Genomic DNA, 288,358 nt, shown 5'->3' on the forward strand with positions numbered 1-288,358 from the left:
TTTCTGTTGAGAAATCAGCTGACAGTCATATGGGTGCTCCCTTGTAGGTAATTAACTGTTTTTCTCTTGCTGCTTTTAATATTCTCTCTTTGTCTTTTGCTCTTGGCATTTTAATTATGATGTGTCTTGGTGTGGTCTTCTTTGGATTCCTTTTGTTTGGGGTTCTGTGTGCTTCCTGGACTTGTAAGTGTATTTCTTTCACCAGGTGGGGGAAGTTTTCGGTCATTATTTCTTCAAATAGGTTTTCAGTATCTTGCTCTCTCTCATCTTCTGGCACCCCCATAATTCTGATGTTGGTACGCTTGAAGTTGTCCCAGAGTCTTCTTACACTATCTTCAACTTTTTGGATTTTTTTTTTCTTTTTGCTTTTTCGGTTGAGTGTTTTTTGCTTCTTTGTATTTCAATTCTTTGACTTGATTCTTGTGTTCCTCTAGTCTGTTTTGGGGTCTCTGTATAATATTTTTTATTTCAGTCAGTGTATGTTTAATTTCTAGTTGGTCCTTTTTCATATCTTCGAGGGTCTCGTTATATTTATCGGCCTTTTCTAGGATATTCTTGAAAAGCCTTATAACCGTGGTTTTGAATTCTATATCCAGTCATTTGTTTTCCTCCATTTCTTTCATTTGTGATCTGTTTCTTTGACCCGCATTTTCACTGCTTCCCTGAGTTGGTAGGGTAGATTTGTGTGCTAGGTTTCCTGTATGGCCCAGTGGGTCGGCCTCCCCAGTTAACCTGAGGTGGACACTCTTGGTGCACCCCTTTGTGGACTGTGTGTACAGCCTTGTTGTAATTAAGTCTTGATTGTTGTTGGTATCACTGGGAGGAATTGACCTCCAGGCCAGTTGGCTATAAGGATCAGCTGTGTCTACGCTGGGAGAAGTTCGGTGCTGGAGACAGCCTTATAGGATTAGACTTGCCAAATAGCAATAGCCTCTGTGCTCAGCTTGGATGGGGTGGAGTCTCAGGGCGGAGCAGACAGTCTTGGCTTCCCATCAGCCTTGCCCTTGCACGCATGCACGCGCCTTCAGACCTCTGCCTTCCCTGGCTCCCGAGTCTCCGCCCGAGAGTCCAGATTCCCCCCACAAGAGCGTGGGTCCCCAGGGGCTCGCCTGGAACTGGGGTTCAGTGCAGTCAGAACTGGGGTTCAGTGCAGTCGGTGGCTTCCTTCCCCCTTCCGCCAGAGAAAGTCAGCCAGGCTCTCAGCCGCCCTTCCTCTCTGTGCGCACGAAGACCCTTTGCCGTACCTCAAATTCTTTGTGAGCTTTTCTCTTTCCTTCTAGTTGTAGAATTTTCACTCAGCCAGCTTTCCTGTGGTTCTGGATGGTGTCCGTTCTGTCTTTTAGTTGTAGTTTTGAAATTGTTGTGCGAGGCAGCAGTTTAGGTGCCTACCTATGCTGCCATATTGGTTTCTTCTTATTCTAGCTAGTTCATTTTAAATTTACACAAAGTAAATTTAAGTTTACTTTCTGCAAAGAGGCATTTCCAACTCTTATTTTAAGCTTAAGTAAATTAAAACACCAGACACACACATGCACACACACACACACACACAACCATCCCAGCCATGTTTTTACCCAAGTTAATGAGCAGAGTAGACAAATCCACCTAGCAGGTAATTTACCATTAACAGTTTGACTTCCTCAATCTAGCCACTATAAATTGTGAACCAGGAAAATTAAATAAGTTAAGAGGATGATAGTACCAGTGCTTAATGTTTATTTCCTATTATCTGGAAGCACAATTATTTTCAATAAAATACAACCATTTTCTAAGAGAAAAACTTGAAGCAGCTCAGCTAATAAAATAGTACTATTAAAGTTTCAAGCAGATTTAGCTACTTGGAAACAGGGACCAAGTGCCTTTTATTGATGACTGGTGTGCCAACTCCAAAACCATGCAGATTTATCACTCTGTTCAGATGAAATGAGGGGAAACAGGGCATTCTCCTGACAAATAACTTCTACATTCACTAAATGAAAGACGTTTATCTCCTTCCCTTTGAATGTCATACAAATTGTAGTCATTTGTAAAATTAGTTGAAAGTCTGTGTCCAATACCCCAACCCAAAGCAACATAGGACAAGCTGTTGAAACTCTTATGGCAGTATGAAGTAAATCAATAATGTCACACATACTCTGGTGCCCTAAGCCCAGTATAAGCTCATCCAAAAATTACTGAGGAAGAGTTTTAATAGCCCCCACTGCCTATTAGAAATTTCAGAAATTGAGCTTTCAAAAACAGGTAAGTTGTTGGAGATTAGCCTCAGACATAAATATATCTGTCATATGGGGAATTTTTCTTCCTAATGATATGTTTTGAAAAAAGTAGTAGAACACAACTTTGAAAAAAATTTAGATTTCTTATATTTCAAATGTAATTTAAAGATTCCTAATGTTACTTACCATTGTGTCTCCTTTAACCAGCCATCAAACACAGCAGCTAAGAATCCAATAGCTTCAGTTTCAAGATAGTGTCTTTTTTGAAAAGGAAAAATAATAATTATAGGAACACTGATGCCTAACGGGGGTAAAAATGCAGTTTCTGACGCTTATAAGGTCAATCCTAGCTCCTTCTACCACAAAGAAGAATAAATTCTGGGCTCACATAAGAAGAGGAGAAGCAGGTGGAGTGGGGGGAGGATAAATTATAATAATATTAATGAACTGTATACAGGGCTACAGTCTACAAGAAACCCATTTACAATTGGAATGATTGATGAAAGAGAGTGAAACGTATATTGTTTCTCATTCAACTTTCACTGACTAACATTCACTAGATGATTCTTGCCTGTATCACTTATTACTTTCATGGTTGCTATTCTCTTCTGTATTGTTTTTCTTTTACTCCTTAATTTCTTATATTTATTTAAATATTAGGAAAATTAGCCCCTTTTCTATAACAGATTCTCTCCTTCCTTCCTTTTGTGTCATTCTTGATTCCCCCCCCCCCCGGATTTTTTCCATTTTATCTAAATTTTCCAATGTATTGGCATATTTCCATAAATCCTGTTATTACCTTTTAGATATCTCTAGAGTTTGTGATGATGTCCACCTCTTTTTTATTCTTTTTTAAAATATTTTTTATTGATTTCAAAGAGGGGGAGAGAGAGATAGAAACATCAATGATGAGAGAGAGTCTTGGATCAGCTGCCCCCTGCAAGCCCCACATTGGGGATCGAGCCTGCCACCAGGCATGCGCCCTGACCGGAAATTGAACCGTCAGGATTTCTTTTTGGACCTATTGAGACACCACAGGGTAAAAATGTCACCACTCCTCCACTCCCTACTCAAAAATGCAGATATAGCTTCTTTTTTTTTTTAACTTTTTAAATACATTTTTATTGTTGATAGTATTACAGATATCTCTCATTTTCCTCCCTTTCTCCCCCTCCTCCCAGCCCCTACCCATCCACCCCATGTCTTCATTACCCTATCGCCCATGTCCGTGGGCTATGCCTATAAGTATTGGTTTATCTCTTCTCATCTCCCCAACCCCACATCGAGGTCTGTCAGTCTTTTCCATGCCTCCATGCTTCAGATCTTATTTTGTTGGTCAAGTCATTCTGTTCATTAGATTCCACAAATAAGTGAGATCGTGTTATATTTGTCTTTCTCAGATTGACTTATTTCACTTAGCATAATATTTTCCAGGTCCATCCATGCTGTCCCAAAGAGTAACAATTGAATACTATACAGCTGAAAAAAAAAAAAAAAAAAAAAAAAAAAGGAGGGGGGGGAGACTCATATACTCTTTTTTTTTCCTCTGGATTTCTTTTCTTTTCTTTTTTAATTTAAATTCTTTATTGTTTAAACTATTACATAAGTCTCCCTTTTCACCCATTGACCACTCCCCGGCAACCCCCACCCCCAGCACATGCCCTCACCCCGCCCCTGTCTGTGTCCATTGGTTATGCTCATATGCTGTGCAGCAGATATAGCTTCTTTTATCTCCCTTCTAACTGCCTGCTTAAACTACTGACCCACATGCGCAGTTGATTAAGGTCTGACTGAAAAATGGACCTTGAAAGAACTGACTCCGTTCTGTCCCCTTGCCCTCTTCCTGAACCATAGGCACTCCGTTTTATTCCCATAAATTCTGTTAGGACTACCTTTCTGGCACAGATGGGCCATTGACCTGTTAATTCCAGAATATAACTAAACCAGATAAGTAACTATGCCATTTCTAGCTTCTGTAAATATGTTTGCTTGAGTAATGGGAAAATAAAGGGGGCGGGGGGGGGGGGTGGGCTGGAAATCTGAGCCTGTAACGGAAATCTGGTGTACGTTCTTATCGGTCTATGGTGTGGTCACTGCTCCCTCTTAACTCGTCTATCTTGCAGGACCTGTTTGATTAAGCATTGTTACCATATTGGAAAGGCCATAAACTATAATACTCCCAGATGGAGTTGTCAGGGCTGGCGCCAGGCCAGGCCTTGAGATAGGGTCTCACAGCACCAATCCTAGAGGTGTTTTTTGTTGTTTTTTTCTCCTCTTTTTGCCTTTATAAGCTTACTCCTAACCTCGTTTCGGGCCGCGAGGTTTGGAGTGGCGATAGCCCTTCACGGTCACCGTCCGCTTTGAAATAAAAGCTCCAAAATTCGACCCTCTGGCTATTGGACTCGCTGAATTTCTTTTTTTTTTTTTTTTTTTTCCTTTTTTAATATATTTTATTGATTTTTTACAGGGAGGAAGGGAGAGGGAGAGAGAGTTAGAAACATCGATCAGCTACCTCCTGCACACCCCCCACTGGGTATGTGCCCTCAACCAAGGTACATGCCCTTGACTGGAATCGAACCTGGGATTCTTGAGTCCGCAGGCCTACGTTCTATCCACTGAGCCAAACCGGTTAGGGCTGGACTTGCTGAATTTCAATATAACATGACCACTATTGGACCTTCCTAGGTGGCAGCAATAAGCAGTGCGCCCTCTTGGCCCCACAGCACAAGGGGCAAACATAATTACCAGGCAACACAGCTGCAAAAGGAATTCACCCAAACCTGAAATGAAAATTTTCGCATGCCTGCCTTTTTCAGAAAAGCCCCTCTTTTTGCTCTGGCCCGCTTTGTCCCCAGCTTATAAAAGCAGCCAAGCAGAGCCAGCCCCTGAGCCACTTCAGAGGCCCTTCCTTTCCTCTGTGCTACCGCCCTTGTGCTCTAGCATAAGCTTAATAAAATCTGTATGGAAATATCTCTGGGTTTCCTCTCAATTTTTATCTTGGGGAACCCAAGAAACCCAACCTGATAACACTATGCATTATTTAAAAGTGTATTGCTTAATTTCCAAACATATGTGACTTTTCTAGGTTTTGATACTTACTTTTTCTTGCTTAATTCCACTACTCTTTATTGTTTCAATCTGCTGAAAATTGTTGAAATTTTATTGCCCAGCCTGTGGTCGACTTTAGTAAATGTTTCATGTGCACTTTAAATTAATATGCATTCTAATATTGTTGGGTGCTGTGTTTAAATGTTTATCTCTTGCCAATATTTTGTAAGGATGTTCTATTATTTATTAAGAGGTGTGTTAAAATTTCCCACCTGATTGTGAATATGTTTACTTCTTTCAGTCCTGCCAGTTTTAGTTCTACATTTTTTTGAGGCTATGTAAAAAGGTGCATACAACTTAGAATTTTTGTGTCTGGCCCTTTTACTAACATGAAATGTCCTTTTTTGTCTCTCATAATGCTCTTTTGCCTTAAAGCATAATTTGTAACTTTAACAGCTTTCTTTTGTGAATGCTTACATGATATATATTTTCCATTCTCTTACTTTAAACTTTCTGTATGTTTATATTTAGGACAGTATATTTTTAAGTTTTGCTTTGGCTTTGTCCAGTGCAATAAAGTTTTAAGTAAAGCACTTAGTTTGTTGACATTATATGTATTATATTTATGTTTGGATCTTACTATTTGTTTTATTTTATATTTTTCCCACCCATCCTACATTACTGTTTCTCCTCCCTCTTTTTTTTTAATCTTTATTGTTAAAAGTATTATATATGTCCCTCTTCCCCCACCCCCATTGACTTCTTCTAGCCTGCCCCTGCTGCCCGCCCCTGGCCTTAATCACCTATTGTCTGTGTCCATGGTTATGCATACATGTTTACTGATACACCTCCTAGGGCAAAGAGAATTAAGGAGGAAATAAATAAATAGGACTACATCAAAATAAAAAGCTTCTGCACAGCAAAAGAAATTATCAACAAAATAATAAGAGAGCCCATGGGAGAACATTTTTGTCAATGATACCTCTGATAAGGGTTTAATTTCCAAAATAGATAGGGAACTCATGCAACTTTAACAGACACTTCTCCCTCCTTTTTTTTTTTTTTTTTTTTTTTTTTTTGCCTTCTTTTGAATCTAGTGGTTTTCAATATTTCACGATCCCTTACTATTCTTTTATGATTACCATAGGTTACAACATGCCTCCTGTTTATTAAATCTAATATAAATTAGTACTTTGACCAGTCCCTAAACAATGTCAATACCTCAACATTTTTACTCTATTTACTTGCTTCTATTCATCATAGTTATATGAGCTTGTTCACACACACATCCCACAAATCATACCTACATATTTACCTTTTAGTACTTTTCATTCCTTCTTTAATCTCCATTCTTTCATCTGGGATAATTTCTCTTCTGCCTAAGGAACCACATTTATTACTTCATTTATCCAGAAAATACTAGGGACAAAATCTCTTCACATTCTTCTAAAAAATGTCTCTATTTTTTCTTGGGATGGAGTTTTCTCACAACACCAACAGGGTTCCGATTCTATCTACCAGAGACAGTGATAAATCCACAGGTTAAGGGTTCAGTTCCACAAGGATGCCAGTGGCACACCCAAGTTGTCATCTAGCTTCTGACAGACCAGCTACAGATCAGAGATTCCAATGACCACCCTGCTTACGTTCGATTAATTTGTTAGGACAGCTCACAGAACTCAGAGAAATATTTTACTTGTTAGACCACTGGTTTATTGTGAAAAAATAAACTCAAGAACAGCCAAATGAGGGAAATGGGGGGATGAGCACAAATATGTGATACCTTAATCAATAAAGAAATTAAAAAATATAAAAAAGAAGAACAGCCAAATGGAAGATATGCATAGAGCAAGGTATGTGGAACGGGCACAGAGCTTCTACACCTTCTTTGGGCATGCTACTCCCTCAGCATCTCCAAGTGTTCACCAACCCAGGAGCTCTCTGAACCCTGTCCTTTGGTCTTTTATGGAAATTGCATTACATGATTAAATCTTTGGCATTGATGACTGTTTCAGCCTCCAGTCCTTCTCTCCTCCCTAGAAATCAGGAGGTGGGATAGAAATTTCCAACCCCCTAATCACAGGGTTGGTTCCCCTGGCAACCAGACCCCAACTTGTGTCCAAAGGTCATCTCATTAACATAAACCCAGTTGTGGTGGAAAGGGGCTTTTTATAAATAACAGAGCACCTATTTCACCTTTATGGCTCTGAAGAGATTTCAGGAACTGAAGACCAGGACCAAGTATTATGACAAAAAATGCTCCCATGGCTATCATTGCCTAGGAAATTCCAAGGGCTTGGGAGTGTGAGCCAGGAACTATAAACAAAGACCAAATTCATATTTCTCATAAATCCCAATATCACAGTGTAGAATTCCAGGTTGGCAGGTAACTTTTTTTTTTATAAGTATATAATTATATGGTAACATAAATACCAAATTTTTATTTAAAAATACCACATTTTATGTAAAATAAGCATATTTTTCAAAACAACCACAAATGTAGGTACCAACACTGTTTTGCATTTTTACAAATATCTTTAGTATCTAGCTTATTAGAGGACACCTGGATTTTCATGTCAGCATTCTGCTTTCATTTTGTTGTGAGAGGTTGTTTTACCTGAAGTACATGAAAACATACTCCAGCCCAATACAGATATGTAATTAGAAAAGGTAGGGCTTCTCAGATCTCCTCAAAGGAACTTGGGGGTGCATGGGGGTCCTCGGACCACACTTTAAGAACTACTTCTTTTTTTTATATGTTTTTAAGTTTGGTGTTTTGTTTTTTTTTTTGGCAACATCAAGCAATGTTATTTATGTTTTTCTTTTTTTTTTCTTTTTTTAAATTTCTTTATTGATTAAGGTATTACATATGTGTCCTTATTCCCCTATTACTCCCCACCTCCCATTCATGCCCCCACCCCCCTGTAGTCTGTGTCCATTGATTAGGCTTATATGCATGCATATAAGTCCTTTGGTTGATGTCTCCTCCTTACCCCCACTGTCCCCTACGTTCCCTGAGATTTGACGTTCTGATTGATGTTTCACTGTCTCTGGATCTATTTTTGTTCATCAGTTTATGTTGTTCACTATATTCCACAAATGAGTGAGATCATGTGATATTTATCTTTCTCTGCCTGGCTTATTTCACTTAGCATAATGCTCTCCATCTCCATCAATGTTGTTGCAAATGGTAAGAACTCCTTCTTTTTTACCGCAGCATAGTATTCCATTGTATAGATATACCACAGTTTTTTAATCCACTCATCTTCTGATGGGCACTTAGGCTGTTTCCAAATCTTAGCTATGGTGAATTGTGCTGCTATGAACATAGGGGTGCATATATCCTTTCTGATTCGTGTTTCTAGTTTCTTGGGATATATTCCTAGAAGTGGGATCACTGGGTCAAATGGGAGTTCCATTTTTAGTTTTTTGAGGAAACTCCATACTGTTCTCCACAATGGCTGCACCAGTCTGCATTCCCACCAGCAGTGCACGCGGGTTCCTTTTTCTCTGCATCCTCACCAGCACTTGTCATTTGTTGATTTGTTGATAATAGCCCTTCTGACAGGTGTGAGATGGTAACTCATTGTTGTTTTGATTTGCATCACTCTGATGATTAATGACTTTGAGCAGGTTTTCATATGTCTCTTGGCCTTCCTTCTGTCTTCTTTTGAAAAGTGTCTATTTAGATCAGTTGCCCGTTTTTTGATTGGGTTGTTTATCTTTTTTTTGTTGTTGTTAAGCTGCATGAGTTCCCTGTAAATGTTGGAGATTAAACCCTTATCGTTGATATCATTGGCAAATATGTTCTCCCATGCAGTGGGCTTTCTTGTTGTTTTATTGATGGTCTCCTTTGCTGTGCAAAAGCTTTTTATTCTGATGTAGTCCCATTTGTTTATTTTCTCTTTAGTTTCCATTGCCCTAGGAGCTGTATCAGTGAAGAAATTGCTTTGGCATATGTCAGAGATTTTTCTGGCTGTGCATTCCTCTAGTATTTTTATGGTTTCTCGTCATATGTTTAAGTCCTTGATCCATTTTGAGTTTATTTTTGTGTATGGTGTAACTTGGTGGTCTAGTTTCATTTTTTTGCATGTATCTGTCCAATTTTCCCAACACCATTTATTGAAGAGTTGGTCTTGACTCCATTGTATGTTCATGCCTCCTTTGTCAAATATTAATTGAGCATAGTGATTTGGATCAATTTCTGGGTTCTCTATTCTATTCCATTGATCTAGATGTCTGTTCTTGTGCCAGTACCAGGCAGCTTTGAGAACAGTGGCTTTGTAATTTAGCTTGAAATCTGGTATTGAGATCCCACCTACTTTGTATTCTTTCTCAGGATTGCTGTGGCTATTCGGGGTCTTTTTTTATTCCAGATAAATTTTTGGAAAGTTCGTTCTAGGTCTGTGAAATATGTCTTTGGTATTTTAATGGGCAGTGCATTGAATTTATAGATTGCTTTGGGTAGTATGGACATTTTGATGATGTTGATTCTACCAATCCATGAACATGGTATGTTCTTCCATCTGTTTACGTCTTCCTCATTCTCTTTTTTCAGTGTCGTGTAGTTTTCTGCATATAGGTCTTTTACCTCCTTAGTTAAGTTTATTCCTAGGTATCTTAATTTTTTTGGTGCAATGGTAAATGGGATTGCTTTTTTAGTCTCTCTTTCTGTAAGTTCACTATTGGTGAATAGAAATGCCATGGATTTCTTGGCGTTAATTTTGTATCCTGCTACATTGTCAAATTCATTTATTAAGGCTATTAGTTTTTTTGTTGGAGGCTTTCGTGTTTTTTATGTACAATATCATGTGATCTGCAAATAAGGACAGCTTTACTTCTTCTTTTCCAATTTGGATGCCTTTTATTTCTTCTTCTTGTCTAATTGCAATGGCTAATACTTCCAGTACTATGTCGAACAGGAGTGGTGAGAGTGGGCATCCCTGTCTTGTTCCTGCTCTTAGGGGAAATGGTTTTAGTTTTTACCCATTGAGTATGATGTTAGCTGTGGGTTTATCATATATAGCTTTTATTATGTTGAGGTATGATCCTTCTATTCCCACCTTGTTGAGAGTTTTTATCAAGAAAGGGTGTTGGATTTTGTCAAATGCTTTTTCTGCATCAATTGATATGACTATGTGATTTTTATCTCTCAATTTGTTTATGTGATGTATCACGTTTATTGATTTGCAGATATTGTACCATCCTTGCATTCCTGGGATAAATCCTACTTGGTCATGGTGTATGATCTTTCTGATGTACTGCTGGATCCGATCTGTTAGAATTTTGTTGAGGATTTTGGCATCTATGTTCATGAGGGATATTGGCCTGTAATTCTCTTTCATTGTGTTGTCTTTTTCTTGTTTTGGTATTAGGGTAATGCTGGCTTCATAGAAGGAGCTTTGAAGTGTTCCTTTCTCTTGAATTTTTTGGAATAGTCTGAGGAGGATAGGTTTTAGTTCTTCCTTGAATGTTTGGTAAAACTCCCCTGTGAAGCCGTCTGGTCCCGGATTTTGTTTGCTGGAAGCTTTTTGATGATTGCTTCAATTTCTTCTATACTTATTGCCTATTGAGATGTTTAAATTCTTCCTAATTGAGTTTTGGTAGGTTGTATTTTTCTAGGAATATGTCCATTTCCTCCAGGTTGTCCAGTTTGTTGGAATAGAGTTGTTCATAGTATTTTTAAACAATCCTTTGTATTTCAGTGGAGTCTGTTGTTATTTCTCCTCTTTCATTTCTGATTTTGTTTATTTGGGTCCTCTCTCTTTGCTCTTGGTGAGCCTGGCTAGAAGTTCATCAATCTTGTTTATCCTTTCAAAGAACCAGCTCTTGGTTTTGTTGATCTTTTGTATTGTTTCTTTGTCCACTAGGTCGTTTATCTCTGCTCTGATCTTTATTATTTCCTTCCTTCTGCTTACACTGGGCTTTGCTTTTTGCTCTCTTTCTAACTCTTTGAGTAGTAGAGTTAGGTAATTTATTACCATTGTGTCTTGTTTTTTACAGTAGGCTTGTAGAGCTATGAACTTCCCTCTCAAGACTGCTTTCGCTGTGTCCCATAGATTTTGGATTGTAGTGTTTTCATTGTCATTGTTGCCATGATGTTTTTTATTTCTTCCTTGATCTCTCTGGTAACCCAGTCATTGTTTAATAGTATGCTGTTTAGTCTCCATGTGTTTAGTTTGTTTGGATTGTTTTTATTGTAGTTGATTTCCAGTTTTATGCCACTGTGATCTGAGAAGATGCTTGATATGATTTCTATCTTCTTGCATTTGAAGAGACTTTGCCTATGACCCAACATATGGTCTATCTTTGAAAATGACCCATGTGCACTTGAGAAGAATGTATATTCTGTGGCTTTGGGGTGAAATGTTCTGAAGATGTCAATTAATTCCCTGTGGTCTAGTGAGTCATTTAGGATTAATGTTTCTTTGCTGATTTTTTATTTAGAGGATTTGTCCAATGTTGATAGTGGGGTATTAAAATCTCCTACTATGACTGTATTGCTGTCAATCCCTCCTTTGATATCCTCCAGGAGTTTTTTTTATGTATTTGGGTGCTCTTATATTGGGTGGGTATATGTTTACCAGAGTTATTTCTTCTTGTTGGATTGCTCCCTTTAGTATTATGAAGTGGCCTTCCTTATCTCTTGTTATGCCCTTCACTTTGAGATCTAATTTGTCAGATATAAATATTGCTACCCCAGCTTTTTTTTCATTTCCATTCGCCTGAAAACCTTTTTCCATCCCTTCACCCTCAGTCTGTATGTGTCTTTTTTTCTGAGGGGGGTTTCTTGTAGACAGCAGATATATGGGTCATGTTTTCTTATCCAATCCGTTACCCTATGTCTTTAGATTGGAGCATTTAATCCATTTACATATAAAGTTATTATTGATAGGTGCTTATTTGTCGCCATTTTTATTCTTTACCGCTGTGTTCCTGCTTCACTTCCTATTTCTTTTTTTTACAGCTGACCCTTTAGCATTTCTTGCATTGCTGGTTTGGTGGTAATAAATTCCCTTAGGCCTTTTTTATCTGTGAAGCTCCTGATTTCACCTTCAATTTTGATTGATAGCCTTGCTGGGTACAGTATTCTTGGATTCAGACCCTCCCTTTGCATGACTTTGTATATTTCATTCCATTCCCTTCTGGCCTGATGAGTTTCTGTTGAGAAATCAGTGGCTAGTCTGATGGGGTTCCTTTGTAGGTAACTTTCTGTCTCTCTCTGGCTGCTTTTAAGATTCTTACTTTGTCGTTGGTGTTTGCCAATTTAATTATAATGTGCCTTGTCATTGGTCTTTTGGGGTTCATTTTGCTTGGGACTCTGTGAGTTTCTTGGATTTGTGTGGGTTTTTTTTTCCCTATATCTGAGAAGTTTTCTTCTTCAAACAGGTTTTCTATTCCTTGCTCAGTTTCCTCTCCTTCTGGTACCCCTATTATGCAGATGTTGTTTTGTTTCGTATTGTCCCAAAGTTGCCTTAGGCTCTCCTCCTGCTTTTTAATTTTTTTTCTAGAAGCTGCTCTACTTGGGTATTTTTTCCTACCTTGTCTTCTAGCTCACTGATGTGGTCCTCTGCTTCTTCTAGTCTACTCTTGATGCTTCCTATTGAGTTCTTTACAGTAGCGATGTCATTTTTCATTTCTTCTTGGTTCTTGTTCATTTCCTCTTGGTTCTTACTCATATTGTCGAATTTATCTTCCATTCTTTTCAGCCACCTTATGACCATTTCTCTGAATTCTTTTTCTGGAAGGTTGCTGCCTCCATTTCGTTTACTTCCTTTTCTGTTGATGCCTGCTTTTCTTTCATATGTGGGCTGTTTCTTTGTCTCCCCATGGTCTCTCTTCTCTGGGTGTCTGGTTATGTAGTTCTCTCTCTCCTGTGTTGATTTAAAGGCACAAAATACAACACAACCAGGTACAACACACAAGGCACTGAACATAAATGTATTCACGATATTAATAACCCCAAATAAAGGTGACCACCAGAGAAAGGCAAATTAGGGGATAGGAGAGAAAGAAGAAGAGAAAAAATAATAATAATAATAATAAAAGAAAAAAAAGAAAGGAGTGCTAAAATGAAATTGGGAAAAGGAAAAAAAAGTAAGAGAGAAAAGAAAGAGAATAAGAAATAAAAGGGGAACAAACTATATATATGGGGAGAAAACTTCAATAGAACAGCCACTAATCCCAGCAAATACCAGCAACAAGTACCTGGAGATGAATACAAACTACAATCAACAACTAATATCAAGCAAGGCGAGGGAAAACAGAAGGAAAAAACAAACAAAAACAAAGCAAACAAAAAAAAGAATAAGCAAACCAATCTCACAAACAAGCATAAAAAAATCGATATACTCAACATTCAAGCAAACATCAACAAAAGGACAGAGAGAAAAACAATTTTTTGGTTAGTGAAGACAGAAAAGAGAGAGGTGTGTATGAACTTGGAGCAGGGGATTGGAAATTAGATATATAAGTAGGGTGAAATTTTAACAGGGGGTAAAAAGAAAGAATGGGGAAAATCTAAAGCAGGAGAAGGGTAAGAGAAACAAGACAACAAAAGGGGAAAAGTTAGGAAGAGAATGATGGTATAAATGTAGAGTTGAGATAGAGTAGAATGATGCTAAAGGAAAGATGAAAATAGAATGTTGAACACTAATCTCAAAGTCAAAGAGAAAATGACACTTTTTTTTAAAAAAAAAAAGGTAAAATAGTAGTAGTAATAATACTGATTGAAAATAAAAATGTAATAATTAAAAAGGTAAAATCAAGTGAGGAAAAAAGAAAAAAATAGTTTCTTAAGTAAAGATGAAAAAAAATAAAAAAATAAAATGTGCAGTAGTGAAGGTCATTCACTTCCTCTATTGTTCTGTTTGGCACGCCTGTTTCCCAGTCAGGACAGTATTACAATTCCCTGCATTCTACTGCTTCTCAGTGTTGTAAGCCAGTCCTGATTTTTAAGCAGGCAGTGTGTCTTACTTTTTGTATTCCTTTATTTGTGATTACACAAGAGTCAATTTGTGATTCAGCCCCTGGGTGGCAGTGTTTCTGGATTGACCTCCGGGTCTATAGGTCCTCTCTAGCCAGTGCTTAGATCCTGCTTTCCCTGTGGCACTTAATACCGGTTTGTGGGAGTGGACTGCCCCAGAGCTGGTTCTCTTATGGTCACTCCCCACTCTGATCCCCAGGTTCCAGAAAAACCACTTTCCCCTGCAGTCTCCTAGGGTGTCCCCAACTGGGTGATCCCATGCACTGGGCTCAGCAATCAGAAGCAAGGATTTAAAGAGGAGAAAGCGCAAGTGTGCGAACTCCGGGTCTGCCCGCAAGTCTGCGCAGTCCTTCCTCCCCCCGTGTCCAAGCAGCCGGCACACTTTTAAAATTTTTAGGCTGTCCTTCTGCGTCAGCTCAAAATGGGTTACTTTTTAGAGATCCCCTCTGTTAGCAGCTGTGATGACCCCCTTCCACATTCACGGATCATGCCAGCCCCAACAGCCACGGATTTTTCTAGGCACAGACTTCCCCTGGTCCTCCAGCTCCCGCAGTGCACGCGTTTCTCTGTCCCACCAGGACCAGAGACCTCACCTTATCCCAAGCAAAATCTGACCCCTCTGTGGTGGAGTGTAGAGCTCCTCTGAATCTGCGTGTTTGTGCCAGTTGGGGACCGGTGCTCTGGGGTTCGCAGCTGTTCAGTGGGTGCCGTAGTTGCAGATTTTCAGGCTTCTGATAACATCCACTTTTCCCTTCAAGATGGCACAGTCTCTACATCTGAACTGGTGGCTCTGGGAGGGAACCCAGCAGCAGTGGAGGCTGCCCGGTCAGTGGAGCCCTGTCCAGCAGTCCCCCACCTTCTCCTGGAGTATAGCTGTCCCTTAACTCACCAACAGACACTCCCCGTGTGACCCTCAGCTGCTCTTTCTATCTGTTCTTTCTATCTGCTCGGGACAAGGCTTGGGACATGTCTGTCTATTCCACCGCCATTTTTTTTTCTTCAAGAACTACTTCTTGATCAGTGGCTTCCCTTAGAAGCATCTTTCTCCTCTTTGGGCTTGATCACCTTTCCACTCATAGATCCCAGCTTTCTTGACACGGTTCGCCCAGGAGACAGAAGTCCTTGCCAAGTGGGCTGGACTTGGGAGAGTGTTTAGGTGGCAAGTCACGACTGCGAGCTCCCCTTGGTGTGGCTCGGGGAGGGATCTGCTTTCCCCCGCCATTGCCATTGCCTCTACTGCCACCACAGCCTGCTTTCTCTCTCCCTACACCCAGACCCCCTCAGAGCTCGCCCGCTCCCTTGCTCGTGCTCCTCTTCCAAAGAACTCTAGGGTCCCAGAGCCGTGACTCAACACCAGGAGCGGCAGGTAACTTTTAGTTTTGGTGAGAAATCAGCAGCCAACTACATTGCTCCTTTAAAGGTAATACTAGTATGTCCCCTGTTTTGGTTTTTATTTTTGACAGTATCCCTACAATATCCCTAAAGCGTGGTTTTCTCTATAATTATATTGTGTTTGTAAAGCTTCCCCAATCTATAGCTTGCTTATTTGCAATCTATTTTGGAAAAATTCCCAGGCATTGTCTCTTAAAATACTGCTTCTGCCATATTCTCTCACCTTTCCAGAACTCCTGCTACATATATTAGAAATTTTTTTTCATTGTGTCTCATATAACCTTTATGTTCTTTTTTCTTTTTTTTTTTTAGGAAGTGACCAATTTATCATTTTTTAATTGTTGACATTATTACAGATGTCCTCCATTTTCCCCCTTTTTATACACTTCCCCCCAGTCCCCGCTTCCCTGAGCCTTCACCACACTGTTGTCTGTGTTCATGGCCTATGCATATGTTTTTTAATCTCTTCACCTTCTTTTATCCATTACCCACTACTACCCTCCACTCTAAGATCTCTCAGTCTGTTCCATGTATCCATGCCATTGGTCCTACTTTGTTCGTCAGTTAATTTATTTTGTTCATTAGATTCCACGTAGAAGTGAAATCATATGGTATTTGTCTTTTCTCTGACTGAGCTATTTTGCTTAGCATAATCATCTTCAGGCCCATCCATTCTCTTGCAAATGGTAAAAGTTCCTTCTTTTTTATACTCACAAAGTATTCCATGGTGAAAATATACCACAGCTTTTTCATCCACTCATCTACTGATGGGCACTTGGGCTGTTTCCAGATCTTGGCTATTGTAAATAATGCTGCTAAGAACATAGTGTGCATATAATCTTTCTGATTGGTGTTTCAGGATTCTTAGGATATAATCCCAGAAGTGGGATTTTTGGGTCAAAGGACAGTTCCATTTTTAATTTTTTGAGGAAACTCCATATTGTTTCCATAGTGGCTGCACCAGTCTGCATTCCCACCAGCAGTGCACTAGGGTTCCATTTTCTCCACATCCTTGCCAGCACTTGTTTGTTGACTAATTGATGGCTACATAGCCATTCTGACAGGTGTGAGGTGACACCTCATTGTAATTTTAATATGCATCTCTCTGAAAATTAGTGATGTTGAGCAATTTTTCATGTCTATTGGCCATTTGTATGTCCTCTTTGGAGAAGTGTCTATTCAGGTCCTTTGACCATTTTTAATTGGATTGTTTGTCTTCCTGGTGTTGAGTTGTGTAAGTTCTATGTATACTTTGGAAATTAAACCCTTATCAGATGTATCATTGGCAAATGGGTTCCCTTTTCATTTTGTTGATGATTTCTTTTGCAGTGCAGAAGCTTTTTAGTTTGATGTAGTCCCATTTGTTTATTTTTTCCCTTTATTTCCCTGGCCCTAGGAGATATAACATCAAAAATGTTGCTACGAGATATGTCTGAAATTTTATTGCCTGTTTCTTTCTAGGAGTTGTGTGGATTCGTGACTTACATTTGTCTTTTATCAATTTTGAGTTTATTCTTGTGTATGGTGTAAGTTGGTGGTCTAGTTCCGTTTTTCTGCATGTACTTGTCCAATTTTTCTAACACCATTTATTGAAGAGACTGTTTTTATTTACTCCTTGCATGCGCTTGCCTCTTATGTCAAATATTAATTGACCATAAAGGTGTGGGTTGATTTCTGGTTTCTCTGCTCTGTTCCATTGATCTATATGCCTGTTGTTGTGCTAGTACCAGGATGTTTTTTGTTGTTGTTGTTTTTAATATATATTTTTGTTGATTTCAGAGAGTAAGAGAGAGGGAGAGAGAAACATCAATGATGAGAGAGAATCATTGATTGGCTGCCTCCTGCATGCCCCCCACTGGTGATCAAGCCCGCAACCTGGGCATGTGCCCTTGACTGGAATCAAACCCAGGACCCTTCAGTCCACGGGCAGACACTCTATCCACTGAGCCAAACCAGTTAGGGCTAACAGGATGTTTTGATTACTATGGCTTTGTAGTATAATTTGATAACTGGTATTGTGATCCCTCCAATTTTGTTCTTCTGTTTCAAGACTGCTGTGGCTATTCAGGTTCTTTTTGGTTCCATATAAAGTTTTGGAATATTTATTCTACATCTGTGAAATATGCCATTGGTATTTTAATAGGCATTGCATTGAATCTATAGCTTTCTTTGGGTACTACGGACATTTTAATAATGTTAATTCTTCCAATCCATGAACATGGTATATATGTCCACTTGTTTGTATCTCCCTCAATTTTTCTTCAATGTCCTATAGTTTTCCAAGTATAGGTCTTTTACCTCCTTGGTTAAGTTTGTACCAATCACATTATATTTTTGTTGTTGTTACAATAATAAATGGGATGGTTTCCTTGGTTTCTCTTTCTGACAGTTCATTATTGGTTTATTAAAAAGGCACTAAGCTCTAACTAGTTTGGCTCAGTGGATAGAGCGTCGGCCCACAGACTGAAGAAGACACTGATTTCTGCATATTAATTTTGTATACTTGTAGTTCAACAAATTCATTTATTTGATCTAGTAGCTTTTAGTGGAGTTTTTAGGGTTTTCTATGTATAATATCATGTCATTTGCAAATAACGACAATTTTACTTCCTCCTTTCCGGTTTGGATGCCTTTTATATCTTTTTATCTAATCACTCTGGCTATGACTCTTCCAGTACTATGATGAATAAGAGTGGTGAAAGCAGACATCTCTATCTTGTTTCTGTTCTTAAGGGAAAGGCTTTTAGTTTTTCTCCATTGTGTATGATATTGGTTGTAGGTTTTTTATATATGGCCTCTATTATGTTGAGGTATGGTCCCTTCATTTCCACTTTGCTGAGAGTTTTTATCATAAACTAGAGGCCCTGTGCACAAAATCCATGCATGGGCAGGGTCCCTATGTCTGGCCTGCAATCAGGGCTGATCTTCCCTGGCTGCTGGCAGCCAGCCCCACCCCCGTCGATTCCAGTTGCCCTGTGTGTGTGAGGCAACCGGCAGGGCAATTGGGACCCCACTCACTCACACCTGCCACCCACCCCAGTTCCCCATTCCCCATCAGGCAATCGGAGCCTGCTGGCTGGGGGAAAAGACTGAGAGGTTGGCCCACAGGCCCCAATCAAGCAATCAGGGCCCGTGGGCTGGGGGAAGCTCCTGCATTGAGCATCTGCCCCCTGGTAGTCAGTGCATGTCATAGTGGCCGGTTGTTCTATCGGCTGGTTGATTTGCATATTATGCTTTTATATATATAGACTAGAGGCCCGATGCACAAAATTCATGCGAAGGTTGGGGGGAGTCACTCAGCCCAGCCTGCGCCCTCTCACAATCTGGGATAGCTCTCGCAATCCAGGACCTAACCGCCCACCTGCTCACACCTTACCACTTGGCTCACCACTTCTTAGAGCTGCCATGAAGGCAGGAGAGGCTCCCACCACTGCCGCTGCACTTGCCAGCCATGAGCCCAGCTTCGGGTGGAGTGGTGCTCCAGCTGTGGAGCACACTGACCACCAGGGAGCAGCTCCTGCATTGAGCATCTACCCCTTGGTGATCAGTGTGTGTCATAGTGACTGGTCGTTCTGGTTGTTCCACTGTAACAGTCGTTGGGCTTTTATTATATAAACTAGTGGCCCGATGCACGAAATTTATGCATGGGGGGTGTCCCTCAGTCCAGCCTGCACCCTCTCCAATCTGGGACCCCTCGAAGGATGTCCTACTGCCAGTTTACAGGGATCGGGCCTAAACCGGCAGTCAGACATCCCTCTCCCAATCCGGGACTGCTGGCTCCTAACCGCTCACCTGTCTGCCTGCCTGCCTGATTGCCCCTAACCACTCTGCCAGCCAGCCTGCTTGCCCCCAAATTCCCCTCCCACCAGCCTGATCACCCCCAACTGCCCTCTGTGCCAGTGTGCTCACCCCCAACTGTCCCCCCTGCCAGCCTGCTCACCCCCAACTGCCCCCCCTGCTGGCCTGCTTGCCCCCACCTCCCCACTGGCCTGCTCACCCCCAACTGCCCCCCTGCTGTCCTAATCACCTCCAACTGACCCCACTGATGGCTTGCTCACCCCCAACTGACCCCCCTGCTGGTCTGCTTACCCCCAACGGCCCCGCCCCCCCCCAGCCTGATCACCCACAACTGCCGTCCCATCCTGGCCTGATCACCCACAACTGCCCTCCCCTCTTGGACTCTAACCTCCTCTACCTTGGCCCCGCCACCATGGCTTTGTCCAGAAGAACGTCCAGAAGGTCTCCTGGAAGGTCTCCCAGTCTAATTTGCATATTACCCTTTTATTAGTATAGATAGAGGCCTGGTGCACGGGTGGGGGCTGGCTGGTTTTCCCTGAAGGATGTCCCGGATCAGGATGGGGGTTCCCTTGGGGCGTGGGGTGGCCTGGGCGAGGGGCCTGTGGTGGTTTGCTGGCCAGCCACACCCCCATGGGGTGAGGGTCCCTGCTGGGGGGGTGGCATGGCCAGCCTGGGTGAGGGGCTGAGGGCTGTTTTCAAGCTGGCCACACCCCCTTCAGGGTGGGGGGTCCTGCTGGGGTGCCTGGCCAGCCTGGGTGAGGGGCTGAGGGCCATTTTCAGGCTGGCCACACCCCCTTTAGGGTGGGTGTTCTCACTAGGGTGCCTGGCCAGCCTGGGTGAGGGGCTGATGGCTGTTTGCAGGCTGGCCAAGACCCCCAGCGGGGACCCTCACCCCATGGGGGTGTGGCCAGCCTGGGTAAGGGGCTGAGGGCTGTTTTCAGGCTGGCCACGCCCCCTGGCGACCCAGGCTCCCAGCCCCTCCTTTTTCTCTTTTTTCTTTTTTTTTTTCAGCGCCTCCTTCAGCGGAGGCCAGGGCCGGCTGGAAGCAAGTATCTGGGATTTATTTATCTTCTATAGTTGAAACTTTGTAGCCTTGAGAGGAGGCCAGGGCAGGACAGGGCGGGAGGGAAGCTTGGCTTCCTCCATCACTGGGAGCAACCCAAGCCTCCTGCTCGCTCCAGCTCCGTGGCTGCCGTCATCTTTGTTGGGTTAATTTGCATACTTGCTCCTGACTGGCTGGTGGGCATAGCAGAGGTACAGTCAATTTACATCTTTCTCTTTTATTAGGGTAGATGGGTGCTCAGTTTTATTACTTTTTCTGCACCTATTCATGATTGTGATTTTATACTCTTCCTTTTGTTTATGTGATGTATCATTTTTATTTATTTGCAAATATTGTACCAAGCGTGCACCCCCAGAATAAGTCCCACTTGGTCATGCTGTATGTCTTTTTAATGTAGAGCTGGATCTGATTTGCTAATATTTTGTTGAGGATTTCTGCATCTATGTTCATCAGGGATATTGGCCTATAATTTTCTTTCTTTGTAGTTTCTTTATCTGTTTTTGGAATTGGGATAATGCTGGCTTCATAAAAAAAGCTTGGAAGACTTTCCTTCTCTTAAACTTTTTGGAATAGTTTTAGGAAAATAAGTGTTAGCCCTTCTTTGAGAGTTTGACTAAATACTGCTATGGAGCCATCTGGTCCAGGACTTTTGTTTGCTGGGAGTCTTTTTTAAAATTTTTTATTACTGCTTCAATTTCTTTAGTTGTAATAGGTATATTCAGGTTTTCTGATTCTTTCTGATTAAGTTTTGGAAGATTGTATGTTTCAAGGGATTTGTCCATTTTTCCCAGGTTGCTTATTTTGTTGGCATATACAAGTAGTTGTACATAGTATTTTCTTACAATTCTTTATATTTCAGTGATGTCAGTTGTTACTTCTCCTTTTTAATTTCTGATCTATTTATTTATTTGGGTCCTCTCTCTTTGTTTCTTGATGAATCTGGCTAAAGGTTCATCAATCTTTTTAAAGGACCAGCTCTTGGTTTAATTGTTTTTGGTTGTTTTTTTTAGTATCTATGTCCTTTATTTCTGCTCTGATCTTTATTATTTCCTTCCTTCTACTTAATCTTTTTTCTTTTTCTAGTTCTTTTAGGTGTAGGGTTAGATTGTTTATTTGAGATTTTTCTTGCTTCTTGGGATATGCCTGTAATGCTATTAACTTCCCTCTCATGACTTCTTTTACTGTGTGCCATAGATTTTGTGTTGCTGTCTGTTCATTTGTTTCCAGGTAATTTTTTATTTATTCATTTATCTCATTGCTAACCCATTCATTGTTTAATAACATGCTATTTAGCCTCCATGTGTTTGAATGTTTTTGAGTTGATTTCTAGTTTCATGCCATTGTTATCTGAGATGCTTAATGTGATTTCAATCTTCTTGAATATAAGACTTATTTTGTGTCCAAATATGTGGTCTATCTTTGAGAATGTTCTATGTGCACTTGACAAGAATATTATTTTTCTGTTTGGGGATGAAATGTTCTGTAAATATCAATTAAATCCATCAGATCTAGTGTGTCATTTAAGGTCACTATTTCCTTATTGATTTTTTGTCTGAAAATTATATCCAGTGATGACAGTGGGGTGTTAATGTCTCCTACTTTATTGCTGTTGATCTCCCGCTTAAAGTCCCCCCAAAGTTTTTTTTTTTAATATATATATAGGTGCTCCTATATTGGGTGCATATATGTTTACCAGGTTTATATCCTCTTGTTGGGTCAATCCCTTTAATATTATGTAGTGACCTTCTTTGTCTCTTGTTATGGCCTTTGTTTTTTTAAATATGTTTTATTGATTTTATAGAGGAAGGGAGAGGCAAAAAGAGATAGGAACATCAATGATGAGAGAAAATCATTGATAGGTTGCCTCCTACACACTGGGGACCAAGCCCAGAAGCCTGGCATGTGCCCTGATCTGGAATAAAACTATAACCTCCAGGTTCACAGTTTGACCCTCAACCCCTGAGCCACACCAGCCCAGCATGATCTATGTTTTGAAGTCCATTTTGTCAGATATAAGTATAGATAATCCTGTTGTTGGCGGTGTGTGTGTGTGTGTGTGTGTGTGTGCACATGCGCTTGCGTGCACGCGTGTGCATGTGTTTTTTTTATTCCATTTGCATGGAACATTTTTTTCCATTCCTTCACTTTTAGCCTGTGTGTCTTTTGTTCTGAGACTGGTATCTTGTAGACAACATATATATATGGGTCATGTTTTCTTATCTATTTAGCTACCCTGTCTTTTAATTGGATCATTTAATCCATTTATACTTAAGGTTATTCTTGATAGGTGGTGACTTTTTCCTTCACTAGACTAGTGAAGTTTTCTGTCATTATTTCTTCAAACAGGTTTTCTATCCCTTGCTCACTTTATTCTCCTTTTGGTAGCCCTATGGTGCAGATGTTTTTACATTTCATTTTGTCCCAAAGTTCCTTTAAGCAGTCCTCATACTTTTTTGCAGGTTTGAGAATATATTTATAGTTTTTTTAAATTAGGAAAGTTTAATGTTGACATTATTGCAGGTGTCCCCGTTTCCCTTCATCTTTGCCCACCTCAACCCACCTTGGCTTTCTGTGTACTATTTCATTTTGTAAATGTACCACAGCTTTTTTATCTACTCATCTGCTGATGGGCACTTGGACTGTTTCCAGATCTTGGTTATCTATATATATAAAAGCCTAAGTGACTGTTCAACCGCTCAATCATTCAACCGGTAGCAGTGATGCACACTGACCACCAGAGGGCAAATGCTCAACACACAGCCATGGGAACATGGAACAGACTGATGAATTTCAGAGAGAAGAGGGGAGGAGAAAGGTGGAAAGAGATTAACCAAAGATCTTATATGCATATTAGAGGCCCAGTGCATGGATTTGTGCACTGGTGGGGTCCCTCAGCCTGGCCTGCAGGGATCGGTCCCAAACTAGCCCAGTGCACAGATTCTTACACCGGTGGGGTCCCTTGGCCTGGCCTGCAGGGATTGGGCCAAAAATGGCAATCCGACATCCCCAGTCCTGGATTGTGAGAGGGTGAAGGCCAGGCCGAGGGACCCCACCAGTGCACGGATTAGTGCACCGGGCCTCTAGTTGTAAATAATGCTGCTATAAACATGGGGGATGCATACATTCTTTCAGACTGGTGTTCTAGGATTCTTAAGATATATTCCCAGAAGTAGAATGGTTGGGTCAAAAGGCAATTCCATGTTTAATTTTTTGAGAAAACTATATACTGTTTTCCATAGTGGCTGCACCATTCTGCATTCGCACCAACAATGCACAAGGGTTCCCTTTTCTCCATATCCTCCACCAGCACTTGATTTTTATTGATTTATTGATAGTAGCCATTCTGACAGGTGTAAGGTGATAACCTTATTGTGCCTGTTATTTACATCTCTTTGATGATTAGTGACCTTGAGCACTTTTTCATATGTCTATTGGCCATCTGTATGCCCTCTTTGAAGAAGTGTCGACTCAGGTCCTCTGCCCATTTTTTTAATTGTTGACAGATGTCTCCCATCTTTCTCCCTTTTTGCCCCCCCCCCCCCAGTCCCTGCCAAAGCCAGCTCTTCCCCATGCTATTGTCTGTGACTATGGGTTATGAATATATGCATATATGTTCTTTGGCCAGTATCTTCCTGTCTCCTCCCCCTTAACACCCTTCCATACCAAGATCTATTATTCTGTCCCATGCATCCATACCTCTGGCCTTATTTTGTCTGTCAGTTTATTTTGTTTTTTAGGTTTGGCTTATAAGTGAGATCATGTGACATTTATCTTTCTCTAATTGGCTTGCTTTGCTTAGCATAATACTCTCTAGGTCCGTCCATGCTGCCTCAAAGGGTAAGAGATCCTTCTACTTAACAGTTGCATAGTATTCCATGTGTAAATGTACCACAGCTTTTTAATCCACTCATCTACTGATGGGCACTTGGGCTGTTTCCAGATCTTAGCTATTGTAAATAATGCTGCTATGAACATAAGGGTGCATATATACTTTTTGATTGGTGTTTTGGGATTCTTAGGATATATTCCCATAAGTGGGGTCAATGGTTAAAAAGTGGGATTCTTAGGATATATTCCCATAAGTGGGGTCAATGGTTAAAAAGGCCATTTTTAATTATTTGAAAAAACTCCACTGTTTTCCATAATGGCTGCAACAGTCTATTCCCACCAGCAATGTACTAGGGTTCTCTTTTCTCCACATCCTCATCAGCACTTGATGTTTGTTGACTTATTGATAATAGCCATTCTGGCAGGTGTGAAGTGACACCTCACTGTAGTTTTAATTTTCATCAATCTAATGATTAGTGATTTTGAGCATTTTTTCAAGTGTCTATTGGCCATCTGCATGTTCTCTTCGTTGAAGTGTCTACTCAGGTCCTTTGCCCATTTTTTAATTGGATTGTCATTTTTCCTTGTGTTAAGGTGTATGAGTTCTTTGTATATTTTGGAAATTAACCCCTTATCAGATGTATCATTGGCGAATATGTTTTTCCATACAGTAGATTCCCTTTTCATTTTGTTGATTTCTTTTGCTGTGTAGAAGCTTTATAGTTTGATGTAGTTCCATTTGTTAATTTTTTCCTTTGTTTCCCTTGCCCTAGGCAATGTATCACTGAAGATACTGCAGTGAGAGATATCTGAAATTTTACTGCCTATGTTTCCTTCCAGGGATTTTTGCGGTTTTGTGACTTACATTTAAATCTTCTAACCATTTTGAGTTTACTCTTGTATGTGATGTAAGTTGGTGGTCTAGTTTAATTTTTTTCATGTGCCGGTCCAATATTCTGAGCACCATTTATTGAAGAGATTGTATTACTCCATTGTATGCACTTACCATCTTTGCCAAATATTAATTGGCCATATTGGCTTGGGTCCATTTCTGGGTTATCTGTTCTGTTCCATTTATCTGTATGCCTATTGTTGTACCAATACTAGGCTGTTTTGATTACAATGGCTTTGTAGTGTAATTTGATAATTGGTATTGTGATCCCTCCAATTTTGTCCTTCTGCTTCAAGACTGCTGTGGCTACTCAGGGTCTTTTGAATTCCATATCAATTTTTGGAATACTTGATGTAGATCTGTGGAATATGCCATTGGTGTTTTAATAGGGATAGCATGGAATCTATAAATTTCTTTGGGTAGTATAGACATTTTAATGTTGTTGATTCTACCAGTTCATGAACACGGTATGTTCTTCCATTTGTTTATGTCTTCCTCTATTTCCTTTTCAATGTCCTGTAGTTTTCCAAGTATAGGTCTTTTATTCCCTCAGTTAAGTTTATTTCCAGGTGTCTTTTTTTTTTTTCTTGTAATGTTAAATGGGAATTTTTTTTTAGTTCTCTCTCTGAAAGTTCATTGGTTTTGAATTAAAATATCGTAGATTTCCAGGTGTTAATTTTGTATTCTGCTACATTGCTGAAATTATTTATTAACCTAGCAGATTTTTGGTGGTCTGTAGGGTTTTCTATGACAATATGATGTCTTCTGTGAATAATGAGTTTTACTTCCCCTTTCCAGTTTGAATGCCTTTTATATCTTCTTCTTATCTGATCACTGTGGCTAGAACTTCCAGTATTATATTGAATAAGAGTGGTGAAAGAGCACATCCCTATCTTGTTCCTGATATTAAGGGAACTGCTTTTAGTTTTTGCCCATTGGGTATACATGTTTGTTATATATGGCCTTTGATACATTGAGATATGATCCCTCTATTACCATTTTGCCAAGAGTTTTATCATAAATGGGTGCTGGATCTTGTCACATGCTTTTTCTCCATCTATTGATATGATTTTTATCTTTCATTTTGTGTATGTGGTATATCATGTTTATTGAATTTTGAATATTGAACCATCATTGCATCCCTAGAATAAATCCTACTTGGTCATGTTGTATGTCTTTTAAATATATTGCTGGATCCAATTTTTTAATATTTTGTTGAGGATTTTAATGTCTATGTTCATCAGGAATATTGGCCTATAATTTTCTTTTCTTTCTTTGTAGTGTCTTTATCTGGTTTTGGAATTAGGATAATGCTGGCCTCATATAAAGAGGTTGGCAGTCTTCCATCCTCTTGAATATTTTGGAATAGTTTGAGGAGAATTGGTATTAATTTTTCTTAGAATGTTTGGTAAAACTTACCTGCAAAGTCATCTGATCCAGGGCTTTTGTTTGCTGGATGTTTTTTGACTACTGTTTCAATTTCATCAGTTATTATCAGCCTATTCGAGTTTTCTGCCTCTTCCTAATTGAGTTTTATCAGATGGTATGTGTCTAGGAATTTGTCCATATTGTCCAGTTTTTTAGCATTTAGATGTTCAAAGTATTTTCTTACAATCTGTCATATTTCTGTGATGTTAGTTATCATTTCTCCTCTTTCATTTCTGATTTCATTTATTTGGGTCCTCTCTCTTAGTTTCTTGGTAAGTCCTACGAAACATTTATCAATCTTGTTTATCTTTTCAAAGAACCAGCTCTTGGTTTTATTGTCACTTTATATTGGTGGGGGGTTTTTTAGTCTCTATGCCATTCATTTCTGCTTTGATATTCATTATTTTCTTTTATTTACTCTGGGCTTTTCTTGTTCTCTTCATAATTCTTTTAGTTGTAGAATTAGTTCATTTGTTAAGAGTTTTTTCTGGTGTTTGGGGATAGGGCTGTAATGCTATGAACTTCCCTCTCACTATTGCTTTTGCTGTGTCCCATAGATTTGGGTGTTTTTGTGTTCATTTTCATTTGTTTCCAGGAAGTTTTTGATTTCTGACTTGATCTCGATCCTCATTCTTTTAAATTGTTTCTTTTTGCTGCTCTGACTGGATGATTTTTTTTCCACCTTGTCTTCCAAATGACTTATTTGACCCTTTGCTTCATCCAACCTAATTTTAATTCCTTTCAGTGTATTCTTGATGTCAGATATGGTATTCTTTATTTCTGACTGGTTCTTATTCATCATTTCTATTTCATTTTTCATGCTGTTGTAGTTCCAAGTTCCTTTTAATTCTCACTCAGTTTTTTGAGTATCCCTTTGGCTATTACTTTGAACTCTATATCTGATAAGTTGCTTTCCTCCATTTAATTTAGCTAGTTTTACTAGTATGTAGATACCTCCTGTTCTTTCATTTGAGGTTTGTTTCTTTATCTCCCTATTTTGGCTGTCTCTTTGTGTTTGCTTCTATGCATTAGATAGAACTGCTATGACTCCCAGTCTTTGTGGGGTGGCCTTATGTACTAGGCGTCCTGGGGGATCCAGTGGTGTAGTCTTCTTGATCTCCTGAGCGGGATGCTCTAGGAATGTCCCTTTTTTGTGTTATGTGGACCCTCCTGCTGTAATTGGGAATGATTGCTATTGGCCTATTTATGGGTGTTAACATGCTGGTTGACAATGATGCTCAACCTCAACCATGTCATGCAAGCCTTTGTATAGGTGCTGACAGAATAAAACAAAACAGAACAAAAAAAAATACCAACAGCAAAAACAACAAAAAAGGGTTATGAAAGAGAAAAGAAAAAATAGCCAAAGGAAAAAAGAACATGAGAAGAAAAACAGTAAAGAAAATGAAAGAAAAGTAGAAAAAGATGGCAAAATCTAGGAAAAGAAAACAGAGAAAAGGGACAAAAAGAATAAGAAATAGAAAAAAAAATAGAGTAAGAAAAATAAAGAGCAAAATAAGAAATAAAAAAGGGAAAAGGAAATAGAAAACAAAAAAATAAAATAATGAAAAACTAACCCTCAGCAGATTTTAGTGTCTGCTGTGATCTGCCTTTGGATATGCTGTTGTGATGTTTGTTGGGTCCTGCTCTGATACTGTCTGAAGCTGACCACTTGATGTGCCAATTCTGGGCTTTTGGGAGTTTCCTGGTACAACAATGTCAGACACTGTCCATACCTGGCCCTTAGCAACCTGTCTGACGCTCCAAGTGATTCATAGTTTGTAGCTGCCTCCACTGGGTTTGGCTACACAAGAAAAGGACCAAGTTGCACTCCAAGGCCAGCTTTTACCAACACAGGACCTAGGGGCTAGTCAGCAAATGTCCCAAGGCCCCTGGGATCTGCCTCCAGCTTCCAGGTTTACCAGTAGTCACTGAAAAGGCTGTTTCTGAAAAAGACTATGGCAAAATCAGAAGGGTGGGACTACTGGATCTCCCATAAGGAAAAGGTGCCATTCAGATTTCAGGGAAGATGGTGGGTATATTCCCCAGCTGCAGAGCCATAAGACTGAGTCTGTACCAGATTTTTTCCTTGACCTCAGTAGGCTGGAACCCCTAGTATGCAGAGCCTAGCCATAAAGTCTGCCAGAAGCCAGAGATTGCTTCTATCAGCTCTCCCATGAGGGGGAAGCACTAGTTAGGTTCCTGGGAATGTGGGTTAATGGCCCAGCCCCAAAGCCAGCCACTGATACCCCTAGAGACTGCCAAGACCTCTGTACACCCTGGACTATGCTGCTATGTTACCTTGCATCTTAGCAGGGTGGGATGAGTGGGATTCCAGCTTTTCCTCAGGCTGATGTCACTGTGAGGGGATTTCTCCTCTCAATAAAAATGGCTGTTACAATGTTGAAGAATGACCAAGCATAGGGATCCTAGTGGCTGCTCTTCCATGTGTCTAAAGCCACCCACTCCAGATTCTCCTCAGGAGACTCCAGACTGCACTGCCCTCCCTCCACTGGTGTTCAGGGTGAGCGGCTACAAATGAAAAATTTGCACATTGGCCCTTGAAAAGGGTGGTTTTGTCTCCAACAGGTTTTGCCTCTCCTTGTCCGACATAAACCCCATCATCTTTCAGCTGGATGCCACGTGGGCGCCTGTTCCAGGCTCTGACACTCCAGACTGGGAAACCAGTTTGGGGTCTAGGTTTCACAACTGTCAGGGGAATCTCCTGCAGCTGAGGTAGCCCTCCATAATCTCAGCCTGCCACCCATGGGAGCAAGGCCAGACCCTTTCACGTCTCTGCCCTTCCTACAAGTCTTAAGGTGGCTTCTTCTGCCAGTCCTTGGTTAAAAGTCTCCTCTTCAGATGGTCTATAGCTGGTAAGTCAGGGTGATAGTTCCCCAATTTTGGTTTTCATTTCCAGTTTGGTTCTGGAAGGAATTGCAAGATCCACCTATTCTGCTGCCATCTTGAACCACCCTCTGTTCAATTCTTTTTTTCTATCCTTTTGTCTCACTGAGTTTCAGTCTGAATATTTTCTTTTGACATATCTTCTGTGCAGTCCTCTCTTTAGCTGTATTTAATCTGTAAACTCATTTACTAAATTCTTATTTCAGTTACTGTATTTTTCAGTCCCAGAATTTTCATTTGAATCTTACCATAATTTCTAGTTCTCTGAAATTCTTGATCCTTTCATTTATTGTCTTGAACATACTTATCACAACTTTTGTAAATAGGACAATTCCAATATTAGAAGCTCACATGTAACTGGTTTTTGTTTGTTGTTTTTTTACTGATTTTGGTTAATTATTGCTTTATTCTCTGAGTCTTTTGTTTGTTAAATGGCAAACATTGAACATAAAAATTGTTAGATGTTCTAGATGATGCTATAGTTCAGCAGTTTCTTTTTAAAATTTGAAACACATCCTCTTTTTTTTTTAATTGTGGCATAATTTATATACAGAGAAATATAGAGATCTTAAGTAAATAGTTTGATAAACTTTGACAAATACATAACCCATACCCTTATAAAAATGACACATTTTATCACTCCTCATGCCTCCTTTCCAATAAATTCCCTCTCTCCACAAAATAAATGTCAAGAGATGAATGTGGAATAAACAAATTGCAGTATAGACACACAATGGGATGCTACTCAGCAGTAAAAAGACTTTCATACACACCTGGGTGAATCACTAATCATTATGCTGAGTCAAAGAAGTTGGACAGAAAAGAACATATGAAGTATGGTTACATTTACATGAACCTCCAGAAAAGTCAAATCTAGTTTGTATAGAAAGCCCATCTGTAGTTGCCTGGCATGAGGTGTGGAGGATAGATATTGGCTGAAAAGGAGCACAAGGAACTTCTGAAGATGATGGCATTTCATTCTTTGTCTTCATGTGGTAGTGGTTTACACAGGTGTATATATTTGCCAAAACTAATCACACTGTACACTCAAAATGAGTGCAATATACCTCAATAATAGTGGTTTTTAAAACATTAACCGTTTCTCTAGTTCTTAGCTGGAGGATTCATCTGAAGTTAATTTGCTGCAGCCAAAAGCATGTCTATTCATATAATTTTGTATATTGATTATGTCAGCTACATTGCTTAATATTCTGAGTTCTATATTATCTGCAGATTTTTATGCTTAAGTTATTAATAAAAAATTTAAATATGTTACTAAGGCAAAATTTAAGGTCACTCAAAGATATTGTTATATCCCCAAGCTTAACACTCACACTATTTAACAGCTGGTTGTTACTCTAAAAGCTAAGTTATTTTTCTCTCTTTATCCACAGGACATTGTGTGCAATTTGTCAAAGGCTTTGCTGAATCCAGGATTGTATTTACAGCATTCCTTTAATTGATCAACCCATTTTTTTTTTCTTAACTTGCGGGGGGAGGGGGGGTGGGTAGGGGAGATAGTCCATTTTGAGATTTCAAACATATCAGCATATATTCTTGAATTCCATCTGCAGGTTTTTCAAGAAGCAGGAGCAGGTTGTTGGTCTGGTCCTGGAGATAGTCATTTAAGACTTTTCATTGCTTTTCTTGGTTCTGTTATCACATCTCCACATTATTTATTTTATGCTTCCCTATTTGAAGATAATTTTGCTTGCTGGGGATGTAAGCCTTTTTTGTACTTCTTGATCTGCATATAGTTTTAAGGCACTTTTTGTTAACTAGCTTTTTAAAAAAGTTCAAGGGGAATTTAAACCTCTGATATTTTTATAAACTTGAACTGTTGTATGATCACTTTGATTATATGCTCCACATAGTCAAATTTAGTTCATCCTCTGGAATCTGTGTTCCTCAGAAAGCTTTCTATGCAAAGCATACCAGTTTCTTTAGTTTCTTTCTCTTCCCACTTTGCCTCTCATTAACTGTACACTTGAAAGCTCACATTTTTATACTTTCCCAGGAATTCAAGAGACTATTCACTTTTAAACTCTCAACAGAAGGATGAGTCTGATGTTTGACTATGTGTTCTTTCAAGAGACATGGAGTATCTAGTTACTTCTCTTTTTATGATGCTAGTAGCCACTGATGCTTAATACTTATATTTGTTAATTCAATGGGGAAATAAAATGGGTAATATTATATTACTTCATTTTCAATTATTAATTGGAATACTTCTATATAGAGATGTTTTCCTTCTCCTGCCATTTGGTTACCCAAGTGCAGAAAAGACAGAATAAATGCTCCCTTCCCTTTATTTACTAGCTTTAAAGAAGATATTAATTGGTTCCCTATCTTCCTCTTAAGGTGATTATCTTTTAAAATATCATTATGAATTCATAGGTTAAAGGATATTAATGGGTCTCAATTCACTACAATCATTCTCATTATTGAAGCTCTACTATTCTATTTTTGAGCACTGGGAATCCTTTTCAAGTTCCTCCAGATCCTTTTGACAAGATCCTAATAGTATTTGATAGCTTCCTTGCTATCTGCTATGACAAAATCTTCTAGGATCATCTTGTACATTTCCTGTCCCACACATGGAATCGGCCATCTCTCTAAAAACCTTTGTTTCTTTTAATGAGAAATTACATTTCAAGGTCAAAATGTAGGTGCTAGAGATATTCCCTGGGTTGTTCATTTTTCTAGGTCTTTTTCATGGACAGTTAATAGAGTATGCATACATAGATATAGATACATAAACTATCTTATGACTTCATACTGATACTACCAATCCAAGTTAAGACTACAGTTTTTACTTATTACAATTGTGACTCTTTTCTTCCATTATGAGAATCCTGATTCTCAAGAGCTCAGGGTATAGAATACCGCAGAAGTACTCATTTGTTTTATTTCCCATTACATACACAATCAGAATATGATTGCTGAAAACATTAAAAAATTGTGCATATGTTCTACTCATCCTTCTGTTGTTAAAAACTGCACTAAATCTTTATTTGTAAGGGCCTCTGTGGCTATTAAGGACTAAGCAGTCTCCCTGTTGGCTCTCATTTACTCTTATTTCTATAAACAATGAAATACTTAATGCTCAAACTGCCAGTCCTTATGCTGATGACTCTAAAGACACTTTGACAGCCTGAAACTCATTCTGTAATGATTCTTAAAGATGGGATCATGAAGTATTTTTGAATCCATAAATGCTGATAATTTGTGCCTTTTATGCTTGAAAGTCTATTTTGTTAGAAAATCCTTGACGGACTTCCCTTGAGAATCTTAAGTACGTTGCTCTATTTTCATCTGGAGTAGAGTGTTGCTGTTAAAAGTTCTGATAATCTAATACTTTCCCTTACAAACCACAGGCCCTTTTTAAACAGATGTTCAAAGGGTTTACTTGCTTTCCTTTACAGCCCAGTAATTTCACTGGAATGTCTTGATATTGGTCACTTTAGGTCAATGTTAGTTATTTGGTGTGCTTTCAATACATAATTTTCTAATTTCAGGAAAGTCTTTTTAATAATGTCTTTTGCTTGTCTTCTCTTCTTTATGAACCTCTATCCTATATTTGATTTTTTGCCTATCTTCAATGCCACTTTTTAATTTAAAAAAATCTTTAAACCTTTCATTTTTATTTAAAATTTTTATACTTTGGATTTAAGGCATTATCTATGTATTGGTTATGTTTCTCTTTACAACTCTGAAATGTTTATAATTCTTTACTGAGTTTTGCCATCTTCTTAGTTCTGACAATTAGATCTATATTGTCCTTCCAGGTCTTATAGCATTTCCTATAGACTTTGAGCTCATTTTGGAATAGGTTCTAGTTTTCTTTCATGGGGATGTGTTTCTGGCATGCTTCCTGTGTCCATACGAATGTTATTCTGTTCCTTGTTCTTTTTTTCTTAACATTTTATATGGAATTTGGCCTTGATACTATTACTTGACTCATTTTTATGTAAAATTAACTTTCCTGAACCTTGGAGTAAGACAAAATTCAGGGAAGCTTTATTAACTTCACACATTCTTGTGTTTGCATTGTGTTAAAAATATGACAGCTTGATTCCTGGGGGTTTCCTGGCTCTAACTTCCCTTCCCCACTTTTATCTAGATGATCTTTTGTATATTGCCCCTATCTTGTCCAATTTTGATTCTGCTCTCAGCAACTTTTCAATGTGAGGTATCGTCCTGGAAGGAAGAGAGGTTTTGAGAATCCTTAGGGGCTTAATTTTTGAAAGTATTACAGATGTCCCTTTTGTGTCCTCCCCATTGACCCTCTCCACCCTGCTCCCATTCCCTCCCCAGGCCTTCCCCACCCTATTGTCTGTCCATGAGTTATGCATATATGCATGTAAGTTCATTGGTTAATCTCTTCCATCCCCATCCCCTCCCCTTCCCTCTGAAATATCTGTCTGTTGCATGTTTCAATATCTCTGGATCTTTTTTGTTCATCAGTTTATGTTGCTCATTAGATTCCACATATAAGTGAGATCATGTGATATTTGCCTTTGTCAGCCTCTTCATTCTTGATGATTGCACTGCAGTTCTGTTCTCAGGTCTATCAGAAGTTACCCTATTGCTACTTTCTTGCTACTCTCACAGATGGCAACATCATTGCAGATCTTGAAGCTGCTGGTGCTTTTCCCCACCTGGTCATATTTTGGGGGCTGTGAGGATACCTTGTTAAGAAACATGTTGTCACTGCACCATGTTCCCAGAATCCTCCGTATATTTAATTTTAATACATGAAGTATGATGTGGGTTACTTGTGTCACCATTACTATGTTGTTAAATCCGTGCTTTTCCTGGTACGTATTGAGAATGTTCCACTTCACATTTGATTGTTTTATGCCAGGATGATCCATCTGCTATTTAAAATCAGGTGGAGAAACCAAGATGGCGGCATAGGTAAACACCTAAACTGCTGCCTCGCACAACAATCTCAAAACTACAACTAAAAGACAGAACGGACACCATCCAGAACCACAGGAAAGCTGGCTGAGTGAAAATTCTACAACTAGAAGGAAAGAGAAAGGCTCACAGAGAATTGGAGGTACGGCAAAGGGGCTTTGTGCGCGCAGAGAGGAAGGGCGGCTGAGAGCCTGGCTGACTTTCTCTGGCGGAAGGGGAAGGAAGCCTCCGACGGCACTGAACCCCAGTTCTGACTGCACTGAACCCCAGTTCCGGGCGAACCCCTGGGGACCCACGCTCTTACGGGGGAGTGTGGACTCTCGGGTGGAGACTCGGGAGCCGGGGAAGGCGGAGGACTGAAAGCGCGCGCGCGCGCGTGCCAGTACGCACAAAGGCTGCGGAGGTTGCCACAGGCTTTCCCTAGTGAAAGGGAGTCAGAGGCTCCTGACGGCACTGAGCCCCAGTTCTGACTGCAGTGAACCCCAGTTCCAGGCGAGCCCCTGGGGACCCACGCTCTTACGGGGGGAGTCTGGACTCTCGGGCGGAGACTCGAGCTGGGAAAGGCAGAAGTCTGAAGGCGCACGCGGGCCAGTGCGCACAAAGGCTGCGGAAGTTGCCACAGGCTTTCCCTAGTGGAAGGGAGTCAGAGGATTCTGACTGCACTGAGCCCCAGTTCTGACTGCAGTGAACCCCAGTTCCAGGCGAGCCCCTGGGGACCCACGCTCTTGTGGGGGGAGTCTGGACTCTCGGGCGGAGACTCGGGAGCCGGGGAAGGCGGAGGACTGAAAGTGCGCACGCGCGCGCGTGCCAGTGCGCACAAAGGCTGCGGAGGTTGCCACAGGCTTTCCCTAGTGGAAGGGAGTCAGAGGCTCCTGACGGCACTGAGCCCCAGTTCTGACTGCAGTGAACCCCAGTTCCAGGCGAGCCCCTGGGGACCCACGCTCTTGTGGGGGGAGTCTGGACACTCAGGCGGAGACTCGAGCTGGGGAAGGCGGAGAACTGAAAGCGCACATGCGCGCAAGGGCAAGGCTGACAGGAAGCCAAGACTGAGACTCCACCCCATCCAAGCTGAGCACAGAGGCTATTGCAATTTGGCAAGTCTAATCCTGTAAGGCTGTCTCCAGCACCGAACTTCTCCCAGCATAGACACAGCTGATCCTTACAGCCAACTGGCCCGAAGGTCAATTCTTCCCAGTGATACCAACAACAATAAAGACTTAATTACAACAAGGCTGTACACACAGTCCACAAAGGGGTGCACCAAGAGTGTCCACCTCAGGTTAACTGGGGAAGCAGACCCACTGGGCCATATTGGAAACCTAGCACAAATATCTACCTTACCAACTCAGGGAATCAGTGAAAATGCGGGGTAAAAGAATCAGATCACAAACGAAAGAAATGGAGGAAAACAAACGACTGGATATAGAATTCAAAACCACGGTTATAAGACTTTTTAAGAATATCCTAGAAAAGGCCGATAAATATAACGAGACTCTCAAAGATATGAAAAAGGACCAACTAGATATTAAACATACACTGACTGAAATAAAAAATATTATACAGAGACCCAGAAACAGAATAGAGGAACACAAGAATCAAGTCAAAGAATTGAAATACAAAGAAGCAAAAAACACTCAACCGAAAAAGCAAAAAGCAAAAAAAAAAATCCAAAAAGTTGAAGATAATGTAAGAAGACTCTGGGACAACTTCAAGCGTACCAACATCAGAATTATGGGGGTGCCAGAAGAAGAGAGAGAGCAAGATACTGAAAACCTATTTGAAGAAATAATGACAGAAAACTTCCCCCACCTGGTGAAAGAAATAGACTTACAAGTCCAGGAAGCCCACAGAACCCCAAACAAAAGGAATCCAAAGAGGACCACACCAAGACACATCATAATTAAAATGCCAAGAGCAAAAGACAAAGAGAGAATATTAAAAGCAGCAAGAGAAAAACAGTTAATTACCTACAAGGGAGCACCCATACGACTGTCAGCTGACTTCTCAACAGAAACTATGCAGGCCAGACGGGAGTGGCAAGAAATTTTCAATGTGATGAATAGCAAGAACCTACAACCAAGATTACTCTACCCAGCAAAGCTATCATTCAGAATTGAAGGGCAGATAAAGAGCTTCACAGATAAGAAAAAGCTGAAGGAGTTCATCACCACCAAACCAGTATTATATGAAATGCTGAAAGGTATTCTTAAAGAAGAGGAAGAAGAAAAAAGTAAAGAGAAAAATTATGAACAACAAATACATATCTATCAACAAGCGAACCTAAAAATCAAGTGAATTAAAAACCTGAGGAACAGAATAATCTGGTGAATATAATAGAATCAGGGGCATAGAAAGGGAGTGGACTGATAATTCTCAGGGGGAAAGGGGTATGGGGAGTTCATGAAGAGAATGGACAAAAATCATACACCTATGGATGAGGACAGTGGGGGGGAGGTAAGGGCAGAAGGTGGGGTGGGAAAAGGGTGGAGGGGAGCTATGGGGGGAAAAAGGAGAAATAATTGTAATAATCTGAATAAAGATTTATTTAAAAAAATAAATAAAATCAGGCCTTTATCAATTGAAACCATGCTTTATCAAAGCCTCAACATTTCTTGTATTTATTTGACAAACCTGCCTTACTTCAACTCAACAAGTACTCAAGAATTATGTCATTCTCAACATAATGCTACTCAATTATGTAGCAATATATCTTAGCTCAAATCTCAGTAGGCTGGCATGACCACAACATGAGTAGCTGATTTGAAAGGCACACTAACAAAACTAGAGATTGACCATTTTGAGTTCATTTACTTAGTATGGGAATATGTCAGAATTATATATACTAGTATACTATTTGACATCTCAATACTGAAAACATGAAAGCAGGAATTCTGTTTTGCTTACCCTTGTACCCTTGGAAATTAACACTATGCTTAAACACCTAAAACAAATTCACTGAATTTGTTGAATAAATAAATGGGATCTTAGCATACTGTTAATATTAAAGTCTCTTCCCAACCTCTTATTCAGTGGGAGATGTTTCAATAATACCCATTATTTAAAATAATTATTTCATATTGTCTGATACTGGCTTTGTGGAACCATTAATGCCAAATGAACAAGCACTTATGAGAGTGATAAGATGGGTAAGAAGGTTCAGTCTTGTTACCTGCAATGTTCAGGCAATCAATTTGGTTAATATAACAGGTTGGGAGACAGGGACATAATCGGTAGGCAGCTATAAAATGTAGCCAGGTGTCAGAAACATCACATCAGACCTGGTTCCCTAACATAAGGGGTTGAATTCAGGGAACCTCATAGTCAAAACTATGTGATCCAAAGACACTGAATTACCTCCCCCCACCCTGAAAAGATTTAGTTTCCTTCTAAGAAGAGCAGTGTTGGCTTTGATTCCTCTTTAAATCCACCCTCTCTAAGGAAACATGGACACTTTGGACACAAGGGCCTCAATAAATCCCAATACAGTCTCTGTGAGTAGTCATTCATCTGATGGTCTGATGTAATCATCAACTGCAGAGCTAGGGGAGGGGAAGGAAGATAAAAGGAAGGCAAAGGAAGAAAAGACACAGAAAAAAATATTTCATGTTTCAATGAGAAGATGGGACAAGAGTTTGTAAGTTAATTTTACTAGATGGCAAAGCTTCTTCACTTATGAATTGCCTATATCTGAACTGAAGCACAGTGTCAATAGGAACTACTACACTACCTATCTAGGAATTTTAATAGAGATTATTTTAGAAACAGAACTTTAATGGAAATTATTAATAGAAAGCCTTTACAATAGGGTTGAAAATACATCGGTAGCATCTTCTTCAACCAGAGCATTACGTGTGTCAACAATGCATAAAAGTACCAGCTCTGAAAGAATTTGGCCTGGGAGCCTTATAATAAGTAATCATTTTGATAAAAACAAAAAACATTCATCATCACCATTCTATGGGATCTATATACCATGTCCCTGTCTATACTTTAGCAGGCAGATGGTGAAATCATGTGCAGACCTATTGATGCGCTTTGAGATTACCAACAATTTCCTTGTATCCATGGCTATATTTCAGCTCCCATTTAAAGATAAATTTGCATGTAACATCTCCATTACTTCATACAGGGCGTCATTTCAGAAAATCTTTCCCACCAAACAAAATTCTTGAAATCTAAATCTAAGAATACTGTGACATAAACTTCAGAAATGTTATCTCATAATACAGAATTCCTAAATTTCCCAGAGAACAATGTCAACCAAGGTTTTTTAAAGCCACAGTTTTAAACCAGTTTATACCAAATTGCAAGCATTTTGATGGGAGAGGTATTTGAAAGTCAAATTCGATTTAACACCCTTCCAACCCCCAATATGAGAACATATAGCAGGATAAATATTCAAAGTTGGCAGGCCTGCTATAAAAAATGTATCTCTCTTTGCTTTTAAGATTTTCTGGTGTCATATACTTAAGAGATAAGCATGAGAATTATGAAATATTATAACAGGTTTTTATAGGTCATGTATTTTTTAAAATAATTTTGCATTTTGCAATTGCTTATTCCTCATAACCAACCTTACAGAACAGTACTTTCCAGAATTTTCTGAGGATAGAAATGCACTATCCAATATAGTAGACATTAACTCCATGTCACTACTGAACATTTGAAATGTGGCTACTGTGCCTAACTGAATTTTTAGCATTTAATTTTAATAAAATTTAAATTGCTACAAGACAATTTAAATGGTGGCTGCAGTGATGGCCAGCAGAGTTCTAGAACACAACTGAAAGCAGATATCCATATTAAATAGCGATTAATGTACACAATGGCCTGCCCAGGAATGTCAGTGGGTAGAAATAGAATCACTTAAGTCTTATTATTTGCCAGGGGAGGGAGAAGAATGCTGGCTTACTATCTATACAATTAGAACTAAAGCAGAAAGCAATACCAAACCTCTGTCAACCTCATTATAGATGTACATAATATATTTTAAAAAAGATAATAGAAGTTTAATATGCCACACAAGTAAAAATTAGCTTAAAAACAGATGCCCATAATGTAAACAAGTTACTTGTTTCTTTCTCAAATATTATTTGAACATGCCAAAATATGCTTTACTTAAATTGATCACAAACTTAAAATAGCAGTAACATAATTATTTCCTTTTCAGCCTTAAGCTTATCATCTTGTGCCACTAACTGACCAAATGGCCTTAAGCATTCACAATAATTCTGGACCTCCATAAAACAAAACTGTGAATGTGAGGGTCCCTATTGATCCAGCTTTATCAATTGATGAGACTGTTTTTACTTCAGTATCTAAGATTCCCATTTCTCTTTGAAGGGGAAAATAAGACATTTGGGGGGGCTAGCTACATGAATATGTGCCAGTAACCTGCCTTCTGATGTACACTCTTGCTTGCCGATAAACTCCATTCTTATCAAACTCCATTCTTATCTGTGATGCCTGTCCTGCCTTGCAGAACCTGTTTCCTTGAATACTCCCATTTTACAGAGGCCATAAACCATGAACCATATAAAAATCCCTGGAGGGGCTGGAGCCAGTGCTGGCCAAGACTGTGGGTGTGGTCTCACTTCCCCCATCCCAACTCATGGGGGGCTGCAAAGCCCACGAAGGATCCAGAAGCCTGACTCATATTTGGGGACAAAGGAGCTAAAGGGTATAAAGGGAAAGCTTCGTCCATATTCATCACTCAGGACTTGGAGACTGACTCCCCTGAGTCATGGCACTAGTGCAATCTGCAATAAAGGCTACTTTTCTGAAAATATCTTCTTGAGTGCCCGACTGATTAATTCTCATGCATCGCCTGGCAGCTTATCTGCAACATCTTGACTAAATATAAATAATCTCTCAAAATGCCTAAAAGAAAGGAGGTCTTGAATGCCATGCTTAATCTCCACTAGGTACTCTACCATGACATCACAGTGGTTTTTATTTCTCCCTCTGCAAAGGCCCCACTAATAAGAACTTCTACATAGCATCATTGGTCATTCTGATGGCAGTATGGATTTCATCAGCATTAAAAGGTTCATGATAACATTACAAGTTTCAGTGCTATTTGCAGTGTGAGTACAACAATTAGAACCATGTAAAAGATTTGGCTACCAGAATTAATAATTAAAAATCTTAACCAAAACTTCTCTTCTGAAAACATCAAGAGAGGAAGTAAAATAAAGGGGGGCGGGGAGTTGATGAGAAAAAGTGAGGAACCAGACTTTTCTAAATCCATATGGTAGTGGTTTGTTAAACGGTTACCTTGTTCTACAAGTGATCTGTTTATGAGGGTACCATGAAAGTGCTCTTTTCTTCCCTTTTTTTTTTTCCTGTGAGAGAAGGGAAGCGATGAAGGAAATGAAAGAGTTCATTTAATTGCTATATTCACATAAAGCTAATTTATAAAAGCTCAATCCAGCTGAATATATTTACAGCCACCACTGATCCACAAAACTTCAGTTGAGAAGACTAATTGAGATTCCCCAGGAGAACTGCCTTGTCTTTAGTAGTTACAGAATGTCTCATTAGGCATTCTTTACCTCCCCCTTCTCTAGAATACAAAGTCTGACTGCCTGGCCTGGGTTTACAGCTTGCGCATTTCCAATAGATTCCAATTTGTCATTATTGTAAGAGTGTTGCTTTGTTTTGCAGCACCCTTTACCATTTTTGTTTGTTTGTTTCAAACTAAAGCTGCATTTAATAGGACTGTTAGTTATATTGGAATACTGTTTAAAAAAACAACTCTGCCCCTCCTCCAGGTCTGTAACATATGGGCTGCTAAAGTCCCTATTTAACACCTTTTCTAGATTGCACCAGAGAAGTGCTTTCTGTAAAAGAGGATCATTAAAGCTAATGGTTGGAGTTCAGAGACCAGTAAACTACATAAAATCTTATTTTCTACCCATTTTTTAATTCTATGTTTAGATGCAATACTTGAGCATCTGACTTTTATTACACCATGAGAGCATGACACCCGTTTGACTATTTTTATTTTCTTCTTTATTGAAATGATGTGTGGTATGTTTCTTTGTGTATTTTTTTAATGCATAAAGATATTGGAGAAATTAGTGTCATGGGAAACTATATGTTTACTTTAAATATTTAGTTAGAAGCCTCTTCCATGAGCTGAAAAACAAATCTCTTGGCATAATTATGGAATAACATTTTTTCCCCTCTCACTGCTGCTATCTAATATCTAATTTTACGGGCTTACAAAAAATTGTGTGATGAAACTAACATAGTATTAAAGTCTCCAGGTCTCTGCCCATACTATTATTGATGAATTTTCATTTGTATGAAAACAATGGCACACACACACATATTTATATACACGTAGTGTATGGATGTGTATATAACATCTGCCTAAGCCTCAAGATTGGCTGTATTATTCCATTTGTACTTTTCACATAAAAAAATTATCTATAGATTTGCCTCTGTCTAAAATATAACATTATTTTTCATAGATATTTCATAATTAACTCTTTCGAGTAAAAGGTAAAGTTTCTTATTGCTTTAAATTTTAAATATTTTTCTTTTAACTGGAATGTAATCCCATACTGAATATATTTGTCTTTCAATTTCCAACTACTATTTTTATGACATGCTGAAGTAACTTTAGTAAATGAAATTTCACTGACAACTTATTTCAGCCTTTATTATATTTTCTACTAAAACTCAAGCTGTTGAAACAAAAAAAATTACTGGTTTTGTTATTACAAAAAACAAGTGAGAAATTTTAATTCACAAAGGATGAAAACACAGGACACTGATCTTACTGTACATACAATATTACAATAAATTGATTAGGTATAGACTTAACATTTAAGACTTTACACACACACACATTTACTTTGACAGAAGAAACACAGGACAATATTAATCACTGATATGTCCATAACGACTGAGAGAAAGAACATTACTTATTGGAATCTGATTGTTTTCCTGGCACACCATCACTATATAGGCCAGTCCTAAATCATGTGTTACTATTAAGGATATCTTTAGGCAAATGTTAACATTCTCACATGGGGGTTTATTCTCCCTGCCCAAAACAATTTGCTTTCCCTAGCTATCAAGTAACTTGGCTTGTCATCAATTTAACAAGACCACAACAACAAACAAACAATAGTTTTACCACAAAACTCAGGTGAGAGGTTTTTAGACAGATCATACAAAATATTTGTTCCGAAGGAAGGCAAGCTATAAATTATAAATTAATTTCTAAGAAAAAGAGACTTGGTTATAAATCATTCACTTTCAAATTTTGATGAAGAAATAAAAAATGGGGGCAGGGAGGAGGTACTGGCATGGAGCTAGTAGAAAATATGTAAAATGAGGAAAATATATTTGCCACAGAAAATATTAGATTCAGTTGATTTTTAAATGAGGTATACCAGCATATGCAAAAACAAAAAATTAAAAAACCAAAATAAACATCTCTAATAGGAAAAAAATTTCTAAACCTCTTATAGTTTTCTTTATTCAGATTAGACATTTCATATACAGCAGTTAATCTAAAAAAATACATTTTAAAAAATCTTCAACAAACCATGCTCTCCGTAACAAAACCTTCCAAACCCTGTTTTATTATACAAATTAATCTACATTAGTAATATAAGAAGAAATTCTCAAATTTAGCAATGTCATTTTCTGACATTCACCTAATTTACATATAGGTTTCCACTATCATACTGCAGTTAGAATTCGGCAATAAATTGTCTTCTAATGTATTCTGTACATATTAAATAACCTAAAGGCTCTTCTTGTAGTGCATTTACCATTTAGCAAGTCTATTCAGTATTTTTCCAGTACCATTTGCAATACAGTGATTTGCCTGTAAATGTAATTAAAACCTAAAAGTGCGTAATTTTACCAAATAACAACCTATTTTGGGAGGAGACCTAGTATTCACAGAAAAGATCACCAATATCATGTTTAGAAATGTTGGCTTAGAATATACTCTGAGGCTATACAACACAACTTTATACATAAGCTGAAGGACATTAAGTCTTCAGCCTATATTTACATAAAATAACGTGTTTCCACAGGATCATACCAAGAAGTCAGTATGGCACTAGATATAATTAGGATTGTTAGCTAAATCAGTGTAGCACAGACAGCCCCAAAATACCCTGAACTGGCCTATGCTAAATTAAACTCTAGTATATCACAGTGTTTTATGTAATATTAGTGTGCTGCCCAAACAAGCAACTAAGATATCCCATAAGGATGCTGTGCAATACAGCAAAAGACAAAGCCTCTGTCAAGGAATTATATCTGGGTTACAATAAATTTTAGCACTTAGACTGCACTACATGCAAAAACCTTGAGGAAGAAATACAAAGGTATCAAAAACAGATATACTTCACTTTGTTTAAAATGTGCAGGAGAGATTTCCAAATAACTGATAGTAAGTATTGTTCTATCAATTAATAAACCTAACAAATCATGAGAAGAAGTTCTACATTATCCAGTTTGAGAAAAAAAAAATGTAGTTTTCTTACCCAATTATCCAGTGTACATGACTGGTTAGATTTGCAACTTTTTATTTTTACTGAAATTCAGAGTACGGAATGCAAACATTCAGGATAAAATTAAACACAGTTTTATCACCTTGCAACAAAGCAGCAAATATGAGGGCCTATTACCCATTTTGACTCTTCCAGTCCCTTCTGATCCCTCAAAAAAGTGCAAAATCAAAGAGTCACTGCTTGGTCCAAAAACAAAATTCAACATGTATAAGGATTTAAAATCTGATGAAATCCGGTTCCTATGCTACAGGTTGTCTTCAATATGAAATCAACGTCCGAAGATGGAATTTATTTCCAGAAGAATTAATTCTACAATCTGGTTTTGGTAGACAGTATGAACTGCGATATTACCAGTCTCTTTCTCTGGCTTTAACAAGGTGGGACCAAAAACAATTGCTATACTCTGATAGGTCATTCGGTTTTTTTCTCCATTTTCTATAACTCTAAGGGGGAAAAGATAAATTGTTAATAGAGAAAATCTTAGAAAGAGAGGTAAATTCTTCCAATTGTATTATAAACAGTTTGCATTTAAAAATGAGAAATAATTTTCATTTTCTGAAGGTACGTATAAACTATTTAGCCAAGTAGAATTCAGTCCAAATATCATGTGAAACTCTCTTCTGATAAATACAGCTAGAAGGTATAATTAAACATATTCTAATAAACTTAAATGTGGTATTTTAGCTTAGCATTTAAAATAAGACAAACTTAAATATGACTTACAATTCAGGTGACAAAGATTACTGCACTAGGTTGATGGGGGGTAAATTTCATTAGAGCACAGAGCTTACACTTTCGATTTTACTCACTTTATGTGTTGTTATTTTTTAAATCTCTCACTGAGTCATTTAGTTTAGTATTCTAGTGGTTGTTCTTTCAGAAGGAAAAAATCAGTTATTAAGGTAGCTATGTCGTAACTTAGAGCAATGATGGCTTTATTTTAAGGTGATTTAACAGTCCTCATTTAATAACCAATCTCATCTTCATATTAATTAAATTTAACAATTTCTAACACCAACCACACCCTTGCTAGGCATTACTTCACACATAATATCTATTTTAATGTATTCTTTATACCAAATCCTTTTACCTATGAGGAATTGAGGCTCAAAGGAGCTCTTTATCAAGTTGTAAAGACAGTAAACAGCATAGCTGGTATCTAAACCTGGGTCTGAGTGACTAAGCCTCCTGGGTATACTACACCATGTTTCATAACTATGCAGTTCTTCTATTTTTTGTTTTCCTAATTACTTTCTCTTTTGTGCCAAGATTTTTACCTTTTGAGATGTCTAAAAAGGATCTGCATTGTATCTTGATTTGGCTTTGGCAACTGTTTGATTAGGTCCTTAACAGCAGTGACTCGCTGTCTTGGTTCTTGTTCTGAAAAAAAAAAAAAAAAATAGTAAGTAGAACTGAAACTGAAAAGCAGTGACATATTTTGGATCCTGTTATTTGGTGATATACAGTGACATCTGGTGGTCACATTTATAATTTCTGGAGCAAAACCGTTAAAAAAACAAAAACAAAAAAAATTCCACCAGAATGCAGTGACTTAATCTGTATAGAGGATTTTCAACATCTAGAAAAAAAAGGGAGTAGAATTACATACTTACTTATTGCATTCACAAAATCATTAAAGTGATTAAATGTAAAAAGTGGTTCTGGTAATTCTCGAAAAAACATTTTGAGTGCTCCAGTGATGACATGAATATCTTCCCATTTACTATCATTCAAGTTCAATTTCTCATCTGGAAAAACAGTAAAAATAGAAACAATTTTAAATTACTTTAAATTCTAACAGCTTTGAGTGATTCTTTTGGATATAACAATAGGGAATATGATCTTACCATGATTGACTGCAAATCTCAGTTTCTGAATCACTGCAAGGTTGCCACTTACTCTGTATATCCCATCAACATCCAAACCTAAGAGACAAATAATATTTTTATGTTTAACGTACTTGTTTGCCTCTTCTAAAGATGCTCACAGATTTCAGAATTCTTATTCATTAACATTAGCATAAATGACTTTGTCTATAGATACTTGGTAGAGAAAGGGTGGAGATTCACTCTGAATTCTATTTAATGAATAGCAACAATTATATTTTATCATGTAAACTGTGAATCATCTCAAGGAAACCATTTCATTCAACTTGAAATACTAACAATTTAAGACAAACTTCTACAAACACCTGGGGATAGTTCAACAACTAAAGAAAGCCAATAGATAAAATCAGCCCACCCATCTTTTCTATGCCATCTTATAATGTAAATGCCATAAGTATTCTATTAAAAATGTTTGCCATATTAATATGTGCTTGTGACAAACTTAGTACAAGCAAACAACTAAAATAATGGTTTAATAAAAATAAATGATAATTTGATAATTTAGTAAATTATTTTATATGTGGAATAGAATCATTTGAAATTCACCCAATTAAGCCTAAAAATTAAAATATTCATTAAATGATAATGCTGTACACATTAAAAAAAAGCTATTCATTTAACTTCAAATAAAGGCAAGTAGCACAGTAACTGTACTATCATGTTGACAAAGAGAATCAAAGAGATGCGATCTGAACTAGCAGAAATTATGAATTATGTAAATATTTTAATTGTACAAGATGTTTTTGAAGATAATGTGGTTAGCCAAGATACTGTTAATTTATATAAAACTAGTATAAATATTATAAACATGTTAAAATTAATCAAAATAGAAATTAGTTTGTCTTATTTTACAGTAAAAAAAGATTAGATAACTTTATAGTTGATTTAAGTTTTAAAATATCTCATTTTTATTATAAACAATGAACTTTCTCTTAGTAAGTAAGCAATCTCCTCCTATCTTCTACACTGTCAAATTATTTAATAAAATCAGTTTCAAGCCCAGCCAGGTGTAGCTCAGTGGTTGAGCGCCGACCTAGGAACCAAGAGGTCACCGGTTTGATTCCCGGTCAGGGCATATGCCCAGGTTGTAGGCTCGATCCCCAGTGGGGGTTGTGTGGGAGGCAGCCAATCAATGATTCTCTCTCATCATTGATGTTTCTATCTCTCCCTCTCCCTTCCTCTCTGAAACCAATAAAAATATATTTAAAAAATCAGTTTCAAAATCACAAACTTCTTCATTTTAAGCAAATGCCAACTCTAAATGGCTTCAAAGAACACCAGATGCTAAGCAATCATAAGCACTGAACATTTTAATGGATGCCCACAAAGGTCTTAATTTAAAACAGGTACAAACACGTAAGTTTTTTGCAAACAAGATGCTTTTCTTAACACCTTTCAACTATGAAGAACTTTTGGTTTCATCACTCAAAATCATAAAAACCCTAGAGATTTTGATGGCAAAACAATGGGTTGGTATGCTTAACATTTTTTAAAAAATTATTTTCTTACCATATTCTTCAACATATTCGATGCATAATTTCACAAATTTTGGCACTGTGTCATTCTCTCTCTGACACAGATTAGCAAGATTGGCTCCAAATACCTGATCTGAAAGAGATCATTTTTTAAAAAAGAATCACTTTGCTAAAATTTAGTTCACAAAACAGCTAAACCATTTCATAGTGCAATAAGGCCATTGAGTGCATCCAGAATTGCATACCATGATTTATACTCTATATGATTTGCACTTTGCTTAGCCCTTCCAATTTCATTTCAAACAATTTTCCTTCTTTACTAAATTCCATGAATACCCCAACTTTTGCTTGAGAACTTTATTACTTTCTATAGCATCTGTAGAGATCAATATTCCCCTAAATTCAGCTCCTTCTCATCTCATCAATCCTGGTCTCAGCTAAATGACATCGCCATAGGAAAACCCTCTGAACATCCTATCTATCATAACCCACTTCCAGTCACTATTTTATTACGATGTTAGATTATTCATAGTAGACATTACTCTTTTAAATTATGTTGTCCATCTCTCATTTTTATATATAAGTTTTGTGAGGGCAAGGACCTCGCAACTGAACACTTGGCACTTGGTACATACTCAAGTATTAAAACTAGTATGTGCGTGCCCATCACGGGCCAACACTTGATTTCACAAAATATATTTCAAAGACTTCTATTAATCTTTCAGCCCAAAAGCTTTGAAATGCCAACACTTGTGCTAAGCCTTCATGAAAACAAACAAAATATCTGAAGTAGTATTTATATAACAACAGTTTATATTTCTCAGTGAAAAGGCCTGGTGAACAAGTTAGTGGCTGTTTCAATTCATTTATTTTTGAGGGTTTTTTTAAGGTTCTAAACTCAAAATATTAAATTAATATACATTATCGGGAAGTATTTGTTTATCTATAACTCTTAGGTTGCTAATATGAATCACTTAATTAGCTGAACTCTTCCTAAAAGTTTTAAATATCTTTTTAATGAAACCCATCTGTGTATTTTATTCAGATGCTTTACAAACAGATGTTTCAGTGATGATTTTTATCAGAAACTTCATAATCAGAGACAAACATATATTTTATATATATATCCTTTACCTATACCTTTATTTAAAATAACTATCACTGTTTTGAACTATGTATTAAAAAACTTACCTTTGGAATTAGACATGCTTGTAAGAATATTGTATATTGTTTAAGTCACATTATATGATTTTAAAAGAATGCTTTCTTACAAAGACAAGATCCTGTGCATTATGGTTCTTTTAATGAAATAACAAATATACTAATTTTTAAATTATCTTAAATGAGAACTGAAGATAAATAAGAATAAAATTGCTTGTTCACTATTTTTTCTTCTTTCTACTGTGTTAATGATTGTCTATTCAAAATTTCTTCTGATCTGTACATCTCAAAACTGAAAATCATGTCTTCGGAAAACGTGCCATGTGCCCAGTGGGTGTTACTCAGTGATTGAGTATCGACCTATGAACCAGGAGATCACGGTTCGTGCCCGGATTGCAGACTTGATACCCGGTGTGGGGCATGCAGGAAGCAGCTGATCAATGATTCGCTCTCATCATTGATGTTTCTCTCTCTCTCTGTCCCTCTCCCTTCCTCTCTGAAATAAATAAAAATATATGTATTTTTAAATAATAAACAAAAATGTGCCACCCATATGATCACACTTGTGTAGTTCTTCTAGTACAGGGCTGTTAATAACTTAGTTTGGTATTTATGTCTGCTCAATGCTTTAGTTAAAATAAACTCTTCATGTGAATTTTAAAAATCAATTTTAATTACTCAAATGTATTTTAATCACTGAACCTAAAAACTTTATGTGTAAGGAATAAGAACATTTTTATTTTGGAAAATTTTTAGTTTTTAATTTAAAATGTCTTATTTCTGATTTCATACTTCCACCTACCTTTAATATAACCTTTTTCACGAACAGCTTGTAAAGTGGGGCGCCGTGTAAGAAACTTCTTTAAGTTTTTCTTAGTTTTTTTCTGTTCTGAAGAATCGATGCTAGACACTTTCATGGCTTAAAACAAATAGATATTAAGAATTTCATAAAATAAAAACCTTTTTGAAAAAAGTTTTTTCAGCTCACACTCAAAATATATTAATCTGATATATAAAAATCACAGTATAAATTCAGTTATTCTAACTTTAATATGGTTTAAGAGTAACATGTGAGGAATCAAACTAACACAGACTTTTTCAAAGTGAAAAACCAAACAATACATTCCATTTTTATAACTAAGACTAACCACAAACTGTACTTTCTTTGGTATATATGTCAAGACATTCCCAAGTTAGCCTAATTCACATTCACTATTTTATAAAGAATACTAGAGGCCCGGTGCACAAATTCGTACATGGGTGGGGTCTGGGCAGCCTACCCCTATGGGGGCCGATTGGGGCTGGAGGGGCCGATCGGGGGTGGGGCCAACCAGGGGAGGGGCCACAGGAGGTTGGGAGGGCCGATTGGGGCCTGGATCGGGCCAGCTGGCCGCCGCAGCGTGCGTCACAGCAACTGGTTGTTCTGGTAGCTGGGCTTTTACATATATAGATACAACTTATCTTCTTTAACTCTCCATCAGTTTTAGAAAATAAAAAATAAAACCCAGCAGTGCTAGCCAGTTTGGCTCGGTGGATAGAGCATTGGCCTGTGGACCAAAGGGTCCCAGGTTCAATTCTGTTCAAGGGCACGTACTTTGGTTGCAGGCTCCTCCCTGGCCTGGGCCCTGGTCAGGGCTTGTGCAGGAGGCTACCAATCAATGTGTTTCTCTCACATCATTGTTTCTCTCTGTCTTTCCCTCTCTCTTTCACTCTCCCTAAAAATCAATGAAAAAATATCCTCAGGAGAGGATTAACAAAAAAACAAAAGACCAGCAAAAAATTATCCTATGAAATAAAGAGCTAATATGCTAATTAGACTGGACAGTGGAATGACCTTCCAGAAAGACCTTCTGGAACAACAAGTGGGCGGGGGCAGGGCCAACAAGCCTGCTCCACCAGGACAGCCATGGTGGTCCCGGCTCCCCCTTCTGCAGAGGGGGCAGGAGAGGCAGCGCACGGTCCCAGTCCCAGCGCCACGCCATCCACAGAGGCGGCTGCAGAGGTGGCAGGAGAGGGGGCTGGGTGGTCCCAGTCCCGCATCTTCTGCAGAGGCGATGGGAGAGGGGACGGCACAGTCCTGGCGCCTCCACAGAGGCGGGACGGAGCACAACCACAGAGCCTCAAACTTCCATGGCCTCTCCCCTGGCCAGCCTGGCCCCCAATCTCTTAGCAGGGCCAGTGCTAAGGAGCAGGGAGCCCAGCTTCTGGTTGAGCGGCGCTCCTACCCCCACCCCTCCGCCATCCTGCTCAGCCAGAAGCCAGGCTCATGGCTGGTGAGCGCGCAGCAGCGGTGGCAGGAGGCTCTCCTGCCTCCACAGCAGGCGAGCAGTTAGGAGCGAGGGGTCCTGGACTTCGAGAGCCCCAGACTGCGAGAGGGATGTCTGAGTGCTGGCAGGTGGACATCCCCCAAGGAGTCCTGGACTGCGAGAGGGCACAGGCCGGGCTGAGGAAACTCCCTGTCCTTCCCCAGTGCACATATTTCGTGCACTGGGCCTCTAGTAAAATATAAACCAAAAAATTCCTATTCTTACTGTACTAGGTAGAGAGAGAGAAAGAGAGAGAACTAGCTTAATTATTTATAGTTTAGGTTAAGTTTCTTTTTTTCTTTTTATTTTTTATTAATTTCTTTATTGATTAAGGTATAACATATTTGTCCTCACCCCCCCATTCCCATCCCAAACCCCTCCCCACGCATGCCCCCACCCCCATGTTGTCCGTGACCACTGGTTAGGCTTATATGCATGCATACAAGTCCTTTGTTTGATCTCCCCCCCTTACCCCCACCCTCCCCTAGGCTAAGTTTCATCCTAATTATCTATACGCTGAACTAATTCTTTGGAAAATGTTGTATACTGCCTTTAATATTGATTTCTTTTTTATTACAATAACGATTCAGAAAGTAAATTTCTTGAAAAATAACATTTGAGGGAACAATATATTAGTAAAGAATTAAAGTAAGAGAATTTGTATCTGTTTACACTGTTACATGGTAACAATGTCAATAATAGGCCTAAACTTCATTGGAATATGAGAGAACTAAAGTAGAACTGATTTTCTAATCACTCAGTTAATTTGAAGGCTAAAAATAAATTCTCAGTTATATGTGGATTTGTTAAAATAGATTTAACAAAGTTCAGAGTCATAGCTAATGGCCTATTTAAACAATGTAATTCACAAGACAATGCTTTCTTAAAACTGCTGGCCTAGCTCTGGTTCTTTATGTTCATAAGATCTGGAGATATGGGTGCATGCAGCTGTACTTGCACAGACATACCCTAGTCCAGAGATGGCTGCCTGGGGTCCAGTATGACTTTTGACGTTTTAAAGTTTAAGATTCTATCTAGAATCATAAACAATAATTATATATTTTTAAATCAATGAAGTTCAGTTTCCTAGGGACCCTCAAAAGAAGTTCATCCTAATCCTATCTAATAAAAGAGTAATATGCAGATTGACCATCACTCCAACACACAAGATGGCTGCCCCCATGTGGTCAAAGATCCTGCCCCCATGTGGACACAAGATGGCTACCACAAGATGGCCAGCAGGGGAGGGCAGTTGGGAGGGACCCAGGCCTGCAGGGGAGAGCAGTTGGGGGGGGGGGGGCCAGGCCTGCAGGGGAGGGCAATTAGGGGTGACCAGGCCTGCAGGGGAGGGCAGTTAGGGGAAAACAGGCTGGCAGGGGAGCAGTTAGGCATCAATCAGGCTGGCAGGGGAGTGGTTAGGGGGTGATCAGGCTGGCAGGCAGAAGCAGTTAGGGGCAATCAGGAAGGCAGGCAGGCGAGTGGTTGGGAGTCAGCAGTCCTGGATTGTGAGAGGGATGTCCGACTGCCCGTTTAGGCCCGATCCCGGTGGGATCGGGCCTAAACGGGCAGTCGGACATCCCTCGAGGGGTTCCAGATTGGAGAGGGTGCAGGCTGGGCTGAGGGACACCCCCCCTCCCCTGTGCACGAATTTCATGCACTGGGCCTCTAGTATATATATATATTTTTTAAGTATTACAGTCCCTCAAAATTAATATGATGCTCTAGGGATGCATACAATGAGGTTGAAAAATAACAATGAGTTAACAAGGAGAGTATTACAACACTGAACTTGCAAGTATTTAATCTTATAACTTTTTTTTATCACACTAGAGATTTCACTTAGCTTTTATATATATTTTTAAAATCTTTGAAAAGCAAAGAGAATAAGCTCACTCAAACCACTAGCCAAATAGAGAAAGAATAACTTACAACGAAGTTTTCTAGGATCCTTATGGTCTTTTTCTTTATCTTGTTTTTCTATTCCTGGTGAATCTGGTGTTTCCTCTTCAATTGCTTCATCAGTTTCTACTGTCTATGGGTTGCAGATTTTGCAAACATGCATTACTTTTGATATTACTTTAGATGTAACAGCATAATTTTCAGAATAATCACTGACTTTTCAAATTATTTTAGGGAACCAATTAGCATATAACAGGTATGATTTAGATATTTGATAAATCATTTAGTCTGTTTTTTTCTCCTTAGATGGTATTAATTCTGAATTTCCAAAAAGAAAAATTACTGATAATTCACAGGACAATGGATTTACACTGATGGTGAAGTGATCTTGCCTCATTTTGATCAACTGCATATGAGTGTCAGTAATAACAGTTAAAAGGTCAGGCTACAATCTATGGTGCTAGAACAAGATGAAGCTACATTCTGAGAAAATGTCACAAGATAACTATAAGTACATTTTGTGTCAATAGTTAATCATTATTCAGACTCATGGATGTTAGGAATTGAAAGAAATCCTAGGGATCTTAATCTAAGGTCTAACCACTTTTATAGGTTAAAAAACTGGACTGAGTTCTCAAAGCCAACCTTGCATTTTGCCTTTCACACTGAGGTCTTTATTCCACCAAGAATTTATTTTTCTGTATCATGTAGGGAAAGGCTCAAATTTCTTCTTGGATATCCAGGTGGCCCAGCATCATTTACTAAAAAATTTATTCTTACTCACTAGTCTACAGTGCTATATCTGGCATAAAGTGTCCAAAGATACAGGGGTCTATTCCACAGGTCTCTGTATCTATCCTGGTATGGATACAACATTGTATTAAATAACATAGCTTTACTGAAGTCTTGGCATATGATAGAGCAAGTCCTTACACTTTCTTCTTCAAGAGTGTCTTGGATACTTTTAGCCCTTTGCATTTCTCAATGAATTTTAGAATAAGCTTCTCAAGTTCCAGGAGAAAACCTAATGGGATTTTGAGTGAGATTCAAAAATCTCAAATCTATAAATTTATAAATCATTTGGAAGTATACTGTATCTTTACATTATTGAGCCTTTTAATCTATGAACATAATATACTTCTCATTTAATTAGGTTTTCTTCAATGTCTCTCCATAAAGTTTTGTAATTTTCTCTGCCAAGGTCTTGCAGATCTCTTACTACTTAGTATCTTTTGCCACTTTGTAAATGGTACGTATTTTAAAATATCATAGTAATAAGTTCCTCTCTTTTTACTTGGCTTATTCCCTGATCCTACAGGCTTCAATTCTAAAAAACAAAACAAACAAATAAAAACACTTTCTCTGCAAGGCCTTCCCTGACCTTCTTGAATTTTAGAATAAGGTTGGTCCCTACCTAATCAGTGTTTTTATAGTATGTTATACATCCCATACCAGTGGTCGGCAAACTCATTAGTCAACAGAGCTAAATATCAACAGTACAACGATTGAAATTTCTTTTGAGAGCCAAATTTTTTAAACTTAAACTTCTTCTAACGCCACTTCTTCAAAATAGACTCGCCCAGGCCGTGGTATTTTGTGGAAGAGCCACACTCAAGGGGCCAAAGAGCCGCATGTGGCTCGCGAGCCGCAGTTTGTCAACCACTGTCCCATGCCGCAGTTTGTCAACCACTGTCCCATACCATCATAAAACTCACCACATGTCATTATATGAACTGGTCAGTTGTCTGTCTTCAGTAATCATCTATCTTTTATGGCAAGCTCCATATAGAGAGGTGTAGCATCTGGCTGCATGCTGCTATATCCCCAGTTCATAAGGCATGCACACATTTGCCAAATGAATGCACCCAGACTTGCTTTCAAGAAAGCTCACATTGGGTAGAGTAAATGGCACATTTGAAAAGATAGATTGGGCTCAGGTTGTTGAATTTTAATGGGAGTTACAGAAGGTTTCTAAGCAGGAAAGAACTGTAAAATTGACATTAGAAAGTTCCATATTGCAATGGCATTAAAAATTAATTGGTGGGGAACTCAGAAAGAGAAACTAAAAAAGCAATCCCATTTACCATTGCAACAACAAAAAAGTAAGATACCTAGGAATAAACTTAACCAAGGAGGTAAAAGTTCTGTACTTGGAAAACAATAGGACATTGAAAAAAGAAATAGAGGAAGATAACAAAGAAATGGAAGTGCATACCCTGTTCATAGGTTGGAAGAATTAACAACATTAAAATGTCTATACTACCAAAAGCAAACTACAGATTCAACGCAATCCCTATTAAAATACCAATGGCATTCTTCACAGAATTAGAACAAATTCTCTGAAGATTTATACAGGATCATAGAAGACCCAGAATAGCTGCAGAAATCTTGAGAAAGAAGAACAGAGTAGGAGGGATCACAATACCAGATAACTATACTACAAAGCAATTATAACCAAAATAGCCTGGTACTGGCACAAGAACAGGCATATAGACCAAAGGATCAGAACAGAGACCCTAGAAATTGACCCACACCATTACGGTCAATTAATATTTGATAAAGGAGGTAAGAACATACAATGGGGTAAAGACAGTCTCTTCAATAAATGGTGTTGAAAAACTGGACAGACACATGCAAAAAGATGAAACTAGACCACCAACTTACACCATACACAAGAATAAACTCAAGGTGGATAAAAGACTTAAATGTAATGCATGAAACCATAAAGGTCTGTACATGGTTTAGAGGGAAGGAAGTTTGGAGGGAGGGAGGAAGGGGTAGATATGAGTCATTTGATAGAAGAGGTAAAAGAGGAAAAGTTAAAGCATACTCAGATTCTATATCTGGGTGTTATGAACTGAGGGAATCATAAAATTTTGGAGCTTGAAAGGATACTTAGAGACAATCAATTCCAACCTCTCTATTTTATAAGTAAAATACTGATGCCCATAGAGATAGATACTAGTACCTTAGTAAGACAATAACTCATTAATTATGGGGCTTCACCTATAAATTCTCTGATAGACATCTTAATCTCTACTAAAGCCAGTGATTCCCAACTTTTTTTCTGTCTCTATTTAGTTTTAAACCGTAACACATTCCCCTATGTATTCATTTTCAATTTTGTCACTGACATGTGATCCTTATTTAGGAATCATGCCCCATATGGTGAATGGGTAAAAATATAATCTAAGAAAGTATAGCTCTAAGTATAAATCTGCAGTTCTTTTTAGTTACTAGATATAAAAGAAATTTATCAGGAACATGAGGGCACTGGTTGGGGTATGAGGGAGAACTGGAACACCTTGGGGTATTGGGGGATTAGATGTGTCACTAGTAAAAAAAAAAGCATGCTAATTAAAAGACTACAGATTCACTTATTTCACAATTTTGCCTAGGACCTATTTCCACTAAATAGTACTATTTCTAACTCATTCAGTCATTGAATAAATACTATGCACTAGGCATATTGTATCTGTCCCTTCTTCTTGAACTACTTCTTTTTGGACCAATGCCTCATGTGAAAATTATTTACAATAATTTAAATATTTTAAATAGTTAGACACTATATAAATGAGAATGCTAAATCATTCACCAGCTCCTGGGAATTACTGAAGTGACCACCGTCTTACCCACCTCTGTCAAAATATATATTAAGAATGTGTTTTTTTCACATATAAATTGGAATATAGAGATGCAATCAACAATTAGAAAACCAAAATGAAAAGCTGCTCTGAAGTAAAAAAATTTTCCCAAGTCAAACACATACCTGATTATTGATAGTAGTACTAAGAACTTTAAACCAATCATTAATAACAGTATCATTATCAGACTGAATTAGCAATTCTGTTCCTTGACGGGTTTTCAGCTTTAGAGAAAAGGAAAAAGAAAGAAAAAAAAGGAGAGAGCATGGTTAGTGCTTTCAACCAAATAAATGAATACATTTAATTCAAAATCTAAAAAACCACAAGCAAAAGATTAGATGCCATATAATATATTATGTGATGAGAGGTTTAAGTACTATACAACAATGGAATATCTCTTATTTTAATATAAAATAATATCAGCTGAATTCTTTTTTTAAAAAAAATATATTTTATTGATTTTTTACAGAGAGGAAGGGAGAGGGATAGAGAGTCAGAAACATCGATGGGAGAGAAACATCGATCAGCTGCCTCCTGCACACCTCCTACTGAGGATGTGCCCACAACCAAGGTACATGCCCTTGACCGGAATCGAACCTGGGACCTTTCAGTCCGCAGGCCAACGCTCTATCCACTGAGCCAAACCGGTTAGGGCTCAGCTGAATTCTTTTATAAAATGTAAAGTTTTTCTCACAATAAATTTTCAGTAAAAATCTTAATTTAGGGTCCCAAATTCCATTACACAAATGACATAACACTCGCTGAAATATAATATACTTTATCATTAAAAAATATATTTAAGTATCAAAGCCATACATTTTAATTAGAACTGAGACATAATTCATAAAACCTATAATATTTTTATATAAATCTGAGAAATTTCCCCCCCTCTGGTTAAAAAATAAATGTCGGGAAAAATGTACAAAGAGTTAGACTTTCATTATTTCCAATTTAATAGAAAATATAATGGCTTAATACAAAGATAGCACAGATGATATATGCCATATCCCTTTTGGGCTGAAATATTACTAAATTTACTAAACATTACTAAAGTGTCAAATCATGAACTAACTCAAGTAAGGATACTATTGTATTGTGCTATCTGAAGGCAATAACAATTTATGTATAGTTTCTTTGTTCAAAGTTTCTTACAATTGCTTGAGGTAAAGTAGTTGGAGAAAGCAATCCTATTTTCTGGTTGATAACTTTTTTTTCCCTACAGGAACTTATGGCAATGTTTCCCAAACAACATTCTAAGACATATGCCTCAAGCACAGTTCCTGAAACAATGTTTTAAAAAGGTATTTGACCATTGAATCCTTTTCATTCTGGAATCAGTTATTGGCACTGCAAGGCTAATTCAGAAAATAGTAACTTTCTTCCTTGCATTTTTCTAGAAAGTGGGTCAGGTCAGTCAACTAATACTGAATATTCAGTGTACATAAGAAACACTGTTAGAAGTTCTTAAAGATAAGGAAATAACATAGTTTTTCTGCTTAAAATACAAAAAAACACTTTCATCATGTAGTGGGGAGAATAACTTACAGATGACGACAACCCAAGGAACATTAAAATAAATGCTAATTTTAAAGCATAAACAAAGCAGAAGCATCAATGTTGTGGTAATGTTTCTTATGCAATATAAATAATGTTTGGCATGGGTCAGTACCCAAGGTAAAATAATACAGAGTGAAAATCAAAGAGGCAGGAAAACAGCAACTAATCCAATCTGCCTAGACAACAAGCTAGGAAAGGACTAAACCTTGAAGCTAGAAAGGAAGGTTGGGATCTGAAAGACTGTTTGCAAGGAGATCCTCAAAAATTCTTCCCATCTCTCTATCCATACTCTACAATGTGACTTTTTACTGCTCATCAACTGGTGGACTCTAATTCCCCACAACCCAGAATACTTGGCGGGCCTTTTGACTTGTGTTCACCAACAGAACATATTTGACATATGACTTCTAAATTTAGGCTGCAGAAAGTCTGGCAGCATCCACAAAGCCCCTCTTGGAACCCTGATTCCAACATATAAAGAAGCCTGGTGTAGCCTCCTTGAGAATGAGAGATCTTGTGGAGAAAGAGGCCTAGCAAACAGCTGGCACCAACACCAGACAAGTGAACCATCCAGCCCCAGTCAAGCCACTGGGTGACTGAAGACTCATGAAAGATCAGAAGAATCACTCAGCTCAGTACCAGACAAATTAAGCAATGTGACTCTTCGTAAGCTGCTAAATTGTGGGGTGGTCTGATATGCAGCAATAAATGACGCAGAATCATACATTACTGTGCAGGGGTTTTTAATGACAAAATGGAAAGTATTTTTTAATATTAGATTTCATAGTAAATGAAATCATACCTTTTTTAGTGTTGCTGGGAAAAGGCAAGATTTGTGGAACAAAGGCTTGTAATATATGTGAGATCCTATAATTTATGCAAATAAAGCCCAGATCTTCATACCAGCTGTTTTTCTTAATACAAACAGACTTAATTATACTGAAAGGCCATTTCTGAAGTAACTCAAAAAAAGAAGATCCAATCACTACAGTTAAGAATGTGAATTATACTCAGAAAAAAATTTATTACCTCAAATACATTCTTTTTGCTGGATTTATCCTTGGAAGCCATCTCAATCATCGCCCCCTTAAGGTCCACTGTGAACTCTGGTTTGGACTGATTACTCCCAAACTTCATGTTTAAAAAAAAGAGGAAAAAAAAGCCTTTATGTGATATTCATGTACATGTGTACATTCAAAAAGAATTAAGACCAACTTTATATTATTAACAATAAATCAAACAGGTGATTATCTCAAATTCTTCTCTTTCTCTATTATAAAATAACCATTTCCACTTTAAAACTGAAAAATGTCTGCAAGACATGAATATATAGGTCATAGAAAAGGAAATAAAATGACAACTTCTATCATAAGAAAAATACAAAATAAAGCCACATTAAAATCTTTTTTCATCCAACAGTGTAGCAAAAAGGAAAAGGAAAAAAAAAGGTAAAAAATAAAATACAAACTTTTGAGGAAAAACTGTGTTGGTGAGGCTATAGAGCAGGGGTGGGAATGTCTGGTTTGCAGGCCGTATAAGGCCTATGAAATAATTTGGTATGGCCCTGCCAAGGCATTAGGGGTGAATTAATTAAATGTTTGACCAAATATAGCAGGCTAATTTTTAAGTTGATAATTTTGTATGGCCTGTGAATGATGTCACGAATATCCAAATGGCCCTTGGCAGAAAAATGTTCCCCACCCCCGCTATAGAGTATTAACGACCTTCATATGTAAGTGGGGTATAAATTAGAACAACTCCTAGAGAGGAAAAATTGGTAATTCTATAGGGTGTCCAAAAAAAATGTACACACTTTTTTCTGATTGCTCAATTGATGTTTCTTTCTTTTCAGATTTAATCCATTGAAATTAATAATTATTCAAAGTGTGTATATATTTTTGGGGACACAACCTATATATTTACAAATTTACAAATACATGTATTCTTTGGCTTAGCAATTCCATTTCTTGGCGTTTATCCTAAGCTTAATATGACTACGTAAAACGATGTGTTCAAAAAGGCAAGGCAATATATATATAAAAAATATCTGGCAGATATTAAGTACTTTTCTACCTAATAAATATTCTCTAACTATGATTTGGTGATTTCAAGAGTGATTTCCTTACCAATTATTTGTTGTCAACAACTACCAATAACTTACAAAGTCAGAAAACTCTAAACCCCATGTTCTTTAATTCAGCCTTTGTTAGAAATTATAATTAGAGCCAGATGCTATAAAGCCTTAGCAATTTAATGAGGAACTGTGAAAATAACAGAAAGATAGTTGGCATGGCTGGTCTCAGAAGAAAAAGCACTTAACTAGCTATTATATTTTGTTAACCAGGTAAGAAAAAGATTAGCAATAGCAGAAAATCTATGTTAAATGTAGACTTATACTGTATCTTGCTATCATTAACTTAAATTTTTTGTTTAGTCTGTTAACTAAGAATGTAAAACAGCATTCCTATGTCACTGAAATGTTTGGAGGTTTTAAAATCTTTAAGGACTGATGAACTGTAATCTTAAAGTCAGAAAGATTTGTTACAGGAAATTTCATTTGCTAAAATATTTTCAAGTCAAATTATATTTGCCATTGGAAATAGATATTACCAACCTTGTCATAATTTATTCATTATTCATAATGTCAGTAGTTTCACATTTAATAAATGGTTCAACTTCATCTTTTTCCTTTTATTCCGTTTTTGCAGCTAGCAACGTGGACTTAAATAAGTACTTGTTATAACAAAACAAAATTTAGGATATTATATAGGATTTTTATTAGTGAAATAAAAATAATAATAAGATTTTTAACTATTCTATAAATTCTTGGCCTTCTTACATACAGTTTGTCATTCAAAAGACATTTAATTAACCATAAAGTTACAATGGGCATAGAGAAGTTTCTGAGCAAAAATAATAAATCTCAAAAGTTATTAAAACTTAAGTATACACATTTAACAAAATGATAAAAATCCATTTAATTTATTACATGCTCTGTAGATAGTTTGCTGCATATAAGTTAAGATATAAATAACTAACCAAATAAGATAAAGTAAACAACTATAAATTCAATAACATGGCATCGAATGCTAGAAAGATGCATTCAATATATAGTTGGCAACATCTTGTTTGTTATACTTTCTTTTTCAAAATCCAGTCTCACTTTTCTCTACTGTAATCAATCCCTCCAATGCATTCATAGCAAAGAAAATAAAATTACTGTGGCAAAGGGTATGCAATAACAACACATAACAGTGACAGCTGAGACAGGATCAGATTTTACATATGTGACAGCAGGCCGAAGACTGACAGAATTTTTCTAAGAAAGCAGAGAATGTAAGAGCTCAGAGACTGAGCCCTGATGGCAAAATGACTTGGTGAAAAAGGGAAGAAAATGATGATGTCATAACATGGCACAATGGCAAAACAACACACAAGAGAAAAGCATAATGGAAACAGGTAAGACAAAAACACAATTCTACAAGTAGACACAACAAGCAAAGCTGAACTTCCAAATACTTTTACAAAAGCTCTAATTTTATCTCAGAATATTTCTGATGTTGTTATTACATAAATTCATGTTTTATTTTTAAGATTAGTGATTAATAAAGCATTATACGTTAAACAGGCCTGTGTTAGCTAAAATCACGACAAAGAACTTGAAGGATAATAGAGAAGTCATCTGAGCTTCCTCCTTGTGATCTGCTGGGCAATATCCTCTGGTACCCCTTTCTAAGTCTTCTTAGATGACCCTACCATCTAAGCTGCCTTCCCCTTCCTCTAGGAAAGTAGTTCTCAAATAGAGATGATTTTGACATTTTTAGTTGGCACAACAGGAGGGATAGATGCTACTATCATCTGCTAATCACCTTATAATGCATAGGACAGCCCCCACAACAAAGAATTATCTGTCCCAAAGTGACTATTTTTAGAAATTTGAAATCATGTATAAATAAATTTGAACATGTACCAATATTATGTGAAAATTTTTTAAAATACTCAAGGTATATGATGAATGCTATCTGACAGGGAGCATATGACACACTGTATTATAACTGTGCATGTGTTGATTTTCCCCATTATAATGTAAGCTATGAAGACAGGGACCAAAACCTCAAAATTTAACACAGCCCAGAACATAGCAGGTTTTTATGTCTGTTGAAAAAAATGAGATAAGGAAAAAGCAAGTGTCATTTACATTACTGATATAACAAACCAGTAAATAACTAATATTTTCCAGAAAACTAGTGGAATGTATCTATCCTTATGGAGAAGGAAAATCTCACTGGATTTTTGGATGACACAACAGCTATGCAAAATGTATCTTATACAGTGGAGTTGCATGCCACATATGTACACTTCCATTTACTCAATTTTAGCTATCCATGGAACCAAAAATAAATAAAAAGCATGAATGATTTTTAAGAAACTTAACTTCAAATAGTATGGGTGACTTTACTCATCAATAAGTATATGCAGTGGAGTAAGTATAAAATTTGAATTGACGACTTCCTCAAATAGATCTTGGTTTAGGTTTATGCACTGTGTTGATCTAATTTTTAAAGAACCATACTTCTATAACATAACCCCTTATCATAAACCATTCAAACGCAACTGAAGGAAAAGCCATTTCTTCCAAAATTAAAGGAAAAACTGGCTGTGCTACAGACTGAGTTCTAATATACCATCTTCCAAAGAGATGCACAAGGACAATTTTTATTATAGCTGATTTTTGTCCTTTTAGCTTATATGATAGCATTAGCATCTCATCCTCAGGGAAATCACTGTATAATCAGCATACATTTTACCTACAACAGATCTAACTGGTGACTGAACAGAAAAACAAAAGTAGGATTCTTTTAAATCCTTTTTGAGTAATCATTATTATAGAGTTAATTAAGAAGCATCTTAAATGGCATTCTGTAATAGAAAAATTAGGAAACAATCTAAATGTCCATCCTTAGAAAAAATTATGGAACATCTACATAATGAAATATTATGTAACCCTAAAAAAGATTAAAGGAGATTTTTATGGGCTGAGTGATTTCCAATATATATTGCTGAGAGAAAAAAAGAAGCAAAATATAAAAGCATACATAATGTGATAGCTTTTGTCTACAAAAGAAAGAAAATGTCAGATACATATTGTATTTACTGATTTTTGAGAGCTTGTTTAGAGGTTCTAGTAGGAGAGCGCAGCTACTTGCATACCCTTAACCAAAGACCAGTCCTCTCCTGTGGGGGGAGGGGAAGTGCGTAGCTACTGGAGGAACGAACATGGATAGGTGAGGGAGGAGGGGGACACCACCTAGCCAGCCAGATCAGCCGATTCAACCCTGGCGAACAATGGGGTTAACAGATGTCGCAGCCAGATGTCCCTCACATCCTCTTGGCTGATTTTTGCAAGATAAAACACAGGAGGAATTAACCAATAACTAATATAAATGGCAACAAAAAAGAAACACCCTCCATATTTAATCAATTTTTAATATTTATGAATATTGTATATGCCAAAACACATCATACACATACATACACTTTTTATTTGAATAATCTTACTTGCTTTTACTTAAGCCATTTAAAAATTAGTTTTCAGTCCCTTAGTATGTGTTATATATGGGAAGGAAAAAGCAAGGCTATCTTGAGATTTTTTAAAATTTGTCATCAAATGAAAATGAAAAAAGAACCAAAATAGTGGCATAGGTAAATGTCTGCACTTGCTGCCTCCCACAACAACATCAAAATTGCAACTAAAATACAGAAAACTATCATCCAGAACCGCCGGAAAGCTGGCTGAATGGAAGTACTACAAGTAAAGAGGTAAAGAAGAAAACAATTTGAGACTAGTAGGAGGTGCAGAATGGGCTGGTCTGGCACCCAGCTGTGCTGCTTTTTTAATAGGGAGGGAGATCGCCTCTGTGGAGGCTGCCAATTGGTCTGGAGGTCAATTCCTCCCAGTGATACCAACAGCAATCAAGGCTTAGCTACAACAAGACTGTGCACAGAGCCCACAAAGGGGTGCACCAAGAACGTCTACCTCAGGTGACTGGGGAGGCTGAGCCACTGGGCCCTATAGGACACCTAGCACACAAATCCACCCTATCAACACAGGGAAGCAGCCAAAATGCAGAGACAAAGAAACATGTCACAGATGAAAGAAATGGAGGAAAGCAAACTACAAGATATAGAGTTCAAAACAAGTTACAAGGTTACTCAAGAATCTTCTAGAAACCTCTGAGAAATTTAGTGAGACCCTCAAGGATATGAAAAAGGACCAATTAGAAATTAAGCATACACTGACTGAAATAAAGAATAATATACAGAGATCCAACAGCAGACTAGAGAATCCCAAGAATCAAGTCAAAGATTTCAAATACGAAGAAGCAAAAAACACCCAACTGGAAAAGCAAAAAGCAAAAAGAATCCAAAAATATGAAGATAGTGTAAGGAGCCTCTGGAACAACTTCAAGCTTACCAACATCCGAATTATAGGGGTACCAGAAGAAGAGAGAGGGCAAGATATTGAAAACCTATTTGAAGAAATAATGACAGAAAACTTCCCCAAAATGGTGAAAGAAATAGACTTACAAGTCCAGGAAGCGCAGAGAACCCCAAACAAGAGGAATCCAAAGAGGACCACACCAAGACACATTATAATTAAAATGCCAAGGGCAGAGAGAAACCAAGATGGCGGCATAGGTAAGCACCTAAACTGCTGCCTCGCACAACAATTTCAAAACTACAACTATAAAACAGAACGGACACCATCCAGAACCACAGGGAAGCTGGCTGAGTGAAAATTCTACAACTAGAAGGAAAGAGAAAAGCTCACAGAGAATTGGAGGTACGGCAAAGGGTCTTTGTGCGCGCAGAGGGAAGGGCGGCTGAGAGCCTGGCTGACTTTCTCTAGCGGAAGGGGGAAGAAAGCCCCCGACTGCACTGAAGCCCAGTTCTGACTGCACTGAACCCCAGTCCTGGGCGAAACCCCGTGGACCCAGGCTCATACAGGGGAAGTCTGGACTGTGAGGTAGAGAGAAAGGCACCTGGAGACTCGGAGACACGGGGGAGCCCCGGCAGGCAGGGTTCCGGAGGAGCGCACGCCAGTGTGCACAAAGGCTGCGGAGGTTGCCACAGGCTTTCCCTAGCAGAAGGGAGTCTGAAGCTCCTGACTGCACTGAACCCCAATTCTGACAGCACTGAACCCCAGTTCCAGGCGAGCCCCTGGGGACCCGCGCTCTTACAGGGGGGAATCTGGACTCTCGGGCAGACTCGGGAGCTGGGGAAGGCAGAGGTCTGCAGGTGCGCGCATGCCAGTACGCACAAAGGCTGCGGAGGTTGCCACAGGCTTTCCCTAGTGGAAGGGAATCAGAAGCTCCTGACTGCACTGAACCCCAGTTCCAGGCGAGCCCCTGGGGACCCATGCTCTTGTGGGGGGAATCTGGATTCTCGGGTGGAGACTCAGGAGCTGAGGAAGGCAGAGGTCTGCAGGTGCGCACGCGCACAAGGGCAAGGCTGAATGGAAGCCAAGACTGTCTCCTCTGCCCTGAGACTCCACCCCATCCAAGCTGAGCACAGAGGCTATTGCAATTTGGCAAGTCTAATCCTATAAGGCTGTCTCCAACACCGAACTTCTCCCAGCATAGACACAGCTGATCCTTACAGCCAACTGGCCTGGAAGTCAATTCCTCCCAGTGATACCAACAACAATCAAGACTTAACTACAACAAGGTTGTACACACAGTCCACAAAGGGGTGCACCAAGAGTGTCCACCTCAGGTTAACTGGGGAGGCTGACCCACTGGGCCATATTGGAAACCTAGCACACAAATCTACCCTACTCACTCAGGAAATCAGTGAAAATGTGGCGTCAAAGAAACAGATCACAAACGAAAGAAATGGAGGAAAACAAATGACTGGATATAGAATTCAAAACCACGGTTATAAGGCTTTTCAAGAATATCCTAGAAAAGGCCAATAAATATAACGAGACCCTTGAAGATATGAAAAAGGACCAACTAGAAATTAAACATACACTGACTGAAATAAAAAATATTATACAGAGACCCAACAACAGACCAAAGGAACACAAGAATCAAGTCAAAGAATTGAAATACAAAGAAGCAAAAAACACTCAACCGAAAAAGCAAAAAGAAAAAAAAATCCAAAAAGTTGAAGATAGTGTAAGAAGACTCTGGGACAACTTCAAGCATACCAACATCAGAATTATGGGGGTGCCAGAAGAAGAGAGAGAGCAAGATACTGAAAACCTATTTGAAGAAATAATGACAGAAAACTTCCCCCACCTGGTGAAAGAAATAGACTTACAAGTCCAAGAAGCGCACAGAACCCCAAACAAAAGGAATCCAAAGAGGACCACACCAAGACACATCATAATTAAAATGCCAAGAGCAAAAGACAAAGAGAGAATATTAAAAGCAGCAAAAGAAAAACAGTTAGTTACCTACAAGGGAGTACCCATACGATTGTCAGCTGATTTCTCAACAGAAACTATGCAGGCCAGACGGGAGTGGCAAGAAATTTTCAAAGTGATGAACAGCAAGAACCTACAACCAAGATTACTCTACCCAGCAAAGCTATCATTCAGAATTGAAGGGCAGATAAAGAGCTTCACAGATAAGAAAAAGCTAAAGGAGTTCATCACCACCAAACAGTATTATATGAAATGCTGAAAGGTATTCTTAAAGAAGAGGAAGAAGAAAAAAGTAAAGATAAAAATTATGAACAACAACTACATATCTATCAACAAGTGAACCTAAAAATCAAGTGAATTAAAAACCTGAGGAACAGAATAATCTGGTGAATATAATAGAATCAGGGGCATAGAAAGGGAGTGGACTGATAATTCTCAGGGGAAAAGGGGTATGGGGGGTTCAGGAAGAGACTGGACAAAAATCATACACCCAAGGATGAGGACAGTGGGGGGGAGGTAAGGGCAGAAGGTGGGGTGGGAACTGGGTGGAGGGGAGCTATGGGAGGGAAAAGGAGAAACAATTGTAATAATCTGAATAAAGATTTATTTTTAAAAAATGTTAAAAAAATAAATAAAAATAAACATTCAGTTAAATAAGAAAGAAAAAAAAAGTCATCACAGTATAAAATGGTCACATTTGGCAAATGTACTAACTGATTTCCTTTGAATAAATTTTCCAAAAGCTTATATTGTAAGGAGTATAGTTTTTATCAAAATAAAAACTTTACATCAAAATAGAAAAAATAAAATAAAATGCCAAGGGCAAAAGACAAAGAGAGAATCTTGAAAGCAGCAAGAGAGAAACAGTTAGTTACCTACAAGGGAGTACCCATACAACTGTCAGCTGATTTCTCAACAGAAACTATGCAGGCCAGAAGGGAGTGGCAAGAAATATTCAAAGTGATGAATAGCAAGTATCTACAACCAAGATCACTCTACCCAGCAAAGCTATCATTTAGAATTGAAGGTCAGATAAAGAGCTTCACAGACAAGAAAAAGCTAAAGGAGTTCATCACTGCCAAATCACTATTATATGAAACTAGAAGCCCGATGCATGAAATTCATGCAAGAGTAGGCCTTCCTTCTCCTGGCTACCGGCACCGGCTTCCCTCTGGCACCCGGGACCTGGGCTTCCCTCCGGCTGCCAGCAGGCACCGGGGACCCAGGCTTCCCTCACAGCCTGGCTTTGTCTGGAAGGTTGCCCAGAAGGACGTCCAGTCTAATTAGCATATTACGCTTTTATTAGTATAGATGCTGAAAGGTATTCTTTAAGAAGAGAAAGAAGAAGGAAAAGGTAAAGATAAAAAATATGAACAAAGTGACAACAAATCCATATCTATGAACAAGTGAATCTAAAAATCAAATAAATAAAAAATCTGATGAACAGAATTAACTGCTGAATGGAACAGAATCAGGGGCATGGAAATGGAACAGACTGACGATTCTCAGACGGAAGTGGGTGTTGGGGGTGCGGGAAGAGATTAGACAAAGATCTTATATGCATGTATGCATTACCTATGGACATATGAACACAGACAATAGGGCGGCAAAGGCCTGGGGTGGGGTGGGGTGGGAACCAGGTGGAGGGGAGCTATGGGGGTTAGGAGGAAGAGGGACATCTGTAATAATCTCAACAATAAAAATTAATTAAAAATAAAGTAAAATAAAAAATTAAAAATCACTATATTATCAAGCATTTTATCATATTCCACATCTGTTTAGCTTTTACTGAGACTATAAAACACAGTGTGATTGTACTTTACTTAATTATACCGATATGAAATGATTACTAATATTAATAAAATTTCATGTAAAGGCAAAAATTCAAATAGTGAATCTCCACAGTTAAAAATTCATTAAGAATTCTACAATTTCAATACTGGCTAAATCAGAGAATTTTAAACTATGTTTCTGCAATTGCAATTAATTGTACCTAATGTATATTAAGCATTCAAAAAGTATTAGATATTATGTCACAAATACACTTTTTAGAATTTGTACTACAAATAACTGAGGAGTAATAATAGTAAACACTCAAATATACAAAAAGTTTCAAAATGCTACAAGTAATGGTGACATTTCTTTCTCTTCTAAAAGCTGGCTGACATTATATAAGGACGTGGACACCTGAATCACTGACTAGTATCTAGGGGTCAGTTCAAGGTGGAGCTTGGCACATTACTACTTATTTTCTGACTAAATACTTGAAATAGCAGAGTCACAAATAGAGGAGAGCTTTAACATCCTGAACATGAATCAAGAAATGTATTTGTTCTATCATGCCTAAATAGTAAGCCCACCTTTCAGTTCAATGGATAAAACAGAATTTGTTGATTTTAAGACATCATCTATATACTGCAGTGTCTTCACCACCCAAAGTCAAGTCTCCTTCTGTCACCATACATTTGGCCCCCTTTATCCTCTTCCACCTCCCCCCACCTCCCTTTCCCTCTGATAACCATCAAACTGCTGTCTGGGTCTATGAGTTTTTGTTTATTTGTCTAATTTGTTTGTTTGTTGCTTTCTGTTTTATATCCACCATGTGAATGAAATCATATGGTTCCTGACTTTTTCCATCAGACTTATTTCACTTACCATGATATTTTCAAGGTGTATCCATGTTGTTCGCAAATGGCAGTATTTAATCTTTTTTATTTACTTTTTTTTTCACATTAGCCATAGCTAGAAGGACCATGGAATACTTCATGAACTTCAGGTACAATACTATCAACATATTTTGAATGTATAAAGCCCCCAAAGAGAAGAAATACCTACCCAACTTGTGCTACTTCCTTGAGTTTTGGTAAAGAGTAAAGATGAACCCTGCAACACGGCCCAAGAAGACAACCAATTCTTTCTGTAATTATAAAGATGACCAATCAAAGTTCAATTCCCTAGTTTTTACAACCAAACTTTAAAAATGAAACACTATTTAGTGGTTATCAATGTTGTTCAAATTTACAGTCATTATTGACACTCTAATTGTTTTTATTAGGGATATAAAGCTAATGAAAATTACAATCATTTCATTATCCCAACCTGACCATAAAAGCCCCAAAATAAATGAAGTTAGAGATATAGTTCGTCAGAATAAGTATATACCTAATTATGCTTACAGGGTACTTTTCCAGGACTCTGAATATAGAAATATATAAAGGAAAACTCATTTATTCTCATTCAATCCGTACTTCAGAGGTAACCAATGTTTACCTTATAAGGGAATTCAATCACTGGCAGGCTAAAGTAAAATGTTAAATATGTCTACTACAGAAATTTATTAAAACTTACCTTACAGCCAAACATGTGGCCAGTTTTGTGGAAACGCTACAGGCACTCAAAAAAAGGTTTATTCTCCATTTTCAGAGTGTAGAATTTAATATCTATCAATCAGACCTACATTATTATTTCATTTCCTTTTATATCTACTTAAACTTCAAGGGTTAAGAAAAGGGAAATAAAGTTCACTACTACTTAGTCAACTAATATTTGACAACAATACTTAATGGAAAAAGGTAATTTTCAATAAATGATGCTGGGATACTTGAATATTCACACTTAAAAGAATGAAGCTAAATCCGTAACTTACACTACTCACAAAAATTCACTCAAAATAGATGAAAGACCTAAATATAGGAACTAAAACCATAAACCTTCTAGACAAAAACATAGAATAAAGCTCCCTGACTTGAGTCTTGGTAATAATTTTTAAAAATATGACATTTAAAGCACAAGCAACAAAATAAAAAAGTGGGACTACATCGAACTAAAAAGCTCTGCATAGTGAAAGAAACTATTAACAAAGTGAAAGACAACCTACAGAATGGGGAAAAAGTTTACAAACCAGATACCTGATAATGGGTTAATATCCAAAATGTATAAAGAACTCACATAACAGCAAAAGCCCATATAACCCAATGGGAAAAAAAAAAAATGGGTAAAAGACCTGAATAGACATTTCTTCAAAGAAGATATACTAAAAGCTAATAGGCACATGAAAAGATGCTCAACTAGTCATTAGGAAAATTGCAAATTAAAACCACAATGCGTTATCACCTCAGACCTGTTAAATGGCCATCATCAAAAAGACAAGAAGTAACAAATGATGTGGAGAAAAAGAAGCCTTGTGCACTGCTGGTGGGATTGTAAATTGGCGCAGCCACTATGCAAAACAGTATGGAGGTTCCTCAAAAAATTAAATATAGAATTACTTTATGACCCAGCAATTCCACTTCTGGGCATATATCCAAAAGAAACAAAAGCACTAACTCGAAAAGATATTTGCTCCTTCATGTTCATAGCAGCATAATTTACAATGGCCCAGACAAGATAACAACCTAAGTGTTCTCTGATGGATGAATGAATAAAGAAGTTGTGGTATATATACATATAATGGCATATTATTCAACCATAAAAAAGAAAAGGAAATCCTGTCATCTGTGACAATATGGATGGACCTTGAAGGCATTATGCTAAGTGAAATAAGTCAAACAGAGAAAGACAAATACTATATAATCTCACTTATGTGTGGAATTTTAAAAACAAAACAAAACCTCATAGAAAAAGAGGCAGAAGGTAGGGGGAGGAAGGTGGTCAAAGATACAAACTCACAGTAATAATATAAGTAAGCACTAGGCATAAAATGTACAACATGATAACTATGAGTAAATCTTACTATTTCTCATCATTGAGAGAAAATATTTTCCCTTTTTCTTTTCTGTTTATTGTATCTATATGAGAAGATGGATGTTAGCTGAACCTATTATGGTAAACATTTCACAATATATGTAAACCAAACCATCTTGCTGTATGCCTTAAACTTAATACAGTGATGTATGGCAATTATTTCTCAATAAAACAGGGGGGAGAAGACAAATACTTTAAATTTCAAAAAAAGTTTAGGGGAGATGGAGGATATCTGTAATGGTGTCAACCATAAAAAAATTAGGAAAAAAAGTTTACTACATCTAAGTTTCTATCTATTTATCTTTTTATTTCCTGTTCTTTTTGCCTATGGATCTGAATGCATTTGGTGAATGGCTGTTCTTAATGATTAAGATTCATAGTGGATTTATTCACAGTGCTTTATCATTTGAAAGTATTAATCTTTGTGATGCTTCATGCTTTTAGCCTGAATTGAACTCATCTGGTATTAAGATCCTTATTCCTCATCTTTGCATATCTTTGAAAAGCCTTTTTTTTTTTTTTACTTTTGTGAATCATTTTTAGATGTCTCTTTTATATATAATGTTTAGTTGAGTTTTAATCTGTGCTTCAGCCAGAGCACCTTCTACTTTCAATAAATGAGTATAGTTGATTTACATTTGTTGAAATTGTGATATGATAGATATGTTTGGTGCTTGTTCTGTCATCATTTTATTTTTACTTTATTTTACTATTTTGTATGGATGTCTTAAAATATTTTGTAATAATTTATTTTTATTTATAATTTTTTAATGTTCAATCTCTGTTCTTAGATAATATCTACTGATTCCCTACTTTGAAAAATAGTAAAATATATTTCCACTTCAAATAAACTATATTTAAATAAAAATACTATAGAAGTAATAAATATATATGAGAACAAATACTGAAATTTTAGCACAATTAACAATAGTTGCGCCGAAACCGGTTTGGCTCAGTGGATAGAGCGTCGGCCTGCGGACTGAAGGGTCCCGGGTTCGATTCCGGTCAAGGGCGTGTACCTTGGTTGCAGGCACATCCCCAGTGGGGGGTGTGCAGGAGGCAGCTGATCGATGTTTCTCTCTCATCGATGTTTCTGGCTCTCTATCCCTCTCCCTTCCTCTCTGTAAGAAATCAATAAAATATATTTAAAAAAAAAAAAACAATAGTTGCTTCAAGGACTAAAGCACTTCTGTGAATGAGTTGCAAGCAGAATTAATCATTTTTTTTTTTCATGGTACCCAATTTTTGCCAGGAAAAAAACCCCAAAAACGACTGATGTGGACACTCTGGTTATTTAGACTTGATTATCTGGCAAGTAAACATTACCTCAAAAATAAATGAAGATCTGAAAAATAAATCTTTCATTTCAAAGACAATAAATAATAGTGTTTATTGACTTGTTAGATGTACAAAGGTAGATTCAGGAAAAAAAAAGTAGCACTCAAGATCTAATTGTGAGCATTCACTGGATACTGGAGTGTCACAAAGAATTTCAGAAAAAGGTTAGTCTATGTTTTGTAGACTACAGTAAAGTCTTTGTGACCATCATGAAAAGCTCTGGGTTGCTCTGAAAGCAACTGGCATGCCTCAGCACTTGACTGTCCTAATGTGTAACCTGTACTATGGACAGGAAGTTGCTGTCACAGAATATGGAGACAGAATGGTTTCCTATGGCAAAGGTGTCAGACCAGGGAGCATTTCATTTCCCTATTTGTTTAATTTGTACATACAACATATCATACAAAGAACTGGACTAGATTCAGAGGAAGGAGTGAAAATTGGTGAAAGAAATATCAATGACTTAAGATATCAGTAACTTAAGATATGCAGATGACACCATATTACTTGTGGAAGGTAGCAATGACTTGAAACTTCTGATGAAAAGAAGAAAATGCCAAAGCAGGACTGCATTTGAACATTAAAAAGACAAAAATCATGACTACAGAAGAAATATACACCTTTAACCTAGACAATGAAGATATTGATATTGTTAAAGATTTTGCTTACCTTGGTTCAGTCATCAATTCCAATGGAGACTGCAGCCAAGAAATGAAAAGAAGGCTGAGACTTGGAAGGGCAGCAAATGAAGAATTATGAAAGATCACGAAGAGCAAGGATGTGTCATTAGAGACCAAGATTAAGGTCATCCACACCCTCATATTTCCAAATACTATGTACTGATGTGAAAGTGGAACAGTGAAGAAGGCTGAGAGGAAAAAAGTGATTCACTTGAAACATGGTGTTGAAGAAGAGCTCTAAGCATACCCTGGACCACCAGAAAGATGAACAAGTGGATCCTAGAGCAAATTAAGCCTCAGACATTGCTGGAGGCAAAAATCGCAAAACTAAAACTGTCCTACTTCAAGCACACCATGAGAAGACAGGGTCCTTTGGAAAAGACAAAAATGCTGGAAAAAATAGAAGACCACAGGTAAGGGAAGACAAAATATGAAATGGACTGACTCCATAAAAGCCATAGGCATGAGTATACAGGAGCTGAACAAGGCTGTAGAGAACAGGACATGATGACTATCACTCATTCATCCTTGGTGGCTAGGAGTCGGAGCTGACTCAATGGCACATAACACACATTTGTTGACAATAAAAAACTAAAGTTTCAAAAAGAAAGATTTTGGAAAACTTGGCATATCTGCTTCTATGAAGTTGTCAATTTTCCATTACTTAGTGACTATTATGATTTGTGATTCTTTAATATAATAAAATAAAGTGTCAACATTTGAAATCAGTAAACTTAAACAAGTATTTTCCAAATGACCGACAAGACGCTACAAAATTATGCACAGGTAAAGATTCATTCAAAATGCAACACAGACCCATGGATTTTCATGTAATTAAGTATGAGAAGTTCACTGATGATTTTTCAGTATTCAATGAAACTAACCTTTGTGGAGTTTCAGTGCAAGAGAAATAATATGCACAATAATCTGAAAAGGCTATTAAAATATTTTTCCCTTTTTCAACTTTATCTGTGTAAAGAAAGATTTTCTTCATATACTTCAACCAAAATAATATGTCACAGCTAACTGACTACAAGCAGAGATGAAAATCTAGCTATTTTCCATTAAGCCAGATATTAAAGATTTGTAAAAATGTATAACAATGTAATGCTTCTCATGGAAATTTTCTATGTATTGGAAAATACAGGGGGTTTTCTTCATAAAAATGTTCTCCATGTTAACATGTAACAGGTTATTAGCTTTAAAAGTTAATAAATATTCTTAAATTGTGTTTTAATTCCTCACAGTAAGTAACAATAAACTATAAGAATGTAAGTTCTTTGCAGTAATTAATGATTTTTAAGAGTTTAAAAGGTTCCTCAGATCAAAATATATGAGGACCACTAATATATTGGAAATGCAAAGACTATTTTGTTCAACTCTATGTAAATTTGATAGGAAAATGGATGATATTCTTAGGAAAATATAAATCAACAAAAGTATTCCCCAAAAAAGTAGAAAACCTATAAGACTATCACAGTTAAAACAACAATAAAAACCAAGTGGCCAAATAATTATTTTTACTAAATACAGTCAAAAGAGAGAAAGAGAAAAATAGAGACCAAATTTACAAGTGATTTGTACTGAAGAACAGTTTAAAGAACAGATAGTTGCAGTATTTGTAACACTATTTTCAAGCACTAAAAACTTCCAAGTACTAATATTGGACAAAGACAGTTCAATATAAGCATAGATTTGATTGCTCATCCACATAGATTTGAAAATTCAACTACATGTAGATTTTAAATGCTTTCTTAAACAACAGACTGATCTCATTTGGATTATAAAATCATAACATTTTACAAATTTTTAAAAACTGGAGAAAATGCAACTTGGCTTACAAAGACATCAACCAAACAAGCCAACAACTCAATAGAAAAACAAGGGTAGGAACTGACAATTCAACAACAAAAATACAAATGACTTATGACACTCTATCCCACACACACAAAGACAAATAAAAAATACCATTTTCTCTCTAATTTCTATTAGCAAAGATCAAAGAATTTGACAACATATTAAACTGCAAAGGTGTGGAGAAATCCACTGCTACTGAGAAGTATGGACTAATTCAATGCTTTAGAGAATAATTTGGAACACTATGAAGATGACCATTGAATATGGCCTAGCAATTCCACTTTTATAAAATTTATTCTACAGGCCTACTTATATACTTACAAAATAAACTATGCAAGATACTAGGTATAATTTTGTTTGTAATAGCAAAAAAATGTAAACATCCTAAATGCCTACCAATAGATAGGCATATTTACATACTTGCAAATAACAAATAGTTAAATGAACTGTGATACAATATGTAACTATGCAGCAGTCACAAACAATGTGGCAGCTCTGCATGCAATAAAATGAAATCATATCCAAGATAAACTGTCAAAAGATTGTATTTAAAAATTAATCTATGCACATACAAATATATATATTCTATCTCTGAAGAGAATACTACATTTCATTAGATTTAGCTGGTTGCCTCTAGGGAGAGAAACTGATGGCTGGGTGACTGACTTTTGATTAAATATTGTGCATGCCTTTGATTTCTGTCATGTGCATTTATTACTTATTAAAAAATTTTTAATAAAGCTAATCCTTGCTCAGAATCCTCTGCCTTTTCACCTCTAATTTAATTTCACCTTAATATGTTAAGACAAAGAAAAAATTTCATACATTTCATGACAATAATACATACATTATATTAGAAAATATATTATTTGAAATTCTTATAGACTTTTTAAACATTTCTACTAGAATATAATTAAATTCATAGGTTTTCTTTATTTCAATCAGATGAAACATATCAGAACATTTATGATTTATGTACTTACCGAACCTTTTTTCCATTTTCAGTAATTTTTGTTACATTTAATAATCCATATTTTTCTTGACCCTATGGAACAGAGTAATACTGCGTATATATATATGTATATATATATATCATTCATATAGACAATGAAGTCCAAACCTTTACATATGACTAGATCAAAATGATCTGATACTCTTAAAAATTAGCTTAAAAGAAAAGATTAGTTTGTATGTATTGTGTTTAGTTCTTTTTAACACCTTGCTGACCAGTCACAAGTATACTCGTGTTTCCGTGTCCAAACATTGTTGACCGGTCATAAGTTAATTCATGTCTTCTTCTCAGCTCATCAGTATTTTCAGAGATGTGACAAACAATATATCTAATTCTTTAAAATACATCTAATTCTTTTTTTAAAACCACATTGCAGCAGAGAAGACCACTTGAGCAAATTATGTGCAGATACTTTATCTGACTGATTTTGGTAGTCAGCTGAAAGATAGTACTTTGTCAGAAGATAGTAATGAGTCTGACATTAGACCATCATGAAGGCAAGAGAGAAATGTGATAGTATCTGATAGTGAAAGTGATTCTGAAGAAGAATGAGCAGAAAAAGACATTTTACCAGCTCTGGAGAATTTTATAAATATTTCAGATGTAACTGTTCAATCTGAAGACCCACAAAGTATAAGTAAGCTTTTTTTTTTTAATTGTTTGTTGCTGTTAATCCTCACCCAAGGATATTTTTCTACTGAATTTTAGAGAGAGCGGGAGGGAGGGAGAAAGACAGAGAGAGAGAAACATCAATATAATAGAGACACATCAATTGGTTGCCTCCCACACATGCCCCCACCAGGGTCAGGGATCGAGCCTGAAACCGAGGTACATGCCTTTGACTGGAATCAAACCCAGGACCCTGTAGCCGACCGGCCAACACTATCCACTGAACCAAAGTGGTTAGGTCCCCATTTATTTGTTGATTTCATTACTTCTCAAATCAATTTATACCATCAACAAATGGAAAAATACCACAAAACCTCTGCTAAACCTTTACCATAGACAGATGTTTTTTATGTTGATAGATATAAAGAAGTTTCTTGGTTTAATTATATTGATGGGACTAACGAAGAAGCCAGAATAAAAAAATTCCTGGTCAACCAATCCGTTACTTGAATCACCCATATTTCTTTTTTTCAGAAATATTCTGTGTTCTTTTTATTTTTATTTTGAATTAATTTCAGAGAGGAAGGGAGAGGGAGAGAGAGTTAGAAATGTCAATGATGAGAGAGAATCATGATCGGCTGCCTCCTGCACACCCCCTACTGGGTATCAAGCCCGCAACCCGGGCATGTGCCCTTGACCGGAATCAAACCTGTGACCCTTCAGTCCGCAGGCCGACACTCTATCCACTGAGCCAAACCGGTTAGGGCGAATCACCCATATTTCTGAAAACTATGACTGGAAAGAGGTTCAAGCAAATACTTACATTCTGTCATCTGAACAACAATTCACAAACAACATGTAACACAGACCGTCTTTACAAACCTCTTTTGGATCGCTTTTTTTAGAAATTTAAATCTTTATATATACCAAAACAGCAGTTAGCACTCGAAACAATGATTCCATGGAGAGGACACATCAGATTCAAGACATATAATCCAGCAAAAATAATAAAATATGGAACTTTAGTAAGGAAGCTTTGTGAAAGTAAAGAGTGGCTATATTTGTAACTTCAAGATATATAACACAGAGGGTGGGTGGATGGGAAGAGATCAACCAAAGAACTTGTAAGTATATACATAACCCATGGACACTGATAATAGGGTGGTAAAGGCCTGGCGGGGCGGGGGGTGGGCAGGCTAGAAGAGGTCAATGGGGGAAACTAGGAGACATACATAATACTTTCAACAATAAAGTGTTTTTAAAAACATATATAATATAGGAAAAGGCAAAAAGTTACAACAGACTATATTATCCATCTTATAGCCTTTTCTTGGTTCCTGGCATCATATTTACCAAGGTAATTACTACAATAGCATATCTACAGCTGAACTATTACTGAAGAACAAAACACTGGTCTGTGGAACAATAAGGGAAACCGTGGGTTGCCAAAACTACTAAAAGAAAAGCAGCCAGCCACACGGGCAAGTTCTGCCTCGAAACAGCTGGTCCAGCAAGGTGTTAAGAATATAACTTCTTAATACATCTATAAGGTTATTTTCAGTAATTCTATAATTTAAAACTTCTTCTTCTCAAGTCATAGAAGCCCCATAAAGTATTTTGCTATCAAATTAGATTTCCATATAAATGCTACAAGTCAGCACTGGAAAAATTATTTGTGATTTGCTGTTCAAAGAAAGTGACACAATGTTATGATAAAATACCAAAAAATGAATTATTCTGCTGCTACTTTACAACAATATACTAGTAGTCTGAAAATTATTTGATACTAATCCACTTTGTCAAAATGTAAAAATATCTAGGTAGAACAAATGCAGTGACTGTATTTAATGAACTATTCAAAAGTAATGGCACTATGCATAAAATTGGCTTTAATGTGGCATAAAAAATTCAGTATGTGCTTCATTAAACATATTATCAGATGGTAAAGTGGGCCCTGGATAAACTAGATATATTAGTCAGTTGATGTAAAAAATAGCGACACAGCTTAAATCACCAAACCCTATGAAAGTAAAAGTCACTATGCTCAAGTTAAATGTTATTGTAAAATTATTTCAGGTGGAACTAAAGAGCACTTCCTCATTGCTTTAGCTTCAGATATTAAAATGAATTTAATCAAAATGAATTGGTGCCTATGGTAATCATCAGTATTAGGAAGCACTGTATGTACATGACAGAGCAGTCAATTTTATTTTAGCTGAAACATATACACACATATAAAAAATATTCCTAATTCAAAATTTATTTTTATTTAACTGACACCTTAGCTATTTTCTCCATGTACTTTAATTACAAAAAAATAGATATTTCTTGTATGAGAGATAAACACAATATAAAATATTTTCTCAATAATATCTAAAAGGTAATGTTGAAAGTTTTGCTTGGTCTGATAAAAACTCACATCTATAAACAAAGGTGACATATTGTTGCTGCTGACCCACTTTTTTTTGTATACTGGGAATTTTAGAAACACTCATGAAGTTTTACTATAATTTTTTTCATAAAGCATATGTTAGATTGCCTTAGATATGCAAGTCTGATACTCTTCATAAAAGCTCTTTGTTGTGTCTCAACAAAAACATCAACTACACAGTTATAAGTGTGCACAGGATGTTCAGTAAGAACATTCCTCAAAAGTTACTATCAGAAGTAGAGAGAAAAAAATAATTTCAATGGTACAGGAACTAAGTAACACCATTAATCTGAGAGGATGGGTACTGGTTATGTGAGCACAGGAACTGGAAGGATAGAGATAGGAATCAAGCCTATAAAAAAAATGCCAAAATTGAAACTGTGCAGGGCAACAACCCAGAGGCAGAAAGGAAATACAGGTATCAAAACACAGAGGAATAGCCATAATGACAACAGCCTATGCCTGAGGATGAGAAAGACACTCTAAATCAGGGATTCTTACCTAATCAATGGATGGATTAAAACTGGCACAAAATTTGTGCATGTATATGCATCATTCAACAAAAAGGTCTAAAACTTTCACAAAATTCTCACAGGGATCAAGACCCAATTACTAACGCTCTAAATATTAAGCACTCTAACTTGAATATAAAATAAGAACAAAATCTGCCATATCAAAAATGTGCAAATACAAAAACAATTACCATTCAATGTGATTAAGTGCTGTGAGAAAGCTGTAACTAAATCAACCAGGGAGAGAAAGAAGGCTTCCTGGAGGCTGATACTTGAGCTAAGGAATAACAGTTAGCTAGATGGAAACAGGAGATGAAAAAAACAGACAGTACAAAGGCACAGAAGCTAGAGAGAACATAACCTGTGAGGGCCTTTAAGTGTTCTCAGAGTATTGGATGAGGTGAAGTAGCAAGTAATAGGCAGAGGAAAGAATGAACTAAGAAAGGGTGGCAGACTGGGATCCAACTACAAAAGTAACCTAATAATTTCCATAAGAAATGTTGAAGGCCTGAGCTAGGGCAGTGACAGAGAGTGAAGAGGGTCCAAATTTGAGAGAGATTCAGAAAACAGAATGTGAGGGTGAGAGGGAAGATGTGAGGGAAACTCCCAAGCTTGAGCAATGGGTAGATGTGGCATCTCAGCTTCAATGACACTTTTTTTAAGAGAAGCTTTCCCTGACCACTCCTCCACCCCTCCCATTATTTACTACTGCCCCCAGTTTTGTCTCTTTCATTGCAATTAATGTAAAGTATAACGATATATCCATTATTTATTCACTGAATACTCCAATAGGTTGTATGCTGGGATCATATCTGTTATGTTCATTAATATAAGACCAGTGCCTTACATGTAGTTCAATACATATTTGTTGAAGTAATAAACCAACAAATTAGCAGTGCTATTACAAAAAAGAAATGTAAGAGAAATGTAACTTTCAAACACCAAAGTTTCTGAATCTGACATAGAAGTGCTAAGTGGGCAGATAAATAATATAGGTTTGGCTATACAGGTGAGAGATTTGGGAGAAAAAAATTAGACAGATCTTTATTTCAACAACTATCTGATATACTTTCTCTACTTAACAGGATTCAAAATTAACCAATGTTTTTGTGTTGCTTAATAAAATAACTTCATAAAAATATCCTAAGTCTGGTAAAAAAAAAAAATTCCCTTTTTCACACATGAATATATCTTAGTCTAAATATAGTTGCTACTCAAAGAAAACTCGATAAAATAAGCAAAAATGTTTCAATAAGGGTTAGCAAAATATGATTAAATTTTAACCAAAAAAATCTATCCTAATTAAGGCAAGGAAATAATAAAATGCCAGTTCCATTATGTAATTTGAGAAAACTTCCAGGTTCATAATCACTTTGCAGGCTCCAGAACTTCTAATCAATGTGGCATTCATTTAGTAAAATAGGTATTTCCCAATTTTGGCTAACAAGTATTATGTATCAAAATCAATGCAGTCCATCATATTATAATCACATTCAGGTTAATTATATTATAATCATTTAATACTAAGATTCTTGTAATACAGAAAAGTAAACTTGCACAATGATATAGTGTTGAAAAAGACCCAGAAATTTCCAGAACAAATAAAAGAGACAGAAGGCACACTAGTGGTTGCTAGGAGGAGAGGGGAGGGAGATGAGAAGATGTGCACTGACTACTTAATGAAAGGGGTGGGCCCACAAGAGGCCCACAAAATCATTTGGTCTGACACTGCCAAGGCGTTAGAGGGGAGTTCATTGAATGTTTGACTAAATATAGTAGGCTAATTTTTAAGCTGATAATTTTGTATGGTCCTCGAATGATGTATAAATATCCAAATGGCCCCTGGCAGAAAAAAGGTTCCCCACCCCTGGACGAGGTGTGAGCTTCCCTCTGAGGGATGAGAATGTCCTGAAACTAGATAGAAGGGATAGCTCTACATATTATAAACATACGAAATATATACACTGAACTGTGTATTTTAAGATGATTAATGGTTAATTTTGTTACACAAATTTCAACTTAATAAAATTTTTAAACCAGTGTTATTAAAAACTTAGATATTCAAATTATGTTTTTAGAAAGGCTTTAAAATGGTATTATTCAATAAAAAAAACTACCACACTTGTCCATTAACACTTTTGTTAAAGCAAGTGTTGAAATGTCCTTTTCTCCAAATGGGTAATGTATTTTAATACCATAACTGGAAATACAGGTAGAAAAGCTCAAGTTTCCAAGTTGGATAAAATCTTACTCAGTAATCTAGAACTTTAAAATGCATTTTCTAATAGGCAGATTGTGACAGAGAGATAAGGTTCTTAAATCAGCCCACCAAAATCGTATTAAATCTGTACTGTAGTCATATTATAGAAAATATAATAAATTTTAAAATTGTACACACTGCATTTCCAAAAATGATTTGAAAGCGACTATGAAAAATGACAATGCACCCCAATTATAAAGTTATCAGTGCTTAGATCCCATCTCCACAATCTAATAATATTGACCATCAAATAATGAAATTCAGCTTTATTACACCCATTTTCGAAATTTTAGGGAGTTAATTATAAAAAACAGCAGACTTCAAAAGTTCAAACTAAACTTGACAATTTTTTCAAAGCAGGATTACCTAAAGCAAGCACCTCAAGATGGAACATTACCGCCACACCACAATGGGAGTGTCAGGATATATCATCATCCAAAGACAATTAAATAGGAAAACGTTTTTCTGTTCTTATAAAATTTAAGTTTTGTTTTTAAGAACATTGTTTTGTTTAGTTAAATATAATTAAAGTGTATTTTCAAAAAAATGTTTAAAAAAAGAAAAATAATGCATTTGGAAACTGAAAATTAATTAAAAATAAACATGTTTAAAATTTACATTAAGAAATGGAATTTTAGAGGAGAAACCAAGATGGCGGCATAGGTAAACACCTAAACTGCTGCCTCGCACAACAATTTCAAAACTACAACTAAAAGACAAAACGGACATCATGCAGAACCACAGGAAGGCGGGCTGAGTGGAAATTCTACAACTAGAAGGAAAGAGAAAAGCACTCAGAGGAGCTGCAGAAGGCAGAGGTTCGGAGGCGTGCGCACGGAGAGGGCTGGCAACTGAGTACGCGGCTGGCTTTCTCAATCCGGAGGGAGACAAAAGCTCCCAATGGCTCTGAACTCCAGTTCCAGGCGAGACTCTGGGGACCCAGACTCATTCAGGGAGAAACTGGACTGTCTGGCAGGGGGCAAAACTCCAGGGCAGCTTTCTCTCAGAGGTTCTTGCAGTGATTACCATGGTACACTGAGACACAGGGGCCTATTAGGGCAGGGCTGACGGGAAGCCATTGCTGTCTGCTCTGCACTGAGACTCCGCCCCATCCAAGCTGAGCACAGAGGCTTTTGCAAGTCTTATCTCATAAGGGTGTCTCCAGCCCAGAAGTTCTCCCAGCATAGACACAGCTGATCCTCACAGCCAATTGGCCTGGAGGTCAATTCCTCCCAGTGATACCAACAACAATCAAGGCTGAACTATAACAAGACTGTGCACAGAGCCCAAAAAGGGATGCACCAAGAGTGTCCACCTCAGGTAACTGGGGAGGCTGAGCCACTGGGCCCTATAGGACACCTAGCACACAAAGCCACTCTATCAACACAGGGAAGCAGCCAAAATGTAGAGATAAAGAAACATGTCACAAATGAAAGAAATGGAGGAAAGCAAACTACTGGATATAGAGTTCAAAACCACAGTTATAAGGTTTTAAAAGAATTTTCTAAAAAAGGCCGATAAATTTAGCGAGACCCTCGAGGAAATGAAAAAGGACCAACTAGAAATTAAGCATACACTGACTGAAATAAAAAATAATATACAGAGACCTAACAGCAGACTAGAGGATTGCAAGAATCAAGTCAAAGATTTGAAATACAAAGAAGCAAAAAACACCCAACTGGAAAAGCAAAAAGCAAAAAGAATCCAAAAATAGGGAACATAGTGTAAGGAGCCTCTGGGACAACTTCAAGCATACCAACATCAGAATTATGGGGGTGCCAGAAGAAGAGAGAGAGCAAGATACTGAAAACCTATTTGAAGAAATAATGATCGAAAACTTCCCCCACCTGGTGAAAGAAATAGACTTACAAGTCCAGGAAGCACACAGAACCCCAAACAAAAGGAATCCAAAGAGGACCACACCAAGACACATCATAATTAAAATGCCAAGAGCAAAAGACAAAGAGAGAATATTAAAAGCAGCAAGAGAAAAACAGTTAGTTACCTACAAGGGAGCGCCCATACGACTGTCAGCTGATTTCTCAACAGAAACTATGCAGGCCAGAAGGGAGTGGCAAGAAATATTCAAAGTGATGAATAGCAAGAACCTACAACCAAGATTACTCTACCCAGCAAAGCTATCATTCAGAATTGAAGGTCAGATAAAGAGCATCACAGATAAAAAAAAGCTAAAGGAGTTCATCACTGCCAAACCAATATTATATGAAATGCTGAAAGATATTCTTTAAGAAGAGGAAGAAGAAAAAGGTAAAGATAAAAATTATGAACAACAAATACATATCTATCAACAAGTGAATCTAAAAATCAAGTGAATTAAAAATCTGATGAACAGAATAAACTGGTGAATATAATAGAATCAGGGGCATAGAAAGGGAGTGGACTGACAATTCTCAGGGGGAAAGGGGTGTGGGGGGTGTGGGAAGAGACTGGATAAAAATCGTACACCTATGGATGAGGACGGGGGGGCGTAAGGGCAGAGGGTGGGGTGGGAACCGGGTGGAGGGGAGCTATGGGGGGAAAAAAGAGGAACAACTGTAATAATCTGAACAATAAAGATTTATTTAAAAAAAAAAGAAATGTAATTTTAAATCTGGCTTGATTAGAAGAGACTGAATGAAAATATGCTAAGTGAAAAAGGTCTGTCAAGAAAGAACAGATATTTTATATGATTACTAGAAGCCCGAATCATGAAGATTCATGCTAAAATGGGCCTTCCTTTCCCTGGCTGCCAGCACCGCTTTTCCACTCTGGCCCAGTCCCGGAGCCGCCGCTTTCCGCTCCAGCCCCACCTTCCCACGCTGCCCAGAGGCCCTGAGAGACCGGGGGTGGGGCAGAACACCTGCCCCTGGTCGCTTGGCACCTGTGTATGCAAATTAATTTCCATCTTTGTTTGGTTAATTTGCATATCACTCCTGATTGGCTTGTGAGCGTAGCGGAGGTATGGTCAATTTACATGTTTATTATTAGGTAAGATATTAGATAAAATGTCCAGAATAAGCAAATATAGTGAGACAGAAAAGATTACTGTATGCTTAAGGCTTAGTGGGATCTAGAGGTAGAGGGGTGACAGCAATGGGTACAGGTTTCTGAGATGATGAAAATAGTCTAAATTTGACTATGATGATAGTTGCACATATTTGAATATACTAAAAACAACTGAATTATATACTTTAAATGAGTGAATTGCATGGCATGTGAATTACATTTTAATAAAGTTTTGATTAAAAAAAACTAAAGAGCCCTGACCAGTTTGGCTCAGTGGATGGAGCATTGGGCCGTAGACTGATGGGTCCCAGGTTCGATTCCGGTCGAGGGCATGTACCTTGGTTGCAGGCTCGATCCCCAGTAGGGGGCGTGCAGGAGGCAGCTGATCAATGTTTCTCTCTCATCAATGTTTCTAACTCTCTATCCCTCTCCCTTCCTCTCTTAAAAAGTCAATAAAAATATTAAAAAAATAAAAATAAATAAAGAAGAGTTTGAATAGGAAGACGGGCAATTTGTGCAGAGTTTAAGATGACATCAATAGCTAACACTATGATATTACTAGGGGCCCAGTGCATGAATTCATGCACCTTGAAAGGAACTGTGGGCCACGAGGCTGCAGTGGGCACAGGGGCAGGTCTTGGCCCATCCTCCACACCCCCGCCCGGCCCCTCGCACTCAGCCCCCAATCCCCTGTCTGCTGGCAGCCCCACTACTGCCACTGCTGCTCCCATGTGCTGATGGCAGCAGGTGCGAGCAGGGCTGGTGCCATCAGCAGGTGCAAACAGTGGCTGCTCCCCCTATCACCCCTCAGGAGCAGGGGGAGGTGGAGAAGCCCTCAGAGGTGATTGGGGCTGGCAGCTGCCGCTCGCACCCGCTGACAGCACTGAGTGATCAGGACCAATGCTGGCCACCAGCAGCAGGTGCGAGTGGGGATGGCACCGAAAGTGGTTGTGAGCAGTGGCTCCAGTGCTGGCAGGGGGTTTGAGCAGCTGCTGCTGGCACCGATCACCCCTCAGGAACAGGGAAAGGTAGAGAAGCCCCAAGGGGCCAGCAGCTGCCGCTCCAGCGCCAGGAGCAGGTATAAGCCGGGCTGGCACCGGCAGCAGGTGTGAGTGCTAGGCAGGACCACAGTGCATGGGAGCAAAGAATGTTCAGTAACCATCAGAGGTTTATCCTAGTGACAGCAACCAGCGCAACGCCTCACCTGCTCCACCATCCCACAACGGCCAACGCCCGCCATGTTCACACTCTGCCACCTGTTGCCTACGCCCACCATGTTCCGCCTGCACCCCCTAGTGGTCAGCGCACGTCATAGCGACCAGTTGTTCAGTTGTTCCGCTGTTCGGTCTATTTGCATGTGAGCCTTTTATTATATAGGATTTTTATATCTAAATTTGTAGCCTCCTTGTTCTTACCACTAAAGGCTTTATACCAACCAGATTTTAACTCACAAAGAAAGAGACATGTAAATATCCTCGTATTAACTAAGAGTGAGAAAGATGGATAAAATTCAGTGGAATCAAGGGAAAAAGAGAAGAGAGTAAAGGGAGAGGGAGAGAGGAGAAGTCAACGAGGGCAGAAGCCTCAGTAACGAGGGGCTGGCAGCATGGAGGAGGCACATTTCCCAGCATTCCCCATTCCAAGGGAAAGGAGTGGCTATGTAAAAACAGACTGGCCTCAGGTAGAATTAACAGAGCTGTTCACTATTTTGTTTTTTTTCCACTTGGAGGTACACAAACAATAACAGAAGAAACATTGGTGATGGCCATCAGAGGATACCATGAGTCCAGGATGGTCTAGTTCAGCCGTGGGCAAACTACGGCCCGTGGGCCAGATCCGGCTGTTCTATCCGGTTCTCTTGCTCTCCCCTCTGCTCCTTTACTTTGAATTTATATTAGTTCACACAAACACTCCATCCATGCTTTTGTTCCGGCCCTCTGGTCCAGTTTAAGAACCCATTGTGGCCCTCGAGTCAAAAAGTTTGCCCACCCCTGGTCTAGTTGCTTTCAAACTCTTCAGAAAATGGCTAAGGCATCTATAATAATAAAAAGGTAATATGCTAATTAGACTGGACGTCTTCCAGACATCATTCTGGATGTCCTTCCTGATGAAACCGGGCTGGAGGGAAGCCAGCCCAGGTCCCGGGTGCCTGCGGGCGGCCCGGGGGAAGCCAGCCCGGGTCCTGGGTGCCTGCAGGCAGCCCGGGGGAAGCCAGCCCAGGTCCCGGGTGCAAGAACGAAGCCGGTGGCAGCCAGGGGAAGGCCTACTCTTGCATGAATTTTCATTCATCAGGCCTCTAGTCCTATATAATAAAAGGCTAATAGGCAAATAGACTGGACGGCGGAATGACTTGTCGCTATGACGCACACTGACCACCAGGGGGGCAGACGCTCAACGCAGGAGGTGCCCCCTGTTGGTCAGTGCCCTCCCACCGGGGGAGCGCTGCTCAGCCAGAAGTGGGCTCAGGGCTGGTGAGCATAGTGGTGGTGGTGGGGAGCCTCTCCCGCCTCCGCAGCAGCGCTAAGCATGTCCCACTGCCAGCTTTGGCCTGCTCCTTGGGGGGAGGGCGTCAAACATCCCCTGAGGGCTCCCGGACTGCGAGAGGTTGCAGGCTGGGCTGAGGGAACCCCCCCCCCACAGTGCACAAATTTAGTGCACCAGACCTCTAGTGGAAAAATAATTTGTAAACAGTCCATTATAACTCTATATAGACCATTTACAATGTCCTATTTCTAAGATTACCTAGGAATTTCCTTTTATCAAAATATAAATAATTTATAAAAGATATTAGGAATTATATTTTACCTATATGTAAAATAAGTTAAAAGGGGGTTCTGCTTTTTTCTAGATGGACTGATAGAGTATGGTAGTAAGACCATCTTAGATCCATGCAGTAATTCTTTATAAAACCACTAAAATCTTGTTTTCAGTTATCTACATTTAATACTTATAAACCCAGGACTGTGTTAAATAATACAAAAGATAAAAAGTAGAAAGTTAGTCTCTATCTATCCCTTAGGAGCTTAAAACCTTAGTAGGGAGACAAAGGGTACATGAGGTAACTTTCGCACCATTCAATGCAGTAAGTGACAAGAGTTCAGGAAAAAAAAAAAAAAAGAGAGATCATTAAAATGCTAAAGTTAGTCTGGCAAAGCCTCCTAAAAAGTCAGCACAGCATTTAACTGTAAAGTTTAACTAAGAAACACCAAGGACATTAGAGGCAGGGGAACTACACCTGAGCAATGTCAGAAGGGGATGTGTGCAAAAAGTGATATGAACCATGAAAGACCTGACTAGGTTAGGGATAAAGAGTTAGAAAAGTAAAATTTAGCATCTGTGAAAATCCTTGACTCTAACAAATGGGAAACTATCTAATAAATAACAGTCTATCATAGTTTCATAAAATAAGGAAGTAACAATAAAAGTTTATGTTTTAAAAAGCTTTAAAACTTTTATTTACTCATTCAACAAACATTTACTGAACAGCTACTAACTGGCACTGCAACAGGTATTGGGGTGATCCCATTTCTGCTCTAATGATGCTTTTCCTTGTCTAGTAGGGAAGACAGGCATAAATAGAAGGTTCAAGGTTTCTAGAAGATAGAAATGAAAAATTATTCTATTTCATGTAATCAAATATCATAATCAAATAAATGCTTTATGTATTTCAGAGAAACCTGATCAAATCTAGATTTGAATAAAATTTTCTGAGGAAGCAAATGAACGAACAGAAGTTAGGCAAAGATGTGGGAGAAAAATGTTCCAGTGGTCAGAGGAACGACAGTGCTGAAAAACAGGCTTTTTTGAGGACTGAGTGGAAGGGTAGTGTAGTTGGAGGAAAATAAGACAGGAGGAAGGATTAGGACCAAGAAGTATGAGGTAAGGCTGGAGAAGCAACCAAGAACCAGAGCATGCACAATCTTGTAGTCTTCATTAAAAATTGCAGTCTTGCCCTGGGCAGTATGGCTCAGTTTGTTGGAGCATTGCCCCCTGCACCAAAGGGTCACAGGTTCGATTCCTGATCAGGGCACATACCCAGGTTGCGGGTTCGACTTCCAGTCAGGGTGCATATGAGAGGCAACCAATCGATGTTTCTCTCTCTCTCTCTCTCTTCCTAAAATCAATAAAACATATCCTTGGGTGAGGATTCAAAAAAAACAAACAAACAAACAAAAAACAAACCTTCAGTCTTCATTCTAAAAGAAAAGAGAATCCACTGAAAGAGAAGACAAGACTGGAGGGACTTCAGATACAGAGATCAAGTAAAATTTCATACCGCAAGACAAGTATCTAGAGAGAAACCACTTGGAGGTTTTTCAGTTTAGGGGAAACTCTCCAATATTCACCTAGCATAGAATGGGCAATGTGTTTTACAGCATAGAAAAACAATGGCATCTATGCTCATTAGGGAGGAAAATGCTTACCTTTAGATTGCTGGCCTGAGGAAAAAAAGGAAAAGTATACCTTGATGGCCTTCTCCAGGGATTTTTATATTTACCAATATTTTTAAAAATCAAATAAATTAATCACTTACAAATATGGTATATAAATTAATCATGAATATGCCATATTTTACACAGAGGCTTTTACATTAATAAAATCTGATTTTTAATTTAAACCTATTTTACTTGTGATTATCTTTTTAAAAACCAATGAAATTTAATAAAAGCCCAAGAAGTATTTAAACATTATACTTTGAAAAAATCAATTTACTGAATTGATTGAAATAACTGGACTAAATTTTACTATAAACTCTTATCATACTAACTGTATCTTGGTGCTTTGGTGAAGAGGGAGAAGATTCATTTTCAGGAAAGCAGAGTTTTGAGGCAGGTGGAGATTCCTATAAGAAATAAGTAATGAAAAATGTTATTCTAGCTTATATAATTTTATTTCTCCTTCTGCTCACAGTATGAGAGATTGCTAGAGGAAACTAGGAAAATTATTGTCCTTCTATATTCAGCTCCGAAAATAATATGGTACTGATTTGAAAAACTACAGATATCATAAAGTTTATGAAATATGGCATATTTATACCAATTAGTTAAATTTAAATACCACATGTAGAATTAGTCAAAAGAAATGATGCCTGCTGTCTTAAATCATGATGTCACATCAACTTAAATTAATCATATTTAAAATAGGTAAAATCTAAACACTTGTGAATAAAAATGTAACAGTCACCATACTAATTTGCTATTGGTATGGTAGGTGTGAATACCTAGCATTAGGCAAGGAATAGTCACAGGAATTACTTGACAATGGTGAGAATGAGAACTTTATTTTAGTAAATAGTTATATAAGAAATTAAATTATTATTATTAATATTTAAAGTAATTTACAGCTAACTTTCCAATTATTAGAAATAAGATTTTTAAAATGCAAAACAGACACCTCCAATATAAAGATTAATAACTTATCAGAAAAAAATTTAATTTCTAAGCCTATAAGAATACAATAGGGGCAAACCAATAATGTGCATTCCTAAAGCAATTCTGCTTTGTCAATTATTAAAAATGGTATGTGATTTCTACCACAGATGTTTATAAGACTATTAATGAAGGATAAAACTGAAAAATAATTTTAAAAAAAATTTTTGGTATCAACAGCCAAATTTAAATGGATTTAAATTTTCTTCATTCCCCTAACAGTGGTCGGCAAACTCATTAGTCAACAGACCCAAATATCAACAGTACAACGAATGAAATTTCTTTTGAGAGCCAAATTTTTTAAACTTAAACTTCTTCTAACGCCACTTCTTCAAAATAGACTCGCCCAGGCCGTGGTATTTTGTGGAAGAGCCACACTCAAGGTGCCAAAGAGCCACATGTGGCTCGCAAGCCACAGTTTGCCGACCATTGCCCTAGAAGCTTTGAATAATTATAGAAAAAGAGAATTTTAAAAATTCATATGCCAATGCCTATTATTAATTTTCCTATAAAACCAAATAATTTCTTTGAACATTCATCTTCACATCTGTATCAGTCTACTCTTCTATGTTTATGAAACTGGATAAGGAACTGAAAATGTGTACTAAATCACAATACAAAAACTGTTAACTCAACATACAAAAACTGTTAACTCAGGGAAGTCTTCAGATTTATATCCCATATAATTTGTAAACAGAGAAACTAGGCAGTAGTGAAAGTTTAACCCTTGGAGGGACAACCTTCCAAATCAAACATCCTAAGTCATCTATACTATTAGTGGAGAACACATTAAAATTATACTAAACACTAGAGGCCCGGTGCACGAAATTTGTGCGCGAGTGGGGGATTGTCCCTCAGCCCGGACTGCACCCTCTCCAATCTGGGACATGTCAGGGGATGTCCTACTGTCAATTTAGGCCCAATCCCGCAACTGGCAATCAGACATCCCTCTCACAACCTGGGACTGCTGGCTCCTAACCGCTCACCTGCTGGCCTGACTGACGCCTAACTGCTCCCCTGCCTGCCTGATCGCCCCCAATGCCCTCCCCTGCCAGCCTGATCACCCCCAACTGCCCTCTCCTGCCAGCCTGATCGCCCCCAACTGCCCTTCCCTTCCAGCCTGGTCACCCCCAACTGCCCTCCCCTGCTGGCCTGGTCACCCCCCAACTGCCCTCCCCTGTCGGCCTGATCTCGCCTTCAACTACCCTTCCTTGCCAGCCTGATGGCCCCCAACTGCCCTCCCCTGCCAGCCTGGTTGCCCCCAACTGCCCTCCCCTGCCAGCCATCTTGTGGCAGCCATCTTGTGACGACGTCACGTGAGAGCATGACACCACCTAGGCTTTTATTATATAGAATATCTTTATAAAAAGGAGTAACACTTAATGCTCAAATTTCAGTTTAGCCCCCTTTAAGTACTTTGAGAGATTCACATTTTTCACTTTTTAATTTCTTAACTTCTAAAAAAGTGTCTAGCCCTGACCGGTTTGGCTCAGTGGATAGAGCGTCGCCCTGTGGACTGAAGGGTCCCGGGTTCGATTCCGGTCAAGGGCATGTACCTTAGTTGCGGGCACATCCCCAGTGGGGGGCGTGCAGGAGGCAGCTGATCGATGTTTCTCTCTCATTGATGTTTCTAGCTCTCTGTCCCTCTCCCTTCCTCTCTGTAAAAAATCAATAAAATATATTTAAAAAATAAATAAATAAATAAATAAATAAAAATAAAAAAGTGTCTAATATTGAAACAGTCTGAGGAAAGGATTTGTAACCCACATACTAGAAAATAAGCAACTGAGTAAAATGGACAGTAATTATAGTTTATTTTTCATAGCATTATCAGTCCTACAGAAATAAAAACCACATCAAATGGAGTAATTATGTGTAATTATTTTAATTATTATTATAAACAAGAAACAATTTTACATTTATATATTTACTTATGTATACTATAAATGTATATGCATACATAAATATATCTTAAGTTTCTCCAAACAGCAGGTTTTAGTAAAAGCTACTAGTGGCCCAATGCACAAACTTCGTGCACTTGGGTGGGGGAGGTGGTCCCTCAGCCCAGCCTGCGCCCTCTCACAGTCTGGGAGCCCTCAGGGGATGTCTGACTGCCGTGGAGGTGGGAGAGGCTCCGCTGCTGCGCTCACCAGCCTTGAGCCTGGCTTCTGGCTGAGCAGCGCTCCCCTTGTGGGAATGCACTAACCACCAGGAGGCAGCTCCTGTGTTGAGCGTCTGCCCCCTGATGATCAGTGCACGTCATAGTGACCGGTTGTTTGGTCGATTTGCATATTAGCCTTTTATTATATAGGATAAGCAGGCAGAAACAAACAGATGCACCACATATAAACACACAACATACACACACCTCCCTTCTCCACGATTGTCTGCAACATCATAACATTTGCTACATAGTAATATGTTTCTATTTCAAGTTAACCCCTTATATTAGTCAGCTACACTGTTCTGGTATAGTCCCTCTTTCATATCCTCAAATCTTTAAAAGGTATTATTATATGATGATAATAGAAAAGTTTATGTGGTGAAGCAATTATCTATGATTCTATTTATAAAGAACTAGAGGCCCGGTGCACAAAATTCATGCATGGGAGAGAGGGGATCCCTCAGTCTGGCCTTCATCCTCTCACAATCCAGGACCCCTTGGGGCATGTCCAACTGCCGCTTTAGGCCTGATCCCACAGGGATCCCTGCTGGATCGGGCCTAAACCAGCAGTCGACATCTCTCTCACAATCTGGGACCGCTTGCTCCTAACTACTTGCCTGCCTGCCTGCCTGCCTGATCGCCCCTAACCACTCTGCCTGCCTGCCTGATCACCCCTAACCACTCGCCTACCTGCCTCATCGCCCCTAACCACTCTGCCTGCCTGCCTCATCGCCCCTAACCACTTGCCTGCCTGCCTCATCGCCCCTAACCACCTCTGCCTCAGCCCCTGCTGCCATGGCTTCATCCAGAGTGACGCCCAGAAGGTCGTTCGGCTATCCAGTCTAATTAGCATATTATGCTTTTATTACTATAGATAAGGTAGGGAGGGGGAGAGACATTTCTACCAAAAATAAGTAAATCTCTGGTCTCAAGAAAAATCATGTCCTCACAAATCTGACACAATTACATGAAAAAGAAAATGTAATTAAGAACTTCATGAAAGTTATTCTAATTGACTGAAAATAAATTTTAAGAAAAATTAAAAAGGAATACAAAATTTTAAGTCCACATCACCAAAATAATCATCCTTTTTTGTTCGTTATTAAGAGGCAGTGGAGTTGGTTCAGCAATGGCTTTTACATAAGAGCATTATACATGGTCTGAAGGAGCTTTCTAAATACCCTTATTGTAATTTGGTTCTTGGAGTAAAATGACTTTTTCTATTAAAATCTCTAGGAATCTTACCTACTCAGGTTAATCTCAATGCTAATGTATCTTCAAGCATTCTTCAATGGCACAAACCCCAGAATTTCAATCCTTTAATATGCCATCTACATTCAACCTTACAAAGCAGAAATTAGAAACTTATCTACTACTTTCATTGTTGTTCTTTTAGTCCATCTTATGAGTAGAATGTTTCTACAGCTCTACAAAAGTCCATCTTTTAATTCAACAGACAACTTTATAGTCCCTTGTACGACTAAAGAAAATACTTGTTTTGACTGACTGACAGAGATAATTTATAAAAAAATTTAAGACTGAAAGTATCCAAATATAGAGAACTATGCCTTAGGAGAGTTCATTCTGCTTTCAGTAGCACACCTAAAAATGCAGGAAACCTGTTAATTATGTCAAAAGAGAAGCCTGATAGTAAAATGTTTTAAAAGTCTCCAACAACAAATATCTTTCTAAAATAGTTTCCTTAATATTGGGTGTTAGCACCACCCTCACATTTTAACAGTAGTATGCCTAATGTTCTGCAAATTTGTACTGATTTCCTACTCCATCCCCAAAATGAAGCCACAATAAAAAGATGTAACACAAGGAAGTTTAAAACTTTATGGCTTTTCCATTCTGAAGTTTGCATCAAAATTCATCCCCTATTTGAAATCAAGAACATTACTTTTCAGATTGATAAAAGAAGCACTTTATGCAAAGACCATTTAGGGGAACAGAGGGTGTAAGATTCCAATCATTCCTGATACAGGAAAAATTAATTTTGTGTACTATAAAACTTTCTAGAGATTAAAGACAAACAATTAACAAATATATAACTTTAAAGCAGGGTTATCAAAATAAAACAACACCCTGTCAACTACTAGGCTCAAATGTATCAAGGTATATACATACTTCATTAAACTACAGATAAGAAGGTCCATTGAGCAAAAACACTTCAGACCCAATCTAAACCAAAATTTATTGTGCAAAAATCAAAACACTTCAAAACCAAAATCTACTACAGGACAAATAGTCACTAAGGTACGAGATTCAGCTAAGGAGAAAATAATAAAGAATAATAAAGAATTTGCCAAAATTCTCAACCTATTTTTTTTCCAAAAAGTCTTACCTTGTCATTGGTGTCCAGCACAATGGTGCTATGTCTCCACTTTGTTAATACTATTGGTTCTTGTAGCCGCCTATCCAGGCTCCTACTTTTAGTTATTTCTCTTTGTTGCTGAGATGAAACATTATACTAAAGAAAAAAATATACTTTGTAAATAATAGAAACGAAACTAAAACCTAAATATGCCAGCCCCCAATGACACATGAGGTAAGGCAAAGTTCATCATATGACACTGACATGAATTTTCTGTCCTTGGTTTTCTCATCTGACCAGCATTTTGTATTAGAGGGACCAAGTTAATGTTATCTTTGGCAAAATATTACATCTTTGTAAGTCTAAGTTTCATCAACTGTAAAACACATATAACAGAAATATCTAATTCAAAGAGTTGACATGAGGATTAAACAAAGTATAGAAGATAGCAAATATTGACCTGATAGTAGGTTCTCGATAAATATTAGTTATTATCTATACATATAAAGCCTAAGTGACCGAACAACTGGTCGAGCAGTCGCTATGACATGCACTGACCACCAGGGGGCAGTCGCACAACGCAGGAGCTGGTGGGAGGTCCCTCCCTCCACCGGCCAACCTCCTGCGGCCCCGATCACCGGACAGTCCAAGGGACCCCACCCATGCACAAATTTGTGCACCGGGCCTCTAGTAATTTATAAAATGTGGTCATTGGACAAATTAACTTTTTAGGGTTTCCGCTACTTCTAAAATACACATGAATTCAATTTTTGGTGTAGGTTTTATAAACCATGCTTACATATACTGTTATAGTATTCTCTAATTTAAAGAAAATTTTGTTCATTTGTTATTACTTTTGTTTCACTTACAGGCCAAACACACTATTATTTCTTTCTCTGAAGAGGTAAAATATAACCAGGTCAAAAGGTAGAGATGGTCCTAATTCTAAATCAATCCTATATCAGTTGTATACAACAGATAGGTAATAACTGCCCAAGAAAATTGCATATAAAATTAAAAACACATTATCAATAAGGCATTAAGTCACTTAAGTTTTTGAAATGTCAAGCATAAACATTTGAGAAATGTGAGGTTTAACAGGTATGCTGTTTTATACAGCCAATTTAGTAAATAATAAATTGTAATAAAATAACAAAATTAATCTGATTTTTTAAGGGATACCTTCTACTGAAACCAAAATATACCTAAAATATCTATTACCCCACCCCTAAAAGCCCAGTAAATCTTAAAATTTAATGACTCTGATTATAATTTCAGTAAAAGTATCTTTGGGGATGTTTTTAATATTAAGAACTCTTCCAGCATCTTTCTCCACAACATGTCATTTCTTTTCTCTCCAAAATGAGTCCCTACAGACCCCTCTAAAACTGTCTCCCAAAGCTCTTACTTTATTTTTCACATTAAAATTTGCCAAAGCCAGACAATCATGTGTGGGTATTTGTTTTTAATTCATTTATCACAATTCACAAATGGGGTCATTTCTAAAATAGACAAAGAAGTTCAAAGGCTACCAAAAAATTCTGTGCCGGCCTGGCCAGCGTGGCTCAGTGGCTAAGCATTGACCTGTGAACCAGGAGGTCATGGTTAGGTTCCAGGTCAGGGCACATGCCCGGGTTGTGGGCTCAGTGTGGGCATGCAGAAGACAGCCGATCAATGATTTTCTTTCTTTTCTTTCTTTCTTTCTTTCTTTCTTTCTTTCTTTCTTTCTTTCTTTCTTTCTTTCTTTCTTTTTCTTTCTTTCTTTCTTTCTTTCTTTCTTTCTTTCTCTCTCTCTTTCTTTCTCTCTCTCTCTCTCTCTCTCTCTCTCTCTCTCTCTCTCTCCCCCCCCCCCCTTACTCTCTGAAATCAATAAAAATATTTATTTTTAATTCTGTGCCAGAAATCTCTAAGTAAAAAGAGACCCAATTATTAAACAAGGCTATATTTTCCCTTCAATCATTGTCAGCAATAATGAAAATGAATAGTTGTATGAAAGCTTATATATGAATTTAATTGGTACCTCCTCTAGTTTTTGACCTTTATAATTACCACAACTGTTTAAAAATCCTTTCTATGTGGCAACAAAAATAATGTAACATTAAACTGAGTAATAATCACAATTTTAAATGTGTTAATTGTTTTACTAGACAACAGTATGTTAATAAAAGCCAATAAAAAGCATAAATGAAACATAAAATCTAGTGTAGACAAAAATGAAGTGTCATAATTGCAGAAAAGAAAAATAAGAAGACCCCAGTTACACACACACACACTCTTAATTAAAGATGACTAAAAACTTTTTTCTAATCAAAATATTACAGACCTATTAGAGGCTCTGAATATTGCTTCCAGATTCCATTCCTCTCTCTCCCTCCCCAGTAGTAACACGTAATTCAATTTTTATTATTCTCATGCAGTTTGTAATTTGATACATACTTAGCTATATATATAAAAGCCTAATATGCAAAGTGTCCTCTCAGGAGTTCGACCGACTAGGAGTTCGATCGCTCGCTATGACATGTGCTAATCACCACAGGACGAAGGAAGGCCCCGGCTGGTGGCCAGCAGCAGCTAGGGACCCTACCTGTGCACGAATTTCTTGCACTGGGCTTCTTGTGTGTATATATGCACACATTTTTAAAAAATCTATCTGAAGGGTAAATGTTATTTCATTGTTTTAATTCACATTTTCCTGGTTACTTGTAAAACTGAATATCTTTTCATGTATTATTTCATGTTATTTCCTCTTCTGTGCATTGCTTAGTCATGTATTTTGCCTATTTGCAACTAGTTTATCTTTCTTTTACTGGCATGTACAAAAAGAACTAGGATGTTCTCTATTCTTGGGATTCTAAACCTTTGTAAACTATGTGAGTTAAATATATCTTTTCCTACGCTGTAACTTATCTTTTCTCCTTTATGTATTGTTTTTTTTTACACTAGAAGACATTTTGTTTAATTTTCATGTAGTCACATCTGTCAATCTTGCCTTTCACAGTTTTCCCTTATATAGTCTTCTTTAAGAAATTCTTCCTACTCTGTAGTCAAAGATATTCTATGATAGATATATACTACTATAGCCTTTAAAGTTTGCTTATTATAGTTACATCTGTAATTTACCTGGAAGTATGAAGTAAGGTCAAGGTCTACATTTAGTTCTTTTTTTCTTTCATGTGAATAACCAATAATCTTAGCAACATTTACTGAATAGTCCATGCTTAATCCATTGAACTGTAATGCCACATCTGAGCTTCCTATTCCATTCTAGTCTATTCCTCTAAACATGTGCCCAAACTACCCCATCTTAATCATTACAGCATAAATCCAGGCCCTCATGTGCATGCCTGCCTCCCCCCACCCACACATTCTCCCTACTTAGGAATATTTTGCTTCTTCATAGAACTTTGTTTGCAAATAAAATTTAGAATGAGTTGCAACAAGGTGGGGAGGGGAATAGTAAATAGAAAGGCAGTGAATTTTACAGACTAATGTGGACACTGTTATAAAATTAAGCCTCTAATGTAAGATCATAATGTAATACTGCACCATTTATTTTGGGTCTTCTTTTATGTCCTTCAATTCTGGTCTGAAATTTTTCTTAAGATCTTAGAAACTTTAATAGGCATCTTCTTAGTCATGGTTCTTTTTGTAGCTATTGCTACTGTTAATGTAAAGAGGATCTTTATTCCTGTAACATTTTAAAACAACTTACTAGAAAAATGAGTAGTTTCTATGTTGATTATATACCCAGCAAGTGAACTATTATCAGTTTTGAGTTTGTAGAGTCTCTTGATTTTTCTAACAATTAAAAACAAAACAAAACACAAAAAACAATTGTATCTTTCTTTTCAGTTATATTTCAGATATCCCCCACTTTCCAAAAGTTCATATTGTGCCACTTTGCTTTTACAAAAGAACTACCTGAGTACACCTATTTTCACCATTTATGAAAAAAATGTCACATACTGCACTTTTCGTCATTTTGGCTTACAAAACTTTTCATAGGAATACTCTACTTTCTGATAGCGAGAGAAATCAGTTTTTCTTTTTCTTTTCTTATTTTATTATTGAACAGAAGCAGTGATAGAGAATTTATAATCTAGTTCCTAACTCTAATGGGAAAGTTTCTGTAATTTCACCATGAAATATGAGATTTAGCATAGATTATTTGATAAACAACCTTTAGCATGATGTAGTATGTCGTTACATCTGAAGTAATTTTCTTATAGAAGCATATAGTTGGGTCATGGTTTTTTACCCATTCTGAAAATCTTTTAATAGGTATATTTAGAACATTTACATTTAATGTATTATTTATGTAAGGATTATGCCTGCCATTTTTACTATGTTTTCTGTTCTGTTTACATGCCTATTTCTCTATTTCTGCCTTGCTGTGGCCTACTACCATTTTTTTTTAATCCTCACTCAATTATATGTGTGTTTTTTTCATTGATTTTAAAGGTGCCCCGACTGGGGATGGAAACCGCAACCTGGATATGTGCCCTCATTGGGAACTGAACCTGAAACCTCTCTGGTGTATGGGGTGACACTACAACCAACTGAGCAACCCAGCCAGAGCCTACCATATTTTAATTTATCATACAGATATTCCCTGATTTACTGGTACAATGACAATGGGGTTATGTCCCCAAAAATCGATCATACGTTATAAATATTGTAAGTCAAAAATGCATTTAACATGGTTGGAAGCCGCCCATTGTCCTTACTAGCAGAGAGGTGTGGTCAAGGAACCCGGAAGGCTGGTCAACCTTGTAGCTCTGAAAGGTCAGAGCCAACCACCCACTGTTTAGTTGAGACAATGGTAGCTAAAAGCAACTTTCACCTTTTAGTTTCATGTAAATTCTTGCTGATTGGCTATTATTGGAATTGTCTGCCTAAAGGCTATGGGTGTATCCCATAGTCTTAATAAAAGGGATAGCAAGGCCAGAGCGGGGTGAAGTCCTTTCCCTTGAGTTGGGCTTCCACCTGGCCCCCAATATTCCCAAATTTATACTTTCTTGTCTAGTCTCTTTCATTTGTGTGCGGCCTCCTCCAGAGCCCGAACCCTGAACCACACGGGACATGGGGGGTGGGGGGGAGACACTCGCAACTGGCAGCCCAACATAGGGCACTCGCAAACACAACTGACATACTGAACATCATAGCATAGCGAAGCCTACCTTAAATGTTCTCAACACAATACCCAAAAAAATGCTGGCAATACAGTGCACTGTAGAGTGTCTGTTGTTTACTCCATAATCACATGCCTGACTGGGAGCTGTGCTTCACTGCCAGTGCCCAGCATCATGAGAGTATTGCATGTTTATTTCTAGCCGAGGAAATGATCAAAACTCAAAATTTGAAGTATAGTTTCTCCTGAATGCCAACCACTTTCACACCATCATAAAGTCAAAAAGTCATAAGTCAAATCATCGTAAGTGAGGACCATCTATGGTTTCTTGAGTGTATCTTTTGTTACATTTTTTAGTGCTTGCTCTAGGAACTACAATTTACATACTTAATATATCAGTATACTAGTATCAATATCTTACTCCTTCAAGTGGAATATAAAAACTTTAAAAAAATTACACCACATTATTCTCCTCGCCTTTATGATATAGTTAGTCTTAAACATCTCTACACTCAAGTGCTACTTCAGAAATGTTATAATTTCCCTTTTGAATGTCAAACATGATTTTTTAAATTTTCTCTTTATTGCTTAAAGTATTACAAATGTCCCTTCCCACCCCCTCCACTAACCTCCTTCACCACCCCCTAGACCTTCACCACGCTATTGTATGTGTCCATGGGTTATGCACATTTGCACGTAAGTTCTTTGGTTAATCTCTTTCTGCAGCTCCTCCTCCTTCCCTCTGAGATTCGTTAGTCTATTCCATGCTTCCATGTCTCTAGATGTATTTTTTTCAGTTTGCTTTGTTCACTAGATTCCACATGTAAGTTAGATCATGTGATATGTGTCTTTCTATGACTGGCTTATTTTGTTTAACATAATACTCTTTAGGTCCCTCCATGGTGTCTCAAAGGGTAAGAGATTCTTCTTTTTTTACAGCTGCATAGTATTCCACTGTGTAAATGTACCACAGGTATTTTAGCAACTCATCTACTGATGCGCATTTGGTCTGTTTCCACATCTTAGCTACTGTAAATGCTGCTATGAACATAGGGGTCCATATATTCTTCCTGATTGGTGTTTCAGGCTTCTCAGGATATGTCCCTAGAAGTGAGATCACTGGGTCAAATAGCAGTTCCATTTTTAATTTTTTGAGGAAACTTCGTACTGTTCTCCACAGTGGCTGCACCAGTCTGCATTCCCACCAGCAGTGCACAAGGGTTCCTTTTTCTCTACATCCTCACCACTACTTATTGTTTGTTGATCTCATTGTAGTTTTAATCTGAATCTCTCTGATGATTAGTGACTTTGAGCATTTTTTCATATGTTTCGTGCCCATCTGTATGTACTCTTTGGAGAAGTGTCTAGTCAGGTCCTTTGCCCATTTTTAAATTGGATTGTCTGTCTTCCTTCTGTTAAGTTGTATGAGTTTTTTTATATATTTTGGAAATTAACCTCTTACCAGATGTATCATTGGCAAATATGTTCTCCCATATACTAGTAGTTGGCTCCCTTTTCATTGTGCTGATGGTTTCTTTTGCTGTGCAAAAGCTTTTTAGTTTGATGTAGTCTCATTTGTTTACTTTTCCCTGTTTTCCTTGCTCTAGGGCAGTGGTTCTCAACCTTCCTAATGCCGCGACCCTTTAATACAGTTCCTCATGTTGCGGTGACCCCCAACCATAAAATTATTTTCGTTGCTACTTCATAACTGTAATTTTGCTACTGTTAATGAATCGTAATGTAAATATCTGTGTTTTCCGATGGCCTTAGGCTCTACAGCAGCGGTTCTCAACCTGTGGGTCGCGACTCACAGATTGAGAACTGCTAGCAGGGTCACCTAAGACCATCGGAAAACACAGATATTTACATTACGATTCATTAACAGTAGCAAAATTACAGTTATGAAGTAGCAACGAAAATAATTTTATGGTTGGGGGTCACCGCAACATGAGGAACTGTATTAAAGGGTCGCGGCATTAGGAAGGTTGAGAACCACTGCTCTAGGGGATGTATCGACAAATATATTGCTACAAGAGATGTCTAAGATTTGCTGCCTATGGTTTCTTCTAGGATTTTTACGGTTTCACCACTTAAACATTTAAGTCTAAAAATATGGAACTCTTCACAAGTTTGTGTATCATCCTTACCTAGGGGCCATGCTAATCTTCTCTGTATCGTTCCACTTTTAGTATATGTGCTGCTGAAGCAAGCACTCAAACATAATTTTAAAAAATCTCCTCAGATATTCACCCTTCCCCATTGTTTCTTCATTCCTGATGTTCCAAGTATTCTTCAGTTATCATTTCCTTTCTGTTTGAAGAACTTACTATAGCAATTTTTGTGAAAAAAGACTGTTGGTGATAAATCTCTTAAGTTACTTTCATCTGAAAATATCTTTATTTTACTTTCATTCCTGAAGGATATTTTTGCTGGATATACAATTATGGATTAACAGGTGTTTTCTTTCAACATATGAAAAATATTTCACCACTTCCTTCTGGCTTCATGGTTTCTAAGAAGATATCTCTGCCATTCAAATCATTACTACCCTATAAGAAATGTGTTGTTTTATTGAGCTGGTTTCAAGATTTGGTGAATGGGGCTGGGTCCTTAATTTTCAGAAATGTGATTACAATGTGTTTAGATGTGGATTTCTTCGGGTCTGTCCTATTTAGTTTACTTTGCTTCTTAAATCTGTTGGTTTCACTTTTGCCAAATTTGGAACATTTTCAAACATTATTTCTTCAAATATTTTTCAGCCTCGCACTCTCCTTCTGGAACTCCAATGAAACAAATGTTAGATCTTTTTCATTTTCCCACAGATCTGAGGCTTTGTTTATTTATTATTATTATTTTTTTAAAAAACACACCTATTTATTATTCCTAGGACCAGTAAACTGGCCTGGCATGTTCTTCCCCCATGGTAAGGGGAGAGATTAAAGAGCAAGCCCTAGTACTCAAGCCTATCTCAATATTATGCTTTGTGACACATCTGCTCACATTCCATCAGTGAAAGCAAGTCACATGACTGAACTGAGTAAAGGGCAGGACAATACATCCCATCCACTGTGGGAGGCCACTACAAAGGTACATGGTAAAGAGCACTAAAAAGGAGTGGGTAAAGAATGGCCTCAATGATGTAATCTACCCTAGCAGGTAATCTGATCTTTTACCCTCTGATGGCTTTTAAGTTTGTCTATACTGAAGTTTTGCAGATCCAGTTACCTTTGTTAATATGTGGATTTATTTTTTACCTATCTTTCCTTTAGTTTTAGAAAATTCCAAGAAGTTATATTTTTAAATATTATTTCTCTACCATTTTCCTCCATTCTCTCCTTTTGGAATTCCTAGTATTAGTACAGAAAACTCTACCCATCTTCTACTTCCCTTAACTATGTAAGCATTACTATTTGTTATCTTCCTATCTCTCTTCTATAGTTTATGCTATCCACTGTACTTTTTATTTCAATTACTATCTTTTTTATCTCAAAGATTTCTAATTGCATATTCTTTATTGTATTCATCTGTTCATGATAACATTTGTTTTGAGTTTTAAAATTTCTTGTTCTTTTAAAACAAAAGCCTTCATTTAACTTTCTGAACACCCACAACATATTCAAAGTCTTTATCATCTGAAGTGAGTACAATGATCTGATTCTTGATTTTCTTGTGTCTGTAACAGCATTAGAGTTATTCCTGTGTTTTATTTGGAATTCTGAGCACTCATTTTGAGTGAGAGAGATTTTGTTTTTTCTTTCTTCATTTATCCTTCTTTATTCCCCCCCCCCGCCCCCAATCCTTGCTCTTATCTACTAGGTTTGTAGTTCCCTTCACCTACATCCAATATAGAACTAGGTACATAATATATGTGTATACATATTCTATCTTACTTAGTTGTCACATAAACATATTCTTCTTTCCAAATTTATAAACAAACGCCTCAAGGGTAAAGACCAAGCCCTATGCATTTGTACCCATTATAACACCTACACAGTACTGAGAGACGAAATGTATTTTAAAAAGTTAAATTTCTAATATCTGTATTGAGGGTTACAAATCTCTGACAGAACTTAAGACTTAATTTCAGTGTTAAATTTCTTAGGGTACAGAATTTAATCTGCAGTCTTCGTTATTATACAGTAAGTCATTAAACAGTGATTCTAGAACAGCCGTGGGCAAACTACAGCCCGCGGGCCGGATCCGGCCCGTTCGGCTGTTATATCCGGCCCGCGGAGCCGAAAGAGCGGAGGGTTCTCTTGCTCTCCCCTCCGCTCCTTTACTTTGAATTTATATTAGTTCACACAAACACTCCATCCATGCTTTTGTTCCGGCCCTCCGGTCCAGTTTAAGAACCCATTGTGGCCCTCGAGTCAAAAAGTTTGCCCACCCCTGTTCTAGAACATTTTCCCTTATTTACTTACTAGAGGCTCAATGCACAAAATTCAGGCAAGAGTAGGTCTTCCTTCCCTGTCTGCCGGCACCGGCTTCCCTCTGGCACCTGGGACCCGGGCTTCCCAGTGGCCGCCAGCAGGCACCCGGGACTCAGGCTTCCCTCACAGCCCCGGCTTCATCCAGAAAGTCGTCTGGAAGGACGTCTGGTCTAATTAGTATATTACGCTTTTATTATTATAGATAGATTCCCACTGTACCCAACTCAAGCCTCCTCTCCATATCAAATTTAATTGGAAGTTCAAGAAACTGCCAAGACCTTCTGACACTTTATCCTAAGTGGCAAATGGCAGAAAATAAGATAATATCACAAAACTAATAACTCAACACTGGTCATAATAACCTTCCATTTCTACTGTTGTAGAACTAACTACCCTTTAGGACAGGGGGGTGGGGGAACATCCAGCCAAGGGCCTTAAAGTCTTTTGGTCTGGCCCTACCAAGGCATTAGGGGTGAGTTAAATATTTGACCAAATATAGCAGGTTAATTTTTAAGTTGATAATTTTGTATGGCCCATGAATGATGTTATAAATATCCAAATGGCCCTTGGCAGAAAAAAGGTTTCCCATCCTCCCTTCTTTCTTTCACCCAAGGCATCTTCAGAAGTAAGTTGGTTTCCTAATATTGAGCCTATACATCTTCTAAGGAAAGTATAGATGTTAGTAAGAAATCCAACAGAGATATTTAGCTACCAGTTAAGTAAAGGTTCCAAATTAACCCTTATCTAAAGTCATTCTGGGAGCCTCTCCTTTCAGTTGACCCTGATGTAGGAAAAATAAAATCACTCAAAAAAAGTTTTAGTTTGATGTCATTAACCAGAGAATCAGACTAATAAGAGCTACAATTCAAATTTGTTAAGAGAAGCAAAAAATTTAACATTGTGTGTTTAAAATATTTAATTAATACTATATTAATGAAATATTAGTCTTTTATATTTGATAATTTTCAGTGAAACACAATTTCATCAGATTTTTCTTTTAGTTTTTTAGGTCAAAATCCAATCTCATATATTATAAGCCTAACAGAACCAACCACTGTTACATAGTTTTCAATACTGAACAGTTATAGCCCCAAAATACATTCCTATCCCAGCACATAGGGTATTATATATTTTAGCCATCAGTATCCATAGATTTTTTTCTTTCCAATTTAATCACTAAATATGATTAAACTGTTTTTATTTAGTTTTAAAAAGTAACAGCTAACATAGTCTTCAACTTCTTGGCACATTTGAAAAACAAAAACATTATTAATCTTATTATGCATATGTCTATTCTGAGTGTGGAACAGCCATATTAAGCTTAGAATATTAATTTCTCACTTCAAAGTTTTATTGTATTCTGATTAAATTTGGAAAATAAAATTATATCATTTCATATTCAATTTTTTGAAAACTTAAAAAACAAAAAACCCAAACTGTTGCTAGTGTATCACTTAACTGCTCTGCTTATGTTCGTAATATAACATTGCAGGGATCCCAGAGCTCGGCACAACTTCAATGTTCAAAGAGTAATATGGTTTGATCTTTAGTCAAAATCAAATCCAAAAGTACAAATTAAAGATAGTTTTTTTAAATCTACAAATGTTTTACTGAATTATATTTCATAATTTTATTTACATTTTTTCCCATCATCATTTATCCCCACTATGCCCTTTTCCACTTCCCCGCCCACAATCACCATACTGTGCTCCATGTTCATAACTTCTGTTTTATTTTTACTTTTTGTTCAATCACTCCACCCTTACCAGCACCCCCAAATTACCAAAGTTGTGCTCTCTATGAGTCTGTCTATATTTTGTGTGGTAGTTCACTTTCTTCATTAAATTCCAACACGAGAGCAATCATATGGTAGTTGTCTCTCTTTGACTGGCTTATTTCACTTTTCCAGGTCCATCCATTCTGTCCCAAAGGTTAAAATTTTCTTCCTTTTTACAGCAGAGTAGTATTCCATTGTGTAAATGTATCACAGCATTTTATACACTCATCTACTGAAGGACACTTGGCCTGCTTCCAAATCTTGACTATTATAAATAATGCTGCAATTAACATAGGGGTACACATATTCTTTAAAATTGGTGTTTCAGGTTTACTCAGATAAATTCCTAGAAACAGAAACACCGAGTCCTAAGGCAGCCCCTTTTTTAACTTTTAGAGGTAACTCCATACTGCTATCCACAGTAGCTGCACCAATCTGCATGCCCACCAGCAGTGCATGAAGGGTCCCTTTTCTCCACATCCTCGCCAAGACCTGTTGTTTACTGATTAATTGATAACAGCCATTCAGACAGGTGTGAGGTGATATCTCCTTGTGGTTTTAATTAGCATTTCTCTGACGATTAGTGATGTTGTGCATCTTTTCACATGTCTATTGGCCATCTATCTGTATGTTCTCTTTGGAGAAGTGTCTATTCAAGTCTTTTGCCCATTTTTTAAATTGGATTGTTTGTTTTTTTGGTGTTGAGTTTTACCAGTTATTTATATATTTTAGAGATTAACCCTTTATCAGATGTATCATTGGTGAATACATTCTCCCATTCAGTGGTTGTCTTTTCATTTGGCTGATGTTTTCCTTTGCTGTGCAAAAACTCTTTAGTTTAATGTAGTCCCATTTGTTTATTTTCTCTTTTATTTCCCTTGCCAAATAATATATATCAGAAAAATTATCGGTACATGAGATGTCGGATATTTTAGTGCCGATATTTTCTTCTAGAATATTTACAGTCTTGCGACTAACATTTAAGTATTTAATTCATTGTGAGCTTATTCTTGTGTGTAGTGTAAGAAGGTAGTCTAGTTTCATTTTTGGATGGTGCTTTGGGGAATTCAAATGGTCACTGTAGGATCGAGTTTTTTCTAAAATAATGGAGGATTAAACTGGAAGCTACACTGACACTATCCCAGGACCAAACTGGAATTACAACTAAAATATAGAAAACAATCCAGAATAATAAACAATTTTCATATTATTTCATCTACTATTTTCAAATAGAAAGTTAGTATTAAGGTTTATTACCTTTGGCAATTCCCATTCCGACCTAGATCCATCGGCACTGTAGTAATATTGTCTACCTTGATCATCAACATGCTTGAGCCACTATAAAAACAGAACAGGTGTTATTTTTTAATTTAAATAAAAGTGAGTTTAGGCTTATACAACCAGAGATGTTAGTTATTATTCCTATGAATTGTATTCTACCTGCTTTAGAAAACTTCAAAAAAAATTTTTAACAATCTTATGCTAATAGTTACATTTTAAGTTTGGTAAGATTAAATAAACTCAATACTGAATTAAGTTTATTTTCTCTCTCTTTCTTCCAAAGTAAAACTAGGGGTTCAAGTACCACTAAACAACATAAAAATATATAACATAAAGATACACACACACACACACACACACACACACACACACACACACACATATGCACTGAACACAGGGCCACACCACCCTTAAAAACAGGATTAAGAAATTAATAAAAAGAGATTTTTTTCTTCAATCTTTAAGTATAAAACTACTAAAAACTTTAAGCCAAACTTCATGTAGGCAACAAATCTTACTATGACTAAATAATAATAGAAAAATATTTCATACAATATAACACAGAGACTATGAGGGGGGAAAGACTAAGTATTGCTAATACAAATATATTATCTTGACGGTGATATATATAAATATTACTATTTCCTTATGTTCTAGTGTCAAATAATTAAAGCAGAAATGAGGGATAAAAGCCTACCTTCATTCATTCCCAAGGGCATGTTCTCTAAACCAGCCCAACTAAACAGTTACCTTTTCTGATGATAAGAGATGTAATATACACATAAAATTTCAATATGCATTCCCCCAAACTAGTTAATTACTAATAAAATACTAGATTCATGGGTTTTGTTTTACATAACTTGGTTATAAAAGAAAAGTGAGTGTAGGAAGTGAGGTAGTATATCATAATAACATGCTAAGAAAACTATTCCCAAAATCTATTCTCCATGAAAAATAGCCCTTTGAATCCGCAGGTTTCTCATCTACAGATTTAACCAACTGCAGATTGAAAATAAAGCCCCGCCCCCAAATTCCCAGAAAGTTCCAAAGAGCAAAATTTGGATTTGCCAATCTGTCAAGCACTATACTGAATCCACATGAATTAAGTGATGTGTAGGCAGGTCCTGCTTTAGCCCACGTACAAATATGGGTTATTTGCAAATACTATGCCATTTTATATAACACGAGGATTTGAGCATCCTCAGATTATGGTATCTGTGGGGAAGAGGAGGGTTCTGGACCAATCCCGCAAGGATACCAAGGGACAACTATATAAAGAAGTATTTTTATTGAAGAAATCTAAACAGAATGACACGTAACAGGCCTACTCTTAAAAAGGTCTGTTCTAAGTGGGTTTTGACACCATAAAAATAATCAATGTAATTGTAAGCAGTTTAAAAGCTGAGTCAGTAGTTATATTGAGTTTTCATGTTGTCAACTTACATAACTACAGAATTACAATGAAGAATATTTACATGAGTTTTTTAAGTACTAATAAACTTTCAGAACACAATGATTTTATGAGAGGATTCAACCAAGAAAACTAGATGACAAAAAAGAATGTACCTTTTCATTAGTATAGTCACTGGTATATAAGGTATGCCCACGTTCATCCAACTCTTCTGACCAACCCCTTGGAGGAGAACCACACTGACTATCTGACTGGCTGTAACAAATGTTGTGGCAGTTTTCTTCTGATGAAAGAAGCTATAAATAGTCAGAAACATAAGGAATTTTCTTCTTTGAATAATATAGGTACGCAGCAGTTGAAAATTTAAGAGATCAATTTTATTTGACTTTAAGTACTAAGATATCCTGAATATATTTGAAGAATTAATTTTTAAAACAAACTGTTCACCCTTTTAAATGGTACACTGTAAGTGCTGAGGTGAAGTTAATAATAGTTATTCTATAACATTAATACAAATCTAGAAAAGTTCACCATAATAAAATTGAAAACAGAAGCTTTCACTCATCAGCAAACAAGGACTTCGATGGAAAAGCAGAATATCACCAGTACCTGAGCCCCATCACCCCCCTCCAGTGACTATTCCACACAAACTTAATTTAGGACGTCAAAAGACAGATTCCCTTGGTCTCTCCCTTAAAGTTTCAACAATTTCAATAATTATAACTCAACAAAGGAGTCCCTGTTGAACACACAAGCATGCCTGAGAGATCCATTCATTGAAACATCTAAAGGTGGGCAAGTGAGAGCAAAAGAGGGAGGCAAGAAGGCAGGAGAGCTGAGATGAGCCACCGACACAGCCCTGCATCAGAGAGCTAGCTCAGGGCCAGGCTCAGCCTAGAGAGGGGAGGAATCTGGTTCTGGTTGGCAATCCCTTCAGCCAGGAAGAGCAGAGAGATTTGGTGGGCATTCCCGCAGAAGCAAATATATGAGCTTCAGCTGAGCAGAGACCTGGACAAGGACATAGCACTGGGCTCCGGCACAGTTGTCAGGCGGTGGGCATTACAGGTAGAGAAACAAAGCTACAAAGCCCGTAGCCTCCCAGAGCCAGCCTCCCTTCACCCATGGTATTGGGTTGTGGGGCACAATATCTGCAAACATGAGAACTGGTACTACAGAATCACTTTTTTCCCTGAACAAAGAGTGCATTCTGTAATCAATTTGGGGGTCAGGACACAGGGGTGACCCACGAGATTAAGGTCACCATTATTAGGAGGGCAAAACAACAAAGAAGCTGGCCAGCTCCCCAGCCCACCCCACCACCACACATCACAGCTACCTGGAGGAAAGTGTCTGGCTACAGAAGACAACACGGGATCTCACAGATATATATATGACAACAACAACTGGTTGCAGGCTCCTCCCCAGCTCTGGTTGAGGTGCATACAGGAGGCAACCAATTGATGTGCTTCTCCCACATCAATATTTCTCTCTGTCTCTCCCTCCCTCTTCTACGCGCTCTAAAAAAAAAAAAAATCAATTGAAAAATATCCTCAGGTAAGGACTGAAAAAAAACAAACAAACACAAAAAAACCAAAAAACTTGTGATTTAGCCCCACCTATTGAAAAATAAGAGAAAGACCCCTTCGCATTAATCTGCTAGAGAAATGCCACTCATATACATAGATACCTAGACAGAAAAAAATCTATCAAATACCACGAATAAACAAGGTAGCAAGGCAGTTCAGAAAGAGAATGAAAAGTCTCCAGAAAACAAACTTAAAGACATAAAAATATGTGATATAAATGACAGCAAATTCAAGATTGCAGTTATGAAAATACAAGATGCGAGAAAATACAGACAGGCAATTTAATGCACTCAGAAAACAAGCAAAGAAAATTAATACCATACTGAAAAGACTGAAACTTTAAAAAAGAACCAACCAAACAAATTCTGGAGATGAAGAACTCAGTAAGAGATCAAGAATGAACTAGCAAGCATATGAAATAGAGCAAAGCAGACAGAAGAAAGGATTAGTGGTATCAAAGACAGAAATCTAGAAATGATACAGAGGAAAGAAGAAACAGATTTAAGCATAAAAAAGATATGTAAGAACTCTACGAAAACTATCTGACTCCATCAGAGAAAGCAATCCTATATAATAAAAGTATAATACGCAAATCGACAAAACAGCTGAATGACCAGTCAGTGGGGGGAGGGGCCGGCGAGCAGGTGGCACCAGGCCAACCAAGGCGCGTGGCAGTGAGCAGAAGGAGAGGACAGCGATGGGGGTGGGGGGCGGCAGCGACCAGGAGCGGCAGAGGGGCAATGGAGGGGAGAGTGGCCAAGCCGCGCCCGCCGGTGCCATCCCCTGATCAGCCTCCTGGTTGCCTCCCGCAGAGGGAGGCCGGCGGCAGCACCATCCCCTGATGGGCCCACCTGGTCAGAGGGAAGCCAGACTGAAGCTTAGGCCCACTCCCTGAGCAGGCCTAAACTGTCAAGAGGACATCCCCTGAGGGCTCCCGGACTGAGAGGGCACAGGCCAGGATGAGGGACCCCCCCTTCTCAGTGCACGAATTTTCCTGCACTGAGCCTCTAGTCCAGGCGTCCTCAAACTACGGCCCGCGGGCCACATGCGGCCCGCCGAGAACATTTATCCGGCCCGCCAGGTGCTGATGCCTGTCCTGCTTAGCAGCCGACGCGTCCCGGGCCCGCAGTGCGCATAGGAATTTGTTCATAGTTTTTTTTTTAAACTATAGTCCGGCCCTCCAACGGTCTGAGGGACAATGAACTGGCCCCCTGTTTAAAAAGTTTGAGGACCCCTGCTCTAGTCTATAATAATAAAAGCGTAATATGCTAATTAGACTGACGTCCTTCTGGAAGACCTTCCAGATGAAGCCGGGGCTGCAAGGGAAGCCTGGGTCCCAGGTGCCAGAGGGAAGCCAGTGCCGGCAGCCAGGGGAAGGAAGGCCTACTCTTGCACGATTTTCCTGCATTGGGCCTCTAGTATAAGAATAATAGGCATACCAAAAAAAGAGGAAGAAACAGAGAGCCTATTCAAACAAATAGTTGATAAAAACTTCCCAAACCTATGGAAAGAGCCAGATCCTTGAATCCAAGAAGCAATAACACATAGTTATTTCAATCCAAAGAGGCCTTCTCCAAGGCACATTGTATTAAAACTGTCAAAAATTAATTTTTTTAACAAAGAAAGAATTTTCAAGGCAGCCGAGGGGTTAGGGGGAGAGGGAGGTAACCTATAAAGAAAAGCCCATTACATTATCATCAGACTTCTCAGCAGAAACTCTACAAGCCAGAAGAGAAGTGGAACCAAATATTCAAACTACTCAAAGAGAAATTAACAGCCAAGAATAATATATGCAGTAAAGTTATCCTTAAAATATGAAGGAGAAATAAAGACTTTTCTAGACATACAGAAACAGAGGGAATTCATCAGAAGACCTCCATTGCAGGAAATACTCAAGGGAGTTATTCTACCTGAAACAAAGAACAAAAGGTCACTATGAGTAAGTTCACCAACAAACTTACAGCATAGCCTGGCTGGTGTGGCTCAGTGGTTGACCGTCGACCTATGAACCAGGAGGTCAGGGTTGAATTCTCAATCAGGGCACAATTCCTGGTTGGGACACCTGTCTGAGTTGCAGCTCAATCCCCAGGAAGGGGCGTGCAGGAGGCAGCCAATCAATGATTCTCTCTCATCATTGATGTTTCTATCTCTCTCTCCTCTCTGAAATCAATTAAAAAAATATTTTCATTTAAAAAAAAACTTACAGCCTAAGTAGAGATAATTTGTGACAACAAAAACAGTGACAATAAAAGGGGAGAGGGTGAAGGTCTGACTTTGCAAAGGAGGATGGACATCAGATGCATTCAAAAGAAAAAGAGCTACTACATACATGAAACTTTCCATTTCGTAAACCTAACAGTAACCACACACAAAAAATCCAAAACAGAGACACATAGCTTAAAAAAAGAGGAAACAAAGTAAAGAAGTATAGAATATCACCAAACAAAAACAGACAGATACACAAAGAAAAAGAACCAATGGAGGTACAGAGCTACCAGAAAACAAAAGATAAAATGGCTACAGAAAATCCTCATACATCAATAATTACGCTAAATGTAAATGGACTAAATTCACCAATAAAGAGGCAGAGAGTAGCAGAGTGGATCAAAAAACAAAACCTAACCATATGCTGCCTTCAGGAAACACATCTAAGTTGTCACTTTGTGCAGATGACATAATTCTGTATACAGAAAACCCTAAAGACTCCACCAAAAACTATTAGAAACAATAAATAAATAAAGTTGCAGGATACAAAATCAAAGCACAAAAATCCACTGCTTTCCTATATACTAACAATGAAACTTCAGAAAAAGAAATGGGAGGGGCGGGGGACAATACCTAGGAATAGACTTAAAGAAGGATGTGAAGGACCTATATACTGAAAACTACAAAGCATTATTAAAAGAAATAAATGTAATACACTATCAACAATAAAAATACATATATACATATATATATGTATATACATACATATATTTTTTTATTTTTTTTAAAAAGAGAGAGATAGAAAAAGACACAATGAAATAGAAAAATAACCCATGTTCAGGGACTGGAAGAATCAACATTGTTAAAAGGGCCATATTACCCAAAGCAATATACAGGTTTAATTCCCATCACAATCCTCATGTCATTTTTTTAAAGAAATAGAATTTTAAAATTATTAGGTTTGTATGGCACCACAAAAGAACCTGAATAGCAAAACTGAGAAAAAAGAACAAAGCCAGAGGTATCATACTACCTGACTTCAAAACTGTAATACAGAACTACGATAATCAAAACAGCATGGTACTGGTGAAAAAAAGACCACACAGAGCAATGGAACAGAATTAAGAGCCCAGGAATAAAACCACAGGTACATAGGCAAATAATTTTTGACAAAGAGCCAAAAACACACAATGGAAAGGGGGGGGGGGGGAGCCTCTTCAATAAATGATGCTGGGAAAACTAGCAAGCCACATGCAAAAAAATGAAAGTAGATTACAGTTTGACCCATGTACATAATTTAATTCAAAATGAATCAAAGACATAGATCTGAAACAATAAATTACATAGAAGAAAACCTAAGTGCTATGTTTTCTTTTTTTTTTATATTTACAATACCATACATATTTATTGAAAAATATCCACGTATAGGTGGACCCACACAATTCAAACCAGTGTTTCTCAAAGGTCAACTGCATATTGAAAAATATTTGTGGTGTTTTGTTTTTTTTATGTCTCCTTTTTTTTTCCCCCATTGACCTCCCCGCAGCCTCCCCTACCCCCCAGTACATGCCTTTACCTGTCCCCCACCCCCCAGTGTCTTGTATCCATTGGTTATGCTTATATGCATGCGTACAAGTCCTTCAGTTGATCTCTTACAGCCCCCGCCCCCCGCGCAACCTTCCCTGCCTTCCTGCTGTAGTTTGACAGTCTGTTCAATGCTTCTTTGCCTCTGTATCTATTTTTTTTCCCATTTCTTTCCTTTAAAAAATCTTGCCTCTGCAGACTAGAAATAAACATATAACAACAAAAAAATGTTTAAGTCCCAATTTCAATGTCCAACAGTTCTGAGTCCCCGTTTCAATGTCAAACAGTTCCTTATGTGTACATGTCAGCAATGATATCTGGATGGTGGGCACAGTGCTATGTTTTCTTATGGACCGTGGTCATAGAAAACATTTTATGAATCTGACCCCAAAGGCAAGGGAAGTAAAGGTAAAAAGAAATGAATAAGACTATAAAATACTAAAAAGCATTTGCACAGCAAAAGAAACTGACAACATAACAAAAAGGCAACCAACCAAATGGGAGATGATATTTGCAAACAGCTCCAACAAGGGGTTAATATCCAAACTATAAAAAGAACTCAACTCATACAACTCAACACTAAACAAATAATCCAATTTAAAAAATGGGCAGAGGATGTGAACAGACACGTCTCCCCAAAAAGACATATGAATGGCCAACATATGAAAAGATGTTCAATTTTACTAGGTATTAAGGAAATGCAAATCAAAACTACAATTCACCACCTCATACCTGTTGGAATGGCTATTAACAACAAGCCAGGTAATAATGAGGAGTTAGAAATGAGTAGCAATTAGGGATGGGATATGGGGGAGAGGAATATAAAGGGGAGGAGTGACTGAACCTGCCTTTGGGAGCAGAAACCAGTTCATCAACCACACCTTTTCCCATTTGAAATCACAAGAATCACGAGGCCTGGTCCAGAGCTGAGAGAGGGGTGGGGAAAATGAGCAGGAACCCTGAAGTTTAAAATGTATGGATATTGCTATGGCAGAATTCTTAGAATTTACCAATGGGAAGTTAGCAGGGCACATATTAACCTCTAGACAAAGAAGCTTCGGTGGCAACCTGCTTGGGTCCCCTCCCTCCTGCATCAAGGAGTTTTTCTGTAACAAAACTTTACTTTCAGCCCTGCCCACATGGGTCATGGTTGAGCGTTGACCTATGAACCAGGAGATCATGGTTCAATTCCTAGTCAGGGCACATGCCCAGGTTGCAGGCTTGATCCCCAGTGTGAGGTGTGCAGAAAGCAACCAATCAATGATTCTCTCTCATTTTTTGAATTTAATTACAGAGGAAGGGAGAGTGAGAGGCAGATTTCTCCCTCTCCTTCTCCCTTCCTCAGTAATTAAATTTTTAAAAAACTAAATAAAAACTTTACTTTTGCTCATCTCTTTGTCTGTAAATTCATTCTTCAATTTTGCGAGACAACGAACTCGGACCCAAACAGAAATTTTGGCATTAATAACAAGTGTTGGAGAGGTTGTGAAGAAAAAGGAACCCTCGTTCACTGCTGGTGGGAATGTAAACTGGTACAGCCACTATGAAAAACAGTTTGGCAATTCCTAAAAAAATTAAGAATGGACTTACCATATGACCCAGAAATCCCTCTTTTGAGTATCGACCAAAAAAACTTGAAAACATTTATTTGTACCCCTGAATTAATCCCAGTATTATTCATGGTGGCCAAGATGTTGAGACAACCAAAGTGTCCTTCAATGGAGGATTGGATAAAGAACATGTGGTGCATATATACTATTTACTGGAATTATCAAAAAAAAATTATGAGACTAGAAAAAGATAATAACAAACAATAGGCCCTTCACTGGATAATAACAAATAAATAATAGACCCTTCATTGTAGAAAAAAAAAAACTACGTAAAATATTATTTGAAAAGTGAACAACATGGAATATTAACTGTATACTAAATAATATATCAGCATTAACGTTTTTCTATGATAAATCTATTTTTCACCCCCCAAGAAATGGTTTTGCTGAAAAATGTCCATATAGTTAAGAGAATAATTATGTTGTCTGCTCCAAAAGGTCCAGAAAAAAGTTACTGGAGGTTGGAGGGAGGAAGAGAGAAATAAAGCAGCCGAAACCGGTTTGGCTCAGTGGATAGAGCGTCGGCCTGCGGACTGAAGGGTCCCGGGTTCGATTCCAGTCAAAGGCATGTACCTTGGTTGCGGGCACATCCCCAGTGGGGGGTGTGCAGGAGGCAGCTGATCGATGTTTCTCTCTCATTGATGTTTCTAGCTCTCTATCCCTCTCCCTTCCTCTCTGTAAAAAATCAATAAAATATATAAAAAAAAAAAAGAGAGAGAGAGAAATAAAGCAAATGTGGCAAAATATTAATTGGTAACTTTACATGAAATCTCTGGTGTAGAGAGCACCTGGGAAGGCACAAAGAGCATTTCTTTAATTACTGTCAGCTGAATCCAGTGGCATTCGCAGAGCCACATCCTGGAGACGTACAGTGCCAGAGGCAGGTACGTCATCAGCCTGACCCTTAGCTCAGGTGCCAGGAGGTGGGTTTCATTATCTAAGTTCAGCCAGGCACAAGGAACAGACGCAATTATCTGGGCTTAGCCAGGAGTAACGATTACAAAGAAGCCACAAAGAATGAAAAATTACAGCTTGATCTTTAATCATGATTTCACATAATTTCCTTTGTTTTAAACTCTAGTAAAACTTCCTGGAATTATATTGTATATAAGGAACGCGCTGCACTGGCTCTGGGTGACTGTCTCTCCATCAGAGGACAGCTGTCCCACCCGGTCCCAGCTTTCCCTACTGTTTCTGCGACTGTCTCTTTCATTTTCTCAATCCCCTGTCACCCCTACTCAGGACTCTTGCCTGCTCTCGAGCAGCACTGGACGCAGTAAAGAGAGAAATACTTAATACTCTGGTATATGAATTTTCACTGTATTGTTCTTTCTAGTTTATTGTAGGTTTCAAACTTTTCAAATTAATAAGAGGGGAAGCTTCACCAAACAAATACTAAGTGTACCAGTTAATAATGCGGATTTTTTTCAATAGATGGAGTTACACATAGGTTGATACATATGACATTTGATATGTATGCTATTTTGTTTTGTTGACAACAAGCTTCAAAACTTCATATCTCAAATTTGCTGAAGGTATTAACATCATAGATATTTTTACACTTAAAAATCTCGAATTTCATGCCAAAAAAAAGAGCATTTGCGGGAAGTTATAATTCATTACTTTATTTTGAAGAAAAGTGCTGCTGAAAGTTACCATATACTTCGGGAAGCTTATGGTGAACATGCTCCCTCTCAAGATACTTGTGAATGCTGGTTAAAACGCTTTAAAAGTGATGATTTCCATGTGAAAGACAAAGAACATCCAGGTCAACCGCAAAAGTTTGAAAACTAACAGTTAGAAGCATTATTGGATGAAGATGCATGTCAAACTCAAAAACAACTTGCAGAAAGATTAAACATTGCTCAGCAAACAATGTCCAATCGTTTACAAGCAATGGGAAAGATTTTAAAGGAAGGAAAATGGGTGCCACATCAACTGAACGAAAGACAAATGGAAAACCGAAAAGTCATCAGTAAAATGTTGCTTCAATGGCACTAAAGAAAGTCTTTTTTGCATCAAATTGTGACTGGCGATGAAAAGTGGCTTTATTTTGAGAATCCCAAATGCACAAAATCATGGGTTGATCCAGGTCAACCATCAACATCGACTGCAAGGCCAAACGCTTCGGAAAGAAGACAATGCTCTGTGTTTGGTGGGATCAGGAAGGTGTGGTGTATTATGAGCTTCTAAAACCAGGTGAAGCCGTTAATACTGATCGCTACTGACAACAAATTATCAATTTGAACCACACTTTGATCTTGAAACGACCAGAATGGGCCAGAAGACACGGCAAAGTAATTTTGCTTCATTATGACTCACCATCACACACTTCAAAACCAGTTAAAGACACGTTAAAAGATCTTGCCTGGGAAGTATTAACCCACCCGCCTTATTCACCAGACCTTGCTCCTTCAGATTACCACTTGTTCCGTTCGATGGCACATGCTCTTTCTGAGCAGCACTTCAAAACATACGAAGAAGTGGAAAACTGGGTCTCTGAATGGTTTGCCTCAAAACAAGAAAAGTTCTATTGGGACGGTATCCACAAATTACCTAAAAGATGGGGGAAATGTGTAGCTAGCGATGGATATTACTTTGAATAAAGCACTTTTGATGTTTCTCTGGAAATTATCGTGTTTTCTTTGATTACAAAATCCGCATTATTTAACGGTACACGTAGTAAAAACACTTTTTTTTTTAAATTCAAACACTGGTTTAACATCAAATAAAAATGTAAATAAAGAGGAAAATAGTGAACAGAAACTACATCTGGAAAATTATTGAGAATGAAGCAGAGAGACATAGAGATAACATTTTTAAATATAAGGGAAATCAAGAGACATGACAAACAGAGTGAATAGACTAAACATTCATCTAATCAAATTTCCAGAATGAGAAGAAAGAGAAAATGAGACACTAGCTATTTACAGTTAATGGGTACGAATTTTCCTGAACTGATCAAAGATAGGACTCCTAAAATTCAGGGATTCCAACAAAGCCATGGCAGGAAATAGAAAAGATAGTCTTCACCTTATCACATCATAACGAAATTATAGATAGAAGATCTTAAAAGTTGCCAGCAAGAAATGACAATCAGACTGACAGGTGAATTTTTATCATCAACAATGGAAGCAAGAAACATGAGAATAAAATCTTTAATAAATTAGAAAAAAACAAATAAGTAAACATTCAACTTAGATCTATATACCTGGTAAAAACATTCTTCAAATATAAGGACGAAATAAATAAATTTCCAGATAAATAAAAACTAAAATTCTATCACAAACAGATCCTCACTAAGGACATTTAAAAGTATTTACTTAAGATGGTAGGAAAGTTATCCAGATAATCTAATTTGCATTAAAAAATGTGATAAAAGTGGTAGTAAATATGAGGATTAATTTTAAGAGACATCATGTACAACAAGAATAAAGACAACAATAAAATCTACACTAATAAAAGAGAAACATGCAAATTACCGTCACTCCACTACACTACCAGCCAATCAGAGTGAGTATGCAAATTAACCTGAAAACATGGCGGCAGCCCCACCTCCCCCCCGCCGTTCTGGGCCTGTGGGGGTCAGAGAAGTCGGGCGCCAGAGCCTGAGGCTGGCTGCAGCCCGGGAGATGAAGAAGCCTCCTGCCCTGTGATACCAGGCCGCAGCCAGCAACAGAAGCCTCACATCCGCCTACCCGACGTCCTGGGGGAGACAGAGAAACCAGGCCCCAGCACCTGAGGCTGGCTGCAGCCTGGGAGACAAAGAAGTCTCCTGCCCCGTGATCCCAGGCCACAGCCAGCAGCAGAAGCCTCACATCCGCCTGCCCCACGTCCTGGGGGAGACAGAGAAACCAGGCCCCAGCGCCTGAGGCTGGGTGCGGCCCAGGAGACGAAGAAGCTGCCTGCCCCATGATCCCAGGCTGCAGCCAGCCAGAGAAGTCGCCCACACTGCATCCCAGGAAAGACGGAGAAACCGTCCACCTGGGGTCCAGGTGCCAGCATCTGCGGCTGGCTACAGCCTGGTAGACGGAGAAGCCGCCCACCCCGCAGTCCCGGGCACCAGTACCTGCGACTGGCTGTGGCCCGGGAGACAGAGAAGCTGCCCACCCCGCGGTCCTGGGCACCAGCACTTGAGGCTGCAGCCCAGGCGAAACCACCTGCCCACCATCCCCTGCGGCTGCAGCCGGCCTGGGCACCTATGGCTGACGAGAGGGAGGGAAGCCCGGATCCCGGGTGCCCGTGGTAAGCTGGAGGAGGGAATCCTGGGTCCTGAATGTGGGGCCAAGGCAGAGGTGGTTAGGGGCAATCAAGCCAGCAGGGGAGCAGTTAGGGACAATCAGGTTGGCAGGCAGAAGAAGTTAGGGGCAAACAGGCAGGCAGGCGAGCGGTTAAGAGCCAGCAGTTCTGGATTGTGAGAGGGATATCTGACTGCCTTTATCCCCTGAGGGGTCCCAGATTGGAGAGGGTGCAGGCTGGGCTGAGGGACACCCCCCGCCCCATGCACGAATTTCGTGCACCGGGCCACTAGAAAAATATAAGACGACAATAGCACAACAACATGGATAGTCCTTGTACGGCTTTAAGGAGCAAGAAGCAAAAGCAGCAATACTGACATTTAAGACCAGATAGATAACTCTGTCAGAGTTTTCTTGTGTATCATAAGCTGTTCAACAGCATCTCTGGTCTCCAACCACTAGAGGCCAGTAGCAGTCTCCCACCGGTAACAAACAAAACTGACTCCACACTGTCTAACCCAGCCTTGGGCAAACTACGGCCCGCGGGCCGGATCCAGCTGTTCTATCCAGTTCTCTTGCTCTCCCTCCGCTCCTTTACTTTGAATTTATATTAGTTCACACAAACACTCCATCCATGCTTTTTGTTCCGGCCCTCCGGTCCAGTTTAAGAATCCATTGTGGCCCTCGAATCAAAAAGTTTGCCCACCCCTGGTAACCCCACACCCCCCACCCCCTCCCTGAGCAGAACTATCCCTAGTTGAGAACCTTTGTTCTAGAGTGACAACTAAGATAATGCCTCTAAGTTAAGATGGAACACTTGCTTCATATCAACCCCACTAAAATAAAAATGGTGCGATACCTTTAAAAGTCCTAAACCCACAAGAAGAGGAAAAATGGTGAAGAGCCAACAGTCACAAAACTCTGAAAGTTGAGACACAGATGAACAAGAAAGCAGAAGCTAAACTGGTGGGAGTAGGGAGTGAAGTTGGGAAGGGAAGATGAAATCCAATAAATTTAGAGAGAAGAATCTTCGAATGGCTCAGGAACTGACTGTATTCCTGGAATTGGGGATGATAGCAGGGGTACTAACTGGCTGCTGGGAGTGCACCTCTTCCTTATCTCAGCATAAGTATAGGTATTTATTCCCACTCAAGAGAGAAAAATAGTAAAATTCTTAGTTGGAAGACAACTCAGACAACATAATTAGGACATAGGTACCAACAGAAAGAGGGAAGACTAAGGGATTATATGCAAACTGAATGCTGACTACCAAGATCCTGGCAGCCCTGACTTTCTAGATAGCAGATTTTAAGACTTCTGTGGAAACTCTGATTAGTCTAAAAGGAAAGAGCTAATGGTTCTAACATTGGGGACTCCCCAATAAGCAGATGACTTCACCTGCCATAAAATTCAAAATGCCTTGCAAATGTGAGAAAAAAAAAATGATTTCCAACCAGAATTCTATATTCAGGCAAACTAGCAATTAAATATGGGAGCAGAATATAGACATTTTAACACTCAACTTTGCCTCCCATGCACAACCTTTCCCAAGAACTAGAAGATGTGAGCCAGCCACTTTGAAATTACCTATTTTTACACAATTTGTAAGCTGAGACTCTGATATACAAAACAGCCTTTTATTTAATGAAATTGAAAGTTAAAAAACATGTTGTTAAAAGTTCCTGTGTGTACTTTAAAATTCCTTTAAATTATTCTATAATTTAGCACTTTTCCCAATTCTCCCAAATTACAAGATTTTACTTTATTGTTCATACACAGGGTAATTTATTTTCAAATCTTTCTAGGTCTACAATTCAAATAGTTTTCCTAACTTTTTTTATTACAATAACCAGAAACAATTTCTCTCACTATTCTCAATCTCATTCTTGAACACTAAAAGTACAATTTACCACCAAACCAGAGCTATTAATAACCAACTAAAAAACAGGACAAGAAGAGGGGTTATTAACTACAAAAAGCTTCTAGATTCTGTTAAATACAAGAGGTGTTACCTGATTTTTCCAGCTCCTGAAGTTCTGTTTTTATTGTACAAGCCAGCTGCTTTTTATAAGGGCAGGGTGTCCTATGCAAGTGCAGGGCCCCAGTTTATTGAACAGCAGGATTTAACACCCTTTTATCAATCCTACTGAAGCTTTTCCTGCATATCTAGACAGCCCCAAGGAATCTCTACAAACCTGTGAGGTAAGTATTTCTCAAAATACAGCTGGCCAATTCACCACACCACCCTTCAAGAAGTGTGGGGAAAGGTGAAATCAAGGGTGCAGGGGGAAGATAGTATAAACACATGTTAGAGAAAACAATGATTTTGAAATAAATTGTCAGACTTACTGGATGGCTCATTTGTAGCAGACACATTAGATTATAAAAAGTGATCTTATACCTCTAACTGTCAGAAACTGAGAAGTATCCCGGTAGCATACCAAACCATTAAAGTATCCGTTTTAATCAGTTAAATATTTGTTTTTGTGTATTTGACTAAGCCATATCATATAATATTTTTTCCTTCCTTTTATAAAAAAAAGAAAAAGTCACTGCATGGGCAATAACAGTGATTGAACTAACAGGCGTCCTCAAACTACGGCCCACGGGCCACATGCGGCCCGCCAAGGACATTTATCCAGCCCGCCAGGTGCCGCTGCCTGTCCTGCTTAGCAGCCGAGCCCGCAGTGCGCATAGGAATTGGTTCATAGTTTGTTTTTTTTAAACTATAGTCCGGCCCTCCAACAGTCTGAGGGACAGTGAACTGGCCCCTGTTTAAAAAGTTTGAGGACCCCTGATAGCACATGAGCACATGAGGGAAACCAATGGCACTAGGCAACTTTAATCCAGTTAATTCTGCAACAAGTAAGCACACTACAAGGTTAGCTACTGTCTACTAGTTAGAGATTAGGCAGTAACTAGCATTAACATAATAAAACTTGCTAAGAAGATTTGGTATTTTAGAGATTTCAAGTATACTACCATTTCAATACCAAGACACAAACCTATTCACTCCTTTTGTCTCTGAAAGATTAAAAAAAAAAGTAAGTTTTGTAACTCACTGGTCAACTCCTTGATTACTCATACCTCTTGATCTCCTGGATTTTGGAAATCTTTGCTAATGCTTGTATCCCGAGTCCATCGAGGGGGTTTCCAAGTTCTTTCCTGTGTTCCTCTGTTATAGTAATAACTACGCCCTGAAGTATCTTTATGAGTTTCCCATTCTCCATTAATCTGAATTGCTGGGCTCCCAGGAAGCGGGGGAAGAGTAGACTGGGATATTTTCAGCTCTTGTAGATTGGCATAGACAGGAGAATCAGGACGTCCTTGATTTGGAGGTGTCGTTGCCTGTGAAAAATTTGAAGTATTCATGTTTAAACTACCATATCATTTATAAATTAAAATTAAACACAAGATTTATAAAGATACATACTAAAATTAATTTAAAACCTATACAGGAAGTTTCTTTTCAAGGAAGTAACAATTTAACAGTTTCAATATCCCTAGTTTGAAAGAAATTAAAGATTCAAAGAGAGCCCTGACCAGTTTGGCTCAGTGGATGGAGCATTGGCCTGTGGACTGGGGGTCCCAGGTTCGATTCCGGTCAAGGGCATGTACCTTGGTTGCGGGCACATCCCCAGTAGGGGGTGTGCAGGAGGCGGCTGATCGATTTTTCTCATCGATGTTTCTAACTCTCTATCTCTCTCCCTTCCTCTCTGTAAAAAATCAATAAAATATATTTTTTTAAGAAAAGATTCAAAGAGAATACACTGTGATTAATAACTTTCCCTCACCCTGAAAGAATATGCAACTAGAAATCACAAGTTGTGGTTCTAGACCAAGATGTGGCACTAACAAATTATATGACACAGGATCAGATCACTTCACCTCTTTAAAGATGAATTTTTTTATTGGTTGCAAATGAGAAAATTGTATCAAACAACCTGGGTCTCCTTTGGTTCTAAAATTCTATTATTTTAGGCAATTTTTAAAATATAAAAAGCCTTGCTCTAGCTGGTTTGGCTCAGTGGATAGAGCATCAGCCTTCAGACTGAACGGTCCCATGTTCGATTCCCGTCAAGGGCACATGCCCAATTGCAGACTCAATTCCCAGTAGGGGGCATGCAGAAGGCAGCAGAACAATGATTCCCCCTCATCATTAATGTTTCTATCTCTCTTACCCTCTCCCTTCCTCTCTCGAAAAATCAATAAAAATTTTTTTAATATATATAAAGACTTACACATGAATAACTTAGCAATTACTCAGAAAACTATCAAAAGAAATAATTTTATATTCAAAGCTTTAATATTAAATCAGGAATATAAATGAAAGACAAAGGAAATAGATTACTTCAGCTAAGAATTTATTACATTCTCTTTCTTCTCAGTTACAATTTCTAGGTAGCCATAAATATTTAATTTATTCCTAGTTTCTTTGTGAATTTCCTAACAGTGGAAAAGTAAGAATTAGCAATAAACTCTCTGATTTACAAGCTTAATCTCAAACTACATATTTTGTTTTAAATGTCTCACTACATGTCAAGAGCAGAATACTCTTCATATACTTTGCATAAGGACACTGTAAACTAGATTGTTAGAATTCTAGTTGCTGGAAAAAAGCATTCATCTGAGAACACCTTTTTATATTGTGTATTCATATTTGTGTATAATCATCCCTTTTATGACAGGGTATCTCAACCTCAGCACCACTAGCATTTTGGGACAGATCATTATTTGCTGTGGGAGGCTATCCTGTGCAATGCAGAATGTTTACTAGCATCTCTGGCCTCTACCCTCTAGAGCAGTGGTTCTCAACCTTCCTAATGCCGCGACCCTTTAATACAGTTCCTCATGTTGTGGTGACCCCCAACCATAAAATTATTTTCGTTGCTACTTCATAACTGTAATTTTGCTACTGTTATGAATTGTAATGTAAATATCTGTGTTTTCCGATGGTCTTAGGCAACCCTGCTAGCAGTTCTCAACCTGTGGATCGCGACCCACAGGTTGAGAACTGCTGCTGTAGAGCCTAAGACCATCGGAAAACACAGATATTTACATACAAAATTATCAACTTAAAAATTAGCCTGCCCCATTTGCAACAGCATGGATGGAACTGGAGAACATTATCCTAAGCGAAATAACCAGTTGGAGAAAGATAAATATCTCATGATCTCACTCATGTGGGATATAATGATCAACATAATTTGATGAACAAGAATAGAGCCAGAGACAAATGGTGGGGGGGAGGGAGGTTAGAGAGCAAAAAAAGGACTTGTATGCCTGCATATTAGCATAACCAACGGACAGTGGGGGTTTGCCTGGGGTGGGAATGGCTGGGGGTGGGGGTCAATTGGGGAAAAAGGAGACATATGTAAACTTTAGACAATAATAAAAAAAAAAAATTAGCCTGTCATAGTTGGTCAAACATTTAATTAACTCACCCCTAACACCTTGGCAGGACCAGACCAAATGATTTTGAGGGCCTTACAAGGTCCACAGGCCAACGTTCCCCACCTCTAGTCTAGATAATAGTGGCTTCCCCTCAGACCACACTGTGACAACTAAAAATTATTCATACATTGCCAAATGTCCCCTGGGGACAAAAGTGCCTTTGGTTTCGAACTACTGTTTTATCATATAAATCCTAGAATTATATTCAGATTTACAATTACTTCTATAATGTATCCATTGTTTTATGAATGCTTAATAATGTTAAATTAAAAAGGAAAATGTGGATAGATATACTGAATCAGTTTTATTGAAATTAAAGTAACTATAACTTCTCAAACAAAAAAATTAATTTGTATTTAAATTTTTTAAAAGGGGGAAAGAGCTGAAACAAATAAATATTATTTGTCTATTAGGTAATTATAATTAATTGAAATCACATAATAAGCTTTAAAAAAGAAAACAGTAAAAATAATCCACAGCTTGAACACATTTGTAAAATGGTTACCTTTGATCTTTTTACACACAGTAATTATGCCACAACAGTTTACTCAATGATACAAATTATAATTACACAAATTAACATTTTTTTTAAATGTTACCTTTGAATTTAGATTACTATTGAACATTATCCTCCTATGAGGAAAACCTATCCATGAAGACAAATTTCCATGTATTTCTCTTCCAAACGAATTCCAATCCTGGTGAATTCCCTAAGATAATAATGCTTCTCTGACTAAAAATGGACTCTGTTAATATAATAATTCTATATAGTAAGTCATTTCCCAGAACCTTGTCAAGAGAGTATTTATTCAACAAGTATTAAAGAAAAGTTCATATTTATTCCTGATACCTTTACTAAAGTTAGAAAAATAAAAATACCAAGAAACAGCCATTTTCTAAATGATGTTTATGGACAAACTCTACTAAATCTTTAGGAAACAACTAGTTCCTGTTAAAGTAGTTCAAATTTAAAGTTTTTCCAATTAAAAAAACTAACATTTAAACTGCCTCAACACAGTTTATAAGGCTAGCATAATTCTGAAACAAGAGAAAGTAGAATTTAATGAAAGAAAATCATAAACCTATCTCACTTATAAAAATATATTAACTAAACATTAGCAATCAAATCCAGTAATGTATTAATAAATAAATTGGGGGAAAAGCAGAAATGTTAAGAAAGTCTGTCTTTAGGAAATCTCACTGTAATCCTTTACATTAACAAAACAACATTGTCATCTCCACAGACCAACAAATCATTTGATAAAATTCAACATGGAATGAGAATAAAACTCAGCAAGTGAGGAATAGGTGATACCTCTTTAATTTGACTTTTGAAAATTACATAGAATAAATAATTTAGCAGGACACTGATGAAAAGCACTGTCATTAAAATCAATAATAATCTGTTTTCACCACTCTTATTCAAGACTAGAAGCCCAGAGCAGGAAATTGCATGGCTCCGCCCACCCGCGCCAGTCTTTGGCCGTTACAGCGTTATGGCCACTAGGTTTTTATAATATAGATAGTACTGGAAGTCCTAGCCACAGCGATCAGACAAGAAGAAAACATAAAAGGTATCCAAACTGGAAAGGAGGAATTAAAACTCTCATTATTCACAGATGACATGATACTGTACAAAGAAAACACTAAAGACCCCAACAAAAAACTACCAGATTTAATAAATGAATTTGGAAAAGCAGCAGTATACAAAATTAACACAGAGAAATTGATGGCATTTTATACACCAATAATTAACTATCACAGAAACAGAAACTAAAAAAAAATCCCATATACCACTGCAAAAACAAACAAACCAATAAGGTATCTAGGAATAAACCTAACTAAGGAGGTAAAAGACTGTATTTGGAAAACTATAGGACACTATAAAAAGAAATAGAGGATGATACAAACAAGTGGAAGTATATACCATGTTCATGGATTGGAAGACTTATCATCATTAAAATGTCCAAACTACCCAAAGCAAACTACAGATTCAACACAATTCCTATAAAAATACCAACAGAATATTTCACAGATCTAGAACAAATATTCCAAAAATATATATGGAACAAAAAAACAAACAAACAAAAAACAACAACCCTGAATAGCCTCATTAATCTTGAGAAAGAAGAAAAAATTGGAGGGATAAAAATACCAGATATCAAACTGTATTACAAAGCCACTGTAATCAAAACAGCTGGTACTGGCACATGAACAAGCATATAGATCAATGGAACAGAATGGAGAACCCAGAAATCGACCCAAGCCATTATGCTCAATTAATATTTGATAAAGGAAGCAAGAGCATATAATCAAGATAGTCTCTACAAAAAATGGAGTTGGGAAAATTGGACAGATACATGCAAAAAAATAAAAAAATAAACTAGATTACCAACTTACAACATATACAAGAATAACTGAAAATGGATAAAAGACTTAAGTGTAAGTTGTGAAACCATAAAAATCCTAGAACAGTGGTCGGCAAACTCATTAGTCAACAGAGCCAAATATCTAACAGTATGATTGAAATTTCTTTTTTGAGAGCCGAATTTTTTAAACTTAAACTTCTTCTAACGCCACTTCTTCAAAATAGACTCGCCCAGGCCGTGGTATTTTGTGGAAGAGCCACACTCAAGGGGCCAAAGAACCGCATTTGGCTCGCGAGCCGCGGTTTGCTGACCACTGTCCTAGAAGAAACCATAAGCAGCAAAATCTCAGACATCTCTCATACAATATGTTTACAGATACATCTCCTAGGGCAAGGGAAAAAATTAACAAATGGGACTATATCAAACTAAAAAGTTTCTGCACAGCAAAAGAAACCATCAACAAAATAAAAAGGAAACCCATTGTATGGGAGAACATATTCACCAATGATACATCTGATAAGGGATTAATTTCCAAAATATATCAAGAACTTATACAACAACATCAGAAAGACAAACATTCCAATTTAAAAATGGGCAAAGGACCTAAATAGACATTTCTCCAAAGAGGACATACAGATGGCCAAGAAATATATGAAAAAATGTTCAATGTCACTAATCATCAGAAAGATGTAAATTAAAATAATAATTAGGTATCACCTCATACCTGTCAGAATGGCTATCATCAACAAATAAATAAACAATAAATGCTGGCAAGAATGTGGAGAAAAGGGCATCTTAACCAGTACGCTGCTGGTAGGAATGCAGATTGGTGCAGCCACTATGGAAAACAGCATGGAATTTCCTCAAAAAATTAAAAATGGAACTGCCATTCCATTTTCACTTCTGGGAATATATCCTAAGAATCCCAAAACACCAATCAGAAAGAATATATGCACCCCTGTTTACAGCAATGTTATCCTATATAATAAAAGTTTAATATGCCAAGTGTTCAGTCGGCCAAAGCGTAATATGCTAATGATATGCTAAGGCCGCTCAACCGCTCGCTATGACGTGCATTGGCCACCAGAGGGAAGACGTTCCGTCCAGTAGGTTAGCTTGCTGCGGGGGTCCAGCCTATCGGGACTGAGCGAGACAGGCCAGACACTCCCTGGAGCCCTCCCACGGTCCATCCCCAGCACTGATCATGCACCAATGGGGTCCCTCGGACTGGCCTGCACCCTCTCGCAATCCGGGACCCCTTGGGGGATATTAGAGAGCCAGTTTCAGCCTGATGGCAGAATGACTGGTCGCTATGATGCTCACTGACCACCAGGTGGTGGACACTCAACGCAGGAGTTGCCCCCTGGTGGTCAGTCCGCTCCCACAGGGAGAGTGACGCTCAGCCAGAAGCCGGGCTCATAGCTGTCAAGCACAGTGGCAGTGGTGGGAGCCTCTTCTGCCTCCGCGGCAGCGCTAAGGATATCCAACTGCCAGCTCACAGGGAGCAGGCCTAAGCCGTCAGTCGGACATACCCTGAGGGCTCATGGACTGCGAGAGGGCACAGGCCAGGATGAGGGGACCACCCCCCGACCCCGGCCCAAATGCAGATTTCGTGCACTGGACCTCTAGTTTACAATAGTTAAGATCTGTTAACAGCCCAAGTGCCCATCAGTTGATGAGTGAATATAAAAGCTAGGGTACATTTATACAATGGAATACTATGTGGTTATAAAAAAGAAGAAGGAAGAAGGAGGGAGAAGGAGGGAGGAGGAGGGGGAGGGAGAGGGAGAGGGGGAGGGGGAGGGGGGAGGAGGAGGAGGAGGAGGAGGGGAAGGGGAAGGAGAAGGAGAAGGAGAAGGAGAAGGAGAAGGAGAAGGAGAAGGAGAAGGAGAAGGAGAAGGAGAAGGAGAAGGAGAAGGAGAAGGAGAAGAAGAAGGAGAAGGAGAAGAAGAAGGAAGAAGAAGAAGAAGGAAGAAGAAGGAAGAAGGAAGAAGGAAGAAGAAGAAGAAGAAACTCGTACCCTTTGGGATAGAATGGATGGACCTGGAGATTATTAAGCTAAGTAAAATAAGCCAGTCAGAGAAAGACAAGTACCATAGGACCTCATTTATATGCGGAATCTAATGAACAAAATAAATGGACAAGTAAAATAGGTCCTGAGGCATGGATACATGGAAGATCTCAGAGGGGAGGTGGACAGAGTTGAGAGTTGGGGGGACTGGAAGAGATTAACCAAAGAACATACATGCTTATCCACATAGCCCATGGACACAGACAATAATGTGGTGAAGGCCAGGGGTGGGACAGGGGCTGGGTGGAGGGGAGCAAAGAAGGGGAAATGGAGGACATCTGTAATACTATCAACAACAACAAAAAACTATAAAGAAAAAGTCAATAACAATATCAAGATGCTTTTATTCAACATTGTACTCGAGGTCCTAAGCAATGTACAAATGTCTGAAAAATGAATTGAACTCATAAGTACCTAGAAGGAAAAAAATACTGATATTTGTCATTGACATAACCAATATCTGAAAACTCACATCCATGAAAATTACTAAGCTTTCTTTTGTTGTTGTTGTTAACCCTCACCTAGGATATTTTTTCTATTGGATTTTTTTTTTTTTTTACGATAGAGTGGAAGGGAGATATAGAGACACAGAGAACGAAGGAGAGAGAGAGACAGAGAAACATCTATGTAAGAGGGGCACATCAATTAGCTGTCTCCCACACATGCCCCAACCGGGGCTGGAAATAGAATCTGCAACCAGGTATATGCCCTTGACTGGAAATCAAACCCGTGACCCTTCAATATGCAGGCTGATGCTTTAACCACTGAGCAACACTGGCCAGAGTGAAAATCACTAAGTTCAATTGGCTGGCCAGATACAAGATCATCTAGTCAGTTTCCCATATATGAGCAATGACAAGTTGGAATTAACAGAATAAAAAATCGCATTCACACTAGGAAAACAATTGTTTAACACTAATAAGCTCTAAAAGAAAGGTAGAAAACCAAGTGAGGAATACTAGTAACACTTTACTTAGGCACTGAAAATTATACTTGAATATATACACCTTTGTTCCTACATGGAACAACTAAACTTTGTAAACATGTACTTCTCCCATAATCTATAAATGCTACAAATTCAATGCAATGTTTAGCACGTAATATGGTTAGTATAACGCCTAGCACACAGTAGCACTTAATGAAATTTATTGAATGAATGAAAGAATGAATGAATGAACAAACACACACGTGAACAAAAGAATGCTAACACACATGCCAAGTAAAGCAAAATTAAAGACTTGGAACTGGTTACATGTGAGGAAACTAAGAAAACACCCCCATTTCCAGTTTGGAAAAAGAATGGGCAGTTGTGCCAGCACCTAAGATAGAAACTACCTAAAACATGAGTGTCAACTAAGCTAAGTGCTAATATTACAACTATGAATAAAAAATTATTGTGCCTTAAGACCTCATAATATAGGAAAATAAAGTGTAACAAAAATATCATTTAAACACATAATAGAAACAATGCTAAAGTTACACATGGGATATCATGGGAGCAAAAAGGAAGCGACCTGGAAACAAGTACTTATGGCTTAGACACAAGAGTTAGCCAGGTAAAAGCGGGGGATACAGGAGTCTGCAAGAACAAAAGTTTGAGGGGGGGAAAGTCAGGAATGATGCTGACTCATAGAGTGGGCAAACGGAGCAGCAAAAGAAATATCTAAGGAGAAGCAAATGACAGAATAAGGAGAGTTTTTATGTCATGTAAAAAAAACATGGCCATTTTCTAGTAACATTTAGAGAACTAGTGAAGACTTTACACCAGGAAGTACATTCTGATTTAAAATTTAAAAATATTACAGCTTTTAGAGGGCCACAACAAGAAACAGAGATCAGTTAAGAGGTTGGTACAACAGTATAGAAACAAGATGAACAAAGATGCAATAGGACAAGAATAGTAGAAATGGAGACCCAGAGCCAGATTCAATAAATAATTAGAAGGTTAAATTAACATACATATTCCTTATGTAAAGCATATTTTTTGTTATGTGTGTTTTTAACTATACATTAAATAATGTCAAGATGAAAAATAGGATAAAAAGAGAGGAGCATAGAAGAGTTCCATTTAGACTGCATAAAGTTTCATATGCCTTTTGAAAATCCAGGTGTACAGGGCTGACTGGCTCAGACTGTGAGATATACAGAATGGGAGCTCAGCAAAAAAATCGGTGGAGCCAATAACTGAAGATAGTACATAGAATGAGAGCAGGAGGAAAACAGAACCCTGAAGAATAATCAGAGAAGAACCAAGATAGTGGCATAGGTAAATGCCTGTCCTGGCCACCTCCCACAACCACATCAAAATTACGACTAAAAATATAGAACAACCATCATGCAGAACTGCCTGAAAGTTGGCTGAATGTAAGTCCTACAACTAGAGAAGTAAAGAAGAAAACATATTGAGACTGGTAGGGGGGCGGAGGTGCAAAGGGGCAGAGGTGCAGAATGGGCTGGACCTGCATCCTCATGCACCGGCTTTTTTTGTTTGTTTTTTTAATCAGGATGGAGATCGTCTCTGCAGAGGCTGTGGGTAAAAACAAGGAGTCCCAGCCCCACAACAGACCCCCTACCCAGAGTTCCAGAGCTGGGAAAAGAAGTACCTGTAACTACAATTGTAAAAAACAACAGGGATTGGGGCTCAGTGACGCAGATGCTGCTGGAGACACAGCTGTTCCTCTTAAAGGGCCGGCACACTAACTGAACTTACAAGGTCCCACTTCCTCTGAGCTCTAGCACCGGGGCAAAGCTATGGGGAACAGACACATATGAGAAGGAACTGGAATATCTGGCATCAGGGCAAGAATTCAGGAGCAGCTTTCTACCATACAGAGGTACTGGTAGGGGTCACTGTTCCTATGCTGGGACCTCCCCGATGACAGGGCTGACTGGCAGCCATTTCTATTTGCTCCTTTCTGGTGAGTCCCTGAGACCCCACCCCATCCAATTTACAGTCCCATCCAACCTGTATGCAGCAGCTTTTGCATATGAATGACCTATCCTTGCTTAGGCTCCACACTTTGCTAAAAATCTCTTAAACAAGCTGCAGCTGGGTCACGAAGCCCCAAACATATCAATAAAAGGCACAAAACCCAGCACTAGCACCAGTCTGCCTTGCTTCACAACTGGGCCTCACCTGGACATTTCCAAACCCGATACAAATACAAGGAATCTACAGATATCTCTGTAGCTCCTCCCGGGTGGCCCCAGATAGTTTGCACCTCCCTGGAGAACCAAGAAACCGTGCACCCAGTGTACAGCGTCAGACCATACCAGATTACAACTCTACACATCCGTAAGTGACAAGGGGCAGACTCAGTGAGCACCAAAGCCCCACTGAAGCAAGTCCGGCTCCATAGGGTGTCACCTGCACAGCAGCTCTCCCACTGTAGTTGCTGCCAGTCCTCACAGTCAATTGGCCTGAAGGTCAATTCTTCGCAGTGACACCAACAGCAATCAAGGCTTAACTACAACAGGACAATGCACACAGACCACAGAGGGGCGTGCCTAGAGTGCCCAGCTCAGGTGACTGGGGAAGCTGAGCCACTGGACCCTATAAGATACCTACTATACAAGGCCACTCTACCAATTTCATGAGACAAAGCAGCTCTATCCAGAACACAGAAACAAACACAAGGAAGCAGCCCAAATGCAGAGACAAAGAAACATGTCAAAAGAAAGAAATGGAGGCAAGCAAACTACTGGATGTAGGAGTTCAAAACCACGGTTATAAGGTTACTCAAGAAGCTCCATGAGACCTTCAAGGGACTTAGTGAGATTTTCAAGGATCTTAGTGAGAATGCCAAAAAAAAGGGGGGGTGAAGGGGAAGGACCAGTCACAAATTAAGCATACACTGACTGAAATAAAGAATAATATACAGGGATACAACAGTAGAATAAAGAATTCCAAGAATCAAATAAACAATTTAAAATATGAGGAAGCAAAAAAAAAACAACAACAAAAAATTCCAAAGAAGAAAAAGAAAAAAGAATCCAAAAATATGAAGGTAGTGTAAGCAGCCTCTGGGACAACTTCAAGTGCACCAACATTTGCATTACGGGAGTACCAAAAAAAGAGAAAGCAAGATACTGAAAACCTATTCGAAAAAATAATGACAGAAAACTTCCCCTACCTGGTGAAAGAAATAGGCTTACAAGTCCAGAAAGCATAGATAGTCTCAAACAAGAGGAACCCAAAGAGAACCAGACCAAGACACATCATAATTAAAATGCCAAGGGCTAAAGACAAAAAGAGAGTCTTAAAAGCAGCAAGAGAAAAGCAGTTATTAGTTACCTACAAGGAAGTAATGACTATCACCTGATTTCTGAACAGAAACTATGCAGGCCAGAAGGAAGTGGCAAGAAATATTCAAAGTGATGAATAGTAAGAACCTACAAGCAAGATTACTCTACCCAGCAAACCTATTATTTAGAATTGAAGATCAGATAAAGAGTTTCACAGACAAAAAAAGGCTGAAGGAGATCATCACCACCAAACCAGTATTACATGAAATGCTGAAGAGTATTCTTTAAGAGAAAGAAGAAAATGAAAAAGATAAAAAATATGAACAATAAAAAGGCAATCTTTCCTAATAATAAACATGTAAATTGACCATACCTCTGCTACGCTCATAGCCAATCAGATTGAGTATGCAAATTAACCCAATAAAGATGGCGGTTAATTTGCACACATACCTGGGTCCCGGGAACCTCCTCGGCACCCAGGTCACTCCCAGCCGCCATCCCGCCAAGGCTTTAAGCTTGGGGGATGGGGGTAACCGCTTCCCAAGCCTACAGCCTGGGGTGAAGGCTGTAGGCTTGGGAAGGAGCCAAGCCTGGGATCAGAGGGGCGGGGGGTGCCCGCTTCCCAAGCCTACAGCCTGTTGCAGAGGCTGTAGGCTTGGGAAGGGGCCAAACCTGGGATCGGAGGGGCGGGGGGGGGGGGGGGGATGCCCGCTTCCCAAGCCTACAGCCTGGCACAGAGGCTGTAGGCTTGGGAAGTGGCCGAGCCTGGAATCTGAGGGAAGGGGAAAAAATCAATGGAAACATATCCTCAGGTGAGGATAAAAGGAAAAATAAAGAAAGAAATGTCATATATTATGAAAGGCACATCTTGAAAATGCCTAAAGAAAGTTGTCATTTTTTCATGGTGAAGGGACGGGAGTCCATGCTGATGAAAATATCTTGGTGGCTGCGGTGACTGGCAGTGGCTGCAGCAGCAGGGTGATGGGGCTGGTGCCTTCCCCTGATCAGCCCAGTCGCCTCCTGCAAAGGGAGGACAGACTGCTCCAACAGGGAGCGGGCCTAAGCCATCAGTAGGACATCCCCTGAGGGCTACCAGTATGTGAGAGGGGACAGGCTAGGCTGAGGGACCCCGCCCCCGTGCACGAATTTCGTGAACCGGGCCCCTAGTAAATACATATCAACAAATGAATCTAGAAACCAAAATAAACGAATAAGAAATCTAATGAACAGAATAAACTGATGCATAATCTATAATCAGAGGCATAGAAATGGAACAGGCTGACGACTCTTAGAGGAAAAGGGACTGGGGGTGGGGGCAGGAAGAGATCAAACAAAGATCTTATATGCATACTAGGGGCCCAGTGCAGGAAGGTTCGTGCATGGGGGTGGGTCCCTCAGCCCGACCTGCACCCTCTCCAATCTGGGAGCCCTCAGGGAAGCCCTCTCCAATCCGGGAGTTTCTGTCCGTCTTTGCAATCATATGAGTGAATTGTCTGAGACCCCCAACCCAGTTTGGTTTGGTGCTCACAGAATAATAGAGGTCTTTTTTTTTTCTTTGCTCCATTGGCAGAGATTTCCTATAAGATGCAGGATATCTTCCCTTGACACTGTGACTTTACTTAGGTCTCTCACCTTTGCTTTCCCTCCATCCCCCACCCGCAATAGTAACTTGCTCCAGGCTCACTTTGCTCTAGTGTCTAGGGATCCCGCAATGCGTCTGCCACCAGAACTATGATTCCCAGCATTCCGGGTGCTCCCCATGCTCTGGGCTTCCGCTTCTGCACAAACGAAAAGAACTGCAAATTCCAGCCGTCCCCAGGCCTGGCTGACGGGACCGGACACTCCGGTGGCGTCCCCGGGACGCTGGCTGCTCAGCACCGGCACACACACGCACGTGCTGCCCACAGGCTCAAAGCGAGCGGGGTCCTGGAGATGCCCACCCCACCCCCAGCCACTCGGCACCTGCGCGCATAGGCCCCGAGCGACCGGACGGTGGGGGGGGGGGGGGAGGAACGCCCCCGGCTGCTCGGCACCTGCATACCTCCATGATGCCCACAGGCCCGCAATCTTTGTCAGGTTAATTTGCATACTTGCTCCTGATTAGCTGTAGGCATCGTGGAGGTACAGTCAATTTATATATTTGTCTATTATTAGTGTAGATATGCATTACCTATGGGCACAGACAGTAGGGTGGTGAAGGCCTGGGGCAAGGTGGAACCAGGTGGAGGGGGGCAATGTATGTGTGTGGGGAGAGGGACATCTGTAATATTCTCAACAATAAAGATTTTAAAAATAAATTAATTTAAAAAAAATTAAATAATTAATTAAAATCCGAATACAGATATACAGGTTAGCACCAGGTCTGGCACCGTAACTTTACTGTTGTTGTTATTATTGTAAGTATTATTGCAATTGATATTATTAAGTTACTAAGCAAAGTAAGAGGATCTAGTAAAACAGGCAAACAGGAAACTCAACAGTAGAAGATGCAACAGGAAAAGTCAAGAAGAAAAACTTCATAAAAGAAGGAACTTGACAGTACCAATCCAAAGACTGAAAAGATCACTAGATTCAGCAATTAAGAAGTCATTAAAAGACTTCAACTTCCAGCCTCAAGGATCTGAAATTATCTTCCTTCCATAAACAACCAGAAAAGTCAGTAAAACACCAAAAATTATTTGTACAACAAGCCGTAGAGGACTATGTGTGATTCCTGAGAGAAGTAACAAAGGAAATGAGCACTACCACTCCCATGATTTCTGACCGGAGGTGGTTTCCAGAAAGCAGCCCAGGAAGAACTCCAAGCAGAGTTTAGCAAGCTCAGTAAGTGAACAAGACAGAGATACAAGTTTGCATGTACTACTTAAAGTAACAAAGAGAATAACATAAGTGAAAATCCTAATAAAAGAGCAATATGCAAATTAACCATCACTCCGTTACACCCACAAGCCACGCCCACCAGCCAATCAGGAGTGAGTATGCAAATTAACCCAACCAAGATGGCTACAGCCAGAGAGAGAGAGAGAGCAGGAGGGAGGCTTGGGTTTCCCCAGCAATGGAGGAAGCCAAGCTTTCCGCACACCCTGGCCGGCCAGGCCTCCACTCCAGGCTACAAAGTTTCAATTATAGAAGATAAATAAATCCCAACAAAAATGGCTGCCACCACTGAGCGAGCAGAAGGCTTGGCTCTGCTCTAGGCTACAAAGTTTCAATTGTAGAAGATAAATAAAACCCAGATACCAGGGCCTCCGCTTGGGTCGCCGGGGGGCGTGGCCGGCCAGCAAACCACCACAGGCCCCTTGCTCAGGCTGCCTCATGCTCCAAGGGAACCCCCACCCTGATCTGGGACACCCTTCAGGGCAAACCAGCTGGCCCCCACCCATACACCAGGCCTCTATCCTATCTAATAAAAGAGTAATATGCAGATTGACCATCACTCCAACACACAAAATGGCAGCCCCCATGTGGTCAAAATGGCTGCCCCCATGTGGACAAAATGGCTGCCCCCATGTGGACACAAGATGGCCACCACAAGATAGCCAGCAGGGGAGGGCAGTTAAGGGAAAACAGGCTGGCAGGGGAGCAGTTAGGCATCAATCAGGCTGGCAGGGGAGTGGTTAGGGGGTGATCAGGAAGGCAGGCAGAAGCGGTTAGGGGCAATCAGGAAGGCAGTCAGGCGAGCAGTTGGGAGCCAGCAGTCCTGGATTGTGAGAGGGATGTCCGACTGCCCGTTTAGGCCCGATCCCGGTGGAATCGGGCCTAAACGGGCAGTCGGACATCCCTCGAGGGATCCCAGATTGGAGAGGATGCAGGCTGGGCTGAGGGACTCCTCCCCCCCACTCCCCTCATGCAGGAATTTCGTGCACCAGGCCTCTAATAATTAGGTAAATATCAAATACTACAGAAAGGAAAAGGAGAAGAGAATGGTCCCTATTTTTTTTAATTGGGAAATTTTCAAACTTGGTATTCTTCAAAATTGATAACCCAGGAAATAGAGGCAGCAGTGATGTCTGAAATCAAAAGATATAACAGTAATTCTAAATAGAAGAATATATAGTTAGAAGAGGTTTATTGGCAATGAATGGTAAAACTTTAATATTTCACATTCTCATTTTCCACCAGTTAAATTTTTTATGATCATTTGAAATATTGTTCATTTGCTATTAAAAATAGTTTCTAGTAGAAATAAGAAATTTGTTTTCTTGATCCAAGATGGCGGCGTAGGTAAACACCTAAACTGCTGCCTCGCACACAATTTCAAAACTACAACTAAAAGACAAAACGTCTATCACCCAGAATCACAGGAAAGCTGGCTGAGTGGAAGTTCTACAACTAGAAGGAAAGAGCAAACAGTATTGAGAGGTGCACAAGCACTGAAAAGCTGAGGTACGGAGGCGTGCGAATCAGGCTAGTGACGGGCGTATGGGAGTGCTGCTTTTTTCAACCAGAAGGGAGACAAGCTCCCGATTACTCCAACTCCAGTTTCTGGAGAGACGCGGGGGACCCAAACTCCTACGGGGAGAAGCTGGACTGTCTGCCATGGGGTCGAAAAGTGAGGGTGGCTTGCTTGCAGGGCTGCGCCCAGGAATAATTGTTTACTGTGCTGGGGCACGGGACGCGGGGACATGGTTGGAGACACAGAGCCGTCTAACTGGCAGCCATCACTGTTTGCCACACCTTAGCCTAGTGAAGCCCTGAGACCCCGCCCCGCACAATCTACAAACCCACCCAAGCTCCAAGCAGCGGCTTTAGCATATGAATGACCTGCCCTATCGCAGCTTAGCAGCTTAACCTAGCAAACTTGCAGCCCAGGTCAGACAGCTCCAAAACCTCCAAACCCCAAGCAAAGAGGAGAAAACTGTAGTTCTCGCTGTAGCTCCTGCTGGGTGGCCTCAGACAGTAGCTGACCTGCACCCCATTAGAGATCCAGAAGCCAGTGTACCTAGTGGTCAGTGTGAGACACCTGATTTCAACTCCTCACATCCATAAGTGACACATTCAAGAGGCAGACTCAGTGAGCACCAAAGCCCCACTGAAACAAGTCCTGCACCATAAGCTTGTCTCCAACGCAGCAGTTCTTCCATTATAGACACAGTGGGTCCTCACAGCCAATTGGCCTGGAGGTCAATTCCTCCCAGTGTACCAACAGCAATCAAGGCTTAACTACACCAAGACTTTGCACTCAGCCCACAAAGGGGTGTACCAAGAGCATCCACCTCAGGTGATTGGGGAGGCTGAGCTACCGGCCCCTATAGGTCACCTACCACACAAAGCCACTCCATCAACACAAGGAAGCAACAAAATGCGGAGACAAAGAAACATGTCACGAATTAAAGAAATGGAGGAAAGCAAACTACTGGACGACATAGAGTTCAGAACCACATTTATAAGGTTACTCAAGAATCTTCTAAAAACCTCTGAGGAACTTAGTGAGACCTTTACGGATCTTAATGAGAATGCCAAAAAAATGGAAAAGGACCAGTCAGAAATTAAGCATACACTGTCTGAAATAAAGAATATATAGAAACTCAACTGTAGATCAACGTACCCCAAGAATCAAACCAAAGATCTGAAATATGAGGAAACAAAAAACACCCAACCAGAAAAACAAAAAGAAAAAAGAATCCAAAAATATGAAGATAGTGTAAGGAGCCTCTGGGACAACTTTAAGTGTACCAACATCCGAATTTTTGGGGTGCCAGAAAAAGAGAGAGAGCAAAATATTGAAAACCTATTAGAAGAAATAATGACAGAAAACTTTCCCTACCTGGTGAAAGAAATAGACTTACAAATTCAGGAAGCTCACAGAACCCCTACAAGAGGAATCCAAAGAGGACCACATCAAGACACATCATAATTAAAATGCCAAGGGCACAAGACAAAGAGAATCTTGAAAGCAGCAAGAGAAAAACGATTAGTTACCTACAAGGGAGCACCCATACGACTGTCAGCTGATTTCTCAACAGAAACTATGCAGGCCAGAAGGGAGTGGCAAGAAATATTCAAAGTGATGAACAGCAAGAACCTACAACCAAGATTACTCTACCCAGCAAAGCTATCATTTAGAGTTGAAGGTCAGATAAAGAGCTTCACAGACAAGAAAAAGCTAAAGGAGTTCATCACCACCAAACCAGGATTACATGAAATGCTGAAGGGTATTCTTTAAGAAGAGGAAGAAGAAGAAAAAGGTAAAGATAAAAATTATGAATAACAAAACGACATCACATACATACCTACCAACAAGTGAATCTAAAAATCAAGTGAATATAAAAATAAAATAAAAAATAAAATAAAATAAAATAAAAATCAAGTGAATAAAAAATCTGAAGAACAGAATGGACTGGTGAATATAATAGAATCAGGGACATAGAAAGGGAGTGGACTGACAATTCTCAGGGGGGAGGGGGTGTGAGGGGTGCGGGAAGAGATTGGACAAAAATCTTACACCTATGGATGAAGACAGTGGCGGGGGGTAAGGGCATGGGGTGGGGTGGGGAATCATGTGGAGATGAGCTATGGGGGGAAACAAAAAAGAGGAACACCTGTAATAATCTGAACAATAAAGATTTATTTAAAAATAAATAAGTAAATAAATAAAAAGGGAAAAAAAAGAAATTTGTTTTCTTAATTTAACTGCATACTTATAATAGGTTTAAACTTTCTATTCCAAAGTGTGGAAAGAGATAAAAGAACACTCAGTAATTTTACTAACACTGTCATCTCTGACCATGTTTATTATCAACAACTCAGACCACTGAGAAAACTTCAAGGTAATTACCACTGATTCATCACTAATGACTTTTTCCTCAAGAACTCTTGAAAATATAAATTCTTGATAGAAAAAATACTTAGTATAAAATACTGAACTAATTTTTGCATTTACACAAAACGTACATTGCCCAGCCAGTGTGGTTCAGTGGTTGGGCATTGACCTATGAACCAGAAGGTCATGGTTCAATTCCCAGTCAGGGCATATGCCTGGATTGTGGGCCCGATCCCCAGTAGGGGGCATGTACTCATCATTGATATTTCTGTCTCCCTCCATCTCTCCCTTTCTTTCTGAAATCAATAAAATATATTTTTAACACATATTAACTACAACAAGGGATTGTTTAAGCAATTATACACCAGTTTGTCTAGTGAACCAAAAAAATGGTGGTGGTGTTTTAAAAAAATATATATTTTATTGATTTTTTTTTTTTTACAGAGAGGAAGGGAGAGAAATAGAGAGTTAGAAACATCGATGAGAGAGAAACATCGATCAGCTGCCTCCTGCACACCCCCTACTGGGGATGTGCCCACAACCAAGGTACATGCCCTTCACCGGAATCGAACCTGGGACCTTTCAGTCCACAGGCCGATGCTCTATAAACTGAGCCAAACCGGTTAGAGCAGGTGGTGGTGTTTTAATAAACACACTCAATGCTGGTGAAGGTACAATGTAACAACTTCAGTTTACTGCTACTAATTTTAATTAGCTGAACCTTTTTGCAAAACAGTTTGGCGTTATGTTGCAAAAGCTTTTTTAAAAATATTTTTTTATTTTTGATAGTATTACAGCTATCTCCCATAACCTTTTAAAAGTATTTTTAGGACCCTCAGCCAAGTCGGGGAGGGAATCCTAGATATAGAAAGAAAAAATTTCCCCCAAAAATATTCATTCCAATGTTATTTATCAGATGTAAATTACAAACAATCTAAAAATCCAACAGAGGAATAGTTAATAATGATCCAATAGAGGGGGTAATACTGTACAAACACTGTAAATGTTAATGACTTTTTAGTAACATGGTAAAAATTTTTGAGGATAATGAGAAAAGGAGCATATAAAACTGCTTCCAACTTCCAAATAAACTTTAACTGCAATTTTAAAAGTATGAAGAAAAACAAACTAAAACAACAGTATTCTCTGGACAATGGGATTTATATATTATTTGTTTTCTCTGTGCTTTATTTCCCAATTTTGTTACAATAAAAATACTTTGGGAGTTTGATTGGGGCAAGAATCTGGGGCAAGAATCTGGGGCACCTAACTAGTCCACTGACTAGTCCACTGACTAGTCCACCTAACTAGTCCACTGACTCATAAAATTGAGAATAGTATTAACACTGATGTTTCTTAAGGACTGGTCAATGGCTCATCTGTATCACTCACCTAGGGTACCTATTAGTGCACGTTCCTTTTGTTGTTGTTGTTCATCCTCACCTGAGGATAGTTTCCCATTGATTTTTAGAGAGAGTGGAAGGGAGGGGGAGAGACAGAGAAAGAGAAACAGAGAAACATTAATACGAGAGAAATACATCGGTTGGTTGCCTCCCGCACGCGCCCTGACCACGGCTGGGGATCGAGCCCAAAACTGAGGTAGTGCCTTTGGCCGGAATTGAACCTAGGACCTATCAGTCTGTGGGCGAATGCTTTGTCCACTGAGCCAAACCGGCTAGGGCCTAGGATGCTTATTAAAATTCTTGGGCCATATCCCAGAGTTACTGGGAGGTGGGAGACAGTAATTAGAGTGGTAGTCAAGAATCGGTATTTTTTAAGTACTTTATGTGATTTTTATGTATACTATTGTTCAGAAAACACCAATAGAACTCAATCTTTCTGAATGGGCTTAGGGCAAACTAGTTGCCCTGTCTCAATAAATTTGTATTATAAAACATATAATTACTTAAAGTCAATTCTGAAGTCCACATACCACCAGTTGCTTCTTACTATGCAGGTAAGTGAAAGGAAGAAGAGTTAAAATAAAATAAACAAAAAAGTATTTCTAATAAATAAATCAAAAATTAATTTTCTAATATTTATAAAAAGTATTCTACACTTCAATTGAACAACTTTGTTCATGAATTGTCAACAACAAAAATAAGTTAATTTTTTATGTTTCACATGGGGGGCAAGGAGTAACAAACCTTTGAAAGGAGAACAAAAAAACAAACTTAATTTTATAGGCCATATCTGTCACTAATTAACAACTAAATTGGGACTAGTACCTCTGCACATGACCTAATTTTACATTTAAAAAAAACTTGGCCTGTTCCACTTTATCTATATATAGAACTAAATAGTCCTCCCACTATCCACAGAAAGAAAAAAATTGAGAACCATAAAGAAGGTAAGTTTAAATTGTACCTGAATCTTTACTTTTTAATACCAAAAGGATTGATATTTGTCCCCTTTTTATTTTTGACATTCATGTAGTTCAAGAATTGTTTCTAAAATAAACTTCAGATATTGTCAGATTATATACCTCATCTCCTAATTAGCATATGCTACTCAATACTGAGGTATTTACCTTACTATAAATGCAAGATTACACTTATATTATTGAATGAATAAGTCTTTATTGTTTATCATAACTTTGACGTCAATTTAGGAGGGAAAAACACATTTACCAAAGTATCAGACTCCAAATCAAAACTTACATTATTTTTTAAATTCTATTTTAATTTATGTGCCTTCAGTAATTTATTTGCTTAAACTCTGCCTTAACATAGTAGCTAATTATTGTAACACTCAACCACTGAACAAAACAGAAAACAAAAAACTGTCAATAAGCCAATATTGTTAAAAGTAGACTAAAATTCTAGTTTTACTACTGAAAATTACTTATTAATTTTTTATATCTTTATTGTTTAGAGTATTACAGATGTTCACCACCCTTCCCCCCCCCCGCCCCATTACCCTCCTCCACCCAGTCCTGTCCCATCCCAAACCTTCACCACCCTATTGTCTGTGTCCATGGGTAATACATATATGCATATCAGTTCTTTGGTCAATCTCTTCCCCACTCCATATCCCCTTCCCACTGAGATTCATATGTCTGTTACATGTTTCCATGCCTCTGGTTCTACTTTATTCATCAGTTTATTTTGTTCATGAGATTCCTTCTTTTATTTTGATTTTTAGGTTTACTTGCTGATAGAAATGTATTTATTGTCATTTTATTGTTCCCCTTGCCCTTCAGCTTCTTCAAAAAGACCCTTTAACATTTCTTGCAATACTGGTTTGTGGTGGTGAACTCCATTAGCTTTTTCTTGTCTATGAAGCTCTTTATCTGACCTTCAATTCTTAATTATAGCTTTGCTGGGTAGAGTAATCTTGCTTGTAAGTCCTTGCTTTTCGTCACTTTGAATATTTTTTGCCACTCTCTTCTGGCCTGAAGTTTCTGTTGAAAAAAATCAGCTGATAGTTGCATGGGCGATCCTTTGTAAGTAACTAATTGTGTTTCTCTTGCTGCTTTTAAGATTCTTTGTCTTTAACCTTTGGCATTTTAATTATGATGTGTCTTGGTGTGAGCCTCATTGGGTTCATCTTGTTTGGGACTCTCTGTGCTTCCTGGACTTGTAAATGTATTTTCTTTCACCAAGTAAGGGAAGTTTTCTGCCATTATTTTTTCAAATAGTTTTTCAGTTTTTTGCTCCCTCTCTTCTCCTTCCTGCAACCCCGGTGTAAATGTTGGTACACTTGAAGTTGTCCCAGAGACTCCTTACACCATCTTCATATTTTTGTATTCTATTTTCATTTTCCTATTTTGACAGGGTGTTTTTTGCTTCCTTATATTCCAAATCGCTGATTTGATTTGCAGTATCCTCTACTCTAATGCTGATTCTCTGTAACTTATTCTTCTTTTCAGTTAGTGTATTCTTCATTTCTGACTTGTCCTTTTTCATGTCTCTGATGTTCTAATTTCCTTGAGATTCTCAATAAATTCCTTGACATTCTCACTAAGATCCTTAAAGTTCTCATTAAGTTCCTTCAGCATCCTTATAACCATTGTTTTGAACTCTGTATGTAGTAGTTTTCTTCCATTTCATTTAGTTCTTATTCTGGAGATTTCTTCTGTTCTTTCATTGTAACATGTTTCTTTCTCTCCACATTTTGGCTGCTTCCCTATGCTTGTTTCTATGTATTGAGTAGAGCTGCTATGTCTCCTGGAATTGATAAGAGTGCCTTGTATAGGAGGTGTCCAGCAGGGCCCAGTGGCTCAACCTCCCCAGTCACCTGAGCTGGGCACTCTAGGTGCACTGTCCTGTTGTAGTTGAGCCTTGACTGCAGTTGATGTCACTTGGAGGAATTGAGCCTCAGGCCAATCGGCTGTGAGGACCAGCTGTGACTACAGAGGAAGAACTGCTGTGCATAAGACACCCCTATGAAGCAGGAATTGTTTCAGCAGGGCTTTGGTGCTCACAGAGCCCGCCCCTTAAGTGTGTCACTCATGGATGTAGTAGAGTTGTAATCGGGTATGGTGTAAAGCTGTCCACCAGGTGCACAGGCTCTGGGGCCTCCCAGGAGTTGCAAAGTCAGCTACTGCCTATGCCCTTCTTTGGGCCACCCAGCATGAGTTACAGAGCGATCTGCAGATGGCTGCTACATGTGTTGGGCTAGGAGGTGCCCAGGAAAGGCCAAACTGTGAGCCTTGGCAAGCTGCAGCTAGTGCCGGGCAGGGGCCCCTTACTAGAGGTTTGAGACACACTGAGTCCAGCTGCTGCTTGTTTGAGAGATTTTAGGAAATCTTTGAAGCCTGAGCCAGAACAGGCCACTCATATGGAAAAGACACTGCAAAAAGTTTGGGTGAGGCGGCAAATTGGGTAAAGTGGATTATCAGGGAATCACCAGGGCAGTGGGAAACTGTGCAGGCCAGCTTGATGGAGACTCAGATATGGCACCTACCAGTGAGCTCTGTGGGGGGTGGGGGGGAGGAGGTCCCAGCACTTTTGTCTAGGAGCAAGCTGCCCCTAAGTTCTTGCCCTGATGCCAGACAATGTACTTCCTCCCTCTGTATCCCTGGATCCTTTTAAGCTGCTGCCCATGCGCTATAGCTCAGTGAAAGTGAGTCTGAGTAAATCTGTGCATTGGCCCTTTAAGAGGAATACCTGGGAATCTTAGTGGCCCTATTTCCCTCAGACTCAATCCCCACTGGTTTTAACAGCCTAAAGTTATGGAGATTTCTCTTCCTGGCACTGGAACCCTGATCTGGGAGCATGATGTGCAGCTGGGACCCCTTTCTCCTCACAGGAGGCCTCCTCAGTCAAGATATCCCTCCCAATTAAAAACACACACCATACATGCATGTTGGACCAGCCCATTCCTCACTTTCAAACCTCCTGCCAGTCTCAATGTGCCTTCTTCTTTAATTCTCTAGTTGTAGGACTTCCATCCAGCCAGATTTGCTTGAGGGAGGATGCAAGTACCAGTGTTTACCTACGATGTCATCTTGGTTCCTCCTCCATATTAATTTTAACTGAAAAATACAACTTTCCAAAAGGCAATCTTTTAACTAAAAGCCAAATTTTAGGAGGGGGGGGGGAGAAGAGAAGACATGTATTATCCTGTTTCATTATTTTAAAATATAATCTTACAAATTATAGTGTTCGTATCTTAAAGCATGATGACATTCAGACTTCAAGTTCTATAGAGCATACTGATATTTTCTATGATTTACTTATTTAGGTAACATTTAAAAACTAATTATGAGTTAGGTGGGAGATAGATAGGAGATGAAAATAAGACAGTCCCTGTCCTTATGTGCCAGAAGCCTAGTATAAAGAGGAAGGAAACTATTTCAGTGTCATAAGCTAAGTGCTACAGTGAAGTTTGTGTACAGGATGCTCTGGTAGCACAAAAGAGTGACACTAAAAAGGAAGAATGTGAGATTTGGTGTTCAGAAAGGGTTCAGAGCATAGGTTTAAATGAATGGTCGGCAAACGGCGGCTCGCAAGCCACATGCGGATCTTTGGCCCCTTGAGTGTGGCTCTTCTACAAAATACCACGGCCTGGGCGAGTCTAATTTGAAGAAGTGGAGTTAGAAGAAGTTTAAGTTTAAAAAATTTGGCTCTCAAAAGAAATTTCAATCGTTGTACTCTTGATATTTGGCTCTGCTGACTAATGAATTTGCCGACCACTGGTTTACTAATGAAAGGGTAACATGCTAATTAGACCAAATATACCGGATGTCTTCTGGACAACCTTCCATGCATCCTTCCGGACAAAGCCACGGTGGCAGGGGCTGAAGCAGAAGCTATTAGGGACAATCAGGCAGACAGCCAGAGCGATTAGGGGTGATCAGGCCAGCAGGGGAGAGAGGTTAGGGGCGATCACGCCAGCAGGGGAGAGCAGTTAGGGGTGATCAGGCCAGCAGGGGAGAGCAGTTAGGGGTGATCAGGCAGGCAGGCAGAGGCGGTTAGGGGTGATCAGGCAAGCAGGCAGAGGCGGTTAGGGGTGATCAGGCAAGCAGGCAGAGGCAGATAGGGGCAATCAAGCAAGCAAACAGGCAGAGTGGTTAGGGGGGATCAGGCAGGAAGGTGAGCGGTTAGAAGCCAGTGGTCCCGGATTGTGAAAGTGATGTCCGACTGCCAGTTTGGGCCTGATCCCATTGATAAAGCAACATGCAAAGAGCTGGTACATTGTCATTATTCCAAATGTCCCTCCCTCAGGATCTGAACGGTAACTGTATAATCACCATGACTAAAGATTACTCTGTTGAAGGAAACCAAGATGGTGGCATAAGGTATACACCTGTACGTGCTGCCTCTCAAAACCACACCAAAATTACCGTGTTTCCCCGAAAATAAAACATCCTCCGAAAAATAAGACCTACTTACAGGTTTCCTTCTGGGCGAAATATAAGGCATCCCCCAAAAATAAGGCCCCAGGCTCTGTCTCAGAATGAAAATTAATTTACCGTAAACTGGTCATTAGGGCCGCCCCGACTGGCGTCTAGCAACCAGTGACGTTACGCGGAGTCCTGACATCACTGCTGTGTGGAGGCGGAGCGGAGGTCGGAGTGAGCGGTGAGCGAGGGGCGGGAGAGAGGAGGAGACTTTCGCAGATGCGTGTAGAAGAACAGGAGGATTAGAGCGAACTGGACGCGGCGAAGGTGGTGAGTGCTGGTCTCTGGTGACACTACCTGATGCTCGCGGCCGCCTTCATGATGACTGAAGGTTCTCAGTCAGTGGCAGACCCTGCTCCAGCCCAGATCCAGGCCCCAGCAAGCCCAGTGACAGTCCCCAGGCAGGCCCCAGGGGGTAAATGTCTGATAAAGGGGTAGGGGGGATGTCTGGTGAAGGTGTTCACTGGCACAGGGGTGGGGGGAGGGGGATCACTTAAAATGACACAGGAGGATCAGAGGGGGCAATCAAAATGACACAGGAGGATCAAAAGGGGTTACTAAAATGGTAATCCCCCTCTGATTCTCCTGTGCCATTTTGATTCCCCCCTCTGATCCCTCCTGTGTGATCCCCCTCCCCCCACCTTGATACCCCAATTCCTTTTTTTTTACCCCTAGAAATGAGCGCAAAAAGAAAAAGCTACTCCGTGGAGTACAAGAAAGGAATCGTGGAAGACTCTTGGGGCCAAAATCTTACTGCTTTCTGCAAAGAGAAGATGTTGAGTATCCAATTGGTCCGAAAATGGCGAGCAGAGTATGGTAACCTCATTGAACAAGTGGACAAGGGAAATGCTAAAAAGCGCAAGTGTGGATCAGGTCGGCAACCATTATTTTCTGAGCGGGAAGACATGATCTGTGAATGGGTTGTTGACAGGAGAGCAAAGGCTTTGGTTGTGAATAGGGCTCAGATTCAAGAATTTGCCCTTGCAATGGCACCACAGTTTGACATAGCCCCCAAAGACTTCAAAGCATCACAACACTGGCTGGATAATTTCCTTCAGTGAAGTGAACTGTCTTTAAGAAGATCTACAACATTGTTTAGGTTGGAAGATACTCAAGTTATTAAGCGAGCACTTGCATTCAAGTCCTTTATTGATGATGCTGACTTCTCTAAATACAATCTTTCCAACATGATTGCTATGGATGAAACTGCAGTGTTTATGGGCCAATCATCTCAAACAACAATTGAACAGCGGGGTGCCTCCTTAGTGTACATTCCCTCCACTGCTTACGAAAGTGCACGTGTTTCCTGTATTTTGGCAATTCGTCTGGATGGCACTAAAATCCCACCTTTAATCATTTCTAAGGGCAAGAAGGAAAAGACTGAATGTGTTTTGGGCATTTTTATTCTTGAAACTGAAAAAGCCTGGGCCACACAAGCAGTTATAAGGAAGTGGGTCGATTTAATGCTGCCGCTTGTTATGCGAGGGAGCCAAAGAGGTCTGCTAGTCTGGGATGCAGCCAGCACTCCACCACACTAAAGACATGAAGACATTTCTTCACGAAAGAAAAATAGATCAGATAATGATTCCTGCAGGAATGACGGCCTATCTCCAGACTCTTGATATTGCAATAAACAAGCCATTCAAAGACAATTTGCACATGGAAATTAATGACTACATTGAAAATAGAATGGAGAGAAATCAGCGTGGAAACTTTGTGAAACCTAAACTGCAAGAAGTTGTGACTTGGGTGAAGAATTCATGGGAGAAAATCACTGACAGTTGCATTGCAAATGCACTGCGAGCAGGCTACCTTGACAAGAAGTACTCATTTAAAGACAGTGCTATTGCTAAACATGAGAGATTTGGTCCACTGATTCTGAAAGAAATGGAGTCACAAGAAATTCACTAGGAAATTCAGGAATTGGATTGTTATGATGATGTTCCAGAAGATGATGACATGATTGTCATTGAATAAATGAGTAAATTCTTGATACTGTAGGATACACAGTTTGTCTGGTTTGTGTTGACAACTACCGTACTACCGTACCATATACAGGTAATAAATTTCCTTTATTTTCATTTAACAATAAATGTGTACCGTATTCTTCTTCATGGAAAAATAAGACATCCCCTGAAAATAAGACCTAGCGTGTCTTTGGGGCAAAATTAATATAAGACACTGTCTTATTTTCGGGGAATCATGGTACAACTAAAAGACGAAACGACTATCATCCAGAACCATGAGAAAACTGGCTGAGTAGAAGTTCTACAACTAGAAGGAAAGAAAAAAGCGCATTAAGACTGGGTAGGAGGTGCAGAGGTGCAAAAGAGCAGAGGTACAGAGGTGCACAAATCGGACTGGCAACTGGGAGCACTGTTTTTTATGATCGGAAGGGAGATACAAGCTCCTGACTGCTCGGAACTCCAGTTTCCGGCAAGACTCTGGGAACCCAGACTCCTATGGGGAGAAACTGGACTGTCCGGCATCGGGTCAGAAAGCGAGGTTGGCTTTCTCGCAGAGGTATTCGCAGGGATCATTCTTACTGCGTGGGGGCGCAGGATGTGGGGACTAAGAGAAACGGAGACGTGCAGACGCAGAGACAGTTGACTGGCAGCCATCGCTGTTTGCTTGGCCCTGGTGATTCCCTGAGACCCAGCCCCACACAATTTACAATCCCACCCAAGCTGTGCGCAGCGGCTTTTGCATATGAATGGCCTGTCTTTTGCAGCCTAACCTAACAAACTGCAGCTGGGTCAGAGAGCTACAAAACTTCCAAACCCCAAACAAAGGGGAAAAATCTGCAGGATCTCGCTGTAGCTCCTGCTGGGGGGCCTCAGGCAGTAGCTGACTTTGCACCTCCTTGGAGATCCAGGAGCCAGTGTATCTAGTGGTCAGTGTGAGACGATACCAGATTTCAACTCCTCACATCCATAAGTGACACACTCAAGAGACAGACTCAATGAGCACCAGAGCGCCACTGAAGCAAGTCCTACCACATAAGGGTGTCTCCAGCACAGCAGTTCTTCCATTATAGACACAGCAGGACCTCACAGCCAATTGGCCTGAAGGTCAATTCCTCCCAGTGATACCAACAGCAATCAAGGCTTAACAACAACAAGACTGTGCACCCAGCCCACAAAGGGGTGCACCAAGAGTGTCCACCTCAGGTGATTGGAAAGGCTGAGCCATTGGGCCCTATAGGACACCTAGCACACAAAGCCACTCTATCAACTCAGGGAAGCAGCCAAAATGTGGAGACAAAGAAACATGTCACGAATGAAAGAAATAGAGGAAAGCAAACTACTGGATATTAAGTTCAAAACCACAGCTATAAGGTTACTCAAGAATCTTCTAGAAACCTCTGAGAAACTTAGTGAGACCTTCAAGGATCTTAATGAGAATGCCAAAAATATATAAAAGGACCAGTCAAAATTAAGCATACACTGTCTGAAATAAAGAATAATATACAGAAATTCAACAGTAGACTAGAGGATCCCAAGAATCAAGTCAAAGATTTGAAATACGAAGAAGCAAAAAACATCCAACCAGAAAAGAAAAAAAAAATCCAAAAATATGAAGATAGTGTAAGGAGCCTCTGGGACAATTTCAAGCATACCAACATCCGAATTACAGGGGTGCCAGAAGAGAGAGAGCAAGATATTGAAAACCTATTTGAAGAAATAATGACAGAAAACTTCCCCCACCTGGTGAAAGAAATAGACTTACAAGTCCAGGAAGTGCAGAGAACCCCAAACAAAAGGAATCCAAAGAGGACCACACCAAGACACATCATAATTAAAATGCCAAGGGCAAAATACAAAGAGAGAATCTTAAAATCAGAAAGAAAAAAACAGTTACCTACAAGAGAGTACCCATATGACTGTCAGCTGATTTCTCAACAGAAACTATGCAGGCCAGAAGGGAGTGGCAAGAAATATTCAAAGTGATGAACAGCAAGAACCTACAACCAAGATTATTCTACCCAGCAAAGCTATCATTTAGAATTGAAGGTCAGATAAAGAGCTTCACAGATAAGAAAAAGCTAAAGGAGTTCATCACCACCAAACCAGTATATGAAATGCTGAAGGGTATTCTTTAGGAAAAGGAAGAAGAAGAAAAAGGTAAAGATAAAAATTATGGACAACAAATACATATCAACAAGTGAATCTAAAAATCAAGTCAATAAAAACTCTGATAGCCCTAACCAGTTTGGCTCAGTGGATAATGCGTCCGCCTGCAGACTCAAGAGTATCAGGTTTGATTCCGGTCAAGGGCATGTACCTTGGTTGCGGGCACATCCCCAGAAGGGAGTGTGCAGGAGGCAGCTGATTGATGTTTCTCCCTTATCGATGTTTCTAACTCTCTATCCCTCTCCCTTCCTCTCTGTAAAATTCAATAATATATATATATATATATATATATATATATATATATATATATATATATATTTAAATCTGATAAACAGAATAAACTGGTGAATATAATAGAATCAGGGGCATAGAAAGGGAGTGGAGTGACAATTCTCGGGGGGGAAGGGGACATGAGGGGTGCGGGAAGAGATTGGACAAAAATTTTACACCTATGGATGAGGACAGTGGCGGGGGTAAGAGCATGGTGTGGGGGGGAAACCGGGTGAAGGGGAGCTATGGGGGGAAAAAAGAGGAACATCTGTAATAATCTGAACAATAAAGATTTATTTTTTTTAAAAAAAAGATTACTCTGTTGCTGATATTTGTAGAGAGTAAAAAGTTTATGGCACAGTGACAAATGAACAAAAAATGCATGTGTGTTTACTTGTTGAGTGTATATACGCACAAGTTATAGCTTAGATTATAGGGGTGGGCAAACTTTTTGACTCGAGGGCCACAATGAGTTCTTAAACTGGACTGGAGGGCCGGAACAAAAGCATGGATGGAGTGTTTGTGTGAACTAATATAAATTCAAAGTAAAGGAGCGGAGGGGAGAGCAAGAGAACCGGATAGAACAGCTGGATCCGGCCCGCGGGCCGTAGTTTGCCCAAGGCTGGCTTAGAAGCTGAAGGTGCTGGCAACAGCAAACAAAAAAAATAATAAATTTAAAAAAGATACTAAATTAATCCATAGTAACAAGGTGCACATTTAAATGGCTGACATACCATCCTTCCTCTCATTTTCTGACAAATGACTATTTTTTGTTTGCTTATTCAAAAATAAGATTCTGAAATAACATTTTGAAAACTTCTAATTATCTATCTATAATCTGGGGAGCAGTTGAGGGCAAGAAGGCCAGCAGGGGAGGGCAGTTGGGGGCAATGTGGCCGGCAGGGGAGCGGTCTAATATGCTAATTAGACCGGGAGACCTTCTGGAGACCTTCTGGACATCCTTCTGGACAAAGCTGGGGGCTTGGCCAGCCTGCAAACCGCCCCCAAACGGCCCTCAGCCCCTTGCCCAGGCCAGCCAAGCCCCCCAAGGGGACCCTCAGCCCAATGGGGGCGTGGCCAGACTGCAAACAGCTATCAGCCCCTGGCCCAGGCCAGCCACGCCCCCCCAGCAGGGACCTCACCCTGATGGGGGTGTGGCCAGCCTGAAAATGGCAATCTGCCCCTTGCCCAGGCCCACCCTGCCCCAACCAGCGACCATCACCCTGTTGGGGGCATGGCCAGCTGGCAAATGACCATCAGCACCTCACCCAGGCTGGCCACACCCCCAGTTGGGACCCCCACCCTGAATGAGGTATGGCCAGCCTGAAAACAGCACTCAGCCCCTCATTCAGGCTGACCACGCCCCCCAGCAGGGACCCTCACCCCAATGGGGGTGTGGCCAGCCTGCAAACCACCCCATCCCCCTCACCTAGGCCAGCTCCGCCCCCCAAGGGGACCCCCACTCTGATCCAGGACCCCCTTCAGGACAAAGCCATGGTGGCGGGGCCAAAGCAGAGGTGGTTAGGGGCAATCAGGCCAGGAGGGGAGGGCTGTTGGGGGTGATAAGGCTGGTGGGGAGGACAGTTGGGGGCGAGCAGGCCAGCAGGGGGGGACCAGTTTGGGGTGAGTAGTCCGGCAGGGTGGACAGTTTGGGGCAAGCAGGTCAGCAGTAGGGGGCAGTTGGGGATGATGAGGCCGGCAGGGGGCGCAGTTGGGGGCAAGCAGGCTGGCAGGGGGGCAGTTGGGGGCAAGAAAGCTAACAGGTAGAGTGGTTAGGGGTGATCAGGCATGCAGGCAGGTGAGCAGTTAGGAGCCAGCAGTCCCGGATTGCAAGAGTGATGTCCGAATGCAGAAATTAGGCCTAAACCAGCAGTCGGACATCCCCCGAGGGGTCCCAGATTGGAGAGGGTGCAGACCAGACTGAGGGACAACCCCCCGTGCACGAATTTCGTGCACCAGGACACTAGTGTAAAATAATTTCTAAGTTGTCACTTCAAATAACACAACCAAACAAATAGGTTTCTAACTTAGCACATGTACCAACTCATTAATAATTCTGCATGATAACACTGTAATACAGTTGCTTAGATAATCTATTATTGTATTAATTCCAAACTGGCTGCATAGTTACAAGGTTTAAAGCACTATTTCCTTAAAGCTGTACTGAAAACTTTATACAAAGTATATAAAAAATAAATGATTTTACATTATCTTTCACTTTTTTGTATTTTCTAATTTATTCTTCAAAGAATACATTAATTTGAAGTGTAAAAAGAAAAAAAAAAACTGTGGGAAAGAAAAGACCATTAGTTTAAAATCACATGACAATTCTAGAATGATCCTTAGAAGTTCTATAGCCTAAGCTAAAGAGGCAAAAATACATGATACCCCTGGAGGCCAATACCAAACTCAAATTTACTCAGAAAATCTATAGTAGGCAAGGAGGAAGGGCTGGTTCAAATTCATAGGTATTTGGGTTCACTGTAAATTAGAATTATCCTATCAAGTAAAGAGGGAATATGCTAATTGACCCTCACACCATCACAAAGATAGTGGTGCCCACAGCCAATAAGGAGGGAATATGCTAATTGACTGCCCTGCCCTCAAAGATGGCTGTGCCCACAGCCACAAGATGGCGGCTCCCAGTCCCTTCAGCTCCACTGGGGCAGCAGGCGCACCGCAAGGCCTCAAGTCCCCCAGTCCCCTCAGCCCCCCAGCTACCCAGGGCCTGCCCAAGGAGCAGGCAAGCCTCAGATAGCAGCTGCCCAGTCGCCCAGGGCCACTAGAGGCTCAGGTAACCAGGGCCGGCTGAGGCTTGCGCTGCCGGCAGTGGCAGCAGCAGAGGTGTGATGGGGGCATCACCTTCTCCTGATCACCAGGTTGCCTCCTGCCCCTGAGGGCTCCCGGACTGTGAGAGGGGGCATGCTGGGCTGAGGGACCCCCCCTCCAGTGCATGAATTTTCATGCACCGGGCCTCTAGTCCTATATAATAAAGAGGTAATATGCAAATTGACCCTCAAGCCGTTGCACAAGATGGCTGCCCCCATGTGGTCAAAGATAGCCACCCCCATGTGGTCAAAGATGACTGCCACAAGATGGCCGGTAGGGGAGGGTAGCTATGGGCAATCAGAACTGCATGGAAGGGCAGTTGGGGGTGACCGGGCCTGCAGGGGAGGGCAGTTGGGGGGGACCAGGCCTGCAGGGGAGGGCAGTTGGGGGTGCTCAGGCTGGCAGGGGAGGGCAGTTGGAGGTGATTAGGCTGGCAGGGGAGAGTAGTTGGGGGCAATCGGACCGGCAGGGGAGCAGTTAGGGGTCGATCAGGATGGCAGGGGAGTGGTTAGGGGGTTATCAGGCTGACAGGCAGGTGAGCGGTTGGGAGCCAGCGGTCCCGGATTATGAGAGGGATGTCAAGGATCGGGCCTAAACCGGCAGTTGGATATCCCCCGAGGGGTCCCAGATTGGAGAGGGTGCAGGCTGGGGTCCTGGATTATGAGAGGGATATCAGGGATCGAGCCTAAACTGGCAGTCAGATATCCCCCGAGGGGTCCCAGATTGAAGAGGGTGCAGGCTGGGGTCCTGGATTATGAGAGGGATATCAGGGATCGGGCCTAAACCGGCAGTCGGATATCCCCCAAGGGGTCCAGATTGGAGAGGGTGCAGGCTAATATATCATATTAGGCTTTTATGATAGAGGACTAGAGGCCCAGTACACGAAATTTATGCACTGGGGTGAGGGAAGTTGGGGGGACCAGACCTGCAGGGGAGGGCAGTTTCTGGTGACCGGGCCAGTAGGGGAGGGCAGTTGGGGGGATCAGGCCTGCAGGGGAGGGCAGTTTGAGGGGACCAGGCCTGCAGGGGAGGGCAGTTGGGGGTGCTCAGGCTGGCAGGGGAGGGCAGTTGGGGGTGATCGGGGCCGGCAGGGGAGCAGTTAGGGGTCGATCAGGATGGCAGGGAAGTGGTTAGGGGGTTATCAGGCTGACAGGCAGGTGAGCGGTTGGGAGCCAGCGGTGCCAGATTATGAGAGGGATATCAGGGATCGGGCCTAAACCGGCAGTCAGATATCCATCAAGGGGTCCAGATTGGAGAGGGTGCAGGCTAATATATCATATTAGGCTTTTATGATATAGGACTAGAGGCCCAGTACCCGAAATTTATGCACTGGGGTGAAGGACGTTGGGGGGACCAGGCCAGCAGGGGATGACAGTTGGGGGGGAACCAGGCTGGCAGGGGAGGGCAGTTTGGGGTGACATGGCCAGCAGGGTAGGGCAGTTGGGGGAACCAGGCCGGCAGGTTAGGGCAGTTAGGGGGAACTGGGCTGACAGGGGAGGGCAGTTAGGGGTGACCAGGCCGGCAGGGGAGAGCAGTTAGGGGCAATCAGGCCGGCAGGGGAGCAGTTAGGCGTCGATCAAGCTGGCAGGGGAGTAGTTAGGGAGTGATCAGGCTGGCAGGCAGAAGCAGTTACGGGTAATCATGCAGGCAGGTAGGCAACTGTTTGGAAGCCAGCAGTCCTGGATTGTGAGAGGGATGTCCGACTGCCTTGGTGAGATCAGGCCTAAACAGGCAGTCGGGACATCCTTCGAAGGGTCCCAGATTGGAAAGGGTGCAGGCTGGGCTGAGGGACACACACCCCCGTGCATGAATTTTGTGCACCAGGCCTCTAGTACGTATATAAAACCCTAATATGCAAATAGACCAAACAGCGGAACAAGCGGTCATTATGACGTGCGCTGACCACCAGGGGGCACGCGCGGAACATGGCAGACGTCAGCAGCAGGCAACACAGTGCAGAACATGGTGGGAGTTGGCTGCAGCGAGATGCTGGAGCTGGTGAGCGGGGGCGCCAGACCAAGGCAGGGCACCAGTTGCTGTCATCGGGCCCAAGCTTTTGCTCTTCGCGGTCCCGCCCAGCGATTGCACCTACTGTTGGCGCCAGCCCTACTCGCACTCTCTGCCAGCACCCAGAGCTGGCCCTAACTGCTTGGCATCATCAGTGGGTACAAACGGCAGCTGTCAGCCCCAATCACCCATCAGGGCTTCTCTACCTCCTCCTGCTCCTGAGGGGCAGTCGGGGCAGCAGCTGCCACTCATACCCACTGTCGGTGCCAACCCCACTTTCAATCACTCCGCACCATCAGCAGGTGTGAGTGGGGTCAGTGCAGTCAGCTGCCAGCAGACAGGGGACCAGGGGCCGTGGCGGGAAGGGCCAGGCAGGGGCACAGAGGATGGGCAGAGACCTTCCCCTTTGCCCACCGCGACCCACAGTTCCATTCAAGGTGCACGAATTCATGCACTGGGCCCCTAGTATAGGATAATGCTGCTATAAATATGGAGATATGAATATCTGTTCAAGTCACTACTTTCAATTCTTCTAAGTACTGTGATGACTAATTTTGTGTCAATTTGACTAAGCTAAGGGGATGCCCAGATAAGCAGGAAAAACATTATTTCTGGGTGTATTTTAAGGGTATCCCCGGAAAAGATTACTTGAATAAGTAGAATTAGTAAAGAAGATTTTCCTCACCAATGGTGATGGGGCATCCTCTAATCCGGTGGTCGGCAAACTCATTAGTCAACAGAGCCAAATATCAAGAGTACAACAATTGAAATTTCTTTTGAGAGCCAAATTTTTTAAACTTAAACTTCTTCTAATGCCACGTCTTCAAAATAGAGTCGCCCAGGCCGTGGTATTTTATGGAAGAGCCACACTCAAGGGGCCAAAGAGCTGCATGTGGATCACGAGCCGCAGTTTGCCGACCACTGCTCTAATCCATTAAAGGCCTGAATAGAACAAACAGACAGAGAAAGGGCAAATTCACTTTTTCCAGTTGAGTTGAGACATCTATTGCCTCCAGCTCTAGGACATTGGCTCTTTTGGTTCTCACGCCTTAGGACTCAAACAGTGACTTGCACTCAGCCCACTCCAGTTCTCAGACCTTGAGACTTGGACTGAATGAATTATGCTACTGGCTTTCCTGGTTCTCCAACTTGCAAATGGCAGACTGTGGGACTTCTCAAATCTCCGTAAGTGCATTAGCTAATTCCTGTAATAAATGCTCTCTTACATGATCTTCTATTGGTTCTGTTCCTCTGGAAAACCCTAACAGCTTTATATACAGAGCCTTTTTCTTTTTAAACTCCTCAAAAACAAACAAACAAACAAAAAAACACAAACTTATCATTAGCTCTAAAGGTCATCATTAAAAATCATACTGATATTTTACATATTTTCCACTTCCCAACATCTTAGATACATACTAAAGACCATTAATCCAAAGGAGCGGGGAGGAGGGGGGGGGGGATTCAACAGCTAAGTTTAAAAGCAATTTAATTTTGTTCCTCTCAACCTCCTCATACTAGGTGTATCGGTTAATAATTCAGATTTTGTAATCAAAGAAAACACGATAATTTCAAGAGAAACATCAAAAGTGCTTTATTCAAAGTAATATCCATCACTAGCTACACATTTCCCCCATCTTTTAGGTAATTTGTGGATACCGTCCCAATAGAACCTTTCTTGTTTTGAGGCAAACCATTCAGAGATCCAATTTTCCACTTCTTCGTATGTTTTGAAGTGCTGCTCAGAAAGTGCATGTGCCATGGATCGGAACAAGTGGTAATCTGAAGGAGCAAGGTCTGGAGAATAAGGCGGGTGGGTTAATACTTCCCAGGCAAGATCTTTAAACGTGTCTTTAACTGGTTTTGAAGTGTGTGATGGTGAGTCATAATGAAGCAAAATTACTTTGCCGTGTCTTCTGGCCCATTCTGGTCGTTTCAAGATCAAAGTGTGGTTCAAATTGATAATTTGTTGTCGGTAGCGATCAGTATTAACGGCTTCACCTGGTTTTAGAAGCTCATAATACACCACACCTTCCTGATCCCACCAAACACAGAGCATTGTCTTCTTTCCGAAGCGTTTGGCCTTGCAGTCGATGTTGATGGTTGACCTGGATCAACCCATGATTTTGTGCATTTGGGATTCTCAAAATAAAGCCACTTTTCATTGCCAGTCACAATTTGATGCAAAAAAGACTTTCTTTTGTGCCATTGAAGCAACATTTTACGGATGACTTTTCGGTTTTCCATTTGTCTTTCGTTCAGTTGATGTGGCACCCATTTTCCTTCCTTTAAAATCTTTCCCATTGCTTGTAAACGATTGGACATTGTTGCTGAGCAATGTTTAATCTTTCTGCAAGTTGTTTTTGAGTTTGACATGCATCTTCATCCAATAATGCTTCTAACTGTTAGTTTTCAAACTTTTGCGGTTGACCTGGATGTTCTTTGTCTTTCACATCGAAATCATCACTTTTAAAGCATTTAAACCAGCATTCACAAGTATCTTGAGATGGAGCATGTTCACCATAAGCTTCCCGAAGTATATGGTAACTTTCAGCAGCACTTTTCTTCAAAATAAAGTAATGAATTATAACTTCCCGCAAATGCTCTTTTTTTGGCATGAAATTCGAGATTTTTAAGTGTAAAAATATCTATGATGTTAACACCTTCAGCAAAATTGAGATATGAAGTTTTGAAACTTGTTGTCAATACAACAAAATAGCATACATATCAAATCGCATATGTAACAACATGTGTAACTTCATCTATTGAAAAAAATCCGCATTATTAACCGGTACACCTAGTATATCCCAAATTCCCAGGGAGAAAAATATAAAACATCTACTTATATTTCAAAGTGCAGAAAACAAAATCATTTAATAAACAAACTACAGTTGTATGCAGTGTTAATGCTATTCAAAACTGTAGTTTGTTTTCCAAGATCCTTACTCTCCTAATGGGCCCTTCCAAATTCTCTTCCTCATCAAAACTAGCTCAGTTCAGAATTTTTAGAAAAGATTCTTAAATACAAAGATACATTTCCCATAAGTCATAATAATTCTTGACCCTCCTCTAAAGACTCAGAATTACTCTACCTTATTCAAAGCTCACTTGAGAAATGTCGGCTCCCTTTGGTTCCAAATCAGTTATTTATATGTTTGTTCCTTTTCACCGAGTATCTAAACATTCACAGGAGTAATAAAAAGGTTTTCACTCAGGCTTCAAAAGTCTCTACATATAAAACAAAAAAAGATAGAAAATCTGTGACTGAGATCTAAATTCAGTTAAGATTTACTAATTTCTTAACTAGTGTGTCCTTTGGAGTTACTGTTGCTCTTCAGAATGAGACATACTGAAAGTGCCATAAAGATGCCTGGTTCCTTTTAACAGAAGTGCTAGCCATAGGAAGAAATAACTCTGGTTATCATGGTTTTCAGTCTTCATATTCTTTTTTAGTGAAGGCACTAACAGAAAAACTATTAAGTATCAATAACAATATGTCAGAACAAGTAACTACTGTAAGAGTATCCATACCATTTTTTTCACATGCAATAAACATTAATATCTTAAGAAAAATTATTTTAAGTGTTACATGCAATAAACACCAATTATTCAAGAAAAATTATCTTACACATAATATTACATGTAATAAACATTAATATTTCAAGAAGGAAAGGATTTTTAGTATAATAATATTACCAAAACTGTACTAACATAGTATGGTATCACAAAAGTTGTAGGAAATACTAAAAATCAGCAAATAACAGGATTACTTCTATTATATTCTAGAATATTTTTCCCTCTGGCTATTTTTGTTCATCAGTTTATGTTGTTCATTATATTCCACAAATGAGTAAGAACATATATTTATCTTTCTCCGACTTGCTTATTTTGCTTAGCATGATGTATTTACAGTCTCTTTTGTTGGATATGAGTATTGCTACTCCAGCTTTTTTTTCTTTTCCATTTGCATGGAAAATTTTTTTTCATCCCTTCACTTTCATCCTGTGTCTTTTGTTTTGAGGTGGGTCTCTTGTAGACAGCATATAGTGGGTCATGTTTTTGTATCCATTCAGCTGCCCTAAACCTTTTGATTGGAGCATTTAATCCATTTACATTTAGGGTTATTATTGAGAGGCACTTATTTATAGCCCCTTTAATTCTATTTGGCTAGGTTTCTCTCTCTGTTTCTTCTTAGCAATCCCTTACAGCAATCCCTTTAGCATTCCTTGTAATGCTGGCTTGGTGGTGATGAAATCCTTTACCCTTTTTTTTTTTTGGTCTGGAAAGCTTTTTATTCGACGGTCTGTTTTGAATGATAACCTTGCTGGATATAGTAATCTTGGTCTCAGAGCCTCGCTTTCCATTACCCTGAGGACTTCATGCCATTCCCTTCTGGCCTGTAGAGTTTCTGATGAGACATCAGGTGTCAGCCTTATGGGAACTCTTTTGTATGTAAGTTTTCTTTTCTCTTGCTGCCTTTAATAATCTGTCTTTAATTTTTGGCATTTCAATTATGATGTGTCTGGGCGTGGGTCTGTATGGGTTATTCTTGTTTGGGGTTCTCTGTGCCTCCTGTACTTGTGTGACTTTCTCCTTTACCAGGTTAGGGAAGTTTTCTACCATTATTTCTTCAAATACCTTCTCTATTCCTTTTTCTCTTTCTGCCTCTTCTGGCACACTTACTATTCTAATGTTATGTTTCACATTGTCCCACTGCTCCCTTAAGCTATCCTCCTGTTTTTAATTGTTTTTTTCTTTTTGGTTCTCTAATTGAGTGATATTTTCAACTGTCTTCTAATTCACTGATTTGATCCTCAACTTCCCCTAATCTGCTGTGTATTCCTTCCAATGTGTTCTTTGTGTTATGTCATTCTTTATCTCAGACTGTTCTTTTTTCATAGTTACATCTTTTTTTATACTGTTGAGCATTTTTAACATCATTACTCTGAACTCTGTTTCAGATAAATTTCTTATCTCCATTTATCTCTTCTTCTGGAGAATTCTCTAGTTCTTCCATTTGGGGGTTGCTTCCTCACTTTGGTTGTCTGTTTGGGTTTGTGACTATGTTTTAGGTAGATCTTCTATAACTCTAGTTCAGGACAGTGTTAAAGGCTGTATCTGACTAATTGGATTAGGCCAAATATCAAAGGCCCCAGAGACTGCCTCTGTCTACAGATTACAACGTGAATTGCCCCCAGACAATCATCCTCAGGTGTGGAGAGAGTTTTTTCAACAGGGTGGGGCAGTTGCTTCTGCCTGGAGGATAATTGCTACTTTTAATCTCTTAATTGGTCTCCGGGCAAGGTGTTTTCCAATAGGGTGTGTCGATGGTCTTCCCCCCAGGCAAGGCAGATGTCTATCTAGGAAAAATGTCCTCCCGCTGAGTGAGGGAATGACTCAGCCCAGGAAACCTGGGGTGTCTGCCTCCTGAGCTCTATCCCCCGAGTCCCCAATCCTGGGTTCTGCTCTCACAGCTCCAGTCCACTGCACCCTCCCCTCTGCCAGAGCACAAGGTGGGTGGCTCCAAAAGTAATTTTTGTGTGTTGGCCCTTTAAGAGGGTGCCTGAACTTTCAGCTGCTACTCCCTAGCAGACAGCACCCCACTGCTTTTCACAGCTAGATGTTATGTGGGTTCCCTCCTCAGTTTTGGTGCTCTCTGCTGGGGAGCCCAGCTTCCCAATTAGTTCCCAGAGATCTCAGTGGCACCCCCACCCCCAACACACACACACAACTGAGATCTCTCTCCAGGACTTCAGTTGCCATCTGTGGGTGCCTGGCCAGCCCTTTCTCACCTCTGCCCCTCCTACCAGTCTCTATGGGGTCTCTGCCTTCGTTCCTTGAGTATCAGGGTTCTCTCCTGTGAGTTTTCCGTTGATTACTCAGGAAGCCTTTCCATATTTCAGTTGTAATTCTAGCTTGTTTCTGGGAGCATGTCTGTGCAGCATCCTCCTACTCTGCCGCCATCCTATTTTTCTAATTACATTTAGTTACTAGAGGAAACTAAGATTTATTAATTCCTATTTAAATCTTTAAATCTGTAGCTAAAAAAATTAAAAGATTACATTCTTTCCCACTTGATTATGCCTAAAGAAAATCTGGCTATTAAGTTACTATAATTTGTAAACAGATTTTTGCATAACCCATTTAAATTATATTAAATAAACTGTCAATAAAGACAGAATTACTTTAATAGATACATGAAATATTTGGTTTTCTATTAAAAACAAACAGTTCTGACCTGCTGACATGGCTCAGTGGTTGAGCATCAACCTATGGACCAGGAGGTCATGGTTCAATTCCTGGTCAGGGCATATACCCAGGTTGCGGGCTTGGTCCCCAGTGTGGGCATGCAGGAGGCAGCTGATAAATGATTCTCTCTCATCATTGATGTTTCTTTCTCTCTCCCTCTCCCTTCCTCTCTGAAATAAAAAAATAAAGTAAAACAAAACAGTTCTAAGCTCTAGGTATGTTAGCAATACCATCCAAATAACATGGGTGCTTAACAATACTTTTCAATAATAAGCATGATAAATCAAGTAAAGGAAAATCTGACATACCTAAGGGAGGTACTAGTATTTAGCATATAATTAATAAAACTTTAAAACCACATTTTATTCACTAGAAAAGTGATGTGTTAAGTTGCACAAAATGTTAGATTTAGTCCTCTTTAAAGTATGAAATATACATACAAAAGCAAAAAAAAAGTCATCTTTTTTTAAAAAATTGGAAAACAAAGAATAGGATGAAAAAGAAAAAATTCTAGAAATCTACTACTTATAAGTACAGGCAGTCCTCGGGTTACTTTGGACTCGATGTACATCATTTCATGGTTATGTTGCCATCTCCCATTTAGTTATATAAAAAAAAGTTCCATCATTTTGACATATGTACATATGTAGCTTTATGTTTTTTATTATTTATTTAGCACAAGGAAAGGTCAGGAATTGTTAACTTTCTTTTAATTTTTTTTTTTACTGTTTCACTTCATTACTGCTGTGTATGTGCTCCATGTGAGTGACGTAGGTGCTTCTGTAGGGTTCCGACTTACGGCAAAAATCGCGTTCCATCTCGCCATTGGAACGGATCTCCGATGTAACCCGAGGACCTACTGTGTTAACCCCTGTTGATATCTTGAATGAAGTTTTAATAATACAGGCTGAAATATTCTGTCTTTAGGATATTTAACACTTTCAAATATCTTGCACTTCCATAATTTCATAATGAAACTCCTGAGCTTCCTTTAATATAAAAATCTGTCTTATACCAGCTGATGACTTTTTTGAGCAATCAAATAATGGCAACAATTCTCTTTCCAAAGCCTTCAGTTTTATCTGTAGGGCAATGCTTTTGCAATTTTGCATTTGAGCATTTTATTGTATTTTACATTTCTTAAAATGAGACAATAATGAAGATTGAAAAAATAGCACACTTCCCTGTATTTCCTTATAGTAATAGTAATACGCAAACTCTACTGCAAATCAAGCCTGTGGCCTGTTTTTTGTAAAGAAAGTTTTATTGAAACAAAGCCATGTTCCTTTTTTGCATATTGTCTATGACTACTTTTAAACTACAATGGCAGAGTTGAAAACTTGTGACAGAGACCATATGGCTGACAAAACCTAAAATAGTTACTATCTGGTTCTTTAAAGAAAAAGTTTCCAACTCTTGTGAAAATAAATAAACTAGATTTTATTAAAACTAAGATTTTAAACTCGATTTTATTAAAACCAAGTACACACGAATTAAATACATATTATACTGCATTCTTCCAAAGTAGTTAAATAGTTATAAAATTTAGATCCCTTCAACACTGGCACTGTCTTCTATAAACCTCAAAAAAGATGAACAGAAAATGCAATCTTCAGCTATGTAAAAATGTCACTTTCATGTTAACAGAATTTCAACTGATTTTCTTAATTGACCTGTAAATTTTAATACCTATTTAAAAGACAAGCCCAAGCTGGTTTGGCTCAGTGAATAGAGCGTCAGCCTGCGGACTCAAGGGTCCCAGGTTCGATTCTAGTCAAAGGCATGTACCTTGGTTGTGGGCATATCCCCATTGGGGGGTGTGCAGGAGGCAGCTGATCGATGTTTCTCTCTCATCGATGTTTCTAACTCTCTATCCCTCTCCCTTCCTCTCTGTAAAATATCAATAAAATATATTTTTAAAAATAAAATAAAAGACAAAAGCATTTCTTTTGCTTAACTATAGAAAGAGTTATCACAGAGAACTTCAGTGTTTCCTTTAAGAAAAGAAAATTTTATTTTAAAAATATAATTTTATTAGTACCTGGTCCAAATAAAATAGACACAAAAATTACATGCAAAATCTCAAACTCTAATAATTGTTTAACTTATCTAACTTATTCTTTCCAACATATTTTTCCTCTGACCTCATATTTTGTATTACCCATTCAACTCTTTATCATACTAACTAGAGGTCCGGTGCACAACATTTGTGCACTGGTGGCGGGGGGTCCCTCAGCCTGGCCTGCGCCCTCTCACAGTCCGGGAGCCCTCGGGAGATGTCCACCTGCCAGCTTAGGCCCGCTCCCTGTCTGAGCCGCAGTCAGACATCAGCCTGGCTTGCGGTTAAGCAGAGCTCCCCCTGTGGTAGCGCACTGACCACCAGAGGGCAGCTCCTGCGTTGAGCGTCTGCCCCCTGGTGGTCAGTGCAGGTCATAGCGACCAGTTGTTCCCGGTCGTTCTGCCGTTAGGTCAATATGCATATTACTCTTTTATCCGGGATGTATTGCATGATTCTTGAATGATAGGATTTTGTGAACAAGGCATTATTCTAAGTACTTAAACTATTTCACTTAATCTTCATAAAAATTCTATGACATAAAATTTAATATCATTCCCATTTTACAGATGGAGAAATAGTTCTAGGAAAATTCAAGTACCTATCCAGGGTTAAACAAGTAAAAAGTGACCAATCTGCACTTTGAACCCAGGCAACCTGGCTCCAGAATCTGTTTGTGTTCTTTGCCTCTTTTATACTATGCTGCCTTTACACTTATTTATGGGTAAAAAATTTATTAAAGTTATAATTGTAACATATTAAAGTAAACCATTCCAAAATTCAAGCCCTCTTTTTAAGTATATTACAAACTAAATTACATAAACAAGTAAAGTACTTGTGCTAGTAAAAAATATACATATATTTGTTTGACAATGTATATTATGTTAATTATAAAATAAAAGTGAAAAGTCATACATACTATTTAATGTCCAGGTCTTTTGATTTCACTAGTAGCTTTAATGCTTTCTATCATTCAAGAATCATGCAATACATCCCGGATAAAAGGATAAAAAACAGTAATAGACAAATCCTTGTCCTTGAGAAGCAAGCCTCAAAACAGTAAAGTGTACTTTCCAGACTTTACATCCTAAGTTCCCCCAAAACTTATACCAGTTTTCCCTAAGAATATTTAAAATGACAAAGGATTACAAAACATAATATAAATGTACTGAGCAATGTTATGTTAAAAAAATTTTTAACCCTGGCTGTCATGCTCAGTGGTTAGACCAGGGCACTAAAGTGTCTCAGGTTCAATTCCCGGTCAAGAGCATGTATCTTGCTTGGTTGCAGGTTTGATCCTGCAAGTGGGAGGCAAACAATCGATGTGTCTCTCACATCAATGTTTCTGTCTTTCTCTTTCTTTCTCTCCTTCCTCCCCTCTGTGCTACTCTCTAAAAATCTATGGGAAAAAAATATTCTCAGTTGAGGATTAACAAAAAAAATAATTTTTAACTTGCTTAAACTATCTATCTATATATATAAAGGGGTAATATGCTAATTTGTCCTAACGGTGTCCCAGTCACGACTGGTCAACAGGCAGGAGCTGCTGGGCAGGGACGGGGGCAGGGCCTTCCGCCTCCAGTGTAGGGCGCACAGGCCTGCCCAGCATTCACATCACGCGGCTTCAGAGGCAGAGGCCGCTCCCGATGGAGGCAGGCGCAGGCAGGAGCTGCTGGGCAGGAACAGGGGCAGAGACTTCCGCCACCAGCACTAACCTCACACTGCCTCGGAGGTGGAGGCCGCTCCCAACAGAGGCAGACAGAGGCTCACGCAGGCAGCAGCTGCTGGGCGGGGACTTCCGCCCCCAGTGCAGGCACGTGCAGGCCTGCCCAGCGCTCACGTCATGTTGCCTCGGAGGCGGAGGCATGCGCAAGCAGGAGCTGCTGGGCAGGGACGGGGGTGGGTACTTCTGCCCCCAGTGCAGACATGCGCAGGCCTGCCCAGCACTCACGTCACACTGCCTGCACGCGTCCCCGCCCAGCACTGACATGATGCTTCAGGGGGGACAGGTTTGACAGGTGTGCGGCGGGCCAGGTCTGGGTCTTGCCCAGTGGGGATGGGGCCAGCTGGGTCTGGGTCTCAAGTGATTTTGAGGCGTGCACAGGTGTGCAAGGACTTGACCCTGGGTCCCACGGCGCGCTCCGGAGTCTGACAGGAGGGAGGAGGGAGCCTGATACCTGCACCCAGGACCCACACAGCACAGCACCTGCACCCAGGACCCACACAGCAGGGCGGCAGGAGCCCCATCCCTCGTGGAATCAGCCGTTGGTCAGCTTGCTGTCAGCAGCCTGACAGCCAGGAATCCATTCACCCGCATCGCAGACCCTGACAGCACAAGTTATCTCTGCAGCCAAAAGAAAGCGTCATTGTCAACAGAATATGTCTGAAGAGCAAGTATTTGCACAACGTATCTCTGAAGCCAAAAGAAGCCAGCGTCAGTGACAGAATGTATCTGAAGAGCAACTATTGGCACAACGTAGGTCTGCAGCCGAAAGAAGCCAGAGTCATCAACAGAAAATGTCTGAAAACCAATATATCTCTGAAGCTGAAGGCAGTGTCAACAACAGGATGTATCTGAAGTATTGGCACAACGTAGGTCTGCAGCCGAAAGAAGGAGGCGTCATCGACAGAAAATGTCTGAAGACCAACGTGCCTCTGAAGCTGAAAGGCAACGGCGGCATCAACAGAATATGTCTAGAGAACAGTCATCAACAAGTACTACCAATATTGGTAGGAACTGCCTTCAACAGCAAAAAAAGGAGTAAATGAGGATGCAATTATCGAACATAGCTGTGGTCCAATGACTGTTATATGTCAATTTTTTTTTAAATATATTTTATTGATTTTCACAGAGAGGAAGGGAGAGGGACAGAGAGCCAGAAACATCGATGAAAGAGAAACATCGATCAGCTGCCTCCTGCACACCCCCCACTGGGGACGTGCCCGCAACCAAGGCACATGCCCCTGACCGGAACCGAACCCGGGACCCCTCAGTCCGCAGGCCGACGCTCTATCCACTGAGCCAAACCGGTTTCGGCTGTTATATGTCAATTTTGTCTGTCACTAAATTTCTCCAATGAAAAACCATCTGATAGAAAATTTACTCGATGTAGCAAAGGTAAAGTTTGTCCAAATGATACATATTTTCCAGAATACCCGGCATATTTTAAAAATATTAATGATAAATGAAGATTCTGACAGTAAAAATTGCATGGAAAATATTCGTTCAATAAATAGTTCTTTTGCTTTTGCTTCCATGGGTGCAAATACTGCATCGCCATCAGGATATGGGCCATACTGTTTTAGAATACACGGACAAATTTATCACTGTACTGGAACTTTACATCCTTCGGATGGTGTTTCTCGGAAGTTTGCTCAACTCTATATTTTGATACGGCCGAAGTGACAAGTACAAGATTAGCAATGCCAGAAAACCAACGTTGCTCGGAAAGACTAATGATCAATATCAACAACCTCATGCATGAAATAAACGAATTAACAAAATCGTACAAGATGCTACATGAGGTAGAAAAGGAAGCCCAATCTGAAGCAGCAGTGAAAGGTATTGCTCCCACGGAAGTAACAATGGCGATTAAATACGATCGTAACAGTGATCCGGGTAGATATAATTCTCCCCATGGAACCGAGGTTGCCGTCATATTCAGTAACGAAGATGGAGAACCTCCTTTTGAAAGGGACTTGCTCATTCATTGTAAACCAGATCCCAATAATCTGAATGCCACTAAAATGGAACAAATCAGTATCCTGTTTCCTACATTAGATGCAATGACATATCCTATTCTTTTTCTACATGGCACAAAAGCCTGGGGAATGGATATTGCATTAAGACTCAGAGACAACAGTGTAATCGACAATAATACTAGACAACATGTAAAAACAGGAGTCACACAAATGCAGTATTATGGATTTCATCTCTCTGTCCAGGACACTTTCAATCCTATTCTAAATGCAGGAAAATTAACTCAACAGTATACTGTCGATTCATATTCAAAAATGGAAGCCAATTGGATAAATTTCATTAAAGCAAACCAATCTAGGTTGAGAGTTGAAAAATATAGTGGTTTGATGGATTACCTCACATCTAGATCTGAAAATGACAATGTGCCAATTGGTAAAATGGTAATACTGCTGTCATCTTTTAAGGATAGTCCCAGAAATATGCAGCAGCGATATCAGGATACTATGGCAATTGTAACGAAGTATGGAAAGCCTGATTTATTCATAACCATGACATGCAACCCCAAATGGGCAGATATTATTACAATTTACAACGCTGGCAAAAAGTTGAAAACAGACCTGACTTGGTAGCCAGAGTTTTTAATATTAAGCTGAATGCTCTTTAAAATGATATATGTAAATTCCATTTATTTGGCAAAGTAATAGCTAAAATTAATGTCACTGAATTTCAGAAACGCAGACTGCCTCACGCTCACATATTATTGATATTAGATAGTGAATCCAAATTACAGACAGAAGATGACATTGACCGTATAGTTAAGGCAGAAATTCCGGATGAAGACCAGTGTCCTCGACTTTTTCAAATTGTAAAATCAAATATGGTACATGGACCATGTGGAATACAAAATCCATGTATGTCCATTATGGAAAATGGAAAATGTTCAAAGGGATAGCCAAAAGAATTTCAAAATGTGACCACTGGAAATATTGATGGATATCCCAAACACAAATGAAGATCTGGTAGCACAATGTCTATTGGAAATAAAGTTGTTGTTAACACTTGGATTTTCCCTTATAACCCGTATTTGTGCCTTAAATATAACTGCCATATAAACATTGAAGTCTGTGTATCGATTAAAAGTGTCAAATATTTATTTAAATATGTCTATAAAGGGCACGATTGTGCAAATATTTCAAATTTCTGAAAAAGTATTATCAATCATGATGAAGTACAGGACTTCATTGACTCCAGGTATGTGAGCGCTCCTGAGGCTGTTTGGAGACTTTTTGCAATGCAAATTCATGACCAATCCCATGCAATTACAAGATTTGCTATTCATTTGCCAAATGAACAAAATTTGTATTTTCATACTGATGATTTTGCTGAAGTTTTAGATAGGGCTAAAAGGCATAACTCAACTTTGATGGCTTGGTTCTTATTGAATAGAGAAGATTTTCACGCACTTAGTTATTATTATTGGGAGATTCCACAGCATTATGTATTTAATAATTCTTTGCGGACAAAATGCCGAAAGGGTGGGAATAAAGTATTAGGTAGACTGTTCACTGTGAGCTTTAGAGAACCAGAACGATATTACCTTAGACTTTGGCTTCTGCATGTAAAAGGTGCAGTAAGTTTTGAGGATCTGCAAACTATAGGAGGTGTAATTTATGATACATTTCGTGAAGCTGCTAAACATCAAGGATTATTAATCAACAATACTATCTGAAAAGATACGACTGACGATGCAATCATCCTTAATATGCCCAAAGAACTACGGCAACTTTTTGCATACATATGTGTGTTTCGATGTCCTTCTGATGCAGACAAATTATGGGATGAGAATAAATCTCATTTTATTGAAGATTTTTGTTGGAAATTACTCCGAAGACAAAGTGCCTGTGTAAACTGAAATGCATGCCCTTAACGAAATTCAACAGGTATGCACATTGCATGGAATGAAATGTTCACATTTCAAACTTCCGGACCATCCTTTATTAACGAATACAAATACATGTGACGAATCATACGAGCAACAACAGGTAGAGGTTTTGATAAATTCTCTGAATGATGAACAGTTGGCAGCCTTTCAGACTATAACTTCAGCCATTGAAGATCAAACTGTACACCCCAAATGCTTGTTCTTGGATGGTCCAGGTGGTAGTAGAAAAACCTATCTTTATAAAGTTTTAATACATTATATTAGAGGTCATGGTGGTACTGTTTTACCCACAGCGTCTACAGGCATTGCTGCAAATTTACTTCTCGGTGGAAGAACCTTTCATTCCCAATATAAATTACCAATTCCATTAAATTAAATTTCAATTTCTAGACTTGATATAAAAAGTGAAGTTGCTAAAACCATTAAAAAGGCCCAACTTCTCATTGTTGATGAATGCACCATGGCATCCAGTCATGCTATAAACAACATAGAAAGATTACTAAGAGAAATTACAAATTTGAATGTTGCATTTGGTGGGAAAGTTCTCCTTCTTGGAGGGGATTTTAGACAATGCCTCAGTACTATACCACATGCTATGCGATCGGCCATAGTACAAACAAGTTTAAAGTACTGTAATGTTTGGGGATGTTTCAGAAAGTTGTCTCTTAAAACAAATATGAGATCAGAGGATTCTGCTTATAGTGAATGGTTAGTAAAACTTGGAGATGGCAAACTTGATAGCAGTTTTCATTTAGGAATAGATACTATTGAAATCCCCCATGAAATGATTTGTAATGGACCTATTATTGAAGCTACCTTTGGAAATAGTATATCTATAGATAATATTAAAAATATATATAAACATGCAATTCTTTGTCCAAAAAATGAGCACGTTCAAAAGTTAAATGAAGAAATTTTGGATATCCTTGATGGAGATTTTCACACCTATTTGAATGATGATTCCATTGATTCAACAGATGATGCTGAAAAAGAAAATTTTCCCATCGAATTTCTTAATAGTATTACTCCTTCGGGAATGCTGTGTCATAAATTAAAATTGAAAGTGGGTGCAATCATCATGCTACTGAGAAATCTTAATAGTAAATGGGGTCTTTGTAATGGTACCAGATTTATTATCAAAAGATTATGACCTAACATTATCGAAGCTGAAGTATTAAAAGGATCTCCAGAGGGAGAGGTTGTTCTGATTCCAAGAATTGATTTGTCCCCATCTGACACTAGCCTCCCATTTAAATTAATTCAACGACAGTTTCCCGTGATGCCAGCATTTGCGATGACTATTAATAAATCACAAGGACAAACTCTAGACAGAGTAGGAATATTCCTACCTGAACCCGTTTTCGCAAATGGTCAGTTATATGTTGCTTTCTCTCGAGTTCGAAGAGCAGGTGACATTCAAGTTAAAGTTCTAAATACTTCATCACAAGGGAAATTAGTCAAGCACTTTGAAAGTGTTTTCACTCTTAATGCGGTATACAGGGAGATATTAGAATAAGTTTAATCACTTTATCAGTCATTGTTTGCATCACTTGTTTTTATATCATGTTTTTGTTGTTGTTATATCATTTTGTTATTGTTTATTTATTAATAAATTTATATATTATTTTCATATACATTTTACTAATTTCCTTTCATCTCTGACACTTCTATTATAGAGAAAGGGCAAATAGCAATATTAACATATTTCCTCTAATTAATTCCCTTTTAATGTGCACGAATTTCATGCACCAGGCCACTAGTTATAAATAAGACAAGAAATAGCAAGTGTTAAAGAGGATGTGGAGAAAAGTGAACCCTCATACACTGCTGGTAGGGATGTAAACTGGTGCAGTCACTATGGAAAACAGTATAAAAGTTCCTGGAAAAATTAAAAATAGAGTTACCACATGATCCAGCACCCCTCTTCTGTGTATCTACCCCAAAATGTTGAAAACACTTATTCATAAAGATATATGTACCACTATGTTCATTGCAGCATTATTCACAATAGCCAAGACATGGAAACTATCTAAGTGTCCTTTGACCAATGACTATATAAAGAAGATGTGGTGCATTTATACAATGGAGCACTACCCTGTCATAAAAAAAGATAAAATACTGCCATTTGCAACAAGATGGGTGGATCTTAAGAGTATCATGCAAAGTCTCACAAAAAAGGACAAGAACCATATGATTTCACTCACATGTGAGATAAAAAAATAAATTCACAGACCCAGACAACAGTACAGTGGTTATCAAAAGGGTAGAGGGGTGAGAAAAGGTCAAAGAGAGTAAAGGGGTAAATTATATGGTGACGAAAGTAGACTAGACTTTGAGTGGTGAGCATAAAATGGAGTATATAGATGTTGTATTATAAAGTTGTACACCTAAAACTTATAGAATGTTATTAAACCAATGTTACTTCCAATAAACTTAAATTTTTATAAAAAGCTTGCCTAAAGCAGTAACATTATCCATTCAAGCTAAAAAACAAAATTAAATGTCCTGGGCCCTCAAAAATATTTCAAGAAGTATAACACAGTACACAAAGTACATAAAGCACACACCCAAACAAATCTATTCTAAACCAATATGCTAAAAATTTAAAAATTCTGCTTGCCTCCTTAGAGGTTAGAAAAGTTCTTTTGAGAGTCTAAAATAAAAACTCATGAAGTTTCAAACTGTCTTTTCTCAATAAAAATTTCCTTTGGCAATAACAAAAATACATAGCAATTAATATTTATTAAGCATATATTCTGAGACTCTTGACTTATTCATCTCATTAATCTCCTCAACACCCAAAAGTTAATTATTCCTCCTCATAAGGAAGTTACTGAACCAAGAGTCACAACTACATCTATTTGATTTCAAAGTTCAGGCTATTACTACCTATGTTGTCCCTACCAAGTAGAAGTAATAGTAATCATTTCTTAAGACTATGTTTAATATTTTTGTTGCCACAGTGTAAAATATTTTCAAATTTAAGAGCTTGCACATTCTTTCTCCCTAAAGCTAATAACAGAAAAACATTAGTAAGAAATATTAAGTGTGCCCTAACTGGTTTGGCTCAGTGGATAGAGCGTCGGCCTGCGGACTCAAGGGTCCCAGGTTCGATTCCAGTCAAGGGCATGTACCTTGGTTGCGGGCACATACCCAGTAGGGAGTGTGCAGGAGGCAGCTGATCGATGTTTCTCTCTCATCGATGTTTCTAACTCTCTATCCCTCTCTCTTCCTCTCTGTAAAAAAATCAATAAAATATACTTTAAAAAAAAAAGAAATATTAAGTGTTATCAACTTTAATTTCAGTTTGCCTATCTTTTGGTAAAAGATTTGAAAATAATGTTCTGCTTCCTAAAACATGCCTGGCACAGTATAAGCAAACAATACATATTTTAAATAATTAAATAATGCAATCCTCTCTACAAAAATGGCAACTATCCAGCTTAGTTCAGATTTCAAATGTTGTCTCTCACGGTTCCCAGAAGTACATTCTCACTTCTCACACTCACCAAAACAAATGTTCTGAAATTTGGTTCAAAAAGTATAGATACTACAGTTATGACACTGCCCAAAATTCAAGCTCAAAACTAACAAATATACTACTATAAAGACAACTAATAGTATTAATAACGATAAATACAAAAGTTTGATTCTTTTAAAAAAAAGGTTCAATAATTTTTCATGTTACTTCTGATAATCCTGGAAAGTGGACTAAAATACACTAACTACAAGGTCTTTAAAGGAAAAAACTAAATAAATCTTTGCATTTTATCTAACACAGAGAAAGCCTTTAATAAGTGATGAATGAAAAACAGATATTGGATATCCCTGTCTTACTAAAGGGATTTCAATAGGCAAAAATTCTGTCCCCCAGGGAAAATGACTGAGGTTTCACTACAGTAAAAAATATTTATTTCATAAGATTTAACATTAATTATCCTCTTACCAAAATTTGCTACAAATTTTACTTCAACAAGCTAAACAGATAAAAGGAGAGAAATTGTGTTAGTTCATCTTATATCAAATTATTGAAAAATAGTTCAATCACTAATAAAGCTATCTCTCACACTGTATATTACGCTTAAAGAAGAATCAATATAGTAGGCAGCCTTTCTTTTGCTTGGTAAGCTTTCCATTTTCTAATTTCAGCACAAAAATATTTAAGACTGACTACAGGAAATCTTTCCTTCCTCTTTTCCAACCTTACTACAGGCATAGTCTTTCACTTCTTGTCATTTCTAATTTGCAAAGTCAAGGTTTTCAGATTTTGAAACTGAGCATTTTCACACTGTGCCTTCCTAGTGGGAATGTGGCTTTCTTTATGTATAAGTTTTGATATAAGCATTAACTCTTTCTAAGGCAAGAAATTTCCAACATTTTAATTTTGCCATAGTTCATATATGCTTACATGAAAAAAATTTAACTCTATGTATTTGTCAAAAGACCACTGTTTTCCAAATTAACTGATACAGATTTTAATAAAGAACTCATCTACCAGTTGCCTCTCCTCAAAAGAGTTTAGCCAAAAAATATTTAGCCAAATTTTAAAACATTTTTATCAAAAATTTTTATTATCATCAACCAATAACATATATGCCCTGAATGTACATAAAGTGATTTGACTGTAAGAAAAAGAATCATGCAAGGCCTCAATTAAATGCCACTTTCCCTTAGCCAAGTGCAGACACTTTCACCAAAACAGCAATTCTCAAACTTTCTGGTCCCAGAACCCCTTTTACATTCTTAAAAATCACTTGGGACACCAAAAAGCTTTTGTTCATGCAAGTTATCCATTGATATTTAGTATTCAAAGTTGAAACTACAAAATTTTAAAATTACTGGTAAAATTCCTTTTTAAACATAATTATATATTTATGCAAAAATGATAATCTTCCAAAAAAATTAGTGGGAAAAATGTTTTATATTTACATTCTAATTTCTTCACTGTCTGGATTCTCATATCTGCTTCTACATTAAATCTGTTGTAATATGCCCTAACCGGATTGGCTCAGTGGATAGAGCAACGGCCCGTGGACTGGTGGGTACTGGGTTTAATTCCTGGTGTCAGGTCACATGCCTTGGTTGCGGGCTTGATCCCTAGTAGGGGGACGTGCAGGAGGCAGCTGACTGATATTTCACTCTCATCCATGTTTCTAACTCTCTATTCCTCTCCCTCTCTGTAAAAATCAATAAAATATATTTTTTTAATCTGTTGTAATTTATTGTCTTGATAGAGAGAGAGAGAGAGAGAGAGAGAGAGAGAGAGAGAGAGAGAGAGAGAAGGCTTTTCAGATAATTACAGACATTCTTCAATGGCATTCCACCAAAACTCAAGTGGTAGTTTTTTAGAGATCAGTTGTAATGTAGAAACTAAAATCACATCAATTAACTATTTGTACTTTATTCACATTAAATTCACTGATCTACCTTGTCCTTGAATGACTCTCATACCCATCACACATTGGTCTCACTGAGTTAATATTTACCTTCCAAATGTTGAAACATTTTATTATAAATATCAAAAATATATATAACTAAATATCACCACTGCTTTCATCAAGAAAGTCTTGGGTTGAGCAGTTGTAAGCTCGTGGTAGCAGATAAAATTTTTCGAAATTCTAATTTTCACTTGTTAGCTTGAATTTTGTAATTTGCAACAAAAATAATCAATTGTTTTACTGAAATTGGTGAGCTTATTTTGTTCATTTTTGACAAAATGTCTAACAAGTACCCTGAATTAACCAGTTTGTCAGTCATTCTTTCAAGTAAAACTGGTGTTCTATGATAAAAGTGACTAGCTCAACTCAATCAAATGAGAATGTTTTATAATTATTTTCAGTATCTTTAAAAATGCAAATTTTGCCGAAACCGGTTTGGCTCAGTGGATAGAGCGTCGGCCTGCGGACTGAAGGGTCCTGGGTTCGATTCCGGTCAAGGGCGTGTGCCTTGGTTGCGGGCACATCCCCAGTGGGGGGTGTGCAGGAGGCAGCTGATCGATGTTTCTCTCTCATCGATGTTTCTGGCTCTCTATCCCTCTCCCTTCCTCTCTGTGAAATATCAATAAAATATATTTTAAAAAAAAATTAAAAATGCAAATTTCTCCCTTGACTTTATAAACAGAAAAGATGAAATTGTTTCTTCAACGTAAAAAGAAAGTTATCTCTACCTACCTTACAAAGCAGTTGTGAGGCAACGACACATGTAAGCATCTATTTGACTGCTTTACACATTAAAGATGCTCAACAATGGTTAGTTCCTTTCACTCTCCTCTCTCTCACTATAATATTGGTTATTTTTATGAATTGCCTCTATTTTTTTATTTTTCTATATCTCATTAAAAACCAAGCTGTTGTCCTGGCTGGTGTGGCTCAGTTGGCTGGAGCATTGTCAAGTACACTGAAAGGTGGTGGATTGAATTCCCAGTCAGGACATATACCAGGGTTGCGGGTTCGATCCCCAGTCGGGGTGTGTATGAGAAGCAATCGATAGGTGTTTCTCTCACACATCAACATTTCTTTCTCCTTCTCACTCTCGCTCTCCAAAAAAAAAAAAGTCAACTTAAAAAAGCATATTAAAAACACACACACCAAGTTTCACTCACCTACTCTCCAATCACTTCTAAATGACTCAATTCCACTCTGCTGAGACAGAAAAACAGACCAATAAGTAGTATTGAGCCATAGGTTACAAAACGAGGGCTTCAGAAGTCAAGTACTTTGTAGAAAGGCTAAGACAAAAATTTGGTTTAGAAGCCTATTCTTGCACTTCTTTTTTTAATGTACCAAGTTACACTCATGATTTTCCAGAAATCTGAGCTCAAGTGTTACACCATGCTTCAAATTAATTGTTGTGGCATTATTTGAGTAGTCATTCTGAGTTTATACCATCTGTCTGGCATTTACTGAAGTAATTACTAAAGATATTCTATTCTCAGAGATATTTTTCTCAACAAAAATGTTTCCACATCTGTTGTTTTTGTTAATATGTCACCTAGATCACCAAATTCTTTCCCAGGACAAAAACAGGGTGAAAACACAAAACATTTTTAATGTACATATTTTTTTAATGACTCTATTAGATTCCATCAACTTTTCAACCATCTCTCCTATTGCTACTCTAATATAATCATACAACAAATATATATGTACTAGAGGCCCAATGCATGAAATCTGTGCAAGAGTAGGCCTTCGCAGCCCTGGCTGCCCAGGCCCTCACAGCCCCGGCTTCATCTGGAAGGTCATCAGGACAGTTGTTCGGTCAATTTGCATATTACACTTTTATTATTATAGATGTATACATATACATACATATGTCAAGAGAAAAGGGCAGAGATAGAAAATTTTAACACCTCAAGTAAACTGGTACCATGTAAGACTTTTTAAATCATAGACTTAAATATTCATGCATTTAAATTTATCAGAATCTGGCTACAGATGTGAAGAAATTTATATGTAACTGATCCTACATTGTATCTAAGAATTCTGTAACATAAATAATACATTCATGCCCTGGCCAGGTGGCCCAGTTGGTTAGAGCATCACCCCATACAACAAAAAATTCAGGTTCAATTCCTGGTCAAGCCACATATATCTAGGTTATGGGTTCAATCCCCAGTTAGGGCATGTATGGGAGGCAACTGATCGATGTTTCTCTATCATGTCAATGTTTCTCCCTTTCTCCTTCCCTCCCCTCCCTTTTTCTCTCTGACATATCCTATATCTTCAGATGAGAATTAAAAAGAATACATTCATTTCCTATTCCAAAATACAGCTATATCCCAATGTATAGCAAATAATTGTGCCAAATGACTATTTATTGTTTCTGAATGCATAGTATTCCCCCTTTTCAGGTACTAGCACCACCACCATTCCTTTTGTTGATTATCTGCCCTCCCCCAAATGATGTGATTCTGACGGACTGCCAACCATGCTACTACCCTTCACAGTCCACACCTTCTCTGTGAAGGGACTGCCACAAAATGCAGTTCTGACAAAACAGAGTGCTCAACCTACCTACCAAAGTAATTGGCCCAGAGATGAGCATAAGAAATAAGCCAGGTTGAGGATTTTAAAACTGAACTTCAGGCCTTTCTTTTGGATCTAATGGTGGTGATAAAAGCCTGGAGCAGTCAGTGACTATACCCTGTGTATTAGTCAGGGTATAGAAAAAGAAACAATAAGAATATACAATATGTATATATGTATGTATGTATGTGTGTGTGTTTATATATAAATATAAATATAGACAGACAGATATAGGTAGATAATGGGGGAGAGAGAGGGGAATTACTTTATGGAATTGGCTCATGCAATCGTGGAGGTGGGACAAGTCCAAAATCTTCAGGGTAAGCTGGCAGGCTGGAGACCAAAGGAGGAGGTGCAGTTTAGAGTTCAAAAGCAGTCTGCAGCAGAATTCCTTCTTATTGAGGGGAGGTTCAATTCTCTGCTATAGTCTCAGTACATATATAATCTTCACTATACAGATTATTTGTCAAAATGCTGGCAGAAATAGGACACAAACCTTAGCTTTAAAGACTATACTCGGAAGAGAATAAGACATGTGCAAGGGAATATTACTTTGCTATTCCTATTTCATAGAACTTCTATTTGAAATCTGGACCTTGAAAGATTCCTATGCTGAACTAGAATCAGTATGGAAACAAGTCCTTGTAGCACTCTCCCTGGCCTTCCTAGCAGCTGGTATCAATGACTGACCTCGCAGAGAAGAAGTGTAACCTAGAGGTTCCATCTCAGAAACAAGGATGTGGTGGACAACTATTACTTTAATGCCTGGCATCTCTTCCTATTCTGGGAACAGCATATTTACTACTTCTTTGGAGGAACTGTTTGCCATCAAATTACAACTATGCAGTTTGGGTAGGTCCAAGCATGTGCCTGGCCATAGTATAAACATACCTACAAGCCAAGCCAGATGCCTTCTCTAAGATTTTCTCCAAGAATTAGAACTAAGGAAAGAAAAGTAGCCCAGCCTATGTGATTCAGTAGTTGAGCATTGACCTATGAACCAGGAGGTCATGGTTCCATTCCCGTTTAGGGCACATGCCTGGGTTGTGAGCTTGATCTCAAGTAGAAGGGCGTGCAGGAGGCAGTCGATCAATGATTCTCTCTCATCATTGATGTTTCTATCTCTCTCTCCCTCTCCCTTCCTCTCTGAAATCAAATAAAAATGTATTTTTAAAAAAGCAAGTAAAGTATATACTCTAACAGAAAAACTAAGGATGTGATACCAGTAGTTGCCAAAAACTTGTCTACAGCCATAAGGAAGAAGTCTATGTGGAAGAATGATAGGATCATGGAGAGAGAATTAGAGATGAGAGACAGAGAGAGAAAAGGAATCATGACAGCAAACAAGGCCCCAGTTGCAATCACCCCTAAAGCCTGGGTGAATGAACCCTTCCTGTAGCTTTGTTACATGAGCCAATAAATTTCCTTTTGCCTAAACTTAGTCATAATTTGGTTTTCACCATTTACAACAAAGTTATAACTAATACGCAAGGGATTAAAGCACAAAATGGAAATAAATATAAAATAAAGCCAAATGAACCTATGAAGCATAGGGAGAAGTCAGAGTATACACGAAAAGTAAAAAAAGAGAGCAAATTGTCTAAGAAAAGAAAATATTAAAGACAAAAGAAGAATCTTAAAGGCTGCAAGAGAGAGGCAATTACATACAAGGGACCTCCCATTAAACTATCAGCTGATTTCTCAACAGAAACACATCAGGCCAAGCCGAAACCGGTTTGGCTCAGTGGATAGAGCGTCAGCCTGCGGACTGTAGGGTCCCAGGTTCGATTCCGGTCAAGGGCACGTACCTTGGTTGCGGGCACATATCCAGTGGGAGGTGTGCAGGAGGCAGCTGATCGATGTTTCTCTCTCATTGATGTTTCTAATTCTCTATCCCTCTCCCTTCCTCTCTGTAAAAAATCAATAAAATATATTAAAAAAAAAAAAGAAAGAAAAAGAAACACATCAGGCCAGAAGGGAGTGGCATGAACTATACAAAGTAACGAAAAGCAAGGTACTGAATCCAAGACTACTCTATCCAGCAAGGCTATCATTCAAAAATGAAGATGGAATCAGGAACTTCACAAAGAGTTTATTACCAACAAACCAGCAATGCAAGAAATCCTAAAGGGACCCTTGTAAGAAGAAGAAATAGAAAGAGAGGAAGGAACACAGGCATAAAGAATAAAAATGGCAACAAACAAGTACCTATCAATAACCATAAATGTAGATGGATTAAATGATCCAATCAAAATACATAGGGTATCTGAATGGATAATGTGATTGATAGATAGATAGATAGATAGATAGATACCGTAGATAGATGATAGATAGATATGCTGTATTCAAGAGAGTCCCACCTCAGAACAAAGGACTCACACAGACTGAAAGGGATGGAAAAAAATTCATCGGGCAAATGGAAATGAGACAGGACACACAACAACCCCAAATCTCTAGGACACTACAAAAGCAGTCCTGAGATGGAAGTTCATAGCACTACAGCCCTACCTCAAAAGGACAAGAAAAACTTGTACTAACTTATGTAACCCTATAACTTTAAGAATTAGAAAGAGAGCAACAAGAAAAGCCCAGAATAAGTAGAAGAAAATAATAAAGATCAGAGCAAAAATAAATGACATAAGAGACTAAAAAAAAAAAAAAAAAAAAAATACAAAAGATCAATAAAACCAAGATCAGGTTCCTTGAGAGGATAAACAAGATTGATGAACCTCCAGCCAAATTCACAAAGAAACAAAGAGAAAGGACCCAAATAAACAAAATCAAAATTGAAAGAGGTGAAGTAACAACTGACCCCACAGAAATACAAAGGATTGTAAAAAAAATACTAAGAAGAACTCTCTTCGAACAAACTGAACAATCTTGATGAAATACACACATTATTTAAAAAATACAATCTTCCAAAACTCAATTAGGAAAATTCAGAAAACCTAAATAGGCCAATAACTATTGAAGAAATTGGGCAGTGATAATAAAAAAAATCTTCCAACAAACAAAAAGCCCTGGTCCAGATGCCTTCACAGGTGAATTTTACCAAACATTCAAAGAACAATTAACACCTACCCTCCTCAAACTATTCCAAAAAGTTCAAGAGGACAGAACACTTTCAAGCTCTTTCTATGAGGTCAGCATTACCCTAATCCCAAATCGAGATAAAGCCACTACAAAGAAAGAGAATTACAGGCCAATATCCTTGATGAACATAGATGCTAAAATTCTCAACAAAATTTTAGCAAATCAGATACAGCATACATTAAAAGAATCACACACCATGACCAAGTGGGTTTTATTCCAGGGATGCATACCTGGTACAGTATCAGCAAATCAATAAATGTGATACAGCAAATTAACTGATAGCAAGACAAAAATCAAATGATCATATTAATTAATGCAGAAAGCAATTGACAAAATCCAACACCCTTTTTTTTTTTATGAAAACTTTCAGCAAAGTGGGAATAGAGGGATAATACCTCAACATAACAAAAGCCTTATATGACAAGCCTACAGCCAGCATCATACTGAATGGGCAAAAACTAAAAGCATTTCCCCTAACAACAAGAACAAGACAGGGATGCCCACTTTACTACTCTTGTTCAACATAGTACTGGAAGTTCTAGACACAGCAATCAGACAAGAAGAAATAAAAGGCATCCAAATTGGAAAGAAGGTCTCATTATTCACAGATAACATGATATTGTACATAGAAAACCTTAAAGACTCCATCAAAAAACTAGATTTAATAAATGAATTCAGCAATGTAGTACGATATAAATTAACACCCAGAAATCTATGGCATTTCTATACACCAAAAATAAACTATCAGAAAGAGAAACTAATAAAATAATTCCATTTACCATTGCAACAAAAAAATTTAGATACTTAAAAATAAACTAACCAAGCAGATAAAAGACCTATGCTCAGGAAACAACAGGACATTGAAAAGAGATAGAGGAAAATATAAACAAGTGGAAGAATATACCATGTTCATAGATTGATAAAATCAATATTAAAATGTCAGGCTCTAGCTCAGGGGTCCTCAAACTACGGCCCGCAGGCCACATGCTGCCGCCGAGGACATTTATCCGGCCCACCGGGTGTTTTTGCTGCTGCTGCCTGTCCTGCTTAGCAGCCGACTCGTCCTGGGCCCACAGTGCGCATGTGTGGAATGTGCGCCGCACTCTCCAACTCCCCTCCTTCTCTCTGTCTCTCGACTCCTCCTCTCAGTCTCGGGTGTGAGACAAGTCACGAGCTTGCCTGTGCAGAGCCTGCTACTGCCTGAGGACCGAGGTAAGAACAAGTTAGGATTTGCCCTAACCGGTTTGGCTCAGTGGATAGAGCGTCGGCCTGCGGACTGAAGGGTCCCAGGTTCGATTCCAGTCAAGGGCATGTACCTGGGTTGCGGGCACATCCCCAGTAGGGGGCGTGCAGGAGGCAGCTGATCGATGTCTCTCTCTCATCGATGTTTCTACCTTTCTATCCCTCACTCTTCCTCTCTGTAAAAAATCAATAAAATATATTTTTTAAAAAAAAGAAAAAAAAAAGAACAAGTTAGGATTTTTTTTTTTTTTTAAGTTAGGAGGTCTATTTTTTTATTTTTTATTTTTTATTTTGCAGTTAGTAGGGCCTTTTTTTGCGGTTAAGGGGGCCTTTTTTTCTGAAGTTAGGTCTTTTTTTTTCAGATAGGGGGCGCCTTTTTTCTTTTGAAGTTAGGAGAGCCCTTTTTTTAAGTTAGGAGAGCCTTTTTTTTTAAAGTTGGTTAGTTGGTTGGGGGTGGTTTCTAGGGGGGTTGCATCACAGTGATAACGCAAATAGCGCTCAGTGCTAATGCAAATTGTCAGTGCTCAGTGGTAATGCAAATGGTCAGCACTCAGAGGTAATGCAAATAGTCAGTGCTCACTGGTAATGATAATTGTAAGTGCTCAGTGTTAATGCAAATGGTCAGCGCTCAGTATTAATGCAAATTGTCAGCGGTCAGTATTATCGCAAATGGTCAGCAGTCAGTGTTAATGCAAATGGTCAGTGCTCAGTGTTATCACATGGGGGCTCCAAACTGGTAATCTGCCTAGGGCCCCATGGGAACTTAATCCGGCTCTGCAGACAGCCAAGGAGTAGGAAACCCAATTTAATTGACAGTAAGTGCATTTATATTTTGATTGCTATTCAGTTGTGTATGATGTTGTATGTTGTGTGCTGTGTAAGCCCCGGTTCACACTGTTGCGATCTCTGAGCAGTGTGAGTTCAGCCATATGCTTGTATGGCTGATCTCGCATTAGATTCAGAAGAAAAAAGGCATACGCGCCTTCTTTTTTCCTGCAGTGGAATCTGATTGCATGGGTCTTCTCACCCATGTGATCAGATTCCTGTGTGAGTTCACAGATCGCAGTGCGGTTCGCACAGGGTAGTGTGAACTGGAAAGGTGGTGGAGGAACCGGCTCTGTAATCGTGCCGGTTCCCGCATTGCACCAGTGTGAGCCTGAGGTAAAAGCGGAGTTCCACCAATACGGGCACTGGTGAGGCTGAAATGATGTGGACTGGCAAGGCTGCACTGATGGACACTGATCAGACTGCATTGATGGGCACTGATCAGACTGCACTGATGGGCAGTGCAGTCTATATGTCTCTGTGTGGGCAAAGTTATTGCTGGTATATTGTTTTTGTAGCGCTGTATATATATATTGGTATTTTACGAATAGCAATTTGGAATCCCTAGGAAACAATGATATCAAGAAAGAGAAAAATTGACTCGGAGTGTAGGATATTCAAAGAACAGTGGACTTATGATTACTTTTTCATGCAGTACAAGGAAAGAGCTGTGTGTTTGATATGCCAGAATAGAGTGTCTGTGTTCAAAGAATACAATTTGCGTCGACACTATCAAACTCAACATAAAGATAAATATGATTGGTCGGAGAAGTGAGAAAAGATAAAATATTAAAACTGAAAAATACATTGACAACTCAGCAAAATACTTTTGTGAAGCAGAAGCAGCTAAATATTTCATCACTGCGAGCAAGTTTTCAAGTTGCCAAGCTAATAGCATGCACTGGCAGACCATTCGTGGAGGGAGAATTTGTTAAAGAATGCCTTCTTTCTGTTGCCAAAGAGATGTGTCCAGAGAAGGCCGATTTATTTAGCACAGTGAGTCTTTCAGGACCTACAATTACACGAAGGATTGAAGAAATGGGAAACAATTTGCATCAGCATTTGCAAAACTCTGCCAAAAAAACTTTCCTATTTTTCCTTGGCACTCGACGAAAGTAATGATGTTTGTGATTCTGCACAACTTCTAATTTTTATTCATGGGACGAATGACTATTTTGAAGTCACAGAAGAGCTTGCTGCACTGCAAAGCATCAAAGGAACAACTACAGGAGAGGATATCTATGAAAAGGTTTGCCAAACTGTGAATGGTTTGGAGCTGGACTGGGCTAAACTAGCCAGTGTGACAACTGATGGTGCTCCTAGCATGGTGGAGTCTAAGAAAGGAGTAATTGCTCGCATTAACCAAGAGATGGACAAACATAACCATTCTCATCCAATAGCCATACACTGCCTCATCCACCAACAAGCGCTGTGTAGTAAATCACTGAAGTGGGACCTGTTATGAAAATTGTGGTATCTTGTGTTAACTTCATTAGAGCTAATGCACTAAACCACAGACAATTTCAGGAATTTCTGTCTGAGCTAAATGTTGCCTATGAAGATGTTCTGTACCACACAGAAATCCCTTGGCTGAGTCGAGGGAGAGTTTTGAAACATTTCTATGACTTACTTCCACAGATTACAGCTTTTCTGCTTTCAAAAAACAAAGAAGTACCAGAGCTCAATGATGCAGAATGGAAATGGCACCTTGCCTTTCTGACAGATGTAACAGAGCTACTCAACAGTTTCAATGTGCAACTTCAAGGAAAGGGGAAGCTCATCTGTGATATGCAATCACATGTGAAAGCATTTGAAGTAAAATTAGGCCTCCTCATCAAACAAGTGAAGGAGGAAAATTTCTGCCATCTCCCCACAACTCAAAATCTGTTAGCGGAAAAACCATTGGTTGCATTCCCAAACAAAACATGTGTGGATTCACTGGAAAAGTTGCAAAAGGAGTTCCAATTTAGATTTAAAGAGCTTCATCTCCATGAACAGGACATACAGCTTTTCCGTAACCCATTTTCTATTGACATTGAAAATGTGGATACAATTTACCAAATGGAACTGGCTGAACTGCAGAATTGTGACTCTCTGAAAGACACATTCAAGTCAAGCAGCCTTCCTAATTTCTATGCATCTCTCCCTTCTAAGACATATCCTCAGCTCAGGAACCATGCACTCAAAATGGCAACCATCTCTGGCAGCACTTACGTCTGTGAACAGACTTTTTCCAGAATGAAACATCTGAAATCTCCAACCAGATCTAGACTAACTGATGCACACTTGCATCACTTGTTACGACTAGCAGTGACAAATATGGAACCGGACATTGACCATCTCATTAGCCAAAAGCAGGCCCATAGTTCCCATTGAAATACTGGTAACTTTGTTGATTTAACTTTACTTGTTCTTCATTTTAAATATTGTATTTGTTCCCGTTTTGTTTTTTTACTTCAAAATAAGATATGTGCAAGTGTGCATAGGAATTTGTTCATAGTTTTTTTTTTTTTTTAAACTATAGTCCGGCCCTCCAACGGTCTGAGGGACAGTGAACTGGCCCCCTGTTTAAAAAGTTTGAGGACCCCTGCTCTAGCTGGTTTGGCTCAGTGGATAGAGCATTGGACTGTGGACTGGAGGGTTCCAAGTTCGATTCCAGTCAATGTCCCATGTTCAGGTTTCAGCTTAATTCCCAGTAGGGGGCATGCAGGAGGCAGCCAATCAATGATAGTCTCTCATCATTGATGTTTCTATCTCTCCCTCTTTTTACCTCTCTGAAATCAATAAAAAATATATTTTTTAAATAATAATAAAATAAAAAAATAAAATATCCATACTACCCAAAGCAATCTATAGATTCAATGCAACCCCTAATAAAATACCAACAGCGTATTTCAGAGACCTGGAACAAATACTCCAAATATGTATATGGAATCTAAAAAGATCCAAAATCTTAAGAAAGAAGAACAAAGTTGGAGGCACCACAATACCAGATATCAAGTTATACTACAAAGCCACTATACTCAAAATAGCCTGGTACTGGCACAAAACAGGTATATAGACCAATGGAACAGAACAGAGACTCCAGAAATCGACCCAAGCCATTATGTTCAATTAATATTTGACAAAGGAGGCAAGAACATACAAAGGAGTAAAGACAGTCTCTTCAATAAATCGTGTTGGGAAAATTGGACAGATACATGCAAAAAAATGAAACTAGACCACCAAATTACACCATACACAAATATAAACTCAAAATGGATAAAAGACTTAAATGTAAGACGTGAAACCATAAAAATCCTAGAAGAAACCATTCACAGCAAAATATCAGACATTTGTCATAGCAATATCTTTACCAATACATCTCCTAGGACAATGGAAACTAAGGGAAAAAATAAATAGGGCTACATCAAAATAAAATGCTTCTGCAGAGCAAAAGAAACCATCAACAAAATGAAAAGGAAACACACTGCATGGGAGAACATATTTGCCAATGATACATCCGATAAGGGGTTAATCTTCAAAATTTATAGGGAATTCATACAACTTAACAAAAGGAAGATTTAAAAAATCCAATTAAAAAATGGCAAAGGACCTAGATACTTTATGTCCACACTTCCAAAGTGGACATAAAGAAGGCCAAGAGGCATATGGAAAAATGCTCAAAGTCACTAATCATCCAAGGGATGCACATCAAAACAACAATGAGGTATTACCTCACACCTGTCAGAATTGCTATCATTAACAAATCAACAAATGACAAGTGTTGTAGAGGATGTGGTGAAAAGGGAACCATAATACACTTGCTGGTGGGAATGCAGACTGGTACAGTTTCTGTGGAAAACAGTATGAAGCTTCCCCAGAAAATTAAAAATGGAACTCCCATTTAACCCAGTGATCCCACCTCTAGAAATATATCCTAAGAAATTAGAAACACCAATCAGAAAGAATATATGCACCCCTATGTTCATAGCACAATTTATAATAGCTAAGATTTGGAAACAGCCTAAGTACCCACCAGCAAATGAGTGGATAAAAAAACTATGGCACATCTACACAATGGAATACTATGCAGCTGTAAAAAAAGAAAGAAATCTTACCCTTTGCAACAGCATGAATGAACCTGGAGAGCATTGTTTTAAGTGAAATAAGCCAGTCAGAGAAAGATAAGTATCACATGATCTCACTCATATGTGCAATCTAATGAACACTATAAATTGATTAAAAATAGATCCAGAGACATAGAAGCATTGAACAGACTGTCAAACCTCAGAGGGAAGGCAGGGGATGGTGGGTAGATGGGAAGAAATCAACCAATGAATTTGTATGCATATATACATAACCTATGGATATAGACAACAGAGTGGTAAAGGCCTGGGGTGACAAGGGCAGACTGGCAGAGGTCAATGGAGGGAAAAGGGAACATATGTAATACTTTCAATAATAAAGATTTAAAAAATAAATAAAAGCAAGGACCTACAACCAAGATTACTCTATCGCACAAAGCTATAGTTTAGAATTGAAGGTCACACAAAGAGCTTCCCAGACAAGAAAAAGCTAAAGGAGTTCATCACCACCAAACCAGTATTACATGAAATGTGGAAGGAGGAGGGAGAGGAGAAGGAGAAAAAGAGGGAGAAGGAAGAGGAAGAGAATGGGGGGGAAGGAGAGGAAGGGAAGGAGGGGGAGGAGGGGGGAGAAAAAGAGGGAGAAGAGGAAGAGAATGGGGAGGAAGGGGAGGAAGGAGAGGAGGGGGGGATAAGTGGAGGAGGGGGGTAGAAAGGGAGGAGGGAGAAGAGGAGGAGGAGGAGGAGGAGAAGATCAAAAATATGAAAAATAGCCCAGCCAGCATGGCTCGGTGGTTGATCGTTGACCTATGAACCAGGAGTGCACGGTTCAACCCAGTCAGGGCACATGCCCAGGTTGCAGGCTCAATCCCCAGTGTGGGGTGTGCAGGAGGCAGCTGATCAATGATTCTCTCTCATTATTGATGTTTCTATCTCTCTCTCCCTCTCCCTTCCTCTCTGAAATCAATAAAATTATATTTTTTGAAATATATGAACAATAAAATAGCAATAAATACATATCTATCTACTAATCAAAATAAATGAACAAAGAATCTAATGAACAAAATAAACTAGAATGAATTAAAAAAAACACACAAAAAAAACGGAAGCATGGAAAGAAGGAAAAGACTGACGAATCTCAGAGGGAAGAGGATCTGGGGTTGGGGAAGATATTAACCAAAGAACTTACATGCATTATCCATGGACACAGACAACAGGGTGGTGAAGGCTTTGTACCTAAAACATACAAGGAACTCTTAACACTCAACAATAAGAAAATAAACCCAATTTCAAAATGAACAAAGATCTAGACACCTCATCAAAGAAGATACAAAGACACAAAATAAGCACATGAAAAGATGCTCAATATCACTTGTCATTAGTGAATGCAAATTAAAACAAGATATTACATATTATTAGAACAGGTAAAAATAAAATAAAAATTGACAATACCAAATGATCATGAAGATGTGGAAAATGAGAAACTCTCATTCACTGCTGATGGGAATGCAAAATGGAATAGCCACTTTGAAAAAACAGTTTGGCGGTTTCTTATAAGGGTAAATATTGCCTTATCATACTACTCAACAATCTTAGGTATTTACCCAACTGATTTTACGTATCTACCCAAATGATCTGAAACCTGTCTACACAAAAGCCTCAATACAAATATTTCTAGCAGTTTTATTCAAAATTTCCAAAAACTGGAAGCAACCAAGATGTCCTTCAAAAGATAAAGGAATAGAAAAACCAAGATGGCGGCATAGGTAAGCACCTAAACTGCTGCCTCGCACAACAATTTCAAAACTACAACTAAAAGACAGAACGGACACCATCCAGAACCACAGGAAAGCTGGCTGAGTGGAAATTCTACAACTAGAAGGAAAGAGAAAAGCTCACAGAGAATTGGAGGTATGGCAAAGGGTCTTTGTGCGCACAGAGAGGAAGGGAGGCTGAGAGCCTGGCTTACTTTCTCTGGCAGAAGGGGGAAGGAAGCCCCCAAACGCACTGAGCCCCAGTTCTGACTGCACTGAACCCCAGTCCCGGGCGAAACCCCGTGGACCCAGGCTCATACAGGGGGAGTCTGGACTGTGAGGTAGAGAGAAAGGCACCCGGAGACTCAGAGACCCGGGGGAGACCCGGGGGAGCCCCGGCAGGCAGGGTTCCGGAGGCGCGCGCGCCAGTGTGCACAAAGGCTGCAGAGGTTGCCACAGGCTTTCCCTAGCAGAAGGGAGTCCGAAGCTCCTGACTGCACTGAATCCCAATTCTGACTGCACTGAACCCCAGTTCCAGGCGAGCCCCTAGGGACTCGCGCTCTTACGGGGGGGAATCTGGACTCTCGGGCAGAGACTCGGGAGCCGGGGAAGGCAGAGGTTTGCAGGCGCGCGCATGCCAGTGCGCACAAAGGCTGTGGAGGTTGCCACAGGCTTTCCCTAGTGTAAGGGAGTCAGAAGCTCCTGACTGCACTGAGCCCCAGTTCTGACTGCACTGAACCCCAGTTCCGACTGCACTGAACCCCAGTTCCGACTGCACTGAACCCCAGTTCCGACTGCACTGAACCCCAGTTCCAGGCGAGCCCCTGGGGACCCACGCTCTTGTGGGGGGAATCTGGACTCTCGGGCAGAGACTCGGGAGCCGGGGAAGGCAGAGGTCTGCAGGCGCGCACGCGCGCAAGGGCAAGACTGACTGGAAGCCAAGACTGTCTGCTCCGCCCTGAGACTCCACCCCATCCAAGCTGAGCACAGAGGCTATTGCAATTTGGCAAGTCTAATCCTATAAGGCTGTCTCCAGCACTGAACTTCTCCCAGTGTAGACACAGCTGATCCTTACAGCCAACTGGCCTGGAGGTCAATTCCTCCCAGTGATACCAACAACAATCAAGACTTAACTACAACAAGACTGTACACACAGTCCACAAAGGGGTGCACCAAGAGTGTCCACCTCAGGTTAAGTGGGGAGGCCGACCCACTGGGCCATATAGGAAACATAGCACACAAATCTACCCTACCAACTCAGGGAAGCAATGAAAATGTGGCATCAAAGAAACAGATCACAAACGAAAGAAATGGAGGAAAACAAATGACTGGATATAGAATTCAAAACCACGGTTATAAGGCTTTTCAAGAATATCCTAGAAAAGGCTGATAAATTTAGCGAGACCCTCGAAGATATGAAAAAGGACCAACTAGAAATTAAACATACACTGACTGAAATAAAAAATATTATACAGAGACCCAAAAACAGACTAGAGGAACACAAGAATCAAGTCAAAGAATTGAAATACAAAGAAGCAAAAAACACTCAACCGAAAAAGCAAAAAGAAAAAAAATCCAAAGAGTTGAAGATAGTGTAAGAAGCCTCTGGGACAACTTCAAGCGTACCAACATCAGAATTATGGGGGTGGCAGAAGAAGAGAGAGAGCAAGATACTGAAAACCTATTTGAAGAAATAATGACCGAAAACTTCCCTCACCTGGTGAAAGAAATAGACTTACAAGTCCAGGAAGCGCATAGAACCCCAAACAAAAGGAATCCAAAGAGGACCACACCAAGACACATCATAATTAAAATGCCAAGAGCAAAAGACAAAGAGAGAATATTAAAAGCAGCAAGAGAAAAACAGTTAATTACCTACAAGGGTGCACCCATTGTCAGCTGATTTCTCAACAGAAACTATGCAGGCCAGACGGGAGTGGCAAGAAATATTCAAAGTGATGAATAGCAAGAACCTACAACCAAGATTACTCTACCCAGCAAAGCTATCATTCAGAATTGAAGGGCAGATAAAGAGCTTCACAGATAACAAAAGGCTAAAGGAGTTCATCACCACCAAACCAGTTTTATATGAAATGCTGAAAGGTATTCTTAAAGAAGAGGAAGAAGAAAAAAGTAAAGATAAAAATTATGAACAACAAATACATATCTATCTACAAGTAAACCAAAAATCAAGTGAATTAAAAACCTGAGGAACAGAATAATCTGGTGAATATAATAGAATCAGGGGCATAGAAAGGGAGTGGACTGATAATTCTCAGGGGGAAAGGGGTATGGGGGGGTTCAGGAAGAGACTGGACAAAAGCCATACACCCATGGATGAGGACAGTGGGGGGGGGGGGGGGGAGGTAAGGGCAGAAGGTGGGGTGGGAACTGGGTGGAAGGGAGCTATGGGGGGGAAAAGGAGAAACAATTGTAATAATCTGAATAAAGATTTTTTTTTTTTAAAAAAAGATAAAGGAATAAACAAATTGTGATACATCACCATAACAAGTTACTCAGCAATAAAAAAAATGTTCTCAAACATGAAAAGGCATGGATGAATCTTAAATACATATTGCTAAGTGAAAGAAGCCAATCTAAAAAGTCTACCCACTATATGACTCCAATTAAAAGACACCACAGAAAAGACAAAATTACACAGAGTAAAAGGATGAGCGGTTGCAGAGGATTGGAAGTGAGAAAGGGCGGAGGGTGAACAGGTGAAGCACAGGGGATTAGGTCAATGAAACTATTCTGTAGGATACTGTAATTGTGTATATATAATATTGTGCATTTGTCAAAACCTATTGAACTCTACAGCACTAAGAGCAAACCTTGATGTATGCAAATTTTTAATGTAGAAATTTGAGGTGGGATAGAGAATTCCAGAAAAGAATGCAGAATATGAGAAAAAATAAACTAACTTTAGCCCTGGCCAGTATGGCTCATTTGGTTGAAGCATTTTCCTGTGCACTGAAGAGTTCCAGGTTCGATCCCCAATCAGGGCACATACCCAGATTGTGGTTCGACTCCAGTCTCAGGTGGGGATACAGGTGTTGATGAGTGGAGCTTGCATAATGACACAAAACAAAACTGCACATGCAGTACTATATTCTAGCTGATAAAGTTGTGCCGCCATCTTTGTTGGGTTAATTTGCATACTCACTCCTGATTGGCTGGGAGGCGTGGCTGGGGGTGTAGTAGAGGTATGGTCAATTTGCATGTTTCTCTTTTATTAGTGTAGATGTTTCTGTAAGAGTGTTTTTAGATTTATAATTAACATTTAAATAGGTGGACTTTAAGTAAATCAGATTCCCCGCCCCCCAATAATATGGCAGACCTCATCCAATCAGTTGAAGACCTGAATAGAACAAAAGACTGACCCCCACCCCCAGATTTGAACTTCAACACTAGCTCTTCCCTGGGTCTTCAGCATATTATCCTACTCTGCAGATTTTGTACTTGCCAGCCTTCATAATCACATAAGCCAATTCCTTAAAATAAATGTCTCTCTACATACATGCACACACTCTATTGGTTCTGTTTCCCTGGAGAAACCTAATAGAGCTATGCAATGAGTTCTTACACTCGACACAAAAGCATGATCCACAAAAGAAAAAGTAAATTGGACATCAAAATTAAAAACTTTTGCTCTACAAAAGAATCTGCTTAAGAGGATGAAAAGATAAGCTACACATTAGGAGAAAATATCTGCAAACCATGTACCTGACAAATGACTAGTATCTAGACTATATAAACAAATCTCCAAACTCAACTGTATGAAAACAGCCCAATTAGAAAATGGGCAAAAAGACATAAAGAGACATTTCAATGAAAAGGATCTACTGATGGCAAATAAGCACATGTAAAGATGTTCAACATCATTAGCTATTTGGAAAATGCAAATTAAAATCACAAGATATTACACACCTATAAGAATGGCTCAAATAAAGAAAGGACTTGTATGCATGCATATAAGCCTAACAAATGGACATGAACACCAGGGGGGTGAGGGCGTGAGTGGGGGGGAGTTTTGGGGGGTTAATGAAGGTATGAGGACACAAGTGACAACACCAAATGCTGGTGAGCACGCAGAGAAATTGGATTACAAACATTGTTGGTAGGAACATAAAATGATAGAGCAACTCTAGAACACAGTTTGGTTATCTCTTAAAAAATTAAACATGCAACTACCATCAGCAATTATACTTGTGGGCAATTACACCAGAGATATAAAAAGTTCATGTTCACACAAAACCTGTGCAGAAATGTTTATATATAGTAGCTTTGTTTGCAACAGCCAAAAACTGGAAACCCAGATGTTTTTCAATGGGTGAATGGTGAAACAAAGTATGGTACATTCATACCACAGCATACTAGTCAGCAATAAAAAGAAAAAATACTAATTCACACAACTAACGGAATCTCCAGAGAATTATACTGAATGATAAAGCCAATCCCAAAAGATTAGATAGCATACGACTACCTTTAGATAACATTCTTGAAATACCAAAAATTTTTAAATGGAGAGTATATCAGTGGTGACCAGGATGGGAGTGGGAGGGAAGAGGGTGTGGCTATAAAAGGAAACCATGAATGATCCTTGTGGTGATGGAAATATTCAGTATCTCTACTGTACAAGGTCAGTATCCTGATTGTGATATCATAGTTTTGCAAGACATTTAAGTGGCTTGGTGGAGTCAGAAGACATATTAAAATAGCTTAAGCAAAGAGTGGGAAATGAGCAAATGCAGAGAAGTAAATCTATACAACTCTTTTCGTAAATTGCCAGTAAAGGGAAAGGGTAGTAAGTGATACTCAGAGGGAAAGGTGTCACTGAGGAGCTTTACTAAGATGGGAAACACAGGAGCAAATTTAAATGCTGATGAAAAAACTTGGTAAATAATGAGTCTACAGCCACATGAGCACAATGCGATATAACTTTTAGCAAAAGGTTTGTGGAAGAAAGGGAAAAGCAAATACAAGAGACCGCCCTTCGATAGGAGAGACAACACTTGCATTACACTGGGGATAAAAATTATTGCTGATATAGGTGTACTTACAGATTTGCTGGTGAAAATAATAGAAATAATAGCCCTAGCAGGTTTGGCTCAGTGGATAGAGCATCAGCCTGTGCACTGAAAGGTCCAAGGTTCAATTCCGGTCAAGGGCATTTGTTTCTCTCACACTGATATTTCTCTCTGTCTTTCCCTCTCTTTTCCACTCTCTAAAAATCAATGGAAAGAAAAAAAAATTATCCTTGGAAATTGAAGCAGTCATCAAAAAGCTTCCAGTAAACAAGAGCCCTAAACCTATCCTTCTCAGACTACTGCAAAAAAATAAAGAGGAAGGAACACTACCAAGCTCATTCTATGAAGCTAGCACTACCCTAATACCAAAACCAGACAAAGACAATACAAAGAAAGAGAATTACAGGCCAATATACCTCATGAACATAGATGCTAAAATCCTCAACAAAATTCTAGCAAATCGGATCCAGCATCACATCAGAAAGATGATACAGCATGACCAAATAAGATTTATCCCGGGGACGCAAGGATGGTACAATATCTGCAAATCAATAAACGTGATATATCACATAAACAAAATGAAAGATAAAAATCACAGTCATATTAATTGATGCAGAAAAAGCTTTTGACAAAATCCAACAACCTTTCTTGATAAAAACCCTCAGCAAAGTGGGAATACAGGGATCATACCTCAACATAATAAAAGCCTTATATGACAAACCTACAGCTAACATCATATTCAATGGCAAAAACTAAAACCATTTCACCTAAGAACGGGAACAAGACAGGGATGCCCACTTTCACCACACCTGTTTGACATAATCCTGGAAGTGCTAGCCAAAGCAATTAGAGAAGAAGAAGAAATAAAAGATATGTAAATTGGAAAAAAAGAAGTAAAACTGTCATTGTTCACAGATGACATGACACTGTACATAGAAAACCCTAAAGACTCCATCAAAAAATTATTAGACTTAATAAATGAATTTGGCAATGTAGCAGGATACAAAATTAACACCCAGAAATCTATGGCCTTTTTACTAGTATACACCAATTAGAGGCCCAATGCACGAAATTCGTGCAAGGGGCTCGGCCCTCGAGGCTCCAGCTGCCTCACGGCCTCAGCTGTCTCAGAGCCCCACGGCCCCGCCCTCCACCCATTGGTTGATCCTCAAGGTTGTTCTGCCATTTGGTCTAATTAGCATATTAGCTCTTTATTATATAGGACAGTGAATTACACAAAGAGAGACTAAAAAAGCAATCTCATTTACCATCGCATCAAAAAAAATTAAGATACCTAGGAATTAACTTAACTAAGGAGGTAAAAGACCTGTACTCGGAAAACTACAGGACACTGAAAAAAGAGGTAGAGGAAGACATAAACAGATGGAAGAACATACCGTGTTCATGGATTAGTAGAATCAACATCATTAAAATGTCCATACTACCCAAAGCAATCTAGAGATTCAATGCACTCCCCACTGAAATACCAATAGCATATTTCACAGACCTAGAACAAACTCTTCAAAAATTCATCTGGAAAAAAGACCCCGAATAGCTGCAGCAATCCTGAGAAAGAAGAACAAAGTAGGAGGGATCTCAATACCAGATATCAAGCTATATTACAAAGCCACGGTTCTAAAAACTGTCTGGTACTGGCACAAGAACAGTACTAGTAGACCAATGGAATAGGATAGAGAACCCAGAAATCGACCCAAACCACAATGCTCAATTAATATTTCACAAAGGAGACAAGAGCATACAATGGAGTCAAGACAGTCTCTTCAATAAATTGTGTTTGGAAAATTAGACAGATACATGCAAAAAAATGAAACTAGACCACCAATTTACACCACACACAAAAATAAACTCAAAATGGATAAAGGACTTAAATAAATGTAAGACGGGAAACCATAAAAATCTTGAGGAATTCACAGGCAGCAAAATCTCAGACATATGCCAAAACAATATCTTCACTGATACAGCTCGGAGGGCAATGGAAACTAAGGAAAAAATAAACAAATGGGATCAAAATAAAAAGCTTCTGCACAGCAAAAGAAACCATCAACAAAACAATAAGAAAGCCCACTGCATGGGAGAACATATTTGCCAGTTTATCACCGATAATGGTTTAATCTCCAACATTTACAGGGAACTCATACAACTTAGCAAAAGGAAGATAAACAACCCAATCAAAAAAATGGGCAATGGACCTAAATAGATACTTTTCGAAAGAGGACATACAGAAGGCCAAGAGACATATGAAAACATACTCAAAGTCACTAATCATCCAAGAGATGCAAATCACAACGACAATGCGGTACCATCTCACACCTGTCAGAATAGCTATCATCAACAAATCAACAAATGACAAGTGCTGGAGAGGATGCGGAGAAAACGGAACCCTCATGCACTGCTGATGAGATTGCAGACTGGTGCAGCCACTGTGGAGAACAGTATGGAGTTTCCTCAAAACGTTAAAAATGGAACTCCCATTTGACCCAGTGATCCCACTTCTAGGACTATATCCCAAGAAACTAGAAACACCAATCAGAAAGGATATATGCACCCCTATGATCATAGCGGCACAATTTACAATAGCTAAGATTTGGAAACAGCCTAAGTGGCCATCGGCAGATGAGTGGATTAGAAAACTGTGGTACATTTACACAATGAAATACTAAGCTGCTGTAAAAAGGAAGGAACTCCTACTATTTGCAACAGCATGGATGGACCAAGAGCATTATGCTAAGTGAAATAAGTCAGTCAGAGAAAGATAAATATCACATGATCTCACCCATTTGTGGAATATGATGAAAAACATAAATTGATGAACAAAAACAGATCCAGAGACAGTGAAGCATCTATCAGACCGTCAAACCTCAGAGGGAAGGCAGGGGAGAGTGGGGGTAAGGGGAGAGATCAATCAAATGACTTGTATGTATGCATATAAACCTAACCAATGGACACAGACACCAGGGGGGTGAGGGCACAAGCGGGGGCGGGGGGGAGCGTTAGGGGGACAATGGGGGGATAAGGACACATATGTAATACTTTTCAATAAAGAATAAAAAAATGTGGGGGAAAATAAATAAAATAATTTTTTTAAATCCTTGGGTGAGGATAAATAAGGAACAATAACAATGACAGCTATAATTTACCGAATACTTACTGTGATAGCCAGCCCCCAAGGTGGTCCCAATGTCCTCAGATCCTGATGTGTACACCCAGTGTAGTCTCTTCCCACAGAGAATAGGGCTCAATTGCATACTAGTAAGATATGACAGTGTGTAACTTCTAAGATTCAGGCAAAAAGATAATGCAACTTCTATCTTGTTCTACCTTGCATTGCTCTTTCTGGGGCAAAGCTAGTCACAACATTCAAGCATATGTGAAGAGGCTGAACAAGCCCATGATCTGCAATTTAAGATGAGAAAACTGAAACATTGAGAAGTTAACTAATTTGCCCCAATCATCACACAGCGAGTGATAGAATAGAATTATGGAAACCGTAGAGGGAACCTTTATAAAGTCTGATTCAAATCAAAAGCCAGTGTGATTAACAGCTGTTAAAAGTGCTACTAAGTGCTATTAACATCTTCCCCAAAGTTGAAGCAGTTTCTATCCCATGGTTTTTATTTTTGCTGTGAAATAGAAGGAAAGGTTACCTGATAAGACAGCAGGGAAAAGCAGGTGAATCAAAGAACTAAAGATAATATAAAAGGTTTGAACAGTTGCCATGAAGAGAAAGGGACTGGCTAGAGAGATCTAATAGAATTTCCAAACAGGAGAGGTAAAGAGCCATGAAATTACATGCCATGATTTTAAAATGACCATAATGAGGAGAATACAGGCTGGCCAGTATACCTAAATAAAAAACGAAATTTGAAGTGTGAAACAGTGGTGATGATGAGATGGAAGAGAAAAAGGACATCTTTCTCAAATTCCACTAGCTCAAAAAGGAGCTATTTATAAAAACAATTCCTAGAAACACTATGTATTCTATGTGAAAATCTATGTATGTTACGTATGTATGTAACAGCCTAATATGCAGTGTCCCCTTGGGAGTTCGACCGACCTGGAGTTCAATCGCTCGCTATGACGTGCGCTGACCACCAAGGGGCAGCGCAGAACGAAGGCAGGCCCCGGCCGGCAGCTGGCAGCTGCTAGGGACCCTACCAATGCATGAATTTCATGCACTGGGCCTCTAGTATCACATAAAGACTAAAGAAACAAAAACTTACTAAGGTGAATGATAGTAAACTGTCAGTACTACTTTCTGTGTCTTTTTTAAAATATACTTTTATTGATTTCAGAGAGGAAGGAAGAGGGAGAAGGAAATAGGAACATCAATGATGAGAGAGAATCATTGATCAGCTGCCTCTTGCACACCCCCTACTGGGGTTTGAGCCCACCACCCAGGCATGTGCCCTGACCAGAAATCGAACCATGACTCCTTGGTTCATAGGTTGACACTCAACCACTGAGAACACACTAGCCAAGCTTATGTAAATGTCTTCATCTCAAACATCTCAAGTTTTTTTAGAAAACATTACCTTTTCCCTAATTCCATTTAAAATGTCACACATAAAAATTAAAACCTAGAAAAAGAACATACTAGTTCCATTATAATCAGATCACACCTAAATGCAGCCATACAATTATTATAAATCTCACAACAGAGCTTTAGACAAAAAATGTATCACATTTTTCTTTTTTACTTATTGACTAGAGGCCCGGTGCACGAAATTCGTGCACGGGGGGGGGGGGGGGTCCCTCAGCCCAGCCTGCACCCTCTCCAATCTGGGAGCCCTCAAGGGATGTCTGACTGCCCGTTTGGGCCCAATCCCAGTGGGATCGGGCCTAAACGGGCAGTCGGACATCCCTCTCACAATCCAGGACTGCTGGCTCCCAAGTGCTCACCTGCCTGCCTTCCTGATTGCCCCTAACCGCTTCTGCCTGCCAGCCTGATCACCCCCTAACCACTCCCCTGCCAGCCTGATTGATGCCTAACTGCTCCCCTGCCAGCCTGTTTTCCCTTAACTGCCCTCCCCTGCAGGCCTGGGTCCCTCCCAACTGCCTTTCCCTGCAGGCCTGGTCGCCCCCAACTTCCCTCCTCTGCCAGCTTGGTCACCCCTAACTGCCCTCCCCTGCAGGCTTGATCGCCCCCAACTGCCCTCCCTTGCAGGCCTGGTCCTTCCCAACTGCCCTCCCTTGCAGGCCTGGTCCCTCCCAACTGCCCTCCCCTGCTGGCCATCTTGTCACAGCCATCTTGTGTCCACATGGGGGCAGGATCTTTGACCACATGAGGGCAGCCATCTTGTGGGTTGGAGTGATGGTCAATCTGCATATTACTCTTTTATTAGATAGGATAGAGGCCTGGTGCACAGGTGGGGGCCAGCTGGTTTGCCCTGAAGGGTGTCCCGGATCAGGGTGGGGGTTCCCTTGGGGCATGGGACAGCCTGGGCAAGGGGCCTGTGGTGGTTTGCAGGCCGGCCACGCCCCCTGGCTACCCAAGTGGAGGCCCTGGTATCTGGGGTTTATCTATCTTCTACAATTGAAACTTTGTAGCCTGGAGCGGAGACAAGCCTCCTGCTTGCTCCATGGCGGCAGCCATTTCTATTGGGTTTTATGTATCTTCTATAATTGAAACTTTATAGCCTTAAGTGGAGGCCTGGGCTGGCCAGGGTGTGCGGAAAGCTTGGCTTCCTCCATCACCAGGGGCAACCCTAGCCTCCTGCTCTTTCCAGCTCCGTGGCTGCCGCCATTTCTGTTTGGGTTTATCTATCTTCTATCATTGAAACTTTGTAGCCTTGAGTGGAGGCCTAGGCCGGCAAGGGCAGACAGAAAGCTTGGCTTCCTCCATTGCCGGGGAAACCCAAGCCTCCCTCCTGCTCTCTGTGGCCGTGGCTTGTGGGCGTAGCGGAGTGATGGTTAATTTGCATATTACTCTTTCATTAGATAGGATTTTAGAGAGAGAGGAAGGCAGAGGGGGAGGGAGGGAGAAAGGGGTGGAGGAATAAAGATGAAGGGAGAGAGGAAGAGAGAAACATCTGTTATTCCACTTATTTATGTACTCATTGGTTGATTCTTATATGCGCCCTGACCAGGGATCAAACCCACAACCTTGGCATTTTCAAGTGCATTTAACATTTGACTTTTCCAAATATAGGGTGTCCCCAAAAAAATGTATACACACTTTAACAGCTGCTAACTAACTTAATTTTGAAAATGAGTTATATGTTAATAAGCACTGACTTTACAATCATTCAAAGTATGTATACATTTTGGGGGGACACCCTATACATTTAAGTTTCAATTTTAGGCATGTGCTTTTAAAATTACTTCACTATACCTGACTAATAAACTGGCATAAACTAATCTCAAAATAAAATTAAGTAAGGAAAAATTTTAGAAACCAAACAATAGACACATAAAATTTTTTCCAGGGAATGCAAATAAGCATGGATACATAGACACTTAAAACACAAAAGTACATGAATGGAGGTAAAGGTTTGTGAGCTTTATGTTTTTCTTAATACTCCAGGTTAATAAAAAAGTTTTGAAGAACAAGAGTTAGTGGTTAATATTCCAGTGACATCTTTCCCCATATATCCATTATTACCTGGAGACTTATCAGAAACAAGCCAAATTGAGTACTGCTAGAAAACAAACTTTTTCTAATAAAAGAAATATCATCACTGGGTAAATTAAGATCTTTCTATCTCATGCATAAAGATCTTTCTATTTCATGCATAATCAATAGAGAGAAAATTTTTTCCACACATGAAGTATTTCTAGTCCTGTAAACGTCCAAGAATTATGGAAACCATAAAGTGAACTCTACAAATTATTTACCATATTTTCTGTCTCTTTAATTCAGGATGGAACCCATGTATTTTATAAACATAAAGTAAAACAAATGATTCTTAATTCTTACAAAGATTTTTTAATTAAATTAAAATCTGTAATTCATATTTTTATTAAGGTACACATGTTTCATCGTTCTTTAAATCTTACCCTTATCTGTTCCGTGGAGCTGCTGCTAAGTTCATCACCAGACTCAGAATCCTGATGGGCCCTTTCTGAGACTTCTGCTGAATCGCAAGACTGTTCCTGGGAGAAGCTAGTTTTCTCTACATCCAAGAACTCTGGACCGGGAAAGTGACCAAATAAGCGCGTCCTATTCTGGCTGGAAACTTTAGGTGAATGTGAATCACTGCTAAACTTTCCATTATTGTGGGTGAGGTCCAGGCTTAGGTTGACAGTTTGACTTGGATCATAACTGGGTCCAAAATTCTGATTGGCATCACGAATAAGACCTGTTCCTTGAATAGACAATGATGGCTTTCCAAAACTTGAAAGCTCAGGCAATTTGTTCACATTTTCTGTTGATCTCTGAAGATGCAGACTCTGGATCACTTTCATAGAATTATTTGGCAGTCCAACTGCCTGTTTAACAGGCGGCATCAGAGCTTTGCGGGTGACTTCCTTAACATATTGGGCTGGCACATAAAATGCTTTAGAATTCTCATCTGGTTTGACTTGCCACCAGTCATCATTGGTCTTTTTCACCAATATGTATCGCTCCCCTTGTCTTATCACAATCTTTCTGTCCTTTGCTTCATATTCATAATCATATTCCACTTCGATATATACTTGTCCTGAAACAATCTTGCCACTTCTGTCAGCCATTTTTACTCAATAATATTCACCTCTCAGAAAGCATGGTATGCCACATTATAGCCTTATGTCTTGTTGGATTAATATAGCTATTGTTATTTAAACAGAAGAACAGAATGAAGAAACAAGTTAATAGAGTCTGGATTTTTTATATTTACTCACAAGCATCACATAATACAAGCATTTATTACCTTCAAATCTCAAACTCAGAAAGTAACTATGAATCTAATGTTTTCTATTGTCCTACATTAGAAAACTCTCATAATACTGTAATGTACATTGTTCAGTCATTTATGACCAATACCAAACCAATGACTGGAATAGTAAATACACTACTAACCAGTCAGACACAAGACTATCAAAAATAAGAGGTAAGAAGAACTTTCCTTCTTTTCATGACTACCTTAAACCTCCTTCACTTTCTTAGAAAGGCTCAGTAATAACAGGCACTTCCCATAGGCCAGGCACTGATCTAAGTTCACTGTATGTATGCCTTAGCTAAGATCATCTTTGAAGTTGGAGTTGAATTTCAATGAAATTGTACTCTTCATTTTTAAAATGATCAAGAGCATTAATGAGCTTTAAAAAACACTATCTAGCCCAGACAGTGTTGCCCAGTGATTGAGCATTGACCTATGAACTAGGAAGTCACAATTCGATTCCCCGTCAGGGCACATGCCCAGACTGCGGGCTCAATCCCCAGTGGAGGGCATACAGGAGGCAGCCAGTCAATGATTCTCTCTCATCATTTATGTTTCTCTCTTTCTCTCCCTCTCCCTTCCTCTCTGAAATCAATAAAAATATATTTTTTAAGTTATCCGATTATACTTTTCATTTCCTAATATAAAAAATACAACATTGTTAGACAAAATACACTGAAAAAGAAACTGCTAATTTATTTTGTTTTCCTTTTATGTCTACCTCAGGAGGGCCATGATTCTTGTTAGGTTGAATCCCACAAATGCCAACAAATAATCAGTCTTTGTATTAGTAAATGTTAAAAATCTACCACCACCACCCCAAACCCATTCAAAGTCTATTAAAAATAGCCCTAAATTGGCTTAAGAAATCTAGTTTTTATTTTGTTTTTTCAATCCTCACCTGAAGATATGTTTATTGGTTTGAGAGAGAGAAAGAGAGAGAAAGAGAAAGAGAGAGAGAGAGAGAGAGAGAGAGAGAGAGAGAGAGAGAGAGAGACATCAATGTGAGAGAGAAACATTGATCAGTTGCCTCCCTTACACAAGCCAACCGGGGATTGAACCTGCAACCTAGGTATGTGCCCTGATCAGGAATCGAACCTGCAACCTTTTGGTGTATGGGACGATGCTCCAACCAAGTGAGTCACCCAGCCAGTGCTCTAGTTTTCACTTTAATTTCTATATGAATTCCAAAATATTTTGTGCCTCATAGAACATAGCTTTCAAACTTCAAAATGATCATAGCATTTCAATATTGCTGCAACTCAAATCAAGCCACAACCACAGTGGGATGAAGTATCTCCCCCCTCTCCCAAAAAAAAGGTATGTTGAAGTCCTAAAGCCAGGACCTGCATAAACCTTATTTGGAAATAGGGTCTGCACAGATATAATCCACTTAAGATAAAGTTATACATGATTAGGGCAAGCCCCAAAATCCAATGACTGGTGTCTTCATAAGGAAAGGGAGATTAGAAAACCAGGAGAGGAGACACAGAGAAAAAAAGCCCATATGAACACAAAGACAGAAACTGTAGTGATTCAGGTATAAGCCAAAACACCAAGGATGCTGGGAAGAGGCGAGAAAGGACCCTCCCCTAGAGCCTTCAGAGGGAGAGCAGACTTACTGATGCCTTTATTTTGGACAGCTAGCTTCCAGAACTGTGAGAGAATAAACTTTTGTTGTTTTAAGCCACTCACTTTGTGCACTCTATTAGAGCAGCCCTGGGAAACTAATATACTCGACCCAAAACTCACAGATCAAACCTTAGCAATTCTGAATATTAAGTGTACCAAAAATATTTACCCAAGGTCCCATGACAACCTGCCAATTTTGCTCAGCACCCAAGTACTGGGCATGATATTACTGTATGCTATCTGTGCAGTAACTAACAAGAATTCCCCTGAGGATCATTATTCTCTGTAACAGATAACCCCATAAGCCCAGTTGATAAATAAGTTAGTGATACATCAGTAACTAAAATTTACTTTCTAGACAAACTACTTGAATAACAAATTTAATACAGTAATGTTGTTTCAAAAAAATAAAACTTACCTTAGAAGGAGACAGAAATATCCAGTATTAATTTAAACCTATAAAAAAAAATAAAGTTCATTAACTTTGGCCAGAATTGCATAAAGAAAGCTATAAGTACAATGTTGCTCACATTTTAGAAGCATAACTTTCTGGCTACAAGGAACACAGTACAATTTTATATGCCACCACTGTGTCAGCAACATCCTCCAAACACAGGTACACTTTACCACTGCCTCTCCTACTTCATTTCCACATGGTCTCAAATTCATTTCTGCCCCTTATTTTTATTCTGACAGAATACCTTTTTAAACTTCTAATAACATGAGAAACAACTTTTGTAAAATAGTTAAAATGACAACTATTTTTCAAGTTTATGTATTGAATGGGTAAAGAGAATGAAAACAAATATTGAAAGTTGTTGGGAGCCCTAACATTTCCCCACAGATTACTTACTAATTATAAATGGGGAAATAGACCAAGTGGTCAAATTTTGCAACACCAACAGTGGGACAGACAACCTGATAATATATATGCTCCCTAATGTGATGCAATGAGATGTTACAATGTCACCTAAATTGCACTCTTGCCAAAAAAAGGTTTAACCTTAAGCTAATCATTAGGATACAAACAAATCCAGAATGTGAGACATTCTATTAGACAACAGACCTGAATTCTTTTTTAAAATTCAATCTCATAAATAAATGAAAAGGAGCCCTGACCGATTTGGCTCAGTGGATAAAGCATCGGCCTGTGGACTCAGGGGTCCCAGGTTCGATTCCGGTCAAAAGCATGTACCTCAGTTGCGGGCACATACCCAGTAGGGAGTGTGCAGGAAGCAGCTGATAGATGTTTCTCTCTCATCGATGTTTCTAACTCTCTCTCCCTCTCCCTTCCTCTCTGTAAAAAATCAATAAAATATATTTTTTAAATGAAAAAGGGAGGGAGATTCTTCTAGATCTAAAGTGACTACAGACACACAATAGCCAAATCCACTTGATGTTTTAATACCTAAAACTTACCATACCCCAAATCCACTTCCTATCTCTGACCCCACCCCAGCCCTAGCAAATCTACATGGTATACGCACTCACAGTAAATAGGAATTCTAACCTTCCAAAGGCCCAACCTTTATTTTCATGCATTACCAGGACATTAGTCACTATGTGCTTTAATCTTTTTACCAACATAACTTTTTCGCTACAACTTTTCAAAATTCCACACTGAGATATTTATCCTCTGGTGTTTGTTTTTTTCTTTTTCTTTCCAGGAAGTAATAAAATAACTTAAGTTTATATCTTTGAAGATAGTGAAACAAGTAAGGGTATATGCAGAAAATTATTGTAGCTCAGGCATACTATAATTGGTCAAACATTTATTCATAGGAATGGAGAAAAAAGTATGAAGAATAACAAGTAAACTGTATGATTTCATGCTAGTCAGAGAGGGGCTGTGGCATGGGAAGCAACACTGGGTTAAAGGCCAGTCCATGTTCCATCTCTTTTACTGCCAGGTTTTATAACTACACCTTCCCATTGACTAGAAGATAAGTATGAAGGAGGTGTTAGGAAGAAAGATAAAGAAGTCAATTTAACCACGTTCAACATGAGACATCCAATCTACAGTTTTAGTTAAAGGCAATGAGAATTGTGAGGACAAGGAAGACAAAGAAGCAGTCAAAAGACCATGCAAAAAAGGTAGTTAGGTATCAAGGCAGATGGCATGAGCAAAAGTGGGCACAATGTACTAAGAGAACAGGAGCTGAGATAGATTTCTAGGTAATACTGGGATGGAAGATGGGGAATGAAACTGGGAAGCCCCTAAGAGAAACTAATCTATAAAAGTGTAATTAGACCAGACGTCATTCCAGACGACCTTCTAGACGAAGCCAGGGCTGCGAGAGAAGCCCAAGTCCCAGGTGCCTGCCGGCAGCCAGAGGGAAGCCTGGGTCTCAGGTCCCAGAGGGAAGCCGGTGCCGGCAGCTGGGGGAAGGAAGGCCTACTCTTGCACAAATTTCGTGCATTGGGCCTCTAGTAAAATTATAAACTTCTAGAAAAATCACATAGCAGAAATTATGTATTACAATCCAAGGTCTAGAAAAGTTAGATAAAATAAAAATAAAAGCCTTATTATATACTATGGAGTCAAAGAAAATTAAAATAATTATGGGGTAGCTCTAAAAACTTAGATCTCAGTGAAAATTACCTGCAAATGTGTGAATAACTTATGTACTTTTAAAAACATAAGCCATATTAAAACATTTAGTTTTGGCTTGTTTCTTCATCCATTACCCAAACTTGTGGATTCTTCTCTTTAACTTAGGTTGAGCACTGTTTATCCTGTTATCCTCAAGTATTTTCCTTAGAATCTTACTCAACTATAGCACCAACTGAGCAAAACACTCCTCTAATTGAAATATATTCTGTACTCATCATAACACTCCTGCATCCATATTCATCTCTCTCTCTCTCTCTCTCTCTCTCTCTCTCTCACACACACACACACACACACAGAAACACAACTAAGTACCTAACCAGTACAAGTAACGTTTTTGCATAGCTACTGCCCAGTACCAACCAACTGCTTTTCTTTGCAGTTTCAAAAATACACAGGTAGGCTTTGCACACCTCTCTTCCTCGTTTTTCAACAAGAACAAACATCCTATCTAATAAAGAAGGAATATGCTAATTGACCATCACTCCATCACAAAGATGGCTGCACCCACAGCTGAAGCCAAGTTCCCATAAGAAGCCTTAACAAGCAACCAGCAGGGACCTGAGGCTATACCCTCCCCTGCCCCTGTAGGGCTTGAAAGGGGACCTCAGGCTGAGGCCCCCCGCCCCGGCACCAGGCCAGGGGACCTGAGGCTGCACTCCCCTGCCTGGCTGGGCTTGAAAGGAGACCTCAGGATGTACCCCCCACCCAGCGGAGCTTGACAGGGGACCTCAAGGTGCACCCCCAGTGCTGGGTCAGGGGAACTCAGGCCATGCTCCCCACCACAGCACCAGGCCCAGGGACCTCAGACCGCACCCCCTGCCCGGCAGGACTTGACAGGGGACCTCAGGCCGTGCCCCCCGCCCCAGTACCGGGCCAGGGGACCTGAGGCTGCGCCCCCCTGCCCGGCTGGGCTTGACAGGGGACCTCTGGCCACGCCTCCCGCCTTGGCACCAGGCCAGGGGACCTCAGGCCATGCCCCCTGCCCGGCGGGGCTTGATGGAGGACCTCAAGGTGCGCTTCCCATCCTGGTGTTGGGCTAGGGGACCTCAGGCTGCTCCCCCTGCCCCAGCACCAGGCCAAGGCACCTCAGGCCACACCCCCCACCAGGTGGGGCTTGACAGGGGACTTCCGGCCATGCTCCCCACCCCAGCACCAGGCCGGGGGATATCAGGCCGCACCTTCCACCCCAGCACCAGGCCAGGGGACCTGAGGCTGCTCCCCCCTGCCTGGCAGGGCTTGACAGGGGACCTCAGGCCACGCTCCCCACCCAGCGGGGCTTGACGGGGGACCTCAAGGTGCACCCCCAGTGCTGGGTCGGGAGAACTCAGGCCGCACCCCCCGCCCAGCGGGGCTTGACAGGGAATCTCAGGCCATGTCCCCCACCTGGCGGGGCGTGACGGGGGACCTCAAGGCATGCCCCCACCCCGGTCTGGGCTGGGGGACCTCAGGCCATGCCCCCAATCCTGGCGCCGAGCCAGGGGACCTGAGGCAACGTCCCCTGCCCGGCGGGTCTTGACAAGGGTGGGACTGGCCAGATCTGGATCTAGCCCAATGGGGGCGGGGGCCCGGCGGGTCTGGGTCTCACGCCATTTTGAGGTGCATGTGGGTGGGCAGGGACTTGACTCTGGGTCCTGTGGTGCGCCCCAGACCCTGACAGGAGGAAGGTTTTCATATACATTTTACTAATTTTCTTTCATCTCTGACACTTCTATTATAGAGAAAGGGCAAATAGCAATATTAAATTATTTCCTGTAATTAATCCCCTTTTAATGTGGATGAATATCGTGCACCGGTCCACTAGTACAAACATACAACTGCTTATATTTTTTACATCTCTTTCTCCAAGTCAGATTCAGAACTTTCTATTGTGATATTTTAAAATCTAATAGCCTCCTCTTCTCTGTCTGCCAATTTTTCTCATATTTTCCTCCACAAATTACACAGCTCAGCAAAGGTTATCTTCCTCCTCCAGGACATCCACTTAGTCAACTATATCTCTCAGTATGGTGTCCTTACTAATTATATCAAAAAAGTAAATAACAGCTTAAGAAAAACATAGTAAATGTACCCATAATTAATAAGTTTACAATTTAAGCCCCATATATAGGTATAGCCTATTTAGCAATTCTAATACTATGAACAATAAAATGTTAACACAACCTCACATGTAAATGTTAACCAACTTAAAAATACCACAATTTAAACACTAATTCTTGATACTAAGTCCTCCGAGCAGTTTTAGAAGTGTTTAAAATTAAAAATTCCTGAACAGGCCTCTGCTAAAGAAATCAATTAAGCTTAATGAGCACAAAAAAATGTTAAGAACAATTCCAGTGAAAGAAATTACTCCGGAGAAACCAAGATGGCGGCATAGGTAAGCACTTAAACTGCTGCCTCGCACTACAATTTCAAAACTACAACTAAAAGACAGAACAGACATCATCCAGAACCATAGGAAGGCTGGCTGAGTGGAAATTCTACAACTAGAAGGAAAGAGAAAAGCTCACGGAGAATCAGAGGAGCGGCAAAGGGCTGAGGTACGGAGACACGCGCGCAGAGAGGAAGGGTGTCTGAGTGCCTGGCTTACTTTCTGTGGCGGGAGGGGGAAGGAAGCCCCCGACTGTACTGAACCCCACTTCCGACTGCACTGAACCCCAGTTCCGGGCGAAACCCCGTGGACCCAGGCTCATGCAGGGGGAGTCTGGACTGTCAGGTAGAGAGAAAGGCACACGGACACTCGGAGACTCGGGTGAGCCGCGGTGGGCCGGGGTCTGGAGGCCGCGCGAGTGCTCGCAGAGAAGACTGAATGCGGAGGTTGCCGCAGGCTTTCCCTAGCGGAAGGGAGTCGGAAGCTCCTAACTGCATTGAACTCCAGTAGCGGGTGAGCCCCTGGGGACCCACACTCTTACGGGGGATTCTGGACTGTCAGGCGGAAACTCGGGAGCTGCGGAAGGCAGAGGTCTGGAGGGGCGCGCAAGGGCAGGGCTGATGGGAAGCCAAGACTGTCTGCTCCGCCCTTAGACTCCGTCCCATCCAAGCTGAGCACAGAGGCTATTGCAATTTGGCAAGTCTGATCCTATAAGGCTGTCTCCAGTACCCAACTTCTCCCAGCATAGACACAACTAATCCTTACAGCCAACTGGCCTGGAGGTCAATTCCTCCCAGTGATACCAACAACAATCAAGACTTAACTACAACAAAGCTGTACACATAGTCCACAAAGGGGTGCACCAAGAGTGTCCACCTCAGGTTAACTGGGGAGGCTGAGCCATTGGGCCATATAGGAAACCTAGCACACAAATCTACCCCACCAACTCAGGGAAGCAATGAAAATGCGGCATCAAAGAAACAGATCACAAACGAAAGAAATGGAGGAGAAAAAACGACTGGATATAGAATTCAAAACCACGGTTATAAGGCTTTTCAAGAATATCCTAGAAAAGGCTGATAAATTTAGCGAGACCCTCGAAGATATGAAAAAGGACCAACTAGAAATTAAACATACACAGACTGAAATAAAAAATATTATACAGAGACCCAACAACAGACTAGAGGAATGCAAGAATCAAGGCAAAGATTTGAAATACAAAGAAGCAAAAAACACTCAACCGAAAAAGCAAAAAGAAAAAAAATCCAAAAAGTTGAAGATAGTGTAAGAAGCCTCTGGGACAACTTCAAGCGTACCAACATCAGAATTATGGGGGTGCCAGAAGAAGAGAGAAAGATAATGAAAATCTATTTGAAGAAATAATGACAGAAAACTTCCCCCACCTGGTGAAAGAAATAGACTTACAAGTCCAGGAAGCATAGAGAACCCCAAACAAAAGGGATCCAAAGAGGACCACACCAAGACACATCATAATTAAAATGTCAAGAGCAAAAGACAAAGAGAGAATATTAAAAGCAGCAAGAGAAAAACAGTTAATTACCTACAAGGGAGCACCCATACGATTGTCAGCTGATTTCTCAACAGAAACTATGCAGGCCAGATGGGAGTGGCAAGAACCTACAACCAAGATTACTCTACCCAGCAAAGTTATCATTCAGAATGGAAGGGCAGATAAAGAGCTTCACAGATAAGAAAAAGCTAAAGGAGTTCATCACCACCAAACCAGTATTATATGAAATGCTGAAAGGTATTCTTAAAGAAGAGGAAGAAGAAAAAAGTAAAGATAAAAATCATGAACAACAAATACATATCTATCAACAAGTGAACCTAAAAAACAAGTGAATTAAAAATCTGAGGAACAGAACAAACTGGTGAATATAATAGAATCAGGGGCATAGAAAGGGAGTGAACTGATAATTCCCAGGGGGAAAGGGATATGGGGGGGGGGGTGTGCAGGAAGAGACTGGACAAAAATCGTACACCTATGGATGAGGACAGTTGGGGGGAGGTAAGGGCAGAGGGTGGGGTGGGAACCGGGTGGAGGGGAGCTATGGGGGGAAAAAGGAGAAACAATTGTAATAATCTGAACAATAATGATTTATTAAATTTTTAAAAAAAAAAGGAGAAAGAAATTACTCCACCAAATAATTCTGTAAATTGTACAGTTAACAAGACATCATAGGCCAGCCATTCTATGGCTCTTAAGAACCTTTTTCTTAATGCATGATCCCTGTTTTCTAAGAATAAAAAGATATATAAGGCATTTCTTTAGGCCTAAAGAAATAAAGGAAAATAAAATAATATTAGAAACTATTCTGGCCATAAAGAAATAGCAAAAATGGAATAGCAGGAAGGATACAGGACATGATCGGGTAACTGGAAAGCAGCAGAGAACACAGTCAAGTGTAAACCAGTAAAGGAAACTCAAAACCAAGATTTAAATCTGAAACAAAAATGAGAAAACAACCAAAAAAGTGTTTGGGGAAGCAAGCATATTTTAATAAAAATGACATGTGCATGAGGTATTTTAGGAATATTTGTGCCATGAAGTCTTTCTTAGTCAGAAATGAGTGAGCATGACTTTTTCTTGGATACAAGAATGGAGAAAATATTCCAATTTAAAAAGGAAAAAATATGACCTTAGAATCAGAAATGAATTTTTAAATATACCCACCAAATGCATGATCCATGAAGAAAATATTACGTAGAAATTTATTGAAATTTAAAACTTCTGATCTGTGAAAGACACTAAGAGAATGAAAACCAACCACAGAAAGAGAAAATATTTGCAAAAGACCTCTGATGAAGGACTTGTAGCCAAAATATGCAAAGAACTCTTAAAACTCAACAAAATGAACCAAAATTTTTACATAGAAAAAAGGATCTGAGAAAACACATCATGAAAGAAAACATGGCAAGTAAGCATGTGAAAAAATATCAACATCATGTCATTAAGAATTTGAAAATTAAAACAAGATACCATTACATACCCATTAGAATGGCTGAAATAAAAAGAAAATAAAAACACCAAATGCTGGTGAGGATATAGAGCAACAGGAACTTTTATTCACTGCTGGTAGAAATGCAAAATGGTACAGCCACTGTGGAAGATAGTTTAGCAGTTTTTTACAAAGCTAAATATGGTCTCACCATACCATCACACTCCTGGGTATTTAACCAAATGAATTGAAAACTTATTTCCACAAAAAGTTCTACAGCAAATGTTTATAGCAGCTTCATTTATAACTTCTAAAAACTAAAAGCAACCAAGATGTCCTACAATAGAAGAAAGGATAAACTGTAATGGAATATTATTCAGTGATAAAAAGAAATGCACTATCAAGTCAAGAATAGACACAAACAAAGCTTAGATATATTTTGCCAAGTGAAAGAAGTCAGTTTGAAAGAGCCAAATACGGAATGGTTTTAATTATATGGCATTCTGCAAAAGTCAAAAGTATAGAGACAGTGATTACTGGAAGTGGGAGGAGAAGAGGGAGTCTTTCATACCCATTAATTATTACAACACAAAGTCTGAACTTCAATGTATGCAAAATTTTAAAAAACTGTTACGAGGTCAGGGGAATCCCAGGATGGAATGCAGACATGCTAGTCTAGTAGTATTACAAATATATAGATTGATCTCACTGAAGGGGAGGAGGAAGGGAAAGATGCTGACCTAACTAATATTGGAAATAAGTGGGGTGTATAAGAATATAGGCAAATGGACTGCACTTAAGTACTGTGTTGTAGTAAATAAAAATGTCTCCCACACGAGTGTGAATTAAAAATTCTGATACTGCTATACATATATACTGGAGCTGAATAATTAAGTAAATGGAATGTGGGTACTAGGAACCAGATTTCTCAATGTCGGAGTGAAAATTTATAGACAAGCAAGGGGAGAAGGCTAGAATAATCCATGTGTTAATGGATTAGACTTGGAGACATCAGTATGAAATCAATGAACCCATTTTTAGTTTACCACAGATACAGGTGATTACCTTATAAAAATTACAGAAACTTCTCTATGAGATAGTTCAATAAGCCAGGACATGTGGAATGGGAAACTGAGAAGCTGAACTGGCAGAGCAATTTACAGCAGATACAGAAGGTCATCTCCCTAGAAATAACATCTAGGCCTCAATTGTATTTCAGCTACAAACCCAGAAAAACAGCAAAACTTGATGAGCAACACCAGGACCAGCTGCAATGACTAAGGACCCCTTGCCCTAACACTGACCAATCGGTGGAGATCAGGGCCATGGAGAAGCACACTTAGAAAACTGATGAATATTCTGCTGAAACCTCCCTTGAGACCACCCCTAAGATTCCCACCTCAAGAAAGAGATGAAAGCCTCAAGACAAAGGACTCAGTACTCACTCTCTTGGGGAAGCAGCCCATACCATTTCCTTCCCCTCTTCCCCACAGGCATCTTCTAAACTCTAAGGGACCCCATGACACAACCAGGAGAGCAATGGGCAGCAGCAGGCCCACCCCTGAAGCTGTTCCCAAAGGTCCCCTTTTCTCTGACTTCCCAAAGAGCTAAGGCAGTCCAGCCTTGGCTCTCCTATTGCTTCTTCTAGGCTAAGCCCTTTCTTGTTTTACTGTCCCCAGCTTTAATAAACATTCCCTCATAGTCACCTGGACTCGTGTTGTGAAATTTTTCCTGCACGAAGTCAAGAACCCACATACTACCAGCCGGCCCTAGGCAGACCCACCAAGGGCTAGGTCCTCTTTCCGGCAACATCTATATACTTCTTAGTACACACTGTTCCTTGCTGTCTGTAAAAATGACAGCCTAGAGGCAACAAGCACACATAGCACCCAGATTTGGTTTCTAATACCATTCTCCAAATAAAGGAACCAAGGCTCTTTGGTGAAATGGCTGATTCTAGTACTGGGGAAAGAAATATACAAGATGAGCCTGGAGCATCTTGTAGTGCCATATTGACCCTTCAAACTCCCCCATTTGGATTTTAAATACTTGATTTAAATGCTTCTTATTAGACAACTGTCTTCTTAACTCTACCTCAAATTAAAAGTGATATCATGCACATTTGATATTCTGATTAATATATCTTACATAATGTCTCACATTTAAATAATTTAAATAAACTCACATTTCTTTTGTGCTTTAGTTATAAACACCACATTTATGCAGAATTACAGTGCTTGTTTTTCTCACCTAAACACAAATTACAATTATTTAAGAGGTACTAGGGTTCTTCATTATCAATGGCTGTTAAATCTTCAAAATCATTCTAAAAATTATCTCTTAAACATGACCCAGTTAATATATAACAGAGCACAAAGTGAAAATCCTATTGTATTCAAAAAAACTTTTGCAAACTCAGTACTTTGGTAAAGAGCCCTCCCTTTCAGACCAAAAAACAGTAAAGATCAATCAGGGTTTTAATCCCTTAAGAGCCACTTGCACACACTAAGAGTTTTAATATGATGATGTAGGATACCAAGAAGATAGCATGAGGTAAAAAAAAAAAAACCTCAAAATCAGGAAAAAGTCTAAGGAACAAAAATAATTTTCTTGAGCAAAAAGGTTAATTAACTTCCTTTTCCTTAAGACTCTATTTCATCAAAAACTACCACCTATGGATAATAGCTTCACAATAATCTTTAAAACCATCCTTTTATGATGATCATTCTGCTTCTACACTTTTTTTTTTTTTTAGTTTTCTCTTTACTTCCTTCTAAATGCACTCCAATCAGTGGATTTCTCCTTCCAAATCCTCAACACCTAAGTCCCATATTTCAATTTTTTAATAAGAACTTTCTAAAAATAATGTTTTTAAAAACAAAAAGAAATTAACTTTTTTACAGTTCATATAATTTTTTTCTTGCATCTCACCCACCCCCACCCCCTTATGGTAACAACACCTGTTCTTTGCTGGTGGGAATGTAAAACAGTACAGCCAGTGGGAAATCAGCATGGAATTTTTTTCAAAACATTAGAAATAAAATTACCATACGATACAGCAATTCTACTACTGGATACATATCCAAAAAAAAATTGAAAGCAGGGACTTGAACAGATATATGAACACCCATGTTCATAGCAATATTATTCACAATAATCAAAAAGGTGGAAGCAAGTCTAATGTCCATAGGTGGATGGATAGCTTTAAAAAAAGAAAAAGTCGCCAAAACCGGTTTGGCTCAGTGGATAGAGCGTCAGCCTGCAGACTGAAAGGTCCCAGGTTCGATTCCGGTCAAGGGCATGTAACTTGGTTGCGGGCACATCCCCGGTAGATGGTGTGCAGGAGGCAGCTGATCGATGTTTCTCTCTCATCGATGTTTCTGACTATCTATCCCTCTTCCTTCCTCTCTGTAAAAAATCAATAAAATATATTTAAAAAAAAAAAAAATAAAAAAAAAAATAAAAAAAAATAAAAAAAGAAAAAGTGGTATATACAGACAATGAAATATTACAGGCATATATTATCACAATAAAGAGTCACTGGAAATACCATTTAAATCACCTTATCCTTGTCTACCCATAACTTACAAGTCACTAAAATCCCAACAAAGCTTTTACAGATGTCAATGTCAATACAGGGTGGGGTAAAAGTGGGTTTACAGTTGTGAGTACACAAAACACAGTTTATTCTTGTATTATTATTTCATTATTGTTGTTTTCCATATAAACAACTGTATTAAAAAGCAAATAAACATTCAAACTTTTGGAAAATTGTAAAGTAGCATGAATGTAGCAAACAAATAATGAACTACACTACCAATCCCTCCAAACTTTCTGTCCTCTACTGGAAAAAAAAGAAACACTTGCCCGGCTGGCTTGGCTCAGTGGTTGAGCATTGACATATGAATCAGGAGGTCACAGTTCAATTCCCAGTCATGGCACATGCCAGGGTTGCAGGCTCGATCCCTGCGTGTACAGGAGGGTACAGGCGGCAGCCGATCAATGATCCCTCCCATCATTGTTTCTCTCTCCTTCTCCCTCTCTCCACTCCTCCCTGAAATCAATAAAAATATATTTTAAAAAAGAAAACACTTCATGATTCTTAATTTTTATTCAAGTTTAAATTATTTTATAAAACAGCTTGCGGAAGCAAGGCCACAATGGCAGATGAGATTGCCAAGGCTCAGGCTGCTCGGCCTGGTGGCCACACGATCTTCGGGAAGATCATTCACAAGGAAATCCCAGCCAAAATCATTTTCGAGGACGACCAGTGTCTTGCTTTCCATGACATTTCCCCTCAAGCACCAACACATTTTCTGGTGATACCTAAGAAGCATATATCCCAGATTTCTGTAGCAGAAGATGATGATGAAAATCTTCTTGGACATTTAATGATTGTTGGCAAGAAATGTGCTGCTGATCTGGGCCTAAAGAAGGGTTATCACATGGTAGTGAATGAAGGCACAGATGGGGGACAGTCTGTCTATCATGGTCATCTTCATGTTCTTGGAGGTCGGCAAATGAACTGGCCTCCTGGTTAAGCATGTTTTAGGGATAATTTCCCTGCTGTAGGCAATGATGAGTTTTGCCAATTCTAATATGCTTACCAGTACATTTTATTTTTGCCTGTGTATGGAGTGATCGAGGAAATAATTTCTAAAACCCATACATAATAAAAGACATCGTTGCATGTTCTGAATTCTGTTTTTGATTTATTACTTTAAAAATATATATGCTGGGATGTATGAAGGGGGTGATCATAATTTGGTAGGTTTTTTTTTTCTTTCTCCCCAAGGAGGATCCACATATGTACATTGTTATAGTGGTGTGACTGCTCTTTGAAGACAAATTAAAAAATTATAAATTTAGCTTTAGCTTTGAAATAAACTTTTAATCCAGGAGAAAATGTACTAATCTAGTTCTCTTATAATCTAAGAATAAAGGAATATGTGATATGATTGACCCAGAAAGTGACAGTTTTGGGTTTAGAAACAATGTTTATTGACCAGGCCATATGTTTCCCCTGGATTATTGGGATAATTTAGAAAGGATGAAAGATTTGTCACAGAATTTTGATGACCTTGTGAAACCATACGTTGGTATTTCCTTATCTAAATTCTGGCTGAATATTTATTATAAAAACTTGAAAACCTATTAGAATTGACTTCAAATTGAAAATTTATAGTTTTGAATGTGTATGTGCATGAATCTGGCTAGGTGGAATAAAAGAGGGAATCTCAGAATCTGAGTCCTCCTTATGTAGACTGACAACCAAACAAATATTGTTTTAATCTGCATCAGAGGACATTTTTTCCATTGATTTTTTTTTTTTTTTTTAATTAAGAGAGGAGCAGGGGGTTGAGAGAGAGAGAGAGAGAGAGAGAGAGAAACATTGACTGGTTGCCTCCCAGTGGGGCTAGGGATCAAACTTGTAACCCTTTGCTCTGTAGGCCAACACTCTAACCACTGAGCAAAATGCCAGGGCCAACTTTTAAAAGTCTTGCATGTACCTAGCCTTTCTGAAGGCCACTTTAGTAGGGTTTGACACATTTAATTGAAAATTGTTTTTCTTCTTAATTTTTAATTTTGTTAGTGATTTTATAATCATTTTGGGGGGCGGGAATTAGGGAAACTGGTCATTTGTTTGTCTTAAAAATAATTTTTTCCCAATTGTCATTTTTTACTTTGTTCATGGTGTTTAAAATATTTGTACTGTTAATGTATGGATTTTTATTTCATATTTTAAAAAGCCTTTTTTCCATCACAGGATTTTAAAAAAAAATGGTTATTTTTCTCCCTAATACTTTTCTGGCCTTATGTACTTTTACAACTTTTCTTAAGTGGGGGAAGGTCTGAAGAAGAGTTTTAGAGGGTTGGTGCACTGTAAAGAATGTAATGAGAGAAGCATTTGTATTGTGTGTAAGAGACTTCAGTCAGCTTTCTTTAGGTATATTTCCCACTGATTTAATCAAACAAGTGCTAATAAATCAGGTAGACAACTGCTAAAAAAAAAAAAAATTATTTTATAAAACATTAAAAACCCAATAATGCAAATTAAAACCAAAATAAGATATAACTACAAACCAACTACAATACATAAAGTTATTTTTTAAAAAAGACAATACAGCTTGGTCGACCTGTGCGCCGGGAATTGCAGTTCGATTCCCGGTAGGGGCCCATGCCCAGGTTACAGTCTTCCCCAGTGTGGGGTGTGCAGGAGGCGGCCGATCTGTGCTGACAAGAACACCAACAACTGGAACACTCAAACAGTGCTAATGGGAATGCTAAATGGTACAGCCATTTCTAATAAACATATTATTTTCTTAGACTATATTCTGGGCCATAAAACAAATTTCAATAAATTTAAAAGAACTGAAATCATACAAAGTGTTTTCTCTGACAATTAAATTATAAATTATTAAAAAGATATCTTAAAACCCCCAAATTTGTTGTTAGAATCTAAACAACACTTTCTGAGTAACTCAGTGGTCAAAGCAGAAATCAAACAGGAAATTTGAACTGAATGAAAATGAAAACACGACATTTCAAAATTTGTGGGATGCAGCTAAAGTAGTACTTAGAACATTTTATAGCATTAAATGCCCATATTAGGAAAGAAGAAAGATCTCCAGTCAATGACATAAGCTTCTACTCTAAGAAACTAAATAAAGAAGAGCAAAATAAACCCAAAGTAAGCAGAAGAGACATGCTAAACATCAGAGTAGAAATCAACAAAAAACAGTAAAATGTTAGAGAAAATCAATGAAACCAGAAGCTGGGTCTTTGAGAACATCAGTAATACTGACAATCCTCTGGCCAAATTGATCAAGAACAAATGAGGCAAACACAAATTGCCAATATCAGGAATAAGACAAGAGACATACTAGAGATCCTAAAGACATCAAAAGAAAGATAAGATTATGAACTTGTGCCAATGAATTCAACAACTTAGATAAACTGGACAAATTTCTTGAAAGACAAATTACCAAAGTTTGCTTAAGAAGAGATAATCAAAAGAGCCCTGTATCTATTAAAAATATTGACTGTCTTGCCCTAGACAGTTTGGCTAAGTGCATACATAGCACGAGGACTGAAGAGTCTCAGATTCAATTCCGGTACCTCAGTTGCAGGCTCAATCCGCAGCCCTGGCCAGCCAGTGCTGGAGGCAACTAATCAATGTCTCTCTCTCCCATTGATGTTTCTATTTCTGTCTCCCCTTGTTCCTTCCAATTTCTCTAAAAATCGATGGAAAAATATCCTTGGATGAGGATTCACAAAAGAAAATAAATATTGAGCCCAAACTGGTTTGGCTCAGTGGATAGAGCGTCGGCCTGCGGACTGAAAGGTCCCGGGTTCGATTCCGGTCAAGGGCATGTACTTTGGTTGCGGGCACATCCCCAGTGGGAGGTGTGCAGGAGGCAGCTGATCGATGTTTCTCTCTCATCGATGTTTCTAGCTCTCTATCCCTCTCCCTTCCTCTCTGTGAAATATCAATAAAATATATTTTAAAAAAAAAAAAAAAAAAAGAAAATAAATATTGAACGTCTTTTTTTTTAAGTATTTAATGAAAGTTGAATCTAGGATTACTTTATTCCTGCATCTTCTCAATTGTGTCTTCCTTGTATTTGCCCTTTTTCTTTCCTACTTAGTGAGATTTGGCTTTCCATTCAAGGGTCTTTGCAAAGTCTTTGTCCAGTTTTAGTTTAGCGATAACCACCTTGCTAGGGGTAAATGCTCACATGAACAGTTGTACCATTAGCTTTCTCCTGCTGCACTCGTTTAATGTAGATGACATATTTCGTTCTCTAGACCTGGACTACTTTGCCAATTTGCTGCCCTTTGTAATGTCCTTGAACAACCTGAACTTTATCATCCTTTCGGATGGGCATGGATTGAACACTGTAGTACTTCTCTCTCAGTTCTTCGGAAAGAGAAGACATAATCTTCCTGCAAATGGGGGAAGGCACACTGAAATGACTTACAGTTATTGATCCGTCAGAAGTCACAAAGAGACTGAACTTCATTTTGACCATTGGCGCTTCTACGTGGCTGCAAAAGGCTTGAATGTGTCTTTTAAAATCTTCCCACAGAGAAAACTCCTGGCCCAGATGTCTTCACTAGTGATTTTACCAAAAATGTAAGGAAGATAATATAAACTCTATACAAGCCTCTCAAAGAAAACTGAAAGAGGGAAAGCACCCCAATGCATTGTAGGAGATGAGCATTACCATCATGTCAAAACCAAAGACCTTATAAGAAAAACTATCCCTCATGAACACATATCCCCAACAAACAACTCATATCTAGAATAAAGAATTGTACAAAGTCAATAACACAAATAACCCAACAAAAATGGCAAAAGATATAAACAGACACTTATCCAAAGAAGACAGATGGTAAATAAGCCCATAAAAAGGTGCCCAAAATCTTTAGTCATTAGGAAAATGCAAATCAAAACCACAAAGAATACATACTATTAGAATGACCAAAATTTAAAAGACTGATACCAGTGTTTTTGAGAATGTGGAGCAACTAGAACTTACCCACTGCTGGTAGAGATGTAAAATAGTAAAAGCACTTTGGAAAAATTTTTAACATATATCTATTATATGATCCAGGGATTCTACTCCTAGTTATTTACCCAAAAGAAATGAAAGCACATGACAACACAAAGATCTGTATGTGAATGTTCACAGCAGCTTTATTTGTTATCACCCCAAATTGGGAACAACCCAAATGTCCATCAACAGGTAGGTGGATAAACTAATTGCAGTATATCCACACATGGGTCTATGAGAATAAAAAGGAATGAACTACTGATGCACACAAAAAAAACTGGATGAATCTCAAAACAATTTTGCTGAATGAAAAAAATCCAAACAACAGTGCATACTTTCAAGATTCTATCTGTATAAAATTCTAGAAAATACAAACTAATCTATAGTGACAGAAAGCAGATGAAATATCACCAGGGAACAAGGGCAACGAATTACAAAGAGGCTCAAGAAAATTTTTTTTTGTGGGGAGGTGATAAATATGTTCATTATCTTAATAGTGGTGATAATGGTATATAGCTCACAGGTATATACATACATAAAAACTCATCAAATTACACACTTAAATATGCACAGTTAATTATACAGCAATTATACCTCATTAAAGCTGTGAAACAAAACCCTAACAATGAAAATTAAAATTTCCAGATAGCCCTAACTGGTTTGGCTCAGTGGATATAGTGTCGGCCTGCAGACTGAAGGGTCTCAGGTTCGATTCCGGTCAAGGGCATGTACCTTGGTTGCGGGCAAATCCCCAGTAGGGGGTGTGCAAGAGGAAGCTGATCTATGTTTCTCTCTCATCGATGTTTCTAACTCTCTATCCCTCTCCCTTCCTCTCTGTAAAAAAATCAATAAAATATATTTAAAAAAAGAAAATGAAAATTTCCAGATATCACTACCCGTGTACTAGAATGGTGTTAGGTTTGATTGGGTAATAATAACAGTATTTTTGTAATAAGAGCTAAAACTTATAAAGTACTTACTATGTGCCAAGCATTATGCCATTTGCTTTACACATACCTACTCTAATTCTCCCAGTATGTGAACTGTCCTATTAATAAGCTTCTTTTTATAAATGGAAAAAAAAACTGATGCTGAGAGAGGTTCAGTGACTCAGGTCACATAGCTAGCAAGAGGCAGAGGCAGGGATTTTTGAGGAGGGACTAATATTACTAGTATCATCCATCAGTTCATTTGTGAGTATTTTTCTACTCTCACAAATTTTGCTTCTTTGAGTAAGCAACAATTAGTGTGGATACTCTGTATCATTCCTTATAGTTTATAAAGTACTTTTTCTCTTTTCATTCTCACAAGGATCTTTTGAGGTTTGTATTTTTTTTCCTTTGTTTTTCAAATAAGTTAGGATGCTCAGGGTCTGAGAGCTGATAGATGGCAAATCCTAGATATAAGTTTCAGGCCTCTGACACTAAGTTCTGTGCTTGTTCCCTTTACTGAAGGAGAATTTAGAATACATTTTGAAGTTAAAGGGATATCTTTAAAAATTTGCTGAAAATAACCTGTCTTTGTATTTGGTAAGGAGAACACCAAATGAAACTCTCATTCCCTGGTGGGAATGTAGAATGATACAACCACTTTAGGAAACATCTGGGCAATCTATATCTATATATATAAAACCCTAATATGCAAACAGACCGAACGGTGGAACAACCGAACCACCAGTCGCTATGATGTGCGCTGACCACCAGGGGCGCGCGTGAAACATGGCGGGTGTGGGCAGCAGGCAGCAGAGCACGGAACATGGTGGGCGTTAGCAGCGGCAGGATGGTGGAGTAGGTGAGTGGGAGCACCAGACCAAGGTGGGGCACCGATTGCTGTCATCAGGGCGAGCCTCTGATGGTTACTGAAAATTCTTTGCTCCCGCACGCCACGGTCCAACCTGGTGCTCACACCCACTGCTGGCGCTGGCCTTGCTTGCACCCCCTGCTGGTGCCTGGCGCTGGCCCCAATCGCTCGGCACTGTCAGTGGGTGCGAGCAGAGGCTGCCAGCCCCGATCACCCCTCAGGGGTTCTCCATCTCCCCCTTCTCCTGAGGAGCAATCGGGGCCGGCAGCTGCCTCTTGCATCCACTGCCGGCGCCAGCCCCACTCGCACCTGCTGCTGGCGCCATCAGCAGCTGTGAGCCGTGGCTGCCAGCCCCATCGCCCCTGAGGGCTTCTCCACCTCCCTCTGCTCTTGAGGGTCTATTGGGGCAGCAGCCACCATTCACAGCTGCTGCTGGCACTGGCCCCAATCACTCTGTGCCATCAGTGCATGGGAGCAGTGGGAGCAGGGCTGCCGACAGATGGGACTGGGGCCACAGCAGGAGGGGATGGGCGGGGGCACGGAGGATGGGCCAAGACCTGCCCCTGTGCCCACCGCAGCCTCACGGCCCACAGTTCCTTTCAAGGTGCACGAATTCATGCACTGGGCCGCTAGTTTCTTATAAAGTTAAACTACATTTACCATATAATCTATTAATTCCTCTTCTAGATATTTACCCAAGAGGAAAAAAAGTAAGTCCATGCAAAGGCCATACATGGACAGTCATTACAGCTTTATTCATAAGAATCATAAACTGGAAACAAATCATCTGGTGAATGCCTAAATAAATTGTGATACATCCATCTGTAAAACAGGAAACAATACAAATCTCAAAAAATCCTTGTGAAAATGCAAAAAGGAAATGTGAAAAAAGAAAACAAAATCTTGATAGAGAACATCACCCTAAACACTGTTTCCTCATGGAAGCAAAGTTGTGACAGAAAAGTATTCACAAATCATACATTGTGTAGCCTTCTATATCTGGCTTGTTTCAGTTAAAATAATGCCTCTGAGACTAATCCATCTTGGTGTATGTATCTATTCTCTAAATTGCTGAGTGTTAATGTATTTTAGTGTATACATTATACCTCAATAAAATTGAATTTTTAAATAAACCACTAACACATAGCAAAATACAGGTTATTTACAGCAAATTTTTAAAGATATCCCTTTAACTTCAAAATGTATTCTAAATTCTCCTTCAGTAAAGGGAAAAAGAACAGAACTTAGTGTCAGAGGCCTGAAACTTATATCTAGGATTTGCCATCTATCAGCTCTCAGACCCTGAGCATCCTAACTTATTTGAAAAACAAAGGAAAAAAAATACAAACCTCAAAAGATCCTTGTGAGAATGAAAAGAGAAAAAGTACTTTATAAACTATAAGGAATGATACAGAGTATCCACACTAATTGTTGCTTACTCAAAGAAGCAAAATTTGTGAGAGCAGAAAAATACTCACAAATGAACTGATGGATGATACTAGTAATATTAGTCCCTCCTCAAAAATCCCTGCCTCTGCCTCTTGCTAGCTATGTGACCTGAGTCACTGAACCTCTCTCAGCATCAGTTTTTTTCCATTTGTAAAACAAAGCTTATTAATAGGACAGTCCACATATTGGGAGAATTAGTGTGGATATGTGTAAAGTACATGGCATAATGCCTGGCACATTGTTAAGTGCTTTATAAGTTTCAGCTCTTATTACAAAAATACTGTTATTATTACCCAACCAGACCTAATACTACCCTTCATACTGTCCACCCAAGCTGCAGTTAGTATAGGTCATATTAGTGATCTAGATCACTGCTCCTCAAAATTTTAGTGAACAATCAAATCTCCTGGAGAGCTGCTTAAAAAACAAACAACAAAAAACCTTTATGAGAGGATCCAAGATGGCAGCATAGGTAAACACCTAAACTGCTGCCTCGCACAACAATTTCAAAACTACAACTAAAAGACAAAACGTCTATCACCCAGAATCACAGGAAAGCTGGCTGAGTGGAAGTTCTACAACTAGAAGGAAAGAGAAAACAGCATTGAGACCTGCACAAGCACTGAAAAGCTGAGGTACGGAGGCGTGCGAATCAGGCTGGCGGCGGGCGACTGGGAGCACTGCTTTTTTCAACCCGAAGGGAGACAAGCTCCCGATTACTCCAAACTCCAGTTTTTGGGGAGACGCGGGGGACCCAAACTCCTCTGGGGAGAAGCTGCACTGTCTGCCATCAGGTCGGAAAGTGAGGGTGGCTTGCTTGCAGAGCTGCGCACAGGAATAATTGTTTACTGCGCTGGGGCAAGGGACGACGGGGTCGGAGACACAGAGCTGGCTAACTGGCTGGCAGCCATCGCTGTTTGCCACGCCCTAGCCTAGTGACTTCCTGAGACCCCGCCCCGCACAACCTACAAACCCACCCAAGCTCCAAGCAGCAGCTTTAGCATATGAATGACCTGCCCTATCGCAGCTTAACCTAGCAAACTTGCAGCCCTGGTCAGACAGCTCCAAAACCTGCAAACCCCAAACAAAGAGGAGAAAACTGTAGTTCTCGCTGTAGCTCCTGCTGGGTGGCCTCAGACAGTAGCTGACCTGCACCCCATTGGAGATCCAGAAGCCAGTGTACCTAGTGGTCAGTGTGAGAAACCAGATTTCAACTCCTCACATCCATAAGTGACACATTCAAGAGGCAGACTCAGTGAGCACCAAAGCCCCACCGAAACAAGTCCTGCACCATAAGCGTGTCTCCAACGCAGCAGTTCTTCCATTATAGACACAGTGGGTCCTCGCAGCCAATTGGCCTGGAGGTCAATTCCTCCCAGTGTACCAACAGCAATCAAGGCTTAACTACACCAAGACTTTGCACTCAGCCCACAAAGGGGTGTACCAAGAGCATCCACCTCAGGTGATTGGGGAGGCTGAGCTACTGGCCCCTATAGGTCACCTACCACACAAAGCCACTCCATCAACACAGGGAAACAGCCAAAATGTGGAGACAAACATGACACGAATGAAAGAAATGGAGGAAAGCAAACTACTGGACAACATAGAGTTCAGAACCACATTTATAAGGTTACTCAAGAATCTTCTAAAAACCTCTGAGGAACTTAGTGAGACCTTTAAGGATCTTAATGAGAATGCCAAAAAGAAAAAAAAAAATGGAAAAGGACCAGTCAGAAATTAAGCATACACTGTCTAAATAAAGAATATACAGAAACTCAACTGTAGATCAACATACCCCAAGAATCAAACCACAGATCTGAAATATGAGGAAACAAAAAACACCCAACCAGAAAAACAAAAAGAAAAAAGAATCCAAAAATACGAAGATAGTGTAAGGAGCCTCTGGGACAACTTTAAGCGTACCAACATCTGAATTTTTGGGGTGCCAGAAAAAGAGAGAGAGCAAAATATTGAAAACCTATTAGAAGAAATAATGACAGAAAACTTTCCCTACATGGTGAAAGAAAGACTTACAAGTTCAGGAAGCTCAAAGAACCCCATACAATAGGAATCCAAAGAGGACCACACCAAGACACATCATAATTAAAATGCCAAGGGCACAAGACAAAGAGAGAATCTTGAAAGCATCAAGAGAAAAACGGTTAGTTACCTACAAGGGAGCACCCATACGACTGTCAGCTGATTTCTCGGCAGAAACTATGCAGGCCAGAAGGGAGTAGCAAGAAATATTCAAAGTGATGAACAGCAAGAACCTACAACCAAGATTACTTTACCCAGCAAAGCTATCTTTCAGAGTTGAAGGTCAGATAAAGAGCTTCACAGACAAGAAAAAGCTAAAGGACTTCATCACCACCAAACCAGGATTACATGAAATGCTGAAGGGTATTCTTTAAGAAGAGGAAGAAGAAGAAAAAGGTAAAGATAAAAATTAGGAACAACAAAATGACATCAAATACATACCTACCAACAAGTGAATCTAAAAATCAAGTGAATAAAAAATCTGAAGAACAGAATGGACTGGTGAATATAATAGAATCAGGGACATAGAAAGGGAGTGGACTGACAGTTCTCAGGGGGAAGGGGGTGTGAGGGGTGCGGGAAGAGATTGGACAAAAATCTTACACCTATGGATAAAGACAGTGGCGGGGGTAAGGGCATGGGGTGGGGTGGGGAATCAGGTGGAAGGGAGCTATGGGGGGAAAAAAGAAACACCTGTAATAATCTGAACAATAAAGATTTATTTTTTTAAAAAAAGATGTATGAACCTTAAAAAAAAAAGAAACCTTTATTTTTGATAAGTTTCAAATTTACAGAAATATTGCAAAGGTAGTACAGAGAGTTCCCATATACCCTGTGCACAATTTCCCATACTATCTTATGTTGGTATGGTGTATTTGTCATATTCAATGATTATTGATAATAATGTTGATACTTTATTCAGATTTCCTTAGTTCTTCCCTATTAAACTTTTTCTGTTCTAAGATCCCATTCAGAATACCACATACACATTGTGTAGCATATCCTGTAGCTTTCAAAACACAAGTTACTGAAACCCAGATATTCTAAAGAGAGGAGGTATGAAGTAGGGACCCAAGATTTACATTTCTAACAAATTCCCAAAGGTTGCTCATGGGGCCAATCAAAAAAAAAAAAAAAAATACACTTAAAATAGCATTGATCTAGATTCTAGACTCCAGGCCTGTGCTGTTCAATACAGCAGCCAATAGCCAAACGTGGTTATTGAGCATTTGATGTGTGACCAATCCAAACTTGATGTGCTGTCAACAACAAATGGGATTTTGAAGATTTATTTCAAAAAAAAAAGAATGTATTAAAAAATAATAAGTTCATATTGATTACATGATAAAATAATAAATTTATTTCACTTGGGGTTTTTTCCCCACTTTTATCATGTAGTTAACTTAAATCTTCAAACTTACACAGGCGACTGGCATTTATTTCTATTGGATAGCAGTGATCTGTGTTCTGGGCAGAAGGGCAGCATGAGTTATCACCTGGGGGCTTGTTAGAGTCAGATGATTCCCATACACATTCAAGTCTGAAAAGCATTTAGAGATGTCAGCATTTGACAGTTCTGTTCCAAGAAAAAGCTTTATCAACAGCAAAATGAAACTGCAGGATATTTACTAAATCAATAAAGTCAATAAAAGTAATAGTAATAGGAAAATAGCCAAATCACTGCAAAGCCATCCACAAATGAGGATGTGGCACAATTAGACCATTTAACAATTGAAGAAAAGAAAAACCACAAAGATAATGGCCAAATGGGTTCCTCAAAATAGCATGATTTAAAAAGCAGGATTTTAAGTACAATGATGCCATGTGGTACCATCATACCTTTTCACATCTGATTCATTCCACAAAATAGTGCACATTTGCAATTTTTGCAACATATAACTAAAACTGTTATAAAAGTTTAAATCCACTTTCCTCTCCCACTATTTATTATAAAATTATAATACCTGTTTTAGGGAGATTCGCCTTAAGCTTTCCCTAGTACAAATTTTCTCAGATAAGCAAAATATTAGTACTACCATTTAATAATTTTAGACATCACTATATTCATTGTTTTAGTCAACTTAAAATTTTTATTAGCCTTTTGTTCTTGGAAATGTCAACTACATAACTTAAAGTACTTAAATTTTTTAAGCCCACTTTCTATCCACCTTTTACAAAAAGCACTCAACAGATACTTTCTAACTAATGGAAGAAAAGCCAAGTGATTAACTACAAATAATATGTTGTTTTTCTACAGCATTTGCTATGATCTCTTGAACCTTACAAACAACTGGTGTAGTAAGTAAAAAAAATTTAAAGTTACATGCCCTAGCGCATTTGTCTGGGTAGATAGAGCGTCCTGAAGGATCCCGGGTTCCATTCCGGTCAAGGGCAGGTAGTAATTGGATCCCCAGCCCCATCCCTGGCAGGAAGGCAACCAATGGATGTGTCTCTCTCACTTCAATGTCTCTCTGTCTCTCCCCCCTCCCTTCCACTCTCTCTCAAAAAAAAAAAAAAAAAAAAAAATCAATGGAAAATTGTTCTCAGGTGAGGATTAACCAAACAAATATATATATATGTGTGTGTGTATATATATGTCTTACCTAATAATAGACAAACACGTAAATTGACCGTATCTCCGCTACACCCACAGCCAATCAGGAGTATGCAAATTAACCAGACAAATATGGTGGTTTAATTTGCATATGCAGGCGCAGAGGGCTAGGAGGGGCGGGACACCTGCTATTGTGGGGGGGGAAGGGGGGGCAGGGGAGGGAGCTACAGGAGCGGTGCTCCGCTGGGAGCGAGGACTTGCAGCTCCCAGATGGCTGGGAGCGAAGCCAGGGGAAGGAAGGCCTATTCTTGCGTGAATATCGTGCAACAGACCTCTAGTATATATATAAAGTTACGTAAAATATTGACTATACGTGGACAACTACTAATGACATTGAGTGAGTTAGTAATCTCCAACTACTATGATTAATATAGTATAAACAAGTCTATCAACAAAGACTGGGGCATATACTATGTACAAACACACACATACACAATCTGTTACATTATTTTTTCCACAGAGAAACACCTCCAGAGCAGTGGAGCTACATGCAACCATGGGTCACACATATGTGCCCAACCTGTCTGGCTCTTGAGGCTGCATGACTCCGAGTCAAGTCTTTACAGCCTGCTCTTAGGCACTGCTTTGGGCTCCCTAATTCATGCTCTGAAACGTTTCCAGGACCATTTTTAAAACAAAGAGAAAGAAAAATACTGACAACAGCCAGACCAGAAAAGGTACAGTAAGATGACCCATTCTTTAATACACCCTCTTACAGAACAGGTAAAGACCACTGAACATGGACAAATACATCTCCAGGCCACCATTTCCCAACCTTAAGTATGAAAGAGACATAACAGGGGACTAGATACTTTTTGACAACCTTTCACTGTAACATTCAGTCTTCCAAGCTCTCACCTTTAAAAATGAGTGGGAGGCCAAAACCGGTTTGGCTCAGTGGATAGAGCGTCGGCCTGCGGACTGAAAGGTCCCGGGTTCGATTCCGGTCAAGGGCATGTACCTTGGTTGCGGGCACATCTCCAGTAGGAGGCATGCAGGAGGCAGCTGATCGATGTTTCTCTCTCATCGATGTTTCTAGCTCTCTATCCCTCTCCCTTCCTCTCTGTGAAATATCAATAAAATATATAAAAAAAAAAAAAAATGAGTGGGAGAATCTAAACCAGACCCCAAGTGACTCTTCATTCAATTCTCCTTTCTCTACTATAACCTCCCCTTAGCAGTATGTGCATAAATGGTCAATAAAACTACTTCCATATGTCATTTTTACCCATAAAGCAATACCAGTGTTAACAGCCTTTACCCACAACAAGCACTTCACTTGGAATGACATTTGAACTTACATAAAGGTATATGCTTTTTACATTTTGCTTTTTTAGCCTTTACAACTGTATTTAAAACTGCTGCTGCAGCCAGAAGGAAAATATCACACATCTCTAAAACTGAAGGCCCCGCCAATTTCCCTGGATGTGGACATTTTTTCTCAGAGGGTCTACAATAACTTAAGATACAACACATACAGGTCAGTTGATTGTCTTGGAAAGCAATCAAGGACCCTAAGATGGGAGGAGGTCAGCAAGATTGTAAAAAGGATGTCTTAAATTCAAGGACTCTGAGAAGATACATCCCAGAGGAGTTGGAAAGTAGCAAATACGCATTCAGCAGGGGCGGGGCACCTCTAAAGACTGCAAAGATGCAAGTGCCCAGTGTAAGATCAACAGTCCCCAGGTGGGCTCCAAGGGTGGGCGGAGGTTTAAACACCCTACAACAGACAGCAGTTATGGGCAGGCGGCGAGAAAGGAGGGTGGCACCAGCCACTCTTTAACACACAGAGACACACGCGCGCGCGCGCGCGCGCACCAGAAGCACACACCCCGACACCCTCCTTCCTGGGGGTGGGGCGGGAGCTGCCCTCACACAGGAAGCCAGGAAACCCGGGGGTCAAAGGAGCCACGACTTCGAGCTATTTAAACCCTCTCGCCCACAACAGCCCCTCTACCCCCGCGTCCAGACCCCTCAAGGCGGCGCTCCAGACCTCACGTCGCGTGCACCTCGGCACCTACACGCCTCCCGCACACGCATTCCCCCCCCCACTCCGCAACCCTCGGCGGGCGCAACTGCGACCCCGGAGCGTCTTTGTGCAGCGGCCCACCAACCTGCCCTCCGTCCGCGGGATCCTCGCCCACCATCTTACCGAAGACCCAGCGGCCTCGCGGAAGCAGTGCCCTCTTCACCCCGCTCGGGGGCTGCGGGAGGCCGAAGCGAGCCTGAAGGGCTCTCACACAGCACCGGCGGGGTCCCGCAGACTAGTCTCCGCGGGAGGGTAAGTTCCAGGGCACGTCAGAGCGCGCCGGCGCGGGGGCGGGGCGGATGGCTCACGTGACTGTGGGGCGGGGTCATAATCACGTGATGGCCCGGGCAGTGCGAGGTGAATAGGCCTCTGCTGATACAGGAGCGGGAGGGGGCAACCGAGGGAGGTCGAGGGACAGACGAGGGAGCGGCCCTGTACGTGGGAGTAAGCACTTGGTAAACAGGGAGCGGGAAACGCTGAGAAACAGTCGTGGGGAAAATGAGGGAAAGACGAACGGGAAACGGACCGAGCGCTAGGGTGGCAGGAATGAAGCCTAGGAAAGACAGTGGGGCGGTGGGCCTTGCGCGCTCGTCCTCAGCCCTTGCCTGCTGGGAGCTGCTGCTGAGCGAGGTCAATTGTTCAGGGGCCTCAAAATCCCCGGGGGACTCGGGAAAAGTGTCACATGCTACCTCAGTGGGACGAAGTGGAACTCTGTAGACATTGAGTCCATTACCCGGCCCTTGCGGAGCTGTCCTTTGCCGGAGCCGCCGGAGCAGAGCGCTGGCCAGCTGTTGACACTCGGGGCTCAGGAGGCCCCTGAGGACCAGGAGCGGTGCTCCATGGTCGGGTGGCTTCAGAGCAGCATGACCACTCACTCGTTCATCATTCAGCCATTCACGGAGCCTGCTGTGTCCATGCCCCACGGAGGCTGCAGTGTCATTGCCCCAAAGTCATTCCAGTTTGCAGTGTGGCAGCCCAGAATCTAGAAATCAGGCGTTAAAGGTTTTTCATGGTGATCCTGTGTAGAGTTCTGCTGGATTGGAAATGTAGAAAGAGACCTGGCTTCTGCCCTTGTCACTTCACTCTTTTCCACCTCAGCTATCAAATGAGCTTGTTGACTGAACTCAAGGGCTCCTTCTTCTAGTTATAAAATTAAATAACTGAAAAACAACTGATAAGTATTAGGACTTCAGAAACAACTCATTCAGTAATCAACTGTTGATTGTGGCTATTATGGTGCCGGAATGAGATTTTAAATTTTAATAATGGGGGTTAGGGGGAACAGCCAAGATATGATTCAAGAGCCACTCCCTAGAATTAGCTCTTTTCTGTTCTTCACCTCATACTTGAAGATGCTATTGTGTCTGGCTTTCTTATCACAAGCTGAACTCCCAATTGTTCTTTAAAGGCTGCAAACAACTATTGGCAAGATTTTAAGAGCTGTACTTTACCACCTTCTTACAAAATTAAATATAATGGAGGGCTAAAGTTTTAGGATATTCTCCTGTCATAAAGGAAAAATACTTAAAATAAGCCTGAGACCGCCGAAACCGGTTTGGCTCAGTGGATAGAGCGTCGGCCTGCGGACTGAAGGGTCCCGGGTTCGATTCCGGTCGGGGGCATGTGCCTTGGTTGCAGGCACATCCCCAGTGGGAGGTGTGCAGGAGGCAGCTGATTGATGTTTCTCTCTCATCGATGTTTCTGGCTCTCTATCCCTCTCCCTTCCTCTCTGTGAAATATCAATAAAATATATTTAAAAAAAAAATAAGCCTGAGACCATACTATATAATTGCACTTGCTACCACCCTTTCCTTGGCATCAATAGTCTTTTCTGTCTCTCTGTTTCCAACCTGTTGCCCTTTCTATTGCCTTGTTCATATACTGAGTATTGCTGCTGTTTGCTTCTGAAACTTTTTTATAGAATCCCTTGTGATCTCTTTCTAGAACCAAAACAAAGGCAGACTGTAAAAAGGAAACTGTGCCCTGATGGGAGGGAATGTGCTGGTAACCTTATCTTCCCCACTCTCCAAACCTGAATTAGACACCCTTGCTTTCAGCAACAGTTTGTATATACTTGTTGATCTTCCTGTAACCCTACTTCCTACTTCATAACCTAATCTCAGATGATACCACAATGCCCACAGTATGCTGATCACTATCAACAGCAGATGGAGTCAAGTAAAAAGAGCTCTCACCCAAGTGTGTTGTTTTAAAAGGACCTGATGGGGAGCTGTACAATTATATGCAACATTGACTAGTTAGTTTTTAAATAACAGTGGTAGCATATGACTGGCCCCTGTGCTCAGGATCTCAGCAGTTCAACTTCAGGATATTGACATTCAGCTGGCTTCTTATGAAGTATCAAAATGTACAATTCAAATGTAAGCTTCACAAAAGCAGATATTTTACTTTGATTTGTGTGTGTGAGAGAGGTTATATATTTCTCAAGTGCCTAAAAGCACTTGGCATGCAGTAGGTACACAATAAATTTCTGTTGAGTGTATTTTTAGTGAACATGTAGTCTGTAAATTGCTGAATAAACTTATCCTGCTTCCTTCCTAATTCTTTAATAGGTAGCCCATTTTTCTTTGTGCATTTCTAAATGAAAAAGCATAAAATTATATCTGCCATCACTGCTTTGACTAGGCTATAGAGAAAAGGGATGCCGGAACCGGTTTGGCTCAGTGGATAGAGCGTCGGCCTGCGGACTGAAAGGTCCCGGGTTCGATTCCGGTCAAGGGCATGTACCTTGGTTGCGGGCACATCCTCAGTGGGAGGTGTGCAGGAGGCAGCTGATCGATGTTTCTCTCTCATCGATGTTTCTAACTCTCTATCCCTCTCCCTTCCTCTCTGTGAAATACCAATAAAATATATTAAAAAAAAAAAAAAAAAAGAGAAAAGGGAATTTGTCAGTATCTATCAAAATTTCAAATGCATATGTACTCAACCTCTGATTTCACTTCTGGTGGTTTATCCCACAGATATATTTTCACAAATGAGAAATTATAAGGTCTTTCTTGTATTGCTGAAAATAACAAATTATTGGGAACAACCCAAATATCCATCAATAGGACACTAAATTATGATATATCCATACATTTGAATATGTGCTATGTACTAGTAGCTGTTAACAAAAATGACAAAGTTCCTTATGTTTTAATATTAAGATCTCCGAGATATTTTTTGTTGTTAAATGAAAAAAAGGGCAGGAAAATGGTGCAAAATAATGTATTGGCTTGTATATGCATTAAAGTAGGACAAACTAATTGTCGAGGTATAAGAAATCAGATGGAAGACATAGGAAAGACTTTTCACTGTTTTCATATTTAAACTTTTGATATTCAAAACATGAGAATGATTTACCTCTTCAAAAAATATTTTTTAAAAGTTAAATTTAAAAGTTTTCTGGCCCTCGCTGGTTTGTTTCAGTGGCTAGAGCATCGGCCTGCAGACCAAAGGGTTCCAGGTTCTATTCTGATCAAGGGCACATATCTCGGTTGCAGGCTCCCACGGCTTGTGCAGGAGGCAACCAATTGATGTGTTTCTCTCACATCGATATTTCTTTCTGTCTTTCCCTTTCTCTTCCACTCTCCCTAAAAAAAAAAAAAAAAAAAAAATCAATGGAAAAATATCCTCAGGTGAGGATCAACAACAACAAAGAAAAGTTTTCTCATATCTCTGCTTTGTTATTAAAACATTCAGGCTTCAATTTTATCAAATACTTTGCCTGATTACATTATGAGTAAAAGGTTAGCCAGTACATATATCAGAGAAACTTTTTAAAAATCCAGTTGTTTTCATCAAGTTCAAATTGAACAATATCTATTCCTTACTGTACTAATTTAGGATCCAGGTACTACATGTAAATTTTCAAAAGTATTTTTCTTGAAGTAGAGCCTTACTTGAATGAGTTTTAACAACTTAGATCCTCTGTTTTAAATAATAAGATCAGAATTTCATGGGCCATTTGTTAATTTCCTATAAGATCAAGAAAACATATTGGGCGGGGGCGGGGGGGCGCCCCCCGGGAACACTGAAGGCAAGTGTTTCTGTGTGTGTACCTGTTCATCTGCCTACTTTGTAATGTCAACTGCCTCCGTTTCCATGGGTTTCACAGATACTCCAGAAATGACTTTGCCTAATATGTTTCAGTATTTGATTATATTTATTAGTGAACTTAATTTACAAAAATCTCAAAGGGAATTATAGACAGCAGTCACATTCAAATTTACATGACACCATCTCTTTAAGGATTTTTGTGTTTTTTTAATATATTTTATTGATTTTTTTACAGAGAAGAATGGAGAGGGATAGAGAGTTAGAAACATTGACGAGAGAGAAACATTGATCAGCTGCCTCCTGCACACCTCCTACTGAGGATGTGCCCACAACCAAGGTATATGCCCTTGACCAGAATCAAACCTGGGACCTTTCAGTCCACAGTCCTACACTCTATCCACTGAGCCACACCAGTTAGGGCTCTTTAAGGATTTTTAAAAGATTTATTGATTTATTTATTTAATCAATCCTCACCAGAGGACATTTTTTCCATTGATTTTCAGAGAGAGTGGAAAGGAGGGCAGAAGGGGAAAGAGAGAGAGAAGAGGAGAGAGAGAAACATCTATTTGAGAGAGAGACATTGATTAGTTGCCTCCCACACAGCCCTGACCTGCAAACCAGGTATGGGCCCTTGACTGGAATTAAACCCTCAGGCCAGTGCTCTAACCACTGAGCACGCCAGCCAGGGCTTAAGAGCTTAAGTAATGTTTTCTTGTGCAATCTCATATTTTTGCTGTGTAAATTTACATCATTTTTTTTTACAGTTACTAAAGACAAGTGCAGGTATAAATAATTAGGACTAAAGGAAAAATTGCCACCTTGTAGACAGCACCTGGGAAGGCACATGGGCATTCCTTAATTATTGTCAGCTGAACCCAGTGGCATAGGCAAAGCCACGCCCTGGGAACACGCCTTGACAAAAGGGCAAGGGTGTTGTCAGCTTGACCTTCATTTCAGCCTATGGAGTGGGGAAGTGGTTTTGATATCTAAATCCAGCCTAGCACCAGGAATGCTCAGGGCCTACTCAAGAATGCAAATAATCTGCTTTTCTCTTGACCTTTTGGTGAAACTTCCTGATATTTGGGATATAAAATAAATTCGATGGATTGGCTCTGGGTCCCTGTCCCTGTCTCTCCATCAGAAGAGGATGGTGGTCCCACCCTGTCCCAGCTTTTTCCTTCTATCTCTGTGTCTTGTCTCTTTTATTTCTCAATCCCCAGCCACCCCTACTCAGGAACTGGACCCACTCTCTAGCCGTGCTGGACACAGAAAGAGAGAAATACCTACACCACTTGGAGCTTTTTTCCAAAAAGCTATCTAGCCAGGTCTGCCTAACACAAGAAAATTAGTAATTTGCCTTAAAATTTAAACTATATAATTAGCCATTCAATAATTCAGATATATTTTAATTGATAATTTATTCTGCTTATCTCCTTTAAATATGCATTCATTTTAGTTTTATTTATAACTCAGACTTAGATATAGGCACTAAGAAAATGATCCTAAAATTAATAAAAATCAATAATCAGTAATTCATTACTAACCAATTTATACTGCATGAAAAACCTTTTATATTTGTCACAACTAGGCAGTAGTGCAAAGTTTCCATATGAAACATAGGTAAGATAGAAATAATATTTCTTGATTTAAAAATAAAGGTATTTCTTTAACTTTGGGAATAAGGCAAGGTTATCTGCTTTTACCACTTCTAGTCAGCATTGTACTGGCAGTTCTAGAAGGTCTCCAACAGTAAATAAATTTGTAGATAAAACTTGTTATAAATGTAATTTAGTACAGTAGATAAAACATCCAAGAAAACACATTGCGCCCTGACCGGTTTGGCTCAGTGGATAGAGCGTCGGCCTGCGGACTGAAGGGTCCCGGGTTCGATTCCGGCCAAGGGCATGTACCTTGGTTGCGGGCACATCCCCAGTGGGAGGTGTGCAGGAGGCAGCTGATCGATGTTTCTCTCTCATCGATGTTTCTAACTCTCTATCCCTCTCTCTTCCTCTCTGTAAAAAATCAATAAAAATATATTTAAAAAAAAAAAAAAAAAAAAAAAAAAAAAAAAAAAAAGAAAACACATTGCTTAAATCCATGATTTGGTATATCCTTTTGAATGGGAGGGGTAAAGGAAATAAAAACACCTAGCCCAGTGGTCGGCAAACTGCGGCTTGCAAGCCACATGCGGATCTTTGGCCCTTGAGTGTGGCTCTTCCACAAAATACCACGGCCTGGGTGAGTCTATTTTGAAGAAGTGGCGTTAGAAGAAGTTTAAGTTTAAAAAATTTGGCTCTCAAAAGAAATTTCAATCGTTGTACTGTTGATATTTGGCTCTGTTGACTAATGAGTTTGCCAACCACTGACCTGGCCCAAAACCTTGCATTTGGTAGGTGGTCAGTAAATGATAAAGTTTACGTTTTGTGGAGCTTTTTCAAATCTTAGTAAAAAAGTAATTTGTTATAAAGTAGTAGAAATAGACCTTTACAGCTTTATACAGGTAGGAGATGAAAATATACCTCTCTTAGTTTGGTTTCCTCTAGAAGCTGACCTTGAGGCAAGGATTAAAGTGCAAGAAGTTTATTTTGGAGGTGATGGGAGTGAGGAAATGAGAGAGGGAAGAAGGCAATCAATAAAGAGTGCTTAATTGAGTCACTGTGAGCAGTTGGAGGTTAATCCCACTAGGGAAATTCTGGGAGATAACCTCTCCTATTTTCAAATAAAATTGAGCAGCCCTAAGCTCAAATACAGACTTGACTTTGTGGGATTTTCAAAATATACAGGATGTCCCCAAAAAATGGATACACAATTTAGCATCTGATAGCTCAATTTTGAAAATGAAATTTTAATAAACACTGCCTTTATAATTATTCAAAGTGTGTGAATACATTTTGGGGGCACCCTATATATGTGCAGGATGGACCTGACCATCATAATCATTTTCCTAAAGATTTTGGATGAGTCCTTCAGCTCCACAGTAACAGGTGCCTATCACCCATTTAGCTGAGCATGTGAAAATTTAGATGGTTTGCAGTGTACACATGTACTGCCAACTCAAACTAATAATCCTGTATAATAAAAGGCTAATATGCAAATCAACCAAACAGTGGAACAACCAGTCGCTATGACGCACACTGATCACCAGGGGGCAGACGCTCAATGCAGGAGCTGCCCCCTGGTGGTCAGTGTGCTCCCACAGGGGGAGTGCCACTCAACCAGAAGACTGAGCTGGACTCATGGCTGGCAAGTGCAGCAGCCTCCGTAGCAGAGCTAAGGATGTCTGACTGCTGGCTTGGGCTCGCTCCACCGAGGACTCCCGAGGGCTCACGGACTGCAAGAAGGCACAGGCGAGGCTGAGGGACCCCAGCCATATGCATGTTGGGGGCAACCAGGCCAGCAGGGGAGGGCCATTAGGGGCGATCAGGCAGGCGGGCAGAGGTGGTTAGGGACGATCAGGCGGGCAGGGGAGCAGTTAGGGGCATTAGGCAGGCAGGCAGGTGAGTGGTTAGGAGCCAGTGGTCCTGGATTGGAGAGGGTACAGGCTGGGCTGAGGGACCTCCCCCCCACACCCCGTGCACGAATTTCATGCACCAGGCCGCTAGTTGTGTATAATATTGATTTGAGGAATCAATCCTACAATTTTTCTCTGTTCCATACTTAGGAAGAAACTTTTATTTTAATGTGGTCAGAATTATGTTAAAACTATTAGAATATTAGAATGCTACATCTTTATTGTTACATAAAATAGATCCTTGTCATTTCCAAGTATTAATCCAAATGTGATTATATGACTATAAATCTATACGTCAGATCAACTACAAATCAGCTATCTGCTAATAGAGACTATCCAACTAGCTAAGAACCAAGAAGTAAGAAAAAGAAAAAAAACACAGAGTTGGTGCTCAGATGAAATAGAGTTCAAGCACAAAACTTTCAGTCAATTTGAAGTTCTGATGAGTTCATTCTGGTTATTCTCCATTTGCCCAACTGACCCAGATCCAATTCTCTACCCTTCTCTCTTGTCCCATCCCTTGGAAATTGCATCAAAACCAGACTCCCTTGCCACGTGGCTTTTGGTTGTGAGGCACTGACATAAGGCAGGGTAAAAGAGAAAGTCAGGGTATTTATTTCCCTCCACTCCCTGCCTTCCCAAGATTCTGGTGGAAAGGTAGTTACTCACCTCCACAAATGCAGTTCTCTTTAACAGCTCTTTCATGGTTCCTGCTCCCTCCAGGCTCTGGAACATTTGGTCTTTAATCATCTACCTAGAGGCCTGGGAGTGGGAATGGCTCCTGACTATACTCATCCCTGAGTGCCCACCACCCACTTACTGGTTCCCGTAGCCCTGTCCACATACCTGTGAATAGTTCAGTGGTTAAATCTGCTTCCATTAAATTTCCCTAAGTTTACCATCTATACTAATAAAAGCCTAGGTGGCCCTCGTGCCCTCATGTCATCACAAGATGGCTGCCCCCATGTCATCACAAGATGGCCGGCAGGGGAGGGCAGTTGTGGGTGATCAGGCCGGCAGGGGAGGGCAGTTGGGGGTGACCAGGCCTGCAGCGGAGGGCAATTGGGGGTGACCAGGCTGGCAGGGGAGGGCAGTTGGAGGCAAACAGGCCAGCAGGGGAGGGCAGTTGGGGACGACTGGGCCAGCAGGGGAGGGCAGTTGGGGGGGACCAGGCCTGCATGGGAGAGCAGTTGGGGGGGACTAGGCCGGCAGGGGAGGGCAGTTGGGAGCAACCAGGCTGGCGGGGGAGGGCAATTGGGGGTGATCGGGCCTGAAGGGGAGGGCATTTGGGGGTGATCAGGCCAGCAGGGGAGCAGTTAAGTGTCAATCAGGCCGGCAGGGGAGCAGTTAGGGGGCGATCAGGCTGGCAGGCAGAAGCAGTTAGGGGCAATCAGGCAGGCAGGCAGGCGAGAGGTTAGGAGCCAGCAGTCCCAGATTGTGAGAGGGATGTCCCTGCGGATCAGGCCTAAACTGGCAGTCGGACATCTCCCAAAGGGTCCCAGATTGGAGAGGGTGCAGGCTGAGTTGAGGGACACCCTCCAGTGCACAAATTTCATGCACTGGGCATCTAGTTTACTGATAATGACCCTGACTAATACATCAGTGGTTAACTGTTTTCCTAATAAGGAATAGTTTAAAAATATTTACAGGTCTTTGATCATTTTTTTAAATCATTGTTTTTCATCCTCACCTGAGGACATAATAATTTATTTATTTATTTATTTATTTATTTATTTATTTATTTATTTATTTAAGAAAGAGAGAAACATTGATTGGTTGCCTCCGGCATGGGCCCTGACCAAGGATCAAACCAGCAACCTGGGCATGTGTCCTCATGGGGGATTGAACCTGAAACACTCTGGTGTACAGGACGACATTCCAACCAACTGAACCACCTGGCCATGGCTGATCATTTTTTACTACTTGAGATGAGAGAGATTCCAAGGAACACCTCAACAAAAGAAAAATAATCAACAACTGGAGGGGAAGTAAAATGAAAGAAGAAAAACGCTATATAAAAAGCAGCAACAAATGCTTGAGCTCAGTTATGAAAACATAGTAAAGTCATTTCAGGAATCCTCAAGGTCATAGAACTTTTTATGATGTTCATTTTGATGACTCTAAGTCACCTTGGTAGTTGAAGCTTCACTTAATCCTCCTGATCTTGTAAACCTCCCCAAAGTGAGATTTTTAAATAAAAACATAGTTTCACTAGGAACCTCTGCTGCTGCCTCTCAGCTCTCAGTTATGCTTCTAATCACTAAAGATAAAGAGGGACAGAACACCTTCCTACCAGATATGAACAGTCTAGAGGCAAGTTCCTACATGTTTGCATAAATACTGGCACAGGTAAAACTAGCCATTAACCACAAGATGCCAGCTAATGCTTAAAGTATTCAGCTTTGTTTCCACAAATTTGAATTTCTGTTAAGAAAATTTATCAAATTTTTCATTGTTATTTCTACTTCAATATTATTTAGTTTCTAAAAATACAATAAACAACATCATGTCAGTCACCATTCACAAGAAGAAATAAATTCTAAGTAAAAAGATAAATTGTATATTAACATGGCAATCTAGTTAAGAAAGACATTACCAGTTCTTTAGATCATCTTTGCTAGTTATTAAAGATTTCAAGGATTAAAATAATTGAGATTATAGAAAGGAAAGAATTTCAACGTTCAGGGAACACTGTACTAAAGCTGCCGATATTATCATTTTGGCTTTTAGGTAATTGTCAGGACAACCATAATGTAATCCTTTATTAGTTTCTTGGAACACCACTCCAGGAAGCAAAGAGAATGATTTCATCAGGTGGCATGCTCCTGTTGTGAGTCAGGAAAATACCAATGCGCTCATTCAGCCTTGTAGAGGCATCATTATATGAGATTTAAAATGCCGCCACTATGTGATCTGTGACAATTTCCACAAGAGCAAGCTGGTGACTTCATTATATATTCCTGTAGGTCTAATTTAATTATTCTCATAATAGACTGTGAAATAGATTTTTACTTTGTGCTATTTATTTCTCTTCTTTTTGTCTTTTAGGAAATTTACAACATATTCTTTATTTTCATCTTTTGGATGCAAAGTCAATGAGAAAGTAAAATACGCCTTTTTGCTGCCTTACCAGTGTTGTTTGAAATCGAGAGAAGAAATTGAAATTAATGGCTGAAACAAGGTAATTTTTGTCTTCATTTCCTCGTATAATATCACACAGAATCTAAAATTGTCATGACTACCAAATTCAAATCCAGAGTTGTGGTTTAAGCTCCTCTGCTTTGCATATTGTGTAAAATCAGAATGAGCTATCTAATCATCTGATACACAGAGTATCCACAGTGTGCTAAGTTCAAAGATTATTTTAATAAAATGAATAAAAATATGCAAGTAATATGGCTACTTTGAAAACTTACCAGAAAAGTTCTTACCATGTAGTAGAACTTTCTTGCCATTTTTTTTGTTTAACTTTTATTTCATGTAGTGTGTGTGTGTGTGTGTGTGTGTGTGTGTGTGTGTAGAATGGAAGAGAATTTTGTCTATCTAAATATATATCCTACTTAGTTTGGGGAGAAATACACTGAGTGGCCAGATTATTATGATCTCTGAATGCATAATAATCTGGCCACTCAGAGTACTTCTCTTGAGTACCTCATTTATTTGATATCAAAAATACTATAAATCGTGCACCTGATAAGTTTTCCCCTTTGCACTGGCTGATAGAAAGCTAAGGGCAAATAGGTGGTTGATCTCCAGCAAAAGTCTAGAATACTTTTGGTACCCATGTGAGATGCAAATACACTGAGTGGCCAGATCATTATGCGTTCAGAGATCATAATAATCTGGCCACTCAGTGTTTATGAAAGAAAGAAAAAGTTCTCTAATAGTTTAAAAAATGGGGGGAAGAAGAAAAACTCTCTCCCCTTGATTTGGCAAAGTTAGTCTCAGTTTCACTAGTACCACTTATAATTTCATGTTTGAACTCTTGAACATTTGAAAGTATCTACTAATTAGTATCTACAATTTCTAATAGCTTCACACACACACACAAAACAACTTCTTTATTGCAGTCTACTGTATTTCTGCAGACTTTACACACTTTTTCTTAGCGGAGAAGAAGGGTGTGTCCTCTAAAATCACAAAGATTCCAGAGCCCTAGTGGCTAACAAATTTATTTATTCTCATATTAATCAATCTGTTGAAACAAGATTGCACACTCTCTGTCAAACTGGTTCCACTTCATTTCGGTGACCTTCGTTCTCCTATGTGTTTGCAGCCCTACTTGCCTGATAGAGAAAGGTATTGCAAGTGGAATAAGCCTTCAATTTGATTAAAACCTGCTCTTTGCTGCTTATTTCTTTTTTTTTTTTTAAGACCCCAAATAGCCTCGGCAATCTTTTTTTTTAAATATACTTTATTGAGTTTTTTTACAGAGAGGAAGGGAGAGGGATAGAGAGTTAGAAATATCAATGAGAGAGAAGCATCCATCAGCTGCCTTCTGCACACCCCCTACTGGGTTTGTGCCCACAACCAAGGTACATGTCCTTGGCCAGAATCGAACCTGGGACCCTTCAGTCCACAGGCCAATGCTCTATCCACTGAGCCAAACCAGTTAGGGTTGATGCTTATTTCTTAACCTTTTAGACATATAATGTTTTATGTTTAAATAAGATCACAGTCTATTATCAGAAAACTTTATGTACATATTTTAGCCTATTTAGCATAATTATTTTTACTATGAACAAAATTTTAACTCATAGAATGAAGGGGGCATTGGAAACAGTTTCTATTAAAGATGATAAGGAAATAAAATTGAATTCTTTTTTTTTTTTAAATATATTTTATTGATATTTTACAGAGAGGAAGGGAGAGGGATAGAGAGCTAGAAACATCGATGAGAGAGAAACATCGATCAGCTGCCTCCTGCACACCTCCCACTGGGGATGTGCCCGCAACCAATGCACGTGCCCTTGACCGGAATCGAACCCGGGACCCTTCAGTCCGCAGGCCAACGCTCTATCCACTGAGCCAAACCGGTTTTGGCTGAATTCTTTACTTCAAAGTGCTTAGTAACTTTCTACCCACTGAATGGGAGGAGAGAAGTAGCAGAAAGATTTCTTGAGGGAATTCAGGACTCCCACACTAGCATTTTTGCTTTGTCATTAATTAGTAATATAATGTTGTACAAATGTCATCTTAGATGATACCTCTCATAGCCTCAGTTTCTTCCTCTGTCAAATGAGTTGGCTTGGATGATTCTAAAATCCTATTCATTCCCATTATTCCTTGATTCTCTTTATGACCTCAAGATATTTGGCTTATTTTATAATAACATTTACTACAATATAATCATAGTTAATGCTCTTCCTTTCAATCTCAAAATATTTTTTATTATGTAATCTTTAAAATACCCATTGGATAACAAGTGGGACTATTATAATGCCTGTTTTTCAAATAGGGATCTATAGGGAGGTTCCTTATTTGGCCAAATGGAACAAGGCAGAGAGTCATTATTAGCCAGTGCCATTGCCAGTTATTTGAGCCAGAATCTGGATAGTCACCAGCACCATGTGAAGACAGTTCAGCTCATCCACCAGGGAGATTGTATTTAAGCCCCTTCTGATACTTGCTCTAATTGTATCCATAAGAAAAATTAGACACGTAAGTGTCAGCCTTTCAAGAAGCAGCTACAGAATAAAGGATGACACTCCAAGTTAAATTAAAACACATCTAATTGAATCATTTTAAAAGATGACCCTGAAGTGGCAACATTTTGTGGAACTACCTTGGCTTCAGAGTGGCTCATGCTGAAATGTATTCCTGATATTATATCACATACTAGAGGCCCAGTGCACGAAATTCATGCACTGGAGGTGCGGGTTGGGGTGTCCCTCAGCCTGGCCTGAGCCCTCTGGCCTGAGCCCTCTGCCAGTCCGGAACCCCTCGCTCCTTACTGCCCACCTGCAGCAGAGGTGGTGGGAGAGACTCCTACCACCACCGCTGCACTCGCCAGCTGTAAGCCTAGCTTCTGGCTGAGCGGCTCTCTCCCTGCGGGAGCGCACTGACCACCAGGGGGCAGCTCTGTGTCAAGCGTCTGCCCCCTGGTGGTCAGTGCACGTCATAGCGACTGGTCTTTCTGCTGTTTGGTCGATTTGCATATTAGGGTTTTATTATATAGGATTGTGTTGTTTGAAAAATAGTCAAAACATATGGAATGCAGTATTAAAATGAATACTGGGTTGAGAAGAGGAATAGCATGCCATTTTACATGTTAACACTTTTATTTCACTTGTTCACCAGAGAGAAATATATCACTTAGTTTTCCTACTCTTGCTGGTGGCCCCTTCATGTTGCTGTTCAAATGTTCTCTAGAATGACTTAAAGGAGAGGAATCCCACAGCATTGCATACAGAGGCCTTTCTCTGGGCCGTGCTTGTTAGTCTTCTTAGTAAATAGTGATAACGAAGACCCTAAGATATGAACAAATGACATAAGTAAACAATTCACAACAAAGGAAATTCAGCTGTTCAACAAAAGTTCCATTTCACTAGTAATCAAATATATGCAAATTTAAACACTAATGAGAGACCATTTAGCAAAGTGTATGCTTGTTTTTTAATCCTCACCCAAAGATATTTTTCCCATTGATTTTTTTTTTTCTTTTTAGAGAGAGAGTGGATGGGACAGAGGAGGGCAGGAGGGAGAGAGAGAGAGAAGAAGAGAGAGAGAGGAACATCAATGAGAGACACACATAGATTGGTTGCCACCCACACTTGGCCAGACCAGGGGTGGAGCCTGCAACCGAGGTAAGTGCCCTTGACCAGGAATTAAACCCCACACCCTTCAGTCCGAGGGCCAGGCCAAAGCTCTAACCACTGAGACAAACTGGCCAGGGTTATTTGTTTTTAATAATAATACTCAGAAATGGCATCAGTGTAAAAGCTTTTTTCTTAAATGTTGCTTGTAGCACTGTAAACCCATTCAGCTCTGTTAAAAAAGAAAATTGGCAGTAATACAAATCAAAATTAAAGCATTCAAATATTTTATACTTTTTGAACTAGTAATTTCACTCTTGGGAATTTATTCTAAGACAGTCTAAATATGGAAAATATTTTGTGTACACCAATGTGTTTATCTCAGGGATATTTTAATACCAAAAAGTAGAAACTGAATAAATATCCAACATAATGTTAAAGTGTGGCTCATTCTTACCAAAATATTGTGAAGCAATTAAAATTATATTCTAAGTGTTTCTGATTACAAAGGAAAATATGTAAGTTATCACGTGATGTGAGAAATCAGGTTATAAAAACCACGAAAACATTTTTTAAGATAAAAACTCATGAAAAAACTTAGGAATAAAGTACACTAAAATGTTAATAGTTGTCTTCAGATTGGTAATGCTTTACTCTTCTGTATTCTCAATGTTTCTATATTGATCACTTAAGACTTTTATAATAAAGAAAAAATGTAAAAAATTAAGCAGATACACCTCGTCCCAGGCCAGGCAGGAAATAAAATTAAATTGGAGAGCATTCACCTGGAATTACCAACTGAGGTCCAGCTGAGGAGACATATCAAGGAAGGACAGAAAACACCTGGTGATTAGGTCCCAAGGGGAGCTGACCCAGCTCCCAGGGGCAGCAGGCCAGCAGGCTGAGGGAGAGGAGAGAGTGCTGGGCTACAGGAGGGTCTGTTTTCTCAAAAGATAGAGGTCCAGAGCCCAGGGGGTCTCCACAGCCCGGAGCACCAGAGCCGAGAGACCCACGGCCCACATAGCATCCAGCAGTGAAAGGTGGCAGGACTGCTGGCCGCGGTTAAGTCTGGAGCCCTCAGATTAGAGCTAGTAGAAGCCAAAGCCATAGTTTCAGGTTTTTTGTTTTTGTTTTAAACCCAGAGCCCAGGAGTTTTCATTTGCAGCTACTCACCCAGGGCTTTGGTGCAAAGAGGGAGATGTGGACTCCAGGTGCCTAAGGAGAGGCTGGGGTAGAAAGCATTGCAGGGAGACTTGAAAAAACAATAGCCATGAACATTTAGTTCTAGGCCCCCAAACCAAAATGGCCATTTTTCCTGAAGGAAGCTAGCTACTGCCAGTAGCCAGAGGGTAGAAGAAAAAAATGAAAGAAACCCTGCCTTAGGTGATACAGCCTGCCCAGCCCCAGGAACCCGGCATGCCACACCCTATGTTTTGAGCTTTTTAGAGGAAACAAAAGCAGAGCCAATCTTATGGGTTTGAACAGTCTCAAGGAATCCACAGTGACTGGATTGGGGGAGGAGTGGTCCACCCCATTATCCTGGGAACCAGACTGATTATTTCCCTGCATGAGAGAACTGATAAAAACTCCAAGTTTCCAGCCAACCACGTTGGTCTCTGTACAAGTATTTCTGTCCAGCCAAGGGCAGAGTAATATTTTGGGCCACTCACAGAGGAGTAGCTCTGGGAAAGGGAAACACACCAACCACATTCCCTGAAAGCTAAACAGCACCTCCCTGGCCTAAAGCCCTTTCAGTAACAGACTTTTAAGTGATTAAGATTGACAGCTGGCTAGCAGGCAAAGGCAGGCAAAGGCTGAGTCCAGGATCCAGGGGAAGTTTGCTGACCCAGCCCGGGGCTCTGTACTGCTCACAAACCTACCATAAAGGGCAGATTGGCCCTCCTGCTTGCAGCCAAGGTCTTTGGAGACAGACACAAACGGTGGATTGGTGGATTGCTTGAAACATCAAGCTGGTTACTAAAAGCCAAATGACAGTGCCTGACAGTGGTTAGCACCTAAGTACCTAATACCGTGTTTCCCCGAAAATAAGACATCCTCCGAAAATAAGACCCACTTACAGGTTTCCTTCTGAGTGAAATATAAGGCATCCCCCGAAAATAAGGCCCCCAGGATCTGTCTCAGAATGAAAATTAATTTACCGTAAACTGGTCGCTAGGGCCGCCCCGACTGGCGTCTAGCAACCAGTGACGTTACGCGGAGTCCTGACGTCACTGCTGTGTGGAGGCGGAGCAGAGGTCAGAGTGAGCGGTGAGCGTGGGGCAGGAGAGAGGAGGAGACTTTCGCAGATGCGTGTAGAAGAACAGGAGGATTAGAGCGGACGGGACGCGGCGAAGGTGGTGAGTGCTGGTCTGTCTCTGGTGACACTACCTGATGCTCACAGCCGCCTTCATGATGACTGAAGGTTCTCAGTCAGTGGCAGACCCTGCTCCAGCCCAGATCCAGGCCCCAGCAAGCCCAGTGACAGCCCCCAGGCAGGCCCCAGGGGGTAAATGTCTGATAAAGGGGTAGGGGGGATGTCTGGTGAAGGTGTTCAGTGGCACAGGGGTGGGGGGAGGGGGATCACTTAAAATGACACAGGAGGATCAGAGGGGGCAATCAAAATGACACAGGAGGATCAAAAGGGGTTACTAAAATGGTAATCCCCCCTCTGATTCTCCTGTGCCATTTTGATTCCCCCTTCTGATCCCCCCTGTGTCATTTTGAGTGATCCCCCTCCCCCGACCTTGATACCCCAATTCCTTTTTTTTTTACCCCTAGAAATGAGCGCAAAAAGAAAAAGCTACTCCGTGGAGTACAAGAAAGGAATCGTGGAAGACTCTTGGGGCCAAAATCTTACTGCTTTCTGCAAAGAGAAGATTTTGAGTATCCAATTGGTCCGAAAATGGCGAGCAGAGTATGGTAACCTCATTGAACAAGTGGACAAGGGAAATGCTAAAAAGCGCAAGTGTGGATCAGGTCGGCAACCATTATTTTCCGAGCGGGAAGACCTGATCTGTGAATGGGTTGTTGACAGGAGAGCAAAGGCTTTGGTTGTGAATAGGGCTCAGATTCAAGAATTTGCCCTTGCAATGGCACCACAGTTTGACATAGCCCCCAAAGACTTCAAAGCATCACAACACTGGCTGGATAATTTCCTTCAGCGAAGTGAACTGTCTTTAAGAAGATCTACAACATTGTTTAGGTTGGAAGATACTCAAGTTATTAAGCGAGCACTTGCATTCAAGTCCTTTATTGATGATGCTGACTTCTCTAAATACAATCTTTCCAATATGATTGCTATGGATGAAACTGCAGTGTTTATGGGCCAGTCATCTCAAACAACAATTGAACAGCGGGGTGCCTCCTTAGCATACATTCCCTCCACTGCTTACGAAAGTGCACGTGTTTCCTGTATTTTGGCAATTCGTCTGGATGGCACTAAAATCCCACCTTTAATCATTTCTAAGGGCAAGAAGGAAAAGACTGAACGTGTTTTGGGCGTTTTTATTCTTGAAACTGAAAAAGCCTGGGCCACACAAGCAGTTATAAGGAAGTGGGTCGATTTAATGCTGCCGCTTGTTATGCCAGGGAGCCAAAGAGGTCTGCTAGTCTGGGATGCAGCCAGCACTCCACCACACTAAGGACATGAAGACATTTCTTCATGAAAGAAAAATAGATCAGATAATGATTCCCACAGGAATGACGGCCTATCTCCAGACTCTTGATATTGCAATAAACAAGCCATTCAAAGACAATTTGCACATGGAAATTAATGACTACATTGAAAATAGAATGGAGAGAAATCAGCGTGGAAACTTTGTGAAACCTAAACTGCAAGAAGTTGTGACTTGGGTGAAGAATTCATGGGAGAAAATCACTGACAGTTGCATTGCAAATGCACTGCGAGCAGGCTACCTTGACAAGAAGTACTCATTTAAAGACAGTGCTATTGCTAAACATGAGAGATTTGGTCCACTGATTCTGAAAGAAATGGAGTCATAAGAAATTCACCAGGAAATTCAGGAATTGGATTGTTATGATGATGTTCCAGAAGATGATGACATGATTGTCATTGAATAAATGAGTAAATTCTTGATACTGTAGGATTCAGTTTGTCTGGTTTGTGTTGACAACTACCATACTACCGTACCGTATACAGGTAATAAATTTCCTTTATTTTCATTTAACAATAAATGTGTACCATATTCTTCTTCATGGAAAAATAAGACATCCCCTGAAAATAAGACCTAGCGTGTCTTTGGGGGCAAATATTAATATAAGACACTGTCTTATTTTCGGGAAAGCACGGTAGAAAGCCCAGAATTGGCGGACACACAGAAGAGTGGGATCCAAAGTGAACTCCCACTAAACTTGGCTAAAATGAACTGCATTTTCCTGCCTTTTGCCTTCTCATTTTTTAAATTTTTCTTTCATTCTTTTTTCCTCTTTTACATTTTTCTTATTGTTAACGTAAAAAAAAATTGAAACCAGTAAAGAATTTTTGTGAGTTTATTTGAGCCAAACTCAAAATAAACCGGGACATATGCTGGGAAGCAGAACCTCAACAAATTGAGATAATGCTCCAAAGAATGGAGGGTTACATCTGTATTTATACATTGCAATCAAAGTAAAGGGATATAGGTGGGTTACATGAAATCCACTGGTGATAGATTAAGGAGGTGGGATAAAGCAAAGTGGGGAAACCTCTGGGATAGGATAAAAAGTGAAATGATGGACATGTGCTTCTTTTACATAGATGGATACAGGATACCTTAACGTAATTAACAGTTGACAATTAACTTGATAACAATAACACTGAGGGAATGTCCCAGTGCTATCTGTTGTGCCCTGAGGGGTCTGGGATAAAAAGGAAGTTACAAGTTACCCAGACATCTCACATATATGTTATCTTAGAGGCAAAAAGGCAAATGGGCTCAGTAAAGATCTAAGTCAGTGGTTGCAAACCATGGCTCGCGAGCTACATGTGGCTCTTTGGCCCCTTGAGTGTGGCTCTTCCACAAAATACCATGTGCAGGCATGCACGTACAGTGCGATTGAAGGAGTACCCTAATTAAGTTAATAACAATGTACCTATCTATATAGTTTAAGTTTAAAAAATTTGGCTCTCAAAAGAAATTTCAATCGTTGTACTGTTGACATTTGGCTCTGTTGACTAATGAATTTGCCGACCACTGATCTAAGTTGATCTTTGTCAGGGAAAATATCGGCCTAGGACATGACTGCCCACCATAACCTGTTTGTAGTTAAATATTTAATTTTCAGACCATCTTTTGTGGTTATTTTAGGTCTCTGAGTTTGCAAGACTGCCAACGCAGGCCTCCCCTGAGCTTGTCAGGTTAGCATGTGGCTCCTTTCGTCCACATTATTTATATGCTTTATTGATTTGTTATTCTAGTCTCTGTTGTTTCATTCATATATTTAATTTTCATGTTTCCTTTTCCTACTCAATATTTTTCTTTTTTCTTTTTTTCACTACTCAATTTTTTTCTCTATTTTCTTTTTCTCCTGCTTTCTCATCTTTTTTCTTTTCCTTATTTTAGGTCTATCTACTTTCTCCTCTATTTTGCTTTTCCAAATATATTTCTTGTCTTTTCATTTGTTTTCTCCTCCCTTTATTTTAAACCATTTTCCTTCCACCATTCCTCTAATTCTTTATTCTTTATTTTCTTTAGTTCAGCACTGCATCTACATAGTCCAGCAGACTATGTTGTTTTCTGTTTGTGCTTTTTTGTTTGTTTATTTTTGTTTATTTGTTTTTTCATTCTTTTTTTTTTTCTACCATTCTTGACCTCTTTTCTCCTCCTAATTCTTCTCTGGTGGTTGCTTTTGTTGGTGCGGTAGGGGTCTTGTGTATGTGTTTTGGTTTTTTTCTTCTGTTTCATGTTTGGTTGTGTTGTATTTTGTTCTGTTCAATCAGCATGTCTACAACAGTTCACACAACGTAGTCAGGTGTGAGCCACATAGTCAGCCAGCCTGAGAAGAGACTCCATCCATAAATGGGACAATAACATGGAAGACCTAACTACAATAGGAGAATCGAAATAGCTCAAGTAAGGGACTCTCCTAGAGCACCCAGCTCAGGAGATCAAAGAGACTGCACCACTGATTCCCACAAAGCAACTACTACATAAAACAAAATCTTGGAAGCAAAGCAGTTTGATCTAATACAAAGAAATAAAAACAAAGGGATAGCAAAAGTTGGGAGACAATAAAACAATCCTCAAATGAAAGAAAAGGAGGAATCTCCAGAAAAGGAACTAAATGAGCTCTAGCTGGTTTGGCTCAGTGGATAGAGTGTTGGCCTGCGGACTGAAGGGTCCCAGGTTCGATTCCAGTCAAGGGCATGTACCTTGGTTGCGGGCACATCCCCAGTAGGGGTGTGCAGGAGGCAGCTGATTGATGTTTCTCTCTCATTGATGTCTCTAACTTTCTATCCCTCTCCCTTCCTGTCTGTAAAAATCAATAAAATATATATTTTTTAAAAAAGAAAAGGAACTAAATGAAATGGAGGTAAACTATTTGTCAGATAAAGAATTCAGAGTAATGGTAATAAGGGTGCTCAAATAATTCAGTGAGAACTACAAGCAACTTAAAAGGTTCTTAATGAGAGCCACACCAACATGAACAGAGAACTTGAAACAATAAATAAGAATGAACTGGAAATTAGGAATGACATAGCTAAAATAAAGAACACCCTGAAAGGATTCAAAGTAGACTAGAAAAGGCTGAGGACTGAATCCACAAATTAGAAGATAAGATAGAAAAAAATACCCTCAAATGGAAAAAAATTAAAAAGCAGGAGGAGAATCTAAGGGAGCTTTGGGGCAACATAAAATGTAACAACATTCTCATTATAGGGGTGCCAGAAGGAGAAGAATCTGGTAAAGGGATAGAGAACCTGTTTGAAGAAATAATAGCAGAAAATTTTCCTAACCTAGTGAAGGAAAAAGTCACTCAGGAAACACAGAGAATCCCAATCAAGATGAATCCCAAAAGACCCACATCAAGGCACATATTAATTAAAATGGCAAACATTAAGATAAATAATCTTAAAGGCTGCAAGAGAGAGACAGAAAGTTACCTACCAAGGAACTCCCATTAAGCTGTCAGTTGACTGCTCATTAGAAAGACTTCAGGCCAGAAGGGAATGCCATGAAGTATACAAGGTAATGAAAACAAAGGGACTTCAAATTGAAGGCCAGAACAAGAGATAATGAAGACCACTTCATAATACTAAAGGGATAAATTCAACTACTCTATCCAGCAAGGCTATCATTAAAAATTGAAGGTGATATAAAGATCTTCACAAACAAAAAAGGCTAAAAGAGTTTTTCACCACCAAAAAAGCACTGCAAGGAATGCTAAAGGGTCTATTGTAAGAAGAAATAGAAAGAAAGAAAAAGGAGGGAACAAGCATAAAGAATAAGAATGGCAACAAGTAAGTACCTAACAATAATAACCATAAATGTAAGTGGCTTAAATGCTCCAATCAAAAGATACAAGTTAGCTGAATCGATTAAAAAAATGACCCAGCCCAACCAGTGTGGCTCAGTGGTTGAACCAGGAGGTCATAGTTTGATTCCTGGTCAGGGTACATGCCCAGGGTTGCAGGACAGCCAGTCAATGATACTCTCTCATTATTGATACTCCCTCTACCTTCCTCTATGAAGTCAATAAAAAAATATTTTTTTTAAAAAAGAAAGAAAACATGACCCATATATATGCCATCTACAAGAGACCCACCTCAGAACAAACAACTCACACAGAATGAAAGTGAAGAGATGGAAAAAAAAAATTTCCAGGCAAACTGAAATAAAAAAAAAAAACAAAAAAAAACAAACAAACAAAAAAAACACAACAGATGGGATAGTAATACTCATATCTGACAAAATAGATTTCAAAGTGAAGGCCATAACAATAGATAATGAAGGCCACTTCATAATGTTAAAGGGATCGATACAACAAAAGGATATAACTCTGGTAAATAAATATGCACCCAATACAGGAGCATTCAAATATATTTGAAAACATTTTCTGGAGGATATCAAGGGAGAGATCAACAGCAATACACTCACAGCAGGGGACTTTAAAACCCCTCTGACTTCACTGGATAGATCTTCTAGACAAAAAATCAGCAATGAAACAGCAATCCTAAACTACACACTACATCAGTTGCAATTAATTGACATTTTCAGAACATTTCAAACCAAAGCTAAAGAATATACATTCTTCTCAAATGTACATGGGACATTTTCAAAGATAGACCACATATAAGGACACAAGGTAAGACTCTACAAACTCCTGCTCTCTCCAGCTCTGTGGCTGCCGCCATTTTTGTTGGGATTTATTTATCTCCTATAATTGAAACTTTGTAGCCTTGAGTGGAGGCCTGGGCTGGCCAGGGTGTGTGGAAAGCTTGGCTTCCTCCATTGCCAGGGAAACCCAAGCCTCCCTCCTGCTCTCTCTGTGGCCGCAGCCATCTTGGTTGGGTTTATTTGCATATTTGCTCCTGATTGGCTGGTGGGCATGGCTGGTGGGTGTGGCTTGTGGGTGTAGCAGAGGTATGGTAAATTTGCATATTACTCTTTTATTAGATAAAAAAAAGTATAATATGTAAATCAACTGAACAGTGGAATGACCAGTCGCTATGATGCGCACTGACCACCAGGGGGCAGACGCTCAATGCAGGAGCTTCCCCCTGGTGGTCAGTGCGCTCCCACAGGAAGCAGGGCTCATGGCTGGCAAGTGCAGCAGAGGTGGTGGGAGCCTCTGCCGCCTCCACTGCAGGCGGACGGTAAGGAGCGAGGGGTCCTGGACTGCAAGAGCCCCTCTATGACTATAAAACAAAAATGACAAAACAAAACAGAGCCTAAAATGTCTCAATTGCTTTTTTCTTCACTGGAGAAATGAAGTATTATATATTTTCCACTTATAAGTTCTGTAATAGTACACTTGAATTATGGAGCAATTTTTAGTTTTTTAAATGATATTTATTCATATTCAAAATTTAGCAGAGCTTTCAAAGTGTCAGGATAAATATAATTCCAAAATAATGAGGAGTTTCTCTTTCCTAAATTGTCTTTAAATTTACTAACACTATCACAATTTTTAAAAATCTTAAGCAAGATAGCAGCCCTGAGCTCTTCGAAACTGCCAACATTATAAAATACAGTAACGGTAGGGGGATTGTTTCAGATAAGAGTGACTCTTGAGTGGATTTTGATTCTGGAAAAATAAAAGGATAATCAGAGAAATTTGAATATGATCTATATATTAGCTAATACCATTGCATCAGTATTAAATTTCTTTTTAAAAATATATATTTTACTGATTTCAGAGAGGAAGGGAGAGAAAGAGAGAGAAACATCAATGACGAGAAAGAATCATTGATCAGCCATCTCCGGCAGGCCCAGTACCAGGGACTAAGCCTGCAACCCATGCATGTGCCCTTGACTGGAATTGAACCCAGGACTCTTCAGTATGCAGGCCAACGCCCTATCCACTGAGCCAAACCAGCTAGGGCAATATTAAATTTCTTAAGTAGGATAATGCTATTAGGATTATATAAGAGAATTGCTTTTCTTGGGAGGTGCAAAATAAATATTTAGCTATGAAACTTACTTTTAATTGGTTGAAAATATGTATACAGAGATAAAGCATATGTAGCAAAACATTAGTAATTTATGAATCTAGATGAAGGGCTTATGGATTTTCATTGTTCAATTTTTTTCAAATGTTCTATAGGCTTCATTAAAAAGTTGGGAGGAAAAAAATCCAAAACTGAAGAGAATAGTCTTTAAAAACCTTGAAGGAAGGAGTGCTTCTTTGTTAGTACATAATATAAAATGTCACTATAAACAGTGGTTAACTGACTTGCCGGAAGCCAATTCCAGCATGTCATAATTGCAAGAGATTCATCAAAAGGTTGATGAAACTTGGGGACTCAACAAGGGCTGAGTCACACATGTTATCACCTGTTGGGAATGGCTAAAGGCATTTCCCCAAACCTGAAAAGGATGATTGTTTGCTGCCAGACAGCTCAGGGTGTCTTAATCTACATATTATTGCCTCCTACTGGCCAAACACCTGAACAGCCATAGGCTATTCCCCAATCTGATTCTGTAGACAAAACCCTACCCTTTGAAGTATATATCTCCACCTTGCCTTAGGACAATTTGTGTTAATAAAAAGCAAGGAGTCCTGAGACAAGGAGAACTTGGTTTCTTCAGCCAGGCTCCAGCCCTGACAACTCTGTCTGGGAGTATTATAGTTTATGGCCTTTCCAATATGGTAACAATGCTTAAGCAAACAGGTCCTGCAGATAGGTGATTTAAGAGGGAGCAGTGACCAGATCATAGACCAATAAGAACATACACCAGATTTCCGTCACAGGCTCATATTTCCAGCCCCCACCCGTTTATTTTCTCATTATTCAAGCAAGCATATTTACAGAAATAGCATAGTTACTTACCTGGTTTAGTTATATCCTGGAATTAACAGGTCAATGGACCATCTATGCCTGAAAGGCAGTCCTAACAAAATTTATGGGAATAAAATGGAGTGCCTATGGTTCAGGAAGAGGGCAAGGGGACAGAATGAAATCAGTTCTTTCAAGGTCCATTTTTCACAACCTATGAACCAGGAAGTCACAGTTCAATTCCCAGTCCAGGCACACTCCTGGGTTGCGGGCTCCATCCCCAGTGTGGAGCATTCAGGAGGCAGCCGATCGATGATTCAATCTCATCATTGATGTTTCTGCCTCTCTCTCCCTCTTCCCTCCTCTCTGAAATAAATCAATCAATCTATCATCTATCTATCTATCTATCTATCTATCTATCATCTATCTCTCTATCTATCATCTTAAAGATATTTAAAGGGAAAAAATCCAGTTCGCAACAATGGAAAATCTGCAAAATCTGGCATCTAAAAATTACAGCATAGCCCTCTCCGGGTAGCTTAGTTGGTTAGCGTGTCATCCAGATATGCCAAGGTTGTGGGTTTGATTCCTTGTCAGGACATACACAAGAATCAACCAATGAATGCATGAATAAGTAGAACAACAAATATCTCTCCCTCAAAAAAAATCAACTAAAAATTACAGCATAGCCCTGGCTAGTGTAGTTCAGTTGTTAGGGCATGTCTGCCCTCATACCAAAATGTCACAGGTTTAATTTTCAGTCAAGGGCACATTCCTGGGTTGCATGTTTGATCCCAGCCTCTATGGAGGTGCATACAGAAGGCAACCAATCAATGTGTCTCTCTCACATCGATGTTTCTCTCCTCTCTCTCTCTCTCCCTCTCTCTCTCTCTTTCTCTCTCTCTCTCTCTCTCTCTCTCTCTCTCTCTCTCTCTCTCTCTCTCTCTCTCCTTTCCTGCTCTCCTCATTCCTCCCTCGCTTCCACTCTCTCTGAAAAGCAATAAAAAATATATTTGGGTAAAGATTAACCACACACACAAAAAAAGTTTACAGCATAAAAAGAAACAGGAAAATACAACCCAGAGTGAGAAGAAAAATAAATCAATAGAAACAGACCTACATATGGAACATATGATGGAATAGAATTGGTAGGCTAAGTTATTAAAAGTTATTATAGCCCTGGCTGGGTAGCTCAGTTGGAGTGTTGTCCCATATACCAAAAGGTTGTGGTTCATTTCCCAGTCAGGGCACATACCTAGGTTGAGGGTTTGATCCCCACTTGGGGCATGTATGGGAGGCTACCAATCAATATTTCTCTCTTTCTCTCCCTTCTTCTCTAAAATCAATTTTAAAAATTTAAAAAAAATCCTTAGATGAGGATTTTTAAAAGTTATTATAAATATATTCCATATGTTAAAGAAGCATGACAAAGAGATAGATACAGTATATAATCCACTTTGAACTTTTAAATATGAAAATTACACGGGATGGGTTTAGCAGCAGATTGATACCACAAAATAAAAGGTTAGTGAATTTGAAGACAAAGCAATAAAACATATCCAAAATAAAGCACAAAGAGAAGAAAGATTGAATATAATAATAAGCACAGTTCAGTGAGCTATGAGGCAATATAAAGCAACCTAATATATCTGTGATTAGAGTCCCAGAGGAGAGGAGTAGAAGGTGGAAGGATGGACGCAGAAAGAATTTAAAGAATAATAACAAAAAAATCCATATTTGATGAAATTTATACATTCACAAGATCCCTGTAACTCAATGAACCCCAAGAAAAAAAAGAAACATGATGAAATTTGCAATACTTTATAATCAAACTAGTGGCCCGGTGCAAAAAATTCATTCACAGAGGTGCGGGTTCCCTCAGCCCAGCCTGCACCCTCTCCAATCAGACATCCCTCTCGCAATCTGGGACCACTGGCTCCTAACCGCTTACCTGCCTGCCTGATCGCCCCTAACTGCCTCTGCCTGCCTGATTGCCCCTAACCTCTCTGCCTGCCTGCCTGATCACTCCTAACTGCCTCTGCCTGCCTGCCTGATCACCCCAAACTGCCCTCCCCTGCCTGCCTGATCTTGCCCCCAACTGCCCTCCCCTGCTGGCCTGATCTTGCCCCCAACTGCCTCTGCCTGCCTGATCTCACCCCCAATGGCCCTCCCTTGCCAGCCTTATCTTGCCCCCAACGGCCCTCCCCTGCAGGTCTGATCTCACCCCCAAATGCCCTCCTCTGCCAGCCAATTTGGTTCTGATTGGTCAGTTTCTATGCCAGTCAGCATCAAAAGCTCTGCCTCTTAGGCAGCCATTGACTCCTCACAGTTGACCCAGATTTGGTTCTGATTGGTCAGTTTCTATGCCAGTCAGCATCAAAAGCTCTGCCTCCTAGGCAGCCATTGGCTTCTCACAGTTGACCCAGATTTGGTTCTGATTGGTCAGTTTCTATGCCAGTCAGCGTCAAAAGCTCCTCCTCCTAGGCAGCCATTGGCTCCTCACAGTTGACCCAGATTTGGTTCTTTCTTTTTTGAGGTGGGGGGGTGGGCTGTTTATTAAGTGGTTATTACAGAGGTCAGACTACATAAGTGGTGTCAGCCCTGGGAATGTAACCTCTCAATGTTTATCACAAAGCCCCCAAGGCTGGTCCTGGTGAGCCCCAAGGTCAGAAATGAAACTGAAAGGCCTCGGTCACATGCTGTTTCCAGGCATCCAGGCTGGGCAGCAGGGAGGAGATGCCCATGACATGCCAGGTCTCCCCATTGGACACCACTGAGATCTGGTAGGACAGCAGCTGCATGCCTGCCTCTGCCAGGAGCCCAATCATGGTAGGCAGCATGGCAGGTTTGGAGGGCTGAGCACGGAACAGGAGCAGGGGCAGACCCCTGTGAAGATGCACTTCTGGTCTGAAGGCAGCTCCATTGAGTGCCTGCAGCACAGGTGTGGTGCCCTGGACAAAGCCCACAGCCTGGTAGGGGGCACTTGCCAGGGCCACACTCAGGAAGCCTTCCCCGCATCCTTGCTCTCCTGGCACAGTGAGTCATGGGAGGTGGTTACATTGAGGCCGGCCTCCTTCACCAGCAGCTTGGTGTTCACAAAGTTCACATCCACATGATTAGAAGAGTCTTTGAGGAGGCCGACAACGACTGTGGGGCTCAGGCAGTTCCCGGCATTCTTCAGGGATAAGCCCTGCGTTACCACCTGGATGGTCCCTTGGGGGGACCCTGCCCAGGCTTGCATCAGAGTCCTCAGAGCTTCTGCCAGACTGATCCAAGGTTTGGTTTGGGGAGAGAAGGCGCTGGTAAGGGCCTGGGCATTCATGACCCTGCGAGGGCTCTCCCCTTCACCATGTCCACAAACTGGACGGTGATCTCCTCCCCGCAGCGGCTCTAGGCCTCTTTGGTGCTGGCACCCAGGTGGGGGCAGCTGATGTCATTCTTGTGGTCCACCAAGGCATGGTCCTGAGGCGGCTCCTCTGTGAACACATCCAGCGCTGCGCCCCCGCACTACCCCAAATGGCAGGGCCCGGAGCAGGGCGCCCTCGTCCATGATCCCTCCTGGGCACAGTTCACCACGCGCATGCCCTTCTTGCACAGGGCGAAGGTGCTGTCATTCAGCAGGCCTGTTGTGGAGGGCAGGAGAGGGGTTGCACTGTGATTAAGTCACAGAGAGGCCAGATCTCCTCCAGGGGCAGCTGCTGAATGCCGAAGGAGGCGGAGACCTCTGGTGAGAAGATGGGTCATACCCTACAGTCTTCATTTCGAAAGACTTCATCTGGATGGCCACCTCTCTCCCAATCCTCTCCAGGCCAAGAATTCCCAGGGTCTTTCCATTCAACTTGGTCCCCATGAACTTCTTTCGGTCCCATTTGTCATCCTTCATTGAAGCCGTTGCCTGGGCAATCTGCCTGGCCAGACACATGATCATCCCATAGGTGAGCTCTGAAGCACTAAGACTGTTCCCATTGGGAGTTTTCATGACCAGGATGCCCTTCCTTGTGGCAGCCTCCAGATCCATGTTGTCCACACTGGTGCTGGCCCTCCCTCCACCTGGAGCTTCTCTGCTGCATTGATGACATCTGCGGTCACCTTCATGGCCGAATGGACGATAAGGCCTTCGCAGTCCTGCAGCTCAGCTATCAGAAAACTAAAGCAGTCATCACAAAGCTTCCAGCAAACAAAAGCCTGGGGCCAGACAGCTTCACAGGGTTTTACGAAACATTCAAAGAAGAACTAAAGCCTATCCTCCTCAGACTATTGCAAAAAATTCAAGAGGAAGGAACACTTCTAAGCTCATTCTATGAAGCCAGCATTACCCTAATACCAAAATCAGATAAAGACAACAAGAAAGAAAGAGAATTATAGGCCAATATCCCTCATGAACATAGATGCCAAAATCCTCAACAAAATTCTGTCAAATTAGATCCAGCATTACATCAGAAAGATCATACACCATGACCAAGTAGGATTTATCCCAGGGATGCAAGGATGGTACAATATCCACAAATCAATAAACGTGATACATCACATAAACAAATTGAGAGATAAAAATCACATAGATCAATTGATTCAGGAAAAGCATTTGACAAAATCCAACACCCTTTCTTGATAAAAACCCTCAGCAAAGTGGGAAAAGAGGGATCATATCTCAACATAATAAAAGCCTTATATGACAAATCTACAGCCAACATCATACTCAATGGGCAAAAACTAAAACCATTTCCCCTAAGAACAGGAACAAGACAGGGATGCCCACTTTCACCACTCCTGTTCGACATAGTATTGGAAATGCTAGCCATAGCGATCAGACAAGAAGAAGAAATAAAAGGTCTCCAAATTGGAAAAGAAGAAGTAAAACTGTCATTATTCAGAGATGACATGATACTGTATATAGAAAACCCTAAAGACTCCACCAAAAAATTTAGACTTAATAAATAAATTCGGCAATGTAGCAGGATACAAAATTAATGTCAAGAAATCTATAGCATTTTTATACACCAATAGTGAACTTACAGAGAGATTAAAAAAACAATCCCATTTACCATTGCACCAAAAAAATAAAAAAATTAAGATACCTAGGAATAAACTTAACTAAGGAGGTAAAAGACCTGTACTCGGAAAACTATAAGACACTGAAAAAAGAGGTAGAGTAAGACATAAACAAATGGAAGAACATACCGTGTTCATGGATTGGTAGAATCAACATCATTAAATTGTCCATACTACCCAAAGCAATCTATAGATTCAATGCACCCCCCATTAAAATACCAATGGTATATTTCACAGACCTAGAACGAACTCTCCAAAAATTCATCTGGAATAAAAATAGACCCCGAATAGCTGCAGCAATCCTGAGAATGAAGAACAAAGTAGGAGGGGTCAACCAAAGGACTTGTATGCATGCATATAAGCATAATCAATGGACACATACACTTGGGGGGTGAGGACTCTAGTGCGGGAGGGCAATGGGGGGATAAAGACACATATGTAATATCTTAATCAATAAAGAGAAAAATTATTTGCCCATATACATGTGGTTTTATTTCTGGGCTCTCAATTCTGTTTCATTTGTCTGTGTGTTTGTTTTTCTGCCAATATCTGCTGTTTTGATTATCATAGCTCTGTAGTATAATTTGAAATTAGGGAGTGTGATAACTTTGGCTTCCTTCTTTTTTCTTAGGATTGCTTTGGGTATTTACTATTGGTGTATAAATGTAATCCTAACCCCTCTGCCTGCCAGCCTGATCGCCCCTACCTTGCCCCCCTGCCAGCCTACATGTTGATTCTTTCAATCTATGAACATGAAATATCTTTCTTTTTCATTGTGTCTTTTTCTGTCTCTTTTAATAATGCTTTGTAGTTATCAGTATATAGGTCCTTCACATCTTTTATTAAGTTTATTCCTAGGTATTTTATCCTTTTGGTTGCAATTGCAAAAATAATTGTGTGTTTTTTTCCATTTTTTCCCCCTGAAGTTCCATTGTTAGTATATAAAAAAGCCATGGACTTTTTGTACATTGATTTTGTATCCTGCAACTAGACTGTATTTGTTTTTTGTTTCTAATAGTTTTTGGTGGGGAAAATTTAATTGAAGGACTGTACATAAAAATTTAGATGCCATTGTTGATATCTATGTTTCAGAAAAAAAAAAAAAGAAATATATAAAACTAAGAAAAAGAGGGTGTCAAAGACACAGGTCAATTCTCGGCAGCGGGGCAGATGGAGAAGCCAGGAGAGGTTGTGGGTATATAAGAATGAGTCTTTATTGCAGAAGCCAGTGGCCACATAGCCATCAGACAAAATAGTCCTTTACAGCAAAGTCTCATATACAGACAGGCAGCTGGACACCGGCTGGTGAATAGATACATCTTTCTCACAAAGCAGCATTAGTCTGTACCCACAGCTATTATCCAAGCAGCCGCATGCTGCCCCTTAGACTTACCGCCTCACATCATAGCAGCACCTAAGCTCTCTTCCTCAGCAGCTTCTCCTGTCTCTCCTGTCCAGCACACTGGCTGGTTAACATGGCAGCTATATCTGAGCTCTCTATGAACTCTTAGCCTTACATCATTGCAGTATCAGCTCTCAGCTCCATCTGAGCTCTCCTCTCTCCTGCACACATAGGAGCTACATTCTCTGTGCCTGCCGTCTCCCTTCTCTGAGCTCTCTAGCCTCTGCTCTGCCCAGTTGCTTTCTCTCTCTGCTCTCTAGCCTCTCTCTGGTCAGTAACCTGTGTATATTCCAGAGACAAAGAAGGCTAGTTGCTAACAGTGACATCAATCATTTGGGTTACAGAAGGGCACTGTGTACCATATGTCCTTGCTCATGGTATCTTGGCCTGATTACGATTCTCTGGTTCAGAGTCCTTGAACATCCCATTTAGGCTCATGCCAGAACATCCTTGAACATCCCAGTGTATGAATAACAAGGCTTCTGTGCTCTCATTGGTGTGGTTCTTACAGAGGGTCCTCTCTAGGACCCCTCCTTGGTCCAGATATCAGAAGCCTGCCCCCGCCTCATCTTGAGCGCCCATCCCCTCACCACACCTGGTCTTACCCATGTCCCTGCCCTCAGTTGGGTGGTGAGCAGGCCCTGCTCCAGCTTTCCCACCCCTGGCAAGCTTTGGACAGATCATTTAACCTTGGTTTTATTGCCATTATCAGTAAATATGGGGCTAAAGTACATAATTACTTCTATACTGTCTAGCTATAAAATTTTATGGTTATCAAATGTGAAAATTGGGGAGCATTACTGATTTTCAGAATATTGCATTAACTAACAATACATCAGTTTCACTCTGCTCCTATGATAAAAAAAAAAAAAAAAGAATTGTAATAGGCAATGGGGGAAAGAATAGTTTGGTGCAGAAAGAGGGAAGCTTCCTATTTGTTACTGAAGCACAAGCTTCCTGTTTGTCACGTCCTCAGTCTGGCTGTGTAATGCAAAACCCAGGTGGGAAAGACAGAAGAGAACAAATATTGTGTCTTTGTCTTTTTATTTCTCCGTTTTTGCTAGACAAATGGTGGGGGAGGTACAGTGGTTAGAGGGAATGTTAGGTAACAAAGAATGTGTGTGAATAAGAGCATAAAATTAAGAAAGCCCTTTTTGAAATCTTGGGAAAAATTCTGCTTCCTTACTATAACAGAAATGAAACAGAATTTACAACAATTCAATGACCTGTAATGATAAAATTAAACACAAAATATTTTATTGATTAAAGTAATGACCAACTAAGAGCTAAATAATAAAATTAATGGAAACACAAAAAGTCTTTTTAATGAATGAAGTGATAATTATCCTTAATAACAAACTTCCATCAAAGATTGAAGGAGAAAAAAAGAAGCACAACACTAGTAAAACAGAAGTAACAGAAAATTTATAGCCGAAACCGGTTTGGCTCAGTGGATAGAGCGTCGGCTTGCGGACTGAAGGGTCCCGGGTTCGATTCCGGTCAAGGGCATGTACCTTGGTTGCGGGCACATCCCCATTGGGAGGTGTGCAGGAGGCAGCTGATCGATATTTCTCTCTCATCGATGTTTCTAGCTCTCTATTCCTCTCTGTAAAAAAATCAATAAAATATATTAAAAAAAAAAAGAAAATTTATATAGTGGTGTTGCTGATGACAGCAATGGATTAATTCAACAAAGAGTGCACAAACTAATAATCAGCAATCAGCAATTTCCTATTATGGAGAATGAAGATTCTAATAGGTAAGCCTATAGTAATATTGGTATTTTCCTATAAAACAAGTTCTAATTTGAACTAATATTCATTATTAACAGATTTTATAATTTTAGTAGGGATATCCAACCTTACCTGGTATTCAGAAAAATGCAAATTAACAAACAATGAAATACCATTTTTTGAAGTCGTAATAATAAAAATTTTATTTTAAAACAATAACAAACAGTTGGCAAACAGGAGGAAAAGGCATTCTCATATACTATTGGTAGATGAAATTGGTACTTTTTTTTAGAGAGAGAGAGAAAAGAAGAGACAGACAGACAGACAGAAAAAGAAACATCAATTTTTTTGTTCCACTTATTTATGCATTCATTGATTAATTCTTATATGTACCCTGACTGGCAATCAAACCCACAACCTTGGTGTATCAGGACAATACTCTAACCAACTGAGCTATCTCTTTTGAAGGGTTATTTAGAGGCCTTTCAAATCTATCATTTCTTTATCCCAATAGCTTCACTTCCAGAACTAGATCCCACAGAAAAGCATGACCTGTATAAACAAACACACACATATATTCTAAGAACATTTATTATATATTATTATGTATATAAAACATACAATAGGTCATTATATGTATTACTAGAGGCCCAGTGCACAAAATTCGTTCACTGGGGGGGCGGGGAGGGGGGTGCCCCTCAGCCCAGTCTGCACCGTCTCCAATCTGGGATCCCTCAGGGGATGTCCAACTTCTGGCAGTCAGACATCCCTCTCACAATCTGGAACTTCTGGCTCCTAACCACTCGCCTGCCTGCCTGATCACCCCTAACCCCTCTGCCTGCCAGCCTGATCGCCCCTACCTTGCCCTCCCCTGCAGGCCTGATCACCCCCAACTGCCCTCCCCTATCGGCCTGATCACCCAAACTGCCTGTGCCTTGGCCCCCAGTCTGGCCTCCCTCTGGGGGCACCGCCCCCATTATCCCGCTACTGCTGCCACTGCTGGCCTGAGCCTCGGCCCTTGCAGCCGCTGTGGCTTTGTCTGGAAGGATGTCCAGAAGACAACCACTCTAATTAGCATATTACCCTTTTATTAGTATAGATGTGGGGACCATTATAACCACACAGAACTTAAAGAAAACATGTGGCCCTGGCTGGTTTAGCTTAATGGAGAGAGCATCGGCCTGTGGACTGAAGGGTCCCAGGTTTGATTCTGGTCAGGGGCTCATGCCTGGGTTGCGGGCTCAATCCCCAGTAGGGGGCCTGTGGGAGGCAGCTGATCAGTGACTCTTATCATTGATGTTTCTATCTCTCTCTCCCTCTCCCTCTCTCTCTGAAGTAAAAACAAAACAAAACAGAAAACACATGATCTTCACTTTGGGCATTGTCATTTTACAATATCCTTTGTGCAGTATTTTAACTTCCCTCAACTTTCCTTTACCCACCCTTGAAATGCAATCTATTTTTGGGAAGATGATCAGGAAAGTGACTCTAGTGGGTAGAAGTTTTTTTTTTCGAGGGGATGGGGTTGTGAAGATATATAAAATTGAGCATGGTGATGGTAGTACCACTCTGAATTTACTTTAAAAAACCAGTTCATTGTACACTTTAGGTGACATGTACAGTATATGAATTAGATCTCAACAAAGCTGTTCTTTTATTTCTTTTTATATATATATATATTTTATTGATTTTTTACAGAGAGGAAGGGAGAGGGATAGAGAATTAGAAACATCGATGAGAGAGAAACATCGATCAGCTGCCTCCTGCACATCCCCCGCTGCAGATGTGCCCGCAACCAAGGTACATGCCCTTGACCGGAATCGAACCTGGGACCCCTCAGTCCACAGGCTGACACTCTATCCACTGAGCCAAACCAGTCAGGCTCTTTTATTTCTTTTTAAATAAAGACCAGTCTTTAATTAAATTGCAGATGTTTTCAGAAGCCCCCCAAGATTTGCTTATGCGTCCCAAACCACGGCTGTGACTCCCAGTTGCCTCCAGTCCTGGTGGATCTGGATGGTATGGTTTCCAAAGGAAAAGGTGGCCAGAGGTCTATGGAATTTCTGCAACCCCGTTCCTGTGGTCTCCTCATAGGGCACCAGGGCCATTTCCACTGTGCCAGCTCTCTGCTTCCTTTAACCTGTTGGGCAAAAGAATCCTGCGTGCTCTGGCCAGAAAGTGCATTCTCCCTTAGGTGGCCCGAATGCTTTTTTTAAGGTTGTTTTATGGATTCAAAGGAATAAACAGAGATGTGGAAAGCTTTTGTCGAATTCCTTTTACATGGTTCTTCCGGTCTCATGGGAAGTGAGATGTGGCTCTGAATTCATCCCAAAGGGTGTCTTTGGGCAAAAGCACCCAGAATGGCACAACCCCTGCAGGATGCCCTACATACTTCGCTGTCAGAACTCAGGGGGAATTGAGGGTGAGCGAGGCGGCGGTGCCAGCACAGGACCCGGGAGAAGGTAGTGCTTTCTACACTGCCCAGGCCACGTGGACTGCAGCTGTACCCGTCCAGGTGGGCAGGGTGTTTCTGCTGTTTTGTTTTGGTCTGGCCTCCACCCCATCAGCCACGGACCTGTGCCTGCACTGAGACTGTGAACGGTTAGATGGTCCTACTTTTTGGTGGGTGGTGGACGCACTCCCACCTCCCAGAGACTGGCAGTTAGACACTGGCAGCTTCTGAGACCCTCGCAGGGATAGCCCGGCCCTAGGTCAAGAACAGACTCAGGCGTACTCGGCCAGGAGGCCTCCTCGGACTAGGGGCCACCACAGTTTGAAGGCTGGTCATGCCCCCGATCCTGGTAGGGGTCTCCTCTGGGGCACTGGCCAGCCTGGGCTAGGGCTGCGGGCGGTTTGGAGGCCGGTCAGCCCCTGATCCTGGCGGGGGTCTCCTCTGGGGTGCTGGCCAGCCTGGGCTCTAGGCGCTGCATAGGGAGAGGTTCCCTGAACCGGCTTCCCACACACCTAGGCTAGGATACATCTTGTAGGAGGCGGCTTCAGTGCAGGGGCTCCCAGGTCTCCCAGCGCCCCCGCAGTTGCCTGCACCACCAGTCGCCTCAGCGCAGGCCCCAGCAGCCGAAAGCCAGCCTCCTGGCAGCGGGGGCCACCACACCTACCACTGCTGGTAGCTCTCCGCTGCGCTCCTTTGCCGAGCCCTGTCCGCTGAGGGTGAGCTCCCAGCCACTCCCATCCCTGGCGTGTGCCCACTGCCCAGAGGCCCTCCCTCCCTCCGCAGCCCAGCTTGGGAAGCTGGCCTTGTTGCTGGGGCTACGATGCCAGCATCCAACCCCGGCCACTATGGGCCCCGCCATCTTTGTAGCAGAGTGATGGTTAATTTGCATATTAGCCTTTTATTAGATAGGATATATATGACAGATGTTAAGGATATATAACACACATATGTATTAAGGATATTTTTATAAATATGTTACATATTTACATATATATTTAAGGACATTTCTTATAGTATTACATACCAATAAGTTGGAGGTAGTCTAAATACCTATCAATAAGGAAATAGTTATAACCCAAAATAAAGTAGTGTGTAGCACACTGGAAAAAATGAGGTTAGGTCTGGTCTACAATATACTGATTGTTTCACAACTGAAGTGTATTTAAAGCATTGGGTTTGATGTCATGTCTTAATCAAAATTTGTTAGAATACTTTTAATATCTGCCCAGTTATAAAAGGAAGTTACATGCTACATTGGCACTCTACTTTGCTAGTTATTAGATTTTTGTATTTTGTTCCTAATATGAGAGACTGCTTCAAATATCAGACCTTAAAATTAATCTTAAAGCCAAGGGATTTCACAAGAAAGTATGTTCCATATCTTCTATAAAAATTTTAGTATATTGAGTAAAACCTATTAAAACACATCAAGGGATCAATCTGCTATATCAGAGGTTGACAGACCTTTTCTGTAAAGGGCCAGATAATGAATATTTTAGGCTTTGTGGACCATCAGGTCTCTGAAAATCTGTCATAGGCACTAGGTAAATGAATGGGCATGGCTGTATTCCAATAAAACTTTATTTACAAAAATAGGCACTGGTCTGGATTTGGCTTGCAGGCAGTCATTTGCTAACCTTTGCACTATAAACTAAGGTGTTGCTAATGCAGTGAATCTTCTTTTTTTTTTTTTTTTAGCTTTACATTTTATCTTTTTTTTTAAATAAATCTTTATTCAGATTATTACAATTATTTCTCCTTTTTCCCCCCATAGCTCTCCTCCACCCATTTCCCACCCCACCTTCTGCCCTTACCTCCCCCCCACTGTCTTCATCCATAGGTGTATGATTTTTGTCCAGTCTCTTCCTGAACCCCCCCATACCCCTTTCCCCCTGAGAATTATCAGTCCACTCCCTTTCTATGCCCCTGATTCTATTATATTCACCAGATTATTCTGTCCCTCAGGTTTTTAATTCACTTGTTTTTTAGGTTCACTTGTTGATAGATATGTATTTGTTGTTCATAATTTTTATCTTTACTTTTTTCTTCTTCCTCTTCTTTAAGAATACCTTTCAGCATTTCATATAATACTGGTTTGGTGGTGATGAACTCCTTTAGCTTTTTCTTGTCTGTGAAACTCTTTATCTGCCCTTCAATTCTGAATGATAGCTTTGCTGGGTAGAGTAATCTTGGTTGTAGGTTCTTGCTATTCATCACTTTGAATATTTCTTGCCACTCCCGTCTGGCCTGCATAGTTTCTGTTGAAAAGTCAGCTGACAGTCGTATGGGTGCTCCCTTGTAGGTAACTAACTGTTTTTCTCTTGCTGCTTTTAATATTCTCTCTTTGTCTTTTGCTCTTGGCATTTTAATTATGATGTGTCTTGGTGTGGTCCTCTTTGGATTCCTTTTGTTTGGGGTTCTGTGTGCTTCCTGGACTTGTAAGTGTATTTCTTTCACCAGGTGGGGGAAGTTTTTGGTCATTATTTCTTCAAATAGGTTTTCAGTATCTTGCTCTCTCTCTTCTTCTGGCACCCCCATAATTCTGATGTTGGTACGCTTGAAGTTGTCCCAGAGTCTTCTTACATTATCTTCAACTTTTTGGATTTTTTTTTTTTTTGCTTTTTGCTTTTTCGGTTGAGTGTTTTTTGCTTCTTTGTAATTCAATTCTTTGACTTGATTTTTGTGTTCCTCTTGTCTGTTTTTGGGTCTCTGTATAATATTTTTTATTTCAGTCAGTGTATGTTTAATTTCTAGTTGGTCCTTTTTCATATCTTCGAGGGTCTCGTTATATTTATCGGCCTTTTCTAGCATATTCTTGAAAAGCCTTATAACCGTGGTTTTGAATTCTATATCCAGTCGTTTGTTTTCCTCCATTTCTTTCGTTTGTGATCTGATTCTTTGACGCCGCATTTTCACTGCTTCCCTGAGTTGGTAAGGTAGATTTGTGTGCTAGGTTTCCAATATGGCCCAGTGGGTCTGCCTCCCCAGTTAACCTGAGGTGGACACTCTTGGTGCACCCCTTTGTGGACTGTGTGTACAGCCTTGTTGTAATTAAGTCTTTATTGTTGTTGGTATCACTGGGAAGAATTGACCTCCAGGCCAGTTGGCTGTAAGGATCAGCTGTGTCTATGCTGGGAGAAGTTCAGTGCTGGAGACAGCCTTATAGGATTAGACTTGCCAAATTGCAATAGCCTCTGTGCTCAGCTTGGATGGGGTGGAGTCTCAGTCTTAGCTTCCCGTCAGCCTTGCCCTTGCGCGCACATGCGTGCCTTCAGACCTCTGCCTTCCCGGCTCCCGAGTCTCCGCCCGAGAGTCCAGACTCCCCCCGTAAGAGCGTGGGTCCCCAGGGGCTCGCCCGGAACTGGGGTTCAGTGCAGTCAGAACTGGGGTTCAGTGGGGTCGGGGGCTTCTTTCCCCCTTCCGCCAGAGAAAGTCAGCCAGGCTCTCAGCCGCCCTTCCTCTCTGTGCGCACAAAGACCCTTTGCCGTACCTCCAATTCTATGTGAGCTTTTCTATTTCCTTCTAGTTGTAGAATTTTCACTCAGCCAGCTTTCCTGTGGTTCTGGATGGTGTCCGTTCTGTCTTTTAGTTGTAGTTTTGAAATTGTTGTGCGAGGCAGCAGTTTAGGTGTTTACCTATGCCGCCATCTTGGTTTCTCCTGAATCTTCTTTTTAGAGGTACCCTGCATGCATGCCTTCAGTCTTCCTTTTTGAAGAGAATATATTTTAGTATGCACCACACCAAAGTTTTCAACAGTGACTTCATAATATACAATTTACAAAAATTCAGTTTATAAAGTAAGAATATTATCTGCCTGTTTCCCCCTTTATTTCTGTTACACAATTTTAATATGACTAATTACTTTGTATATTTTAGTAGTGTAAAATATTCTAGAGTAGTGTAAAATATTTTGCAAACTTAAGATGTCCAAAATCCAAAAGAACTATTGCTATCCCTTCTCATACCTGCCCTGTTTAAGTGATAATTTTCATCAAGCAAGAAATCCTTCTGTGGTCTTTGTAAGCAAGAGAAAAATGATAATCAGATTATATATAATATTAAATATCTAGAAAAATTTCATGGGGTCTTTTAGTTGTATAATTTTGTGAATTTATTACTTAATGCCTGGTCTGGCATTTAATGCCACATGTATGTAATTTTAAAACTTTTAAGTATTACAAAAATACTTCATAATCATTATGAAAGGATTGAAAACTATAGTTAAACAAGAAAATTAGGCCATCCATGATCATGCCATTTAGCTACAAAGTCCTAAAAAGAACTATCTATACTCACTAATTCTAATTTCCATTCCATGCACTCTTGAATACACTCTGGTAATTTTCGGTCCCACATCTTTTCCAAAATTGTTTTTCTCAAGGTTACCATTGGTTTTCTTTTTCTTTTTTTCCTTTTATTGAATTTATTGTGGGGTGACACTGGTTAACAAAATTATACAGGTTTCAAGTGCACAATTTCACAACACATCATCTGTACACTGTATTGTGTGTTCACCACCCTAAGTCGTTTCCCTCCATCACCATTTATCCTCCCTATACCTTCCTCCACCACTCCACACCGTCCCCCTCCCCCCGAAATCACCACATGAGATTTTCCTCTTTTTTTTCTTTTTTGCTCAATCCCTCCACCCTTCACCACTGGTTTTCATTTTAATAACTCTAGATGTAATTTCTTAGACCTCATTCATTTTACATAATCTATCAGCAATATTTGACCCCATGGAAAGCTCTCTCTTCCAAAATACTTTCTTCATTTGGCTTTCAGGATTTTTCATTTTGGGGGGAGTGGGGGGGTACACTTATCTGTTTTCCCCCCCTGCTTGTCTGGTTCATTCATCTCAGTCCATTTTACTTGTTTCTCCTCATCCCCTACCTTTTACATATTCACATGTCCCAGGATTCAGTCCTTGATCTTTTTTCTCATTACTTTTACTACCCTGTGTATGCTAATGATCTTCAAATTTATATCTCCACCCCAGATCTCTCTCCTTAATTCCAGACCTATATATCTGACTGCCTACTTGATATCTCATTTTGGATAGCTCTTGGGTATTTTGCAAACTTAAGATGTCCAAGATCTAAAAGAACTACTGATATCCTTTCTCATACCTGCCCTGTTTAAGTTTAATAACAACCTCCAATTGCTCTGCCAGAAACTTGGTGTCATCTTCAACTCCGTTTTCTTTCTCCTACACCTCACATCTAATCTGTCAGCAAATCTTATCAGGTTACCTTCAAAATATATCCAGAAGCCAATTACATCTTCCAGGCCCAGGTCACTATCATCTGCTGTCTAGAGTAGCTTAATAGTTGCCTACATAATTGGTTTTCTTTCTTCCTTCTTTCTTTCTTCCCTTTTCTCTCCCTTCCCTCCTTTTTTACTTTCTTTCCATTAATTCTACTCTTTCCATCAATTCTATTTTTTTTTAAATCCTCACCCAAGGATATTTTTTCCATTGATCTTTAGAGAGAGTTGGACAGAATAGAGGAGGGGGGGAGGGAGAGAGAGAGAGAGAGATGTAAGAAAGACACATTGACTGGTTGCCTCTGCACCTGTCTTTGATCAGGAATTGAACCCGAAACCCTTTGGTCTGGAAGCCAACACTCTAACAGCTGAGCCAAACTGGCCATGGCTTCTATCAATTCAAAACACAGTGGACATATTAAATAATAGATTATGCTGTTCCTCTGCTCAAACCCCAAGTGCCTCCCATTTCACTCAGAGTGCATGCCAGATTCTTCCTAATACAGCCGTGGGCAAACTACGGCCCGCGGGCCGGATCCGGCCTGTTCGGCTGTTCTATCCGGCCCGCGGAGCTGAAAGAGCAGAGGGTTCTCTTGCTCTCCCCTCCGCTCCTTCACCAGCAGCAGTGTTAACATCGCAACGTCAGGAAACACGGCCGCAGCTCCTTCTTCTGACTGGGCGGATTTATATCTGCCCATTCAGTAGAAGGAACAACCTCTCAATCTTCCAGAGGCTCCTTGTAATGCCCGCAGACGCGTCTCCCGACATCACCCTGGGACACGTTATCGTGGTGATGTAGGGAGACACGCCCCTGGAGGGCACAGTATCAGAGCCTTTCTGAGGTAAGATTAAGAGCTCTACTCAAACACAATTTTTTCCTGTTCCCACATTCTGTACATCACAATGACTTGTTAATAAAACAACAAAGACTTTCAGCTTTTAGGGCTTTATCCACTGCAGTTTTTTTTCCCACTGCGGACGCGTGCAGCAGGGAAAAAGACACACAGAGGACATGTCACACTAGCCATGCTGCAGCTGCATTTTTTTGCTGATACGGATGCAGTATCAGTAACGCTACCGTGGCCACTAACCACATGTGTTAGCAGCAAAACAAATGCATTTTGTGCTGCGTTTGCTTCTCCCCCTTGCGCCTGTAAAAATGCGTGCTACAGGGCATTTGTGTTAACATGCACCACTGCACATTAGCATCAACGCAAACATGATGGAAACCTGTGTACCCTGCATTAACCCTAGCTGCGCTGCATTGCAGTACTGCACCACACTGCAACGGCAGCACGGCTAGTGTGAACGAACCCTAATTCAGTGGGTTGAACAAAAAGATCGTATAGAAATGTGATGAACTAAAGATTTTATTACAAAATCACTTAATTTCAGGGTTTCAGAAGTAATTGGACAAATGAAAAACTGAAAATCAAATGTTCATATCTAATACTTGGATGAAACCCTTTCCTGGTAATGACAGCCTGAAGTCTTGTACTTATGGACATCACCAGATGCTGGGTTTTCTCCTTTGTAATGCTCTGCCAGGCTGTCACAGTAGGGGTATATATATAAATATCCTGCCATTTCCAGCTTTTAATAAGAAAAACTGTTACAATGGGCATTTAAAAGTGGCACTTGGTTGTTTTTATAGAGTCCAGTGGATGCAATCTGACATTGATAATGGGCTCTTTCACACTATGTGCACTGCGGCTGTTTTTTGCCAGTAACGGAAGTGCTAGTGGTAACTACTGGTTACCCATGTTTTGCACTGCCCTAGCACCTCCCATACAAGTGTGTCTGGAAGACACAGCAATGTGCAGCTATGTGTGTTACCATAAACAAAGGGCCTGTGTGAAAGATACACAGGTTTCTTATGGAGGAAAGGGGTTGTTCTCTATGGTCAGGGTGTGCCTCTGTCCCATGTCTGAACTTTTTCAGATGATTTTGTTATATATATATATTTTTAGAAGACCAAAAATGTTATAGTAGAGCAAATTTAATCACTTGTTTTTATACTTTACTGTCTTATTTTAGTAAAGAATTTAATAAGAGAATGGTACTGTTGGTTTTAGCCCAATATTAAACATGAGTGGACCAAAGAAAAGGAAAGTGGACAGTGAATGCCGAGTGTTTAAGAGGGAGTGGACAACAAAATATTTTTTCACCGAAGTCCGATCAATGCCGGTATGTCTGATATGCCAGGAAACACTTTCAGTCTTCAAAGAGTACAATCTCAGCCGTCACTTTGCCACAAAGCATGGCAACTATGCTAGCAAGCAGTCATCTCAAGAACGGGAGGCTACTGCACAGAGGTTGATGGCTAAATTACAGGCTCAGCAAAATGTCTTTCACAGACAAACTGCAATTCAAGAGACAATTACCAAAGCAAGTTTTATGCTATCATTCAAATTAGCAAAAGCTAGCAAACCTCTCTCTGAAGGCGAGTTTTTGAAAGAATGTATGATAGAGACAGCAGGTCTCTTGTGTCCAGAGAGCAAAGGCAAGTTTGAAAAACTCAGCTTATCGCGCAGGACAGTGACTCGTCGAGTGGAACTGATTGATGAAGACTTGGCCAGAAGTTAAATAGTAAGGCAGAGTTCTTTAAGTTTTATTCACTAGCATTGGATGAAAGTAATGACGTAAAGGACACTGCTCAGCTCTTAATTTTTATCCGAGGGATTAGTGACAATTTTGAAATTACGGAGGAGTTTTTAGCCATGGAGCCACTGAAAGGAAAAACACGGGGAGAGGACTTGTATGACCGGGTGTCTACTGCAGGGATGGGCAAACTTTTTGACTCGAGGGCCACAATGGGTTCTTAAACTGGACCGGAGGGCCGGAACAAAAGCATGGATGGAGTGTTTGTGTGAACTAATATAAATTCAAAGTAAACATCATTACATAAAAGGGTACGGTCTTTTTTCTTTTTTATTTCAATAGTTTTATTCATTTCAAACATTTTAACAAGAAGAATGTAAACACTAATTATTATAATTTGAAACTTCAAAAAATGGAGGAATCATAGCACAATAACATACCTTATATTGAAGATGGCAAAGGCAAAATAAAATTGCCTAACAAAGGAAAGGTATAAAAGCCTTTCAAATTAAACTTAAATATCATAAAATAATTTAAAACTAAAACAAATAGAAAAGAACAAAATGTGTAAACAGTAAATTAAACATTTTCTTTAGTGCAACTTCCAAATTATGCCCAGGACGTAGATGTAGATGGCAATGTAGACTGGGTTGAAAGGTTTTTGGTCTTTAAAACATCAACTTCAGTGGGAACAGTGTTGTTGGTCTCCTTTTTAGCTAATGCTCTGATACTGTGCTCTCCAGGGGCGTGTCTCCCTACATCACCACGATAACGTGTCTACGCATTCCCAGGGTGATGTCGGGGGACGCATCCGCGGTCATTACAAGGAGCCTCTGGAAGATTGAGAGGTTGTTCCTTCTACTGAATGGGCAGATATAAATCTGCCCACTCAGAAGAAGGAGCTGCGGCCGTGTTTCCCGACCTTGCCATGTTAACACTGCTGCTGGTGAAGGAGCGGAGGGGAGAGCAAGAGAACCCTCTGCTCTTTCGGCTCCGCGGGCCGGATAGAACAGCCGAACGGGCCGGATCCGGCCCGCGGGCCGTAGTTTGCCCACGCTGGTCTACTGTCATCGAGAAAATGAAGCTACCATGGAGTAAACTTGCTAATGTCACGACAGATGGATCTCCAAATGTAACTGGAAAAAATGTTGGACTGCTAAAAAGAATTCGGGATAAAGTGAAAGAGGAGAACCCTAACCAAGATGTTATTTTTCTTCATTGTATTATTCACCAGGAATCATTGTGCAAGTCTATATTACAACTTAATCATGCTGTTAATCCAGTCGTAAAGCTTGTTAATTTCATTCGAGCAAAGGGACTTCAGCACCGTCAGTTTATTAAGTTTCTGGAGGAAACTGATGCGGATCACCACGACTTACTTTACCACTCTCATGTCCGCTGGTTGAGTTTGGGCAAAGTTTTCCAACGAGTGTGGGAGCTCAAAGAAGAGATTGGTGCATTTTTGAAATTAAAGGGGAAGTCTGACGAATTTACTGAGCTGAGTGACAAGAATTGGCTGTGTGACTTTGCATTTGCTGTAGATATATTTTCACATTTGAATGAGCTAAATGTGAAGCTACAGGGAAAAGATCAGTATGTACATGACATGTACACTAATGTGAAAGCCTTTAAATCGAAGCTGATTTTCTTTTACAGACAAATTTCAGACAAAGTCTTCACTCATTTTGCCACACTAGCCACACAGAAGGAGACCATCCAAAACGTGAAGAAATACAGCAAATCACTGGATGACCTGCATGCAGAATTCTGTCGTCGGTTTTCTGATGTTGAAAATATTGACCAGTCACTTCAACTGGTGACCTGTCCTTTGTCACAAAACCCTGAAACAGCACCAGAAGAGGTGCAACTGGAACTCATCGATCTTCAGAATGACTTTGTCCTAAAGGAGAAATTCAGCTCTCTTGAACTAAGAGACTTTTATGCTTCACTTAATGAAGCCACTTTTCCAAACATCCGGAGGATGGCACAGAAGATACTGGTGCTGTTTGGGTCAACCTATGTTTGTGAGCAGACATTTAGCGTCATGAACATCAACAAAACCCCTCACAGATCCAGCTTAACTGACGAACACCTCAGATCTATCCTGAGAATAGCCACAACAAAACTAACTCCAGACTTTGATGCATTAGCAAAAAAAAGGAGACAAACAACACTGTTCCCACTGAAGTTGATGTTTTAAAGACCAAAAACCTTTCAACCCAGTCTACATTGCCATCTACATCTACGTCCCGGGCATAATTTGGAAGTTGCACTAAAGAAAATGTTTAATTTACTGTTTACACATTTTGTTCTTTTCTATTTGTTTTAGTTTTAAATTATTTTATTATATTTAAGTTTAATTTAAAAGGCTTTTGTACCTTTCCTTTGTTAGGCAATTTTATTTTGCCTTTGCCATCTTCAATATAAGGTATGTTATTGTGCTATGATTCCTCCATTTTTTGAAGTTTCAAATTATAATAATTAGTGTTTACATTCTTATTGTTAAAATGTTTGAAATGAATAAAACTATTGAAATAATAATTAAAAAAAAGACCGTACCCTTTTATGTAATGATGTTTACTTTGAATTTATATTAGTTCACACAAACACTCCATCCATGCTTTTGTTCCGGCCCTCCGGTCCAGTTTAAGAACCCATTGTGGCCCTCGAGTCAAAAAGTTTGCCCACCCCTGTCCTAATACCTAGAACAGTGGTTGACAAACCGCGGGTCGTGAGCCACATGCGGCTCTTTGGCCCCTTGAGTGTGGCTCTTCCACAAAATACCACGTGCGGGCATGCACATACAGTGCGATTGAAACTTCGTGGCCCATGTGCAGAAGTCAGTTTTCGGCCTGGGAGAGTCTATTTTGAAGAAGTGGCATTAGAAGAAGTGGGGGTGTTGGTCGGTTGGGTGACGGGAGATGCAGCGCAGGCAGGCCACGGGATACACAGCGTGGGGGGAGGCGCGCGCAATTCATGCACAAGTTGAGTGAGCCAGTCAGCATTCTCATTGTGCAGTGGTTAGTGCTAGTCGCATCCGCAAACTGCATGCAGGTGACAAAAGTACCTACTCGAAGCATAAAGTTATCTGTATTTTTCCAACCAGCTGCAAATCCTACAGGTATTTTTGTCATCAATTTAAGAATTGTAATTATTTTGTGTTGATGGCTTTATTATTAAAAAATGAAACTTTATTTAGGTGCTCTGTTTGACATGGCTACAAAGAAGAAGCAAAGAAAAATGGAAGACGAAAACCGTGAATTTAAAGTTGAATGGTCCGAGACTTTCGCGTTTATTCAAAACTTAAATGGCCTTCCGACCTGTCTTATTTGTCAGGAAAAATTGGCGCATAACAAGAAATCAAATTTGGAGAGACACTTTACAACTAAACACGTGTCATTTAGTACTAAATATCCTGTCGGTGATGCAAGGAAGAAAGCAGTTGAGGAACTTCAGAAGAGTCAAGAAAAATCAAGTTCTGTATTTAATTACTGGATGCAATCTTCCAACAATGTTAATATTGCAAGTTTTGTGGTTAGTCAAGAGATTGCTAAGAGAGTAAAACCATATACAGATGGTGAATACATAAAAAGTTGTTTTATAAATGCATCCGAAGAGCTATTTTGGGATTTTAAGAACAAAGCAGGTATTCTAAAAAAATTAAAGAGTTACCATTGTCTGCTAAAACAGTGAAAGATAGAACAGTCAAAATGTCTTCGAATATAACTGACCAACAAGTCGAAGATCTTAAATTGGTTTCAGCTTTATCAATAGCAGTTGACGAGTCTTGTGACATAAATGATACAGCGCAAGTTTCACTTTTTGTACGATTTATTTCATCTACAGGTCCTAAAGAAGAACTTTTAGGATTATTGCCACTCAAAGGTCAAATACATGGAGAGGATATAGCAAATGCTGTAATTGCGTGCATTGAAAAACATCATATTCCACTCAATAAAATTGTCTCAATTTCAACAGACAGGGCGAAAAGTATGACCAGCGTAAAAAACGGGTTTGTTGCTATTTTGAAAGAAAAAATTAATCACGAGATACTTACTTACCATTGCATCATTCATCAAGAAGCGCTTTGTGCGCAGACATTTCCAGAAGAAATTTGCAAAGTTATGGAATTGGTGATTAACATTATCAACTCCATTATAGCTAAAGCTCATAAACATCGCCAATTTAAAGAATTTTTAATTGAATGTAGAGTGAGTACGCAGATCTTCTGCTGCATAACAAGGTACGTTGGTTATCAAGAGGAAACGTTTTGAAATGTTTCGCTTCCTTATCACAGAAATTAAAACATTTCTCCTTGAGAAGGGTGTTCACTATCCAGAACTAACGAACGATCAGTGGATCCAAAATTTTTATTTCATGGTAGACGTTACGTCTCACCTAAATCAGCTTAATCATAAACCACAGGGGAAAGGAAACACAATTTTTTTGATGTTAGAAGAAGTTGTTTCATTCGAAAACAAATTATCTCTTTTTGCTCAAAATTTTGAAAGAGAAACTTTGATTCACTTTCCAAGCCTGTTGAAACATCGCCAAGAAAATAATTCTGATATTGACATTTGCTATTTCAAAACAATATGAGGGAAGCTTTTAAATATGAGGGAAGCTTTTCTCAACAGGTTTCAGGAATTCAGAAACAGCAAAGTGACGTTAGCCTTTGTTAAAAAACCTCTTAATGCTACTGTAACAGAATTAAATTTTTCTCCCTTTAATATTGACATTGGCAACTTTGAAATGCAATTTCTGGATTTAAAAACAAAGAATTGTGGAGCTCGAAATTTGAACGTCTTTGTGCTGATATAGAAATATTGGAGAAAAACAAATGTGAACTTAGTTCACAGCACAAGTGGTCTGCTTTGAAAGACCTGGAGAAGGAATATACGTTGATTTTTAATACCTGGAATAGTATTCCTGACTCATATAATCAACTGAAAAAACTAGCGTTTGCTGTTCTTTCCTTATTCGGGTCTACATATTTATGCAAACAATCATTTTCAAGCATGAACCTTATCAAGAGTAAATTGAGAAGTCGTCTTATTGATGAGAACCTGGAATCGTGCCTAAAACTAAAAACAACAACATACAAACCTGACTTACCCAAACTTTCCAAGGAGATGCAAGGCCATTGTTCACATTAGTGTTTGTCAGTCATTGTCATGATTTAATTTTATGGATATTGTAAGGTAAATTGTAAGGAATTTAATTTTATCAGTAAATAATATCGTTATTAAGTATGATATCGTTTTATTCAATGTACCTATAGTTTAACTAAGACTTAAAACTTTATGTAAAGTTTATTAAGTTAATTTTAGGGAACGTTGTGGAGTGAAAGAAGATGTAGTGTTGAGGATCGAGAAAGGTATGTTGAGATGGTTTGGACATATAGAGAGGATGAATGAAAGGAGATAGACGAAACAGGTATACAAGACGAGTGTGGATGGGAGAGTTGGAAGGGGTCGACCTCAGCGAACATACCGCGATCAGATTGAGGACGTTTTTAGCAAAGGCCAGCTTAGAAGTATCCTAATTAAGTTAATAACAATATACCTACCTATATCATTTAAGTTTAAAAAATTTGGCTCTCAAAATAAATTTCAATCGTTGTACTGTTGATATTTGGCTCTGTTGACTAATGAGTTTGCCGACCACTGGCCTAGAAGGCTTTACATAATCTGTTCCTCCTCTCACATCTCTATCTCTCATTTGAACTTCTATTTTCTATCCCTTTCACTCTGTTCCAACCATACTAAATTTCTCACTATTCCTAAATGCTCCAGGCATACGTCTGTAATTGCTGTTGATTCAATCTGGAATGCTTTTCCCTCAGATATTCTCATGGCATGCTCTTTCCATTCCATTAGTTCTTTACTTAAAAGTCACTTAGCCAGCCCTAGCCGGCTTGGCGCAGTGGATAAAGCGTCGGCCTGCGGACTGAAGGGTCCCAGGTTCGATTCCGGCCAGGGGCACATGCCTGGGTTGCAGGCTCGACGTGCAGGAGGCAACTAATCAATGATTCTCTCTCATCATTGATGTTTCTATCTCTCTCTCCTCCCTTCCTCTCTGAAATCAATAAAGAAATGTATTTAAAAAATAAAAAAATAAAATAAGTATTTTAAAATAAAATAAAAGTCACTTAGCCAGCCTATATTTTACCTACCCTTCCTCCCACAACACTTCAAATTTTCATTTCTCTGCTTTAGTTTTTCTCTTCTAGCACACTGTATATTTTGCCTATTGAGTTTATTGTTAGTGTGTGTTTACTAGTACTTCACTCTCAAGGCTAGGATTTTTGTCTATTCACTACCATACAGCCTCAGTGCCTAGAAAAGGGCCCAGCAAGCATATAGTACTACACAAATATTTACTGAGTAAACGGAGTTTAATCTATGTGTATTGTTTTAAACATTATGTAAATTCTTAAACAAGAAACAAGTTTAATGTGGAATCATTCTGACAGTTTTACCTGTCAGTTATGTGCATTTTAAATATTCTTTTTGGCTCTTTCTAGTACGTTTTATTCTCTCCATGAATGTTTTTCCATTTAGGAAGAAAAGCCCAATATTGTGGTTGCTTACCACTTTTTATTGGTATTTGTTGTAGTTTTAATTATGGTGAAATGGATCAAAGGAATAGCAAGCTTCATTTATATTTTATTAAGAAATAGAAAATATTATGGTGGTAAATTATCCTAGGACTTTAAAAAATCCTTGCCAAATGTTAATGAGCCCTCAATAGCGGAAATAAAAAGATGAAGTTTGAATTTGTTGCTCATTGTAGTAGGAGAGCTGTGCTGATCAGGCACAGTCTTTTTTAACACAGTAGCCTGCTCCTCTTATATATGGTTTTTGGAGGAGTGGGGTTTGAAGATTAGTGGACTTTCAAAGACATAAGTGGGATGACATTATCTAAAGCAGCATTGTTAATTGGGTGAGATGGGTGTTGAATGGTTGTCACTCTGAGGCATGTTTCTTCAAATAAGGTTGTCTCTGATTGGCTTTCTTTCAGAAGGAAGCAGCTGATATTGATTGCTGAGTGAGGCTCTGGTCACTGATTGATTAAACACATTTAAAACTGGTTCTGGTGGCTTCTTGTTCCCATGGCAACTTGTCTTTTGCAGAAACTTTAACCAAATATTTTCTGTTTAAAAGTTACCTTCCATTGCTCTGGCCAGCTGGCTCAGTTGGTTGGAGCATCTTCCTGTGCACCAAAAGGTTGCAGGTCCATTCCTGGTCACCGCACATACCTAGATTGTGGGTTCAATCCTGGGTTAGGGAGTGTTTGGGAAGCAACTCATCAATGTTTCCCTTTCTCTCTCTCTCAAGTTAATTTAAAAAAATATATCATTGAGTGAAGATAAAAGAAAAAAGTTGCCTCCAGCAACTATGTTCAAAATGAAAACTATTTCATACTCTATAATTATAGACTTATTTTTGAAGTTTGGGTCAAGAGGAATTGTTTAATAATTGCTCTCAGTAAGATCCCCCTTTTTAGATGCTTAATATAACCAAAAGAGTTATTTGCATATATATATATATATATATATATATATATATATATATATATATATATGTTTTTAAAAATATTGTTAGTTTTGTTTTGTTTTTGGTACTCCTAGGGGCTCAGATGCAATTCCTAAAATAATAATCTCTCCAGGGAAATTTAAGTCTTTTTGTACGTTTTTGTAGGTATGTAATGATATTCTTATCCATGCATTTACTACATAAAAAAGTAAATATAAGGCCATGGCTGGGACCTCACAGGAAGAGCAGCAGGCATGGCTGTGGCTCAGTCTCCTGGTTGCGTGCAGAGCTGGAGGGCTCTTCTCACACAAGCACTTCACTTCCTCCTGGAGAGGTTGGAACTGCAGCACCCGAGGCCTGGGCCACTCCTTCTTTGCTGCCTCCTTCTCTCCCTCAGGGCTCCCAGTCCACTTGCCCTCTGATATTGCCCAGGAGTTTCACTAGAAACTAAAGTTTTTATCAAGAAACTAGTGACCTGGTGCATGAAATTCATGCATGGGGGCGGGGGTTCCCTCAGCCCAGACTGCACCCTCTCCAATTGGGGATTCCTTGGGGGATGTCTGACCTCTGGTTTAGGCCCAATCCCTGTGGGACATTCCTCCTAAACCGGAGATCGGACATTCCTCTCACAGTCTGGGACTGCTGGCTCCTAACTGCTTACCTGCTTGCCTGCCTGATCACCCCTAACTGCCTCTGCCTTCCTGCCTGATTGCCCCTAACCCCTCTGCCTGTCTGCCTGATCTCCCCTAATTGCCTCTGCCTGCCTGCCTGAATGCCCCAAACTGCCCTCCCTTGCCAGCCTGATCTCACCCCCAACTGCCCTCCCCTGCTGGCCTGATTTCACCCCCAACTGCCCTCCCCTGCTGGCCTGGTTGCTCCCAACTTTCCTCCCCTGCTGGCCCCCAAATACCCTCCCCTGCCAGCCTGGTTGCCCCTAAAGGCCTCTGCCTTGGCCCTCACCACCATGGCTTTGTCCAGAAGGAAGTCAGACATCCGGAAGATGGCTGGTCGACCCAGTCTAATTAGCATATTATCCTTTTAGTAGTATTATATAGGATAGGATTGCTTATTATATAGATTACATACAATAGGATTGCTTAAATGGGGGGAGGGAAAGCCTTTTTTCATCAGGAGGAGATGCTCTTGGCAGACAAAAATATATAATCCCTATATCTGGACTGATAGCCAGCCATATGCACTATACTGTCAAACCAGTCATTAAAAAATTGAACTGTTTTCTTACACCTACACCAAATAGCTGTTGTCCTTAAAACCCCTCCTCAGCCCCCACCTTAGGTTCTTCCTTTGCAGCTCACCCAGATTAGGTTCTCATTGGTTGGTTTCTATGCCAGTCAGCATCAATAGCTGTGCCTCCTAGGCAGCCATTGGCTCCTCGCACTTCACCCCGATTTGGTTCTGATTGGTCAGTTTCTATGCCAGTCAGCATCTCTGGGCCTATCAACGGGCCTGATCAGAAAGGCGGGCTGATCTGGCAGCCCCAGTGGAGGCCTGAGAGAAAAAGAGGCTCAGCTGCTGGCCAGGCCCTGAGAGAAAGAGAGAGGAAAGGGCTGATCAACAGCTGCCACAGAGACTACGGATCAGACCCTGCTTCTCCCTCCAGGCCTCTCTTTGGGCCTGATCCACAGCCCCCTCAGCAGTCAGTGCTGGGTCACGGAGCCTGCAGCAGCGGCAGTCAGTGCTGGGTCGCCATGGCAACCCAGCACTGACTATTGGTCAGTCAAGCCTTCAGTCGTTTTGGATGTTACAGACACTGGGTTTTTACATATTAGGATATTTCGAGTTTAAAGCCAGACATGTACTAGAGTTTAGATTCTTTCATTTAATTAAGCACTTGACACTGTCTTGCACTAGAGATTGAGAAGGCTTGCAGATCTACCTAATACATAGTCACAAACACAAATAGGCAGCCAAAATGAGGAGAAAAAGAAACAACCCCCAAAGGAAAGAACAAGAGAATTCTCCAGAAGAAGAGATAAATGAAAAGCAGATAAGAAATTTATCTGAAACAGAGTTCAGAATAATGATGGTAAAGATGCTCAACAGCATGAGAAAAGATATAGTAACTATGAAAACAGAAATAAAGAATGACGTAATACAAATAAAGAACACATTGGAAGGAATATACAGCACATTAAAGGAAGCTGAGGATCGAATAAGTGAATTAGAAGACAGGGTTGAAAAAATCACTCAATCATAGAACCAAAAAGAAAAAAACAATTAAAAAACAGGAGGACAGCTTAAGGGAGGTGTGGGACAATGTGAAACAATAATATTGGGATAGCAGATGTGCCAGAAGAGGCAGAAAGGAAGAATATGTTTGAAGAAATAATGGCAGAAAACTTTCCTAAACTGGTAAAGGAAAATGTCACACAAGTTCAGGAGGCACAAAGAACCTAAGCAAGAAGAACCCAAACAGGCCAATGCCCAGACACATCATAATTAAAATGCCAAAAAATTAAAGACAAAGAGAGAACCTTAAAGCCAGCAGGAGAAAAGCAAAGAAGCCTAAAAAGGAGCTCCCATAATATTGACACCTGATTTCTTATCAGAAACTCTATAGGCCAGAAAGGAATGGCATGAAGTACTCAAGGTAATGAAAAACAAGGATCTTAAACCAAGATGACTATATCCAGGAAGGCTATTATTCAAAATAGATGGTGAAATAAAGAGCTTCCCAAACAAACAAACAAAAAAAAAGCTAAAGGAGTACATCATCACCAAGCCAGCATTACAATTACAGCTAAAGGAACTGCAGTAAGGAGAAGAAGGAACAAAGAGAGAAACCTAGGCATACAGAATCTAAATGGCAATAAATAAGTACCTATCAACAATAACCCTAAATGTAAATGTATTAAATGCTCCAATCAAAAGGCATAGGGTAGCTGAATGGATACAAAAGCATGACCAAACTATATGCTGTCTAAAAGAGACCCACCTCAGAACAGAAGACACACATAGGATGAGAGTGAAGGGATGGGAAAAAATTTTCCATGCAAATGGAAACAAACAAAAAAAAGCTGGAGTAGCAATGCTCATATCAAAATGAAGGCCATCATAAGAGACAACAAAGGCCACTAAGTAATTCTAAAGGGATTGATCAAACAAGAGGATATAACCCTGGTAAACATATATGCACCCAATATAGAAGCACCTAAATATCTTAAAAAACTTCTAGAGCAAGCATGTCAAACTCGCAGCCCGTGGCCCGCACGTGGCCCACAATGAATATTTTTGTGGGCCAGCCAATATAATGGTATGTAAGAAACATTTTAATAAAAATGTCATAACTTAATTTTTACAATATCCTGTTATACATAATTATTAATAACGAACTACAACGTTTGCTAATGAGTGATTACTATAATTGTGTTGCATTCATTTCCCTTACGTGCCTTATGTGCAGGTGCACCATTGCTCTCCACTAATACTAGCAGCGAATATTTTAGCAGCCGATTGCCACGTCACTAATCTTGTACTGACTTGTTTGGTGTATACAAAAGGAATATTTTGCTTTCGGAGAACAAGAAAAATAGATTTATTTGTGTTACGCTTATTAATTTGTGCAGTTATTCAGTGTCTGGTAAGTTAAGAAAAAATACTATTTTTTTACAATGTTCTATTATTTTATGTTAACGATTACTCATTTATTTCAGCCCTTTGTATTCAGCATGTCTCTATTGAAATAAACCTACGTTTCTATGAAAATTGAAGCTTTTGTTTTTTTGCAGCCCACATAAACTTAAACTTTGTTTATTTGGCCCGTGTTAGCCTTTGGGTTTGACATGCTTGTTCTACAGGACTTGAAGGAAGAGATCGACAAAAATATAGTCATAATAGGGGACTTTAACTCCCTGCTGACTTAACTGGATAGATCTTCCAGACAAAAGATTAACAAGGAAACAGTGACTTTAAATGACACATTGGATTAGAGGAATTTAATTGACATTCATAGGACATTTCACCACAAAGCATCAGAATATACATTCTTCTCAATTGCACATGGGTCATTCTCAAAGTCTCTACAAGTTAAAGAAGATTGAAATCATATCAAGCATATTCTCAGATCACAGTGGAATGAAATTAGAAATCAACTACAGTAAAAACACCCAAAAACCTTCAAATACCCAAACACCTTCAAACACCCAAAAACCTTCAAACACATGGAGGCTCATAAACCATTCATTGTTTATTAAACAATGAATGGTTTACGAGCGAGAGCAAGAAAGAAATAAAAAACTTCCTGGAAAGAAATAAAAATGAACACACAACAACCCAAAAAGTATGGGACACAGTAAAAGTAGTCCTGACAGGAAAATTCATAACACTACAGGCATACCTCGAAAAAAAAAAGATCAACAACAAACTATTTAACCCTACAACTTAAAGAACTAGAAAGAGAACAAGAAGAAAAGCCCAGAGTAAGTAGAATGAAGGAAATAATAAGGATTAGAGCAGAAATAAATAACAGAGAGACTAAAAAAAACATTACAAAAAAGTCAATGAAATCAAAAGCTGGTTCTTTAAAAGGATAAACAAAATTGATGAGCCATTAGCCAGACTCATCAAGAAACAAAGAGAGAGGACCCAAATAAATAAAATCAGAAATTAAAGTGGAGAAGTAACCATTGACACTACAGAAATACAAAGGATTGTAAGAAAATACTATGAACAACTATATGCCAACAAGGTGGACAATGTGATTGAAATGGAAAAATTTCTAGAAAAATACATCTCCCAAAACTGAATCAGAAAGAATCAGAAAACCTGAATAGGCCAATAACAACTGATGAAATAGAAGCAGTACTAATAATAAAAAAAAAAACTCCCAGCAAACAAAAGCCAAGGTCTGGACAGCTTCACAGGGACTTTTACCAAACATTCAAAGAAGAACTAACACCTATATTCCTCAGTCCATTCCAAAAAATCCAAGAGAAAGGAACACTTCCAAGCGCTTTTTATGAGGCCAGCATTATCCTAATTCCAAAACCAGATAAAGATAATACGAAGAAAGACAATTACAGGCCAATATCTCTGATGAACATAGATGCCACACTCCTCAACAAAATATTAGCAAATGGAATCCAGCAATATATTAAAAAGATCATATACCATGACCAAGTGGGATATATTCCAGGGATGCAAGGCTGGTATAATATTTACAATTAATAAATATGATACATCATATAAACAAATTGAAAGACAAAAAATCACATGATTATGTCCATTGATGCAGAAAAAGCATTCGACAAAATCCAACAGCCATTTTTGGTAAAACCTCTCAGCAAAGTGGCAATAGAAGGAACATATCTCAACATGATAAAGGCCATATGACAAACCTACAGAGAACATAATTCTCAATGGGCAAAAACTAAACCCATTTCCCCTAAGAACAAGAAAAAGACAGGGATGCCCACTTTTACTACTCTTATTCAACATAGTACTGGAAGTCCTAACCACAGCGATCAGACAAGAAGGATAAATAAAATGTATCCAAATTGGAAAGGAGGAAGTAAAACTCTCATAATTCACAGATGACATTATATTGTACATACGAAACCCTAAAGACTCCACCAAAAAACTACTAGATTTAATAAATGAATTTGGCAATGTAGCAGGATACAAAATCAACACCCAAAAATTGATGGCTTTTTTATACACCAATAATGAATTCTCAAAAGAGAAACTAAACAAGCAGCCCCATTTACCACTGCAACAAAAAAAATTAAGATACTTAGGAATAAACTTAACCAAGGAAACAAAAGACTTGTATTCAGAAAACTACAAGATGATGAAAAAAGCGATAGAAGAAAATTTAAACAGGTTGAAGAATATACCATGTTCATTGGTTGATAGAATCAGCATCATTAAAATGTCCATACTACCCAAGGCAATCTTCACCAACTGCATATTTCACAGATCTAGAATAAGTATTCTAAAAATTTATATGGAATCAAAAAAGACCCTGAATAGTGACAGCAATCTTGAGAAAGAAACACAAAGTTGGAGGAATCACAATACCAGATTTCAAGTAATACTGCAAAGCCTCCGTAATCAAAACAGCCTGGTACTGGCACAAGAACAGGCATGTGGATCAATGGAACAGAACAGAGACCTTAGAAATCAACCCATGCCATTACACTCAATTAATATTTGATAAAGGGGGCAAGAACAGAGCATATAATGAAGTCAAGATAGTCTCTTCAATAATGGTGTTGGAAAAATTGGACAGATACATGCAAAAAATTGAAACTAGACCATCAACTTACACAATACACAAGAATAAATTCAAAATGGATGAAAAACTTGAATGTAAGTCATGAAACCATAAAAATCCTAGAAGCAACTATAGGCAGCAAAATCTCAGACATCTCTTGTAGCAATATGTTTATGGATACATCTCCTAGGGCAAAGGAAACTAAGGAGAAAATAAACAAGTGGGACTACATCAAAATAAAAAGGCTTCTGCACAGCAAAAGAAACCATCATCCAAATGAAAAGGGAGCCCACTATATGGGAGAACATATTTTGCAATGATACATCTGCTAAAGGATTAATATCCAAAATATATAAGGAACTCATACAATTTAACAACAGGAAGACAAATAATCCAATTAAAAAATGGGC

At 39.7% G+C, this 288,358-nt stretch overlaps 2 protein-coding genes and 1 pseudogene across 8 annotated transcripts; 1 reads left to right on the plus strand and 2 right to left on the minus strand.

Annotated features, from left to right (window-relative positions):
- Window positions 1-41,506: 41,506 nt before the first annotated feature.
- On the minus strand, window positions 41,507-231,191 carry ARHGAP12 (Rho GTPase activating protein 12). 6 transcript variants are annotated; one of them, XM_080657363.1, is made up of 19 exons: window positions 231,034-231,191; window positions 204,897-204,934; window positions 201,984-202,735; window positions 123,084-123,344; window positions 108,929-109,069; window positions 107,339-107,419; window positions 94,774-94,899; window positions 89,602-89,676; window positions 75,987-76,048; window positions 69,221-69,302; window positions 58,984-59,085; window positions 56,523-56,621; window positions 52,784-52,886; window positions 49,351-49,467; window positions 47,422-47,520; window positions 45,874-45,951; window positions 45,640-45,774; window positions 45,304-45,406; window positions 41,507-44,469 (listed from the first exon to the last, which is right to left on the minus strand). In XM_080657363.1, the coding sequence occupies exons 3-19, from the start codon at window positions 202,656-202,658 to the stop codon at window positions 44,295-44,297; spliced, it is 2,514 nt and encodes an 837-aa protein (XP_080513489.1). In that variant the 5' UTR covers window positions 202,659-202,735; window positions 204,897-204,934; window positions 231,034-231,191; the 3' UTR covers window positions 41,507-44,294. The 6 variants fall into 6 exon arrangements, with proteins under 6 accessions (XP_080513489.1, XP_080513490.1, XP_080513492.1 ...); XM_080657364.1 differs by lacking the exon at window positions 47,422-47,520; XM_080657366.1 differs by lacking the exon at window positions 108,929-109,069 and having other exon boundaries at window positions 231,034-231,186.
- On the plus strand, window positions 216,581-216,961 carry LOC308250200 (adenosine 5'-monophosphoramidase HINT1-like; the record flags this gene model as incomplete). Its single annotated transcript, XM_080672587.1, has 1 exon — window positions 216,581-216,961. The coding sequence occupies one exon, from the start codon at window positions 216,581-216,583 to the stop codon at window positions 216,959-216,961; it is 381 nt and encodes a 126-aa protein (XP_080528713.1).
- Window positions 231,192-258,339: 27,148 nt separating the features above from the next.
- On the minus strand, window positions 258,340-267,168 carry LOC308240739 (D-3-phosphoglycerate dehydrogenase-like; annotated as a pseudogene). Its single transcript has 2 exons — window positions 266,974-267,168; window positions 258,340-259,858 (listed from the first exon to the last, which is right to left on the minus strand). The product of its transcript is annotated as a D-3-phosphoglycerate dehydrogenase-like (transcript).
- Window positions 267,169-288,358: the final 21,190 nt, after the last annotated feature.

The sequence above is a fragment of the Plecotus auritus genome, assembly GCF_963455305.1.
Source record: "Plecotus auritus genome assembly, chromosome: 1".
NCBI lineage: Eukaryota > Metazoa > Chordata > Mammalia > Chiroptera > Vespertilionidae > Plecotus > Plecotus auritus.

Coding starts and splice junctions, on each gene's coding strand:
- ARHGAP12 (XM_080657363.1), bottom strand. CDS start 202,658: ATGGCTGACAGAAGTGGCAAGATTGTTTCAGGACAAGTATATATCGAA. Junction 123,345..201,983: donor GCTCCACGGAACAGATAAGG/GTAAGATTTAAA, acceptor AATTTTTCACAG/GCAACGACACCTCCAAATCA. Junction 44,470..45,303: donor CTTTTTAGACATCTCAAAAG/GTAAAAATCTTG, acceptor TTTCCCCCTTAG/AGTTATAGAAAATGGAGAAA.